Here is a 255,729-nt window from a genome sequence, read left to right on the forward strand (position 1 = left end):
CGGAGAAGTTAAGTAACTCAACTTAGGTCACACAGTATGGGCCAAGCATGAGTTAGTTGCCAAGGCATCTAACACTGAAGTCCTGATTCCTCTCCTAGCAGTGCAAGGATCATTTCCCACAAGACTCACCTGACAGTGAAAACGCAGCCCTAAAACTCTAGTCCTTCCCACCTTAAAGCCCAAGGTGGCCTGCCTTTCCTTTCACAAAAATTCCTGTTGACTTCAACCTCCTCCTCAGACAAAGTGGTCTTTAAATCCCAGGGCTTCCTTGCCAGCCCATTCAAATTTGTAACTTAATCTTTATAGGTAGGCTCACAGTGCTGATTCAGTTTGGTTTTTCTCTAAATTTTGGCTGCTCTCCCCTCTGAATTAAACTGTAATTACCCTTTGACTTCTTTCTTGATCATTGTATTCATTTACACATTCCCTTGCCCCCTGAAGAAACATTTCCTGACTATCTACATGCCAGGGACTATGCAGACCACTGGAGAAAGCCTGTGCTTCTTTGAGAAAAGATCAGGAATCACCTTTGCTTGGCCACATATCTCCATGCAAACACATCTCATGACCAGTTGCCTTAATTTGTTCCACCCCTGTCAGATCAACTCATACTCTTACAGCAGTTACACAAAGCTAGACACTGGTGAGTCTTACAAAATAGTGTATATCAGACAACGAAAACTGTAGGAAAATGGCTCTTGAACAAGGAGGAGAGTATCTTCTGGATACTCTCATTCTTTCAGCAGTTATGAACATGGCATCCTAGGACTTGTTGGACCGAAGTATTGGTCCAATGTTGGATAACATTATTGTTTATTCCCAAGTTCAAAGACGATAGAACACTCCCATAAGGACAGTCCTGATCCATTTCTAAAGCTCTTTAACAAAACAAAACAAGAATCTAACCAGCCTGGAGTTCAGTTATTGTATATAAGAGGACCCTAAGGAGTTTGGGATTGATTCCTAATAACTAATGTTGGTTATAGGGGAGGGGTATGGTGACAGGCTTTCAGTTAGGCATTTTAATCCTCACAGCACCCCATAAATAAATGCCTTATTTTGTTAAACTTACAAAATTGTGAAATAGAGAAAACATAGAAAAAAGTGCATAAAACTTAAATTTACAGCTTAACAAATTGTTGCAAAATGAACACTCACATAACACCTACTCAGATAAATAAACAGATTACCTGTGCAATGGATAGAAACTCTGTGAGACTTTCCATACATCATAGCCCCATCCACTCCTCAGAGCCAAACACTTCCCTTTTATGGAATTCAACTTCCTTTCATTTCCTTATGGTTTCACACTCAATTAACCATCTCTAAAAATATCATTTAATTTTGCCTATTTTGGGGGTCATACAGTAATTGTTCTGTTGTGCCTGGCTTCTTTTGTCATTAAGAGTCATCCATTTTGTAACAAATATCAGAGGACCATTCACTTTTATTGCTGCATGGAATAAATTTGTTTGGAAACACAATTGTGTATTCTTCTGGGATGCAACTTTAGGGTTGTTTTCAGTTTGGGGCCATTTTGAACAATACTCTGAACTTATATGTATATGTCCCTAGGTATACAAGTGTACATGACACATTTCTCTCTCTAGTAGTGAAGTTCCTGGGTTGTGGATTATGGGTGTCATCACCTTCACTAGATACTGCCAAAGAGGTTATGCTGATCTGTACTTCTACCAGTAGTTCATGAGAATTCCCATTGTTCCACTTCCTTGTCTGACTTGTATTAATACACTTTTAATTTTTGCCAATCTGATGAAATGTATCTCACTGAGGTTTTAGTGTTCATTTTTTTGGTTTCCAATGACACTGAACAGTTCTATTTATATTCCATTTCTTTGCCCTCTTTTCTGAAGTGTCTACTCATGTATTTTGCTCAATGAATAAGAAATAAGTGTTCTTACAAGTCAAGTAAAAAAATGTTCACCTCAAAGAGGGAGTGATCAATGTGACAAATGATGCTCATGGGTAAAATAAAATGAGGACTTAAGATTGACCATTGGGCTTAGCAAATGGTATCCTTGGCAAACTTAATCAGAGAGTTGGTGGAATGTTGGAGGAAGAGAGCATGGGAGAGGAAGGATTGTGGGCAGTGACACTGACAACTATTTCAATCGGCTTTCATTAAAGGGGAACAAAGAAATGGAAGAAGTTGAAAATAAGGAAAATAACATGTTTGTACGATTATGAAATGATTTAATAGAAATGAAAAATGCTACAGGAAAGAGGAGAAAGCACTATTTTTGAGAGGATGAGCTGTGGTGCACAAATGGAGGGCTGGGCCTTACATGTATGAGCAGATAATCCATAGCAGTGCTTCCCAAACTTCAGTGAACATCAGAATCACGTGAAAGTTTTGTTAAAATACAGATTGTTGAGCCCTACCTTGAGTTTCTGATTCAGCCATTCTCCAGTGGAGTCCAAAAATTTGTTTCTAGCAAGTTCTCATGTGCTGCTGCTGATCTACAGACCACAACATGAGAACCAATGCTCTACAGTAATAGGAGGCAAGGTAGAGTACCTAAGGATGTATGCTAGTTAGTAGTGGGCATTTTTCCAGGAAAATAGAGGCTTGGTCAACACTTGAGAGTAAAGATGAGAGGATGTGGTAGCAATATGACAAGAGGAAAACCATAAAATAATTGTCTAGGACAGCAGTAGAGTGAATGCACCAGGGCAATAAAGTATTATTGGGCAGTAGCATTAATTACTCATTGAAATACATGTGCAATGGCTGTGTATATTTTCTTCAGCCAGGATTAGCTGCTCATGCATAAATACAGAGAACAAAGAGTTGAATTTAACCTGTGTGTCTGTTAGCTACTGTTGCACAACAAATAACCCCAAAACTCAGTGGCTTTAAACAGTATTTATAATTGTGTAGGAATCTACAGTCAGCTGGGTAGTCTTGATGGCATGAACCAGGGTTGGTTGATTGTGGCTAGGCTCACACATGATTTAAGGTCAGCTCATAGATCACTAGAGACTGATTGATTTTGGATGGCTTTGCTCACGTCTGATAGTTCATGGACTATAGGCTGGGATGACTTGAGTGAATGACACAAGTATTCATCATCCATCAGGGTAACCCAATCTTATTCACATGGCAGTAGCAGAGTTCCCAAAATGGGTGTGGAACACTTCAGCACCTCTTGTGACTTACGCTCAGAATTGACAAAAGGTCTTCCACAGCATGCTGTTGACCAAAGCGAGTCACAAGGCTAGACCAAATTCAGGAAGAAATAGATTCTACTCTCTATGGGAGGGTTCGCAGAGTCCCATTGCAAAAGGCATAGACAGATAACAGGGAAAAATGAATTATGCTGTTTTTTGATATCTACCACTATTGGAGTGTGATCTTTAACTAGTTTGAAGAGGTGAAAAAGGAATACAGGAATTAAAAATGTATCAATTGATTATAATGATTCTCCGTGAATATTCAGCTGGGGGGAAAAAAGAGAACACAATAGCAGTGAAAGACAGTGAAAAGGAGGTGGCAATCATTGGGTTGTAAATACCAGTGGACTCAAAGAGTTAGAGTTGGAAATGAGGACGTGAGTTGGAAAAACAGAAAGCAGTACTAATGTGAGTAACAAGATATCATACAAGAGGAATTAAATGAATTAAGAGGCTAGAGTATTATAATCATTAACAGTTAAGAAGTGGAGATGGAAAAATTACAATGAGATAAGAGCTAATACCTAGCATGGAAAATGTGAAGGGAAGCTGAGGTAGGTTTGTAAATACATATAAATATGTAAATACAAATATATATGTAAATATTTTTTAATTATATACATATATTTGGTATGTTGGGATAAGTCCACAGGAACATTCATTCAATTTATAGTAGTTACTTCTGGGAAAAGAAATGATAATATATTGAGTAATGATGAAAGGAAATGTTTGCTTTTGTTCTATTTGCTTCTTTTTTATTGTTCCATAACAAAATGTATTATGGATCAATAACTTTGGTCTAAAGGAAAAATTCAGATTGAAAACTGAAACAGAGCTTTAAGAAAAGCAGACATGGCTAGCTTCCTGTCACATAGATCTGGATTTGAATTTCATCTGTAGAAGGAGTATACTCTTACCTACTTCTGTGTTTGGATGATTAAGCTCAATAATGCTTGCTATTTCTCCACTCACTGACAAGTTTCCCCACCTACATGCAAATGCAGTCTGTGCATATGTGCATGCACGCTTACCACAGAGAGAGAGAGAGAGAGAGAAAGGAGACAGAGAAGGACATGTGTGGACACAGATTCTGTAGCACCTGAGTGTTCTCCCTATAGTACTTTCAGTTTGTGGGGTGAAAAGGAAGAAAGATAAAAGGAGAGAGTGAACAGGCTGTTTATGCTGTTTACCTGGCTAATTTCCAGAAGAGACTAATAATAAATTATGCATATATTGACACTTTTACTATCAGCAGCTTTATTCACACATTCTCATTAAGAACTGTTTACATGCCCCAAATGACATTTTTAAAATACAGCTTTAAGAACAAGAATAAATCACAGCAAATAAAATTCTTTCCAAGGGTCAAGAGTCACAAAGAAGAGAGTTTAGTAGGCAGTATTATCTCAATACAGTCAGAATCTATTAATAGAAACTGGGAGGATTCTGTGAACCTCATGATAAAACACCAGTGTTTAAAGTAAGTAGTTTTCTAAATGATGTACTATTAAAAATTAAGTGTTGCTGGGTAAGTTAATGCTTAGGTTTCCAAAATGTTGGCTTAGGCCATTTTTACCCTGTGATTAATACAGCCTGCATGTGAGCTCTTGGTGTGGAAAGTGAAGAGTCTACCAAAGGTCAAATGGAAAATTAGTGCCTCATACACTTACACTAGTATTTGACAGAATTAAAAATTAATGGTTGTAAGAACACTGCCTGAAGTTGTGGCTCCAAGTGATTAAAATCTTTATTATAAACCTGTGAAATGTAAATCCTGATTTATTGATTACTGAGGACATGGAATTCAGAGTCAAACACAGCGCCTCCTGCCTCCAAATAAAATGTTCCTGGTATTCTTTCAAAATTTCACAATGGAAAATTATATACAAATTAGGAAATAGAAATTCATTTATTCATTCAGTAGCCATTATGTGCCAGGTTGTGTGCTAGGAACTGAGATACAAAGATGAACAAGACACAGTGCCCAGTCTGAAATAACTTACAACTAGTAGAAAAGCCTGACACAAAAACAGATACTAATAAAACAATCAGGAAGCAAAGATATCTCCAGGTTCCTGCAGCTAAATGTTATTTCCAAGGGTGATGTGGGAGGTAGCATGCACAGGAATGGAAAGCAGCAAATAAAAGGGGGTGTTATGGTAAATTTAATGTGCCAGCTTGACTGGACTAAGGGATGCCCAGATAGCTGGTCAAACACTTCTGCATGTGTCTATGAGGGTGTCTCTGGAAGACATTGTCATCTGAATCAGCAGAATGAGTAAAGAAGATCACTCTTATCCATGAGGCTGGACGTCATCCAATCTGTTAGGGCTTGAACAGGGAGAAAAAAAAAAAAGGGAAAAAAATGGAAAGAAAAGGTGGAGAAAGGACAAATTTGTTCTCTCTGCTTGAGCTGGGACATCCACTTTCTCCTGCCCTCAGACATCAGGGCTCCTGGTTCTTGGGCCTTTGGACTTAGACTGAATTATCCCACTGGTTTCCCCACTTTTCTACCTTGCAGACCGTAGATCTCAGCTTCTGTAATTGCATGAAGCAATTCATATAATAAAACTCTATGTACACACACACTCTGTACCCCCAGAGAACCCTGATTGATACAGGAGGAAAGAATATTTTGGGTATAAGCAGAAAGTATGAGGTGAAGAAGCCATGCCAAACTAGCCTCTTTCTATTTTATGTACAGTATTATATTGTAGTTATCAGATTGTATGTCATCTACCTCTCTAAACTCCAGGGCCCTCTAGGAAGGTACCACTGTCTACTTTTGCATTCTGTTATCTATCATAGTGCCTGACACATCAATAAAGATATGGTAAACTAAACTAAGAAGCCAAGAGTTTACTACTATTTAAAATTAAAACTCTAACTCAATACAGTATTTCAACTAATAGAGTGCCCAGAACACACTTTGGTCTGTTTATGCTAAGATATTAATCAGGTCCACCCTGTCAACTTTGGAGGAGGCTCAGAACTTTAAGAGCCCAGGAGGCCGCACCCATCTGGATCAGATTCTTCTGTTTGCTCCAATAAATATTACTATCTTCTATGTGAGCCATAACATGAACAAATTCAGGAAGCAGTGGACTAAAAAAGTTGTGGGAGTTTCCGTAAAGTTTTACTAGTTTGAATTAGGGCAAAGAATACACAGGGTAGATCACAGATGGAATAGAAAGAGAAGATACTGAATGAATAGTGGATTGCAAACAGACTGATCAACAGAGTGACACCATGCCCAGATAAATCCTTATAGAGGAGAAGAAATTTCATTGACTATACTGAAGTGAATAAGCTTTTAGAATAGCCACTGTAGCAGATGGCACTGGTGCCCTATTTCATGACTTGTTAGCCCACATCTGATTTTAGTCACATCTCACATGAGAGCTCACACCAACAGTGTCCCACCTCAATAAAGCTATGCAAAGTCTTCCTTTGTGCTTGGTCTTCTCAGGTTAGAGGAGCTCAAACTCAAACACAGCCTGAAAGTCAGGTGGTGGGTAACCCTCAAGCATAAGAGAACAGAGCCAAGAGAACAGTTCCTTTTGGTAGACAATTCTGGGAGGGATCCCTCTGTGTTTCAAGGAACATCCCAGTGAAATTAAACCACTATTGCCTACAACAGGGACCTTGACATTACCCTTTTTTATCGTTATTGGCTCTTACTCTCTTACTTCACTGCTGATTTCTGGGACTGCCTCTTAATAAACCACCTGCAGCCAAGTTTTTGTCTCAGGCTCTGCTTTCAGGACAACCCATCCATGAGAAAGACATGGTACCTATACTAACCTTGGGGGAATTAAGAATTTTCTGCAAATAGTAATAAGAGAACAGACATGAGAACTCAACATCTCAGTGCACACTGGTGTAGAACAAGAACTATAAGACGAGCTACACCTGGAAGAGGAAGCTTAACCTAAGAGAATTATCTTACTTATCATAACCAAAAAAATCTGGTAACCTGTCAAGGAGAAGGAAGTTGGAAATGAATGTCACACATCACTATATGACATCTCTGTTGCTTATGTTCATGTGTATCCTTGTGTGCCACAGAGTATGGCATATGGGATAAGTCATTTTCAGGTAGAATGGTTTGGTAGCTTCCTAAAGACCCTAGTTCAAGATTTCCTCTTAGGTATTGTTATAGTTCAATTTCTCAAATCTAGCTAATATTACCAATGGGATTCTGGTACACAAAACAAGCAAAGCAAGGAACATCTGACATACCCAATAAAAATTTATAAATGAATGACTGGTTTTTTAATAAAGTTATCGCTCCATGGGTGCAAATGCATTACCCTAGTTCTCAAACTGTAGATGCAATGCTGGGCTAAACAGTGCCAGAAGATGTGCACCTTATAGAAGTGAGAGGATTTCTTATAGCCCAACTCCATTTCTACCTAGGGCTCCTAATATGAGGCAGAACTAGCTAATGTGGCCCAAATCAAGAGAGGTTTCCTCTATCTCACTGAAAATGGTGAAAGGCTTAAGGAGCAGCAACCAAAGAATGACCAAATGATCGCTCTTTGTACTGTTCACCCAGGCTCCTGACATACCCAGCCACCTTTTTAAGGACTGTGAGCCACCTCTGAGTGGGAACTGTGGGATGGATAAGGGGGCAGATGTGGCCTAGTCGAGGACCACCTATCCTGTGGAAACACACATTGGCCAACCAGAACATGTTTGTGCTTGTTGTTCTCCACAAATTCCAATATCAATTTGAGTGGGTATGTAGGTGAAAGAATAAAGGAGAGAGGAGCTTTAAAAGCAACTTTAAACCAAAGAGAGATAATACATGGTTTTCATTTTGCTTCCTAACAAGTCTTTTGACCCCTAAACTGATTTTGTTAGATGAAAAGATCTAACACTACACAAATTTAAAAATTTAGTCCTTTGTTTATGTCTTTTTTTGTTTTTAACAAGTAGATATAGATAGGAATCATCTTAAAGAAAATACAGTAAATCACTATATTAAAGTTTTTGATGGCAAATATCTTATAATGCACCTCAATTTCTTTTTTCGGATAGTATTTATATCTTAATGTGTAAAGTAGGTTTATTTAAATGGCATATACTTGGATCTTACTTTGGTCAAGTCTGACAATCTCTCTTTTTTAAAACTAGTATGTTTTTACTGTTGTTTATTTATTTATTTATTTTAGAGAAAGAGAGCAAGCAGGGGAGGGGCAGAGAGAGAGGGAGACAGAGAATCAGAAGCAGGCTCTGCCATGTCAGCACAGAGCCAGGTGTGGGGCTCGAACTCACAAACCATGAGCCGAAATCAAGAGTCAGACACTTAACTGACCAAGCCACCCAGGTGCCCCTATCAATCTCTTTTAGTTTCAGTCTTTAGATCATTTATACTTAGTATAATTATCAATATGCTTATGTTTAAATCTACCATATTGGAGATATTGTCATTTGCTTTCTACTGCTCTCATCTGTCAGTATTCCTTTCTTTCTGCCTTCTCTTGTATTAATTGGATGTTTTTCAAAAATCCATTTTAGAGGAAATGATGGTTGAAATGTTTAGCTGAAAGACAGGAGTAGGGCAAACTATGGAAAAGTATGTTAGTACCACCTCTGAACACACAGATTTCTTACAGGACCATAACATGTTCCATTCTTTTACATTTTCTTTTGAGAGAGAATGTTTAGAGTCTTATAGTAAGTAAACCTTATATGTTAGGTACAGCAATAATTTATTAATCCTTTCACTTTGCCAAGAAAAGAAAAACACTGTTACATAGTCAATGTCTAGCAGTTACCCTGTTACCTGAGATTCTCCTGGAACAGAAATCCTAGATGCCTAGAACTGGATGATATATGTCAACACACAATAAATCATATCTAAGACTACAGATACTCATTTACACATTGCTTTTCAAAAGGGTTGGTATGGAATATTTTTGTTAAGAGGAATAAAAAAAATAAAAATGGAGAAGGGTAGATAAGAGTGAGATGCTCAATTTTTCATGCCTTTTTTGAATATTAAATAAATATCATTATTTTTAAGAAAAGTTTCAAGTATCTAATTTTACAGACAAGGAAACTGGGACAAAGTAATTAAAGACTCAAAAATATCAAGTTAGGAGAGGTGCTTGTTATTCAATGAGTGATGATACTCTTATACATGAGAAATACATGACTAGAGAAAGATCAAAGATGAAAATGCACATGTAAGGTTCATTCAGTCATTCAAGTCATTAAAGTAAACATGTTGCTCAAGAGGTCTGGAGACAAAGAATTTATGGATTCTTACCTGAGCCATGAGAACTCCCCATTGAGTGAGTGGATCACAGTTTATAAGGCACTCCTGGAATAAGTTCCTATCTGGATGCCCTTGAAGACTCAAAACTTTAATGCTCTTAAATATTTGAAAATTTGGAATCAAAACAATAAATAGAAAAAGAAGAAAGAACGGCCATGGATGTAACAACCATTTCATTGTGTTCACATACTTTTTCTTACTGTTAGCAACAAAATGCTAACCAGCCTGCAAAAACATCTCTTAAGTTTCCCATAATCCCTTAGGAATACAAAACCCTAGATAAGAAGGCCTGACTTAAATGTCTCCATCATTCCTTGTTTAGAGATTTTGCCCACACTAGTACAATATTAAAATATTTTCAATTTTTTAATGTTTCTTCTTGGGGGGAGAGGGGCAGAAAGAGAGGGAGACACAGAATCCGAAGCAGGCTCCAGGCTCCAAGCGATCAGCACAGTCTGACAAGGGGCTTAAACTCAAGAACTGCGAGATTATGACCTGACCGAAGTCAGATGTTCAGCCAACTGAGCCACTCAGGCACCCCGAACTGAGATTTCTTTGTTTCAAATTTTCCCCACCGTTTAGAAAAGCAGTAAAAGTTTTCTCCAGACCCAGCCCTCACAGGAGGATTTTCTGTAGCAGACAAGAGAGATAATTTCCTGGCTTTGTGTTCCAGCATGGACTCCAGACTGTTAAAGTAGAAAAATAGTCTTGAATGCTGCATTAGTTTTCTAGGGCTGCCGTAGCAAAATACTGCAGACTGAGTGGCTTAAACAACAGAAATTTATCTCACACAGTTCTGGATGGTGAGAAGTCCAGGATTAAGATGTCAACAGGTTTGGTTTCTTTTGAGGCCTTTCTCCTTGGCTTACAGATGGCCACCTTCTTGCTGTGTCCTCACATGGTCTTTCTTCCTCTGTGCTTGGTGACTCTGGTATCTCTTTGTGTGTCCACATTTCCTCTTCTGATCAGAACGTCAGTCAATTGGCTCAGGGCCCACCGTAGAGCTTCATTTTAATTTGATCATCACCTTAAAGGCCCTATCTCCAAATATAGCCACTTTCTGAGGTACTGAGGGGTTAGAGCTTTAACATACTAATTTGGGGGACACAACTCAGCCCATAACAAATGCCAGGATACATCTGTTTTTCGAGTTCTGGGCTTTCTGCAAGAAAAAAAATTAATTATAAAAAAACCTTTTATTTTTTAAAGCTCGTTTCAGAATGGATACAGAATATATGTCTCAGGTAGAGTTGCCAAAATTAGCAAATAAAAATATAGCACATCAATTTATATTTGAATTTCAGACAAACAACAAATAATTTATTTAATATTAATAGGTTTCATGGGATATCTGGACATTCAAATTTAATTAGGCATTGAGTATTTTGTCTATCAATGCTAGTCCCAGTGAACAGGATGGACATTAGAGTGAGTCATGTGTATGGGTCCTTGAGAAAGGCACCCCACACCCTAACCTGCTATGAGGTTAAATCCCCTGCATAAGAAACCACAGAATCCTCCACCTGAGCTTGGGATCCAAAAGCAGAGAGAATTGGGTTTCTTCTCATTTTGAATTCTGAGAGAAAACAGCTTTGCAGAGTGTCCTGTGATAACAGGGAGCAATCACCAGGATAGAAATGGTGACCCACATCTAGATAGAGGGCATCTGAGGTAGCTACCCGACCTTCCCACACTATAACAAATACTTTCCTTTTCTCTGATCCAGAGCCAGAGGTCTTCTGTGAAGGTTTCCTGGGACTGTTCCAGAGAGGGGCAGAGGCTGGCTGACTGTGGAATGGCAAGCCTGAAATGGTCTCATGGCTTGGATCAAAACTAAACAGTTTTCTGACGACACTGTTAATGAGGGGTGTTTCAGAGTTTATGCAGCAAGAATGGTTGCTGACAGTGTGGCCAATGTGTCCAGAGGTAACCAAATACTGACAGGAATGGAGAAGCAGCTGTATGGATGCTATTAGCCAAGGGCCAGAAGTCTGTTCTCAGACTCCTTGGCAATATGTTAGCCCTTCTGCACGTTAGAACCTCCAAACCTCCCAGAAAAACAGTGAAGTAAAAGGGAAGATTGAAGTGACAATCCATCAAAGAGAAACTGGGTTTAAACTGGAACTAGCTGAGTTCACCTTGACCTTAACCAGACTTTATTTCCAACTTTCCTGCTGGTAAATCAAGATTCTCCATAATATGCTGTTAAAGTAGATTATTTGAACCCGACCCCCAAAACTCAATATTTGTCCTAATTAATTAAATTTCACCCCATTGCTACATTATTAGGGATCTTTCTGAATTACATTCTTGGCAGTTAGTATTTTAGCTAAAATAAGAGCTCATGCCATGCTTTATATACTGATTTATTCAGATATAACTTTAATGAGAAGTTTCCCACTAAAGGACTTCATCCCATCCCATTCTCTCCCTCCATCAAAAATAACATACCCACGTGCAAAAATTAAATATATGCGCACTCACACACGCAAAAAACACAGTAAAATTTCTAAGGAGGCATCTCTTCTTGTGGCAAGAGCAGAAAGGGAGAGTAGAAAATGACTTTCTTCGGGCACCCTCCTACACTGTTGGTGGGAATGTAAACTGGTACAGCCCCTCTGGAAAACAGTGTGGAGGTTCCTCAGGAAACTAACAATAGAACTCCCCTATGACCCAGCAATAGCACTGCTAGGAATTTACCCAAGGGATACAGAAATGCTGACGCATAGGAGCACATGTACCCCAATGTTCATAGCAGCACTCTCCACAATAGCTAAAACATGGAAAGAGCCTAAGTGTCCATCAACAGATGAATGGATCAAGAAGATGTGGTTTATCTATACCATGGACTACTACATGGCAATGAGAAACAATGAAATCTGGCCATGTGTAGCAACATGGATGGACCTTGAGGGTGTTATGCTGAGTGAAATAAGTCAGGCAGAGAAGGACAAATATCATATGTTTGCACGTATAGGAGGATTAGGAGGAACTTGACGGAGGAACAAGGGGGAGAAGAAGGGGGGAAATGGTGGGGGAAGGGAAAGAGGCAAACCATGAGAGACTCTTGAATGCTGACAAAAATGAGGACTGATGGATGTGGGGGGGAGGGGGGGATGGGCATGGAGGAGGACACTTGTGGGGATGAGCACTGAGTGTTAGTGGAAACTAATTTGGCAATAAACTATTTGTAAAAAAAAAAAAAAGAAAGAAAATGACTTTCTTTTAATTAAGAACCTTAAGGATTTTAAGATTACTAAAACAATCAAATGAAAAATATTCCTAACGCAGAACTACTGCCATCTTATGGCCACAGCCCAGTATTACAAACCAGCTTTTGGTTCTGTTTCACTAAATGACTAATATTTAAGTGCTACAGAGATTATCTTTTAGGCAGTATTACATTTTATGGTTTTTTTTCAAATTACTAAATAAACTTCATTGTTTCCCATTAAACAAATTATATGATCCAGGGAAGATGTGTGGATTGGTTTAGATTACATAAAAAGTTAAACATTACAACGTTTACTTTGAGGTATTTAGAAAAACCATTTTATTACTTTTTTTAATGTTTATTTATTTTCAAGACAGAAACAGAGCATGAGCGGGAGAGGGGCAGAGAGAGAGGAAGGCACAGAATCCAAAGCAGGCAAGAGGCTCTGAGCTGTCAGCACAGAGCCCAACATGGGGCTCGAACCCACAAACTGTGTGATCATGACCTGAGCCGAAGTTGTACGCTTACCTGACTGAGCCACCCAGGGACCCCTAGAAAAAACATTTTAAACTGATGAAACAATAAACAAGTCTCCCTTCTACTCCCCAAAATAACAGTTTGGTAAATAACATTTATAATGTAGATATTAAATTGCAGTATTTTAAATCCACAAAAGATCACTTAGTAAGTTATTTTAGATTCTGAAACATGTGAACTCATCACAAAGTTATTTTTAGGTAAATAACAAGTAAAAGGCATACCTAGGTTAAAGTTGGTAAATTATAGCATTAACTTTATTAAAATACAGGTCAGTGATAACAATGAAATTCAATTTTAGGAAATCAGCAACAAATGTAATTTCTTATTTGAGTATTTCTGGATTGTTTCATAACTTTCTAGTTATAAGAAAAAACTCAGTACACAGACTACTAAAAAAATCCTCAAACTTCACAGCAAAATATTAACATTATACACAAACAAAAGTACCAAAATTCTGAAAACCAACAAATAACCTAAGAACTTAAGCATAAGTTCATGTCATTTAAGGATCTTTCAAATGCAAATGTTTTTGGCATTTGACATTACATTGATTAGGGTCACATCTCCCTATTGACTGTAGTAGTCTGTTGAGACAGCCTTCACATTATGCCACAGACTTAGTGGCTTAAACAGTTTCAAAGGCTGGAAGTCCCAGATCAAAGTGCCAGTTGGGTTGATTTCTGATGAAACCCTTCTTTTTTGCTTGCAGACTGAATCTTCTCCTTATGTCCTCACAGGGCCTTCCCTCTTTACATGCACATATCTGGTATCCCTTCCTCTTTTTATAATGATATCATCCTATTAAATTAGGGCCCTACTCTTACAACCTCATTTAACCATACTTAAAGTCCCTATCTCCAAATACAATCATGCTGAGGCCGAAGGCCTCAACATATGAATTTGTTGGGAGTGGGGGAGGACACAATTCAGTCCATAACGCTGACATATTTAATATATCACTCAAAGAAACAGAAATTAATTGGTTTAAGTAGAACACTGAACTCTCGGTTAATAATAGAACAGCTGTGGTATTTTATCTGTATATGTGATAAGTTCAGGGGAATCATCTCACATGTCCTTAAAAGAGGCTGACTGAGGTTTGATGAAGAGGCCAGGAATGGTGCACAGGGCTCAAGGAGGAGTAAGATCTCTCAGGATGATTGGAGTGCACTGTTTGCTGAATTCTCCACAATATGTAAATGTCATAGACTCTAGCAGAGAGCTCTTTGAATAGACAGGAGGAATGTAAGAAATGCAACAGCAAGTAGATAGGTCCAGGTTTAAGGGCCAACTCCAGTCCCAGAACCACTTACGTCATGAAAAACAATCCTTCCCTACTCTTCCTCTGGCAATGAATGCACTTGTACATTCACATTACTCAGGGAATTCCCTATCCTACATTAAAACAAGATAACCTTCAAGGAAACTTGTGGCCTTCGATGTGTCCTTAAGGTTGACCTTGGCAGGCATTTGGCAGGGGGCAAAAAGGAATGCTGAAGTCAATGCTCCATGGACAACAGAGTCATAAGAGGGAAATAAGTACAAGCTGTAAATCAATCCAGCTTTTTCTCTTTTGAGTCACAGATACAAAAAACATGGTTCTTGAGGTCTTATCAGAGAACAGCTCCATCTTCTTGAGGATTCTTTACTTTTCCTATTCCAGAGAGATTTGTTTGGGGCTTTTAAGAGTTATAATAATGGAACAAGTATTCAATTTATTCAAATGGGTCCACTAGGTATAATAAGTGTCCTACCAAATCGAACTATTTATTGCACTAAATTAATCCCTTGATGGGTCTACTAGCCTCATAAGGGTTAGTATTAGTAAGGGTTAAATGTAATTCTCAATCAATTATATTTTCATTATGTCATAACTATTGATTTTTTTTCCATTGGACAGCTTGCCTTTACATTTAACACAGAAGTAGTACAAAAATAATAGACTTGCATTTTCTTTTTTTATGACATTTATATTTTCTCTTTTAAATAATTTTAAAGATTTCAAAGTCCTAGCCTTTCATATGGGTTCTCAAAATTAAATGCCTTAAAGATCCATTGTATGTAATGAATTAACTTTTCTCCTGTACATTTAAAATGATACTAGCTATACAAAGTCCTTGAGAAAATTCAGATAATTGTCACTTGAATCACTTTGTGCTCTATAACTCTGAAAGCCAACTGTTTTCAGAAAATTCTGTATCCTGAAGCATGTTCTATCAACTTTTTGATGTCCTTTCATTGAAAACTTTATTACAATAAAAAAATAGAATAACCAAATAACAAAATAGCCAACATCGGTTTACTTAATCATGGTCATTTTTGCAAAAGCGGTCCTTCTCTTTCCTAAAAATCTATTTTCTAACTCACTCCAAAAGGTGAAATAGTGAAGAAACTATTTGACTACTTAGTAGAGAGGTCATGGGCAAAAAGATCTTCCAAATTCTAGGCTAAATGTGTCAGAGGATATTAGGGGGTAGAGTCTTCTCCCCAATCTTACCTTATTGCGCACAAGTGCAAAGGGTCGGGTGCCACAGAACCAGTGTTCTGGTTTCTGTGGCACCTTGCAAACGAAGGGGAGCCCCGGTTAATTTTGTGGCATGGGCTACGTGCCAACAGCGACTCAGCTGCACCCCCAGGTCCAGCAGTGTTGACGCGACCCCCAGTCACACCGGCCTTTGGGAACGCGGGTCAGTGGGGGGAACGGCGGTGCGGCGCCGGGAGCCGGCCGGCCGCCGTCTGCTGGACGCTGGGCGCCGAGGTGGCGAGGACAGCGCTGGCCTGCGGGCCGCGCGAGGGGCGGGGAGAAACGTGGCCCGGGGCGGCGCTGGCGGGCGCGGGAAGCGCCGGAGGCCGACGCTCGGCGTCTAGAGGCTGGCCGCAGCCCCGCCCCGCCGCGCCGCGCCGCGCCCCACCCCCGCCGGGTCCCGTCCGGTCCCGTCCCGCAGCGTCTCGCCCGCGGGCTCCTCGCACCTTCCCGGCACCCGAGGCGCTCGCGGGTGCTTCCAGCCCAGCCATGGCTCAGCACTTCTCCCTGGCCGCCTGCGACGTGGTCGGCTTCGACCTGGACCACACTCTGTGTCGCTACAACCTGCCCGAGAGCGCCGTGGTGAGTGGCGCAGGCTGCCCAGGGCGCACGGCTTGCACCTCCCTGGCGGCCGGGGCTGGAGTTTCCTGCCGGCTCCGGCGGCGACCGCTGCCGGCGGCCCTGCAGCCGCCGCGCCTCTGCGCAGAACTCGGCCTCCCACCGCGAGGCTGGGCGGAAATGTGCATTCCCGGGCCCCGCCCGAGCCGTCGGCACCGGCTTACGGAGCTCAGCTTTAGCCAACTTTGAGAGAGCGGTGGGGCAGGGAAGGGGCCGAGGGGCAATCTGCAAAATTGGGATGGGGAAGCGGCTCCTGGGATGGAAGGCGGGGCGGGGCCAGGGGAACTGGGGACGTCTTTTGCAGATCCCTGGCCTTGGAACTTCCTTGCAAGTCATTCTGGGCACCCGCCCCGCTCCGATACAGCCACCTGGGTTCTATTTTCCTTGTGTGCATTTTTCCTCTTGGGTGTCCACGCGACCACCTGTCAGTTTTTAAACACTGCGGCAGGGAGAGATTGTGTGGTGTTTTGGAAGAAACTGACCGAAAAGTCATTAGAATCTTAGCCCAAATTTTGTCTTATGCTAAGAGACGAAAATAAACATTTATTGCGCACTTCGTACGTGCTCCATGCTCTTTGAGTAAGTTCTAATCCTAGCAACAGTCTACTAAGTTTGCATCCTCCAAGAACTTTGGGAAAAAGGGGGAGTGGAGTAATTATGATACCGCACCCGAAGGGGAATTGCCCTTCCTCATTACTTTGGTTTCATAAGGAAACTACTTGTAAAAAATTCACAAACGTTTTTTAGTCAAAGATTCATTCGAAGAAAGTTAAACCACTGTCCTTTTAGAACCTGTTTTGTGCGTGTCTGAGCCTAAAATCTCAGAACGCAAGGCCCGCCAGTAAAAGAATTCTTTTCTACAAACCTCGAATAGAAGTGAGGCGTAAAGATTGAAAGTATCCTAGCAGTGTGGTATGGATCCTGTTTGGTTCGGGAATCTTTTATGAAATACCAGCAGTGTGCTGAGCCCCATAACAGTTGGATGCTGAGATAGACTCAGGCCTGCAAGTGGCATTGTAATGGTTGAGCATTGGGAAGAATTTGGTTCAGGCCCATGTGGTGAGGGCAATATTGCACCTTGCTGCAAACTTCCTGCCACTGGTGCCTAAAGGCCCTCCTTCCACGACACCAACCCATGTGCCAGTCTTCCACAAAACCCTTAATTTCTCACAGCACTTACGCACAGCTTAAAATTTCCTGTGAACCTGTCAGAATCTTCCCCTGGAATCTAGACCCATGATTCTTGACATCAGTATCTCTGATAGTTTCTTGTGTGCCGAGCTGGGTGCTTGGCATCTAAGGACTTCAGTAATTCGTGGTGGAATAACTGAATAAAAAATAAGTATTTTCACAAATGAATATGGCACAGCTGGTCTTCTCATGAGCATTCAGTTTAAATGAACTGTTTAGATCCTTATAAGAACAAGAAGTATTTGTCCGAGGTGTCCAAGGTATTTACTTTGTCACAGTCACTGTTGAGAGATGAAGGCTAGGCACAAAAAGAATGAGTAGCTTATCCAGAGTCACCCTGCACATGGGCTTCTGTACCCACCACCATGCTTTATGTGAGCCAGAAAGCCCAGAGGAGAGGTCTGGAGTGACTGATGCTTGAGCTGGGTTCTGGCACTGGAGTTAAAACTGGCAGGTGAGGAGGCAGAGAGGGGGCACTTCAGACAGAGGGAATTGAGCCAGGGCAAGGTCCCAGAGGTGAGAAACAATTCAGGAATGCTGGGTGACACCCAGCAATGCTGGGTGTCATGGGCAGGTGAGGAGTTGCAGAAAATGTTGGAGAAGTCAGCGGTGAAGGCGTCATAGAACACTGTGAGTGCCTCTCCCATCAGTAGCATAGGCATTTATTAAGTGCAAAATTGTGCAAACATGGAACTGGATGCGTCACCTCACTTGGGGGCTCAGGAAGGGCACTGTACTAATGACGACCCCTGTGCTCTCCTGGTGTTGCAGACTCAGAAGGGTAAGGGGCCAGGCAGCTAACCCCCACTTGGGAGTGGGAGTGGGGCCTGGTACAGCCAGGACAGTGTGTTTGCCTTCTGAAGGCACAGCCACACTTGACTCTTGCCAGCGTCTGCTGTGAGGAAATAAGAGCTGAGGCTCTTTTTTAAATTTTTTATTATTTTTATTTTTTTAAACGTTTACTTACTTTTGAGAAACAGGGAGACAGAGAGCGTGAGCAAGGGAAGGGGAAAGAGAGAGGGAGACACAGAATCTGAAGCAGGCCCCAGGCTCTGACCAGTCAGCACAGAGCCCTACACTCGGCTAGAACTCATGGACCGTGAGATCATGACCTGAGCAGAAGTCAGACATTTAACCGACTGAGCCACCCAAGCATCCCAGTGCTGAGTCTATTAAAAGAACTAATTCTTTTTAAGACCAGTTAGAAATCTGAACTTGTATGAGAAGTCTCTCAATTTTTAAATGTTCGTTTTCAAACACATCAGGATTATGGGGTTGCCACATTTAGGAAAGAAAAATAGAGCACCAGTTAAATTTGAATTTCAAATAACAAAACAATTTTTTCTTATATGTGTGCTCTGCATGGCAGGTGCTTATACTAAAAAAAATTCATTGTTTATCTGAAAATCACATTTAGCTAGGTGCTTCTTTTTTTTATCTGGCAACCTTAAGTGGGACCCAAACATAATGTGTGGTCTCAGGGCAACCTACAGGGCACCAATTTGCAGCTGCTATTCAGTGTGCATTATTAGGTACGTGCGACTCTGGGAGAGGAAGGGGGCTAGTCATGGAGTTCCCTGAAGGCTTCTGGGGTGACTCAACATAATATAAGAAAAAGATCCAAGAGCTCAGGCCTTGGGACTAGGACAGGTTTCAGAGACACAGACTCCCTTATTTTCCTCAGCGCTATTCTCTGGTTCTCCCTACACATTGCCCCCATTCTCTCCTATTACAGAAACTTCTCCGCGAGGTAAGGAACACAGCTGTGGATGCCCCTGATGGCAGCCCTGCTAGAAAGGGCTCCTTTCTCTCAGGAGGGTGTCCAATCTCAGTGGAATCATATGCCCATATCTTTATTGGTATCGCCAAGGGGTGAGAAACTCCATTTGTCCAAGACTGAGTAAAGTGCCTTGACCAGAAGCGGCAGGTTTAATGGTATGCAGTAAACATTGGTAGCTTGGAACTGGCTGTGGTGGCAATATTGATATGGGGAAATGGGCAAACGGTACTTATCAAGACTTTTTTTTTAACCAGCATATGACTGATAATAGCAAATATTTCAGTTGAAATTATTGTATGCCAGGCACTGCTCTAAAGCACTTACATCTGTTAATTCCATAGCACAGCACTGGTTCCCTGCAGTCAGGATCATGATGTGTATTTTTTATTATCCATAGTATTTTGTACCTCAGAGTGACTCAGTACATTTTTGATTGATTTTTTTAATGAGTCAATGAAAATCCATATAACATGTAAAGCCAATGATTTTCAGTCATCTCTGGACTTCAGTAATTCTGTATGGCCTCACCTGCAATCACCCTATCCTGGAGGCCTGAAATTTCTGGGTGGTTTTAAGAGCCATCACTGGTTCTGAATCACTGCCAGGGTTGAGACGAGTTGATATGATGTGAGCCTGTTAACAACTGACCTGGATCAGAGTCATATTGCATTGCATGGAAGTACATGTATAGTGATTTTAATTAGCTTTAGGACAGAGAACAGCTCTGTTGGACAGGGAGCTTTTGATTTCTCTGCACTCATCTCCTGATGCTCACACCCAACCCCCAAACCCAGGCGTGTGTGGGTCTTTGGGTTGCTGGGCTGGGTGTGCTCCCCTCCCTCTGGATTCACCCAGCTAACTGCTACATCTTGCGGGGGTCAGTGGAAACATCAGCACCTCAGGGAGGCCTTCTCCCATTCCTTTCACTGCATCTCTGCCCCCTTCCCACTTGTGCCGTCTCCTGCTGTCAAAGGCTGTCGTGGGTTAACATATGGGAGAAGGGTAGATTTGCTCAAGAATCTTCTTGGACACTGTTCAGTCTGACCTCAGACCACCATTCTGGGCATGTGATGCTGGTCTAAGAACCCTCTTTGAAGGAGAATCCGGTGGGGCCACTGTGGACCTTCATCCACCTTTTGCCTACTCTTTGGTTGGTATACACAGTTCTTTAAAAATCTAGCCAACTCTTTAGAAAAAAGTAAGACACATGACTCAAACTCTTGGGATTTTGTTGTTGAGAACTCGGAAGATTTGTCAACCATCAGCAGAGCATGTATCTTTCTCCTTGTTTCTTGAAGCTTTCTAGGTCCTTTCCTTCAGTTTCCTTCAGCAAAGAAATAAGAGATATTTCCTGTATCTGATGGAAGCCCCTTGATTCCTCCTTTATCAACTGCCTGATCTCCATGTGTATTTCCCTCTGAAACTCCCCTGTGTCAGTGACGAAACTAAAACAGTTTAGTGACAATTTTGATGTCCTTTATTCAAGGGAAGTCATCTATGAATTGGGGGCCAGTGCCTCATAAGCACTTTCCACTAAGGATAGGCTGAGGATAGATGTAATGGTAGAGTGGTCTGTATGTTTATCGTCTTGGTGATGTGTTAAATGAGTTTACAAAGCTTTCAAGTCTTAATGATCTCCAACCCATTAGAATTCAGGAGTAAGATGATAATAGCCCTTGGTTATGTAATTGTATACTGAGGGTATAATTCTGCAGGATAAAAAGACACAACAGCCACCTGGGGCTCTCATAGGTGGATAAATTGCTTGTATAAGGGGCTTAAACTGCCGAACTTCACAATTAAGAGATATTTCTCTCCCATCTGCCCCCTGAATGACTCCAGTGGGTTTTCAGGTCTGTGACATGCAGAATGAATAGTGAATTTTATATTTAATCCTCCTTTATTCCTTCCCCTTATTTATAGCTCATTTATAATAGCTTTGCTCAGTTCCTGGTCAAGGAGAAAGGGTATGACAAGGAATTACTAACTGTGACTCCAGAGGACTGGGATTTCTGGTAAGTTCTTTTTTTAAGGTCTGCCCATTCCTTCTGTTTCTTAAATGTTGGTGATAAAATTTTAATGCTTCTTCTCTGGAGAGAGAAAGTGAAATGTGAAACTGAGTCAAAGGACAAAATGCTTTCTCTATTAAAAGTTTTATGTTTCATGAATTAAAACTTTTTCTGCTTTAAATTTAGAGTTGTTTAATTAAATATGTAAATAAGCCAAAAGCTTCTTGACTAATTTGGATGTTATTGTATGGCTTAAGTTTGTCGTGAGTTTCAGAGGTTATTAAGAACTAGCTCTAAAATTTACATCTTAAAAAAAGTTTGCTTTATTTCCCTTCATATGCAGAACTGTAGAAGAGGGAGAATTGTGTTTTGAATAAGTGTCTAAACTGGTTTTCTGTAATTTGGATAGACATTCCTACGTCCAAGACTCTTACTGCTTACTCTTAGGGTTCTCCACTTGCCAAGGCTTATTGTCTCTCTTCCTCCTCTAAACAACAAAGTAAAAATCTAAGACTTTAAAATTGCTTGGTTGAAAATTAAAAATAATTCTAAAACACATGAAAAACACATGCAAAAGTAATTCTAGAGCAATGATGTTCATCTATTATATATTTCTGCAGTGTTTGGTTATTCCTTTTTGATGTATCCCTTTTGTAAAAAGAAGAAACAAATATTTCACTGTATAAAACCTCTGACTACAGAAATTTTACTGTGGACAAAGTCAATAATGCTTCTAAAGTACCCTGTCATTTTCGTTTAATTCTCTTGGTATTTGGTGGCCATTATAGTTCCTTGCTATATTATTCATAAAATGAATCTGTACCTACCTCTCTTCCCAAATCCCACAAGTCTTTTGCAGCGAGGAACCTGAAACTTAGTATTTGACTTTCTTTTAGTGGTTTTCAATAGTATGCCCTGCCCAGAGGGCAAGTTTTTATAACCTGACCTAAATCGAAACAATTTCTAAAGAATATCAGAGAGACTCTAGCTAAGAGCTTATCTAGCAGAATATAAATGTGTACGTGCATGTGTATGTGTTTTATTTAATGAAAAACACCTGCACATTTTAACAGAGACATGAAATAATGCTCCTTTTTTTGTCCTCTTTAATTTTTGAATTCCTCTTTTTTTAAAGCTCAAGGATTTTACAAACTAAATGTGCTGTCTTCATTTTCCCACATGACAGTTTTCTTTACATACTTGCTCTGTGGGTGCTATTTAATTTTAGAATTCTTGGATATTCTTGGTTTTTTTGACTAACATATCATTCACCTGCATGGGAGAATCCCTTTTTAGCACTGTGACTTTTTGGAAATACAGATTATTAATTTTGGGGATTGGCCAAATCTATTCATTGATCAGTAAACACATTTTTCTGTTTTAGTTGCAAGGGATTGGCACTAGATCTGGAAGATGGGAACTTCATTAAACTGGCAGATAATGGCACTGTGCTCAGGTAATAAAATTTAGTTGTGAAATCAAAACTCTTTCTCCGGGACACTTTATTACTTACTGTATAACATTTGATTGTTAAGTACAGGTAAAATAAAATAATTATTTTTATCAATCAGATGACAAATCCTGTGCCTCTGTTTCTTTGTATGAATTATTTGAACTATTTAAATGCAGATCTAGAAGCATCAGACTTAAAGGTCTAGTTCTTTTAAATTAATCTCACCAGAAATACTTGCAGGAAACGCAATAGAATTTTAATAAGTTGTTTTCATCTCATTGACCACCTCTACTGCAAAAGAGCCTGGGGATTATGTTGTGTTAGATGAGTACGCAGTTGCCTGGAATAAAGTTGGATTTCTTTTTATTAAGAAGAGAATGAATGTTGGGCAGGGGTTGGTGATCTATGCATACCTCTCCTTCTTCTTCCATTTATCTAAACCATTTATCGAAATTCGTCCCCCTCATGCAGAACTCCTGTTATATTCTAGCTCCTTCTGGAAATTTTTCTAGCCTACTCCAACCCTCATCAGTCTCTCTCACACTCCGTACTGATTCCCTTTCCTTCCCTCCTCTCAGGGTGCACTGAGCACTTGGAGAGTTGGGGGGAGTGGGACAAGCAGATGAGAAGCTGCCGCAGCCACTGCTCTGAGCCTTACTGGGGTGCCAGGGTGTGGGCATCTGCTTTTCCCCCAGCACCCACAGTAGAGGCAAGCCACCATGGTTACAGACCTGTGCGATTTATCATTTATATTGACGTGATCAGAGTTGAAGGAAAGGACACGCAGCACAGGTTACCCCTGGCACATACTCTCCCTTTTAATACATCATTCTTATTACACAGTACGAACTCATACTCTTCCCTAGACTTCACCCTAAGTTGCAAATAACTACAACAGGTGTGGCCCTACTTCTGATAATTTTGTTATTCATTTGCATGTTTCCTGCCTCGGGCAACTAGAGCGGATTGTGGTTTGTATGTATACATACTCAGTGCAGCTTTGACCATGACCTTAAACTCAACTATCCGATTCTTACAGTGTACTTAGCTGTCTTCAATCATAGTTAAAAAGAATGTAAAGCATTGTATAGTTTCGGTTTCCTTTTTCATTGTTGTGTTTGTCTGTCTGCCATTACCGTCTCCCAAAACTAGGGCAAGCCATGGCACAAAGATGATGGCTCCAGAGGTGGTGGCAGAGGAGTACGGCAGCAAGGAGTGGAAACACTTCATGTCTGACACGGGAATGGCCTGCCGATCAGGTATGGCTCGTGGCGGGCAGCGCCACCATCACCTCCCCTTTTGTTTTGGACGCTGAGCCTGGGGCAAGAGAGCATGAAGCGTGCCATTCTCACCTCCGGTCAGCCAGGATGTCACAAGGGGGCAGCCGTGGTGTGATAGGAATACGATGTTTTGCATGTGTCTCATATCTCTTTGGGAGTTGGTTCTGCTTCATTTCGGGTTTTATTGATTCTCCTTTTACTTGTGCTTGTTCTGGAGTGAAAAGACTAGCACCTAGGCATAATACATTTCTCAGTCTTCCAGGCTGGGCTGGATGACCACTCTGTGGACACCCCAAGGCTGGTTCAGTCTTGACCTATGAACTGAGCCAGGCTGCACTCAGACAGTCGAGTGAGTCAGCACCTTGTGGGGGGAGTTTCATTAAACCCCTGAGTTATTTGATTAGACCCCAACCAAGACCCATGATCAGTATTTCAGTTCTTTAACTGAACTTCATCTATTAATGGCCATGAAGGGAGTGAAAGGGGAGGGGAAAGCAGGGGCACATACATACCTGGCAATGAAGACACCTTCCGCTCCTGCAGTGCCCGGAGCAGCTGGCCACTCTGGTGTCATAGGCCAAGAGAATAAATAAAGTGCAGGTTAATGTACCTTGGAAGGCTGTGCCCACTCTCCTAGGTCTTGGGAACCCTGAGTATTATGTGGCCTTACAGCACAGCAGAGCGTGAGCAGAAATGTACATGGGGTATTATGTCCCTCTTCCTTCAGACTCCTGGTTCCTCACACTGAGAAAGCCATTCTAACCTTTCTTAGGAATGAAAAATAGTCTGATATTCTGTCAATAATTTCAGCTGCAAAAGAGTAAAAACCATACTATTTTTTACTGAGGGAAAGGATACACAAACCCACACAGCTATTTGGTGAATTAAGGGGCACCTGGGTGGCTTAGTTGGTTAAGCGTCCAACTTTCGCTTAGGTCATGATCTTGCGGTTCGTGGTTTCGAGCCCCGCGTCAGGCTCTGTGCTGACTGCCAGCTCAGAGCCTGGAGCCTGTTTCAGTCTGTGACTCCCTCTCTCTCTGACCCTCCCCTGCTCACGCTGTCTCTCTCTCTCTCTCTCCTAGAAATAAATAAAACATTTAAAAATAAATAAATAAATAAATAAATATTTGGTGAATTAATAGAAGGAGAACTTTGACTTTATTTCAAATATGTTCTTAATAATTTGATATGAGGAAGCGAAGGGCATTAAATGGCAGCTAAAGGGATAGATAGCTGCCCTCTGCAGGGGGTTTTCTCCTATTAATTTACCTGAGACACTCCTTCGTTCCAGAAGTGCATTCCATTATGAATCATTCATTCATTTATTCAGCAAACATATTGAGGGCCTACAGTACGCTGAGTGGACACGAAGGAACAAGACAGCTGTGTTCTGTAACCTTATACATACAAATGGGAAAAAGGGAGGACTCGAAATCAGGGACTTATAATATTGCGTGCAATAGTTATAACCATTTGAAAAGTACTTTCTTATGTGAAACTAAAATCTGTCTTCACCTTTGGTTGTTTGATTCCTCTTCGTGCAAGGATTATGACACTGGGATCCCCCAACCCCCCTCAGAGCAGAGTGGTTGGTCTCGATCCCGGTAAACAGGAGTGAGATGGTGGAGAGGATAAGATGGAAGGAAGGAGCAAGGGGGGCTGGATTCCACTGAGACTTCTGAGAAGCACTGAGAAAACCTCCCAGCATTGTCAATCCAAGGGACAGAAGTCTTCACTGTCTCCTAAACTTGAGGCTTACCCACTGGCGCCTGGTTGAGGCTTGCCACGTGCGTCACATGGACTCCACAGGCTTCTGGGGAAAGTGGGTGACACGGGTGTGCTTAGGTGGGATGATGACATTTAGCACTGCCATGGCTGGGATCAGACATGAGCCAAAGGGATGTGACGGGTCATCAGGTATCTTCCCAGGGATGGCAGATTTGCAAGTGACATCTGTATTGAGGAAGGGCTCAGGTTTGATTCTGTCCTAGGGCCAAACAGGATGAATTAAATCCTTCTCTTCTCTGAGATCCTGGATTGCCTGTTCTGGGCTCCTGAGTTTTTCCATGATTAGTGTACTATACCCTGACATGATGGAACTTTTTTTTATTCCTCTCAGTGCCCAGGTTGTTCTCACACTGCACTGACAGTAGACCAGCCAGCACAGATATGGAAAGGCACTAGTGTGTGGATTACTTCATGATACTCCAGTGTTAGGCTTCTTGTTTTGAAATTCAGTGACAGTGCTACCATAAATTGTGGCTTTTTCATAATCCATTTTATATTTGGGGTAAATCTATTTTTAGTTTTTACATAAAAACATTTTTTTCATGAAATTCTTAAATTATAGATATAATATTTTAACCTTCTTGTAGCTTAAAACCTTCTTCAAAAGACAATATAGGGGCTCCTTGGGTGGCTTAAGCATCCAGCTTTTGATTTTGGCTCAGGTCCTGATCTCACAGTTCAGGTCATGACATCAAGCCTGCACTGGGCTCGATGCTGACAGTGTGGAGCCTGTTTGGGATTCTCTCTTTCCCTCTCTCTCTGTCCCTTCCTCGCTTGCCTGTGCTAACACACTTGTGTGTGCGTGCTCTCTCGCTCTCGCTCTCTCAAAAATAAAGAAAACAATGGTAGCCTGTAATGGAGTCATTCTGAATAGAAAAGAGGTCCCTTTAAATGACCAAACCAAAATCTAGTGTCTCTTAAGCCAGGTTTCTGTGTGTCACATAAATGAGGCATTAATTTATTCCCAGCTTAAAATTTTGTTCTGTTTTAGGAAAATATTATTTTTATGATAACTACTTTGACCTGCCAGGAGCCCTTCTATGTGCCAGAGTGGTGGACTCTTTAACAAAGGTGAGCAGAGACTCATTTTTTAGAAATTATGGTTTGTATTTAGTCATAAGTCAGAGGACTTAACTATATATGTCTTCTGAGTTGAGATTTTACTCAGTTTCCTCTCTGTAGTTTTAGAAGCGATTAAGGAAAAAAAACATAGAAAATTTGGTCAGATGTTTGGAGAAAATGAAGTTAGCAGTGACTGTTTTTTTCCCAAGGATAATAAACCTACTCTCCAGCAGGGGGTGCAAAAGTCTAAAAAGAAAACAGACCTCACAGATGGAAAAATATTTTCTTGGTTTCATTAGCAGAATTTAAAAAAGTAATTAATTAAATTCCACCTGTTTTTAAGCATTCTAAATAATATAAAATAAAATGAGATGAAGTTTTTAAATTCATGATTTTGAGCAGTTTGATGCATGCATGCAGACTCTGCTATTTATGAAGATTGAATAGATGTCTGGTTACAAGAGGTTATACTTAGAGCTTAAGATCTGTGAACAGAAACCAGTTTTATGTCAAAATTACCTTTCTTTTTGCATATGTTGTCTTTTAAAATCATAATGATCATGTTGATAGTAGAACATGGGTAATGGTTTATTTTTGAACCAGAATTAGTCATGTTTTTGGGAAAGTTTCTATTGAGCAATAATTTTAGTATGTTGGTAGAAGTTGTTATTTACGTGAGCTAGAGTCAGTTTTTTATTCATAATTACTTCAAGCAAATGTATCAGTCCCCAAATATTTCAGAGTTTATATAATTAGATACAAATACCTAGTAGTTTGTCTTTGTTTGGATAGAAGGACACCAGTTAATGTTTCCAAGGAAGTAAGGGGTTTGTAGGGTTATGTGTTTTAATGTAATGTTTATTTGCTTCCTGGCTTAAAAACATCTAAGTAAAAATGGTGTACATTTTGGGTTTTGAACCCCCTTCATTTCTACAGTAGAGACTTGCTGCTCTTTTATATTGGAATCAGGTAAATGTGCACTGAATTCTAAAGTTACCAGCTTTTAGGACTTTAGGACTTGAGGTTTCTTAGCCCCATTGATGCCACAGTACATGAAGTGGCACATTCTGGTATCTCAAAAGCTATAACACCATAAATTTACTCATGTGTTTAAAATGTATAATTTTTAGACTTTACATTAAGTGGAAATTTCTATTTTATTTGTGCTCTATGAGCTATATTAATATTTACTTATGTGTGTGTATATATATATCTGTAAAAGTGATTTTCATGGAAGATTTCTTTTTTAAACCATTCAGAAGAATGAATTTATACATCTATTACCTTTTCTAAAATATGAGATCCAATTTTATTTTATTTTTTATTTAAAAAATTTTTTTAATGTTTTATTTTTGAGGGAGAGACAGAGTATACACAGGGGAGTAGCAGAGAGAGTGGGAGACACAGAATCTGAAACAGGCTCCAGGCTCTGAGCTGTCGGCACAGAGCCCGAAGCAGGGCTCAAACTCACAGACCATGAGATCATGACCTGAGCTGAAGTTGGACACTCAACCAACCGAGCCACCCAGGGGCCCCATAAAATATGAGTCCCAATTTTAGATTACAGTAATATTGTAATTGTTTGGAAAGTGTTTTCTACTGTGCTTGAAGACAGAATTATTACCTACGTTAACATTTGCAATTTCTTTTTTTTTTAGCAGAACAATGGTCAAAAAACATTTGATTTTTGGAAGGATATAGTTGCCGGTATACAACACAATTATAAAATGTCAGCTTTTAAGGGTGAGTAATGTGAAGAGAGACTTTCTAATAGGTGTTAACTATATGCTATGTGTCTTATGAATTACTTAGAAATTACCTATTTTGTTATGTGTCTCAGTTAGGATTTACTTTCATCTTAAATTTTGCTATGTAATTGGTACTGTTTACATTTTAAGAGGTTCTCTTATTCATGTCGGCTTCTTGGCCATAATTGCCAGTATTTTGAACTATGCTGTCTCTTACATGCCTGCCTAAAGGGTCATTCTGTGGGCTCCCTGGAATTGAAGTTCACGCTTTGCTCTTTCCCGCCTTGGGAATGCAGATTACTCACACCTATAACCATTGGTGTCATAGTTACAGACCGGTAGGAGAAGTAAGAATTTCATTCTCATGCTTAAAGACAGGACTGACTGACTCAGAATGGGGCAGAGACCTCCGCAAGCTGCAGCCAGGGTTTCACAGCTATATTTGCAGGTCTGCTTGATTTACACAGAGGATACTTCTAAAGAATAGAGTTGCCTTTATCATATGTTACCTCAGTGACTCCAACCAGACTGTCCTTATTCAACCAGTGGACTGATAGATGCTCAAGAGCAGTGTTTCTCAGCTAAGAGAATGTTGCCTTTTGATTGACATAGAATTACCTGCCTTCCTTTTAATGTAATTTAAGCCATCAAAATAATCCTAAATATTATGACTAAAAACATGTCAAGGTAGCAGATAGTAACTGTAGAATATTTTTTCAAATTACATATTTCTCTGCCACCTGCTTTGTCCTTCCCTGAAGAAAATCACTGCTTTGGAGTAATTGTCTCACTTTTCTATGCCCAGTCACCTGCCCTTCACCCTGGCTGGTAGATCCCATGGGATCCTGTGGATGCCTTTTCACAGTCCACAGTGAGTGCTGGAAGGGTGTAGGAATGCCCACCCCCAGTAGAGGGCGGTATCCATGACAACTGTAAAAGTCACCCACCCACCACTTCACTGTTTTACTTTTATTAACTTTGTAAAATGAAAAGCCTTCAAAGCATGGTTGAGAATAGCAGAACTCTGCTGACAAATAAATTCAACATAAAAATCTATTGATGTTATTTTATTGCATTGTAAATAAGGAGTAGGTAAAACATTTCATGCTTTAATAAGTGAGGCACAGCTTAAAAGTTTTAAACAGCAATATAAAAATACAGTACAGAGCAAAAATAAATAACATCTTTTCGTTTCTAGTCAGATTTTGAAACGCTTGTAATAATATTAGTTATAGTTCCCCTAGAATAGGAGGCTCAGGGTACATATAGTAAGGGTCTGGTAAACCCACAGTATCATATTATATAAAATTCAATGAAAAATTAAATCCATTACACTTGTATTAAGTAAATAAAATAGGTTAGACACCTATTTCCAAGTTGTGAAGGGTATATAGAAAGCTTTCCTGCAATCACAGAAAAGTTTGCAAAGGCTCATGTCTAAAGCACCTTGCATTTCAGGTTTATTTTAACATAATCTTTTGGTTTTATTAGAGCAGTAAGAAGTCTATATGCACCTGTATATTTGAATAGATCTTGATGAAGGGGCCACATAAGCCATCAGGTAATGCACCATCAGAAAGATCTCAGGCTATACAGTGTCTTTGAAATTTGAATATTCAAGTATTTGAGTTCTGTAAAGATATGATACCTCCTGATTGTTTCCTAGAAGCTCTTCTATTAATTGTTAGAAACAAGCTCCTTTTTAAAAACAAAGGCTGAATTTCTGTAATCAAATTAAACGTAATTTAGTGTCCCATTTCAGGGTTTCTTTGTGATCATTTTATTTTTTTAGCCTAGTAGAACTTTCATGGTGAAATTTTTAAATATTGGAGGAGTTGACAGAAAACTTTCAAGAGTCTTAAGACTGCTGAGTAGAAATTCAAGAGAGTCTTCACATATCATTTACCATTCCTGCTCACTTTTTCAGGGGGATAGTTTATTGGTCTGAAAGCTCAAATCTGTATTTTGGAAAAGGCGAAAGATTTATGCGATCTGAAGAGAAACCAGAGTATCAAATCTGTATTTTGGAAAATTAAAATTAGTCACTTTTTTTTTGTTTTGGCCTACTTCCATATGCATTTTGTGGGGCGTGGTGGAGTTGGGAAATGCCTTTTCAAGCAGATGTATGGTAGCTCGGTGGGAATATGCTCACATTGGTGCCACCAAGAACCCTGAGAAGGAGGAGTGGACATATTCAGAGGAGTACAGCCCATTTGACCCAGCATTGGGCAGCTGGAGCCACACCTGGTCATTTTCCGTGAGATCGAGTATGGCACTCCCTGAAGCCTGATCCAGGTAGCCTTTGGTGTATTCGTCATAGGTGTACATGACAGGGGTGCCGTTCTTATACAGGCCCACCCAAACGTGGGTCCCTTTCACATGCACATGGTAGGAGAAATAGTATGTTCCTGGTATTCTACAGGTAAAGATTCCAGTTCTCGAGTCATAATGCTGTTGCTTGTTATACAGAATCTTATCAAATGGGATGGGAATACCTACAGCTGGGTAAGCTTTGGAGAGAATAACAGTGAAAGCAGACACAGGCATCCCTGTTACTCCCTGGTTGGCACTGACAAGAGGCCTTTGGCCTGCCTTTATAAAGCCCTCAGCCAGGGCTGCTTGGCCTGGGGGCCCTGGAGGGCCTGGGGGACCGGGGAGGCCAGGCTGTCCTGTGTGGCCTCGTGGACCTGGAGGCCCTGGTGGCCCAGAGGGACCATTGAGCCCCTTAATTGCTATGCCAGCCGGGCCAGGAGGACCTGGAGTTCCTGGATCCCCTTTAGATCCAGGGAACCCTGGAATGCCTGGTGCCCCGATGGGGCCTCTGGTACCTGGTATTCCAGGGGCACCTCTTGGACCAGCCTCCCCATCATGTCCAGGCGCTCCCTTAGCTCCTGCTGGGCCCGCAGGGCCTGGGAGACCAGGACGTCCTCCAACTCCAGGGTCACCTTTTGGGCCTGGGAGCCCTGCATTCCCCTTAGGACCACTGATGCCTGGTTCTCCCGGGGACCCTGGCTTTCCATCTAGCCCAGAGAAACCCCTTTCTCCCTTAGTTCCAGGGTGTCCTGCAGGCCCGACTGGGCCCGTCTCACCTTTAGGGCCTTGAATCCCTTGGTTACCTGGGATGCCTTTTGGCCCTTGGGGTCCCATGTTTCCAGGGGGGCCAGTCAGACCCGATTCCCCTGGATGGCCTGCTGGGCCTTGTTCCCCTTTGGCACCTGGTCTCCCTGGAAGGCCAATAGGCCCTCTTTGTCCCTTCAGGCCTGGTAACCCTGGCTTCCCAAAGCCAGGAGCCCCGGGGGACCCAGGTACCCCTGGAATCCCAGGTTGACCTTTTGTCCCAGGAATCCCAGGCTGGCCTTGGGCTCCAGGGGCCCCTGGCTTTCCAGTGCCTTCTGGTCCTCGTTCCCCAGGAGGACCTTGGGGGCCTGGCGGGCCAGCTGATCCCGTCTCTCCTGGAAAGCCCCGATCACCTTTGATGCCTGGCTGCCCTGGAGACCCATTTTCACCCTTTTTTCCTACTCCAGATGGGCCAGGTGGTCCCATAGGCCCCTGAGGCCCTGGAAGACCCCTTTCACCTGGCTGTCCAGGAGGACCATATCCTATTTCCCCTTTCTGTCCATGCACACCAGGGGCCCCTGGTGTGCCCTTTTCTCCAGGAAAACCTCTGGGTCCTGGGGCTCCTGGGGGTCCTTGTTGTCCGGGTTTTCCTGGAATAGTAATTCCAGCTGGGCCAGGGCTTCCAGGGAGCCCTGGTGGGCCCCGTGGTCCTGGTAAACCAGGTGGTCCAATGTCTCCTTTTGCTCCATGTAGCCCTTTCTCCCCTGGTTTTCCTGGGAGCCCTGGCGAACCTGGCTTTCCAGTAGTGGATGGTCCTGGTGGTCCCGGTAATCCTGGCTCTCCTTGGGGTCCCGGACTTCCATATCCTGGTTTTCCTGGTGGTCCAGATGGACCTGGGTGCCCTCGAGGTCCAACGGGGCCTGGTGGACCAGGAATACCTTGCTCTCCTCTTACTGATACACCTGAAAGACATGCCCGACACATCCAGAGAGAGGGATGATTAATAATGTTAAGTGATCATTGCTTCCTGAAATATAAATCAGGACAGGACCTGGCAGTGTCAGTTGGTCTATTTTGGCAGACTAATCTAAAATGGTTTCAGATAATACATTCTATATTGTTTTTAAAAACACTACCAGAGGGCATGGTTGCACAAAACCATGTCTACAATAATACTTTCATTACATCCTAGTTATCCATGAAAATAAATTGGGATGGAAGAATTCATCTAGAATAAAGGTATAGGGGAGGCTGGGGTGCCTGAGGGGCTCAATCAGTTAAGCATCCAACTCTTGGTTTCGGCTCAGGTCATGATCTCACAGTTCCTGAGTTCGAGCCCTGCATCAGGCTCTGCACTGACAGTGTGGAGCCTACTTGGGATTCTCTCTTTCCTCTCTTTCTCTCTGTCCCTCCCCTGCTCGTGGTCTCTCTCTTCTCTCTCAAAATGAATGGTAAAATTAAAAAAAAAGAGTACAGGGGAGATATTTACCTTACCCCCATTTATTTTGGGAAAATCATCTCCCTCAAGAGGAAAGGGGAAAGTATTTGATAGGAAAGGAATAAAAAGACAAGTACAGAATAAATGGGAAAATATTTAAGAACTATAACAATTTTCTTTCACAAAAGCTAGCCTATAAGACATCAGTGAGAAATGCTGTTGATTCTAGTTTACACGTGCCATGGCCCTGCTGAACACAGTTTAGATTTAGTTTGCATTTTTTCAACTTCAGTACATACTGTGAGCTCCTACATTCTCCTTTAATTGACTTAAAATCAAAACAAAGAGAATTAGATCTAATGCGCCACGTATATAAAATACCATTGTAATTTTTATCTAAAGTTTTTTTTGATTAATGCAAATAGATATTGTTGATTTCATAAAGCTGCGGGTTCATTTGAACTAAATACTTCTACTGATATTATGGATTAAATTCATAAATCACTTATTCACTGCTTGTGGTGTAAAAGTGCCCCTGAGCCACAAGTATAGGGAAAGCACAGGACGTATCTTATAAGAGCTTTAGTCATCAAGGGAGCAAACAACGTGTCCATGTGATAAGTGCTTAAAGAGTTGTACAAGGTTTTGGTTTCAGTCATTCAAAGGTGGGAATGAACAGAGCATTACTGCCATTAGGATATATAATTAGGGAAGTATTGCCATGTCAAAGGATCTTTAGGCAACAATCATCATAACATCTATTATAAGATACTTTCTCTCAGAGAAATTCTTTAATGCTTGCAAAAATGGTTTTAAATTACATATGATTTAAATGTCTACTTGAAGAATTTGTACTAAAATCACTTTCTGTTTAATAATTTTCAAGAACATAGCTGGAATGCCTGCACATACTATTTAGATTCTTACACTGTTGGAAAGTGGTTCATAGTAATGGTAGATTTAGCAAATGGCATAGTGGTGAATGTTTTGCTCAAAACCCTGAAAATGGGATTTGGCTATGACTTTTGAGCCACATCTTTTTCTTACAAAATTGATTATTTAATATACTTAAACTTTATTTTAGTCTTTAATGGCTTTAGAAATCAAAATGAAGGCTAAATTGGAATTAATATTAAGTGAATTGAAATAAATTGTAAATTGTCTTTGAAAACATAAGCCTGTGGGTTTAGTTCCCATTAACTATTAATTGTTGGTACATTATTATATTTTTAAAAATCTTTCATATTAATTAACTGGCATGTAAGTAGTAGTTAGCCAGGAATAGTTGCTAATATTATTCTACTAGGTAGAGATATTCCTGAAATTTGAAAAACATTTAGTGACAAATGAAGTATAAAACATAGGGTAGATTCATTAAAATAGATATGCCAGAAAGGAAAATTATTTTATACTTGGACATTTATATTTTGTACTAATTAGACTTATGTTTTGTTTTGCAAATTTTTAAATGTATAGAACTGTATTCACCCATGGATTTTCAGAAAATGACATCAGGAATAAGATTATGTGAAAAATTAGTTTGGAAAAGATCTCCATGTAATCATACATATTTTATTGATAGATTGACTTTTTAGTGTACATATATGATATGTGTATAAGTATAAAGGAGTATAATACATTGCAAATAGAATAGATGAATAAGTAGAAAACAAAATAGTAAATTTTTTTTAAATGCAAACTATGTTAGATTGGGGTTTGCTTCAGAATCTTATTCTGAATCTCCTAAAGATCAATACCCATGCTAAAAATGATTGTCTTGGTCTGGTTGGAAATCTGTTTAACTGATAAAATAGGGAGGAAAAACAGTCTTATTGAAAATGACTACATGGAACTCCTTTTGAAACTGGAGGTTCAAAGAAGGAAGAAAGAATGTGAGTTCTGTTGTGTCTTTGGGGGAAAGCCCCTGTTTGTTGCTTGCCAACCAAAAAAATTAAATGTTAAGGTGGTATCATCCTCAAGGAGAAATGATTACCCAGCAGAGAAGTTTATGAAATGTTCCCAAACCAAAATAGTGGTTGGTTATGTTGGAATGTGGCATCCATGTGGCCATCAGATCTGCAGTCTTTTGCAGCATAATTTAATATGTTTTGGCTGAGCTCTCTCTCTCTCTCTCTTTTTTTTTTCTACATTAATTTATTTTTGAGAGACAGAGTATGAGTGGGGTAGGGGCAGAGAATGAAGGAGACACAGAATCCAGAGCAGGCTCCAGACTTAGAGCTGTCAGCACAGAGTCCGATGCGGGGCTCAAACAAATCATGAGATGGTAAGTCGGACGCTTAACCGACTGAGCCACCAAGGTGCCCCATGGCTGAGCTTTCTTTGAGCCTGTGTTGAACAGAGGAGCCCAGGAATTAAATAGGCACTCTTTGTATTTCTGTTATCAGCCTAATGTTATAATTGTGTAAATTGTTGGCTTTTGTCTTTCTTTCAGTGCTTGCCAGTGAATGATAACATATTTGAGTTTCCACCTTCAGTTATTATCATGTAGAAACCATGGTGGATTTAACAATTAAAATGCAGGTTCTAAACTTTTCATTTGTTAGTAAGATACATATTTTCATTTATTCTGCAGAAATAGCCAAGATGATAAAGTACATTAAGATGGGGAGTTAGAAATATTTTTAACCTTCTATGAGTGGTCTCTGATTTTTTAACTCAAGACTATTTCATATGATCTCAGTAAACTATAAAAAGTGTGAATTTGTGATCATAACAGTATACCAGTGATGTTTGTCCTAGCATTTCACATTGGTGTTCATTGCTTCAAGTAAAGTAGGAGGTTTCCTTATCTTTTATTCTTTCTTTCTTTCTATAACTTTTCTCTTTCTCATATATTGTTTGTATTTTGAGACATTTGGGAGTTTCTGTTATGCCCCATGTGCCTTTAGTTTTAAACATTAAGCTACCTTTCATGAATTGCTTTACATTTCATTTTTTCTCAAGAAGACAATCCTATAAGTTTAACTTGCTCAAAAGGGTTGTCTCCAAAAGCATAATTTGTAAAGTTTATGGCAAATACCCTGAGCATTATTTGGAAGGTAAAATATATAACTATAATGAAAAAATACTAAGGAAAGGAAATTTGAATCCTACAATCAGTTCAGATTATTCAGTTTAATTCAGTAGATGTTTTATATGCAGTTTGTGCCAGATGCTATTAAAATGGAATTAGCAAATGTGAAACCTAATAATTGCCCTTCCTGAGGATCTGTTAGTGGTGTACATACATTTCCTCAGTTCTCGTCATAGTATCTGAGAAAGCTGAACAGTAGGGGAATGGATTCAGGAACAAAGTTAAATGGTGTCTAAGGCTGCCCCACATATACCACCACTGCATGAGGAGGAGGAGAACCAGTAGTGCCACTAATACCTGAGCACTTGACAGGTATTCACTCACTTAAGCTTCATGACAGTCCTTTGAGATAGCTGCTGCTTCTTTTACACATCAAGAAACTAAGGTACAGAGGGGATAAGTAACTTACCTGAGGTCCCATAGTTGGTACAAGGCAGTTAGTAAGTCTGTGTACTTAACTACTAAACCATACAAAAATGTAAAAAGAATTGTGAGAATTGCTGCTTCCGTTGTCTATTAAATTTCTTGGAAGAAAGGCATTAGATTTTGTTTGATAATTAAGACTCAGTTTCGTATATATTTGTGGTCTAGCTGAATCTGTTGTAAAAGTAAATAATGGCTAAATATTTAGATAGCTAAACCTGCTACTCTGTACAGTTGGCAATTATTTTTAGTTAAAACATTTTAAACTTGATTAATTTTTATTGGATTCATATTTCTAGATTATGGGTAATTATTTGTGGAAAAGCATCATTTGAGGGAAAAGCTTTCCACAAGTAAAAGTTCTTACTATTCTTCAGGTATATCTTTCTACTCTACTCATTATGTCAAGGATTTTAATGTTCTTGAATAGACCTGCTTTTTCCATAAATCATTTTTTTCTAATATTTTGAAAAGTTTGGGAGTTTAAAGGTGATTTAACACAATATAGAGTTAAAAGCATTTTGTTTAAGAGATCATTAAGATTGTAGAAAGAACAATCAACATGTTTATACAGCAAAATATACAGCTTTGTTTACCTTTACTCTTTATGGCATAGGGAATGAAGAACTGTGTCTTGGTGTTGGGTAGTGGGCCTTTTATGCCTGTAGGGGTTTGGTATCGTTCAGCGTAAAATTCTCCATGAACCAGGTTCAAGGACATTAGCAGCAAAAGGGTTGTTTGTGGCAGCATGTTCTCAGATGGATTCTGAAAAACAGAAGAGAATAATTTCTTGTTATAGACCTGTTTTATATGTCTGATGTTGGACAGATAAAGTCTTTAGTTAGCTACCTTTCTTACTTATCCTGTTTTTAATATAGTCCATAAACCAGAATTATAAATTTTCAATTACATGAATATATGGCTTAGTTGTTATTTGAAACCACATTCAAATAATCAAGCAAAACTGAAGTTTTTTTTAAAAAAAAGAAACACAGAAGCCATAATCGGATGCCTGTATTAATAATTTAAGATCTTTAACATAGATTGAAACATCCACTAGATCCAAAATACACTGAAAATAAGACATGATTTTACAAATATGATTCTATTAAGACTGTCATTTATATAGACTGATATGAATTAAACTTTCCAAATATACTTTAGTGAAGTCATTTTTTTAAATAACAAAAACCAAATAGTCAATTTATTGAGGCTTATTTCCAAACAAGCTAACATGGGAGTCCATTGGAGCATCAAGTGTTAGACTTACCTGGGTACTGGCGTTCCTGGAGATGATTTCTTGCAGCTAGTGAGCAGCGCAGAAGATGCCTTCTTCAGAGCTATCCGGCAGTATTTATACTGTTTTTCCCTTATTTCATGAGGTTACCCTGAGTTTAAGCTCCTCCCTCCAGAGGTGGAGAGAGTACTAATTATGGTGGAAAGTTCTACTGGGCAGGCATACAGGATCAGGTTGGGCTGTCTTTCCTTGTTTTCTTATTGAAAAATAAACTCTTTGTCTTAAATATATATTAATAGTTTTAACCATGCACCATCTTTTTCTGTGATTTTATTTTAGAAGTTATTACTCAGATGTTTAGGTGGTTCATGATGAGATGATAATACCCCCTTTATATTTTTGAAAGTACATTCTTATATTATTTGTTTGAAAATATTTGGTAGTATATGTAAGTAGGAAAGGAGGTCTTTCGGAGGGGGATGTGGATTTGAACCATCATCTAAAATCTTCAGTTATGACGTAAAGCTATCAATGTGTCCATTAATGTTCCTAAACTTTTATGAAAATACCTTACTCCTAATCTTACTTACTTTTGAGCTTGAGAAAAACAAAATGGCGAAAACGTAGATATGTTGTATTGTATCTTAGGATTTTTGTGTAAATCCTCAGAAGTTAATAAGATAAATTTTATAAGTTAGTATATACATACTGTATTTTGGTTCTTGAATATTAAATATTTTAAAGTTTTCAGAAATTTCAAATTCCATGAATTGAGGGATTATTTACAACACTACAATGTATTCAGTAAACAGCTTCAGGTTTTATTGCTTCATTTTGGATTTTACTTTAGATTGGCAGTAGAGATTGCAAAAGCCTTAACTGGTAATGTCGTATCATGTTTATTTAAATAAAATTGTTAAGTTCATTGCAGAAGAAACAAATTCCTCACACTTTGCTTTTAGTTTAAATACCTCAGCTGCTTACCTTACTATTTTCTTTAGGAATCTTGATTCAACCCAGTTAGAAACATTTTTCCCCTCAAGATGAAAGTAAACATTATCATTGTTATTTTCAATGGTTAGAATTCTCTTTAATAATATTAGGAGACTCTTAAAGTCATTTTTCAGGGTCCTAAAAATTTTAATAAAAAAGGGAAGTTTGGAGGCCAAATTTTGTATCTAATTTTATTGTTTTGGAGCTAAATTAAATCAGCTGTACAGGTGAAGTAGGTGAGAAGAAAAACACTATAACAGGCATAGATACAGTGTTTTTAAAACCTCTGCAGAGCTAGGGGCACCTGGGTGGCTCAGTCACTTAAGTGTCTGACTCTTGGTTTCAGCCAAGGTCATGATCTTATGGTTTCATGAGTTCTAGCCCCGCATTGGGCTCTGCGATGACAGTGCAGAGCCTTGGGATTCTCTCCTCTCTCTCTCTCTGCTCCCCGCTCCCTCACACTGTCTCTGTCTCTCAAAAATAAGTAAATTAAAAAAACAAAAACAAAAAACTCTGCAGAAATAAAGTAGTATGGTTTCAGGATTGATCAACAATTGAAATACTTGAATGTTTGACTAGTAGATGAAATAAAGGTTTGTTCTTTTTCTTGTCTTTTCCTTCTCCTGTGCCTGTAATTTTCTGTATTTCTTTAGACTAAGCATTGTATAGTGCCTTATAGAAATATAAATGGATAGCTCATCTCGGTGATCCCCTTTCTCCTAACTTTCATTTTTAAACCTTTCCTTGGTTGCCATATTTAAAAATCTAGAAGGCCCTGTATGTCTTTATAAAATACTCATAGGTACACTATCAGTTTAGATTAACAGGAGAATTAGAAAGTTTATTTTCTCATCCTTCTTTCATCATTTGGAAATTGTCTATGGAACAGCTTTTGTAGTTATATAGTATGTACTCTGCCGTGTCTATAACAGACTACAAAAGGTAAATGGGAGAAATGGCTGCCTTCCATTTACTTATGGTTCATTTGGATAATGTTTTGGAAAAGTAGGTGAGGTAACATGGATGTTCTTGAAGACCAGGCTGTAGAATTTGTTTGAGAAGTTTTTAGAAGTACATGTTGTAAGGGTACCTGGGTGGCTTAGTCTGTTAAGTGTCTGACTCTTGATTTAGGCCCAGGCCAGGATCTTATGGTTACTGAGCTTGAACCCCATGTGGAGTTCTGTGCTGACAGCACAGAACCTGTGTGGGATTCTCTGTCTCCCTCTCTTTCTCTGCCCCTTCCCCACTAGTATGTATGCTCACTCTCAAAAATAAACAAACATTAAAAAAATGTAAAAACACAAGTACGGATTCTGGTATTTTTGTATGTATATATGGTTATACACATATACACTTATTTGTTTAGGATTGAGACTGATACCTGTTAGATACCATTCATATGGAAGTTCAGAAGATTAATTCTCGGCTTTTCCTGCTGTGCACCTGTGTAGACCATTTGTTCACCTGTGGCTATTTTCAGAGCTTTTCACCTTAAACTGTCTAGGTGTCTGTTACACAATAAAAAGTTTGGACTAGGTTTCTAAGCTCCTCCAGCTTTAAAATTAGATTATTATTGTGTTTGAGGTATTTTGCTCTTCCCCATGGTGAGACAGACAGTGGGCTTGGCTCCATTTAGTACTTCTTGGGCACAAAGTCCATATACCAGGTAGTCATATGCCTTCTTTTTGGGATATGTAAATATATGTGGGTATTTGTCAATCTATATTCCCCCTTAACTTTGGTATATGTGGTGTCTTTATTGGATAAGCCTTGGACATTCAACCCTTTTTGCAAATAGTGTACCTATTTCAGCGCAAGGAATCTGACTGCTGTTTGCTTTGTTAGTCACATAAGAAGCACTGTCTTGTCCAAAACAGATTGTAGAATCAGAATATTTGCTAGCCACACCCCACCCAATTGTGTATTTAAAACTATTTTTATTTTAGGAGTTTACTTGTAGCTGTTTGAAGTGACTAGTCTGTGGCTTTATGATGAAAACTCATTCCACTTAAAACAGAAAGCCATGCTCTTTAAACTCCTAAGTGAATTTAAGTATCAAATATGAAAGTTTTTTGCACATCTAACATTTAGCCGCTTTAAGCTTGCCGATTCATTTTCTCTACCCGGGATGAATCATTAATTCACCGAATATTTTTTGAGTACCTCTTATATGTCTGGCATAGAGATAAAAAAGTAGGTTGAATAATGTGCAGCCCCCACCCTTCCTGGTTTGAACAATGGTTCACAACGTTTTTTCCCCATTTTTGCAGTCCTGGGGGACATGATACAGTCCCTTCAGTCCTTCAGGTTCCATGAGCTAGTGGTGTTCATAGACTATATTTTGAAAAAGCCCTTCAGGTGATCATAGTAGACTCTGGAGTTGGAATGTCTTGGTCTGATACTACTGTTCCATTACAGCTTATTAATATAGGCTACATAGTTTTTGTTGTTTTGTGCATATAGTTTTTAACTTTATTATGGAACATTTTAGTCTCGTATAGAAATAGATTAGTTAACAGTGAGTGCCTAGGAACCTGTTACCCAATTTAAACTAATCTGAGCTTCTTGCCACTCACAGTCCTTCCGTTTGCCATATCTCAAAGTTGTGGACAAATGCTATAGGTATATTGTACCAATTATTTCAGTATACTACTCCAGAAAATGAGCCCTTTTTCTCTAAAGCAAAATCTTCATCATACCTAAAAAATGAACCATTTCTTAATATTATCAAATCCTTTAGTCCATGTTCAGATTTTTTCCACTTATTTTAACATATGTATACACACACATACATATGTATCTAAATGAATACATACTTACATATAAGCATATATAGAGACATACTCATATAGTGTGTGTATATGTGTATATATGCATGTACATACATATGTTTTTTTACTGATTGGCTTATTGTTTGTTCAAGTTCGGTTCATAAATTGCCCCTAATTTTTAAAAAATGTTTGTCGATTTTGAGAAAGAGAGTGAGCGAGCATGCCAGTAGAGGAGTAGGAGAGAGAGGGAGAGAAAGAATCGAATCCCAGGCAGGCTCTGCACAGATGATCTGGAGCCTGACGCAGGGCTCGATCTCACCAACTGTGAGATCATGACCTGAGCTGAAATCAAGAATTGGAGGCCTAATCAAATGAGCCACCCAGGCATCTGAATTGTCCCTAATTTATATGTTCCTGTTAATTTAGTTTCCTCATCTGTGTCTATTTCCTTTGCAGCTTATTTGTTGAAAACTGGGTCATTTATTTTGTATATTTTCCCACAATTTGGATTTTGTTGTCACTTAAAATACTTTTCTGTACCCTGTGTTTCCTATAGATTGATAGTTAGATCTAGAGGTTTGATGTCTAGAAGTTTGAGACACGCACACACACACACACACACACTTTTGTAGCAAGTATACTTTATAGACCCTGGAATATGGTATATTTCAGTCAGAAGGCTCTTCATTGCTGGTTGTCACTTGTGGTGTTGCTAGGCATTGATCATTACCTAGATTCATTATTTCACTGGAGGTTACAAAATGGTAATACTCAAATTCTATCATTCTTCCTAATATTTCTGTAAAGAAACACTGCTTCATTAACTACTTGGTTATCTCAAAGTACAGTTTGCATAGAAAAGCAGGAGAAATGCCTTTATCAATGTGTAATCTGATAAGCTTATTTTCCTAGCATTTTCTAGAGGTGGCTCAGTGAGTTGAGTACCATTATAAACTCTTGGATTTAAACATATTTTATGTACTTAAGATCCATGGAAGTTATTATTGCTCAGATTTTTTCCCCTGCCTCTTCATGTTGGCTCCTAATTTCTTATGACATGATCCCAATAGTCTTTTATAAAGCTTCTTTCCTTCCAGGATTTCATACTTCTCTGGCCCAGAGCTGTACTCAGGAAGTCTTAGTTCCTTTTGTGGGAAATAGAAGTTAGAGACCACAATCTAGGTGTCTGGGTTCTAGGGATATACATTGCTCCTGGCTTGGGATTGTTTCTAGGCTTTTCCAGTGGACAGAGCTAGGAAATTTATTCATGTAATTTTAATTAAATATAAAACACATAATAACTTCATACTGAAACATCCAGTTCACATGCAGGATCACGGAGAGTTTAATGATTTCCAACTTAAATCAGTAACTCCTTAATCCTATATAAAATTCCTACTTCTCAGGACAGTAACGGAGTTATTCTTTTGCTTTGTTCTGTAACACAGTTTCTCTAACAATACCAATATTCACACTACAATATTGGAAACAGTTTAAAATTATTTTTGTAGTTTTTTTGGTATTTCAGCTAGACCTAGATAGTCAAATTACGGTGCTTTAGAGTCAAAACAGCTCAGAATGCTACCCACTCAAGTTCACTGTTAGGTTTGTTTCATCTTGTTCTCAATTTTTAGAAATGTTCTTTCTAAATTTAATTTTGTTCTATACTTTCCTAAAGTATTTACATTTCCAGTGCTATGCTGATAGATGTTTAACAACTGGCTTGGAGGGTTTGGGGAGGTATGTTTGCTGGTATCCATGGTGTAAGTATTTCCACCACAGCCAATTTCAGTCTCCCAAGCTAAAGACAAGTGGTAAAGACAACCTGAACATTTATCAAAAGCCAGTACAAGCCAGCTTTAGCATACATTGTGTATTTCTCAAGTCAAATGTATAAAACCAGGAATATTCAGAGAAGCTGGCCTTCTATTATACACCTCTCCACCCTATTTCACCTGCCTTCTATAACTTTTAGAAAAATCTTTTTTTATTGATACTTTTATTATTTTTTAAGATAGATGTTTCATATCCCCTTCCAGTCTCTTAGATAAATGACATCATAAAATATATACTGTTTGCTGCCTTTATATGTAATAGTTTGCCTTGAGATCATTGTGTAGTATTATGTAAAGGTGGTCCGCATTCCTTTTTTGCAGCTGTATAGTACTTCATTGTATGAATGAACCTTAGTTTTATACCCATTTCCCTATTGATGGACACGTGTGTTATTTTCCTCTCTTTTGCTAATACAAATATTTCTACAGTCAATTACTTTGTATGTCTGTATTTTTTGGCCAGAATATCTTTGGGAGAGATTTTTAGAACTGGGAATCATAGGTCAAAGGTAATTTTGTTACATATCATTAAATCCCCTCCATAGGTCTTGTCTCATTTTGCATTTCCACCAGCAAAATATGAGAGTGCCTGTTTCTTCATGGCCTCCCCAACAGCATATATTGTTTAGATTTTGTAGACTTTTTAGGTTTCTGCACATTTCATAGGTGAAAACTGAAATCTTGGTATAGTTGTGATCTTGATTCTTCTTAATAAGCCTAAGGTTGTGCATCTTTGCATACAGTTAAGACCATACTTCTAGCCCACTTTTCCTTAAGTGTTCTCTATCTTAGGAATATAAACCTCTTGGGGTTCCTGGGTGGCTCAGTTGGTTAAGCATCTGTCTTCAGCTCAGGTCAGGATCTCATGGTTCGTGGACTCGAGCCCCGTGTTGGGCTCTGTGCTGACAGCCAGCTCGGAGCCTGGAGCCTGTTTCAGATTCTGTGTCTCCCTTTCTCTCTGACCCTCCCCTGCTCATGCTGTCTCTCTCTCCCTCAGAAATAAATAAAACATTTAAAAAATAAATAAAGGAATATAAACCTCTTTCTGTGATACAGTTTGCACAGATTTTTCCCAGTTTGTCATTTGTCTTTTTTGTTTATGAGTGTTTTTTTTTAACATTCAGAATTTTCTTTTAAGATCCATACACTTTTGATTCCAAAAATTATTGTTCTTTCATAGACCCAGAGCTGTAAGGAACATTAAAGGTCACCTAGATCAATCATATCATTCTTCAAATGAGAAAACTGGCTTCTGTGTTATAAATGTCTCCTTCCCTCATGTTTAATTAAGTTAAATTTCTGAAGTGAAGAGCTGTTAATGAGAGAGCCCATTGAAAGAAAACACCACTGACTAATATGTTCATCTCCTTACCCAAGCAGGATACTGATCTTCCTGTCTCCCTAATCCTTCAGTCTTTTAGCAGTGGAAACGGGAAAAGCACCCAGAAGCATAGTTAGGGCACTTGGAGATCCACAGCGTCCACTACCACCTCGCTGCCCCTCATTCCTCTTGAAAATAATTTAAAAGAACATTCGTAGGTGCTATTACAGAGCCCAGGAGCTAAAAATGAACTATTTGTGAAAATAGTCAAATGTGGGTTAGTGGTTGGATACCTGCTGACAGCTTGAAAGGAGAAATTCATGCATAAAAACAGGTGTTTATGAAACTTCAGGCTAAGCTAAGAAAAACTGAGAGTCATTTAAGAAGTTTGAACAAGAGTCTTATATTCTATTTTCTATTACACATAAATTGCTACATTACTTAAAGAACTCATAGTTTTGTGCCACAGGCACTTAATGACATCACCATCTTTCCATAGTAACCTGCTGAGTGAAAAATATAGAGATTCTTGGCTCCTTGACCTTCAATCTTCAAGTTCTCGGCCACCCAGGAGGCCCTCGGCTGTTCAGACATGTTCCTACTCTATTTACAAGTTCAGGTTTCACGTGAGTGCAGTGTCTGCTAAGTGAGAAGAAGTTAGAAAAAATGTAGAAAACTAAAGTTTTAACTGGGGAAGTCACAGGAAGACACTTCCTATTTGGATCTTTTTACTCCCCTGCTTATTATTGTCCTTTGAGCCACTCCACAGTCATGAAGTATCTGAAGGTACAAAGTACCTAGAGGGTACCTGAGTACCTGTGGGTACAGAGCAGGGTATTTGCAAGTTACAGCACAGACCATCAAAAAAATCCACCCTCAAGACTATTGCTCCTGCAGCTATTCAACTTCCTCATAGTAACAATTATAATACATTCCAGGGGACTCAGTTTAAGTCATGCTGGGCCCTACTTTACTTAGCCTTTGATCAGACAACTTCATTACCTAGCTGACAGACCTTCTCTCCTAACTGTGAGCCGATGCTAAGGGACTCGTCTTCCTGTCGTCTCTGGCTCCTCCCCCCTGCCCATCAGTTACCGTGGCCAGGTCACCTGGTCTCCTTGTACCCTGGTCTCCTCATCCATTAAATCCCTAACATCTGCTTACTTGCTTTCAGATTTTAAAGGTAATCACTATTTAGAGAAAATGTAGAAAATTGAAAATAAAATGAAAATTTATACACCAAGGAGATACAATGACTGTTAATAGTAGTGTCCTCCATCTTCCCCCACTCCCCCCCAGGGACCTTTTGGTGCTAAAATGATCAATTTAATCACTTATGAGTCAAAATAACTCTTACCACTTCTGTTGACAATAAGGCTGAAAGGTAGACATGCTATGATCCTGTCTAGTTTTCTCTTATTTTTATTTGTTGGGAAATTGGAAGGTAAAATATGATATATGTAAAGAGGTGGAGAGTGTGAATGATGATGATGTCAAAGAAGGAAATATCTCTGATTTATACTTGAATCTTTTTATAGTGTCAGTCTTCTCAAACGTTTGCCAAACTGTTCTTTAGCCTCTACTGTTTGCCGGTTGCTAGGTTCAATGCTGTAACCTGCTACTGATTGATGGTCTTGGTCCCTTGGGGGAGACAGATAACAAACACAGCCTGTTCCAGCCTTTCCTCTGGCTTCTTTTAGAATCCAGAATTCACAGAATCTGGCGTGAAATGAGTCCATGTTCCAAATCATCCAGCAATGTTCTCTCTTCACACTTTGTACTCGTTTCTGAACGGAACTCAGGGACTGTTGGTTATTGATCACAGAAACTCTACTCTGTACAAGTAGTGTCTGGTACAAAGCATGAACCTCATAAATATTTGTTGAACGAAGGAACTAAGCTTTAGGACACCAGATTTTAATATTTATTGAGCATGGGCATTTTGCCTCACATTTGTGGGCACGCAGAGGTGGGGCTTTTTGCACAGTGCTGGTTTGGAACTGGGTCTTTTCAGTCCATGTCTTACCTTAAAATAGCTCTGAATTCTTGCAAGAGGTCCCAGCAGGACCAAATGCTTCCCAAAGCAGTTTTCACAAAAGATATTAAGTGTGGCTGCTGTTCTGTCCAGTGATTTCTGTGCCTTAAGATTTTCTATCGCCAGTTAAGTTAGAATTTTGGAGGTAGGTTTTCCAAAGACAGTGTTTCTCACGGTAACCATGGTAGGGGCTATATCGTTAAGGGAGTAGTTCCAGGATGGGAGCGGAGATGGGAGACACAAAGACAAAGGAGAGGGGGCTGGACTCTGGGGAATTTAAAGGTTTTTTTTTTTTTTTTTTAAATGTCTCAGAATCTGAACATTACAGTTTCAGAGGAATTTTTATATATGCCTGTGCTTCATTTTCAAAATTTCCTTACCCATTCATACCTCATTTACTTGTTGATATATCAATTTGTTAAACTGTTCAGTATATTAGACTCATATTGGATGCCAGGAAATAAAAATGGGCTCATAGGCTATGGGACAGCATTTATTGATTCCTTCCCTTCTCAGAGTACCTGTTAGCACCTTCTCTTTTGAATGAAAATGTACAACCTTTAAAGAGAGGGCAATGTTATTATTTATAAAGACAGTATTAGATGGGGCACCTGGGTGGCTCAGATGGTTAAGCGTCCAACTCTGGATTTCAGCTCAGGTCGTGATCTCATGGTTTGTGAGTTCAAGCCCCATGTGGGGCTCTGCTCTAACAGTGCAGAGCCTGCTTGGGATTCTCTGTCTCCCTCTCTCTCTGCCCCTCCCCCACTCATTTTCTCTCTCTGTCTCTCTTTCTCTCTCGTTAAATAAATAAACTTTAAAAAAAGGAGAGAGTAGTATGTGATATTTTAGAACATTAGAGTTTTTAAGATGAAAAATTTGAGAATCACATCCAGCATCAGTAAAAACTGAATTTTACAGCTGCAAGAGACACTAATCTTAAGTACCAGAAGCTGATATTTAAATTTTGTCCATAGCGGCCTTAAACTCATGTTTTACCAACTTCATATAAGTCCTCTAGATAACAATGACAGAGCCATAAGTTACATCTGTTACTTAGCGAAAGTATATTTGAGCAGAATGAACTTTTTCCTATTAAAATCTTATTAATAGGTCATTTGTTTAATGAACTATATGACTTCTATTACCAAAAAGTATTTTTCGCATGTTATAGTGACTGTTTATTTTGGCTTCATTATATTTTAATTCAGTTGAAAAAAGTGTTTTAGCCTTGCCTCAGAGTTTACTCTCACCTGTGGATCAACAGACCCATCCCTGGTCATATTTTTATAAATATTCTTATTTACTAAACCAAGGTATCTTTTACAGAATGGATGTGTGCAGTACATACAGGGTTCTCTAGAAGTCAGATGTCTTTTAGACTTGTAAAATTTGTCAGGGAATGTCCAACTGAATAGCTTACATATTTAAGCTCTTACCACGTGCTAAGTACAGTTTGAAGAACTTCACATATCTTATTTCATTTACCCCTTGTAGCAGCCCACAGGTTTAGTACTATTAGTATCCCCACCTTTAGACATGAAGAATTGAGGCCCAGAGAGGGGTGAGCATCCCAGCCAAGATCACACAGTAGGTGATGGTAAAGCTACTGTTTACCATGGATCTGTGTTAAGGATTTATGAAGAATCCCGTGTAATTCTGAGTATGTGACTGTTTAATTAGTAAATACTGTGTGAGTTGTTCTTTGTCAGAGATTAGTGTCTAAGTGCAGTTCCACTGTGCTTGATTTCCAAGTCATCATCTCAGACTGGTGGAAACTGTTTTTCATTAGTCATTTTAATTCAGATTTTCCTAATTTTTTTAAGAAGAAACTTCAATTAGTGCTAATGGTGCTAATGTTGATACGTTTTGTTTTTATACTGAAGAAGTGTCACTATGCTTATTCATAGTACATTATGGCCTTTTACAATGACTGAAAGGTAGGATGGGTTCACTAAAAAATCCTCAATGTTTTGTGAGACACTTGAATTTTTACTAATATTTTAATCCTAACAATGGACAAACCATAGTAAAAGTTAAGAGGCTATTTGTTCTGAAAATAGAGATCCCATTTTAGAAACCTTAATGTGAGATTCTCAACTTCAGGGAGTTTTTTTGATGGTTTGTGAAAAGAAAAGGAGAGCTTTTTAATGAATTGATTTATAAATTGAGTTCTCTTGCTAACATTTGACGTACTTCTTCAAATGCTACTATTTCTTTAGGATCAAAATAACTCAACTTTGAGGAAATACTACTCTAATTTTTATCTTTAATTCACTCCTGCTCTTCAAATGGAAAATCTGGCACCAAAACCTTAGATACATTTTAAATTCCATATTACCCTACTTTGATCTAGGACTAGCACACTTTATCAGAGAATCTTTTTTCTCCAAACTTAGGTAAGTTCAGTATTATGCATAATATAGAAAGTTATATTCCAGAGTAAAGTTTCATTTACATACTACCACTTCTAAATTTTGAGTTCATAGTAGTTTCATTATTTAGAATTAGTGCTTAGACATAATTTATAGGTGGAGCTGATCAGGTGGCATTAGAATCGATGCTTGATTTTGCAAAGTGTGGTACTAACATATGCTAATAAGATCCATCTTCAATTTCATTTTTGGGTCCTGATATTTTTAGAGTTTTATAATTAGCACCAGTTAAAAATGACAAAGGATTATTCTTGATTACAACTATGATAGTAAGAGAGAGTTAAGAATAGATACTTGTATATTTCCCATTTTGCCTCTAGTTCTGCTTTTGGATTTATTTCTCCTAAACCATGGTTTCTCAAATTGGTAAATAGTAGTTTATAATTGCTCTTTAATTTTGCAACCAGTAGGATTTACATCATTGCAGCCAAGAAAATCTTTTAAAGATTAACTTAGGAAAAGACATTGATTGTGTATGACAGATAAAATAATGCGGTTAACAAAAAATAGATGTATGCTTCTAGTATATAACACAACTATAAAAAATGCAGATATAATGAGAAAAGAAATATTTGGCAAAAAAATTCTAATAGGAGAATTTAGGGGGAATGTTAAGAGTTTTGTAGCCTATGGGGAAAAAACAAACCTTATTTATTACCAAATATAGGTTTTTAAGGGTGAAAGCTCTCGTTTTATTAGTAACAATTTGTGGGTAACTAAAGGCTCAAAATTCTGTGTTATTTGGTATAAATGTAGGTTAAACTCATGTAGACTTTAGGTAATAAAATTATGTTTAAATCTATTTAAAAACTGACTCCACAATAATATTGAGTAAGAATTATATTTTAAAACCGTCTATTCTTAGACCTTATTTACCCTTAATATTGACACAAAATTCTTGAATATTTTAATGCCTATCATATCCTATAAATATAACAGTACTGAACTGCTTTTAAAATGCACTTGACTATGTTCATGCAGTGTTAATAAATTTATCAGAATTTTAAACAACATTTCATAAGACAGTAAAGAGCACTTCATCTCTTTAAATTTAACTTTATAGCACTTTCGTCTCAGATCCAGTCTTTCAGTTGAGAAGTCTACGTGGGAGCCATGTTTACAAGCTGTGTCGTTCTTTAGATATTTCTTGACTTGGAAGGAAAGAGGGAAATAAGAACTTAACTTTGTTTTGCTTAAGAGACAATATAGATATTAATTCATCTTCACAGTATCCGTCTGTATAAAAGTTATCTGTCTGTGAGACCCTTGTAAAGCACTTGAGTGTTCTGTTGGTTATTTTTAAATAGCATTCTGTGATTATCACTGTAATTAGATCTGATTCGACTTTGTCTTCATATGGGAACTGCATTTGTTGAACATTTTCGGTGTCAGATACTTTTCTTTTCTCATTTGACTCACAAGAATCTTATGTGATAGATATTGGCCTTCTTATTTTGTATGCAAGGAAACTGAAGCCCAAGCAGTTGAAAGAATTACGCAGGTTCAATGAAACAGTAGGTGGCAGAGCAGAGAGTTGGATACAAGGTTGAAAGGCTGTCTTGGCATTTTGCACAAGACCATGCTATCAAGCATTTTTAATTTTTAAATACTCTTCTTTTGTTTAATTTACTATGATTATTACTTAAGTCAATCAGCTCTTGCCCACGTTCCACCCCTTATAAACTGTCACTGAAATGCTAATATAGCAGTTCATTTGGCTTTATATAGCAGTACTTTCTCAGAGTAGAAGCAAATCCGTTGAAATTCTGGCCACAATGTGCCTGTCTCCCTCTCTGCTTTACAATATTGCTCCCCACAGTGTTAAAAAACAAAGACCTCTTCTTTCAGTATTTAATATTGGAAAAGCTTTGATACATATATAGTATATATGATTTTTAATACAAAAAGGAATAATATTAACACAGCGAACATAACATGTTCCTGCTGCCCAGCTTAAGAAGCCTCTATTACCACTGCTTTGGAGGTCCCTGTGCACACCTCCCTGACTGCATTCCCAGTGTTCTCCCTATGGGTAACTCTGCTGAATTGTGTGTCTGTCATTCCCTGTCTTCATGGAAAGTATACCCTCCCCACATCCCATGCCCCAAAACACCGATATACGTATCCCATAGTAAATATTTTTGTCGTGTGTTTTCAAATTTTGCTTAAATGAATTACACTGTGCGTGTGCTTCTGCAACTTGCTTTCTGGATACGTCGTTATGTTGTGAGGTCTGTCCATATTAATGTGTGTAGCTATTGTTGGTTCATTTTTCACCACTATATAGTTTCCTCTGATACGAGTAATCAGAATTTATTTTTGCTCATTTAACAATGGATATTTTAGCTAAGTTTTTTTGTTTGTTTGCTTTCCTATTAAAATAATACCGCTTTAACATTCTTATACATGTTCCCTGGCTACCCACAAGAGAATTTTTCTAGGGCGTATATCTGGGAGTAGACAATCAAACATACATAGGTTCTGTTCCACTGACAAATGTCAAATTGTTTGCTAAAGCCATTTCATGGTTTCCTAGCAGGGCATAAGAGTTAAAACCACCTGGCATCTAGATTTTAAAGTTTGCCAGTCAGTCATAAAATGCCATCTCATTAGATTTTTATTTGTACATTCCTGATTTCTAATGAGGGTAAGCATATTTCATATTATTTGTTGGTCATTTATGTTTAGTCTTCTCTCAGTGTCTGTTTATACCTTTTATTTGGTTGTCTTCTATTGTAATTGTTGATTTTTTTCAGCATTCCTTACATATTTTGGGTATTAATTTTCATTAATTATATGTGTTGCAGCTACATGGCATCTTCTGTGTTGTCTGCAGCTATCTTAACCAAGAAAGACTTGATTTTTAAAAATAACTCATTGAGACTCAGTAAGTTATTTATGTTGCTCTTTTCCCAACTTTCCAGTGGGACTTAAAGCCATTATATATTCAAGAAAAAATTTGACACCTCTGTGAAAAGATGGTGGAAAATGTTTTCACTAAATTTTTCTTTCGATGACTTTCCTTACTCTGAGATAGATGATTTCCTCTTATAGAATTGCAATTTTAAGATTACTTGTAAAGGTCCTGTATAAATCACTAACAAGTTTATGTTCAATATTTGAAATCAAGTAAAAGTTATATTTCTTCTCATGCAATAGTAACTAGCGTCACAGTTTCTGGATTAGAGTCCTAATTATTTCTGTAAGTGATTTTCTGGAAAAAAACAAAACAAAACATTGTAAATGTGAGATGTTTCTAGTCTAGAAAATGTATAGGAGTTACTTTTTCAGGAAAATTTTGAAGTTACTTGGATGAAAACTCAAACTATTTGTTACCTCTTATTTTCATTTAATAGCTGATTAGTAGCACATGGTACAAATAGAATTGATACTAGGATATTATTCCATTTTACTTTGAAATTTTTTGTGGGGGCTAAACGGATATCATTTCTGAAATATGAAACTAATATTTACTAGTGTTCTATTTTATTTTTAGAATCTATAGGACTAGTTTTAGTAGTTTCAGTTTAAAAGACAAGAATGCCATAAACTCTGTTTTATTAACACCACTTTTGGTTTTTATTAACCTTAAAAAAAGTTACCTGGTGTATTCTTAGAAGAAAGTAGTAGAGGTTGCATTGAGTTGGAAAAAAACTTTTCTTTTGATACTATAAAAACCAAAATCACATGTAACCTAATTTGGCTACTAAAAAATATTTCATATTTTGTATTTAATTACATATTTTATATATCATCAATGTCCATTTTACTCAAATTCCTTTTTTACTCTTAAAACATTAAATGAGCTTATAACTTGCTTCTGATAATTTTGTTGAAATTTTTTGGAATCTGAAAATAAACAATTACAGGAAAATGAAGTCCTTCATTGATAGTGTATGGTGAAAATTAAGTTTTGTGCTTCTAGTAAGGCATATCTTTAGTGACCTAAGCATCTTGATAGAATGATAGTTCATAGAGAGGTTCATTGCAGTGGCTTGGAGTTAAATCAGTGAAATAAATTTATAGAGTTCTTCCAACCTTGAAAACTTAATTTGACACTGATTTTCTTCTTTCTTCTCATTTCTTATTACCTGCCTTGAGACTGGAGAATTTGCAAGCTCTTGTTTTTATTAGCTCTGAGAGATTTTCTTATTGTAAAGGACTATGTTCTAGAAGCCCCAGAGTCTCAGAGTAAAGAAAAAAAAAAAAAAATCCAGAGTCTTCACATGAGTCAGTCTGAATATATAGAAATGAAGCAAATGTCCCCAAATGTTCTCTCTGTGTGTTATGCTGGGAAAATTTGGTGACATTATGGTTTCTATCTTGTTTGGAAAAGGCTGTAGTTTTATCATATACAGTTTGCTTTTACTGTGAAATTTCTGGAGATAGGATGTAGTTACTTAAATAATTTTGGGGAGTAATATCAAAATGTCTGATATTTTACTCATAATTAAATTTATCTCTGGAACAGATTATATTTGAAAGCATTTTCACCAATGTAGATAACATCAGAAAGAATAGCCATATTACATTGCCTCACATTCTTATTTTAATATTTTTGTTCAGAATGAATTACTTCTACTAAGTATAGATTTTTTTTCCTATGAAAACTGCCAACAAGTCACACTATCCTTGTTAGCCATACTTAAGGAATAGGAATGTGCCATTTTGTTACAGCTATAAATTTGGCATTCCGCTGTGCTACATATTTATGTGTTTGATTAAATGTATTTTAAAGATAAGTGATCATTTTACTAATAAGCCTAAGAAATAAATTATTTACTCAAAAATTAACTATAGTAATTCATTTTATTATAATCAAATCAAGAAAGATTATTAAGTGCCATTAATTACAACATGGCTGAATTTGTAGTAGTGTTTGGTTGTGATATGTTTTCTTTATTAGATTTTCATCTATAGTAATTAGTAAGTACTTGTAATACTTTATAAAAATGTAGATGTGAATGGAATGTGTTATACCTTCTTATACTTCTGGTAACTTGAGAGAAAATTAAAGAGATTAGGAGACTTTTCTTTGTGATTTCTCACACAATGCCAAGTAAATATGGTCACTGATTTTTTTTTTTTTTTTTTTGGTAATGAGGCTATCCAGAGCTCATTTATTACTGGCTGTTCTGCATTTGGATATTTGGATTTCTAGAGCATTATATAATTGGAATCCTTTTTATAACAGAAAATGTGAAAGTGAAACTTTATTCTTGTTACAACATTTAAATGTAAACTTAGGGGGCACCTGCATGGCTCAGTCAGTTAAGCGTCCAACTCTTGATTTCGACTCAGGTCATGAGATCGAGCTGCGTTTCAGGCTCTATGCTGAGATGGAGCCTGCTTAAGATTCTCTTCCTCTCTCTCTCTCTCTCACTTCCCCTCCCTCCTTCTTCCCCCCCCCGCCCCTCTCCTGCTCATGCTATCTCTAAAATAAAAATTTTTTTAATTTTTACAAATTAAATAAAATGTAAACCTAAAGGAAAGCACCAACTTTGATTCACACATACTTATGATTCACTCATAAATATGTTTATTGAACTTTCTTTTCCTCATTTTCTGTATTACTTTAAATATAAGATTCTAGGTTGAGAACTTAAATATTTATGTATATTTAATTTAAATAAACTGATTTCCAATAAACTAGTAAGTGGACTCTTAGAATTTATCTGTAATCTACACCAGACTTTAGCGACTATTTCTTAGACTTCACAACAGTCGTGTATAATCTTTAAGGGGATTGGGTGTGATCACTGGATGCACAGCAGGATTGGTGAGCCAGTAACATTTGTCCCTAATGACTTTGAGCTAGTTCACCGTATCCTAGCCACAAACCTGCATAATAGAAGAATTAGGCCTCTGTTTGGCCTGGAGTTCAAAATGTGATTTTTTTTATTTTTTATTTAAAAAAATTTTTAATGTTTATTTGTTTTTGAGAAAGAGACAGACAGAGCGCAGCTGGGGAGGGGCAGAGAGAAAGGGAGACACAGTCTGAAGCAGGCTCCAAGCTCTGGGCTGTCAGCACAGAGCCTGACATGGGCTCAAACTCATGAACTATGAGATCATGACCTGAGCTGTGGCCAGAGGCTTAACCTACTGAGCTACCCAGGAGCCCCCAAAATGTGATTTTTTAGGCAAGGGATATTAGACTGACAGCACTGACTGTTCTCTGCAAAACTTTGTTACTGGATTTATTTCAAAATGTGCTCGTTGCCAGCAGTGGAGATAAGATCAGTGGAAAGAGTCAGCTAGAGTATGATGCTGAAATATTCTCAGAGGGAATGAATCAATCAATCATAGATTTGGTTCTTACATCAGACTAACACGTGAGAGGTGGCATGCCTTCGAGATCTAATGCTTGAGCAAAGTTATAGGGCATAAGAGCTTCCTTTGGGTTTAAAGCATTAAAATAGACTGGAAGCTTCTCTAGGAACTGCCCCTCTGTCTACAGAAGGTGTTGTTGTTAGAGCAGACAGTCGGTTACAGCATACTATTAAGTGTCCTCAGTTGATCTTGTTTGGAAAGCTGAAATGTGATGAAATGAATTGGCAACAAAATATTTGGATTATAGTACATGTAGCATTTGAGTTCAATAGCTCTTCATTGTAAAATTCTAAAAAAAAATTAAGCAATAACATTTAAATTGCTATTAAAAAAGAAATGCTGAGTTTCAAAATGCAGGGTTTTCTCTCTTGTTTTAGTAGGGAGATGGGTTACATTAGAAATCTCAATCAGTGTTTGGGCACCTGACTGACTCAGTTGGTTGAGCGTCCAACTTCGGCTCAGGTCATGATCTGGCGGTTCATGGGTTTGAGCCCCATGTCACACTGTGTGTGTGTCTCTCTCTCTCAGAAATAAAAAGACGTTAAAAAAAATTAAAAGGAAATCTCAATCAGTGTTATCTTAATTATTTTCTCTTCATCTCTTACCTAGTATATATTTATTTACCATGTTATAATCTTCTACTCTGAATATTTCAGAGCTTTCTTTTCGGTGTTACCAATGATCTAAAAATTAAATTCGTATTTTCAAGAAAATGTGACGATGACTTGTTTCTTTTTTTTGCTGTAATTTACTGTTTATTTTAAAGTGTTAACACTTCATTTTACTATTTCAAGTATGATTTTGTTTTTACCAGTAGCTGTGTAGCTTTGTTTCTGTAATCAAATAGGGTTTTTGGTACCTTCTCACCTTCTTTTAACATTTATATAAAAATTTTAAGAGCAGCAAACCCTTGCCCAGAATTTTGTGTCTGGTAATTATTTTAATTGAGTACCTAGTTGGCTTTCTCTGAGAGCACTGTCTTCCCGTGTTTATTTCTGGAGAACAGCACACAAGTGGAGAGAAGCCCCCCTCCTCCTGATGCCGCACAAATACCAGCCCCACGTTGCACACCCCACTTGTTGATTATGGCCACAGTTAGAACTGATTAGAAAAACCTGTCATACTCTGTGTGGTAGGCAGAATTTGAGGTAGGGAAAGTCTCTGTTATATAATAAGGAAATGTAGATATTCTGAGATTTGAGTCTGGTATATTGTTAAAAGGGAATCAAGCCAATAAAGAGTTATGCGGGCTGCAGAAAACCTTTGACTTGGTACCTTTTGAATATGTGGCATCAGCCTGTGATGCTAAATAACTTACGCCGTGGACTCTGACCTCTCAGTTTCCAATAAAGGGGGAAAAGGGAATTTCTCTGAAACTACGTGGCTTAAGTAAATAGTTGAGAATTGCTTCACTCAGGATGGAGAAAGAAATCCCTATGTGTTAAAGGCAGGAAAATTCTCAGCTGGCTACTTGGATGCATTTTCCTTAAAGGAAGTGTGTGCCAAGGGTGAGGAGAAGGGTAAATGAATTAACAAGTAATATTTAAAGCTAGGAGAAATATTTCTTTTATCTGTATCTTGTGGTTTAATTATGATACAACATTTTTAAAATTTAAATTCAAGTTAGTTAACATAGTTAACATATAGTGTAGCATTGGTTTCAGGAGTAGAATTTAGTGATTTATCACTTATATTTAACACCCAGTGCTCATCCCAACAAGTGCCCTCCTTAATGCCCATCACCTATTTAGACCCTCCCCACACCTCCCATCCAGCAACCCTCATTTGTTCTCTGTATTTAAGAGTCTTTGATGGTTTGCCTCCCTCTCTGTTTTTATCTTCTCTCGTTTTCCCTTCCCTTCCCCTATGTCCATCTGTTTTGTTTCTTAAAGTCCACATATGAGTGAAATTATGTATTTGTCTTTCTCTTACTGACTGATTTTATTTAGCATAGTACACTTTAGTCCTGTCCACATTGTTGCAAATGGCAAGATTTCATTCTTTTTGATCACCAGGTAATAGTCCATTGTATGTATAAACCATATCTTTATCCACTCATCAGTCCATAGACATTTGGGCTCTTTCCACAATTAGCTATTGTTGATAGTGCTGCTGTAATAAACGTTGAGGTGCTATGACATAATATATTTCTTAAGCTTCTTTGAATTTTCTATGAATTCTTTATAATCTACATTGTTCAAAACTCAGTATGAAGATTGAATTGAAAGTCCAGAAATAGATACTATGGCACTGGGATGTTTATATCTTATAAAGGTAGCATTTTAATCAGTGGAAAATGGATTTACTCATGGATATAGTCACCTGTAAAAATAAAAGTTATGCCCTAACTTCATACTTAACCCCAAAATAAATTCCACAGAAAGCAAAGATCTGGGCATTAAAAAAAAAAAGAAGAAGAAGAAGAAGAAGGTGATGCCTGGCTGACTCAGTCGGTTAAGCATCTGACTCTTGATTTTGGTTTACGTCATGATCTTATGATTCGTGAGTTGGAGCCCTGCATTGGCCTCTCTGCTGTCAACACAGAACCTGGTTCATATCCTCTGTCCCCCTCTCTCTCTGCTCCTCTCCTGCTTATGTGCACTCTATCTCTCTCAAAAATAAATAAAGGGTTTTTTTTTTAAAAAAAAGATAAAATTGCCATTAGAAAATATGAGAGAAATACATATTTGTTTAATCCTGGAGCCAGAAAGCCTTTTTAAGTATGACCCCAAACCCAGAAACTAAAAAAGAAAAGATGTATGAATCTGATAACATTAAAAAATATTCTCTATATGAAGAGAAATATAAGGAAAATTAAAGACAAATGAAAAGCTGGGAGAAAAATTTTCAACTCAAGTAATGAACAAGATGCTTAATATAGTCCTAATAGATGAGAGTTTCTTTAAAAATGTGTTAAAAACAAAACAACCGAGATGCATAATGGACAAAGGAGATAAACAGTTAACAAGAAAGAAATATAAATGGCTTTAAGCTTATGCAAAGATGTATGCTCTCATTCATGATAAGAAATTGCAAATAGTAACTGATGCAGAAATATAAATTAATAAACTTCAAAATTTTCTTAATGTTTATTCATGAGAGAGACAGAGCACAGGTGGTAGAGGGACAGAGAAAAGGAGACACAGAATCTGAATCAGGATCCAGGCTCTGAGCTGTCAGCACAGAGGCCAATGCAGGGCTCGAACCCACAAACTGTGAGATCATGACCTGAACCAAAGTCAGACCCCTAACTGACTGAGCCACCAAGGCGCCCCTAAACTTAAACAAATTTTAAATGTACATAATTTCTACCCCAGAATTTCATTTCTACAGATTGATCCTTCAGGTATAGTTGCATTTGAGCAGAGCATGTGCCTAGAGGGTTATTCATTAAACCATTGTTAGTAATAGCAAAAGAAGGAAACTGCAAAAATATTAATTAATAAGGACTAGATACATTTTTGTACATATGTACAATGGAACATTAAATAATCATTTAAAAGATGGAGGCCCCTTGGGGTGCCTGGGTGGCTCAGGCAGTTAAGCATCTGACTTCAGCTCTGGTCATGATCTTGCAGTTCGTGAGGTCGAGCCCCGTGTCTAGCTCTCTGATGTCAGTGTTGGTCCTACTTCTGATCCTCTGTCTCCCTCTCTCTCTGCTCCTCCCCTGCTCATGCACTCTCTCTCCCTCTCTCAAACAATAAACATTTGGGGGAAAAAAGAAGATGGAGGACCCTTGTTATGGACTGATATGGAAGGACCTCCAAAATATATTTAGTAAAAAAAATTTAAAAGAAAAGTAAGATAGAGTATATGGTAAACTATACATAGTTGTTGCATATGTCACACAGAGTATCTCATACAATTTATGTAGGATAGACAAGGAGTTTTTAAGAGAAGTTGCCTTTTGGGAGAGAAAAAGGTTGGGTGGGTGGATGGGGTGGGAAGGAAACTGACTTTTCATCATATGCCAGTCTTTTATGTACAAGGATAATCTGTTCCAAAGTACAGCATCTAAAAAGACCAAAAGCAAAAGAGAAAAGAATATAACATTTGTTTTCATTGTAGATTACTGTACATGCCATTCTAAGATTGCCTGCTTTTCTGAGCACTTAAATACAGTGATAGCTATAATCCTTAAATTTAGTTTTCTGTTTGCTTGTTTTTTGTTTGTGTGTGTTTGTTTTGCTATTTACTACTACTTAATCTTTCACTGCCTTTGAACTATCAGTGTGAATATTAGTTGTCATTATCATCTCAAAATGTGGACATGTTAATTAATACAATTATTCATGATAATGCCAGAATTTGTTATGTGTATTTTTCAGTACACCAGTTTTTTGTTAAGAAAGTAATGCAGAGAACAAATTGAGGACAAATGGGGGAGGGGGAAGGGGAAGGGGGGTGATGGGCATGGAGGAGGGCACTTGTGGGGATGAGCACTGGCGTTATATGGAAACCAACTTGACAATAAACTGTTTAAAAAAAAGAAAGAAAGTAATGACTAAATAGTTCATGTAGCAAAATCATTACTAACTAAATTTTGAGATACTTGTTTTTCTCAATGGAAAAGAAAAATGAGAGAAATAATGTTTAATATTCAGATATATTTAAGTCTGACTTTGTTTTTTTAACCGTATTTTAGATGATTAACTTTATAGGCAGTCATTTCTGTAATTAAATCAAAATGAAAGCTTAATAGGAAAAATAAGGATCTAGCCAAGTAAATATTTTCCATAAATCTATATTACATGATATTGGTTTCTAAATTACAGCTTATTCTAAGGAGCCAATCCTTTGTTTTATATCACTAGAACATACTAAAAATTTAAGTGATGGACATTTACCATGCTGCTGAGTCTCTCCTGGACATTTGGACTTTTAGCGTAATTTATGTGTTTCTTAATTTTCTTTTTTCTTTTTCATGAGACAGGTATATAATCCATGGATAAACACAGGTGGACAGTAAACGAACAAATATCTCAGTATATTTTGTCTGGCAGAACATTTTGGGGTAACTAAACATTTGGTTCAGAATTCAAAGGTGTTAGCAAGTTCAACACAATTTAAATTTCTCAGTGACTTTTAAATATTAAATATTAAATTAAGAACTTTTCCATAGGGGTGCGTGGGTGGCTCAGTCAGTTAAGCGTCCAACTTCGGCTCAGGTCATGATCTCACAGTTCGTGGGTTCAAGCCCCGCATCAGGCTGTGTGCTGACTGTTAGCTCAGAGCCTGGAGCCTGTTTCAGATTCGGTATCTCCCTCTCTCTCTGACCCTCCCCTGCTCACGCTCTCTCGCTCGCTCTCTCTCTCTCTCTCTGAGAAATAAATAAAGCATTAAAAAAAATTAAAAAAAGAACTTTTCCATAAATTAATGGCTTACATAACTGTTCGTCATTGCAAAATTCCAAAGTAGTATGAGCCATTTCTATATACTAACTTATGCTTCTTCCTGCCGTGCTTGACAGGAAATTGAATAGACAGTGTGTTTCTTTACTAGACTGACACTCCAGTTTTAGGATTATAATCTTCTAAACTATTTCCTTGCCAGTATTAACAGAACACTGACCTATTCAAAGGTTACTCTAGTGGGATAAATAAGTTGAGTCTGAGATGGAGCTTTCCAAACAGTGGTATTTGAATAGTGAAGAACATGGCACTGTTGGTTTTAACAAAGGTAGGCCAAAGGACATCTGTCGAAAAGGGTAGCTAGACTTGAAATTAGAGAAATAGCTATTTTCCAAAAGAGCCCCTCTGCCCAATGCAGATGCTGAGTTAAAAATAGTTGAACTTAATGTTGATGCACTAGATTAGTGCAGAGATTGGCATAGAACCTTTGAATCTGGAATCTCCGTGTAAAATAAGTGGTGAAAGAATTACAGAATCAGAGAGCTTAAGGATTCTTAGAGATCTTTTTGGCCAATCCCCTTTCTGCAGAAATGAGGAAATTAGGAAGAAATTTGATTTACACAAAGAACCGGGATTAGGACTCACGGTGTTTTATCTGAAATCCAGTATTCCCCCCTCAGTTGAATGTGTTGGTACAGTATTTTATCTTCATTTCCTATGATAGCTCCCTTTGAAGACTACCCCAGAACTCTTGTAGAGAGAAGTCCTTCAGGCCATGAATGAAGAGACTTAAAGTTTAGCAACTAGATCATCCCTGGTCTGGTCTTTCACAAGGGCAGTGAGAAGGCTTTGAAGGGTTTTTACATTAGAGTGACCTCATTAAATGCGTGTTTTTGAAAGATTACTCTGGCTGCAGTATCCAGAACTCTGGGCAATCAGTGGTCACTGGAAAATCAGTTAAGAAAATGGTGTCCTTACATATGGCTAACAAACATATGAAAAGATTCTCAGCTTCACTAATTGTCAGGGAAACACAAATCAAAAGCACAGTGAGATAGATATCACCTTACCCCCGTCAGAACTGCAAAAATCAAAAAGACAAATAACAAGTGTTGGTGAGGATGTGAAGAAAAAGAAGCCTTCATACGCTGTTGGTGGGAATGTAAATTGGTACAGTCACAAAAGAAAACAGTATGGAGTTTCCTCGGACCATTAAAAATAGAAATACCAGGGCACCTGGGTGGCTCAGTCAGTTAAGCTTCCAACTTTAGCCCAGGTCATAATCTCATAGTTCATGAGTTAGAGTCCTGTGTCCGGCTCTGTGCTAACAGCTCAGAGCCTAGAACCTGCTTTTGATTCTGTGTCTCCCTCTCTTTCTCTCTGCCTGCCCCTCTCTCTCTCTTTCTCTCTCTCAAAAATACATAAAATTTTTAAAAATATTAAAAGTAGAAGTACCATATAATCCAATAATTCCACTTCTGGGTGTTTACCCAAAGAAAATGAAAATACTAATTCAAAAAGATATATGCACCTCTTTGTTTATTGTAGCATCATTTATTTACAATAGTCAAGATAAGGCAACAACCTAAATGTCTATCAATAGACAAATAGATAAGGAAGATGTTTTTATATACATATGTATTTATTATGTTTTTTTATATATACACATATACATAAATGGAATATTAACACATTAAGAAGATGTGATCTTGACATTTGAGACAACATAGATGGGACCCAGGGGTATTACATGCAGTGAAATAAGTCAGAAAGGCATGGGAATAAAAAGAATAGCATGGAGAATATAGTCATCGATGTTGTAATAATATTGTAGTGATGCGTGTAAGCATGGCTTCACTTGTGAGCATAGCATAATGCATAGAAAGGTTGAATCACTATGTTGTACACCTGAATCTAATGTAATATTGTGTGTCTATGATATTCAGATGAAAAAGATTTTTTAGGGGCTCCTGGGTGGCTCAGTTGGTTGAGCATCTGACTCTTGGTTTCACCTCAGATCATGATTTCAAGGTTGTGGGATAGAGCTCTGCATTGGGCTACACGCTGTGTGTGGAGCCTGTTTAAGATTTTTGCACATACGCACGTACATGCGCGTGCGCGCACACACACACCCATGCTCTGTATCTCTCTAAATTAAAAAAAATTTTAAAGAAATTTTTAAGGGGAAAAAAAGAAAATGGTATCCTGAAATAGAAAGATGTTGTGTAGATGAAGTGAGGGAGATGGATAGTAGTGATAGTTAAATACTAATTTTTAGAGATTGGGGCGTTAATCTAGCAATACTTGGTAAGCTTATTTTTATTTGATGTTGTTTTCTGTTACTGGTCTCTGTCATATATTCTTGTCATTTAATATATCTGAATGTAGGGAGGCTGGAGAGTCTTGGAGTATTAAATATTTCAAATGTGAGTTTGGAATATCACTTAAAATCATATGTAATGCACACAGTGTGCATATTTAAATATTACATAAGCTGATTTAGGAACTATAAATGGCATTTAAATTTTATAAGTAGAAAGAATTTCAGATTATATGTGATTTTATAGCTTTTGATAAATGAGTGAATAAGATGGCATTTACAAATTTTTATGGCACTTAAAAATGTTACTTTTTGTTGACTGAAATCTTACCCATCTCTGAATTTACATATCTTTCTAAATTTGTTCAGGGAGTAGAACTGCAGCTTCTAATAGTAGTTTGTATCACCTGCTTAATCCTTTTTTTTTTTTTTTCGCTTCTGTGCAGTTCTCCAACCCACCTTCCCACTGCCTTCACTGCCTACACCATCCTCTCTTCTCTCCTCCCCTCCCCCTACATCATCAGGTTGCTCATAACAGAGTGGTGTCCCTTCCACTGAGCCTGTCAGCCATGTTTAACTTCCATTCATACATGTAAATACATTTTTACTATATATAATTTTCTTGGCTAATTTTTTCTCGATATAACACAGGAAGAAAAGTCTCCTCAATGTTTTTTTTCTTACACTGTTTTTGGTTTACACCCTCCAGATTATTATATGATTAAAAGATATTTGTACAGCAAAATTTTATTCCATTCATTCATTTATTCACTTGAAATATTGAGCATTTGCATGTTGTTCCTTATTTAAGTATGTAATATGCCACAGTTCAATTTAAAAAATTTATATGTGGTCTCTTGGTATGCTTTTAAAATTCACAGTGTTACCAAGAAAACAGTACATATTGAAAAAAGGGGTATTCCATATTGGGTTGTTCCGTATAGGGTTAGGCTTCTAATATGCTATAGGCAGCATATTAGAAATTATCACTTTGTATTCCTCCTTCCCATTTATAATGGAAATAAAAGTCTGCCCATTTTAGCTTTTCTGTAATAACAGCTTTAAATATTACTTTGTTTTTTTAAAAAAAAATTAATGTTTTATTTGTTTCTGAGAGAGAGAGACAGTGTGAGCAGGGGAGGGTCAGAGAGAGAGGGAAATATAGAATCTGAACCAGGCTCCAGGCTCTGAGCTGGCTGTCAGCACAGAGCCCGATGTGGGACTCAAACCCATGAACCGTGAGATCATGACCTGAGCCAAAGTTGGACGCTTAACCAACTGAGCCACCCAGGCACCCCTAAATATTACTTTAAATAAAACTTTACTTTTTTTTAAAAAAGGGAGCAAAAACAAAATAATTCACTATGACCTGTAAATAATAGCAGCTCTTTTCTTGATTATTGAGATATTTATAAACTGGTAATTTTGTCTCATCAGATATTCTTTTGTTTTTGAAGCACCAAGGCATTTATTTTAGATTCTGTAGCTTTATAAGGACATGTTATTTGGGAAATAATTGATGCCAACTTTATTGAAAACACCTATTTTATTTTACTAAGATAATACTTCTTTGACTGAGATGCAGTATTACAGTGACCTAGTTGATTCCAGTACACTACTTCTTACAAAGGAGAAGGAGAAATGGAAATTTTGGAGGAGATGGAGTTTGTACTTCGTAGTCTACTTTAAAAGGATGCACTGTCTTTATTTTCATTATACTTTCAGTACAGTTGGCTTCTGAAATGCAAATGTTAAATGAGTTTGAAGATTAAGAATTTGAAATGGGAATGTCTGATGGGAAAATATAGGAGCTAACTGTTTGGTTCTTTTTCATCATTAACGATTAGAGTTTTGACACCTCAAAGTTTCACACATCATTTGATTCTTTCACTTATTTACAACTTCACTGTCCTCCCTTTCATCCTCGCCCCTGCTTCTTCACCATGAGATAGAGCTTTTTGCCTTTTGTTGTAAACATAAGAGAAAAACAATAGATGTTTTTTAATTGCTCTCTTCTCTACCTTTAATTGCACCTGTTATGGGGATTATCCATACTACCATGTCAGAGAATGAGGTGCCTTGCTCTTTCTCCCAGTCAGTCCATCTCCTGTTTACGATTCATCCTCTTCTTTGTCATATGGGACTTCAGTCTACCAGCTGTCAGCACAGAGCCCAATGCGAGGCTCAAACCCACAAATTGAGATCATGACCTGAGCTGAAGTGAGACATTTAACCAACTGAGCTACCCAGATGCCCCTGTTCCATACTTTTCTGTTTCCTTTTACAACTCTAATACAATTCTCAGCAGCATTCTGTTCTTGATAAGGACAATCAGAAACACTCAAGTCCAGTGATCTATTTTCAATAGACATATTACCATTCTTCTAAACGTCTAACTTTATAAATCATTTTCTCAAAACTCACTCTTCTATTAGCTTTATTACTGCCTCTTTCCCTGGTTTCCTGATCAGTTTGGGTTCCTTCTGTTTTATCCTTGACTTCTCCTGCTTTGCTCATCCTATGGATATTGGGATTCCTAAAGGTTCTATATTCGGTCATCTTTTTCTGTACTGCAGAGGCTACTTGGATGTTCACACTCGTTATCATAACTTCATTCACCATTTATTCATATGCTGATTTCTCCCTAGACCTGTATTTTCACCAGCTATTGGAAACTTACATATAGGGAGTTAAGAAATACATAAGCTCATTGGCTTAAGACTTGTTTTAGTGAGTTCAGGAGCCAAATTTACTCGTTTGTTAAGGTAATAGAATATTTGGTAGAATGTTTTATAATTAATATAACTCCTTAATGTATAATAAAAATAACTTAAAAATTAATGCTTGGCCATGTTAATATTTAAACATGACTTTTTGAAAGTCTGCTAAGAAAATGCTTCTGAGTTCTTGTTAGGCTCTGTGAGCTCACCAGAGAAAAGAAACAGTAATTTTCAACAGCCTTATTATTTTCCTCCATATCCTAGTCTTGTTTTTATAGCTTCATAAAATACAGAGAAATGATTGCTTTTATATTTTACCACTAGATGGCTGAATTACACTGCTTTTGGAAAAGAAGTAAAATCTTAATCACTTGAAGTAGCCTAATAGGTAACATTTAACAAAATGTCTGATCTATAAATATAAATATATGTATGCACTTAGACCTGCACACATACATACATACATATGCACACACACATAAATAATTTAACCTCTCAATAGTCAGGTTAATCGGAATTAAGAATTGTTTCTTAGTTCTCTTAAAAACTTAGAGAAAACTATAACCTTGTGTGAGGTCGGCTGTAATTTATAAGATATATTTTGATAAGACATATAAAGGATTATATATTTTAAAAGCATGTCCTTGCACAGAATATGCACTAATATGAGCACTAAAAGTTGCACCAAGCCCTTGAGGGTGAACTTAGCTCTGTTAGAGAAGTAGTATCTATTGTCATATGAGTACCTTCACTTTCTTTCTAAACACAGCATTTTGTAGTCTCTATTCCACTGGAGTTCAAAATGATAGAAAAAACGTAATATGCTACTTCTTTTAAATTTTAAGTGTAAAACATTTTGTTCCCATTTTTAAGTCTCCTTGAATCAAGTCTTGGGTCATAAGTGCCTCTTTTTGGTCAAGATTCAGGAATGCTGTATTAAGTTGAACCATATGAAATTACCATATTTGTAGACCAAAAATTTAAACAACAGTCTCTCATATAGTTCAACCTAATAACTCTATTGATTTAGTCCTTTTCATTTCTTACAATTCATGCCATGCAGTGACCTGAATCAATTCTATTTGGTAAGCTAAAGGCTTGACCTTGAAAGGATGATTTCTTTACCTTATCTGTGGATTTTGTGGAAGATACATGCATGCAGTTTGGCAAAATAATGTTCAGGATAATAATAGGCCATATTAAATACCAAAAGATTTCCCAAGTACCATTTCAGTGTAAAGTTACATGTATTACACTAAAAAAATGCAGCGTGCATCTTTGAAAATAGGACATGTAATGTCTAATATATGTGCTACCAGAGTGAGCACTGGGACATGTAATGTCTAAAGGGACTAGTTCTAGGACTGTTTTCGGTTATGTGCTAGTTGAAGTGATTGGCCAAAAAGTGTTAAAGTGTGGGTCTGAAGTCAGCACTGATTTGTAATGTATTTTTTCCCTTTGGAATAGCATAAATGTAGTAATAGTCTATTGATTTTATTTTTGGTTACTTAGTGGTAGTGTTAACATTAAACTATAACATATGATATTTCAGAATTGTAGATAAGCACATTTAATATTTTCACAAAACATCAAAATATCTGAGGTGATGTTTTTGACTAAACTGAGAGATGCTGACAGGGAGCCCTTGATCTCTTTCCATTCCTATATCCTAACACCTTCCGTGGGAATCCACTTTCTTCTTGGTAAGGCATAGTCTTGACATTTTTTTCCCTGAACTCTTGACAACAGATTCACCCAAATATGTTGTATTCCTTGCTACAGGTGATCATGCTAGTGTTGTGGAATTTTTATGTCAACCTTATTTTAAGTCTTCCAGCAAAATGTTGAGTTAAAAAATACATAAAACCTTGTATTTACTCTCTTAAAAAATGTCAGGACAATGTGGTAGTGTTAAGATAGTTTGAACATACTGTTCGTAGTGTTTATTTGGTAAACTTACAGGCTAATTTAATTATGAAAGGAAGAGGTCCTCCCTGAGAAATATTTGGGTGTTGTTGATGATGAGACTAAACAATTCCTTATTTGTTCTGTTTTATTTCACCCATCAAACTAAAAACCAAGCAGTGTTTATGTTTCAGGATTAATAATTAGGAGATACTTCATAGCAAAAGCCATTACATTTCTTGACTTGGCTGTCGTGTCTTGTAGATGTAAAATAATGAATTGTTTTGAGAATAAAATATAACATTTTATGACGTAAAGATAGAAAACACTGTTGAGGATTTAAAAAAAAAACCTGCAACCACATTGCCTTTATGTTTTAACTCCCTGTGCAGATTTGAAATGAGGCAGTTAGAACAGAACTTTGTTTTGACAGGAGTATATACACTTTAAACATGACCAACTGAATACAATATGGCATTGGAATATTTCTCCCTCTGGATTAATTAAGAGTATAAATGTTTAACATGATGTTAGTGTTTTTAAGCATTGATGGAAAACATAATAGTCATGATAGTTGTATGTTATACAGTTTCCTAACTTCTCCAAACTGCTCCAGGGATCTGGAAAAATTTGAGAAAGATCATAGTCTTCCTTATTGTGAATAATTTGTTCAATTAGCACTTTACGGTAGTAGGGTTTTCTTTTTTCTTTTTTCCTTTTTTTTTTTTTTTTTTAGTCTTTGTCACCCACCTGCACAAACACCTCCTCTGGAAATCAATGCCACTTGCTAGGTCATGCAAAGAAATAATATGCTTCTCCTTAAAAGGGTAGGTGGAGTGTGGGAGAGAGAAGAAGGAGGGAGGGAGGGAAGAACCAGCTGTATGTGCTGAAGTAGAAGGATTTGGGGATATATAAATTTTTTAAAGATATGGAGCTGTATACGTTTTATATCTTCTGTGGGGGTGGGAGTGAATAAGTATACAAGGAAACACTGGAAGAATATACCAGAAACTAATATTAAATCATTATCTAAAGGCATTTGGGGTTGGGGATAAACTAGAAAAAAATTACATTAACTTTAATCAAGTTCAGTGGTAGCTTTTATCTTCTATAATGAAATATAGCCAGTATACTTTCCTGATTACGCCATCAGATAAAAATCTTGAAGTTGCGTTGAAGTCAGTAATACTTATTTACTTTGAGAAAATAATACAATTAGCCTCTTCTCTTGTCATCCTTTATTTGGAGAAGAAATAAGCAAAATAAACACTCATATTTCCCATTTGCCTCTTGTTTTCCTGGTTTTGCTCTTCACTTTCTGTGGCATTTCCCCTTTGTCCCTGCCCCTCTAATTTGCTTTTTTTTTAGTTTTTTAAAATGTTTATTTATTTTAATGTTTAGTTTTGTTGAGAGAGACAAGACAGAGCACAAGCATGGGAGGGGCAGAGAGAGAGGGAGACACAGAATCCCAAGCTTGGTTCAGGCTCCAAGCTGTCAACACGGAGCTCGAGCTCGACATGGAGCTCAGACTCACAAATCGTGATCATGACCTGAGGCAAAGTAGGATGCTTAACCGACTGAGTCACCCAGGTGCCCCCGTCCCTCTAATTCTCTAACAAAATTAATGCACTATGATTTTTTTGCGGGGGGTGGGGTTGTTGGGTTTGTTTGTTTGTTTTTAGGTTGTAGATTTTATTCAGCTAGGTGGGTTTTTTTGTTTGTTTAAATACTTGAGGATTGAAAAGAATGCTGTCTCTGCTTTTCAATCCCAAGTATTAAAATTAGTTTATTATAGTCTGTCTGTTAAAGGATTACCAAGCTGAGTATAGTACCAAGTAGGAAGGAATACATCGTAAAAAAGACACAGATGAAGTAAGGGAAGGGAAATAACATTTGTGAATTGTGGATGGATGGGGAGAGCATATGCCTTCCCAGAAGTGATGATAATTTAAAGTTGCCTTGAAAGATGCATTTGATCAAGTAGAGACAGGAGAGAGGTCAGGTGGGATGCCACTGCAGCCATCCTTACCACACTTCCGTAATATTTGCTTTTAAAATTCGTTGTCTCTTGAATAAGAATTACATTTGAGAGCTCTATGAAAGATGTCTAGGGGTATGAAGAAAATAAAGCTCAGATGGCAGTACCTTCAGGTTTCCAGCGCTCTCCCCAACCCCAGCACAGCATAACCCCTGCACGATCCCTGTGTTCCTCCCAGTGTTCCGGGCCCTGCAGTTTGCCCTTGGCCCATGGACAGCCATTTACCCCCTGGGAAGGAGGCTTGCCCCATCTTTTCTCATAACAACTTGTTGCTTCTGTTTTGTTTTTCTTTCCCTTTGCCAAGTATGCCCCCTCCCCTCTACCAAAACAATAGGGAAGGGAGGAGATTAAGCCTTGGGCTGCACATTACCTAGATGGTTTGGGTGGGAATAGAGAAAAGAAAACAAACCTTTACTGGTCTATATCCCAGATATTTGTGCCTTTTCCCTCTATCACATTGATTAATGTGGTCTAAGAATCAGGACCTTCCCCCTCCCTCGCATCTTTGAATTAATGGCCGTGCGGAATTAAGGTTCCATAACACTGTCAAGTTGTGTAGGACCGGTCCATTATTAGTGGACCCCTAGACAAATAATTCATGGGCCTCCACACGCATTTCATTCCTTTGGCCACTGGCACCTTAGAAGCTCAGACAGTAGGAAATCATCTGTGGGGACAGGTTCAAAGGTTTGAAGCTACATTGACAAAACTGCCAAGAGCCAGTGGTAAAGTCTTAAAACTAAATAGTTTTGGGGGGGTTTTTGGTAATTCAAAAAATATTGACATGAATTGTGGAAGAGATTTGAGTCCCAGGGGAGATCAAAGATACGTGAAATTGCATTTTTTTTGTTAGGCTTTTTCAGTACACCATAACCAAAAAGAATACAAAACCACAAGACAGAGTATGTCCATGTCCTTCCCAAATTTGGACTGCTTTTTAACAAAAGAAAAGACAACAATGAAACTGAGTTAGAGCAGTGAGATGAAGAGGACAGAGGGGGCGGGCAGGCTTTGGTTCAGAGGCTATCAAGAGGGAAGTCGGAAACTGCAGGTGACCATTGACCATTCGCTGATCTGACCCCACCTGTTGTGGCTCCTTCTGAAAGCTGTGGTACCCTGGATGAGTGTGTCTCTTAGACTACCAGCAGCATTAAACCACAAAAGCAAAATGTCTTTTAAGCCTTATAAGAACACTGAGAAAAGCAAAAAGCATATATTTCCATTACATCTTTTTGTACTTTTCTTTCCAGTCTTTCCTTCCCATCTTTTGTTGGATGCTTAACCCTTCTTAGAAAAAGCATCACAAATCAGCAGCTTTGAGCTCAAAAAAGGCAATTCCCCTGAACTTCCAAGGACTTTCTGGTTTCTTTTGATAACTGTAATGAGTCCAAAATGCTCCGGTGCAGTTCTTTTTACATAATAACTCTGCCACTGACAATACTGATTCTCTTTCATTGTTGGGAGGCATTGCGTTTTATAGCAGTGAGGGCAGGTGTGGGACTGCTCTAAGGAAGATGCCTCGCTTGAAGAGACATGAGATTTCAAACACCAGTTTTGGTGCATCTCCACGGATGCTTTCCTCCGGCTGAAATTGCCTACTCTAGCATCTCTTCACATCCCAAGGGAAAAAAATATTGTTTGTAAATGATTCACTTTTTACTTCAGCCATCGCTTAAAACGAAGACAAAAAGTTACAAACATAACCATCTTATGAGACACAGAAAAAAAAGTATGCTATTTTCTGTATATACATTTTTTTTTTAACCTCTTCCAGGAGACTACTTAAATAGTCACGGTCAGTGTTCATGCCCTGTTTTTCAATTCGTTACCTTATTGGTCATATAAATCTCTTGTCATACGTTTGCATTTCTCCTACCTGTATTTGCTGAAAGGGTCCCTAATGTTGTTGGCTGCTCGTTAAAAGTCACTACTCTGTCATCCCGATGTATTCTTCAGTTATACGCACAGGCAGGAGTTCATAGATGCTACCAGGAGTAATTCCAGGAAGGGTGAAAACAGGCTACTACTTCCAAAGCCGTTGGGGGTTGTTTCTGAACTTTATACTTTTTAGACAAAGCTCTGCTGAATCATACGCTGGCTACCGAATGATGGTCTGCCTTCTGATTCATTTCCAGGAGAGAATAAATTTCTCTTGTTTTCCAGCAGTCTGTGATTTTTGACACGTGGATGGGAATTGGGGCATTTGTATTAATGCAAGAATGAAATGACACCACAGCATGAACATTTGCACTGGGATGACTCAAAAAACAAAGCCTTCAATAGTTTTCGTTAATAAATCTAAATGATATGTGCATTTTATAAGGAAAATTACTTTGTACCTAACTACTAACTAGCAGTGTTAGGGACTTAAAACAGAAGACTGATTTCTTCATGTCATTCTTCTGTGTCAGTGATGTTTTAAAAAATATACAGTGTTATGTGATTTTTTATGGCTTTATTGATTTTTATTATGTCTTACTCCTTTTTAAAATTGACTCAGCTGTGTGTTTATTCTTATTGAAAGTCAGAGAAACTTAACCTTCTTTTTCTATAAAGAGAAAAGCTTCACACCAAATCTTTAGTCCCTTATTCCCTTTATGTTCATGTCCTTTTTCCTAATTATCCAGATTTGACACTACACATATGATTATGCATGCCCACTTCTTTATTTCCCCCTAAAGTCAAGATGTAGTATAAATTATAGAATGTCCTAATTGTTGGAGACCCTTTTTCATCATCATGACTATGTCAGATTTTCTTGACGTCATGTAAATAATTAATTTACCAGCTTACTGAATCTTCGTGCTGTAGCTCTGACCTGTATTTTTTTTGTTATGCTCCCTGGAGCCACATATCAATGATGACCTTTTCTACATGCTGAAAAATGGAAAAACTTTTTAAGACCAAGTCAGCAATATATTTGGAAAGTAACTCTGTTATAATCTAAATCTATGGGAAACTTGTAAATTTTCAAAGGGATCCCCTTTCATGTTACATCTAGTTGTTTCTTAGATCTGTGTAAAAGAAGAAAATGATTCCATGAAGTCAATTTCGTTATAGTAGTTTCTATTTAAAGATGAAAGGACTGAAATCATCAAATATGCCAGTTCTAATTTTGAAATGAAAATAATTTTTTCTCATTAGGAATTGAGCTGATGAAGTATCTTGCTTTTCTTGTCTTTCTGATTTTGTTTAGTAAGTAAATTATTTTGGGGAGCCTACTAAGTGCGGTTAGTTGTGTACTAGGCATGCTATAGGAATTATAAAGATGGTTAAGACAGTTCTTGCGTCAAGAAAATTAAATCACAGACTAGAGCATTCAGCTACCTTAGGAAGACCTTGTATAGGCTTTTATTGTGATGATCTGTGTATATGTAATAAAAGGCATCCTGTGTATAAGTGATATACTTTATGCTTCAAAAGCATTTATAAAATGGGTTCAGATAGAACAATGTTCTAAGGCAAATAAAAATAAATTCTTTTGACATTGATTAATTGTATTGATACCATTTGATGAAATTCAAACATTTTATAAATTGATGAGTGCTGTTCTTTCCTTTTTTCTTAATCCTCCTACCTCCCATCAGTTCTAAATTGATTTGAATTATTTGTAAACGGTATTTGTCCTCAGTGTCTTGGACAGTGGAGTTTTCTTAGAAAAGAAAACTATGGCCATTGTTGAATAATTACCTTGCATAGCTCCCAAATTGTAATGGATAGATGTGATCATTTAGCTCAAATGAAAAATAAAAGAACTTACTCTGTGTATTTCTTGTTTGCTTTCTGAAAATGGCTTTAGTTTGCTATCATTCTTTTTTTTTTTATTTTTTTTTTAAATTTATTTCTAGGAGAGAGAGAGAGACAGCGTGAGCAGGGGAGGGTCAGAGAGAGAGGGAGTCACAGACTGAAACAGGCTCCAGGCTCCGAGCTGGCAGTCAGCACAGAGCCCGACGCGGGGCTCGAACCCATGAACCGCGAGATCATGACCTAAGCGAAAGTCGGACGCTTAACCGACTAAGCCACCCAGGCGCCCCTCTAGTTTGCCATCATTCTTGAAGGGTATTTTCTCTAGAGTTAGAAGTCAGGGTTAGTGGTTGTTTTCCACCAAATTTTAGAACTTTATGTTGTTTTATATTGAGAAGTCAGCTATCAAAATATCTTTTAAAGAATAATCTGTTCAGACCACGGTGAAGATTTGTCTTCGTTTTTTAGCCTTTTGTTGTTATGTTCTTCTGTATAGTTTTCTTTTTCTTTATCTTCCTTGGGATTTGCAGGACATCTGAAATGTGTGTTTAACACCATTGGTTGCTTTTTGGAAAATTCTGAATCTTTATCTCTAAAAATATTGCTTCTGCTCTTTTTCTTTATTCTTTCTTTCTGGAACTTCACTTACAGATATTTTAGAAGGTTATTTTTACAGCTGCTCTCTGTCTCTTAGCCTTTTTTCAATATTTTCTCTTCTGTTGCCTGTCAGTTTTCTTCTGATCTGTCTTCTGACCTCTTTTCTATTTCCTGTTTAACTGTGTCTAATCCGTTTTTAGGCCTATCCATTTAAGCTTGAATTTTGGTTACTGTATTTTTCAGATTTAGAACTCCATTTTGTCTCTTTAATATTTTACAGTTCCTTGACAAATCTTAATTTTTATCTTGTAGCTCCTGCATTTATTGTGCATGTTTAAAAACAAAAAGCCACTAACCATCTCCTTAAAGCATAGGACCCCCTATGGACCTGGTTTTATCATCTTTTTTTCCCTCCTTTTTTTTAAGTTTTATTGTATTTTTATTTATAGGGTCTCTGTATATCTGATAATGCTTTATTGATAGCTATTTTTTAACAGTTATTGAAAAAAATTGTGTTGCAGCCTAGGATGACAATGTTCACTTTCTAGAGAAAGAACTTAACTTTGTTTCTGGCAAGCAGCTAAGGCACTCACAGTCATGCATCAATTTTAATTCATTTCTCAAAGATTGAGGGGATGTGAAGTTGTGCTTCAGGCTTCATAATACAGTGAGAACTGTATTCTGTCTGGTTCACACTTACTCCTATAGTATATTTCTTTGGGTTACCACACAAATCATGAAGGGTTTATTAGCCTCCAACCTACCTTGGGAGGTACTGGTCTGTGTTTTGTGCCCCAAGCTTCTTGAGGCGTCTTAGGTTTTTCTTTACTTCTTGTGGAGTTGGTGTTGCCCTGATTCCGAGAAGAGGCCCTGATTTCAGACTCACCTCTCTGGGTTTCTGCCTTCCTCATCTTGTTCCCTTGAATCTTCCTTGACTTTTTGGCCATCTAGTGCTTTTAAGCATCTATTTTTTTGTAACTTTGTCCAGTTTTTCTAGTTATCCTTTTAATTCAAATTATAGAGTACTCCAAGAACAGAAGAAAAACCCAGGACTGAGAGAGGGACACCCAACATTTCAAGTTCCTTCAGGCAGAAGTGGCGCAGAGAAGGTCAGATAAAGTAAGGAGAGAAAAAAAAAAACAAAATAGGGAAGAATGGTATTGTGGGGCTACAAGAAAACAATATTGGCCTGTTGAGCTTTCAGGTAATATAAGAGCAGTTAATTGGCCACTAGACTAGTGATATGGAGGCCATAGCTGACATTGTCCATGCCAGACTCCTGTTCACGCCAGTAGGGCTGGTTTGAAAGAAAAATGGGAAATGAGGAAGGGAATATGATCAGTGTAGACAACTCCATTGGTTTTTGTTGTGAAATGGAGAGAAAGGGAATGATAGCTAGAGGAGAATGTGGAATCAAAGGAGATAACTTTGTGACCCCACACATGATTGGGGTGTGATCTGAATGAGAAGAAGAAAGTAATGATATATATGTATGTACTTTTGTTTGATCATTTGTTTTTGAGAGAGACATATAGACAGAGCACGAGGGGGGAGGGACAGAGAGAGAGGGAGACAGAATCTGAAGCAGGCTTCAGGCTCTGAGCTGTCAGTGCAGAGCCCAATGTGGGGCTTAAATCACGAACCGTGAGATCATGGCCTGAGCCGAAGTCAGAAGCTTAATGAGAAGCTTAATTAACTGAGCCACCCAGGTGCCCCTGTATTTTTTTTTTAATTCAAGGAGAGGGTCCCTAGAACACAGGCTGAAGTTAAACTGAGTTTGAATTTCATCCTGCCACTTAATTGGTGTTTTGAGAGGCAAATTACCTGTATGTCATTATCTGATAGAAATAATTCCTAAAAAAGAAAATTAAAAAACTTCAAAAAAACCCTATTCTGGGGCACAAATGTAGCTCAGTTGGTTAAGCATCCAACTCTTGATTTCAGCTCAGGTCATGATCTCACACTCATGAGATGGAGCCTGCTTGGGATTCTTTACCTCTGCCCCTCACCTGCTTGTTCTCTCTCTCTCTCTCTCTCTCTCTCTCAAGTAAATAAACTTTTTTAAAAATGAAAGAATTCCTATTTCTAATCATTGTAAATATAAAATTAAATAAAAATGTATATAAAGTGCTTGATTCATAGTAATAAATACACTGAAATTACTGATTTTGTTCTTACCTTTTTTTTTTTAAAGTTTTTTAATGTTTTATTTATTTCTAGGAGAGAGAGAGAGAGACAGCTTGAGCAGGGGAGGGCCAGAGAGAGAGGGAGTCACAGACTGAAACAGGCTCCAAGCTCTGAGCTGGCAGTCAGCACAGAGCCCGACGTGGGGCTCGAACCCATGAACCGCGAGATCATGACCTAAGCGAAAGTCGGACGCTTAACCGACAAAGCCACCCAGGCGCCCCGATTTTGTTCTTACCTTTAAATCCTGAAGAATCTGTGTTCAGAAATAGTTAAGACCTGTTTATTTACTTATTTAAGAACTATTCATGCATAGAATCATCCTGAGCAATAGCAGCCTTAACAGCCTTGGCTGTTGCTGGACCTCACTTCCCTAAAATCCAGCTCTACCAAGCTGTTTGCTGGCTCTTTTCCAGTGTATCTAGTCTGTTGTACTTCAGCTGATCAGCCTGAAAGGTTTTGCACTCCTCCCCTATCCTCCATTATCTTCGAAGGCCAACTTCTCTTTCAGACTTGAACACAAGGGTCACCCCTTCCCTGTCACCTTTCTTGATACCTGTCCTTTTCCACACACCTCTGTGATTGACCCTTGCCTTACCCGCTCTGTGGCCTCCTTTTAGCCTGTTACTACCTATCAGTCTTCTTTAAACTTGGTTCACAGAGCTGTCTGTCCCTCCTGTCCTATCATATCCTTAAATGTGGTAAACCTTCATCTTTTCCTTTTATCCCCAGCACAGTACTTGACCCATAGTAGGTGTTCAGTAAACAGCTATAGAATAATATAGAATATAATCATCACCAGTGTTACAGCTTTGCATATCTTAATGCTTTAATCACTTTATTTATTAATTACTTGCCAAGAGTATTATTTTACAAAGATCACAAATCATAAAGTCAAACTAATGTGAGGTTTTGGGGTGGGGTGGGTTTGTTTTGTTTTGTTTTTTTAGTTGGTTGGTTGAGGTTTTTTTGCTCTGGCTTCGAAGAGCCTTATTTTGTGAAAGAGGTTTGAGACCAGAAATTACGAATAGACACTGTTCCAAAAGTTCATTTGTACTCAAGATATCAGAAATTTGGACTATACTTTCTAAAACAAGTCATGCTTTGTAAGTGTTTGTGGTGGTAAAGACAATTATTATCATGAGAATAATTGGATTTCAGATCTGTACTTACAAAATGTTTGTTCAAATCATAATGTCCTATAACTTGAGAACTAGTTTTTTTGAGGGGACTTGGAATAGGGCAGTAGTGAAGCAGGAAGACAGCTTATTCCACCTTTGATTCGGCTGAACTTTTCCGTAGAGATCTTCTGGACCGCTATGCTTTTCTCTGTTTTCTGTTCTCTTTTAGATTTGAAAGATTATTCCCAAACTCTGAATTTTTAGCTTTCCTCTCATGGTAGGAACAGTGCGGCTGTGTTGGGCAACAGGGGTGTGATGAGGAGCCTAGGAACACCCATTTGTACAAACATGTGATCTCTAGGACTTGTGTTTTCCTGTTGAAGAGGGACATAAAGAGTTGCTTTTAAATCCATTTCCTGTGTATAGGGAAGTCCAAGGATGAGAAGGTTTTCTGATTTACTTTGCTTAGTGAGAAGGATTTTATTGATAGATAGCCACCCACATGAAGGCTCCAGTATCTTAAAGGAAAGATCATGAGGAAGAAAGAGAAGCAGGTCTTAACACTGTCACATCCATCCAAACTCTGTGTGAGTTTAAACAAATTTGAGACGTCAGCTTTTCCATGTGTAAATCAAGGTGTTGAGCATTTTTATATCTTTTTAAATTTATGAATACTTTTCTAAATAATGATCCATGATTCCCCCACTGAAACTTTGAAAATATCATTTTATCATTTTTATATGGTATGTATATCAGATTATATATTGTATTAAAGATTATGTAAAATTCATTTTACTATAACCCCTAGTAGTAGTTATATGTTACCAAAGAAAAATTTTCCATTTTCTCTGTATAACTGGTAATATATTCTGTTAAATTACATAAAAAATTATTTGTTGAGAAATTTTTAGGTGTTTATTATGTTTCCTTATTTGTTAAGGCATCAAAAGTAGTCAAAAACTATTTTCATGTCTGGATGTTTGGAATTCTTCCATTTTGACCTTTCTGTTCCTTTTTGGGTTCTAAAGGATAAGATACAATGTTTCAGGATTCTCTTTGCAAGGACTTTTCTACAATTTCTGATTGCAGGTATGAATGACCACTTAGGTTAAAATGATCTTTATATTGTTTCTTTTAACATTTGTTTCCTGAAATACCAGAGATACCTTGATTAGTTGCATAAGAAATTTGATTAAATAAATGCAATTCACCGAGAACTTCAAAATTCATTATCCTTATGTTTCCTGCCTTTTATTCTGTAGTCCATCTTGTGAATAAATTAAATACAACATACTAAAAATAACTAAAAACACTAGGTATGTGTGAAAACTACAGCTCTTAATAGTGTCTATCTGAGTGACAAACTATGTGACTGTGTTAGAGGCAGCTTATTAACACTCACTTGAAAAACACATCAGGACTCTCAAAATTGTGTTTTAAAGGGCTACACAATTGAGATTTTTAAAAGTAAGTTTCAAAATAGGCAGAAACTGGTACTTTTGCCTTTAACAGCCTGAAGTTGAAATACCTGTACCCATCTAGGGGGGTGGTCGGATGATATAGAGAAATAATGAAAACAATGCAGGTGTCTTCTAGCTTCATGCTTTTTGGCCAACAGGAGAAAACCTTGTAGTGTTAATGAGGGAATGAATAGTCTGTGACTACACTTTAGAGTGGTGAGCTTTGTTCACATGGAGTGTGAGGGCATTTGAGAAACAGGGAAAGATATGTTGAGAGCAAGTGCTCCTCAAAACCACACAGGTCAGGGAGCCACCATAGTCTCTCCTCTTTTCCTGGACATAATACTTTTTTTTTTTTTTATTTTGTTTCACTGGTTTATAAACTTTTTGTTTTGGAATAATCTCTAGATTTATAGGTCAGGGTCCATGGTGGTATGGAGAAATCCCATTTATCCTTCATCCAGTTTTTTCTAACGTTAACATCTTACAGTGGCATGTGATATATTTGTCAAAACTGAGAATCAACATTGGTGCATTACTCAGTTAAACTCCACTCTTCATTTGAATTTTACCAGCTTTCCACTTACATCCTTTTCCTGTTCCAGGAGCCCATCCAGGGTACCACACTGCATTTAGTCTTCATGTCTTCTTATTAGTCTCTGCTGGTCTGTGACATTTTCTCGGTCTTTCCTTATTTCCCACGTGTGGCTTATGGCAGTTCTTTAAAACTGTCACCAGTGTCTTCCGAGCTTTAATCTCACCTGGCCCTTGTCCTCCAATGCACCGCCACAGGTAAGCTAAGTCGTGCGTCCTTTCACCCTCTAGTGATTCATAAAATTGCCAAGGAACAGTGACTTTCCAGAGAGGATTGCATTTGGAGCCCTTCCAGATTTAAATCTAACGAGTGAGCCCACAGACATATCTAGAGTCTGACTGGTTTCTTCTTGCCTACCAACCTGTCCTCTTGGAGCTCATTCTCCAAGTTTAGCCATGGGTCCAAGATGTGAAAGTGACCCCTTCCTGTTTAATTCTTTTACATTTCTGTGTGCTCACAACTCGTATATGGTTTTTACAGAAATATGCTTTGTTGGGGCGTCTGAGTGGCTCAGTCAGTTGAGCGTCCATCCACCTCTTGATAACGGCTCAGGTTAAGACCCCAGAATCATGGGATCGAACCCCCATGCTCAGCCTGGAGCCTGTTTGAAATTCTTCTCTCTTTCTCCCTCTGCCCATCTTCGCTCCCACCCCACCCCTGCTTACATGTGCACAGTTTCCCGATGGATGGATGGATGGATAGATAGATAAAATGTATTTTGTTGAGGTTTATCTGGGGATTTGTTGTGCTCTGGATAAGAGCACAACATCCTCCTTCATCCAGACCAAAAGCAGAACTTACTTGTTCATTTTTCAACTACTCCATATTTTGCATAAAGTTTTTCTACTAAATAAAGATACTCATTTGCAGAGTATGTGAATTCTTAGAAAATACCTACTTAATGTTTATGGTGCAATATAAAATCACTTTTCTTATTAAAATTGGGTAAGAGCTCTTTAATGAAGGGGCAGTGCTGGATTTATAGGGTTTTCAGGAAAAGCAAGAATTTTACAGATTTTAGCACAGTAGGCTCAGTTAAGGGAGAGAATTTGCTCCTTCTCATTTGTGCTATTGATTTTGCAACTTCCCTGTTGTTTCTGACTCCATATTTTACTAATCATCAGTGTCTCTCAGATAGGTTATAAGGAAAATGAATTTATTATACTGTACTGATTCAAAAATACTCTATTTTTCGGTTTTGCTTACTTATATTAACTAAAGTATGTAAGAGATGTTTTTTGGGTTTTTTTTAAGGCAGATCCTTTTTTTCTAGTCATTTTACTCTTAAGCTTTGGAAGTTAACAAAATAATAGCTTTATTTTCATTCTTCCTTGGATATTTTCTTAAGAGCTACTTATAAGAAAGTTATTAGATCTATACTAAACATTATTATGGCACAGCTATAAAATGGAATTTTCATCATGAAGTTCTCTCATCATGAAGTATAATAAAATAAAGTGTGCCTTTTGCTAACAGGTTCCTACAGTGTTAATGAATTTCTCAAGCATGTAATAATGTTTTTATATATGTTAGTATTATTCTTGGGATTTCTTTTTGGAAATATGTATGTAATTGTAAGGGTAGAAAACTGGTATCTTTTTTGGAGGGAGAATTTGTTATAACAAAAAAGTCATAACCATAATTTAATTCACATAACCAAGTTAAAACATGTGGTATACTTTGAACAAAACATATTCTAAACCGGAAATTTTGGCTCCATATTTGATTTCTTGAAATAACTGTGTAATCAAAACAGAACTGGAATTATTAAAGAGTATAATAATCTTCTAGTGGTTTTTTAAAACAGAATTATACCTTTGGGGCTGTTTTGGATTTTTAAATAAAGGCATTACCTAAGAAAATATGTTATTATAATTTAGTGATATATTTATTTTACTCTGTGTGGAAATCTGAAAATTCTTCTGAGGGTTTCAGATTAACATTGTCACTGAGAAATCTTGTAGCTGTTTAGTACTGGTGCTTTGGGGTTTATCGTGCTGGAAACAGTTCTGAAACTATAGCAAATGTGTGTTAGCTCTCATAATACATTAGTAAACCTTTAAAAAAGAAATTTAAAGAAGTTGAAATAATGAAGGCAATGTTGCCACGGCCGACTTAGAAATAGAAAGTAATCAAGATCTTGGCTTTTAGTATCATTCACTTATTATCTTTAGAGACACTAACATGCAGTGTCATCATTACCGTTGTGACATTTGGGGCACGCCAAGTACTGTGCAGGAGAAAAATCTACATAATGACATTCTAACCCACAGAGCCTAAAATACAGAAGAAGACAACATTGGCAGCCATCTGAGGACATGGCTTACAAACAGATGAAATAAAAACAAATACACAGTTTCTGGGAAAAAGGGAAATTGTGTCTAGCTGGATATACTGGAAAGAACTACCTGGGTTTTGGTAAAAAAAAATAATAATAATAATAATAAAGCACAGTGGTTTTTTTTCTGAGATTGGAAAGTCTGGAGTTAGAATATCAGATGCTGCTTTTTTCTGTAGCTCATTCTTGGAATTTATATTCTGACAAGAAATAATTGAAACTATGCCTGTCTGCCTTTTTATCTGTAAACTGCCATCTTTCACCTGCTACTTCCCCTGGAATGGAAACACCAAAACATTTCTTGAAAATGGTAATTTGGTAGTTAATTTGTGTGTTTGTATTAATCTGTGTGATAACTTTTTAAAAAAGACATTGTAGGGGCGCCTGGGTGGCTCAGTTGGTTGAGCGTCCGGCTTCGGCTCAGGTCATGATCTCACAGTTCATGGGTTCGAGCCCTGCATCAGGCTCTGTGCTGACAGCTAGCTCAGAGCCTGGAGCCTGCTTCAGATTCGGTATCTCCCTCTCTCTCTGACCCCCTACTCATGCTGTCACTCTCTCACTCTCTCTCTCTCTCTCTCAGAAATAAATAAAACATTAAAATTTCAATAAATAAGACATTGTAGGATGCCTGTTTAAAACTTCATTTGCATAAGAGAGTTTTTATATATGCCACAGAATACTTCTCCCGTCCCATTAACTATGCTCAACCTGTTAAAGATCAAAGCTAGTGGGAATGGTAGAAGTCCATGTGCCATTCCCATCACCTGAGAAAAGGAAGAAATCCCAGCCTTCTCTGGCTACTTGGTTTGCTTCACTGGTTCTAATACATTTTCCCCCTGTCAGTTCACAAATGGTAGATTCTCAGAATTGCGTAAAATTGCCAGTGCTTTTTAGAGCCTTTCACATTAAGTGATAACATACAAAAAACAAAAACAGAGTAGTGAAACCTTTTTATAAAATTATACAGATTTCCTTCAACTGATACTTTTAGTTTAATTTAAAACCTTAACCAACTTTTTTTCACATTTGTTTTCAATTATGTTTCAAAACATTGATATATTAAAAAGAAAATTTATAAACAGGGTCATCTGGGTGGCTTAGTCAGTTAAGCGGCCAACGCTTGATTTCGCCTCAGGCCATGATCTCCCAGAGACTCGCAGAGCCCTATGTAGGCAGTCTGCTTAAGAATCTCTGTCTCCTTCCGCTCCCCACTCCCCATGCTTGTGCACTCTTTGTCACAACATTACCTTTTCCCTACAGCGGCTTTACTTCGTGAAACTTTCTTTATCCTAAATATCTAGTGTCTATAAGTTGTTTCATAGATAATGAAAGTGTGTGTGTGTGTGTGTGTGTGTGTGTGTGTGTGTGTGTCTACAGATGGAAACTGGCCTAAATTTATGTGATCTAAGTGGAAGTGAATTTGCTTGCAATTCCCCGTTCTGTAACAAGTTGACTATACACTCAGGACACTTTTATTTACTTAACTCCTTAACTTGAAGTCTTCCTCTCTTAATTCATGGAGGAGATAGAAGGAATCCATAGCCATCTCTACTTTTTCAATATCCAAACATAAAAATTCTGAAGTTGAACAGTGAAAACGGTAGTCAGTTTCATGGAAAGGGATCACTACAACAAACTAGACAATTAATCTACTTCCAGTCTTTTGTGCTTAAAGTTTCAGGTGAGTTGTATATGGAAGGCAAATTACCAAGTGTTCCCATGTTTAATGATTGAACTTTTCAAACCCACTGGAAACAACCATGGTATTAATAAAGACAATTTTACTGAACAGTCTAAAATTTTATCTCACTTCTGAAAAAATAGAACAGATTCTCTGTAATAATAAAACTCCTTGATTGATCCCCACCCAAAAATATGAGCATCCCAAAATGGCAAAAAAAAAAAAAAAAAAAAAATCGAAAACTCATGGATAGATTGAGGTGAAGACCAGAAAAAGCCTCCAGGTCCCAACAGATCTGCTGTTTTGAGTGTTCATTTTATAATTCATCATTCTTTAAGAAACACTTTATTGACTCTGTATTCACTTCTAGCCCTTCTTTTCCTTTTTCCTAGTGTTTTGGGGATACAGTGCTAATTAGCAGTAGAAAGAGAAGATGTCCATGATCCTCACTTACGGTTACACAAATGATTAATTCTTGGTCCTAAAACAGTTAAGGCAAGTGAAATTCTAAAATAAAATATATTAATCCTGCTTTTTTTATTATTTATTTAGCATTAAGTGGAGATACTTAGCTTGAGGCAGCCTGGTTGTGAGGATAGGGATAGCAATTTATTTCAGAAATTCTGTATGCTAAGTATTCCCCGTGTGTGTGTGTTTTAGTGTTAAAGTCAAAATACTCCTCATCTTATGATACTCAAGTGGAGAATTTGAAAACTGTCCCAGCAGGAAGACTGATACTGTCTTTCTGATCAGGCATTAAAACTTTCATTCAAAGAATTACAGCTTTAGTATTCACGTTTTTTTCCTTGAATATCAGCATCCACAAAGACTGCTTAGAAAATTTAACATACTAATACATCAGAAAATATAATAGATTTTGAATGAGCGTTTGGCAGTTTGGTGATTGGAATCTGAAGCAGCTTCAGCGATAACAATATTCCTGAAGTACATATTACAAGATTCTCGTGTTATTGAGACCCACCTACCTTTGCCCAGATTTGCCCCAGCCATACCCAAGATTACTTCGGGTGATCTTTTTCCCTTTGGGAAACACATAAGAATGTACATAAATGCCAGGAAGGTTCTTATGTAATAGGAAAATCCTTTTTATCCTAAAGGGTTTGTTAGCTAGTGATCCCTCTGAAGCAAGGTCACAATTATTAGAATGGTAGAAAAATATGGATAGCACGGGAAATTCTAGCTCCAGTTAAGAAGAACAGTGAACATCTTGGGATATTTTTATTGCTAAATACCATCAGGTTTTGTATAAAATTGAAAAGGACTTCATTCAAAGGATAATATATTTTCTTTTATCTTAGATGGTTATTATATGTTATCTTAATATATTATTTTAATTATAGAGATGGTCTGAGAAAGATGTATTTTACTCTGAATATTATCCTAAAGGAATAGAATGTCTCATTGGTCACATTTTGGGGGTATAGGGCCCCAACTCCAACTCTGAAAATAGTAGACAAAAGGAAAGACTCAAGGAATTACCTTATTTCTCTTGTACAGATTCTAATGGAGAGTAATCAAATAGTTGATGCCAGAAAGTTTCTCTTTAGAGGAAACTTCCAGCTTTTAAAACAAATGGGATAGAATTGGTACCACATTTTGCAATCCCTAATGAAATACTGGATCTAGGCAGTGCTCATCAGTGGCTGCCAAAACCTTAGACAGAAGGCAGATGGAGAAGATGATTAACACCTGAACACACAAAGAAGAAACAATCAGGTATTATTTACCTCCTAGTTTGATGTAAAAGGAAAGATGAATATCATCTATAAAATTTTCTTAACCAAATATCAGACCCAGATTGTATTAAATGTCTTAAATTAACAGTTGGTAGGAAGTACAACTAAAGTGACAAAAGGGAACTGACACTGTAGAAATGCAATAAGTAGAGGCCAGGGTGGGAAAAATTCTGGCGGAAATGACCCAGTTTCATTAGTAAATAAATGGCAAGGAAAAAGAGGCAGAACTGTAGATTAGGAGAAATTTAATTTAAATGCAATTTGTGGTTCTTGTTTATATCTTGATTCAAACAAACCAATTGTAAAAACAGACTAGAAAACACTGGTGACATTCTCAACACTGGAGTATGCTAGTATTAAAGAGTTACTGTTATATTTGTCAAATATCTTCTGATTAAATAAGAGTCCTTATCTTTTAGACATACATACTGAAGAATTTATGAAGTGACATGTGGTGTGTTGAATTTACTTAATCCAATCAAGGTGGGGGAGAGTTATATAGATGAAGAGATTGATAATTGTAAAAGTTGGGTGGTGGAAATGGCAGTTTATTATACTGTCTTCTCTACTTTTAGGTATGTCTGCCAATTTTTTAAATAATCTAAATACAGTCATAACTTTAGGATTCTCAGATCAATAAACATTGTAAACATTGGATTCTTAATATTTAAAGAGTATAATGTAGTATAGACACAAAAGAATCTTGTAAAAGTATTAGCAAACTCAGAATATATAAAGCCAGCTCCCCTCACTGTCAGAGAGCAAAATCGACTTAACATTAGAGTTATCAATTTAATTCATGATATCAGCAAATTAAAGTGAAAAAGTCATGATTACAATAGTTTCAGAAAAATGCAATTAGTAAAAGTGTCCATTTGTAACTTTTTAAAATCTTAGGAAACTAGGAATAGAAGAGAACTTTTTAATATCTCATTACAGGATAGCTCTAAAATTTCCTGCTCTTGTTGAAAGCGTTCTGAGACTGGAAATAAAATAGGGAGGCTTGCCATCACTGCATTTATTCATTATGTAAAAATCAATCATATATCCAGAGCTCCGCACAATCAATCAGAAACTAAAATGTTTTAAATACCATTTGCAGTAGCATCACAAAATATCAAGTACCTAGGGATAAATGAACAAAACCTATCACAAGCTCTTTATGTGGTAAGCTATAAAATACTATTAAGAGAAAATAAAGAAGATCTAAATAAGTGAGAGCTGTATCATATTCATGGATTTGAAGACTCAGTACTTTAAAGATGTCATCTCTTCATATTAATTATGTAAATTTAGTAGTATTACAATCACATTTTAATAGGTTTCTTTATAGAATTAAAGCTGATGCTAAAATTTATGCAGAAATGCAAAAGGCCATAAAAAGTCAAGACACTCTTGAAGACCAAGGTAAGAGGGCCTGTTCTACAAGGTATCAAGACTTACTGTAAAATTACAGTAATGAAGACATTGTGGTTTTGGTGCAAAAACAGACAAGTAGAGCAGTGCACCAGAGACCCCAGAAGCAGATTCATTCATATACAAACAAGTGCTTGCCGACAGCAGAGATACAGTAGAACAATGGGGAAAGAACTCTCATAAATGGTACCCCGACAATTAGGTATCCATATAGAAAATCCTAATACTTCATCCCCACTCCACATCACATACAAAAATCACTTCGACATAGATTATACACATAAATGTAAAAGGCAGACCAATAAAACCTTCAGAAGAAAATATGAGAGAATATTTTCATGGTCTTAAGGTAATGAAAGGTTTCTTAACTAGGATACGAGTACTAATCTTTAAAAAATTGATGTTTGAGAGACATTAAGTATCTCTGTTCAAAAAAATCAGAGAATGAAAAGGCAAGTTATGGAATAGAAGATATTGGCAACACATATAAGTATAAAATGACTTATATCCAAAAATGTAAAGAAGTTCTATAAATCAGTAACAAGAAGACATCAACCCAGTAGAGAAATGAGCAAAAGACTTCACAGGCACTTCACAAACAAGAAAATTAGATGTTCAATAAACATTAAAAGTATGCTTATGCTCATTAGTAATCATGAGAATACTGATTAAAATGTCAGTGAGAGACCACTGGGTACCCATTGGAGTGGTTAGTATTAAAGAGTCTGGTGATATCAGTGGTTGGTGAGGATATGAAGCAATGTGAACCCTCCAGACTGCTGGTGAGAACGTAATACTGGTTGAGCTAGTTTTGAAAATTGTTGGGTATTACCTTGTAAAGTTGAAAATGAGCTTCTTCTATGACTCAGTCATTCCATGCCACAATATATGCCATAGAGAATGTTCTTAATGGCATCACAATAGCCCTAAATGAGAGACACCCCAAGTATCTGTCAACAGTGCAGTTGACAAGTTATATGTCATACAATGGAATTTTATTCACCAATGAAACTGAAGAAATGAGAGCAATTCCAATAATGCGAATGAATCGTAAAAACATAATGAGAGAAAGGAAAGGCTAGATATAAGTAGTACATATTCTATGATATAATTTGTATAATAAACTGTAGAGTGGGATAAACTAGAGCATAGGTAACTGATAAAACTAGGAAAGCAAAGATAATCCTGTAAATATCAGGATAGTACTTACCTTTGGGGAGTGGTGTTGGAGGACTTCTAGGGTCCTGGAAATATTTTATTTCTTGACCTGTACAGTGATCACATAAGTATTTACTTTATAATACTTTAATGAAATATACTTTTATGCTTTTTGTGCTTTACGTGTGCTTTACAGCAATTTCTTTAAAGAAACATGTATAAATTCTGAGTTAAGAGCATAAGGCCCATTTCATAGCTAGTACCATACTTTTCATTTTGTTTTGTTTAAAATTATCTCCATCATCTTAAAGCATGAGTGTAAGTTTGTAATTAAGGTGGATAAATAAAACATTCACATTGATTCACATGTTAGGACTTTATTGAAAATGACCTTAAAATCCAGGAAGTTGTAGCCTTGCACATTCTTATCTTATAATGAAATCTTCACCTGTCAACTTATTCATCATTACAGTTGATTTTTCCAAATATGCATCAAATCTGATTGCAATAGGATATTGAGGAAAACCTTTCCTACTTGAATTTTCCTCTTTCAGTTTCACTCTTGAGAAATTTCTTTTAGGTAGCAAAATTGTGGTGAAAGCTTTACCTCAATTCATTAACTGGAACTTAATTCTCTTGTTAGACCATTAGACAGTGACTTAGAGATAATCCCTGTTATCGCTGTATATTTGCACTTTTTGTCTTCTCAGTATTGGCATATTACTCTGATTTCCGCTGGTCGTGATGTTTATTCTTTATAGATCTCTATCTTACTTATAAGTATTTTGTAAAAGTAACTCAGATCCTTTTTACATGAAGAAGAACACTTGAATGAAAATACAAACAAACAAACGAAGGAGTGTGGGTGACACGGAGCCTCCGAGACTGTGGCTCTCTTTAGTTCTTGTGGATGAAGCAAAGTTCAAAAGTTTAAACCCGCTATGCAGACTGTTTTTCTCTCCCTTAAAAAAGCTCTTGCTTGTCAAGTGAGAGTAAATATTTATAGTTGGCTATGGTAAAATATTCTGAGGGTGAAGAAAATGATTTTAATAGAACTGTATCCTTAATAGGAGTGGGTACAAAAATCCGTTCATCTGCAGAAGGTGGGGCCAGTGAAGCAAAGGTAGGCAGCAGTAACTTAGTAAGGGCTTAGTAGCACCCATTCGAAGGAAATACGTAATTATTTTATCACATGCCATGTGATATGTATGCATTTGCCTTTTGAGATTTTTTTTTCTAATGAATTGCTGAGGTGCTTTTGCGGAAATGAGATTTTTAAATTGATTTCAGTGAAACATACGTCCTTTTTAGTTTTCAGATAGTGGCAGGGTACTGAGAGCAGCATAATATAATGGAAACTGCATGGGCTCTGTTAAAATATGGGCAAATTAGGTCAGCTCTCTACATCAACCTCAGGGCTCTTTCCAGCTGTAACATGGATATGTAACACAGAGGCTGTGGTGGATGTTAAATGAGATCAGGTGTAGGAAGTGTCTGGCATGGAGGAGCTAGTCTGTATGTTTATTTTCTTCTCTTCCTGTCACCACGTTTTCAGCAAAGGAAAGCCAGCGTCCACTGAAATAACATAGTACTAAAAAAAGTGCCCCTCCCCCACTTACACTCTGTCTCTCTCACAAAAATAAACATTAAAAATTTTTTTACAAAAGAAAGCTGGATATAGAAAGAGAGGGAAACATGGATAGAAATTTGGATGAGGGATGAGAGGTGAGGGAGACAGCAGCTGGGATAAGGAGTTGGGGACATTGTTCAGAAAACAAAACAAAAAAACCCATCACATTAGTTACTCTTTTTACAGAGCTAAATTTAAAGGAATAAAAATGACAGTGGTTGTGGGGGGTAAACATTGCAATGCAGAAAGCCTCCATTTTGCACAGTAACTTGCTTTATTGGGTCTTGAATAAAATCAAACAGGAAAGACTTTAGACCTGCAAAACTGCCAAAAATGTAGTGGTCTCTGGACTCTTGACAGCTGAACTGCCAGAATCATGTGGTATGTAAAATGTCTGGAAAGAATCATTCTGCTGAGAAGCAGGTGACAGGGCTGGTGGATTTCAGTAATCTGAGAGGGTACCAGAACCACACTCTTACAGCTTTATGGGTTCACAGGGTTCTGTGTGGGGCCCCTACAGGCTCTCAGTAGTTAACCATGTTTATAAAGAGCAGTATATGGAACTCCTAGAATTCCAAGATGGGCAGGACTTGAGGAATTATCAACTCCAGCTCTGTATTTTAAATGAAGAAACTGAGGCTCAGAGGCCTGAATTGACTTCCCCAGTTTCATAGTGAGTGCGCACTAGAACTAGGGACAGGGCTTGAGTCTCTGAACTCCTGAGTTAAATGCCACTAGCAGGAGAAAAAAGTTATTTAAAAGTATAATGTGTTTATACCTTTTTAACGTTAGTTTGCCCTTGGAGCGCCTGGGTGGCTCAGTCGGTTAAACATCATCAAACTCTTGATGTCAAGTCATGATCTCATGGTTGCTGGGATCAAGCCCCAAGTCGGGGTCTACACTAACAGCATAAAGCCTGCTTGGAATTCTCTCTCTCTCCTTCTCTGCCTCTCTCTCTCTCTCTTTTTCTCTCTTCCCCTCTCCCTCTCTCAAAAAACTAAACATTAAAAAACAAACAAACAAACCATTAGTGAGTCCTGAAACTCAGTATCTTAAAGATAGAGAGAAAATTGACAACTCCTATCCTTCTGTAGTCTAGCAAGAATTTATACTTCTGACCCAAACTCAGCACCGATTGTTACAAGGTACAAAATGGGAAGAGTATCTGAGGTCTTCCAAAAATTTTAACCATAAGTAAATAAAAAACCATGCCAGACTTACTGTGTTGTAGCTCCCATTTGTCTGTAGAAGGGGAAGGTGAGAGGAGGTTCAGAAGAAAGAAAAAGGTTTTATAGTATAAGTGATTTCTACATAGTAGGAGCTTCATAAATATTTATTGATAGATTTATTGCTCATTGATAAGACGAAATAGCCTACAGCAGTCACTGTCCAAGTCAAAAAGATTTTTATGTATGTGATTAATTATCCATAGGAATAGCCACATCTTTATTATTCAATATGCATGATACCACCAAGTATATGGAATGAAGTCAGTAGGAAAATAGTCTATAAATAAAATCTTCCTGTTGCTAAAAATAATTACCAAATTGTCTAAACACTTTTGTGTAATGCAGGTTATATAAGTTTCTAGAATCACCATCCAAAATTTGAAGTGTTTTTCCTAATACCTAAATGCTAAAAGTATGTATATTGACATGCAGTATTTATATATTTGTATTTCCTATATACAAATATTTGTATTTGTGTATATATATATATATATATATATATATACAAATATATATATATATTTGTATAACGCTACATTATTAAAGGTGAACATAACCCCAGTGCTGTACGGACTCCCATGTACCCCCAGGCCATACAGACTCCCATGTATTACTTACGAAAGCTAGTGCTTATGAATTTTGGCCTTTCTGACTATTCAGCTTGTTATTATAGCAGCCCTTTGTGTAATGGCTTTGAGTTTATTTGTATTTTTCCCCTAGTTCTGCCAGCTTTTCCAGTGGTTTATTTACAAAAACCCTGCCCCATAGCATCTAGTAATGAATAAAGAGTGAAAGTACTGTGTTGTTTTCCATAGGAGTATTGTAATTGATAACAAAACCTCTAGAATAAAGTGTGATGTTTTACTTCTAAACAAAAGGCAGAAAGAGCACGTGTGTTGGGCAGCTGGGTAGAAGCAAAGAACGCTGGCCTTTGAAAACCAAAGCCTTGGTTTCAGATCTGAAACTTGTAACTGACGGTCTGATCATGGCTAAATCCCTCTCTCTCTAATCTTAAATTGTAGTATTTGTGAAATGGAGAAGATATTGCTTCCTTCAGAGACTGAGAGCATAAAATAATACACACAAGCAGTTTTATAAACTGAAAGTACTGAATAAGTGGAGCTAATTAATGCACATCGAATACATCTCATCACTGCTAAAGGACACATAAGCAAAAGGTTGTTTTTGTTCAGGCACTTAACAACAAAATAAGCTTTTTATTTTTCAAAAGTTTAATTTTAACTCGCTATATAGTAAACCTTGAAGTTTTCATGTTTATGTGTTGAACCCAATTTTGCTGTAAGAAACTGAAGATTTGATGACTAATACAAAAGTAAAAGCAATTAGAAACTCTGGATAAAAGGGTGTACAACGATGTCATGGCTTAATCACAGTGCAACAAAAGTGGGACATGATTTTGAGCAATTATGAAAACTAAGAAAAAGAAATTGATTTCTTTCATTTTAGTAGTATGCTTTTTTAAAGACATCCTAAAAATGGATCTCTAGATATAGGAACGTAATTCTGACACATTACTTGTCTCTGCTAGAAACAATATTTATGCATCATAATGCAGTAAATAAGATTACTCACCTTTACTTTTTAGAAACAACTTATAAACAAAGCAGAGGAAGGTTAGTCGGTAATTTGAAAACAAAAAGTAAGATGGTGGTCAGAAGTTAGGATGCAGGAGGAGGTTGACAAGTTGGTGGAAGGTAGGGTCACTGATCGCCTGTATTATGTTGTGGAGAGTGAGAAACTAATAGAACAGCAAGTAGAGTGGTGTCTGAGTGGCTTACGAGTCTGAATCTTGATTTCAGCTCCGATCACGAGCTGCACTGACAGTGTGGAGCCTGCTTGGGATTCTCTCTCTCGCTCTCTCTCACTGCCCTTCTCCTGTTCATTCATTCTCTCTCTCTCCCTTTCTCTCTCTCAATAAATAAACTTTAGAAAGAAGAAAGAGCAAGTAGAGCTTGAAATGCACTACTTAAAGTGAAAAGTGACCAGTAGAAGAATAAAACTAAATATAACTATAAAAATTATAAGCAGGGAGAAGGATAAGGATAATGTGAGTTAAGTTAATCCTCATTCTTCGTTGAAAGTCCATGGATGTTTCCTGAAGCTTATGAACTGAGAACTATGATTGTTACTATTTAGATTTGTGAATCTAAGTTATCAGAAGAATCAAAAACAAATGGCTAAAGATGATGGCCTTTGAGAGCAGTACTGAAGAGGGGCAGGTATGGGCTAGAACCTATTGCTTTTCTTTATGGGCCACTCTGTGTAATCATAGTAGTATTTTTACTAAGTATACATATTACATTGACATAAGCATTAAAAAAGAAAACAATGCTGATAGCAAAAAGCCATGGATGGATACTGTGGCATATGTTACTCCCCTCCAAATCTAGAAGACACACTATAATTCTTTGAGGCTAAAATCCTATCAGGTCCCTGTCAACCCTGCTCACCACTCCCTCCAAACAGTCTTTGTCCATCTTTTAAACTAAGCAGCACAGAGTGTTTTTGCCTTCCATCCTAGGGTCAGCCTATGTCACACTAAATCTTACATCATCAGTGGAAACTCTTAGTTATCTTGTTCATTGAAATGTCAAGAGAGTAAATTTCTATAAAACAGAACAGACTTGAGGCACAATGCAGGTGTGTGTAAGTAAAATAATATATCTACTGCTTAGAAAATGGTTTGTCTTCTACCAGGATTTTATACCAAGATTTCATTATAAACATGTAGAAGAGGAGAATATTGATTGTCCCAAACATTAGAAATGTAATGGGTGCACTATTTTATTTCCTGTATAGTTCTATTGAGTTTACCTTTAATTTTTATCAACACTTTTTTCTATTGGAGACGTGGCAGTAATGTATTAGATTAGCTTGGACATGACCAGATTCTGACCAAATCATTCCTAAAATACTCATTTTTAAGACTAGTTCATTGCAGGGATGCCAACAATAATTCAAATATTCTGCCTTTAAATACTACTGCACTTGAAATTACTACTTTGGTATTTCCCTGCCCCCTCCCCCACATGTGCATAGTTAAGGGTAAGAAAGATGGCTACCAGACATCTCCCAAATTTCTAGATAAGGAAGGCTCATTCTTTAGAAAACAATAGATATAGTTGTTAATCAGCCAGATGTGTTCATTGACAAGATTGAAAGTGTCAATAGATTTAGATCAATAGCACCTAATAGTAAGCCAATTTGATGTGCACGGAGCAGACTCTGGCATCATGGATAGGGATTAAAGACCCCAGAGAAATTATTTTCTAGTACTAACTTTAGGAGAGAAAGAAAAGAGTTGTTTTGAACCACAGTTTGGGAAGGGGGAAAGTGGAGATGTGGAGAGATTCCCTCTCTCTAGCCATACTTGGTCACTTACGTATTCATCCTTCCATCTACCAGCCCTGTATTTGTTTGAGCACCTGCTCTGAGTCTGTGGGGATATTACAGGGCTGAACTTGACCGTTTGTTACACTGTGATCTCCTGATCTTATGCTCCCTGCAGGAGTCCGTTTCTATCACTAAAGGACAGTTTTCCTTTACTTGCCAATCATAGAGTACATAAGTATCTGGCTTCCTTGATGGCTTAGACCTCAAATCGTCCAGCAGCAACTTTCAGGAATTACATTTTTTAACGGATTATTTATATTATCTAAATCACATTTGTTATTTATTAAGTGTTAGTCATGTTCCTTAATTTTTCTCATATTTCTGCATTGCTCTAAAAACAATGACTGAGACAAAAATACAGAAACAAAAAACTAAAACAAAACAAAACAAAAAAAACAGGAATGAGACCAGTTAATCAAAATTTAAGCATGCTGTACATAGTAGTACTTAAATATTTCCCAAATGTTTTCACAAACTATAAATCAGTCATTATTGGCAGTTTGATTAAGAAAACATAGTTTTCTCTTTTCAGTTAAGTATTTATTTTACTAGCAAATTATATAAAATTTCATCAAATTGTAGTATATGGAAGCTTGAGGTTGGGGAACAAGAGGAGTCACTTCATTACATCAAGCAAAATACCATTTATCCCTGTCTGCTGTGACATATTATGAGGATCTATCAATGTTGCTGACTTTCTGGGTAGTACATATTTGCTGCCTTAAATTCTGCAGGCTCAGGAGTGCTACCTCAGTCTCTCTAGCTTTCCCTCTTCCCCTTGTGTGGCCTTGTGTATGCTGGTCATAACAAATACACAGTGCTCACCCTGAGCCAGGCACTGTTCTTCATGAGGCAGAGAGGTGGTACTTCCCATTCTGCCCTTCTTCTGCCCTGGTGTTGGAGGTGTCCGCAAATGGCCTTGTCATATGTCTCCAGAGTCCTATCTGGTAACACTTGATAAGCTCTTTTTCCTCTCATTTCCAAAAGGTAAACCCAGTCTGTAATGAATGCTCATTTTCCTTTAGCTATACGTGTTTGTTAGAGCCATAGCCTCAGAGCTGGGGGTTGTGGGGATAGGGTCTCTTCCTACAGGACAAGATATCCTCTGGTCTCCTGTCCACACACCTCCTTTCTCTATTTTTAATTTGCCTGCCATCCTCCTCACCTCTGCTGTCTTCTCTCCTTATCCAGGGCCTGGGTAGGCATAAGCTTTCAGAAGCATCTGGGCACTTGATGTGTGCTTTTCCTGGTTAATGATATAGATATCGGGTTTGTCCTAAACCATAATTTGTAGACAATACTATGTTGTCCGTAGGAGACTTATAACCAAACTTTTGACAAACCCCACAGAAAGGCCCTGATTTTCCCTGCTAGGTCTCTGGTTATCATCTTGTCTGATTTGAAAAGTAAGCAGAATTGAGTTCTTAGAAAAACTGGGTGGGATAACTCTTAGCATTCTTGACCCCCACTACCTTTACCTCTGCCACCCATCTTAAGAATAAATAGCCACTGTCACAAAAGCAGACACTCAGATCAATGGAACAGAATAGAGAACCTAGAAATGGACTCACAAATATATGGCCAACTAATCTTTGACAAAGCAGGAAAGAATATCCAGATGGTACTGAGAAAACTGGACAGGAACATGTAGAAGAATGAAACTAGACCACTCTCTTACACCGTACACAAAAATAAACTCAAAATGGATGGAAGACCTAAATATAAGACAGGAAGCCATCAAAATCCTAGAGGAGAAAGCAGGCAACAACCTCTTTGACCTCAACTGTGGCAACTTCTTACTTAAGAACAAACAGCCATGATGTGGTGGTTAATAGTAACTTCAGTGGCTATGATGAGGGTGAAGAACAACATCATACAATGATAAAGGTAGCCAAGCTTTGTAGTTAGAATATTAAGAGATTCAGATACCAGCTCTACTACTTCCCAGTTGTTTAACTTTGGCCAGTTGATATGGTTATTTTTAAATTCTGCACATGAAAATGATCCTGATAGTGGTACATGAAAATGTATCTGATAGGCTAGTTCTGAGAATTTAGTAAGATAATATGTGAAGCACTTGCGCAGGTCCTGAGGCACAGAAAACACTAAATAAGCATTGGTTCTTTACTGTTGCTGCTAATGATAAGCAGTTCCCAGGTACCAGAGATTATAGTGCATTGAGTACACGCGCATGTCTGTGTCAGCAGGAGCTTCCAAAATATAACCACCTCTATTTATATTGCTCCTGTAAGCTTCTCGGTATTTTTTCAGAGAGGGCAGTGGCAGTTTATGGCCCCAGGGCACACATAGCTTTGCTCAAAAACTGTCCTTCATTGTCTTGTTAGTAGCAGGAATGAGCAAGCTTTTTCTAAAGCTTCCAAGAAAGATCTTGGTAAACAAAAACGGTTCCTTTTTCTGTCAAACTGTTGGGTGGTCACTGACTATATCCACAAACAGGAATTCAGTCACTCCCATCCTCTCCAAATTGTGGTCGTTGAGCAGTGAACAACAGTTTCTGGGTCACAGCCATCTACTCGGTAAGGTTGTCCAATTCACTGGCAGATTCCCCCAGCCACCTTACTGTTCTGCTCAATTTGTTCCTGAGCCAGAGGACAGCAGCCAGTGTGCCCAGTAAACGATGGCATACATGGAGATGGCCTTTCCTTTTCTGGCTGATGACATGTAACTCTGCTCATACTTGAGGGAAACTATTGCTCTGTTCATGCCCTATGTGACTCCGGTAACTTAATAAGTGTATTCCTTCTGTTTGTCCCATACATAAGAGCCAGGGGAGTTTCTTTTAACTGATTGTAAGCCATATTCCTTAAGAAAAATGAGGGACTTTTTCTTCTGATAGGCTAACTCATGAGGTTACAGAATCAGAGTTTTTCGTTATTATCCCTTATAGCCACCAACAGAAAAATAATTCAGCAAGAATAGAAACGCTGTAAAAATTGGATGAAGCTCCCATATGGTCATTCTTTTGGCTAGAGGGTCTCTTATTCTTAGCACTATTGTCATTCTGAACTGGAAATTCTTTGTTGTGGAAGATACTGTGTTCATTGTAGGATACGTGACAGCATCCTTAGCCTCTGTCCACTAGACACCAGTAGCAGCACACTCCCTACCCAACAAAAATCTCTCAAGACATTACCAAATGTCCAGGATTTGGGAGCTGGGGATAATGAAATCAACCTCAGTTGAGAACCACTGCTGTGATGTAATTAAAGACTTTATTCTACATAGGGCAGAATCTTCAGTGATTGCTTCCAGGTAATTAGGAGAGTTGTCAGAACTGCCAAGTTTGTACTCCTGAAAGGACTGTCTTCTGAAAGTGCCTTTTTTCTTTTTTCCTTTTCCCAGCATGTTGTTAATCTGGTCTTTAATGCCATGTCCTTAGCCAAAAGACATCAGGTAGTGGAAAGGACATGAAACTGTCATCAAAGACTGAATTTTTCCCAACATTGCCATTATTAGTCTTGATCAAACCCTGTAATTACTCTGAAACTTAGCTGACCCATTAGTCAGAAAGGTTGTGGGAGTGAGAGAAGTGTGTATTTGAAAGCACCTTTAAAAATTAAAGAAAGCACTCAGCACCCAGATCTCAGCTTCTAATACCATTTTCAGTAAAATGAACCAAGGCACTTTGGAGAAATGTCTGACTCTAGGACTGGGGCAGGCAGGATACAAGATGAACCTATCACATCCTTGGCCTTGGAACTAGAAAGTGAAGAAGTGCTCAAAAAATGATGCTGCTGCTGCTGCTGCTGATGATGATGATGATGATGGAGAATGTCAAAGGGACACAGGAATCAAATAACAGCTCCCAGTGGCAATAGCTGGAATAATTTGAGAATAAAATAAAGTAGTATTGGATTATAATCCAAGACCCAAAGTAGGAAAGAAGTATCATTTAGCTGGTTGATATAAATGATTAAACAAATAAATAAATGGGGAAAGGACTATTTTCCTATGCAAAAGAATTCCAAATAATTTATGCAAACACTTACACTTGAGGCAGTTGAATATAACTCCTGACTCCTTAATTGTGGGATAGTGCACGTAGTGACTTCCTTGCAAAGAATATAGTTTGGAAAGAGGGGGAAAAGAGTAACTTCACAGTGAAGAAACCTAACAAGCATGGCCTCAGCCAGGTAATCAAGGTCAACATAAATAGTAAGTTAATATGGATAGGATTTACCCTGAATGCGATGTATTGAGAAAAGTACCTAACCTCTATGGTCTTCCTCCTAAAAACCCATAATACCCGTCTCACCATGAAAAAAAAAAAAACGACGACGACAAAAATCAGATAGACATTCTACAAAATACCTGACCAGTATTCTTCAAAGCTGTCAGGTCATCAAAAACAAGGAAAGTCTGAGAAGCTGTCACAGCCAAGAGGAGCCTAAGTAGACATGACCACTAAATGTAATATGGTATCCTGGATGGAATCCTGGAACAGAAAAAGGGAAGTTAGGTTAAAACTAAGAAAATATGAACAAAGTGTGGACTTTAGTTAATAATGTATCAATTTCATTAATTGTGAGAAATATAATATTGTAAGATGTTAATAACAGCAGAAATAATTGTAAGATATATAGGAGTGCTCTGTACTGTCTTTTCAGTTTTTTTTATAAATCTAAAATTATTCTAAAGTTAGCAGTTTATTTTAAAAAGCCACAGCTGGGGTGCCTGGCTGAGCATATATTGATTTCAGCTCTGGTTTGATCCCAGGATCATGGGACTGAGCCCTGCATCTGGCTCCATGCTGAGTGTGGAGCCTGTTTAAGATTATCACTCTCTCTCCCCTTCTGCCTCTCTCTCTCTCTCTCTCTCTCTCTCAAGTATAAATATTTAGCCACAGCTAAATTAAGACATTCTTGTAAATAATGGTCATTTTATCCAGAAGTTACATCATCAACATCTAGTATGTCTTCCTTATTAAAAAAAATTTTTTTTAATCTTTATTTTTGAGAAAAAGAGACAGAGTGTGAATCGGGGAGAAACAGAGAGAAAGGGAGACAGGAATCTGAAGCAAGCTTCAGGCTCTGAGCTGTCAGCATAGAGCCCAATGCAAGTCGAAACCATGAACTGTGATGTCATGACATGAGCCTAAGTTGGACGCTTAACTGACTGAGCTACCCAGTCGCCCCTTTCTTATTCTTAAAGATTATTTATAGAGTCTATCTGCAGTTTTGTTCTCATGATGATGTTTAACATCCTTTATCAATTATACTTCATCTTTCCTTCTGCTAGCTTAGAGCAATTTTAGGTTTCCAACTAAAGAAGAAAGAGTATCACATTCATTTCTTCACCTTGACAGACAGGTTTACTTCCTCTTGTGAGGAAATCAACTGTTGGATTTCCTTTGCTTCCTCCACCTGGTCAGAAGAGCTTCCTTTACAGCTTATATGTGTTTTCTTCTAACCAAGGTCTGGAAGGTTCCCTATTTGGTTTCTATTTTCTTGGGGAAGAGTAGAAAATAAGTGAGGGGGTACTATGGCAAACACCCCTTTTGTGCAGGCAATACAACTAGTATGTACTGAATAGGAATGGAAGAGGGGGAGATCCTTCAGAATGGTAAAACCTTGCAGGAACAGTACAGTAGAGGATTAAAAAGTTTAATGTAGGTAACTAGAACTGTCTCCTCTGTGACACTCAGCTTTCTAGCTTTAGCCATGATACTTAACCATCTTTATTTCCATAAACATTATTCTTTATTCATTTCATGCATCTAGCACTGTATATAATTATATATTTGAACATGGTACATTATAGAAACTGAATTTGAATTCAGAATTACTGTATTATATAGACAGCAATGTTCTGTGATCTTAAATGGTAATAATCTCTTAGTGATAATAAATGACCCAAACAAGTTTCCCTAATATGACCAGTGACTATGGAATCGACCCAGTAGTGCTTTCCAGTCTGGGGACCTCAATGAGCTGAGCGTTTGGCCAAGTCAGGTTTACTGATGACACCAAACTGGGTGTCTTACATAAAAATAATAGCATAACCGACATGTGCTAAATGGACTCTCCAAAACCTTCTCTCGTTTAGGCTTGTTTGTCATCCATCCCACCCATGAAGTAGGGAAGGTAACATATGGCCATGAGGACCAATGAGGGCAAGGACATACAGTTGAAACACAGGTGTAAAGCCTGAGCCACCTGATTCTGGGCAGAGGGTTTCCCCTTCTGGCCCACATTTCAGCCTTGGCATGGTTTCATGATTATAATTATTACTTTTATTTTTAAAAATGCTCTCTTTCTGGACCAAATCATGTTTGCTTGCTATTTTGATCCAAGGTCACATTGTCGCTGTATGCAGCCACGGCTGATAATTTTAGGAATGGTGGACTGAAGTTAACCTAGAGGAGTGCTAACCAATAGACCTTCTTCAATGATGGAATGTTCTGTATCTGTGCTACCCAGTGTGGTGGCCACTAGCCACGGGAGGCTGTTGAGCACTTGAAATGTAGCCAGGATGTTATAGGAACTGACTTTAAACTTTATTTAATTTTAGTTAATTTAGCTTTAAATAGTTACACGTGGCTAATGACCACCGTGTTAGACAGCATGGGTCTAGACAGTGTAGGGATCCTCCATTATGGTGCAGGTTCCTCTTGTATGTTAGCTCTCAGCATAACCTGGGCACACTTCGCCATTCTTTTAGAGAAGAATTATCTTTGAGAACCTTTTTTTCTTAAGATATTTGGAATATATAAATAGGCAGCACAAAGTTCCTTCTGAATTATGACCCACCTAGGCGTGTCTGGGTGGCTCAGTTAGTTGAGCATCTGACTCTTGATTTCACCTCAGGTCATGATCCCACAAGGATTGAGCCCCGTGATGGGCTCCGTGCTGAGTGGGGAGCCTGCTTAAGATTCTGTCTCTCTCCCTCTGCCCCTTTCCCCCACCTCTCTCTCTAAAATAGAAAAAATATATAATTATGACCCACTTAAATTTAAAGCTATTGGATTTTAGATCAGTACTAAAAAGTAAAATGCACTGAGCTTAGTTCGCTATACTCTTTTTGGTAGAAATGAGAAGAGAGTGATCCGTGTGTCTTTGACTCTACCTTTAAGAGACAGAACCTTTAGAAAATTACTATTGGCAAGAGGTTTATTTCTTTAATTCTAAAAACAAAGAGCTATTTTCTTTTACAGTACAAATCTGTTATTTGAAGCCTGCAAAGTTCAATGACACTTTAAATCAGGATCGAGTGATTTGTACAGAGCCAGACAAGAAATCCAGTCACGTGGTGTTTCCATTAGACTCAGAATGGGTCTGAGATTATAGTCAGGGAAAAAGGGAACTATGCTTTATAAATGCATAATGCATTACAGATAAACAATATAATATTAAAACGACATCTGTTTTCATTACTGTTGTTAAATTGAACAACTGAATTTAGAAGCTGTATGAAGAAATTAGGAGTGACAGTTTTCAATTATCTTATCAGTTCCTTGACTGGAAAATCTCAAAGTAACAGATATTACTAGCAGTAATATAAAAATTCAGAAAAGAAGTAGGGGTACTATCTCATCAGAAACTGGTTTTTTCCTCTAATACAGCTTTTGACTTTTTAAAACAAATACTTTTTAATTAAGTTTGAGAGACAACTATCTTCCACCGATTTGATATTAGAACAGTTTTTATGCTGGGAGACAGGAAATAGTGAAATTGATCTAAAATGTTATTTACTATAAATTTGAACAAACTAAATTACCAAATGGTGGCACTTTAACACTGAACAGCCTTTTGATCTAGTTACATAGATTCTCTTTTGATGTGACTCTTCTACTGTTCTCAAATACTGTTAAACATGAACATGTTTTCAGTCCCCATAAGCCCTCTCCATGCTCCCTGCCAGCCCATATCCCTTGCCGTAGGAACATCTAACACCAAAGACTAATTTGGTCTAATTTTTCATATTATGTAAGTAGAATTAGGCTGTATGTGTGTTCTTATGTCTGGATTCTTCAACATTGTGTTTCTGTAATTCATCCATAATGTTGAACATAGCAGTAATATATTGATTTTCATTACTGCACAATATACCATTATGGCTATACCGCAATTCATGTAATGATTCTAAACTTATGTAATCATTGATAGATATTTGGGTAAATTTAAATTGGGGACTATTAACAAATAATGCTTCATGAACATCATGTGTGTGTATTTTGTGTACCTGATTTCATACTCCTCTCAGATCTGTACCTGAAAGTAGAGTTGCTGCATTATAGGGTAAATGTGTAAATGTTTAGCTTTAGTAGATACTACCAAACAATTTTTCCACCTCCACAGTGTAGGAGAGTTCTCGATACTTTATATTTTCAGTATCTTCCCCAATATTTCCATTTGTCAGGTTTTTTTTTGGGGGGGGCAGGCAGAAAGGCCACTTAACATCTATAATAATAGACAATTTAGATTTTGGAAAAAGCTAGTAGGGAGTAGCTAGCCTAACAGATTTAGGGCACAGACACCCCCCCCCCACATACACACACAGAGCGATCATCAAATGTTCCCACTACCAACTTTCCATAGACCCGTGCAAGAGAACACCTTGAAGATGGTAACCTTTGACCTAGTTCACTTTGGGCAATATGATTGCAGTTTGTTCCTGCAGGGAAGCAGTTGGATAAGAGAGAATGATACACTTCAGGCTATGAGCCTGAAAGGCTTTTGATGGGATAAGAAATCCTTGAGGAGTTAATAATACTGGAATTTACCAAGTGCTCTTACCAATACTGGAATTTGGTGAATTTTTATAATAATTTGGCATGACTGACTCTCAGTTCACCCAGTTGAATTCAACAAACAATTTTTTTTTGGTGAGTGCTTCATTCCACCCTTTGTATTATAGAATACAAAAGGAATGAAAGATGATGACTTATAAAGATACAAAAAGATGCTCTACTTTGAGTCAGGGAAATGGCAAGGTATAATGAATGGATGCCCATCTTCATCTAGTGGATTGGCAAAAATTATATCTGCTAGTATGCTCTAGTGAGTGTTGTGCAAGGGGGTACACATACTGTGCTGCTAAAGTGTTGTAACCAGTCTGGAAAGAAACTCCATGTAGCTACTAAAATTAGAAGTGTACAGGGCCACCTGGCTGTCTCAGTCAGAAGAGCATCCAACTCTGGATCTCGGAGTTGTGAGTTTGAGCTCCATGCTGGGTGCAGAGATTACTTAAATTAATAAAACCTTTAAAAAATTAGTTTTGTACATTGTACATCTGCAGTGACCCAGTAGTCTCATTTGTAGGAATAAGCTCTGGAGAAATACTTACCTGTGCACAGGAAATCATACACTATGATATTTACCCTAAAATTTGTAATAATGAAAAAAAACCCTCTTTAGTTAGTAAAGGACTGGCATAGCTATCTGTGGTATGTTCATACATAGATTACCATGCCCCTGTTGAAAAGAATGAAGCATTTCTAGATTGTAAGCTCTGTGAGGGCAGGAGCTTGGCTTTTGTTCATTCCCATGTTTCCAGCAACTAGAACGATGCTTGGCAGGCATGTAGTACATGCTCAGTAAATATTAGTTGAATGCATCTATAAGTACATGGCCAGCCTCTAACTCCTGGTGTCGAGTGAACAAAGCAAACTACAGAAAATCTGTGTTATAAAGTACATATGCATGTATGTAAGTCCATAAAAACTTACTGGAAAAATATACACCAACATATGAAATACATATGTGTGTTTGCACCTCTATAAAAACTTACCTGGAAAGATACACACCAAAATGACAACAGTGTTACCCCTCAAGGACAAAAAGGGGAAGGGACAGAATTTGGGAATAGTATTCAGAGAAGACTTCAAACTTTTCTGCAGTATCTCAAGTTTGGAAGAGCATAATGTTTTCTTATATTAGGCAATTACACGACAATTTTAAAATGACATTTTACTATGGAAAGATAATTTCCTTGTTGTCTGGCAGGTTGAAGTATACTTGGTGAAGACCCCTGGCTCGTCTGTCCAGAGCCCCGCACCCTACACACAGGCATGCAGAGTGTCCAGGCTTGCTGGATTTTGTTTCCCAAAGGGAATTCCTCTAATACATGGAATAATTTGGAAAAATAGCTACAGTGATTCTGCATATTTCTTTTTGCAGCATACTTGTGTTTTCATCTTCATTCTGATTTATATTTGGAAAACATTAAAAAGTATTTATTTGTACTAACTGCATTCACATCTCTACAAAAAGGCTTTCAAAGACCTTAGTAAATTTAGGAGATAAAACAATGAGGCTAATAGAAGTAGACAATAAGGAATGTGGAAGGAAAGGCCCAGGAAACCAGGATTTTCACTCCATCTTTCCATTTCCTCATTGTCTGTGACAAGCAGGACAGCCTCTCTAGGCCTTGCCGCTCCACCTGTGCAGTGAACAGACGGGTTCTCTGGTCCCCGAGCTTCTGCCAGTGCTCTGTGAGAAAGTATACATAATGGAGCAGTGTGCCGTCCAGCTGGGTTTTGCCCTGGAAGCACCTCCCCCTCGGTAGAATTTTGCGTTTTTTTTTTTTAATTCGTTTTGAAGGTAAGTGCCATTTGGATAAGGGGATCCGTGCATTTTGGACCCATGCAGGGTGATTCTGTGATGCAGTGTAGCTCATAGCATTTCACAGTCAATTAACTGTGCTGAACCCAGGTTAGTTAACAGAGTGCTTACTATGTGCCAAGCATGGTACTAAGTGCTCCTAGTATTTACCGTATTGTCTTTAATCCAAATGATAACATTATGGTATCGCTTCTGTTATTATCATTTCATAGCCAGCAGACAACCAAGTACACGACTGAGACTTGAATCAAGACTGTCCTATTTGTATCTGGGCCACCCGGGACCACATCCTTTAATGTGTGTGTGTGCGTGCGTGCGTGCATACGTGTGTGTGTGTGTGTGTGTGTGTGTGTGTATGGTATGTGTATGTGTATCTGCTCCCTGCAAAACTGCTCTGTCCTTTGAAAATTTTTCAGTAGGAATGGAATAGCCGCTCTCCTTAAATCAGTAGCAACAACTATTACTTAATGAAGTTATCTACAAATCATGAATTCGTCTCTCCCTTACCTCGTACTCTGTTCCGTAATGATTTAATTTGCTCGCATGAGACTGCCTCAGTCTCAGATTCTGTCTCCCTCTCTCTCTGCCCTTTCCCCTGCTCACACTCTGTTCTCTCTCTCAAAATAAAGATACAAAAATAATTTTTTTTTAATTTGCTGGCATGAGACATTAAATTAAACTCTTCTTGAAGTTTTAAGTGGAGTTATTATCAGGAAGGAAGAACATTTGTCATAGTTTTCAGATAAAATGCACTGTTCCTGGTCATCTATGAGGTAGTGTGATTTCCTTTCATTCATATTTTTCTTCATTGAGTACACGTAGTTCATGTAGTGTTTATCACTAACATTTGCCAAACACTGTGAGTAAAATATTTGTCTCATTTAAATTGAATTTTGAATGTTTTCTTCTTGGTTATTGAGTTCCAGGCTCTCAGGATTTCTGGATTTATGTTGACAGCTCCTTTCCCTTCAAAAAGAAATAGTCTGATTGCTTACATCATATGCATTCTTAACAGATTTTTTTCTCGGTCAAAAGAAAGTCAGAATATAATTTGTCTTTTTTTTTTTTTTAAGTTTATTTTGAGAGAGAGAGAGAGAGAGAGAACATGCACGTGTGAGTGGGGGAAGAGGAGAGACAGAGAGTACAAGCAGGGAGGAACAGAGAGAGAATCCCAAGTTGGCTCCACACTGTCAGCACAGAGCCGGAAGCGGGGCTCAGCCTCACAAACTGTGAGATCATGACCTGAGCGGAGATCAAGAGTCAGTACTAAACAGACTGAGCCACCCAGGGGCCCCATAGTTTTCCATCAGTAAATTGATTATTACAAGGTTGCTTTATTCAGGTCTTCTGGGAACTTGCAGTATCTCTACCTTACTAACTAGACCTGTTTTCTGCTTACAGCAGATTTGTTGCATCTTGTTCTCTGAAGAATTAAAGATGTACACTAGAAATACACCACCGTTTATACAGCTTCTAAGACCTTTAGCCTTGAGATTCCATTAACTAAAATTTATGATAAATAGGCCTTATTTAGAATGAGCAGAAATAAAAATTTACCTTTGAATACAGAACAAATGGTTTATTTTATTAAACCACATAATACTATATACTTACTAAGATTTCAAATGAGTATGTTTGACTTCCTTAAGAGAAGTGTTAATGGTATGCCTTTACTGAATGTGTTCTGTGTTTCTAGAATCTGGTTACTCTGGTGGCAATCACTATAGTGGCACAAAGAAAAGTCTTTTGGAGCTTACAGGGAAGGTAAAAATCTATGCACTGAGTGAACTATACAGAATATATGAACAAGAGTTGGAGTGTGTGAACAGGAACATGGTAGTTGGCATATTCAAGGGAGAGGAAAAAAACAAACTAGAAAACATGGGAATTGAGCTAACTCCCAAAAGCTTTGTGGAATTGAGAAAAGCAGAGAAGAAATTGGTTTGAGGTCATAGCTTAAGGTTAAAAGTGGGATGGGCTGAAGAGCAAACATTCTGAGCAGCAGCAGTGCCATGGGGACAGCCCCGTCCTGTGGTGTAGGCAGTAGAACAACCTTGGCCTCTTACTCAGGGTTCACGTGGGCTCTGAGCCCCTGATCTCCCTGCAGTTCCTGCTGTTACCGTTTCGTCTACTATTCTCTCTGCTGGGTGCTGTTCCTTCCATTCACCACATGCTGAAGGTCCCTCAGTAACCAAGGCCCAGTCCAAATCTCACCTTCTCTTGAATGCTCACCTTGCCCCCCCACCTTGTTTGCAAAACCTTAAGAATACATATGTTGTACATGTGCAAAGGCTGAATCCTTAACATCATTTTTAAGATTTTTTATGTTAACCCAGCAAAATTATTTACTGATTTTCAGTTTTAAAAGTATCATCTTTAAGTGTTTAAAAAATACATATGATTGTCACCTTAAAAGATTAAATGTTTGTTAGCTCAGAACAGTAGCCAAGATAGAGAAGCTGGTTGTATTAGTGAAATCGGGAAGAGACAGAGTGAAAGAAGTAAAAGGAATCAGGCTAGGAAAGAAAATAGAGAAGGTGAACAGTCCTGCCAAGGGCAGAGTATCCTCTGGAAGCCAGCGAGACCCAACGTGCCTCACCTGCGAACCTTCCTGCCCCAGTTCCCACTGTCTTCTCCCTGTGAGCCTGTCCACTCCTTACAGAGACTTGGTGTTAGGTACCGAGTTCTGCCAGCGATGTCCCCAGGCTTCCTCTCCTCTGTCTCATGACAGATTCTTGTAGGATGGGGTTGGGTTCCCAAAACAAATGGATTCTTTATGTTCATTTGGGAGCTGAATCCAGTGCAGCGTGTGTATACTAAAATGCTGTCTGCCCATCTGTTAGGCTGCATACTCCAGGAGAAAAACCAGGTTAGAAGAAACACAATGAAAGTTCTATTTGAGCATGTGAGTCCTCATGGGAAGCAGGGCTTTTAAAGACATTTATCCTAAATGCACCCCACTGTCTACCTTCCGACTCCTTTGATCCTGTTATTGTTTCTGATCTCCATGTGCCTCAAAGCTAGGGAAGTCCATGGTAACTTTTTAAAAGCAATAAACCCTAGAACCTCTCTGAGCCTGCTTTACCCCAAGGTATCCCATATTCTCATTTTCTCCAGCTTCTTTCTTCTGGAGGAGGCTAAAGGTTTCAAGTCAGAATCATCAGTGGGCTTGCTTCCAGTGGTGAAAACACAACCTTCCAAGATGGTTTTGTGCCTCGCAAGTAACATTTAAAAACTATTTGAGACGAAACTTACGGTACATCTCTTTGAAGCAACCCCCTAAAACTTGTCCTAGGTTGTACTTGGAGGCATCTTTACTTTGCTGTACCAAGGAAAATATCCGGTTCCTTGTGCAGCTAATTTGTAAGGCCACGTTTAGGCAATAGTGCCTTTATTCATCCTAGGCCACAAGCTCTTTAGGTCCTTTTGATGATGTCATCGTTTCATCATGTGCGTTTCTTGGATCTTTCTATTTCCTCTGACATTAACAAGGAAAATACTACCAGCCATTAGTTTTCAGCCCCGGGCTTGCAGTGTCTGCTGTGACCCGTGTGTTGCTTTATTAATAAGCAAACAAAACGAGCCTGAAAACATTTTATTCAGAGACTAAAAATAAAATCAGCCAGAATCATAAAGACAATGGCAAAGGCATATTTAGATTTGTTTCAACAAGATTTAACAAGTTTTAACAAGTTTACCAAGAGTGAGGAGAACACTCTTCTGCCTTGGTCCAGTAGACTGTTAGAGGACCCAGGCCAGAGAATTGAGGGGCAAGTACATCATGCCTGAGGAATCTACTGTGATGAGAAAATACATAAAGGTATTTATATGATCTTTCAGAAGGCAGTTCTACCACTGTAGATTCACTGAATATTCATTCTGCTTGAGAGACTATACCCTTTAAACAGTCTCTCAAATTAATGAATGAATGAATTATTCTTGCTATTTTCTTTCAGTTATTTATTTTAATGTTTATTTATTTTTAAGAGAGACAGACCATGAGTCAGGGAGGGTCGGAGAAAGAGGAAGACACAGAATCTGAAACAGGCTCCAGGCTCTGAGCTAGCTGTCAGCACAGAGCCCAACGTGGGGCTCGAACCCACGAACCGCAAGATCATGACCTGAGCCAAAGTCAGACGCTTAACTGACTGAGCCACCCAGGCGCCCTTGGTTTGGGCTTTTTTTTTTTATTAAACTATTCTTTTTTTTTTTTTTTTTTTTTTTTTTTTTTTNAAATAGTTTATTGTCAAATTGGTTTCCATATAACACCCAGTGCTCATCCCCAAAAGTGCCCTCCTCCATGCCCATCACCCTTCCTCTCCCCTGACCCCCATCAGTCCTCAGTTTGTTCTCAGCGTTCAAGAGTCTCTCATGGTTTGCCTCTCTCCCTTTCCCCCCCACTTGCACCCTTCTTCTCCCCCATGGTCCTCAGTAGGTCCTCCTAATCCTCCTATACGTGCAGACATATGATATTTGTCCTTCTCTGCCTGACTTATTTCGCTCAGCATAACACCCTCAAGGTCCATCCATGTTGCTACACAAGGCCAGATTTCATTATTTCTCATTGCCATGTAGTATTCAATCATATAGATAAACCACATCTTCTTGATCCATTCGTCCGTTGATGGACACTTAGGCTCTTTCCATGTTTTAGCTTTGGTTTTCTTTATTAATGGTTGTTTTTTTGTTTTTGTTCTTGTTTTTTGTTTTTTGAGAGAGAGAGAGAGTGAGCAAGCATGAGCAAGGGAGGGGCAGAGAGAGGGGGACAGAGCATCCCAAGTGGGCTCTGCACTGACAACAGTGAACCTGATACAGGGCAGGGCTCAAACTCATGAACTATGAAATTATGACCTGAGCCAAGGTTGGATGCTCAACTGACTGGACCACCCAGGCACTGCCCCAACCCCCGCTTTTTTTAAACAGAGAACATGGTCTTGTGACAAGCCACAGACATTCCTCATAGCAAAAGGAGGACAGTACTTTACAGGAAGGGAAATAATATTTATCCCTTAATGTAATACACTTTTTTTGTTTTGTTTTTCCTATCCCAATATAAGCCCTCTGTTTCCAGATAATTGCATAGATAGCTTCAGCTAAGTAACTACAAAGTACTCCTATAGAAATTCTGAGGAAAAGCCCATTATTCAGCAATTACACAGCAAAATCAGTATACCACTTCAGGAACTTGACCTTTGCTTCTTCTGAGTGTGTTCTTTTTTCTTTCACAGACACTGATCACCAGATAATTTAGATCTAAAACAGGACATGTAAGCAACTTATGTGTTATAACACTTATATTATGTAACTGATAAGGTTACATAAGGTTTCGTCTGGAGCACTGTATTTATCCCATTCCCAAATTTGTCACTAACTAGTTTTGAGCAAAATTTGTAGTTTGTACTCTTTAGAATTTACTCATTAAAATCTACTATTTCATCTTTACCAGGACAAGGCTGAAGTAGGTGATTTCTAAGGCCCCTTCCACTTCTAGATGCTATGATTAGAATTAGAATGCATGTCAGTAGATACTTTTTTGCCTGTATAGAAATCTAACTTGATTTGCTCCAGTCTCAAACTCTTGCTTACTCAGTTTCCAATCAATCCCGAAGCCCTTGCGTTGTGATAGTATGTAATAGTGCACCACATACAAAAGAGAGAGAGAGGGAGAGGGAAAAAGAGAGAGAGAGAGAGAGAGAGAGAAGGGGGATTTCTGGTGTCCTTAAAGTAATACAGTGCTCAAATGCCATGTCACTGGAGAGGACTGTTGCACAAGTTCTGGCTGCATTCAAATCCTGGCTCTGCCACATTCTGGCTTCGTGACTCTGGGCAGGTTCCTTAGCCTCTCTGTTTCTTAGTTTTCTCAACTGCAATGTAGGAATAATATAGGTCCTATCTCACAGGGTTGGTATTGTGTTAAGTACATTAATAGTTGTAATGGTCTTAGAATTGTGTTTGGCAAAAATAAGCACTCAAAGTATGTCAGTTATTATTACAGACAAGATAATTATCTATAAATACATGTACAAAATTTGGTATTAAAACCATTAGAATGTTTTGAAATAAATGATAATGCCATAGGAAGTTGCTCAGATATGATGGTGAACCAAAAACACAGGTAAAAAACTCTATATGGTATGCATAAAAATTGCCGTACAGTTACATATGAATAGACAATATCCGGGCAGAAATCATACCCGAATATTAGCATGTTTGGTGGCTGGTCTGAAAAGAGAGCCCCTATTGAACTGTGCTGCCCAGAATTTACACCCTTGTTTTCTTTTCCTTAAAGGTGAGCCAGCCCATATAATCAGTAAAATGCAGCACAAATTCACCCTGAGACTCTAAGGCTGTGTCATAAAAGTCCTTGCAGCTTCTGCCTTAGTGTCTTGAGCACTTGCTGGGGGGGAATCCGGCCATCCTGAGACTGGCATGCTGCACTAAAGCCCAAGCTGGCCCTGGAGAAGGATGTTTCAGCAGCGCCCACTCTTCTCGACATTCCAGCCAGGTGCCAGGCAGTGAGTGAAGGAACCCTTAGGTGATTCCAGACCCAGTGACATTTGCCTGGCACACCCCAAGTGAGAATCATTCAGCGAAATGCTGAATTCTGTCAACCGTCAAAACCACGAGATAGGATAATATAGCGCTGTTTTAAGCCACTATGTTTGAGGCAGTTTTTTACACAGCAGTAGAAAACCCAATATAATGGATTTTCTATAGGAAGAATGTATCATTTCATAAAAGCAATCATTTAATCTCATTAATCTCCTTACATCATAAATTTCTTTAAACATTTTTTATTTTCAACATCAGTGTAGTTTCAACATTAAGAATATTATGTTTTATATATATTTTTTAAGTTGTAGATTTGGTAATTTTCAACCTACAAATTAAATTAACAGGAGCCATACTTTAGCCACCCTAAGTAAATGTAAGTTTATTGGACTTTATATGTGTAAAAAAGTACAGGGTGGTCCAGGAATTATCTACCACCTATTACGAGAGTCTCCTTTTTTCTTTTCTTTTTTTTTTTTTCTTTAATATTTTTATTTATTTCTAGGAGAGAGACAGAGACAGCGTGAGCAGGGGAGGGTCAGAGAGAGAGGGAGTCACAGACTGAAACAGGCTCCAGGCTCTGAGCTGGCAGTCAGCACAGAGCCTGACGCGGGGCTCGAACCCACGAACCGCGAGATCATGACCTAAGCGAAAGTCGGACGCTTAACCGACTAAGCCACCCAGGCGCCCCAAGAGTCTCCTTTTTTCTAAGACATGTGTATAACATTTCTCTTGACAGCGACAAATGGCATATTGGAATGCTTTTTTTATTGGGCTCTTCTTGTGTTAGAAATCTAAATCTATGGTGCTTAACCTCTCAGGAGTCACATGATCCTGGCCCCCAGAAACCTGATGTAAACTAGAGCACCTGCTCCGCTCCCCTAGATGCACACAAATATACTGACAGGCACAGTGTTGCCAACAGTGTTTGGATTTTATTCACCCGCTGAAGAGCATGTGTGTACTATAGGTTAAAAATTCTGCTCTAGGGATTATTACTCTTCAAGCAGTATTACAGAGCATCCCACTTTCGATCCTGTGTCATTGTGTTTGCTATATTAAATGAATATTAATACTTTTCTATTTTATCAAGTCTATAATTTCAAGTTTTCTATTATAAAAGCAAAAACCTCTGCCAAAATATGTGAATTAAAATCTAATTTAAAACTTTACTATTTTTACCCTGTTTTTTTTTTTTTTTTTAATCAACTTGGAGTAACTGCCCAGGTAGCATTTTGCAAAAACATATAGAGGGTATAACTGATGCACTGGAGATTAGGGTGGAGACACGTGGTGGAAAACAGATTGATGCCTCATTAAAAGAACGGCTTCCCTAAGTTCCGTGTGTCCTAGGTGCAAATGGGGCACAGACTTACTAGCTCTTAGGGCTCTCCTGTTTGTATAATACACTGCGAGACCAGATATTGGATAAGTCATCTTTTGTGACTGTTACTTTTTGTGATTTCCTTCTAGTCACAGTTCTGCATACCTTTGGCTCTATTAGTAAGAAAAGATATTTCTGAAGACTTTGAGGGTGTTTCAGCTAAAGTTATTAAGGAAACAGTGCACCCTTGTGTTAAAATATAGTCTTTACAATGCGTGTTTGTTGAAGACCAACCTATTTTTTGAAGAAACCTCAAATGTTTTTTGATTTGAGTAGGGGATAAACATCCTAAAAGATTTATACTTTTTCTGTTGTAATCACTATGTATTTCAGCAACTGGTCATTATTGTCTCTGTTTCCTAAGTAGCTCACATTTGAAGTATGTGAAAAGTCAAAAGTGCTATGTAGAATGTGCCTTAAATACTTGATAATTTTAGTTTCACTTAAACTGTGCAAAAGATTTATGTTGTCGTAAGCTATGCATAGATTTACATTCTGTAAATATATATACAATAGAAACCTTGGAGTTATTCTTTGGAGGTCAACAAAAACAATTTAGACTAAGCCTGTTTGCTTGTATTTCAGATGTTTCTAGAAGCATTTACAAATGTTTTCTTAATATACCTTGAATTGCACAGAGATGATAATTGGAATTATGACACTATTCCAAAGCATCTTGTTCTGGTTTTCCATTGCTCTATTAAGAAACCACCACAAAACTTAGCAGCTTAAAGCCACAGTTTGTCATTGTTACTGATACTCTGGCCTGAGTTAGATGCTTGGCACTCGGGGTCTCCCACATGGTTGTGGTCAGAGGTCAGCAGGGATGCAGTCATCTGAAGGCTTGACTGGACTGGATGTGTGAGGGGGCTCACTTACTGTTCTGGCAGTTAGAGCATCCGCACTTAAGTTCTTCATTGGACTTGCTCCTCACAGCACGGCGGTCTGAGCTTGGTTGCACTCTTTACATGGCCCTGGCTTCTGAGAGACAGAAAGATGAAGTTTCCAGGTCAGCTAAGGGCTACACCTGGAGCCAACACAGTGTTCCTTGTCCCCCATTCTATTGGTCAAAGTAATAAAAGGGCCTGTCCACATTCAGAGGAATGGAACAGTAGACTCCAATTCTAGACACACATGAGGTGGGAGAGACTGTCGCAGCCCCCTTGGGGACTCAGTCCACTACATATGTTTTCCTGTGATGTGATATGTATAATAAAGTGAACAGGCAAGAGAACATGAAAATGTCCCTTCTATTATAATGAGCTTTAGTAAAAGTTAACTGTGCTTTTAGACTTCCTCAAAGATCATACAACCAGTATAGCAGGTGACAAACGTGGAATTCAAATTTAGGCCAATCTAACTCCAAAGCATGGGCTTTTCTGCTTTACCTACAAAATTACTACTCTCATGATAGATAAATGAAAAAGAGTGTAAAATTAATACTGTGGAAAATAATCCCATCAGATATTCACCCTTGATATACCTTTCCATGATAAGAAATGAAAATCATTTTTAAAAACCTAAAATCTTGTTTGTTTAGATTCATTTTAACATAAGACACAGGTTTGTGAATTTTCATAAGGTAACATTAAACATGCGTACTCTGATTTTATACTTTTAGCCAAAATAGGATCAAGTTCTAGGAGAAAAAGGATTTTATTTGGTTTTTTTTTTATGTTTATTTATTACTGAGACAGAGAGAAACAGAGCATGAGTAGGCGAGGGACAGAGAGAGACAGACAGACAGACAAACAGAATCCGAAGCAGGCTCCAGGCTCTGAGCTGTCAGCACAGAGCCCGACGTGGAGCTCAAACCCACGAACCATTAGATCATGACCTGAGCCAAAGTCAGATGCTTAACCAACTGAGCCACCCAGGCTCCCCAAGGATTTTAAAAAACTATCTGGTTTTATAAGGGTTTGCTGCAGCAGTAATTCTCAAAAATGTGGTCCTTAGACTATCAGCTGATGTGGGAAGTTGTTAGAAATGCACATTTCAAGAGTCCGAAACTCTAGGAGTGTTTTAACAAGCCCTCTGGGTGATTCTGACATACCGTAAAGTTTGAAAACCACTTATCTACAGAAATTCTGAAAGAATCAAAAGATTCTTCTAATTCAGTTTTTTAAAGATTGTCTACATAAAGCAGAGATACATGTGAGAGGAGGAGAGACACTGGCAGTGAGTGTTCATTGTTACTAGTCATCTGGCTGTGACATCACCTTGGAGGTGTAGATGCAGGTGTAGACTAAGATTAAAATGGCCCATCTATACCGCCTGTTTCACAGGTTTGCAAATGTCTAAAGGCCGGCTGAGAATCTATGGAGCCCCATCAGAGATCTCTAGGGGAGGGCACAGGAAGTGATATTTCTTGCAAATGCTACACAGACCATTGTGATCCCAGGTTTGGGAATCACAGATTCAAGCATCATAATTTACTACCCCCTCTATCGGGTCAAACAGATCAAGCCAGTCTCCTTTAGCATTGTCTGTGTTCTTGCATTTAAATGTTCAACCATCATATCCTTTCCCTTTTCTTCATACGGGTCTCCAGCATAAGCTTTCTCTTTATCAGACAAAGTACTTCATTCAGTATTTGTGCCTATGTGTGACATTACACATCAACAGCAATTAATATGTATTGATTGCCTATTAGGTACAGGCTCTTTGTTAACTGATAAAGATACTGTAAAATTAAGAAGCCCTGTCCTCTGAGAGCCTGTGATATACAATGAGGCAATATATATAATAAATATATAATATTTTATATAATAATATATTATCGTATAGAGGTAATAATACCAAGAGTCCCAATTCTTAGATCTTAGAGTAATAATCCTTAATCCTACTGCACATTAAAATTACTTTGGGAGCTTTAAAAAAAAAATACCAGTGTTGGAGCACCTGGGTGGCTCAGTCAGTTAAGCCTCCAACTCTTGATTTCAGCTCAGGTCATGCATGATCTGACAGTTCATGAGATTGAGCCCTGAGGAGCTCTGAGCTGACAGCACTGAGCTTGCTTGGGATTCCCTATCTCCATCTCTCTCTACCCCTACCCCAGATGCTCTCTCTCTCTGTCTCTCAAAATAAATAAATAAACTTAAGAAAAAATAACAGTGTCACCACCCCAGCCCAGACCAATTAAATCAGAATCTTCCAAGTAGGGCACAGATAGAGAGATAGAAGCCAAATACTATTAAAGTATGTTTTATAAATGGTTTTTCATTACATTATATACTTCATTTTCCAATTCTTATTTGTTGTCCTTTTCCAACCATTATATTTAGCATGTAGATTTTCACTTTACTCAATCTAGATATTCTAGATTTCTTTATTTACAAATATATTAGAAACAAACCACAAAGGGACCATAAACAGGAAGTCTGTCCTGATATTAAATTTGTCTCATCATTTGCCCTCTATAAATAAAAGTCATTTAGAACATACTTTATCTATTGTTTGTTATCCTTCAAAAAATATTTCAGCATCTCTTTGCCCCAAATAAAGTGTATGTGTGTGTGTGTGTGTGTATGTGTATATATATATATATATATATATATATATATGTATTTCAGAAAATTAATTACATCATCTCTTATAGCTGGTACATTTAAACAGTTTAGAGCTTACCATTTCAGCTGTTCACTAACATGCTGTTCTATAACTTGTAAAGGTTTTAAATGTTTCAGTCTCTCCTGTATCATGTCCTGCAGCGGAAGCAACAGACCTTACATGGAGGCTGATGGTGGAGGTGTTGGCATCCCAGCATCTCTAATCCCCTTGACCAAGAGTTTTGAAAACTGCAGCCACAAATCACACAAACAGTAGTGACACAGTTAACAAAAAAAATGCTTACTGATTCCATGATAATAGAAATAGTGATGTGGCACAATTTTCTGTTAAACTATTTTTAATGCTCCAGTTGCACTTTTTTTTTCTTTTTTTTATCACAAGAGGTCCCCAAATCCTCAGTCATGTTTGATACAAGCAGGCCATTTTATGTGCATATCAGACTACTGCAACACTTTGCTATTATTTTCATAACTCTATATTAACCTTTTTTTTAAAATTTAAGAGAGGTAGTAAACTTTTATTCTTTAGAACCAGCTTTTTAAAAAATGTACTTTTAATCCCGTCTAGATACAGAAAATACCAGCATCTAAGGATGTAAGAGGGGAGCAAAGGCCAGGAAAATTAGTTATATAAAGTGTCAAATAGAATTCCTTTGAAGTTAAATGAAAACACAAGCTACTGTGTGAGTTGTGAACAAACAAAACCATCCTTTCTTTCTGCCTTAGGTCTAAATTCCCCATCTTGTCCAGTCAATGTTAATTTATCAGTATAAAAATATAATTAAACATTTTTTTCAGTAGTGGTAAAAAAAAAATGGAAGGTACTTTAGATAGGATGACTTTGGCAGGGCATGAATAAGACAATTTTTTGTTGCTCACAGATTATATGCTGCAAATCATGTTATTACTTTGACTTTAAATAAACGTAAATATCCCTGTGTCTGCCCCTACACTAATTTAAGTATTCATTCATTGAATGACTGCTACATGCCAGTCATGAAGAAAGATAGGCTCCTTACCCTTAGGAGCTTACGGTCACTTCAGGGAGGTAATTTAATAGACCATTATTATCCAATGTAGTGTGTTCAACCTAACTTCCTTTAGTTTAATATCTTGATTTAGTTCAATAAAAATATGAGTGCACATAATAGACAACAATAATATTATAAACTCCGAAATTGCTAAAAGACTGGATCTTAATTGTTCCCACCACAAAAAAGAAAATTATGTGACATGATAGAGGTACTAGCTAACACTAAGGTAGTAATCATATTGCAATATAGAAATACAGAAAATCAACACATTGTACATCTTAAACTTACACAATGTTTATATGTCAGTTAGATAGCAATACAAATAAATTATAAAGATGTATATGTATTTGTGTAGCTTTATCTCCTGTTCCTTTAACGATTTGAGGTTAAGGGAATGAAACCACATTCCCCAACAACAGTCAGTGATTGTTTATAATTAGAGCAACCCATAGTCTACTATTGGGCGACTGTACAGGACTTACCTTTTTTAGTTCATTCATCTTAATCTGTCTTGTGAACAAAATGAGGACACCATATTGCCACAGGGAGTAATTTTCTCCAGCTAAAATACTATGTTTGCACTCTTTTGGATTAAGTTTATTAAGGAAACAAATAAAGACTACTTTCGGCAAGAATTTTCAAATACAGTATTTAAATGTATGTACTTTATTTTTTTATTCATTTGGAAATGGAATAATTTTGTAGCAGTAATTTACATTTTCACCGCGAGATGGCACTAAGCACATATAGCTACGGGGAAAATATCCTTTTTCTTAGCTGTCGTTTCTTTTTTTTTTAATTTTTTTTTTTTTTTTTTTTCTAGAGAGAGAGAGTGAGCAGGGGAGGGTCAGAGAGAGAGGGAGTCACAGACTGAAACAGGCTCCAGGCTCCGAGCCGGCAGTCAGCACAGAGCCCGACGCGGGGCTCGAACCCACGAACCGTGAGATCATGACCTAAGCGAAAGTCGGACGCTTAACCGACTAAGCCACCCAGGCGCCCCTTTTTTAATTTTTTTTTAATGTTTATTTATTCTTGAGAGAGAGTTAATGGAGGAGGTGTGGAGAGAGGGGGGGGACACAGAATCCGAAGCAGGCTCCAGGCTCCAAACTGTCAGCACAGAGCCTGATGTGGGGCTCGTACCCACAAACCAGATCATGACCTGAGCCAGTCTGATGCTTAACCGACTAACCAACCCAGGTGCCCCTCAGCTGTGGTTTCTGAATACAGATGCTTAAGTATGTAAATGTTTTCAGCATTATATGCACATATCTTTTGTTATCCATCCCATAATAGTTCTATTGCTATAGAAGCTTTGTTTTTCTGGGAAATTCTGAAAGACACTGCCTCTGCCCTTTAACAGTCATTGACCAAACAAATTCTTAGCTATTTCATTTTATTAATTTTCTCTTTCTTTAATTAGCCCTTTCTTACTATTTCTCTTCCCTGAAAAACAGACCTTTTTTTAGGGTCATTACATAGCTTGTACGATATTAATTGATCCAGGAGATTTACACAGTGTTCCTGTAGGGCCAAACACAAGAGGAGTGTGAATTTTGTTTTTGTTCTTGGTCTCTTGATGTCTGGATATTATTCTCATATTCTAATAGGTCTTTTGTTATTTTTTGGTCTGGTTGTGACTAATCCTTGCAGTATATAATTTTCTGAGTAGAGGTGCTGCAGGCTACAAGTAAGAGATATCCTTGATATTTAAGCTGCTGTTCAATTGAGTTATGTGACCGGAAGTCCCCAGTTTGGCTGGTACTTTCAGCAGTGGTTAGTTCATCTAGTGCCCTAATCAGAGACCTGATGATGTCACCAGGAACCCAGGTGCCTTCTTCCACTTGACCATCCCGGTTATGACAGACGTGTGCTTTGTGTTGAGGGGAGCTGCTGCACTTCTAGGTGGAATGTGCAAGCCTAGCAGAGCACAGAGTAGAAGAGGGGATATACACTCGTATATAGATGCCTTCTCAGTGGTGTATACGAGACTCCAAGGACCCCAGCAGAGTCCTCAGCTCCCCACTGGCCAGGCACAGGACTCCAACGCTTCTTAAACAACTCACTGTAGGCGGAAGGAATCACCAAAACAGGTTTGACTGATAGAGACCCATGACCTCCCCGAGCACCCAGCCCCTCAGAGGAGGATGAAACCTCAGGGAAAGTCAGTATCTCCAGCAGAGAAGAAGGGGATGGATTTGGGCAGGCAGACAACAGTGTTTGTTGCCATTTCTGGTTTTGTTTCATTTTGGTTTTTTCCTTAGAGACAAGTATTTCTCCTGTGTTGCGGACGAAATGACACAAGACACACACAAAAGACAGACACAGACACAACTCCGGCCGGAGGAACAATTCTACGCAAGCCCCTCTTGCGGTTTATTTTATACCCCGGTAACTGGATACAAACTGAAATCTACAAGATGCATTCCTTTACCAATTAAGGGCAAGTAGCCAAACACATTTCAAGGACAGGGGGGAGCAAAGGGAGGAAGCGACCACAACATGTTTACTAAGAGGCCTGCTCACAATTCCAGCCTCCTCCTCATTTCTAAGGAGGGCATGTTCCCTCGTTTGCGAGCCGACCATTAAACTTGGATATTGTGTGCAGGCCTCCTGTCAGAGCACCCTGTTTGCAGGCATGATCTGCCCAGGCAGGGAGCCCTGTGTGCAGGCACATCCCCGCATCCCTAACCAGGCTTTCTTGTGGTCACTGTCGGGCTCCCACATCTCCCCCTTTTTTCTGAGAAACGGTAGCAAACTGTAAGGTGGCGAGAACGCGTTGTCTATCCTTTAGTTGTTGCCTTCTTCACCAGCACCATAAGACTAAAATAATAACACAGCATAAAAGTATTATGAATAAAGTATTCACGAGAACAGTTCCAATTAGGGCAGACACATGTCCAAGAGGGATCAAATTATTCATCCCTTTCTGTAAATCCCTTAACAGATCGGACCCAGTAATGTCAGGTAGTGTTTTGCTAAATGTAGACAAAATTTGCTGCTCTAACTCCATAATTTCCTTAGTTAGGTTTTGATGCCCTGTTAATGACCGTTTCACCTTTTCCCAACCATCACTCATGTTAAAAGGCACAGATGATATACATAATTGAGAGGAGTTCCAATCACATTTCAATACACTTTTTGTGGGTAAGACAGTTAATTGATCCCCAAGCCATGAAACAGTATGTTGAAGATTTGCGTACATCAGTTGCAAGTTGTGCATCCAGATCTTGTTGTTGTTGCCATAATAAATGAGAGTCTTTATGCCATTCCCATACAAAGTCTGCTGTTTGGACCCCTTGATGCAAAGCAAGTCCAGCCACAGCAGCGGTTGCAGTAACTGCAGCCACTGCAAGAACGGAAGCTATGATTATTCCAAGCATGCGTCGGGACCGGTGAAGCAAAGTTTGTATAGCAGTCACCAAATGAGATACAGCAAAAGAGTCCGACCAAGGTCTTGTCACATTTACAGGCAACCATACTTCGGTTGGAGTTTTAACAATCACCAATGAAAAATTAGAGTTACTGATTTGTTTCAAAACTTTTCCACCATGACTGATTTACACATTGTGTTAAATTACAATGATTACATGATATAGATCCCTCTGTAGCATTCCAAGTCCAATTCCCATACAACAATGCAAAGGGGTATTTTAGACAAGCCGTAGCAGAATAGGATTTATTAACATGCAAGTTAACATGAAAGGGACCTGAACTGTCAGTCATATTCAAAGTATAGTTTCCTGACCATATAGTGAGATTCCCTGAAACTGCCCATAATTTCCAAATATTCCCTTGAAAGTGGGGATACCCTAATAATTGCAACTGAGGGGGAACGAGTGCAAACTGCTGCCATTTTATGGTTTCATTACCGTTACCCATTAATGTACCATTAGTTCGATGCCATTTGAAAGTTTTGTTAGACCATTTTTCCAAAATTTGACCATGATCAGGGCTCCAATCTATAATGACAAATCCAGAATAATTCATGACCTTAAAAGGCCGATGACCTCGGCAGTTTTCCCATTCCCAAGATTCTAGAGAAGGAATAAAAAAATTAGAAGGGCATAATGGTATAAAGGTATCAGGATGGTGACTCATCGGCGTCGTAGAGGTGTTGAATCCCCTGGTGGAAACAAGTACAGTAAAGACAGAAGGATGATAATTATTATATGTTATCCCCCAGGTATTAGAAGAGTAATGATTATGCTTTCTTGTAGAGAGGCCAAAGGCATGTCCGCCGATGCACAAGGGGAGGCCCTCCACTGCAACAGTAACATTACTTATGTTATATTGATTATTATGATGACACAGATGCTCAGTTCCTCCACACGCGGGTGGTGGGAAGAATGCAGTTTCATTGGTGCATACCTGTACTTCAGGTTCACCCCAAGAGACAACTCTCACAAGAGAAGGATTAGGAACATAAGCCCAGTAAGTATATTCTATTGCTTGCGCATACATTACCTGACAGGTAACCACAGCCATCTTCTCTTCTTTCCTTCGAAAATGCAATTCTGCTGCTGATAGATTTTCTTTGCTCCAAATATTCAGAAAATTTGAAGTTAGTAAGGTTTTATTCAAGATGTCTTTTGGTTTCATAAATCTCTCCTATTCCCCCTTTTTTATTTTTTCAACATACTCACGTAAAGTATGATTAGCCCTTTCAATAATGGCTTGTCCTTGACTATTATAAGGGATACCAAAAGTATGAATTATATGATATTGGGATAAAAAATGAGCTAATTTTGCAGATTGGTAGGCGGGTGTATTATCAGTTTTCAATTCAGTTGGGACCCCCATAACTGCAAAACAAGATAATAAATGAGTAATAACAGCATCAGCCTTTTCAGAATGTAATGTAGTAGCCCATTGGAAATGTGTGCATGTATCTATAGTATGATGGACGCATTTTTGTTGTCCAAAGGATGAAATGAAGATTACATCCATTTGCCACACCTGATTTGCTTGCAGTCCTCTTATGTTGACACCTGGTGGGGTAAATGGGGTAAGGTAAAAGGTGCACAAATAGAACAAGAGCGAACAATAAGATTTTTTTTTTTAATCTTTTCAAGTTAGTATGTTGCAGACGATGCTCTTGTTTTGCTGCTTCTATAGGATAAAGTAATGCATCAATTACAGCATTTCCGAATGACAAGGGTCCAGGAAGGGTGGAATGTGCACGGATATGGGTAAAGAAAATTAATTCTGAACGCCGCAGAAGTGACCGTTGTACCTGATAAAACAATTTGTCAATATCTGTCTTAAGCGTTATAGGCAGTGAAACCTGAGGAAGCTGCAAACAAGAGAGAACAGCATACCGAGAATCCGAAACAATGTTAACAGGGAGTTGAGGAAAGTCTTGCAAAACTAAGTAAATAGCCTACAGCTCAGCAGGCTGCACAGAGCAGAACGAATGGGGAAGGCAGAAGAGGCAAGTTGACAGCAAGAGGCAGAGAAAGAGAATTAGTAGTTTTAAATTTTGTGAGCTTAGACAGAAGAGTAGACGTAAGGTTTGTTAGGCAGTCTATTATCAGTCTGGAGAAGACAAGGAACTTCCCCAAAACAAAAGGAGTTTCGACAGCTGCTTGGGAATATTCCTTAAAGTCCCCGTCCCGAGGTAAACCAGCCACAGGTGGCTTCAATTATAGCCATTAATCTGGGAAAAGAATGAGTGAGAAGCCCTCAACATTTACTAGAAAGAGGAACAGAGAACAGGAGAGAGTTAACATCCCCTTCAGTCTAAATTTCTTTCAGCCAGACCAATAAGATCCCCTTTATGAGGTTTTCCCGGATATGGTTGGGCACTCTTTTAGTGAGGCAATGTCACAAAGACAGACAAAGGGTTGGGGGTGCCCTCTCTAATGAGACCAGTCAGATGTCAGTTTGGTCGTGTCCCAAAAGAACTTAAGGGATGCTTAGCTGTAGTGGTCTCAGCTTTGGAAACTATTCCGATGCCACCATAGACCGTATGCCGTTTACCACAAAATCGCAGACAGGCAGTCAGACTCCATAGGCTTTTGGGACCTTCAGGGTGCCCACCAGTGGAGCCACAGAATCAAACCCAGCAGGCAAGCCAGACCGAATTGCCTATTCACATCTATATATATACTAGAGGTTACTATATTCCTTATCACAGAAATTCTACAGATAAGACTGACAATGACAAACAGGACAAAACAGATACAGAAGTGGCCACAAAACAGGTTTATGAGTTTGCTGAAGGGCCAACCGACGTTTCGGTGTGCCCTGGGGGAGAGAAATAGCTGCGTCCAGCTTTTCATTTAATTCCCCAGACAGAAGCACATGTGCATTTAAGGATCCAGATGATAAGGTGATTTACCTCATTTTTTCTTAATAACAAAAATGGGAGTGCTCGAGGAACTTGAGCAGTGGCCACTAGTTTTCCGACGGAATGGTTACAGAAGCCCCCATGGGAGAGAGAAGATAAGTATTTGTGCTATACGTTCTCCATTCAATAGTGAAAGGGTAACAGGAGTAGAAACCATAATTAAAATTTCTCCAACAAAATCAGAGTCTGTAACTCCAGGAATGATGGCTAGGCCTCTTAAAACTGCGCTGCTGCGGCCCAGTATTAAGCTAAAGGTGCCTTTAAGCAATGGGCCAAAAATGTTTAATTTATAAATGCCACCTCCCTGAGACAAAAGAACATTTTCAGCGAGAGGTAAATCAGCAGCCGCACTCCCTGAAGTTGCAGAGAGTAAATCTGACACCATTAAAGGTTTAGCTATTCCTGATGCAGCAGTCATCTCTAAGGGTTGTTGGAAAAGAAAGGGGTTAGTTACTTGAGGAGTGGGAGGCGCAGCCAATGAGTCCCCGGCCTTGTTTTAACAATTTCCACCCTTGCAGGGCTTCATAGCCTGAGCCAAAGCAGTAGCAAAAACAGCAGCATTATGTTCATGTCCCACTCCTGAACATGCTGTAATATATTCAGCTATAGAAGCTCCCTGCCCTTTTAAAGGGCCCAAAACACGTTTACATTCCGAGTTTGCATTTTCAAAAGCAAGTGTCTGCAAAAGTATCTCTGAGATTTCATCACGTCCAACATCCCGCTCAACAGCCACCCGCAATCTAGCAAGAAAATCAGTATAGGGTTCATTGGGTCCTTGTAAAGTTTTTTGTAAAAGAAGGCTGAGCGTGGCCAGTAGGTACAACACGGCGCCAAGCCCTAAGAAATACCTGGCGCATCTGCTGTAAATCCTGGCCGGAAAATTGAGCCTTTTCTCTCAAGGCTCGTAATTGTCCCTCTCCCATCAATTTATCCTCCAGAGGACCAGGAGGGTTCTGTCTCTCATTAATTTGAGCCTGCTTTCGGGCTTCCTCTTCCCGCCAACTCCTTAATTGCAGAATGCAATGCAAGCGCTTGAGTGATACCACTACATAGAGTCCACAATTTCAAAGGGATTATGTTACCCTTCTGAAGCTGGTGCTGTAATTCCTTCTGTATTAATTTCCATTCCTTTAAGTTTAATTGTACTTTGGGTTGGCACTTAAACCCATAACAATGCTGCTCCACAAGGCGGAATAACTCAAATAAACGGCGACTAGATACCTTCACCCCGATGGAGTGGAGAAGTCCTTTGACTAGCTCCATGTATTGTGCCTTTGCTGATGGGGAATTCCCCATAATTTTCCCGAAAGTTCCCCTGCCTTGGACCTACAATCCCCGAGGGGTACTCACCCTTTCGGTTTCGTTCGCCCTCTGCCCCGCGTTTGGACACCAGATGTTGCGGACGAAATGACACAAGACACACAAAAGACAGACACAGACACAACTCCGGCCGGAGGAACAATTCTACGCAAGCCCCTCTTGCGGTTTATTTTATACCCCGGTAACTGGATACAAACTGAAATCTACAAGATGCATTCCTTTCTTTACCAATTAAGGGCAAGTAGCCAAACACATTTCAAGGACAGGGGGGAGCAAAGGGAGGAAGCGACCACAACATGTTTACTAAGAGGCCTGCTCACAATTCCAGCCTCCTCCTCATTTCTAAGGAGGGCATGTTCCCTCGTTTGCGAGCCGACCATTAAACTTGGATATTGTGTGCAGGCTTCCTGGCAGAGCACCCTGTTTGCAGGCATGCTTTGCCCAGGCAGGGAGCCCCGTGTGCAGGCACATCCCGCGTCCCTAACCAGGCTTTCTTGTGGTCACTGTCGGACTCCCACATCCTGGTATTCTTGAAATAATAACTTTCGTCATTTGTTATTGAAGTGCGTGAGACTATACAGAATTACAGGTATAGCCCACATCTATGGCAGAGTTAACATTCATTACAAGCTCTTTCTCCTGTGGTTTTGTTTATGCTTGTGTCCTTTTCTTAGTAGTTAAAGAACTTGTGTTCTCTAACTGTCTTATTAGTACCGTCTTATTAGTACTCTCCACGCCCCCGCCCCCCCCCAGAGAACAGTATCCCCGAAGTACTTTATGAATCTAGTAGCACTTCAAGCAAATATACAGTTGTCTGCTAAGTACACACAGCTCTCAAGGCATCCCATCAAGCATTGACAGTGGGTCTGACCAGAATGTCTGGAGATACTGGCACCATCTGCCCAGAGCTCAAACTGACCCCTTCAACTCTGAAGACTCCTAGGGACAGAGCCTGCTGGCCCAACTCAGTGATTGAAGTCCTTCAGCGTTTGCTCTCAATTGTAGTGCCTTTTGGCCTTTTCTAGCTGGTTTTTCCATTTGACATCTCAGCACCTCTCACAGGCTGTACTAGGCTGGCCTTCTAGTCTGAGTGTCCATCTACAACACGACTGTGACTCTGAGGAACCCAGCTCCCTTCTCACAGGCTTCATGCCAAAGATGCATTTCTGGTGCGTTATCTGAATACTTATCTGTCGTTTGTATTCAACAAGTATTTGTTGAATGATTGAAAAATACTTATTAATTGACATTCCACATGCAGTAAGGTTTTTTTTCGGATTTAAAACTGCTGATTAAGGGCACCTGGGTGGCTCAGTACGTTAAACATCCTACTTCGCTCAGATCATAATCTCATGGTTCATGAGTTCAAGCCCTGCATCTGGCTCTCTGCTGTCAGTGCAGAGCCTGTTTCGGATCCTCTGTCCCCCCTCTCTCTGCTCCTTCCCCACTCACTCACTTGCATCCACATAAGCATGTTCTCTCTCACTTTTGCTCTCTTTCAAAAATAAACATTTCTTTCAAGAAGCTTAAAAAAAAAAACCCTGCTGAATATATTCTTTTTTATGTTATATATATTTTTTGTCTTTATTTATTTATTTATTTTGAGAGAGAGCACACAAGTCAGAGAGAGACAGAGTGGGGGAGGGAGAGAGAATCCCAAGCAGGCTCCATGCTAGCCCAGATACTGACTCGGCTTAATCTTGAAAACCGTGAGATCATGACCTGAGGTGAAATTAACACAGTCACTTAACCTACTGAGTCACCCAGGCACCCTGTGTTATTCTATTTCAATAGTTTATCAGCTTTTATCAAATATCCAACATAGTCAGCTGACATTTTCATTCATCATGTCCTTAAGTAAAGAATAAGAAGTATTCTTGGGGCACCTGGGTGGCTCAGTCGGTTGAGCGTCCAGCTTCCACTCAGGTCATGATCTCACGGCGCCTCAGAACAGGAAGCACTTAGTAGTGGCATCATTGCTCTGTCTGAACCAAGTTTTTCTCCTTTTAATTTTATCTATAGATTTGACAGAGATGAACTTGTTGGAAGAATACACAGAGTCAAACAGTTTTTTAGAAGCGAATCTGTCTCTTTACCTCCCAGACTCTTGGAGTTCAAAGTCCTTTGGTTTCAACACTGCTTTGTATGAGAGACAAGGGAACTTCAGATCTCTCTACTTCTTGGCCATGTTGGCCCCTCCTCTCAAACATTTTTTTTAATGTTTATTTTTGAGAGCAAGAGAAACAGAGCACGACCTGGGGAGGGGCAGAGAGAGAAGGAGACACAGAATCTGACGCAGGTTCCAGGCTCTAAGCTGTCAGCACAGACCCCAGTGCAGGGCTCAAACCCACAGACTGTGAGGTCATGACCTGAGCTGAAGTCAGACTTCTAACTGACTGAGCCACCCAGGTGCCCCTCAAACAATTTCTATGAATAAAAATCTCTCTGACACTTTTATTTTTCAGAAAACTGTGGAATATATTTTCCAGAAATAAAAAGAGATCCAGGCAGATATTTGCACACTTGTCCTGAATCTGTGAAAAAGTGGCTTCGACAGCTAAAGAATGCTGGGAAAATTCTTTTGTTAATTACAAGTTCTCACAGTGATTACTGTCGACTTCTCTGTGAATATATTCTTGGGTAAGTGATGAGTCATTCCATTTTTATGGTCTTCTAAAATAATGGATAACAAATTAGGCCAGTGCTGTTTTAAAAGTGCTCAACCATGACCATATCCTTATATTAGATAATGCTGAGTGACATGTAGTTGTTTCTTGTAACATCCCTCGACATCTGTTGACAGCAGCACCGCCTAGGTACAGTTTAGCAAAGCAGTGTTATGGGGGCCAGGAGGCTCCTAGCCCACCGATGGTCTGGGCTTTAGACATTCTGAAAGGTTGATAGACAGCATGTCCTCCATGAATTTGGTTTCTCAGCTTTGAATGACTGTTGAGGGACATGGATTTGTAGATTTCACTCCCCCATATATACCTGGAATACAGCCCCTCTAGCCATTTCAGTGTGGAGCCATGTATTTCACCATTTTGCACAGCCAGAGATGGGACTGACATCCATGAAAATCAAGGGAATATAAATGCACAGACTTAACACAGACATAGGTTTAAGCCCCACCTTGCAACTTACTCTGAGACCTCAGGTATGTTCTTTCACCTCTCTCATCCTCAATTTCATCGTCTTAAATAAAATGGGACAAGAAGACCTCATAGGAGTGAGAAGGGAGTTTAAATAGTGTAACACAGGTAAAGTATTAGAGTAGTTGATAAGTTTCAGTAGGTCTGAATACTTAACGTCATTCTTGTGAGCAATACCAGAGAATGTCTATGGTCAGAGCCAGATTCTCAAGTGGGCTACTAGATCTCCCCTAACGTTTCCTCAGATTTCAGCAAATACTGAAATGCTGGGAGTGTGAAGCAAACTTAACCCTCAAAACTGGCCTCTGGCTAACTTGTTTAGCCTCCTGGTGTCTATGTTTGTCAGCACATGTGAGTTTAGATGGGTCTGTGGTATACTTAGATCTGCCAGTAAGTATTCTGCCTTTTGAATGATACATAAAGCTGGGATCCTTGAAGTGAATTAAGGTGGAAACCCTGGATGCCTTGCACGGTGCCTCTTAGACTGTGAGACTGTATTTGCTTTCCTGATAGTGGGACCGTGCTTCAGAATAAGCACTCTTCCTTTGTCATTAGCATAGATAACCAAAGAAGTTCTTCTTCCTGTCTTAATGTCTCTTTAGCGTAGTTTAGATTTGTAATCCCATCTTTCCTTTGCCATCCCAAATGATCCTTAATGTAGTATTAAATACAGACCAAAACACAATTATTGTTATCTAAAAATTACCACATTATAAGACTACATTGATTTTCAGAAGAAGATACTTTTTTCATATGTGAACACTCTAAAAGATGTCACCTGACTTAATAATGTTAGCTTCCTGTAGGACCCATGTAAAACACAAAATTATTAATAAGTCTTCTTGCTAATAAATCCAGACAACGTTCAGGCCCCACATTTGAAGATATAGCCCATGAATATTTTTGTTGTTAGAAGCCATTGAATTCACTCACTATAACTCTTACCATCATGAGAAAGTCAGCTTAGCACCCAGAGTTGATGAGTTAATATGCATTTTTCCCCTTACATTTATATTTCAAGGTGTTTTCAGGAAAATTTGTGCTCAACCACTTCCTATTTCTATATATAAAATATTTGGAAAGCATGCAAAAGCTAATCAAAAGATAAGAAATGATACTGTGGTCTGATAGGTAAAGATGAAATTCTATTTTATATGGACTTTTTCTAATTCCTTAAAATTATGAAAAATATTGTTGTTTTTTAGGAATGATTTTACAGACCTTTTTGACATTGTGATTACAAATGCATTGAAGCCTGGTTTCTTCTCCCATTTACCAAATCAAAGGCCTTTCTGGACACTTGGTAAGTTAACGTTTTGTTTCTTCCTTATTTAAGATTTGTTCATTTGAGTACTTCATAAAATACCCGTTGGCTGACAGCCACAGGCAGAGTTCTGTGTTAAAAACAACGAGGGGTACAGAAGTGATACCAAGTCTTCTTCCCCCCTCACAGGAATGCATAAACACACACACTGAGCAGGTGAGTAAATGCATGGGATGGCCATGTTACCTGTGATGAAGGAAATGCCTAAAATTAAAAAATAATAATAATAATTAAAAAAAAATAAAACAGGAAATGCCTGCCTGATGAGTAAACCAGGAGGGCACTTTAGAGGAGCTGACCAGGGAAGGCCTGTCCAGAAAATTCAGAAAAGGTGACTTACCAGGCAGGACCTGAGGGACAAGTAATAAGAAAAGCAGAGAAAGAGTGGGAGTAGTTTGGGGAAGTTCCAGTGATGGAGAAGAGCCAGCGACTCATGGGAAGAGAAGCGAGGAAGTTAGGGAGGCAGGCAGCCTCATACACTGTGGAAGTGGGCTTGAATTTTATTCCACAAGCCATGTGAAGCTATTCAGTTGAAGTGTACGGGTAACCTGGAGAGCTCTGGCTGAGAGTGGGGAATGGATTGAACGTGGGAAGGATAGAAAGAGGAAAGAAAACCAGGGGGCACCTCGGTAGCTCGGTCAGTTAAGCGCCGGACTTAGGACTTCGGCTCCAGTCACAATCTCCCAGTTTGTGAGTTCAAGCCCTGAATCAGGCTCTGTGCTGACAGCTCAGAGCCTGGAGCTTGATTCAGATTCTGTGTCTCCCACTCTCTCTGCCCCTTCCCTGTTTGCACTCTGTCTCTCTCTCTCGCTCTCGCTCTCAAAAGTAAATATTAAAAAAAAAGGGGAAGAAAGAGGGGAACCAGGAATTGAGTGTGTCCCAAGTAAAAGACCCTGGCGGTTTGGTCTGAGGAGGTAGTACTGGAGATGGAGAGGAGACATATTTAAGACACAGATGCACTGTGGAGATGCACTGTTGGACTTGGTGATGAAAAGATAATCAAAAATCACTTGATTTTTCTTTTTCTTTTTTTTTAATTGAGCAAATGAGTGAATTGTGGTACCATTTACATCCATGAGGAAGGTTACAGAAGAAAAGTTTGTATGGGGTGGTATGGCGATTAAGAAATCATGCTTTGATGTATTAATTTTGAAATATCTACGAGTTTTTCAGCCAGGACTAACAATTAGGAAATTGTATGGATGAGCATGGAGTCCAAGGGAAACAGCTTTGGGGTCAGGGTACAAATTTGGGAGAGTCATTAACTCATAGAAAGATACTTTGAAACCAAGGGCTTATACGAGGGATACAGAGAGAACGATGAAGATAGAAACCAGACTGCAGATAGGTACTTCTACGTAATCATTTTGAAACAGTTTATCCTTCTGTCTCTCAATACTTTTCAGTTAAACAGATATAGTGCAAAAAATGCACTAACTTGTTAGTATAAGTTAATACATCTGTGGTCCCCAGTATGTTAAAAAATTTGGTGTATTTTTAATGTGCATTATTTTCTATTACTGGTGTGTGTGAGAATTTAATAAAAATCTCTGTAGAACAATGTAAGTACTACAGTAGGTATAGAACAGGTATAGATTTTCTTGGAAGAAAATACAAAAATCCTGCAGGCAAAAATAAACATTTGTTGAGTACTTAGTTATGTGTTTAAATATAAATTTGTGGAGAGGGGAAAACATTTAATTTTTTATTTGTTTAACAGAAAGAGTATTATCTGAATCCCTGATGTTATTTTTTAACAGCAAGGATTTATATGAGAGATTAAACCAGTATGTAAAAAATACCATCACTTTCTTTCTGCTAGACCAGGGTTTCTTAACTGTCACACTCCTGAGATTTGGGGCCAGGTCCTTCTTGATTAGCAGGAGTGAGGGTGCCCTGCTGGGTGTTGCAAGTTGCTTAGCAACATCCCTAGCCTCTAATCATCCCACCTCCCAATTTGTGATAATCAGGAATGTCTCCAGATGTCAGATTTGCCCTGAGGAGCAAAATTGCTCTAGTGGAAAACAACTGCACTAGACCATTCTCATGGACATATATGCATATTTTCATATCTTCAGCTTAAAAGAACATAAAATATGCCCTTGAGGCACCTGGGCAGCTCAGTCAATTAAGTGTCTGACCCTTGCTTTTAGCTTCAGGTCATGAACTCAAGGTTCATGAGTTGAAGCCCTGCATAGAGCTCCATGCTAACAGTGCAGAGCCTTCTTGGGATTCTCTCTTTCTCTCCCACTCTCTGCCCCTCCTGCTCACTTTCTCTCTCTCTCTCTCAATAAAAAATAAACTTAAAAAAAAAGATTCTCTAATTCATGATGCTGTATTTTAGCATTTGTTTTGCTGCGGATTCTAAGTCTGCATGCGTGTAGCTGCTTTGTTTCTACTGCTGGCTTTCCCTCACCTGTCTCTCTGTCTCTCTCTCTCTCAACAAAATATTTTATTGCAATAAGATATTCATTGTCCTCAAAATCAGTACAAAGTAAGTTATTAAAACTATTTTCTTACAAATGAAACTATGCAGTTAATAATAGCTATGAGTAAACAGCAACACAAATTTAGCCTCTTTAAGTCTGTATGTAATCTTCTAAGGATTGCTAACAATAGTAAAGGAAAAAAACTGTTAATCGTGGTTTTTGAATTCACTGATTTCCATTAAAAAAAAGTCTTCTGTTATATTTAAGACAAATTATTTATTCCTTTGAAGAGTAACCAGAGAAAAGACTGATTCAGTCCTGTATATGCAGTTCAGTGAACTTTGTGATTAAATGGCATATATTCCATACATTCCAATAAAGCTTCACACCTATTTCTCAAACAGAATTTTTCTTAAGTATTAAAGTATACTACATTTCATATTATAAAAAGTGTCTACATGAGTTTTTAATCAGTTTGGAACAAATATCCATGGTATCACATTTCCCTTTAAAGGTTAATACTCGGCAGCATTCCATATTAGCCTGCCTTTCTTCAGCTGTCTTAAGCTCTTTACCACTCTGACGCTTTCAGCTAGTACCTACATACCAGGACTCCCAATCCTTATCTCTAGACCTCACTTTTCCCTTACAGAGGCATATTTCTATCTGCCTTCTAAATTCTCCACGCCCTCCAGCCCCAGCATTGCAGGAAACTTGGGATGTGCTTATAACAACTCATTCATTTCCCCTCCCATCTCGGCATGCTCCTCTTCCCATATTCTGTAGTTTCCATTATAACTTTTCCAGCAGATCTTACCCAAGTGAGGAAGATCAGTCATCTTCTGTTCCTCTCTCCCTTTCACAGCAAACCTGCCTTCAGTTTCCTCAGAATGTTCCCCGCCATATTCCTGCCACTGCCCTTACCATCCATCCCTTGGATGAACTGATACATTCACATCACTACTGGCTATGAAGGTCAGTACTTAATCACTGACGTCCCGCCCCCATCAGCCTTGTAACCCTCACACCACCCAGTCTCCGTTTGGCCCAGCCTGCCTTGTAACCTCCAGTGTCATGTAAATCAAATCACTGCTCCAAATTGGTAAAAGCTGAATTAGAATAAGGCAAAGTTTGCTTCTGGGTTGGTAGGCGCTGGGTGAGCCAACCCTTAAGCACAGCGCGTCCGGCGTCTGTGCAGCTGTCGCACAGGCCTGATGTCATCCATTGTCATGGGAACAAGATGAGGGAGGTTGTGCCCGAGTTGGCGGGGGCTGAGTGCCTCCTTCTAGGCAAAATGTGCAGCATCCCGCCCCATCGCTGTGATTCAGCTTCTTGCCAGTGCGCAGGCCTGGGGAGGGGAGTCCATCTTGCAAGATTTTAACTTCACTGAGGAGAGTGACCATATCTGTCTTTTTCACTGCTGTGCCCCCTGTGCTCTCCGCTACCCATCCTCCCACCCTTATTTTGGGAACCCAGATTCCCGACTTGCTGCCTTTAGTTTCTTGGCCTCAACTGTCACCAATACACTCTGAAATCTTTCACTGAGACTTCCCTGGAGCCTCATACCATGTTTCCTCCTGCACGCAGCTCTACTCAGTATTCTGAAATCAGACTTGATATTCTCCTTCCTCCTAGAAACAGTACAACTATACACACTGGCCACTTGATAATCTTTATCTTTAGTACTTGACTATCCACTGAATTGCCGCCAGCTATAAACCTCTAGTCTCTTCACCCTTTCCCATCCAGCATGCTGTGCATCAAGTCCTGTTTAAACTACCTCATCTCTGCTCTCCGCTCTCTTCTCATTAGGACTTCATCACTCTCTTCCCTGTGAGTCTCTTACCTCCTCCCCCTGCCCTTACTTTATACCCTCCTTTTCTCCATCTCTTGCCTGCTGCTCTCAAATACTTGGCACATATTTCCATTTAAATAAAAATTTTAAATATATTTTAATAACTTTAAATGTATGTTATATGAGTCACTTATTACTGTCAGGCATACAGTATACTTAATCACATACACACAGAATCTCATTGACCCCCCCACCCAATGGAGCATCTAAGGCAATTCTAAACCTGGTTGCTAAGTTACCTTTTCATCTGCACTCTGTCTGATCCCTACAGATGCCAACTAGTCTGGCCTTGCCAGAATGAATGCCTTCTGTTCTATCACGTTTTCAATCCTGCTTTTCTCTCCACATCAGTGTTTCTCAGACTTTAATGTACACTCACATCACCTAGGGATCTTGTTAGAATGGAGATTCTCACTCAGTAGGTCTGGGTAGAACCATAGATTTTGCATTCTAAACAAATTTTCTGGTGAAGCAGATGTGACTGGTCAGATCACCAATCACAGATTTTAGTTACCCTAAGAGAGAAGGCCTTAGAGTGGTTAATTGAAGATTGTTATTCTGATAAGAAATAAACTTGCCATCATTTAGGTTCTATATCATTTCTATAATGAGCTAGTTAAGAATAGTTAAACTAAAGGACAAGACTTTGAAAGAATTAACTGCTGTTAGTTATTAAAGAATTATGAATTATAATCCCAAAACCAAAGTAGGTAAGGGTTTTGCTTTCTATTCTGTTAAATTTGTTCCAACTCACTGGTATGGTATTTATTTCTCTTAATATGTAATTTTCTTTTTATGGCTTCTAGCACAGACAAGCATTGTGGCAGATATTTTCATTAAAAGGTGTCTTATTAGAGGCATCTGTCTGGCTCAGGTGGTAGAGCATGTGACTCTTGATCTTGGGGTCATGAGTTCAAGCTCTTCATTGGGCCTAGAGCTTATTTAAAAAAATAAATTTTAAAATACAACATTTTCAATATCAAGACAATATAAAAATTATTGCAACATATCTGGGGCACTTGACTAAGTCAGAGGAGCATGTGCCTCTTGATCTTGGGGTCATGAGTTCAAGCCCCACATTGCATGTAGACATCACTAAAGTAAATAAACTTATATGTTAAATGTCTTATTCCCCATGCCAAAGAAGAAAATGGAGAAAGTGTGTATAAAAATGCATAATTGGGAAAAAAATTTTAACTCAAAATTGAAGAAGGGATATATAAGAGAAAATATTAAATATCCAGTCAAGTACACATTATATAGGAAGGAGTTCAGGAAATCAAAAGAACTTTAAATATATTTTTAATTATAAATCATTGCTTAGTAAACCTCTACCAAGTTAGAGATTGCTACCAGAATATAAGCATCCTGAGGACAGGGGCTTGGGCCATCTAGTTCACTGCTATATACCTCATACCTAAAGTGTTCTGTTAAAGATAGATGAAATAATAAGCAAAAGAAAAAAAAAAAAAAGAGGTTTTTCCAGCTCAGAGTCAATTTGATCCCACCAAGTTGTGAGGATTGTCTCATGTTTGTAATGTTTTCCTTATAACAATAATAAAGATTGGCAACATCTCACATATCTACCAATAGATGACTATTAAATAAGTTATAGAACATGCATCTATTTTAAAAACAAGGAAGATTACAATATATTATCTAGAGGAGTTTTTTTAAAAAATTAATTGCAGAAGAATGTGCTAATACTTGAATTTAAATGGGAAGGTTCATGGGTATTGTATTAATTGTGAAGGCTGCTATAACAATATACCACCAACTGAATGGCTTAAACAACAGAAATGTATTTTCTCTCAGTTCTGGGGGCTGGAAGTCTGAGATCAAGGTGTCAGCAGGTTTGGGTTTCTTCTGAGGCCTCTCTTGTTAGGATGGGCATCTTCTCCCTAGAACACCATCTGGTCTTTCTTCTGTGTCCTAATTATCTGTGTCTCTATTATCTTATGAGAACATCAGTCATACTGGATTAGGCTCACCCTAATGGCCCCATTTTAACTTAATCACCTCTTTCAAGGACCTGTCTTCAAATACAGTCACATTCTGAGGTATTGGTGGTTAGGGCTTCAACATATGAATTTGAGGGGAACACCATTCAGCTCATAACAGGTCTGTACATGTGCCAAAACTCATCAAGTTGTTCATTTGCAGTATGTACAGTTCATTGTATATCAGTTACGCCTCAATAAAGGTATTTTTTAAAGGGAGAGGAAAAGAATATATATGGGTTACCTTTGTAGAAGAGGTGAGTACTTAGCAGATAGAGTTCCAAAGTGGGACATTTAATATATGTAAGTATATTACTGATTTTAAAAAATCACATAAGTACATACTGTTTAAACATTAAGATAGTGACACCAAGCACCCTGGGAGTTGGGGGGAACAGGTGTGAGCTGCCACATGAACCATATTCAGGCAGCTATGGGCTGAAGTGAGTGGTCAGCCACAGGTGCCTAGAACTCTTCTTACAAAACTCTTGCTCCCTCTAGCAAGATTTTCTTATCTAAGGTAAGCGATGGAACTTATCCTTGTTCAGGACTGTTCGCCATAGCCCTGGCTGCATCACTTCCCCATATTTATTTTTAGGTTCTTTTACTGACTAAAATTTTACTACTTTGTGTTTTTACTTTACTTGTCCATTTGCTCTTAACAATAAGAAAACAAAAGGTTGTTTGATTAACTAATTGCTTTAATTGATTGCTCTTCCATCTCTATCCAACCCTTATCTGCTTCCTAACTTCATTCAGTCAGTTTTGGGGGTAGTTTACATGTTATAGGAACAACGTTGAGGTTTGGTCTGAGTTTTTCTCCTTGAAGGTTATCACCCAAACATCCATTAGTCATTAAGTTAAAAGATTTGAGGAATAATTTGGACATCTTACAGAACTTAGGTACAAAAAATTGTGTTGAATATACATTTTCATTTGAAGATTTCTTAATGCATTTTGCCCAGTTCTTAGGAATGTTTTAAATTGACACCATGACATAATTGAATTTTATTAAAATAATACTGGTTTGCATTTTTTCATAATATAGATCTGTTTCATGAGTCAATATGAGGGAATTGTAAAAACAATCCTTTATAAAATGAGGTTCAAATTGCATTCTAAAGTCCACCTTGAATTCATTGCTGACCTGTTCTTAATATAATGGAGGACAGTAGGGGTGCTTGGGTGGCTCAGTCCGTTAAGCATCCAACTTTGGCTCAGGGCATGATCTCACGGTTTGTGGGTTCGAGCCCTGCATCAGGCTCTGTGCTGAGAATTCAGAGCCTAGAGCCTTCTTTGGATTCTTTGTCTCCATCTCTCTCTACCACTCCCCACCTTGTGCTCTGTCTCTCTCTCAAAAATAACTCTCTCTCAAAAATAATTTTCAAAAACTGGAGGACAGTAAACAGCACTGTATCTGGGTATTCTAGAAGATGCCAAATAAAAATTTCTCTTGTGCTATAGTTGTTTCTTGTTTGTGACAGTTCCATCAGCCATATCAGGATCCAGGAATTCAAATTTAGAGATGGTTTATAGGTCTGTCTTCTAGCCTCAGTTTGAAGTCCTAATGTAAACTGTGGGGTTTGGTTAATAGTAAATCAGTTATCAACTTTGAGACCTTGGGCAAAGTAACTTCCCTGAGTTTCTCCTCAATTAAGAGTGTTGTTATGAGGAGTAAATAATATATATCTCCCCCATTATCAGCATTCTCCACAGAGAGTAGTACCCTTGTTTCAGCTGATTAACCTACATTGACACATCATTATCCCCAACAATCAAGGAAGCTATGCATGTGCAGAGGCAAGGGGTGTAGCAGAAATCTCTAACTCTCAGTTTTGCTGTGAACCCAAAACTTCTCTAAAAAATAAATTATTTTAAAAACGTATTTTTATATCTCTATGAAAAAAATGTATCTATAGATAGAGATAAAGATACCCATGAAGGGCATGTAATGCATGGGTGCTCACTGAATGCTAGCTCCTGTCCCCACATTCTTGTACATGTCCTGCAGCTGTGCTTGGTGTGGTCTGCCCACATGGGTGCTCTCACTTGATTAAAAAGTATAGGATTATCCAAAAATAAATAAATAAAAGTATATGACTGTCAAACTCTATTTTCAGAAAATGATGAGGAGCAGGAGGCCTTGCCAGCTCTGGATAAACCTGGCTGGTACTCTCAAGGGAACGCTGTCCACCTTTATGAACTCCTGAAGAAAATGACTGGCAAAAGTGAACCGAAGGTATTTTCTGATTGAGGTGGAGTTCTTGGTGCCCACTTGCAGACATAAACCATTGTGAATTAAAACCATAATTCTAAATGCATTCAGCTTTGTTATCCATGGGGAAATCAGCTACCTCTGCCTATCTGTCAGTCTCTTACCTCTTCTGTTTAAGCCCTTTCTTTGTTGGTCTAGACTGGGTCTTCATCTCTAACAGAAAAGAGCAGAGATTCCAAATAGGGAACCACAGTTCTAGGGGACACACTGGATAAGTATATGGGCTACCTGAGGAATGATACCCTGATAACAGTTCATTGAAAAACTGTTATGTGTAAAACAAGCAGTAAGTGAAATAACAGCACAGACTAGCCTAAAGACACACTTGCTTTTGATATTCTGGTCACATTGTGGATGTTGAACATTGGTGCATTTTTTTACATCAGGACCCTTTCTTATGAAAAATGTCTACCGGAGAGATCAGTGGGTAACAGACCTGCTCCGTTGGCTCCCACGTTGCCATAGCCCCCTGCGAACTCTTAAGGGGCTTAGTAGACAGAGCATCCTGACTGGGAGGTTCTAGTTCATTTTCCCTTACTCTCATTTTCTCATCTGTAAATTGAGGGGTAAGGATTAGATCAATGGGGGCTTTGCCTCAGAATACGTAGGGAGCCTCCCAGAGTCCACCTGCCCAAACCATCTGTCAAAGATGCTGTGTTAGCAGGGCTGAGTGAGTCCCACAAACTCTTGGAAAAGCAATTGTGATGTGTACTCCTGCTAATCTAACCCACTGTAACAGTAACACGTCATCGCTAATATTTTACCAGTTCTTCAATTCTGAGGGTAGGTTTATCTGTAAACATGGACTCTTACTTTAAAATCAGTTAGCCTCTGCCTTTCTTCTACCTGCAAATGTACTTTGTAACTTCTTACAACAAACTGGTGCCCTGCAAACCAAATGTGGCCAGTTCACAGTCACCTGTGATGCTATTCAAGGAAGTTCAAGATGTTTATGTAACTTTTGCCTTACTCTGATACCTGTTGAGGAATTTTTTTTCTGCTTTCATGAAGTGAACACTTTCTTGCACAGTTCTCATACCTTAAATGGAATTTGCTGTCTGACTTACAGGTTGTTTACTTTGGTGACAGCATGCATTCAGACATTTTCCCAGCCCGCCATTATAGTAATTGGGAGACAGTTCTCATCCTGGAAGAGCTCAGAGGGGACAGAGACAGGAAGCCTGAAGAATCAGAGCCTCTAGAGAAGAAAGGAAAATATGAGGTAAAGATTCCCTTCACCTCTTTCCCGGAAAGAAAAACCTTTACGTTGACATATCTTAGGAAGTGCTTGTTTGTGTCAAGAGTGATGAAATCTGTTGGCATTTATAAGTGATCTTCTTGCCGTCTCAGCTCTATTGTTTATCTTGTTGATAATTTTTAAATGATGCCGAGATGACCCTGACCATCTGTCTTCCTGGCCCCCGGCTTTCATCCAGTGCTGTGACACCATGGGTGTTTCTTGGCCAATTCTGAGGTGGCCAGATCCTGACTCACTGTAGTCATACTCTGTGTCTCTTCTGCTGGGTCTTGAGCGTTGTTCTGCACTTTTTTCATGAGTTTAAGTTAACTAAATTGGTAACTCCTTTAGACTTACCCTGAGCTGCCGAGAATAAACTTAGGTGAAGACTTAAGGTAAAGGAAAGTAAAATATGTCATAAATCTAGAAAAGAAAAATAGTATATAAAGCAAAAAGGGAGTATCTGGGTGGCTTAGACAGTTAAGCGTTTGACTTTGGCTCGAGTCATGATCTCACAGTTCATGGGTTCAAGACCCTCTTTGGGCTCTGTGCTGATAGCTCAGAGCCTGGAACCTGCTTCCTATTCTGTGCCTTACTCTCTCTCTCTCTCTCTCTCTCTTAAAAATAAATAAACATTAAAATATTTTAAGTAAAAAGGAACTGGAAAGAGGAAAGATCATAATTAAATGTATTTCTAAATTCATTCCAGTGAAACAATTATAAAGAAAGAAAAACTCAAGTCAAGAAACAAATATCAAATAAAAAAAAATGACAATAAAAAGAAATGAGCTATTAGGCCACACAGAGACATGGAAGAACCTAAAGGGCAAACTACTAACTGAAAGAAGCTGATCTAAAAAGACTGCATACTGTATGATTCCAGCTAATGACATTCTGGAAAAGGCAAAACTGTTGAGACTAAAAGACCAGTCGTGCCAGAGGTTTGTGAGGGAGGTGAATAAACAGAGCACAAGGATTTTTTTAATGTTTATTTATTTTGAGAGAGGGAGAGAGAAAGTGTGCACATGCATGCGTGGGCTAGTAGGAGAGGGGCAGAGAGAGAGAATCCTGAGCAGGCTGCACTGTTGGCACCAAGCCTGACTCAGGGCTTGATCCCACAAACCATGAGTTCATGACCTGAGCCAAAATCCAGAGTTGGATGCTTAACCGACTGAGCCACCCAGGCACCCTGAGCACAGGGATTTTTATGGTGGCAAAACTCTTCTGCAGGACACTGTGATGGTGGAAACATGACACTGCATTTGTCAGAACCCGTGGAGCTATACAACATAAAGTGTTAACCTTAATGTAAACCTCAGACTTTCATTACAAATAACATCTGCATATTGGTTAATCAGTGGTACCAAATGTACCGCATCAGTCAGTGCAAAATGTTACTAATAGGAGAGATGGTGGGGAGAAGGGGAAGCAGGAGGGGATGTATGCATGGGAACCCTCTGTACTTTCTGCTCTTTTTCTCTGTAAAACTAAAACTGTTCTAAAAATAGTCTATTCATTCAAAAATGACTATAAGTAGACCCAACAAAATATTAGAATAAAGGGGTCATGTGTTTTTTTTTATTTTTTTCTTTTAATGTTTTATTTATTTCCAGGAGAGAGAGAGAGAGACAGCGTGAGCAGGGGAGGGTCAGAGAGAGAGGGAGTCACAGACTGAAATAGGCTCCAGGCTCTGAGCTGGCAGTCAGCACAGAGCCCAACGCGGGGCTCGAACCCACGAACTGCGAGATCATGACCTAAGTGAAAGTCGGACGCTTAACCAACTAAGCCACCCAGGCGCCCCAAAGAGGTCATGTTTTGATGAGGTTTCCATTGAGTAGCATTTAGTCTTCAATGTGACATTGGAAGTTCTTTGGGCTCTTTGAGTTAAGAAGAGCTTTAAAACAATGTTACAGAGGTAGGCCTTCTATCCTGAGTGAATTTGGAGAAGGTTTTCACTAAAGAGAAATTAGGAGCTTTGGTTTCTTCAGAATGATTTGAGAATGCAGGTACTACATTAAGAAAATGAAGACTCTATGGGACAGTTGCCTCCAGCATTACAGTAAACAGTAGCCCAATCTTTTCCCCACAGACCCCTTTCCTCTTAATTAGTTACAAACACATCATAAACGAAGAGCTCATAATTGGCTTTTAGACAGGAAATAGTGAGTGTTATTTGAAAATTTTGCTTATTAAGACAAAATTGAAATAATGTACCTTTCCTATCAAACTCTACCTCTGCAACCAACCCTGCCCCTCTGAACATGGACAAGGAAGCAAGGAATGGGAAGGTTTGGCCTAGTGACAGGGTTAGAATAAAGCCCTCAGAAGGTTCCAGATTTAGCTCTGAACTCTTTTTCCATCGCATACTGTTGAGGTTCCAGGAAAAGGGAGTTGTGGAAGACAGATTTCCTGTCCTGTCAGGGGCTGAGGCAGGTGTTTTGGTGCAGGATTCCCAGCTGTGGCCCAAAGCATTGTGTTGAAAAACCAAAGTATCCTCGTCCTCCTTGACTCCAAAGTTACTCTGGCCACGCTGACCCCACCGTGTTCCTGTAGTTTGTTTTGAGGCAGTATTTGTATTGATGGGCCCATTCTTAGCAGAGGTTTCAGGCCAACTTAGGAGTTTTATCTACTCTAAGGAAAATCCTCTATCATACATCTTTCTGCTTATATTTAAAGGCAGATTTAAAATTTAATTTAAAAACAATTATGTGGGCTCTTTTTTATTATTATTAATTACCTTGTAACACAAACCTACAGCATAACTTCTAAAAGACTGCTTTCATAGTTAAGTTTGCCTGTATTTCCATTCACAGCACACTTCTTTCATCAGCACATCAAAGCCTGGTGTAAATACAGCAGTCTCAAGGGAATCCAGATGCTTTCCTCTTCCCTGTGAAGGAAATAAGAATACATACATCCTCAGTTGCTACAGGAGGAGGAAATCATCCATTAAGCATCACATGAGGGTTCATCTGTTGATTTTTGTGATGATTAAGAAAAATGTAGTTTCATTTCCTAACCAAATGTCATACACAGAACATGCGTAACATGCAGTCTTTTCCTGAGTACAAAGCCTGAATGCAAAAGGATTTAGTTCCTTATTTCTAGTTAATTTTATTCATCTTAAAAAAACTTTTAACAGTGTAATTTAAAAACAAAGGTCACTTCAATCACTTCAGGATTGATGCATTCACTGAACCAAAACATTAACATTTACTACATACAAGATTAGCATTTTGTTTCACTTAGGCTTGAATTCAGTTTCTTAGATATTTACAGTAATTTTCACCCTAGATAAAACCATCTGGAATGTGAAGATCAATTTTACTTCCCTTCATCTGTGACAACAAGCTCAAGATAAGGACAGAGAACATCTCAAATGGCCCTTCAAAGGCTTAGAGTCTTTTTTTTAATGTTTATTTGAGAAAGAGAGAGCAAGCAAGCATGATCAGGGGAGGGGCAGAGAGGGAGACCATGAGATCAGGACCTGAGCTGAAGTCAAATGCCCAACTGAGCACTATAAGAAACTTTTTCTGAAACCTTACTGCATCTGTTAATTTTCTACTCTACTATATTGAAGCATGACAGATAAGCAAAAATGGCCCATTTTAATGATTAAAGTAAATCCAGTTAAGGAGACTGGGGAAAAATAATTTGTTTTTATTTATCTTTGTTTCCAGAAATAAATCAAAAGTCACTTCATTAATCTTGTAATTACTTAGTCTTAATTTCATAAGTTTAGCCTCCAAAGGGACCTCTTCTCCTTAGCCTCAATCCTTACTGTTCTCATCTGTTTCTTCATTTTAACTCAAAACAAATGAAAAAATATTCCTCAGCTTTTTAGAATAATATATTATGAAATTTAGATGCCAAAATAAATCATTTTAATGATGAAAACTCTCAGCAAACAAGAAGGGACCAGCCTTTTATTAGAGAAAAGCTATCCAACAAAAACCCAGTGAGAATGTAATCTTTAATGGAAAACTTTAATAGGGGAAAAACCCATACTTAATGGAGACACATGCTCTTTAAGGTTCTGAGCTAGACAAAGGATATCTGTTATTAATTATGTTGTGTAACAGAGAGCTGACCAAAACCACAAGAAGAAGAAAAAAAATACATATTAGGATTAGGAGACACCAAACTGTAATTATTTCAGAGTTATATGGTCATTAGCATAGAAGACCATAGGGAATCAACAAACTGTTATAACTAAGAAGAGAGTTGTCAAAATGCTGGATCCAAATCAGCATTCAAAAGTCAATAGCTGTTCTCTGTAATCACTTAACAAAATATAATGAGAGTTAAATCATTTACAAAGGCAATGAAAATGAATCACTCTCTAGGAATTAACTTAATACATCTCATAAGACCTTAATAGAGAAATTTTTAAGTCTTTAGTAAGGATTTTGGATGGGTGAAGGGAATCAAAAGTACAAGTTTCTAGTTATAAAATAAATAAATCTTGAGAACCCAAGGTACAGCATGGTAACTATAGTTAATAATATTGTATTGCATGTTTGAAAGTTGCTAGGAGAGTAGATTTTTAAAGTTCTAATCACACACACAAAAAAGTCTTTGTAACTATGTATAGACTTACTGTGATCATTTATTACTAATATATATATATATAGAGAGAGAGAGAGAGAGAAAGCTTCATTAAAAACTCCAATATCAGAATGAACAGAATGTCTTAGTCCTTTTGGGCTGCTATAACAAAATACCATAGACTAGCTGGCTTATACACAACAAACATCTATTTCTCACGGTTCTGGAGGTTATTAAGCCCAAGGTGATGGTGCTGGCCAATTCAGTATCTGGTGAAGATTCACTTGCTCATAGACCCTCATCTTTTCACTGTACCCTCACATGCCAGAAGAGGGAAGATAGCTTTTTTTATAAGAGCAGTAATCCCATTCATGACGGCTCCACCTTCATGACCTAAGCAACCTCCCAAAGGCCTCTATCACCTTGGGGTTAAAACTTCAACATGTGAATTTTGGGGAGGCACAGATATTTAGACCATAACAGCATCCACATTACATTAAACCAGAAAGAGTAGATAAATCTATTTTCCCGTTTTCATAGGATGAGAGAACAGCCTAGATTTTAAAATTCAGTGTTTACATAACCGTTATCGACATACAGTATATGTGATGTGAATCCTATCTTTTCCGATTCGTTGTTTTGGGAAAAGATAGTGAACTAAAGAATGAAAATTTTATTATCTTATCATTGCTTATTAAACACTGAGAAATTCAAATACACCTTTACTGTATTTAGAGAATCAAGGATATTCATATTCTATACTGCTTTTAAATATCTTTAGTGAAACTTAAACAGGTTCTTGCTGATTGGTTTCTAAATATCATCATTCAAAAACATTCTCTCTTTGGGGCACCTGGGTGGCTCAGTCAGTTAAGTGCCTGACTTCAGCTCAGGTCATGATCATGGTTCATAGGTTCAAGCCCCACGTCAGGCACTGTGCTGACAGCTCAGAGCTTGGAGCATGCTTTGGATTCTGTGTCTCCCTCTATCTCTCTGCCCCTCCCTGCTTGTGCCCTGTCTCTCTCTCCTTCAAAAATAAATAAACCTTTAAAAAAAAAACAACAACAACAAAAAAAATCCTTCATCAAATGAGTTACAGCACAAAGAATTATGAATCTAGAGGCATTATTTGAGACTCTATAAGTGTTCCACAATGAAACTTTCATCACAAAAAGATGACAGATTTTATAATCCAGATGATATGGATAGATGGGAGTTTTTACCATTCTTTTTTGTTTTTGTTTTTTTGGGTTTTTTTTGTTTTTTTTAGTTTTTACCATTCTTAATTGTATTCCATATCCGTAAGACACTGAGGAGTATTTTTTTAATAAGTCTTTTATTTGGTCTACAATTATTATGTCCCTGCTCTGACCCAGGCACTAATAAGCCTTAAAGTTACACTAATACATAAAAAAGTTCCTAAGCTTGTGGAGTTCATTTTCTGTCAAAAGTGAAAAGTAAATAGTATGATAAATAAAAGTATTTATGAGAAGTAGAATATTAGGGATAAACTCAGGAAAATGGAAGACCTAAACTAACCTGAGGGTGGGAGGGCCAGGAAAATGTCCCGGCCTCCAGGCCAGATTCCAAAGGATGAGAAAAAGGGCTCCCAAACAAACCAGGGGAAGATATTTGTGCCAGGGGAGGCAAGAACTTCTAAGCTTGGTTTCCCTTTGTATATAGAATACAGTTTAGTTAAAGTTTGGAATTTAGTTAAAATTCCTAGAGTTTTTCTATTTTGATTTACTTAATGGGGGAACAACTTACAACACTGAAAATTAATCTTTTTTTTTTTCATTGTTCTGTCCTCTTGTTTCAGGGACCAAAGGCAAAGCCTCTAAATACATTATCTAAAAAATGGGGCTCTTTTTTTATTGATTCGGTTTTGGGACTGGAAAATACAGAAGACTCATTGGTTTACACATGGTCTTGTAAGAGAATCAGTACTTACAGCACTATTGCAATTCCAAGTATTGAAGCAATAGCAGGTAAGTGGGAAAATACTTATAAAGCTTTAGCTGTTACTAGACATTAATGACTGTAAGTACTAGAATTCTTGCCTTCAAAAGAAGAAAATTTTCCCATATTTATTTTTCTTGGGATACACCTAGTTACGGCATCTTAAGGAATTATGACCTGCCTGTCTCCTGGAGCCACCTATAAAAGCTGGACACCCCCCCCCCCTTTTTTTTTTCTTAAGTCTGCTTGGAGTCATAAGATAAAAGGAAAAATTACCAGGACAGGATGCTAAAGAGGCCACATAAGAGGAACCTGACTTTGGGAGCCCCTTTTCCCTCACTGTTGGCTAATTCTAGAGAGGGCACCAGAGAAAGTGAGTGGGCCTTTCATCAGCTGAAGCTAATGAGAGACTCGGGGACAGGAGGTGGAAGGTAGGGTCTGCAAGAGAGGTGGGCCTGATACACACTCCTAATCTGTGTCAAGACCCTGAATTTACCTTAGAGTAAATATAACTGAAGCTCAGTGTTAGATGAGCTAAATACCTAAAACCGCATTGACAATATTCTCTTTTGAGGAAGGTAACATCATTCTAGCACTCAAAGTTTTTCTAAAAGCAAAACAGTATAAGGTTCAGCACATGATGAAAAATAGCCAGCCTGACCCCTGTTAGAAGACTGAAGATGCAAGAGGGAATATACAGCAACAAAGGGACAGATACGCGAATCAATTATATGAACATTTACTATTGGAATAATAAAAAAAAAAAGTCCTAAGAGGTTTAAAGGAAGAATTTTAAAACATGCTGCCAATAGCAGTGGGACAGCTGGAATTAAAATGCTCTAACATCTTTGTACTATATGGTAGGGCATAAGAGTATACTGATAACATACAAAATGCATGTGTAATCTCTAAGATAACTACCAAAGAAACTGAAATAAGATGCATACTGAACTAATTATGTCAAATAACTTAAAATCTAAAGGAAAACAAAAATGGGAAGAAAAGAGACTATGAAAAATAAACAATACAAATGGGAGAGTTTTCACTAAGTTGATAGGTTTAAAGCTAAGTAATTGTATTAAGTATGGATGGCAAAATTCTCCAGTTAAAGGCCTGAATGAAATAACAAAACCCAACTATGAGCTGTTCACAAAAGATGTCTCTGAAATATGAGGACACAGGGGCGCCTGGGTGGCTCAGTTCGTTAAGCGTCCAACTTCGGCTCAGGTCATGATCTCGCGATCCGTGGGTTCGAGCCCCGCGTCGGGCTCTGTGCTGGCAGCTAGCTCAGAGCCTGGAGACTGTTTCAGACTCTGTGTCTCCCTCTCTCTCTGACCCTCCCCTGCTCATGCTGTCTCTGTCTCATAACTAAATAAAAACATTAAAAAAAGTGAAATATGAGGACAGTTTGAATATCAGAAGATGATAACAAAAAATACCATGTTAATGATAATCAAGAGTTAACTATATTAATGTGAAATAAAGTAGACATCAAGGAAAAATTCATTATTATGAAAGAGAATTACTTTGTAATAGTAAATTCTATTTTCAGAAATACATATCTGAAAGTCTGAGGTATTCACCAGAGCCCTTCTCATTTCTCAGGTCAGAACTTAATCCCTCCCTGTTTTCTTAAAACCGAGAAACTGCTGAAAAATCCACTCTGCTTTGCAGAGGTATATGCTTGTGCTTACTTACTAGTTTCCTGAAGTTCCCCTCATAATTTGGCAATGGGCCTGAGGAGCAAACCAGTAGAGCCCAGTTCTCCAGCCATACCTTCACAGTAGATTCCTAGCCCCCCAGTTTCCGTTCCTTCACAGCATATTTCTAGCCCCCCGGTTTCCATTCCTTCACAGCAGATTCCTAGCCCCCTGGTTTCCACTCCTTCACAGGCTAGGTTCCTAGCCCCTTGATGTGTGACTGCAGCCCTTCCAGATTGCCAAAAGCTCTACTCGTTTTTCTGCTACTAGGAATGCACCTGCCCCCAGCAGGAATTCAGGGACCTAAAGGGAAAAAGCTGTGGCTGAATGTCAGCTCACTCTCTGCTTGTTATGCCTTCCCAGGAACTGGGTCTTCAGGTCTTAGTTGCCTCTCCAGTGATTTCACTCTGATGTTTATATTCTGTCTAGCTTTCCTAATTGTCCTAGCTCCAGTTTAGAAGTGAAAGTCTACTTCAGTTTTTTTTGATCCTTAGATTTTTCTTTCTTAAATTGGGGGTAATATCAAGCTGCATTTCCTCCCTCGCAGGATAGATGTAAAAAACAGCAAAGCAAGATGCTTATCTTATTTCAAAGTGATTCACATTTTTAGTGAGAAAATAATGTGATAATGGAAGCCAGTGAATTAGTGTATAGTACCTGGATAGAAACTGGGTCAATGGGATATGGTTATGGAATAGTAAGAAAGTCAAAGAAAAGTGAATTTTCATTATTCTAGGATTTCCATATTTCTCCAAAAAATTGGAAAATAACCCCCTCTCTGTCTTCTGGGGTAACAACCTCTCTTTAAAGAAGCAATAATAACATTACTGCATCTCCCATTTTTTCATTTTCCAAAAGCTTTCTTTCACAGCACCCAGGGAAAGAACTTGGTGCAGAGCCTGTCTTCTAACTTTTCTCAAGAGAAAATACTAAGAAGGACTTAATAGTAGTCAAACAAAGCTAGGCAATGTTCCTTCTTCCCAATCTCTAGCATTTCTTTTTTCTTCATAAGGGTTAACAACTACTACCATCAATGCCTTGATGGTTCTCACTGGCATTTAATGTAAATTATAATTTTTCTGCTAGTGTCATTTTCAAAATATTCCGTACTTCCAAATGATGTTTTACTTGTGAAATTTTTAAATTTTTTTAATGTTTTATTTATTTTGGGGGGGAGGGGACTGTAAGCGGGTGATGGGCAGAGAGAGAAAGAGGAACAGAATCCAAAGCAGGCTCCAGGCTGTCAGCACAGAGCCCGATCCGGGGCTCCAACTCACAAACCGTGATATCATGACCTGAGCCAAAGTCAGACGCTTAGCCAACTGAGCCATCCAGGCACCCCACTTGTGAAATTTTTTAAATAAGGATTAATGCCCAGTATGTGCACATGAAATGAGTATTGTAACATGGCATATATTATAATGTTTCATTTATAATATTTCTAGCAATGTTTCCTTGGAAGACACTGGGTTAGAAGGTATCTGAAGGCTAGCTTTTGAGAAACTTCTATATAGATGTCATAATGTCTCACCGTCAATAAAATGTGCATTTTATGTTCTCTCTCCCAATTTCCCTTGTGGCTCTGTGTGTAATGCTTATATGGAGAAAGTTGCCACGTTGTGTGCATTAAAATCCTTATTTATCTAAGCATTCAAAGATTACTCTTAGTAATTCTCTTATTACTAAGGGCCATGAAGATTATTAGTTCTCATTTACCAGTTCCATGATGCTCTGAGTAGGGCCTGAGAGAGTTTTAAATTTCAAAATAAAAAAAATCCGATGAGCATTCCTGCTTTTTTGTTAACTTCTGTACAGTGACTGTTATATATAGTTAGATCTCTGATGATGATTTATAATACATCTAAATGTATTTTGACTTAAATTTTATAGAGAAAGACATCTATATTTTAGGCACAACCTATTCAGGTGACAGAAGAAATTAAAATCATGAAACTAAAAAATGAGTTTTGATTTGTTTGTATTTATGAACAGCCTTTTGAGATTTGCAGAATAATAATACTGGGGTTTTTTTTTCCCCAGAATTACCCCTTGACTACAAATTTTCAAGGTTCTCTTCAAGCAATTCAAAAACAGCTGGCTACTATCCAAACCCTCCATCGATCTTATCAAATGATGAGACACTGACAACCAAATAAACTGTCTCTACTGAAAAATGAAGAACCACATATGCAGCAAATGTACTGTAAAAATGTTAATTTTTGAAAAATACTGTAAAATGCTTTATAGAAACAAATTCCTAATGATAACTAAGAATTAGATGCTTTTCCATAAGTCTCCTTTCTGTAGAGATCGTCTTGATGCCCAACAACTCTCATTATATTAAAATCTCAGTGTCTTAGAACTGAAAAGAACCTTATTAATATTTTCTATACCAGTAATTCTGAGATTAGGATTCACCTGGGCAGATACATATATACACATTCGTACATACACCCATACACACATTTACACATATGCCTACACCAATGGTTCTCAAAGTGTTGTCCCCAAGCCACTAGCACAGCATCATCTGAGAATTTGATAGAAATACAGATTTGCAGGCCCCACCACAGACCTGCAGAATCAGAAACTCTGGGAATGCAACCCAGCAACCTGAATTTAATATTAGTGTGATTCATGTACAGAAGTTCTAGAATCACTAGCTAGAGCAGAAGTCCAGATTGGTTTAATTGGTCTGGGAATAGAGTTAAGCATTGACATCTTTTACTTGCCCCAGGAAAATGCAGCCAGAATTGAGAACTGAACTATATGTGTTCCTTCCATTTATAGCAAGAATGCTGAGTCCAGTGAGAATAAACGATTCTTCCAAGTTATCAGGTTTTATGGTATTTTTATGTTTTCCAAAACAAGGAGGTAAAGAGGATTTCTTCTGATACCACACAGCTAGTATAGGACAGAAATGAGATGGGAAGCCAACTAATTCAACCTCCAATGTTACTCATAAGGGTTTTTGTTTTGTTTTTTTTTTTTTTACCTCTAATAATGTTAAAGCCTATATAATTTTCATTCACTTTAAGGCATTCTCAAGGAGACAAAAATTGGTTCTTGGGTGAAAAAAAATAGATAACGCAATGTACAGTGGCCCTTCAAAGCTCAACCCTACCCAATAAAATTTTATTCTTTAGTATTAATTTCTCTCACTAGAGAGAAATAAAAAGTTACATTTATTAATTAAATTTAATTTGGTTAAATTTAATTTTTCTCAGGGTGGAGTGTGGTAATGAAAAAAAAAAGGTTGAGAAAAATGCTTGAAGAGGTTTTATAGTTGGACCACAATCCAGGATTTTTGTGTTCTGTGTGCTTTGTATAGTCCTATTATAGTAGCTACTTGTGCCAACATGTTTGGAGCCAGATGTTTACAGTAAATTCCTGGCTATTCTTTATGCTGTAATTGGACAGTATCAGAAAACACAGTAGACCCTATCATTATTTTACCTGGATTGTAGCAAAGAACTTAACATATTGATGCATGCAATGAAAAGATATACTTCGTTAAATTTTTAAGTGCTCAAATAATCCCAAATGTATTGTGGGAATGAATATCTCAGGGTAGATAAACAGTTACTGAAATTTTTTCCTCAATGTCAGTAGCTCTGTTTGATCTCTACTAATAAAATATGGTAATGTATTTAAAACTGAGTTCCAAAATCTTATTGGAGCACAATAATAAACATACACAATCCGCTTAGGGCTAAAAGAGAGCTGTCTCATGTATACAAATAAATATTTAATTTCTTTAAAAATTAAGCTATTTTTCCTTACATGGATTTATTTTGTCAAGAGCAAAGAATAATGTATCTTGAAATGCTTATAAACTGCTCTTGTTAATGTGAAAAATGAAAACCCCAAAATAATTTAATTGCACTTTTTTGGACATTTAAGGAGTGAAAAAAATAATTGACTCAAGTCAGAAGTTCTCATCCTACTTTAACCAGTACTTACCTAAGGGATCAGAACAAGTTACCACCTAATCTGACCTCTGTTTCCTTCATCTTGTTAAGAGATTAGAGTTTCTTTCCAAGTTTCCTTCTAATTTTCTAGCAGTCAGTGCTTCTAATGAGTGTTCTTTTTCTCTTGGACTATAATTACTTTCACATTTTTTATTGCATTGTTTCTAAAAAGTGTCAGTGTTGGGGTGCCGGGGTGTCTCAGTCAGTTAAGTGTCTGGCTTCAGCTCAGGTCATGATCTTGCAGTTTGTGAGTTTGAACCCCATGCTGGGCTCTGTGCTGACAGCTCAGAGCCTGGAGCCTGTTTCAGATTCTGTGTCTCCCTCTCTCTGTTCCTCCCCCACTTGCTCTCTTGCTCTCTGAAAAATAATGATTAAAAAAAATTTTTAGGGGCCCCTGGGTGGCTCGGTCGGTTAAGCGGTTGACTTTGGCTCAGGTCATCATCTCACGGTTCGTGGGTTCGAGCCCTGCGTCGGGCTCTGTGCTGACAGCTAGCTCAGAGCCTGGAGCCTGTTTCGGATTCTGTGTCTCCCTCTATCTCTGACCCTCCCCTGCTCACGCTGTCTCTCTCTCAGAAATAAATAAAAACATTTTTTTAAAAATTTTAATAAAAAGTAAATAAAATAAAACAAAAACTGCCAGTGTTTCTAACAGATAAGAAAAGTAAAAATAATAAAAAATGCCACTAGAAAAATTGAAGCTATTAGGGAAGAAAAGCTGTATATTCTTTAATAAAGTTAAAAGAAGAAAGCAAGAAAATTGTATAAATGGGCAGAGGACTTAAGTTTAATATTAGCATACAGATCAACATTCATCATGTAAAAAGATAACTACAAGGGCGCCTGTGTGGCTCAGTCAGTTAAGCATCCAACTGTTGATTTCAGCCTAGGTCATGATTTCATGGTTCATGAGTCTAAGTTTGGCATCAGCCTCCTTTCTGACAGTACAGAGCCCGCTTGGGATTCTCTGTCCCTGTCCCTCCCTGGCTCACACACTCTCTCATTCTTTCAAAATAAAAGAGTAAAATTTTTTTTTAATTAAAAATGACTAAATAAATTATTTTATAAATAAATGCAAGGGATTGGAGATTTTCTTTGCTGGTCACTGTTGACCTCATCAGCAGAGGAAAGATCTGAATGGCACAGTGGTCACAGTTTGTCAGAATTTGGTTTGTGAAATACTGAGGTAGCAGAGATTTCAACTTAAACAGTGAATTGCAATTTAAAATCAACTAAAGTTGACTCTTGAAATACATGGGCCTATAAGGTCCACTTACAGCAAATTTTTCTTGATACAGTACTGTAAATGTATTTTCCTTATATGATTTTAACTTTTTTTGTAGCTTGCATTATTATAAAAATATAATATAATACATATATAAAATATGTGTTAATGTTATCAGTAAGGCTTCCAGTTAACAGTAGGCTATTAGTAGTAAAGTTTGGGAGGAGTCAAACATTACACATGGATTTTTGACCATGCATGGGGAGGGGGCCCTAATCCCCATCATTCAAGGGTCAACTGTACTTCTAAGTTTTCTTAATTTGAAATCCGGTATTATTTCCCCACCAGTTTTCATATCCAACAACTATGTATTTAAGCAAATGTATACATATATATATGTATGTAAACATACGTATATACACAATTTAACTGGCTTGAATGAAAATCAAATCTATATGATTATTTTATATAACCAGCATAAAATGTAATGTCAAACTATCTCTTTGGATATAATAACCTTGACTCTATGTTAGAGTCACACGGATAGCTCCTCTTAAATGTGATGTTGCAATGACATTCCCTTACCTCTTCTCAGGCTCTTGAGAACAAGGTTATCATAAGAATTGACTTCCAGATTAGTGAAAGACTGGGATATTTTCAAGAGTTAACTCACCCCATGTGCTGCCGTTGAAAACCCTTGGGCATGGTCCAGTCCACATAGAGTGAATGCAAAAAGAGGTGGTCTTGTTTGTCTCCAGTCATCCTCAGAAATCATGATTTAAAAAAATGGTAATGAGTGCTAACTCTTTAGCAGGCCACTTCATGTCCCTTATTTATTCAGCAACCATATGAGGTATATATAATTATTAAAATTTTATAGATAATTTCAGCAGGACATTGAAATTGACAGTTAAATAACATACTTGCTCAAAAATTTCCTGTTACTAAGGAACAGAGTCTGTACATAAGCCCAACTTTCACCCCAAAATCCATGCCTTTAGTTGACTGACAAGTCTTCCAACTTTGGATACAGATTGAGGCAAATTCTTAGTCTAAAACCACACTTTAACAGTCACACCATACTGGGATTAGATATAAAGACATAGACTCTGTCCTAAAGTAATGTAAGTTAGTAAAAAAATATTAAAACAAGATCGATGAGACGCCAGCTGGCCCAGTTAAGTGTCTGACCGTAGATTTTGTTTCAGGTCCTGATCTCAAGGTGATGAGATCAAGTCGAGCACTGGACTCTGCATTGGGCATGAAGCCTACTTAAGATTCTCTCTTTCCCTCTTCCTCTGCTCTTCCCCTGCTCACGTTCACTCTCAAAACAAAACAAACAAATAACAACAACAGCAGCAAAGATCTAAACATAGAACTTACCTGGAAGAGTAAAATAGAGAACCAAGAATCACAGGAGTCCTAAAATGTATAATGAAGTCTACTCTTCTTGGAAGCCACATATACTAAAGTCATCAGTAAGCAGGTCTACTCTTTTCTTCATATTCAGGTTCAAATGTGCACCTTACTTAGCAAATCTGCCTCTCTGGTGCTGAGGAAACCAAAAGGGAAAAGGAATAATGAAAACTGCTCCAAGTAAACTTAATGGGAGACGAGACCTCTGGGCCTAATGAGAGAAGCTGGGTCATTACTTAGAATGACGACTATAACACATAGTCTGCTTGATAGTCAGGTTCTTATGCTATGCACCTGTTCCCAGAGTCTTAAATTTTAAAAAACACTTTTTTTTTTACTTTGTTGGTAGTTTGGCCTTGGCACTTTATTGGTAAAAAATTAAAAAGCTTAATAAAGTTTAATAAAGAAGAGAAGAATGGGACACCGGGCTGGTTCAATGGGTAGAGCAGGAGATTCTTGATCTTGGGGTCAAGCCCCACATTGGGGGGGTTGATTGTACTTAAAAACAAAATCTTAAAAAAAAATTAAAAAGAAAATAAATTACAAAGTTCCCATTAAAAGCAATCACCATGTTCAATCAAGTAAGAAACACTCATTCTCTAAATTTAAAAAAAATGTCAACATGCTTTACAGTTACTAGCAACTAAATTTCAGATACTATATTTAAAATCCTTTTGTCGCATTTATTCCCTTTGAGAAGGCAAAAAACTGCTAATTTCATTCATTTTTGCAGCAATCACCAAGATTGTAAATGTAAATTTCAGTAGTGTTTTAAAATGAATAAAGTACCCCTCTCAAAGACCAGTCATGAATGGATTAAGAATAACCTTCAGTCCTGATTATTCATGTAAATAGGGTTTTGTTTTGTTTTATGCCAAATTTAGATGACTGTGGTAACAGTGGAAGATACTCTAGGCTAGAAATAAAAAATACGTCTGCATGACCTGCATTTTGGGCACATTTACTTCAACTTTTTTTTTACTTCAGCATTTTTTACTCAATTATTTAAACAGAGATAGTAAAACTTAGGACTATGAAAGTAACAGGAGAACACAAATAGATGTGCCTGACAGAACTAAGATTTCTTGAGATAATCAAGCCAGAGGTTTATCTGACACATATCTGGTATCCAAGGCTCAAACTGTGACTCTGTGGACCAGGGAATTCAATATGAATCCAGGTAATTTTTGTTTGTTTTTAATTATTAAAACTGATTACAGACACTGGAGATGCAGCAGAAGCAGTAGCAGCAACAGGAGTAATGTGAAGGGACCCTGAATAAGGAAAGTTAGAGAAGGCTTTTGTCACTGCCTGGCCTAAGATAAATATCCAGAAATGGAAAAGAATGCCCAAGGAGATTCTGTTATGTGGGGTACAGGGAAATTATGAACTATGTCCCTACAAACAGGCAGTATGGTCTGAGCAGACCAAATGATACTTCTTTGGTGATAAGTGGACGAGAAAACCCCTTAACAAGTCAGGAGGTCTGCAGAAGGAATAATTTGGGTCTAGAATTGAGAAAGAAAAAAAAAGCAATGAAAAGAAATGGAGCAGTGATACAGGAATAAACCAGTTGCTTAGTAAGTTAAACCTACATAATGTCTAATTGAGTCTAATTTTATTAAATAGAACAGAAATCATGGCAGTCTAACAAATGAGTGGTACCAACCTACTGGAAAGAGGAATACTATTGGTTAAACCTGATAATAAACCAACGGCAACAAAAATATTATTTTTCGACTATGTCCAGAACAGGATAATAGGGATAATGCTTGATGGGGCGCCTGGGTGGCTCAATCAGTTAAGCATCTGACTTCGGCTCCGGTCATGATCTCACGGTTTGTGGGTTCAAGCCCCGCATCGGGCTCTGGGCTGACAGCCAGCTCAAAGCCTGGAGCCTGTTTCAGATTCTGTGTCTCCCTCTCTCTCTGACCCTTCCCTGCTCATGCTCGCTCGCTCTCGCTCGCTCTCTCAGAAATAAATAAAAAAACATTTAAAAAAATAAAAATAAGTAAGATGGATATAGAGTTTGCAAAGAAAACCTGACTCTCTAAAAAGTTCTCCAGGCCTAGAAAAATTATACTTATCAAGTAAAACTTGGAAGTATGAATTGCATCAAGAATTAGCAAATCTATTTAGTAACAATTTTGGACCATTTATGTCAAACTTTTGTTTAGATGGCTAAAAATATTTGGTCGTTCATTTTCAAAGATCTTCCAGTATCCATAGCCCTCTCAAATCCAGAGAACACAGAAGTATTTATTTCTCAAACCTTCATGTAATAGCTGCTGAACAGCAAAACATTACTGGTAACTGAGATTGGGGTGTCTGAGATCATTTGTTTCCAGACACTGTATATCAATCACAATTTTTTTGTTATTTCTTTGTAAAGTAAAAAAAAAAAAAAAGTACTTTTTGTAAAGTACCACCCTGTAGTAGGAAAATAAATTAAGACGAACTTACAGAATACACGATTAATTCTTCCAAAGTCGATCTTAAGCTCACTAAGAATCACAGTTAACATAAATATAGCAAATAAAAATGGTGTATTAAGAATAGTTTTCCAGTAAGTGAAACTGAATCAGAGAAAGATAAATACCATTATGATTTCACTCATGTGGAATTTAAGAAATAAGCAAAGGGGGTTAAAAAACAAGAGAGCGAAATCAAGAAACAGACTCTTAGAGAACAACTGATGATTACCAAGGGTGAGTGGGTGGATGGGTTAAATAAGTGATGGAAATTAAGGACTGCTCTTGTGATCAACCACCAGGTGAAGTATGGAGTAGTTTGATCACATACATATACAATATATTGTATACCTGAGACTAATATAACACTGTATGTTAACTGGAATTAAAAACTTAAAAAGCAAAAAAAAAAAAAAGTTTTCCACTGAAAATTCAATGGTGCTTCAATCACCCCCCAAACTACAGGGGTTGAATAAGGAAAAATTATGTCCATGAGCATCCTGTTAGGCTTCTTATTTACCATTTTCCTAGTAAAAAAAATCTTAGAAATTCTGCGGCTTTTTTTTAAGCTTCAGGACAATGCTTACTATGACAATCTGATAACTTTAATGATTAACCAACCTTTTATTAGCCTAGACAACACAGAACTTTATTTTTATTTTCTGGTGAAAACAATACAGCAGAGTGACAGACTTTTATTTTTCCTTTAAGCACACAGAAGACGACTAAAGTACTTAACGATCCTTGTTTAGTTTGACAGAACAATTCTACAAGTACTTAAACTGGTTCGGAACATAAAATTCAAGTACAACATTACTATTAGGGCAAGAAATATCAAGACAAAAGAATTGTTTTCCTTTTTGAGATTACTTTCACAAAATACAGCAACAATTTGCAAAATTTCAAGGATCACATTCAAATTATATTTCTAAGAATACAGCTATATATGAACACAGACCAGAACAAGCTGATATATTAATGAATATTCACAGGTTTCATACTGCACAGGAAACAAGTTTGATATTTTTGCACATATTCTCAATTATAAGCAAAAAGCAGGCCTGTAAATGTCAATTTCGCCAGCAAGCAAAAAGAGAAACGAATTAATAGGATTTTACTCAAACACAGTGAAATAATGAGCATATACCATTAATCTTCTATATAGAAAAATCACTCCTATAATAACAGAGAGAAAACATACAGACTTGAATTTTTGCATTTTAGACAAAAATCTACTGGTGAATTCAAGGGAGTTAGGGAAAACTCCTCCAAGCATCCTCTTTTTAAAACATCAACCACTTTGATTCTCCTACCTCTCCTAAGCAAATCTTCAGGGGCCTCCCCCTCCATCCCCAGCGCTGCAGGGTTCATCTTCCCTGTGCCTTTCCAAGACTACTCGGTTCATTTCGGTTTCTGGGCTTTCAGTTTCCTCAGCCTAGGGCACCCTCCCCACTTCTGTACCCAGATTTCCCAAGCACTCATGGAACTTAGGGCAAGCCCTTCAAAAAGGATAAAAGCAGATAGTCATTACCATCACCATATACCACCCAAGACAGCCCTGACAGCACTGCTGTGTCACCTACTGGAACCTGTCCTGGAAATCCAAACTAACTCCACACATCCCGGGGAAGGAAGCTGGCATCTCCCACAATGTAGACTGCAGACTGCTCCCTCATTTACTGGGAGAGAAGCAGGAAAGGAAGTAGGGAAAGAGAAGTCTGAAAGCCAAGAAGGCCAGGCAATAGGATAGACGCCGCTGGGGCATGAAAGCAGTAATAAAATAGAGAAAATGCTGCCTTGGGGTTCTTTCTAAGTGGTCCAAGGCCACCCCCGCCCCCACCCAAATTTCCATGTTTAGAAAAGTGGAATAAAACTAACTTTGGTTGCTTTACATCACAACCTTCTCTACAACTGCCTTGAATCCATCACTATGAGGCCTTTCTGTCTTTCCTTCCTGCTTCTCAAACTAAATTCAAACACACAGATTTTGGTAAATGGACAGGGAAAGGGTGGGGTTGTCAAAACCGGCCCAAAAGAACACGGCTCATAACTAAACAACCTAGAGGTCTCCCTTTGAAACTTTCAGACCTTGCTAACGGAAGTGGGGTGGGGGCATGAGGGCAGAAGAGGCAACAAGACATGTGGAGTCTATTGTACAGAACCTTTCTCCCTTTGGACACAACCAAGGGTAGAGAAAATTAAACAAAAAGCCTGCATTGCAGGTTTTGTTTTCTTGCTGCTTCAGAGGAGAGGGGGAGGGAACTGGGAGAGAGAACAAGGGGGTGGGGGTGGAGGAGAGAAAGAGACAAAACGATTTAAGAACAGGCGACACAGACCATTAACACCTTTCCCTCAGTGCCCCCACCCTGGCAACTTGATCATGCTCAGACTGAGTGCAGGAGTTAGGAAAGGGGCTGCCCAACAAACCTGCCTGATTAAGGGTGGTCTGTTGACTCCAGCTCAGAAAGGCCAACTGCTGGAAGCCCACCCTGACAGCCTTGCTTTGGGCACTATCACATGTAACTGTGCAACCTGCCCCACAGCCAACCGGGTTTATAGGTTACCATCTGATGGCAAAAGTGGATTGAGGGGGAGTTCCTTGTGTGCTGCCTGGCAGCTTAGGTCCACAGAGAGTTGCTAAGGAGGCAGGCAATGGTGCCTATGCAATGCTTATCCAGAAGGGTGACAGCAGGTTTGTGTGGGCCACAGCACCCGCCCTCATACTCACCAGTACCAGGTCCCAACGCAGAATGCCCAAAGGCAAAAGATGCAATAACACTGAACACCTCTCATCTGTTACCTCATTCCTGCCTAGTAACCACCCACTAGCCACCTTATTCTGCCAGATAACCAGCAGGGTGGATGGCACAGGCCAGGGAGGCAGCTAGGAACCAGTTAGTGGTAGCCAGTCCAGTCTGCGTTGATGGTTGGCATCACCTAGAGTAGTTTCATCTTGCAGCGGTGAAACTCAAAGTTGCCAGAGAGTACATGGTTATCAGGAGGACAGTCAGCATAAAGTACGAAGCCCAGGTAGTTATCTGCAAAGGAAATTTCAAGCTTCTTTGTGGTAGAGAACCACTTAAAAACTAGAAGACCATGATCATTGACAGGACCCAAGGCATGCAAAGGAAGGCAGGGCCCGTCTACAGCATCATGTGCTTGGCATAGAAGCAGTGCAAGGCCATGCACTTGAAACATGTAACAGGATACAGAAGAGCATGAAGGTCCAGAGGAAGAGAGACACAAACGTGTAAGAGTCAATCTTGCAAATGACTGTTGAAGATTTAGAAGAACCAAAGGATAAAACAATTCAGTGTGAAGACAAAGCAGAGAGAGGACTGCATGCTGTTGCCTAAGCAAAGGTTCAAGGGGAGGTGATGGGGAGACTTGTGCAGGAGCTTCTCACAAGGTGGCACTTAGCCAGACTGGAACCTGAAGGCCCTGGGGCTCTCCACTGGCTGCCTTGCTGGATCTCGAATTCCACGGCGAGGCCCTTCGCCCATCAGGTAGTATTGGAGGGGATTGGGCCACAGTTCTGCTTTGATAATCTCAGCAATCCTGTCGAATTCTAGAAGGCTGTGATCTGAGAACCAGTTGAAGAAACTGGGGATAGTGTTTCCTTCCCGATTCCTATGGATGTGGGACTGGGGGTCTTGGCCTCTGTGCCAGCGGATTGGAGTGGAAAGAGACACCACCCGGCCAGAGGATCTGCGCTCATATTCTTTGACGAGCCCCTCATTTCGGAAATAGGGGTTGCTCTGAAAGATGAACTTGAATTTGCAGCCTGCTCTGGGGTGTTTAAGCTCCTCCACCTCCAAATTGATCATGTATCTCATCATGTCTTCATCTTGGCCACTGATCATAGGTGACAGCTGGGGGTGGTTCCGAAAGGCAGTGACCCAGAAACCTGGGATATTTTGGATAATGAAACTTCTGCGCTGCATATGGAGCCTTCGCATCCGGCCAAACTTGCGCTCCAGCTGAAGGAAGGCCCTGTCAGCCTGGGCATTTACATTTGACAGCTCCTGATCGATGGCCTCCAGCGAATCCATGCAGTTATTGATCTTCGGGGCCTTGGCCCGTGTCTCCTCTTTCATTCCTCCCACCACCTTTTTTTCCTTCTGCATCCCCTTCTTTTCCTCCACCACCTCCTCCGCTACTCCCTCCTTTTCAGATGCCGCTGAAACGGCGCACTTTTTTGTCGTCATTTCCTTGGCCTTCGCCCCAGGCATCATCTGAGACCCCAACCCCCCTGCGCCACAGGCTTCTAGAGCTTTCTCCCCAGCAGGGCCCCGCGGCTCTCTACGCTGACAGCCATTTTCCTGGCTATTGTCGGGGGCTTCCGCGGCGGAGGCTGAGGCAGGGGCTGCTGCCAAGCCTTCAGTAGGAGGCAGAACCTCTTTCTGGCCCGATTTGGTCGCTACACGGCCGCGGCTCCCAAAAATTCGAACGCGGAACACGGGGGCACAGCTCGCGGGGCTCTGGGGTGCGCCTCCCTCCGCGGCGGTCTCCAAGTTGCCCTCCTCACCTGTGTCCGCCATCACCTGTGTCGCCTCGGTTTCCTCGCCCTGGCACTGGTTTAGGTCCGGATGTCCTGGGGCATCGTCGGCAGTAGCTACGCCGCAGTCTTTGGCGAGAGGAAGGTTGTTGCCCTCATCCAGGGCGCTCATTTTGGTAGAAATCAGATCCGCAGGAGGAGAGCGTCCCTTGTCCTCTGCAGAAGCTGCGCACCGCCCCAATCCGCTTGTCGCACCACCCCTCTTTTCCACTCCGGAGGATGCTGCTATGGCAACTGGTGACGTCACGGCGGCAGCGTCTTCCCGTCGCGCGAGAATTCGCTGAGCCTTGTGATTACGTCAGTCAAGGTTATACCTTTGTCTTTGTGTTACAAAACGTATGAATTTGTTCGGTTTACGTGGCTGGGTGCAGACCAAACTCAAACAAACATGTGAGAACTGTGTTAATGTGTATTTTAAGGCCCTGAATGTATTTCTGAGACACATATGCTATTAACTTTTTTCTTAAAATATTTACTTATAAGATAAAGGTTATTGTCCAAGTTCATCATCTCAGAGGTCCGTCCGAGGATGGTAAGGATTGAGCAATTCACCGCCTGCCTTTTTTTATGAGACAGAGCGCTGCCTACTGCGCAAACGAGACACCTGCCTGGCTTTTTTAATGTACAGATTCATGACTATTACCAAAGAATTGAGGCGAACAGAGTTTGATTTTTAAGAAAAGTGTTGCTCTGTTAAGTGATGATTTAAAAGATTAGAAGCAATTGAAATGGAAGTTTCTCTCATGCTAACAAGCCATAATGATTATTTCAATTTGTTTATGTACTTTGGCCAACACCTATGGAGTGATTGGTGTTTTTTCTCATCCCTTTTAACTAATATAAGTAGCAAATGTATTTTCCTTACTTAGAAGTGACATACACGTGAGCATGCAAATTTAGCCGTCAACCATTTCTGAAAAAGCTGTGATTTCAGGAGATTTTAATTTCCAAAATTGTACATAATATAATTTCTTGCTTATCCTCAGATTATAATCCTAATCTAAAAAGGAGCTACTGCTTTATAATGCCTGTGGGTATGAAACCAGCCAATACTTGCCAAAATTTTCCCCTGTGATAATTTACTGCAGGGCGGAAGCAATAATCAACTGTTTGCAGGCATCGAAACTATTAATTGTCCAAATTATGATATTTTAAGTAATATTTTAAATGTTAATGTTAAAATACATACTTAAAATTTGTCTATTCAAGTCAGCCCATACAACTGATCTACTAATGATGTCAGTACTGTTTTATGTGTTGTATTTGTTAAGAGTATGAAAATACTGGTAAAAAATGAGAGAATGAAGAAAAACTTAGATTTTGCATATTTTTGTTTAACACCTTAAATTCATATTAGAAAAGGGATTATAATTCTTTGTAATAGAAACTACAGAGCACTTAGATTATCATCACTTTTTTTTTGACTTACATCCAAGTTGGTGAGCATATAGTGCAAGGATAATTTCAAGAGTAGATTTCTTAATCCCCTTACCCACTTAGCCGGTCCCACCTCCCACAACCCCTCCAGTAATCCTGTTTGTTTTCCATGTTTAAGAGTCCCTTATGTTTTTGTCCCCATTCCTGTTTTTATGTTATTTTTGTTTCCCTTCCCTTATGTTCATCTGTTTTGTATCTTCAAGTCTTCATATTAGTGAAGTCATAAGTTGTCTTTCTCTGACTAGTTTCACTTAGCATACTACCCTCTAGTTCTGTCCACACAGTTACAAATGGCAAGATTTCATTCTTTTTGATTGCTGAGAAATACGCCATTGTATATATATACCACATATGATCACTTTTAAATTAGGACTCAGAAGAGGATCCAATAAAAAGGATGTGAGGAATTTAAAAGAAAGCAGTAGCAGGTATATTAAGACTTGAGGGAAGTAGTGCAGACCCAGTGCAACTGAGAATGAGGTGCTGACATTACAGAGAAACAGTCTGTCCTGCAGCTTCATAGTTTACCTCAGAAGGTTTCCAAGAGAATTCATAGATAATTAAGATATTTTTGTACCCCTAGTCAGCCGACTCAAGGACAAACTGTCCAAATTGACTGCTGCCAACTAATAAGATATCCCATAAAAATTGTTCAAACAGGATTCACTCTTCTCAGACTATAATAATTTTTCTCTCCTTTTTTTCCTCTTTTAATAAATCCTCTTTTGCTTCTATGGGTTGAAATCAATCTACCAATTTATCCTCTTTACAAATAGGTAAACAATGTGCTATAAGTGACTTTGTAACTCTGAGTTATTCTTTGACATGATTCTGTCTTGTTTCCTTAAAGAATCTTTGTACTGTGGAAGGATTAATTCTCTAAGATTATAAACCTGAGCCAAGAAGGAGAAGAGCAAATGCTGAATGAAAGTTCCTTTACCATATAAGAAAGAATTTGCTATTTGCAACAGAAAATTATAAAATTACATAAGGCTACTACTGTGAACTTTTTCTCATTGTATATACCAAATTTTTAAGAAGATTTTTACCTCCACTACTTGAAACATACCTGTCCATAGCTTTGATTGTTCTTGTCAATGCAACCATTTTCCATTAATAATAGCCTGCCCATTCTCAAAACTGCATTCAAGCCTACCTCAGGAAGACTGCATTAGGCATTTCAATGCATTTAATTTCATAAACAAGGACCCAGGAATCACAGAAAGTTAACTCACTCATGGTAAGACATATATTAATTGGCAAACTGCCTCCTCCTATCTCCTATGCATAACCTTCCCTTATCATTCTGATAGTCCTATAGCTCTATGACTTTTGCCGTCCAATTTAGTACTTAGCTTCTATCTTTAACTTTCTTGGTTGTTTTCTGCAGATCAGTCTCTCATCCCAGCTAGACAAGGATGGCTGCATAGTGGCTTCGTCCTTGGCCTCTACTATAGTATAGCCCAGTGACTATCTCATTGAACATTTTAATGAAATTTGATTTGATTTAAATGTAAATTTTAAAAGGTTTTACCAAAATGAATAATATGACTGTGCTAGTATTTCATTTTGATTTGAGTAGATATATATATATAAGTATGAATCATTGTATTTGCATATTAGAATATAGGATTTTTGGTACACCACAGAGCCTGTCCTGATGGCAATTGGCAATAAACCTCACTACAGAGAAAAAGATATTATCAATAAAATGATTGTATGGAAAAGTATTTTTAGAAAATACCATGAAAAACTAGGAAGTACATTGCCACAGGACACGGACTTTAACAAAAGTTCAAAAATAAATTAATACAGTCAAATAGGAATGACTTTACTAAAGTGTATCATTAATACTGGAAAATTTAGGAAATATCCACTGTTGTTACTCTTGAACAGCAAGTTTTTTTCCTTTTTTCAGAGTGCTATGGTTTCTGGTTATATATACATTTTGGTCTACATTTATTTAGTGTCTTCTAAGTCTCATTTAATCCTCAGAACAACCCTGTAAGGTAATAATATTATGACCCCCATTTTACATTACCTCAGAAGGAACTCAAGCAGAGAGAAACCAAGTCGTTTATCCAAGGTCATACAGCAGTGATATAGAGCCACAATCTAAACCCAGGTAATCTGACTCAAGAACCAGTGCACTCATTCAGTATATTGTTCTGGAAATCTATACAACATATAAAATGCAAAGGTGCTTTCTTAGAAATAAGACCATATGACCATCTCAATTTAATGTTAAATCTTATCTTCCTCTTCCCCTCTGCCCATCCAGAAAAATACTAACAATTGTTGGGGAAGTGCCCAATTACTAAAAGGAGAAACAGGAATTCACAATTCAATGCCTTATGTCAGCAGTTCTCAGTCCATCAAATGTAACACTCCCTTTGTTCGTTTGGTTTTTTAGTGGTATTGTGTAGAGCCAGTCGTACTGGAGGAGGGCAAAAAATGGGCTGGAGCTCCAGCTCTGCCTTAATGAGCAATAGAAATTTCGGCAAGTGGTTTAACTTTTTTAAACCCCAATTTCCACATTTCAAAAATGAGAAAAATAAGGTGAGCAAGCAACTCTTGATCTAGGGGTTGTGAGCTCACGCCCTACATTGGTTGTAGAGCCTACTTTTAAAAAACTGATAATAAGATCATCCAACCTGTTTTTATTCACTTCTCAGGGTAATGGGTCAACACTGTAACATAGGTGAACCTTCTTTATAAACTGCTTTCGTCCACCCTCACCCCCATCTCCATCTTTTTTCCTTCTTTTTTAAAAAAATATTTCATGAAAAAATTAAAAATAAAAAAATAATTATTTCATGGAACATTACAGCCAAAAGATACTTAATTTTCAAACAGTTTCCTCCCAAATGACCCTTAATGTATTCAAGGAGCTATGTCTCTCTGACTGAATGAGTCACCTCTCCTGGGTTCCAAAAGCCCAGAGTTGAGTTGAGCAGCAACCAAAGCATTCTATGGAAATGTTTCTATTCCTCAGACAGGACAAAGGCATCTTTAGCAGACAGACCCCATATGTCCAGAGCCCAGTAGAATTGCCAATTCCAATAGAAAGCTGTCGTGCTTTTTGGAAAAACAATGGCTGAAAAACAAGTAACTTCACATTCAGAGAAGATGCCAAGCTAACTGAGTTTCTTGCAGGTAAGAGTCAAGAGTGGATCTGGCTTTGGCACCATCTCAGTGTGAAGATTGATATGGTGGCCATGAAGATGCACTTTACAGCCTTCCAAATACAGGAAGAGTAATGTCCAAGGGCCTGAATGCTGCACCCTGAAGTCTTTAGCCTCCTTTGCTTGCGTTCAGGCCATACCTCCTCTGAGCTGCTCCAGCCAAGACTGAGTGTGGCTAGAATATATAAGGCAAGACCATTCCTAAAAAATGTGAGACTCAGCTGACAGCTGACTGGCTGGCTCAAGGACTCCCCAGGAGCCTCGCTGAATCTTCCCTGGATGGCACAGGTGTCTAGGCCACTTCCACCCAACTTTCTCTTGCTCTCCTTTTCACTCAGTCAGACTTGCTTCCTGGTCGAAATGTTCTTCCATCTTTTTTCTGGGTCGTTCTCTGTTTGACTCACGCAGTCATTTCCCCTAATAAAATCTTTGCACATTTAATCCTAGTTTGTCTTCTGCTTTTCAGAAGACCCAGGTTAACATATTTAAGAGATCATTTAAACCTCTTAGTTTCAGTTTTTATATCTTGCAAATTGGGAGGTGAGAGATGGGGAAGAGCTAAAAGAGGAAAGACTTATTCAGTGTCTACCATGTGCCATATGTTATTTTACGTAACTATCACATCAACTTTCACATGACAGGTAGTACTGATATTGTACAGAAAAGAAAGGTCAAGATCAGAGAAATCATATCACTAGTTTAAGATTACTGCAGAGTCTAGATTTGTACTGAGGCCTCTTCTGACTTCAAGGCTGTATCTTCTCTACCACTTTCTTTCCTTTCCTAACTGCTTAATTTTGAGGGCCAAGTGAGATAACAGATGTGAAAGCACTTTGAAAATGTAAAAATGTGTTATTTCAAAGCCAGAGATTATTATTTCTGTTGGTTGCAGTCAAGACCTCTATGTAATAGGTAAGCCTGGGGGCGCCTGGGTGGCTTAGTCGGGAAGCATCCGACTTCGGCTCAGGTCATGATCCCACGGTTCGTGGGTTCCAGCCCTGCGTCGGGCTCTGTGCTCACAGCTAGTTTCAGATTGTTTCAGATTCTGTGTCTCCCTCTCTCTCTGACCCTCCCCTGCTCATGCTCGCTTGCGCTCTCGCTCTCTCTCTCAGAAATAAATAAAACATTAAAAAAAAAAATAGGCCTGGTGTAAAATACAAACGTGGGGCTCCTTCTTCAAAATTTATAGAGACTTTCAATATGGCACAGCAGAGCATTACACCAAGTATGGGACCCATGAGCCCAGCCATGGTAACAGCAGAATTATTGATACAGGGGCAATCAAATTGAGCTTATAGGAGATTTTTTAGAAGAATAGAAATATCCTTAGGGGGAAAAAAAAACATTTCTGGGGCACCTGGTGGCTCAGTTGGTTGAGCGCCCAACTTCAGTTCAGTAATGATCTCATGGTTCATGAGTTTGAGCCCCGCATCAGGATCTGTACTGACAGCTTGGAGCCTGGAGCCTGCTTCAGATTCTGTGTCTCTCAGCCCTTCCACCACTCACGCTCTGTCTTTATCTCTCAAAAATGAATAAATGTTTTTAAAACTTAGAAGAAAAACATTCCTTATAATGAATGTTTTATAGCTCCCTTTTTCTTTCTTGAAGTTCACAAATACTATACCATCATTAAAAAATTTTTTTTAGTTTAAGTCATCTCTATACCCAACGTGGGACTCAAACTCATGACCCCCTAGATCAAGAGTCACATGCTCTTCTGACTGGGCCAGCCAGGAGCTCCCAATTTCTTTTTAATTAATATAACATCTTGGTTGTAATATCAAGGAAAAATAAAAGGGAAATAATTCTTAAAATATCTTAATTTATAAATGGTTGGGCATGCCTGCACTAAATGACATGATGAAGTAGTTAGATGACTATACCTATAGAATCACTAGTTCCTTATATATTTTGGAGATTAACCTCTTCAGATTTATAGTTTGTAAATATTTTCTCCCATTCTGTAGGTTGCCTTTTCATTCTGTTGATTGTTGATATATCAAGTAAAAATTATAAGTATTAGAAAGCTGTTTCAGAGTATAACCAGCAATTGTTTTCATTCTTAGCATTAGATAATGATTACAAGCAGTATTTTAGGGTAGAATAAGTTGCTTTCAAAAAATGCAGTGTTTAAAACAGTGCAGGGAGATGAGGGGTGTGCCTGGCTGGCTCAGCAGGTAGAACATGCAACTCTTGATTCAGAGTCTTGAGTTCAAACCCCATGTTGGGGGTAGAGTTTACTTTAAAAAATAATAATAATAAATAAAATAAAAGTTTACATATGTAAACTGGTGCTAGGTTTTAGGCTTAAATAATAATTAATAGATTTATCATCTATCTGTTTAACAGTGGATAATTACTTTATATGGGGCACTGTTCCCCACACTGCAGGATATCAAGATCCCTAATGTCCGTAATGAATACCAATTGCACCCATTGTAATAATAACTGTAATTGTAATAATTGTAATAATAACTGGCAGATTTCCCAGACACCATAGGGGGAAGTACACCTACACATTGGTAATCAGTTTTTTTAAATGCTTGTGAATATGACATGGTATTCTCATTCCTGGTCACTAGAGGGAGAAAGTAGTCTTGAAAATGATAATCTAGCCTTGCTTTCCTCAATCATAAGAGAAATCAGAGACAAAGTCTGTGACCTAAATGACCTCATACCTTTGTATGCTGAGTGTGATTGGGTAATTTTATGTGTCGATTTGACTGGGCCAGAGGGAGCCCAGCCTAAATATTACTTCTGGATGTGTCTGTAAGGGTTTTTCTGGAATTAGCATTTGAGTTAGTGGACTCAGTAAAGTAGATTGCTCTTCCCAGCATGAGGGGCATCATCTGGTCCATTGAGGGCCTAGATAGAACAAAAACGTGGAGAAAGGAGGACTTTGCCCTTTTGCCCTTTTTGCTTCCTGCCTGAGTACTTGAGCTGAGACATCAGTCTTCTACTACCTTTGACAGGTATTCACACCATCAGTTCACTTGGTTCTTAGGCCTTAAGACTCAGACTGGAATTAGACCATCACCAGCTTTTCTGGGTATCCAGTTTGCATGTGGCAAATTACTTCTCAGTAATCACATGAGCCTCATATTCCTCATATAAATCTCTTCCAATTAGCCTATTTCTGTAGAGAACCTGACTGATATACTGGGTAAAGAGCATACATTGGAATCCAATAGATCTGGCTTCACATCTCAGTTGCACCACATACAGGCAGGTTAGTTTAAGCAGGTCACTTGACTTCTCTGAATCATAGCTTCCTCAAATATAAAATGAATATAATAAAACTTAATTTACAGAACTGTTAGGAAGGTGAAATATTTGTAAAGTGTTCAGCCCAATGGACTTTCAATAAATAAAAGCTGACTTTATAATTTTTATTATTTTTATGCTTATTTACCTACATTAAATAAACTATAATGCAGACAATATAAAATCAATGTCAAATTCTTTTATAAAACTGTAAGTGTATAGAAGTTCAAAGATAAAAGACATCCATAAATAAGGGAGCAGTAAATGAAAGAAAGGAGAGTTGAATTGGACCAAGTAGGATACAATTTGAATAACATGAAAAAGACATGAAACATTGGGACATAGTGACAATTATTATACTACTTTAAAGACTTTATAAAATACTTTTTTAAGAATTAGTTATGTGAAACCTATGCTTTTAACAGCTAATTGGAGAAGATTCATCAAAACTGACCTGAGAGTAAACTTGGAGAAGTTTGACCATTACTTAAAATGATTGACTACAACAGCACCTAAACTACCATGTACTAGACTCATATCAACACAACTCCTTACTGTACTAAGAGAAGTTAGAGCTTGGTTAAAAAGATGACAATTAAGTATTCTTTTTAATGTTTTTTATTTATTTCTGAGAGAGAGAGACAGCATGACCAGGAGAAGGTCAGAGAGAGAGGGAGACACAGAATCTGAAGCAGGCTCCAGGCTCTGAGCTAGCTGTCAGCACAGAGCCCGATGTAGGGCTTGAACCCATGAACCGTGAGATCACAACCTGAGCTGAAGTCAGATGCTTAACTGACTGAGCCACCCAGACGCCCTGAGGATGACAATTAAGTATTAGGTGCTGTTATAAGTACTCACCCAATTGACTCAAACCTCAATAAATACACATTCTCTGCATTTCACAGTGATAATGACAGTTCTTTACATCTCAGCAAATTCCAGAAGGATATTAAAACATTTGAACTACTTCGGCTTACTCTGTTCTTCTGAAGGAAAGTAAAACCAAGCAGTTTAATTCAGATAGTAAGTATCAAGAATTGTAACTTTACTCTGTTATAATCTGATGGAGTTTAGAAAACCTATATCATTTAACATAAGCAAAGATAAATGAACAGATATATATAAATAAATATATCCCTTTGTAAGCCATTCATGAATGATTGGGAATATTAAAGCTAACTTATTTGTACTTAATTAGAATTTAAATGTCTTTATGCTACAATTACAGGTTGCTACAATGTAGTGGGATGTGCCCTGAGCTCTAAATAAGGAACCCTAATTGAGTACAACCCATGTTACTTATATCTAGGTTAATAAACTTCAATTTGCTAAGCTTCTATTTCCCTATCATGGGGATAGTGATACAAAAACTGTAGGATTACAAATGTAAAATGAGAGCATACATGGAAATTCCTGATATTTCTAACAATCTGCGGAGAAGATTTTGAAGACAGAGGTGTGTACTTGGAGCAGAACTAGATATCTATAGCTCAAGTTGTGACTCCATGGGGTAGAGAACTCAAATGTCATTAAGAATATAGGTAAGTATCTTGTTTTGCTCTTAAATTTTTTTAAATATTTATCTTTGAGAGAGAGTGGGGGAGGGGCAGAGAGAGAGGGAGACAGAATCTGAAGCAGGCTCCAGCCTCTGAGCTGTCAGCACAGAGTCTGACACGGGGCTTGAACTCAAACCATAAGACCATGACCTGAGCCAAAGTCGGTCTTGTAACCAACTGAACCACCCAGGCACCCCTTGTTTTGTTTTTATAATGAGAACTGAATTCAGGAAGCTAAGAGATGAAGCAAGAATAGCAACAGGGTTTAGGGCAAAGATTCTCAAATATTAGTAGTAATCAGAATCACTTGAATTGCTAGTTAACCTACAGTTGCTAGACTCTACTTCCAGAGTTTGATTCTATACAGAAGGAGTGGGGTTGTTGAATTTGCATTTCTAACAAGATTCACACTGGTGAACCTCACGCTGCTTGTTTGGGGGCCACCCTTTACAATCTACTGTGTTAGGGTAATGGAGAGGTGAAGCTGAAGAGTCAGAGAAGGGCCCAAGTAAAGGCGGTCAGAGAATCATCTTGTAGCCATCTGAACTTACAAAAATGAAAAGGGAAACGCAAAGATTATTATTGAAAGTCAGTACTGCTTACAGGTCAATATGTCCTGAGCAGACTCAACTTCTTCAGTGACCAGAAGATGACAACCTCTTAGTTTGTAAGTTAAGGAAATCTCTAGAGAGATCAACTTTTGCCTGGAGTTGAAGGAGAAAAGAAAAAAAGCAATCCCAAAGGTGGGATTATAAATGAAATTATACAGCAATAAGAAGAACTTCCAAATAAGGTCATGCAAGTAGAGTCAGCAACTTGTATTTAAGCACTGAAGAAAAGTAAAAATAGCAGAAATGGGCAAATAGAATTCCAGTTTTTGAATTCATGATCATAATTTTAAGTCTGTTATTAAATGAAGTTATTACTTACACTAAATTGCATGGACCTTAATGGTACAGCTTAACAAGTCTTAACAAATGGATACATCTGTTAACATCAGCAAAATCCAGCACTGCTATCACTCAACAGTATGCTCATGTTTCTTTCTCAATACTAACCCTGAGGCAACCACTCTTTGGATTTCTATCACCATAGGTAAGTTTTCCATGCTATTGAACTTCACATATATGGAATTATATAGTATGCACTCTCTTGTCTGACATCTTTCACTTAACAATGATTTTGAGATTGTTGCATGATCAGTAGTTTGTTCCTTCTTGTGACTGAGTCATGTTCCATTGTATGAATACACCATAATTTATTAATTTACTTGTGATGGACATTGGTTTGTTTCTAGCTTTGAGCTTTTTGAATAAAACTGCTATGAACATTCTTGTGCTGTATGTAAATTATACTTTAATATAGAAAACAATGACATTATAAAAACAAAAGAAAATCTATTTTTAGGCAACATTTTTGGTAACTTAAGTGAACAAAGAGAGGGCTAAGGCAAAAACAGTGAGGTGGTAAAGATTAAGTATCTATCACTGTTAGCCACTTAAGTTAATGTGATCAAGAACATGCAAATAGATTCAAACTGGATATGTATACTGACTAGAAAGCAAATGGAGAACACACTCATTTCCCAATAATAAACTGCCATGAATTCTAGAATCAGAGTTTGAGGCTTAAAGACATGAAGACTTGGAAATGAAGTTAGTGTCTCAGAAGACATTCATAGGCTTACATGTATGAATCATGCATCCACTTGCTGTGATTGAATCTGCAATGCAAACCTCTGCTCTATTAGTGGACCTCAGCCTCAAGAAATGTGTGCTGAAATCAAGCCCTTAATAAGAAGGCCCACCTTTCTAGAATTTTGTAGAGGAGTTCATGAATCTGAAAATAAGTTTAAGTTTCTAGGTTAAGTGGTCATTTTGAGGCAATGTCTCAATTGGGTCTATCTAGAGCTGTAGGAAATAACCCAACATCACTGATAACTCTTCACTTTAATATCTGTGCTTCCTGCTTACCTCTTACAGTCTCTCAATTATAGAACAATCTTTTAAATATGAGTATTATTATTACCTTGATGGAAATTAATCAAGATTATCAATTTTACCTTTATCTGTATACTTTTGTAATATATTTTTTTCTATTTTTGATGACTGATAAAAGATTAGCTATATTTTAAATATTTCTCCAACTTTTTGATTTGAAAAATTTAAAACCCACCGTTGAAACAGTAATATTAAAATAGTAATACTGCCATTAAAAAAAAGCACAGTGAAAGGTAAAAAGATTATTGTTTCCTTTTTTGACAAGGGAATTTGAAAGACAAAGTATATCGACTATTACGGAATGCATCTGGGAGGAATTTTCATCCATCAGCCTGGAAGGGACATCATTCCCTAATTTCTAAAGAGTTGCTTGCTGATGCCCTAGGAGAAAGTTAAAATGAGGTGGGGCCTGGAGGTGGGGGGTGTAGAGGAGAGAGTAGGTAGACCCATAGTTATAGAAAGATCCTAAATATACGATGTCACTCAGAAAGGAAGCTTTCTGAGAGAACTTCAACAGTGACCTGGCTACAGACCAGATTTGCAAATGATATGAAATTAGGGGGTAAAATTACTCATTAGAAATAATTAATGATCCTCCAAATGCAAATATATTAAAAGAATTAGCCTAATTTAATAGAATAAAAATTAATATAGATACATGTAAAGTGTTGGAAACAAACTTCAATAAAATGTAATATGAATGGGGCGCCTGGGTGGCTCAGTCAGTTGGGTGTCCGACTTTAGCTCAGGTCATGTTCTCATGGTTCATGGTTTGGTGCATCAGGCTCTGCACTGACAGATGGGAGTTTGGGATTCTCGCTCTTTCCTCTCTCCCTTCCCCTGCTTGTGCTTTCTCTCATTCTCAAAATAAATTTAAAAAAAAATTTTTTTTAAATGTAACACGAAAAAGCCTAATTCACAGCATATGAATACTTTAAAATGGGAGTTAATATTTACTACATATTATATATTGTGCTTGGCATTTTCACACTCTAACCTGTATTAACTATGTTAATACTTGGAATTTTTTAGCACAGTGCCTGGCACATAGTAAACTCGCAAATGTATGTTGTTATCCTCTCTACAACCTTATATTGACATTCTCCAAATACATCCTGGGAGAATATTAGCTTATAATGTAGGTATTATCATCCCTGCATGATGGACAAGGAAACCAAGACTCAGAAGGTATTTATTTTGGCTAATGTGATAGGTTGTAGATTGTAAAACTGATTTAATCCCAACTTAAAGCTAGTGTGACTCCCTGTCTCTTTAGGCTACTAATAAGACATCTGGGTATTTTTAAAAAATAGCAGCTTACCTAAGTGGTCCTCTTTATTTTTATAGAACCATTTCTTCCTGACCTGGTCTCAAAAAAATTTACATTAATTACATTAATCCTGAAAAAAGTAAAGCCAAAAAGTAGACATTTTTCCCTAATGCGGCCTGACAGAAACTCTTCTTTAAGTCTTGAGAACCCCTGAGGTCAGAGGAAATGAATTAAAGTGGCCCTTCAAAGCTAAAACAAAGCACTTCAAGCAAACATGGAGAAAGTACTGCTCACAAGTGAAATAGCTCCCATATATATAGTGAATGGATAAATATCGTATCTGTCACATCCATAGTCTAGGACTTCAGCTATAGATTAACCTTGAGGGAGGGTGAGTTGTTCTGAAGGGACAGTCCTGATCATCTCTGACACCTCCTCTTTGCCATGTTAATCCTGAGTTTTCTTGTGTGCGTGACTGGTTTGAGTATGTGAATTTGCTGAAGAGTAAACATTCAAGAAACAATACTCCCTCCTCAGAGACCATGAGTTCCTCAATTGCAAGGACAACCTTCACTTTACTATCCCCATATAATCCTTAACATAATAACCAATACAAAATAATAATTGCTGCAAGGTTGTACTGCAAGGCTACACTAATTTTCAAAAATGAAATATGCTTCAAGTGGTGAGCATTGAGTTGACTTGGCACAAAGCTATATTCAGATTCTTTTTCTGTTGCCTGGCCAATTGTTAAAATTTAGAGACTTTGTTAACATACACAAAATGGTATAATTGATGACTGAGATTTTATTTTCTGAGCTTCATGTACATCTGTAAGCCAAAATTACAAAACATTTTATTCTAGAAAAATATGAAGCTATAGATCCTAAGTGTTAAGGGACTTTTTTTTTCTTTTTTTGTTAAGGGACTACTTCATTTTTTATTTTTTTTTTTAAGTATGCTTCACACCCAGCACAGAGCACAATACAGAGCTTGTCACAATCCTGAGATCAAGACCTGAAGTGAAATCAAGAGTCGGACACTTAACCATCTAAGCCACCCAGGCTCCCCAAGGGGACTACTTTAAATAGCTAATATAATAACTATCAGTGCCAATTTGGCCCCCAGATCTACTCTATTTATATCCAGAAACTATGTTTTGCAAGTACTAAGTATCTCCTAAGTACTCAAGGGCAAGTTGATAAAAGATATTTCATTTTAACTTTTCTTTATCCATTGGCCTCTAGCTATACTTTACCTACCTTAATTTTAGCTAGATAACCACTGTCATAAAAATCACAAAAAAAACTTCATGAGGAGAAAGTTGAAATTTTCACATGTATTTTATATCCTTTGAGATATTCAAGAGGTCTAGAACCATGCTGTCCTAGGTAATTTAAAATTTACCAGTAGCCACATTTAAAGAAATGAATAGGGGAAATTTTTATTAATATATTTAACCAATGTATCAAAAATACTACCATTTCAATATGCAATCAATATAAAAAATTGAGGTATTTTACATTTTTTCCATACTAAATCTTTGAAATCCAGTGTGTATTTTATACACCCAGCATATCTCAAGTCTAACTCCCTTCTAACTCCAAGTTTAATAGTCACCTGAAAATGTACAAAAACAGCACATAAAAGTTGATCCAAAGTTAAAATGGCAAGTGAAAAGATACATGTTACAGGGTTTAGAATTTTCTAATTATCTAAACAAGAAATTTGCTTTTAAGAAAGGCTTTGTAAATTTTTATTTAATGTCTACACCCAACGTAAGGCTCAAACTCACAAGTCTGAGATCAAAAGTCGTATGCGTTCCTGACTGAGCTGGCCAGGCACTCCAAAGGGGTAAGTTTCTTTTAAGTCTTTTTTTTTTTTTTCTTTTTAAGTAAAGTCTACACCCAATGTGGGGCTAGAACTTAACAACCCTGAGATCAAGAGTCATGTGCTCTATCAGCTGAGCCAGCTAGGTATCCTAGTTTTGTAAATTTTTCTACATCGATATTACAAATGTCTGGAAAACCATCTTCTTGCCATTACCTCATCAAGTCTTTCTGGGTACTAGGTTATTTTATTATTTTTTCCCATTTGAGTTGTTCACTTTCTCATCCAATATTTACCTGGTAAAAACTATGTGCAAAATACGATAGAAGCAGTGAGAGATATAAAAGTTACCCCATCATCTCTGCTTTCACAAAGTTTCCAAACTAGATAGGAAACTAGTTTCCAAACTAGAAAGAGTGAAAATGCATCTTTGTATTTTACTGCCTCACTGTATTACTTGTTTGCATCACTGTATTATTTGTTTGCTTATCAGTTTCCCCCTTTTTTTAATTAAAAAAAAAAAACTTTTCCAATGTTTATTTTTGAAAGAGACAGCATGAACAGGGGCGGTGCAGTGAGAGAGGGAGACACAGAATCCAAAGCAGGCTCCAGGCTCTGAGCTGTCAGCACAGAGCCCAAAGCGGGGCTCACACTCATGAACTGTGAGATCATGACCTGAGCAGTAAATTGGACGCTTAACCCACTGAGCCACCCAGGAGCCCCTTCCCCCAGTTTTTAACAATAAAGGAAATAACTTTTATCTTCTTTTTGTTATCCTCTGAAGGCCTGACAGAATGCCTTGATAAATATTTGTGGAATTCACTGTTAACAAATTATGTGTTATTTTCTAGAATAGAAGTCCCTGTAAGTACACCAAGTACTTGAGGAAATATTTCATCTTCCCTAAGGGGAACAGAAAAACTGTTCAGGCAGAAGAGTTATCAGGCCTTGAAAAAACTGACACAAATAGAAGGTGGGGACATTTGAAGAAAGGAATGAGTAAGTTTTTACAGCTGAAAAAGTATTATGATAGAAGAGTTTATCACTTATGAGAGAAACTCTCTGAACGTTTGCTTATTAAATGCACAAGCAAATTAAAAAAAAAACAAAAACCTGAATGACCTGAGAATATCAGTGACAGAGATAGAAATGGAAGCTTTAAGGAAGGGAGTGGTGGTGCTGAACAAGCTGTATGGAAAAAAGTGACAACATGAGTAAGCATTTGCAATTGTGAACTAAAGCAAAACAACAGCAACAACCCTCCCAACCATACAAGGTACAGAGTAGTGTGCCCTAGATTCTTATTTTTGAGATAATGTCTATTGTATCCATTTTTACAATTTCAGTAACTCCATAATCTTTTATTACTGTGAACAATTTCTTCACACATTTATGGGCAGGGTAAAAAAAAAAGAAACTAGCACAGTAACATGCTTTTATTTTATCACGATGCATATACAGAAGGACAAATATCCCAATGGTACATTTCCAATTTGAAAGAGCAAGCTCACAAGTATTTATGATATTTAGGAAAAAAGACACATTGTTTACCAAGTTGTTACTAGGGTAAATTATCAAGAAAGACAATCAAGTCAAACATTTTTTTGTAGGTTATTTTTCCATGAAGACAACAATTTCCAGTCTTCAGAATCTGACAAAACCAAGTTACTCAAATTATATTTCTAAGGACACAGTTTTAACAAAAACAAGTTGAAAACTCATATTCATTTAAGTCTCTATATCTTACAGGAAAGCTGTTATTTTTCCAAATGTTCCCAACTGAAAGCAAAAAGAAAGCCTGTACAACTCAATTTTCTCATTAAGCAGAAACAGAAAATGTTATTTTACTAAACACTAGTGAAACAAAAAACACGATATTAACCTTCCACATAAATTAAATGAAAATAAGAGAAAGCACCCAAAGTTGCTTTGTTTCTTTAAAGTATTCTTTTCTGAGCAACACATTTAACAATTCTCCCATGGAAATCCTGAGAAAAAGTATTTCTCCTCCCATTACCACTGTCAGAAAAAGAACCTTTTCCTTGAAGCCTCCTTAATCTGAGGCCCAATTTTTATCTTGCTCATTTTTGCCTGTGGTCATCTGTTGTTTCCCCGGCTTAGAGCACCCATCAAAATCTCTAGTTCTTCCATCGACTATGAACTAGATACCACTTTTCATTTCATCTAGCTCTGTCTCCCTTTCAACCCTCTGGGTGTCGCTAAAGGGAATGGAGGATGGGGAAGAGAGCAGAGGGAACTTAATGCTCTAGCAGTCTATTTTTACAGGACAACCTGTCCCTGGAAATAATGAAGAGCTAAAACTAAATTAAAACGCCTACTTTTGAGCTATCATGTTTTTTTTAAGAGACAAGAGGCAGACAGAGAGAAAGTGTACTACCACTCTGGCACTTAATCATGTTCAGGGTAAGGAAAAGAGGCACAAAGAGGTATACCTAGGTTTTGTGTGAATTTACTAGTGGAGGCTGAGAAAGCCTGGTACTTGGAATGGACACCATCCTTACTATTGCAATAAGAATAAAGTCTAACTTGTCACCTTAACTACTTGCCTGACAGTAGGGATCTGGATCATGAACCGGGGGGCGGGGGGGAGGATGGAATCAAGGTCTTTTAGGAAAGGACTGTATCTTTTGTGTGCTGGTAGGAAATTTGGGTCCATCACCAGCTCTAGGGATTCTTCTTTAAAAGAAATGAGACCACAGTGGGGCTGACAATGATCTGCAAGGTATTCATCCAGTAGGTAGTATCCCAAGGTGGGTGGGCATAGCCAGTAGTAGGCAGCAGGAGGTAACTAGAGGTGCAAGAAGAGCAATGGAGTCATATAAATCAGACCAGCTGGCCAACTGCTGCTCTCTCGATATCATTAATGCCCCACAATTGTCCACAGGCTACATGCCTGTACTGCAGAGCAGAGTGGGCAGAATGGCTCCTAGATAAAGCTACAATTCCAGGTGGAAAGAGTCAGACAAAAAGCCCTAGGAACAAACAGGGCCCATGCAGTGCATATAAGGGCAATGCAATTTACAGCAGCATTTGCTTCGCTTAGGAGTGATGTGTATCATGACCACACAGCATGTGATAGTAATGCAGAACAAAACGAAGGCCATGTGGAAATGGAAGGGTATGGCCTTGAAAATCTCAATCTTGAGGTTGAGAAAACTATCCAGAGGAAAAAAGTTGTAGAAATGTCAGGAGAATAAAGAAAAAAAAGGAAAAAAAAAAAAAAAAAGGTAGAAGGCATACCCATTTCTTGTTGTCCAAGCACGGGTCCAGCAAGATGTGGTAAGGGACCCTGTGCAGTATTTCCAAAGGCAGAGATTAACCAGACTGGAATCCAAAGGGCCTAGGGATCTCTACAGGCTCTCTTATTGGACGACGTCTGGCTCTACGCACTCCTTCACGCAACAGGTAATACTGCAGTGGATTTGGCCACAAGTCCTCTTTGATAATTTCAGCAATCTTGTCAGACTCCGGAAGGCTATGGTCTGAAAACCAGGTGAAGAAATTGCAGACGACATCTTGGTTCCTGCGAATGAAGGACTGGGGTTCATGGCCCCGGCGCCATATGATTGGAGTGGAGAGAGACACCACTCGGCCAGAGGCTCTGACCTCATATTCCTTGACAATAAGCTTGTTTCTGAAGTAGGGGTTTCTTCGAAAGAAGAACTTGAACTTACAGCCAGTTCTGGGGTGTCTGAGCTCCTTTACCTCCAAATTGGTTATGTATCTTAACATTTCTGCATCTTGGCCCCTAATCATGGGGGACAACTGGGGGTGGTTCCGAAAAGCGGTAACCCAGAAGCCCGGGATATTCTGAATGATGTAGTTCCTCCTCTCCAGGTAATGACGACGCATGCGCCCAAATTTCTGCTCCAGTTGTTGAAAGGCCCTGTCAGCCTGAGCATTCACAGTGTCCAGTTCCAGTTGGATGGCTTCCAGGGGGTTCATGCGGAGATCCATATTCAAGGGTCGGAGCCCTGCTTCCTCATTCACCTCCTCTACCACTCTATTCTCCTCCATCATTTCTATTTCTTCCCCTACTTGCTTCTCTATCTCCATCTTCTGCTCCACCACCTCCTCCTCCTCCACTCCTTTCTCCACCATCTCTTCCTTCTCCACCATCTCCTCCTCCTTCACCACCTCATCCAGCGCTACCGAGAAAATGGTGCACTTTTCAGTCTCCACTTCACTGGTCTTCACCTCTTCCAACACCTCAGACCCCGACCTCTCTGCACCACAGGTTCCTGGGGGCTTCTCCCAACCTGGGCTGCGCGGCTCCCCACTCTGACAGCCATTTTTCAAGTTGTCCGTTGCCACGGACACAGCCCCGGCTTCCAGGCCTTCCGTAAGAGGCGGAGCCTCCGCCCGCTGGGCTTCTTTCGCTAGGAAACCTCCATCCCCACCTCCTCCGATCCGGGGAGTTTGGCCACAGCCCACGCGGGAGTGGAAGGCTCCCGGCTCCTCTGGAAGCTGAGGCGGTGAGAACGCGACGGTCTGCAAGCTTCCCTCACCCGGCTCCGCCATCACCTGTGACGCCTGGGTTTCCTCACGGACTTTCAGGCCCTGGTGTGGGTCGAGGTCTCCTGCGGTACGATCGAGAGTCGTGAGACTGCGGGTCTGGGGAAACGAAGACGTCTCAGGACCATCCTGGCCGCTCATATTTAACAGCAGCCTGACCAACGACAGCTTAACGGCTGTTTTCCTCACAGAAAACGCCCCCTTGCAAGCCGGCGCTCGCGCCACCCACCCTGGAGTCCCGCGAGAGTCTCCGCGAGGGTGACGTCAGGGCCGTGGATCTCCTCAGAACCCGACAACTGGCTGCTTGCTCCGCCCTCGCTTGCGGTTCCAGCTTGTTATCTTTAGATTTACTTGTTTGGGTTTAGTGGGTTGAGGCAGTAATTTGACGTATGTAGTTGAATGTTATTTCGGACTCAGAAACTGAAGGCAGTGAGGGCACTCCCAGCGACGCATCTGTAAACTGCCTCCAGCGTCTAAGCTGGGGTAGTTGTAGCTGTGCCAGCACTACACTGCTTGTTGTCTGAAAACATGTTTTACTGGGTCTGCGTATGTATTTTTTAGACAGGAAGATAAATCTTTTACCTGCTACCCAGTAATGTCCAGAAACAAAGATCTTTACTTTCAAACTCAGATGAATAGCAATTTCTCTTTTCTCCAGTAGAAATGGCATGAAAGTATCAATTCCAACCTCTAACATTTATGGGAGAAAAACTACTCAGCGTTTAGCCACCTAAGTGATGTATAGTATTCCTTGCTAGTTCTAAATTTATAATATGCATCAAAGAAGAGTCTGTGCTACATAATGTTTGCAGGAATTAAGCCAGGGTCAGTTAGCTAACTGTTGCTCCTCTCTGCAGGAAATTAGAAAAGCTATTTTCAGTCCCATAAACTATTAATCTATTAACTAATTCAGTTCTGCAGAGAGGTTGGAAAGTTTGGCCCTAATGAACTATGTATTCATGGCAGTCAGTTCATAGAGTTCATTTTAGAGGGATGTCAGGGTCTCCAGTTTTTAGTTTGTTAACTTGTGAGAAAAGCTTGTGTTCGAGAGTTACAAGGCCTCAGAGAAATATCAGTGGGGGACTACCCACCACCATTTTTATAAAGAAAAGCTAATTAAAACGGATAATCAAGATGCTCCTGAAGTAGAAAAAAAGTTGCAGAATGCCAGTGTGCAGTTAGTTGACTCAAGGTGTAAAGCAGGCAAACATTTTTTCCTATTTGCTTTGCCTTAATAATAGCCCCCTAAGACGTTCACTTCCTAATCTTCAGAACCTGTGAATATGTTACCTTATGTGGCAAAAGGGACTTTGTAGATATGATTAGATTGAGGATCTGCAGATGGGAGGATTACACTGAATTATCCAGGTGGACACCATGGAATTCCAATGGTCCTTATAAGAAGGGGTAGGAGTACCAGTATGAGAATATTGACAATCAAATCAGAAGTGAGAAGAAAAGAGAAAGAGATGTGAGGATGCTATGCTGCTGGCTTTGAAGATGGAGGAAGGAACCAGGATCCAAGGAATAAAGGCAGCCTCTAGAAGCTGGAAAGGTAAGGAAATAGATTACCCTGTAGAGCCTCCAAAGGAATGCAGCACTGCCAACATCTTCATGATGTCTCACCTCCAGAACTCTACAAAAATTAATTTGTGTGTTTTAAACTACTAAGTTTGTGGTCATTTGCTACGAAAGCAATATGAAACGAATGCTCCTTGGATTGAGGTTTGGTTGCATCTCTGTGTGTGCCCTGTCTTCCCTAGCAGCAGCTCCTTCCTTGCCCATCACTTCCTCTGAGGTCCTGCCTCCTGCCCAACAGCTGTGATGTATCATATCCTGAGCCTCTTTTTAGTTATCAAGACCAGAATTAGGCAACACCCAGAAAGAAAATTAAAGCTAAAACCTACCACAAAAGATATTTGAGAAGACTGTGAACTCCGAGGACAGTCATGGTTTTGTTTACTACTGTTTACCTAGTGCCTACCACACTGTGTTACACTACTGGAATGTTGAATAAGGGAACAAATGGACAGAATACAGTTTCTCCTGCCTGCAGTGTGGTGCTTGGTGCTTGGCTGAAATTACTGTAGCATAGATAGGAATGAATAATGGAATTTTCCACAAGGCCCATTTCTTTCTAATTGCCATGAAACCATCCTCTATCTTGGAACTGGAATAATCTAATTTGGCCTAAAGTGGAAACTTTTTTTAATGTTCATTTATTTATTTTTGTGAGACAGCGAGCGCACGAGTTGAGGAGACAGACAGAGAGACAAGGAGAGAGAATCCTAAGCAGGTTCCATGCTGTCCACGCAGGGCCCCACACAGGGCTCCATGTCACAACTGTGAGAACATAACCTGAGCCATAATCAACAGCCAGACACTTAACCAACTGAGCCACCCAGGTGCCCCCTAAAGTGGAAACCTTTATTACTCTAATATGTCTTCTATTTTTAAACAGAAGACTATTGCCAGGCTTTCACCAGTGCTAGATGTGCTTTATTTGTCAAAGGCGCTATTATGATTTTTGCAAGTGTATTTATTTTGTTGGTTTTATTTTTTATTTTTTTCTTAAATAGTTTATTGTCAAGTTGGTTTCCATATAACACCCAGTGCTCATCCCAACAAGCACCCTCCTCCATGCCCATCACCCCCCTTCCCCTCTCCCCCACCCCTATCAGCCCTCAGTTTGTTTCAGCATTCAAGAGTCTCTCATGGTTTGCCTCCCTCTCTCTCCCCAACTATTTTTTCCCTTCTTCTCCCCCATGGTCCTCTGTTCAGTTCCTCCTAATCCACCTATACATACAAATATGTGGTATCTGTCCTCCTCTGCCTGACTTATTTCGCTCAGCAAAACACCCTCAAGTTCCATCCATGTTGCTACACATGGCCAGATTTCATCTTTCTCATTGCCATGTAGTATTCCATTGTATAGATGAACCACATCTTCTTGATCCATTTGTCAGCTGATCGACACTTAGGCTCTTTCCATGTTTTGGCTATTGTTGAGAGTGCTGCTATGAACATTTGGGTCCATGTGCCCCTATGCATCAGCACTCCTGTATCCCTTGGGTAAATTCCTAGCAGTGCTATTGCTGGGTCATAGGGGAGTTCTAGTGTTAATTTTTTGAGGAACCTCCACACTGTTTTCCAGAGGGGCTGCGCCAGTTTACATTCCCACCAACAGTGTAGGAGGGTGCCCGTTTCTCCACATTCTTGCCAGCATCTAGAGTCCTCTGATTTGTTCATTTCACCACTCTGACCGGCATGAGGTGGTATCTCAGTGTGGTTTTGATTTGTAGTTCCCTGATGATGAGTGACACTGAGCATCGTTTCATGTGTCTGTTGGCCATCTGGATGTCCTCTTTGGAGAAGTGTCCGTTCATGTCTTTTACCCATTTCTTCACTGGATTATTTGTTTTTCGTGTGTGGAGTTTGGTGAGTTCCTTATAGATTTTGGATACTAGCCCTTTATCTGATATGTCATTTGCAACTATCTTTTCCCATTCCGTCAGTTGCCTATTAGTTTTACTGATTGTTTCCTTTGCTGTGCAGAAGCTTTTTATCTTGATGAGGTCCCAATAGTTCATTTTTTGCTCTTGATTCCCTTGCCTTTGGGGATGTGTCAAGTAAGAAATTCTGCAAGTGTATTTAATTAGTGCTCTGATAATGTTAGGAAAGACTCCAATCAGAGATGGTGAATGTAAATGTAATAAGGATTTTAGTGTAATTTCTCCAGATAGTGTTGAGACGCTGTGGAGGAACCTTTCCTTCTCTTACTGTCAGTACATTTGGAAAAGCCATGGTATGGGATATTTGGTTGAATATATACAGAAAATGAGGAAAAACTTAAATTTCTCCTGATTTTAATTGTCTGAAAGTCACAGTAGAGAAATGATTGTGGTGATCATTATAGAAGACGAAAGTCCAAGTTATGATCACTTTTGAATAAGAGAAGGTGTAGCAAGAAACAAGAATTAAGAGGGAAAACAGATTTATGTAGTTTATGCCACTTTTTTTTTTAAAGAAAGAATCTTTGCATTGAAGAAGGCATTCTTTAGTATTTCAGTCTGCACCAAGTGTCATGTACTCAAGGAGTTATTTTGCCATGTAGGAAAAAAAAAAAGAATATATGATTGCCATTTACTACAGGAAATTATACTTAATATATATATAGTATTACATGTCGCTATTACTTGTGGAAGTTTTTCCTTATCTTTTTGAACCTAAAGTCTTAAAAGGACTATATGTCTCTTTTACATGACACAGTTGTCTTACTAGCTGAAACATTCTCTTTTTAGGCAGATACTGTTCATTCTCTAAGACGCCATCACAAACTTGTCTTTAGAATGTGCTGGGCATTTTACATGCATTAAATTGTCAAATTTTATAAAAGAGGAAACAATAACTCTGAGAGGTTAACTAACTTAACCAAGGTGATCCATAAAAACTGCCTACATTCCCCCTTTCTTCTCCTAAGAGCAACTTTCCTGTACACGGACTCATTAATCTTCCTGTTCTGAATTCCTACAAATGTTTTATGAGCTGTGCCGTGAAATTTAGCACTTAATCCTACTCGTCCTCTTAGTGACTCTGATTGTTTTATGCATGTCAGCCTCTGCATCCCAGCATCATCCTTTGGAAGAGGAGTACAGTGCTTTTTTTTTTTTTTTTTTTTTTGCATTTACTCAGCATAATGTGGAGCTGAGATTCTGGTAGATCCTTAATGATATTTGTTGATTTGAATAAAATGAAATTCTAAATCATTTTACAAAAACTAACAATGTGTCTATACTGGCATTACATTTTATTTGATGGGGAAAATATATTTTGGCTATGCTTCATATATTACCTTTTGTGCATTTTTTAATATAAGCTGTATTTGTACATGACAGAGCATTTCTGTGGCAATTGGCAATAAACTTTGCTGCCCAAAAGATAGCCTAATCTTTTCTAATTGGTTTTGTGAGAAACCATTCACAAAAACCATGAAGTTATACTCCATTATAATCAAAGGATCATAGATTCTTCAGGAATGATTTCTCAGGTGGTAAGGTGTTTAATAAAAGTTCAGACTTTTTTTGCAGAAAGGTGTATTTTGTGGTTGTAATTAATGACAGCTTTAATGTATTTATTGCTTCTGATGTATATACTGGCCACTGTTGTAACCATCCCATGTATTTTATCATTTAGTTCTAATAAAGAATCCTGTGAGGTAGTGCTATTATGATCTTTATTTTACTCACTAGGGATCTGAGGCAAAGAGGGACTGAGTTACGTATTACTCAAAATGACATAAAAAAAAATGGTAGGCCCGGGGTGCCTGGTTGGCTCAGTTTATTGTCAAGTTGGTTTCCATGTAACACCCAGTGCTCATCCCAACAAGTGCCCTCCCCCATGCCCATCACCTCCCTTCCCCTCTACCCCGCCCCCATCAGCCCTCAGTTTGTTCTCAGCATTCAGAGTCTCTTCATGGTTTGCCTCCCTCCCTCTCTCCAACTAAGATACGCCAAAAGGAAGGTATATCTACTGAGAATCTGTTACTCAGTGGTTATGGAATTACCATGAATTTTCACTAGAGGGAGCAACTGGTCTTTAAGAAAATGACATGTCTTTGGAATTGTCTTTCACTATAAATGAAATACTCTTGTAATTTAAATTGAATCAAATGTTTTACTCCTATTAAGCTGTAATTTTCTACTACTGCAAAGTAATTTCTACTACTGCAAAGTAGTTTTCTCATATGGGGCTTAGATTTGTTCTAATGGCTTCCAATAATTAAATCAGGCTAAAATATCTCAATATCTCCTATGACCCTACCTACTCCCAACAAGGTCTCTACCTGTGTAGACTAGAGTCATGGACTTGATTTCAAGTTCCAGCTCTGCCACTCACTCGTTGTTTAACCCAGACAAGTCACTTCTACTCTCTGAGCCAGTTTCTTCATATGTTAAATAGAGACTATAATACATACTTTACCAGCCTATTATGAAGATGAAATAAAACATGCATAAAGTGTTTAGCACTGTAAGCTGTCAATGAATAAAAGCTAATAGTATTATTTGTATTGTTTTATGCTAAAACTTATATATATTAAAATTAAACTATTGTGCAAGTTACAGTCAGGCACTAAATTCCTTTATAAAGCAGTTGTGTTTAGGCTTCAAACAAGAAAGACATCCATGTGTATTAAAGTGGTCAATGAAAGCTTTATCCAGGGAATGACACTTGTTTTGTACCCTACTATATGTAAGAATTGAACAACATGAAAAAGAAGTGGGGATGAGGGCATAGTAATCATACTTATTTACTGTTCCAGCTGTTTCAACATGCATTCTAGACCTGCACTATCCATTACAGCCACATGTGGCTATTTAAATTTAAATTAATTAAAATTAAAAATTCAATTCATCAGTCTGATGAACTAACCACATTGTAAGAGCTCAGTAGCAACATCTGGCTAGTGGCCACCTTATTGGAAAGCATGCATGGCAGAAAGTTCTATTAGACAACACTAACATTTTAGACATATAGTATCATCAGGTGTGGAAAAAAGGAGGCTTGCTAGAACTAAAATACTGTACCACAGAGATAGCAGGCCTATACTTTATAAAGGTCTTAAGGGTAAAAGAAAATCACTTATTAAAATTCATGCTTTTAGTTAGCATTTTTTGGAGCAAAAATTGTGTGTATTTATAATTGGAGCTAGTATTTTCACCAGTAGTATTTATCTGCTGGCTCATGTAGTATCAAAAAGACAATCTAAATATTATGTTCCGTCACTATAAAACTTACAGATTAAAATTATTTACAAAAGTGAGCCATTACTTCATAGAGAAGAATGAAGCTAAATCAAATGCAGGAAGCATTAGTTAAGTAACTTGTGTAATTAGGTTAGTCATTAAAAAAAAAATTTTTTTTTAACATTTATTTTTGAGAGACAGAGAGAGACAGATCATGAGCAGGGGAGGGAAGAAAAAGAGACACACAGAATACAAAGCAGGCTCCAGGCTCTGAGCTGTCAGCACAGAGCCTGATGCAGGGCTCAAACCCATGAATCATTAGATCATGACCTAAGCCAAAGTCTGATGCTTAACTGCTTAACCAGCTGAGCTACCCAGACTCTCCTACAATTGTTATTTAAATAACCAATGAAATGTATGCTTGGTGGGACAAACCCATACTGTACTTTTAGTGAAGTGAAAAAATTTAAAAATGAAAAGAAAATAACAAATGTGAAACAATTAATGAAAATAATTATATAGAATTTTATGTCACTGTGAGTCATAGTGATTGTTTAGTACAATACCAAAAGTAAACAATCAAGCCATTTAATGTCCATTTAATTTTATATTTGAAAGCATCTCAGAGTCCTAAGGTTAAGAAATCTCATCCAAGGGAAAATATTTCTATATAGTATGAAGTTTAGATAAATAGCTAAATCCTTTAAAAATTGTTCCCATGAATTTGTGTTGCCCTATTCATTAGACTCTGGAGTTCATATATAATCTTACAAAGATATTAGTAATTTTGTTTTTAGGACAGTACCAAGGTCAAAAACATTTTTACAACAATAAGACTTTCATGATAAAAAGAAAAAAAAAACAGCCCTCTTGTTTTAAAACAAGTTGCATCTAAGTCACTTACCACTTTCCACATAAAAATTAATTCAATATGAAAAATTCGTATTATAGTATATAACTTGATATTTGATTGTTATAACACTTCATCTGTTAGCTGAGAACTCCGATTTGTGACTTCTTTGGCTCTAATACTATATTACAATTTCCTTTGGTTTGTAAGCAGGCTATTCTATGCACATCTGTTTTTAAAATATGAAAAGTTGATTTGGAAAGAGACCATGATTCATTTACTTGGCCATTAGTAGAAATTTTCTCATCCCCTCTATGACATAGGTAGAATTCACCTTATTATACAGATTAGGGAATCTCAGAGAGGTCAAGTGACTTACTGAAAGTTACATAGCTAGTAATTAATGGAGTGTGGATATAAACCCAATTTGCCTAACTTCAGAGTTCTCTTTACTTGCCATGTTGCTTTTTGATTTCTTGAAATCTTTGACAGTAACTGGGGAACTCAAGGACTCCTGATAACCTCTTTTTTTAGAGTTTGTGTCTTCAGTAGCACCCAGAGGATTCTTATGCAATGTTGGCTATGTTGATTGAATGATTCCACACTGAAGGCTAACTATACAGCCATGAGAACTTCAGTATATTAATCTAAACAGAACTTATGGCTTTTAGGAGACAAGTGCCCTCAATGGAAGCATTTATTAAATGTGGGACAGATTTAGGAAAAAATACCTCCTGCTACCGCTGATATTTCTAACTTAACAGCATTTCCAGATTCTTACACTTGGGGTTTAGAGATTTCAGTTGCTGATGAATGAACTCAAGGATAAAAGAGCACTAGCCAATAAATATTTCACTAGATTTTACTGTTCTATACTCAGGAGGAAATTTTTAAAATAAAAAATTTGTTATCAGGAAATACATTGTCCAATTTGGAAATAATTCTAACTCATCCTAAGAAGAGAGAGGAAATCTGCATCCTTCCCACTTAACATATCATCTACCCATATTGGAAACTTTTTGCAGATTTGAAAAACAGAAAGATCATCTTAACTGCTTTCTTCTCTCTGGAAGAGAAAATTTTCACTGTTCAACCCCAGTGAACTTGCTGATTAAATGCTGATGGAAACACTGGAGCAAGGACCCCAATGGCAAGCAGGAAGCCCAGACAGCTTGAGGAGTGGCTAAAAGATAAAGCAGTTAGTGGGGGGTGGGGGGGTGATGGTTAGAATCATCAAATAGAATCTGATGGCTAAGGGCCTTATGTATGAGAAAGTTATTGTTTTATGTGTATAGTATGTAATTATAGATGAATTTTAAAATCCTATATTAGAGGATATTGGAGGTATTAAAACAGGGGACTGACATGAGTGTGTCAGAAAGTAACATTAATTGATTGCTGTATGGAAATGGCTTGAAGGTTGTATCAGTAAAGACTAGGAAATTAGTTTTGAAGTGTTATAATAATTCAGGCAAATATTGATGAAAGTATCTTTAGAAATGTGGTATTGACAAAACAGAATATTTCAGAGAAATGATAAAAGTACTTACTGAAATACTAGTTATGAATATGGGAGAGGAGTGGAGGAAGATTGAGTTGTTTCAGTCTGGACAACAGGGATGGGTGGAAATGAGAGTGAGCTATGGAGTATAGGAAAAACATCAGGTTATAATCTGGCTATTATGGGAGGGAAGACATCATAAATTCAGTTATAGACAAGGAGAATTTATTTTTATTTTTATTATTTTTTTTTAGAGAGAGAAAAAGAGAACACAAGCAGAGGAGAAGGGCAGAGGTAGAAAGAGAGGGAGAGAATCTTAAGCAGACTTCACACTCAGCATGGAGCCCAACCCAGGGCTCCATGATGACCCTGGCATCAAGAGTCAGATTCTCAAACTACTGAGCCGCCCAGGAGTCCCAAGGAGAGTTTCATTGTGAATCTGAGGCAGCTCATTCAAAATATTGGAAAATAGATTTGGACATTTGTAGATCAGGAGAAGAGTAACATTGTTCTGTAAAAGGTATATGCAAATGACCTCCAAAGGCCAAAGGAGCCAGAAGACCAAAGAAAAAGGCTGACAAGTCCAGCTTGACAGGATGTGGTTTAAGGGGACTTATGGATAGAAGCATGTCTTGGTCTGCCACAAGACAAGAAGATCTCCACAATCCCACCTCCCTTAAGACCTACTTTTATAGCCCTTGTTCCTGGGAGTACAGGTTGAGGGACCACCAAGAGGAGAACGGTTTAGAATAGTCATATCTCCAGGGAAGATTAAGGATGTTCTGCTCTGCAAAAATGAACTATTGGGACCTCATGAGGATAAAAAGCTTCTGCATGGCAAAGGAAACAATCAATAAAACTAATAGACAACCGATGGAATGGGAAAAGATAGCTGCTAATGACATATCAGATAAAGGGCTGGTATACAAAATCTATAAGGAACTCACCAAATTCCACACCCGAAAAACAAATAATCCAGTGAAGAAATGGGCAGAAGACATGAACAGACACTTCTCTAAAGAAGACATCCAAATGTCCAACAGACACATGAAACGATGCTCAGCATCACTCCTCATCAGGGAAATACAAATCAAAACCACACTGAGATACCACCTTTTGCTGCTCAGAGTGGCGAAAATAAACAAATCAGCAGACTCTAGATGCTGGCAAGGATGTGGAGAAACGGGCACCCTTCTACACTGTTGGTGGGAATGTAAACTGGCGCAGCCCCTCTGGAAAATAGTGTGGAGGTTCCTCAAAAAATTAACACTAGAACTCCCCTATGACCCAGCAATAGCACTGCTAGGAATTTACCCAAGGGATACAGGAGTGCTGATGCATAGGGACACATGGACCCCAATGTTCATAGCAGCACTCTCAACAATAGCCAAAACATGGAAAGAGCCTAAGTGTCAATCAACAGAAAAATGGATCAAGAAGATGTGGTAAATATATACAATGGAATACTACATGGCAATGAGAAAGAATGAAATCTGGCCATGTGTAGCAACATGGATGGACCTTGAGGGTGTTTTGCTGAACGAAATAAGTCAGGTAGAGGAGGACAGATACCACATATTTGCACTCATAGGTGGATTAGGAGGAACTTAACGGAGGACCATGGGGAGAAGAAGGGAAAAAATAGTTGGGGAGAGGGAAGGAGGAAAAACTATGAGAGACTCTTGAATGTTGAAACAAACTGAGGGCTGATAGGGGTGGGGGAGAGGGGTAGGGGGGTGATGGGCATGGAGGAGGGTGCTTGTTGGGATGAGCACTGGGTGTTATATGGAAACCAATTTGACAGTAAACTATTTAAAAAAAAAAAAAGGATGTTCTGCTCTGACAGTGTAATTAAGGGTGTGGCTGAATAAAAGAATGAAGAGATTGGGCTCAATGTTTCCGATCACAGAATGGTCATCATGGCAGATTTGTCCAAGATGGCATTAGTCTGATTGACACAGGGGTCTAGAGATACATTTGGGAGTCATTAAAGTATAGGTGATAGTTGAAACTATCATAGTGGATGAGAACCCAGAAAGACGGAAGAGAAGAAAGGAGACACAAGAGAAGTCTGTGGAACACTGACATGAGAGAGACAGGGGAAGTAGGATAAACAGAGGAATTGAAAAGTAGCCATTAGTGATAATAAGTAGGGAAAGAGTTAACGGTAGGCAAGGATAGGTAAAGGACCTTTGGGGAGGCTGATTGCAGCTGTGGTGGCTCCACCTGGCTATCCCCTAGGCTTCAATTCAAGGTTCAGGAAGCAGCCCTTGGCCCTCCTACTCATAGAGGAGTCCACCCTCCCTCCCCCACCCCCACCCCCCCAGCCACAGATGCAGGTGTGAGGCTATTGCTGTGGATGGGTTTTGGGAAAAAAAGGGTAAACCCATTCCAGAACCTGCCCGTGCTAGGTGCCATGGATAGAGTCTCACAAACTGTTATCCAGTTCTTGATAAGTTCCCAATAAAAAGTCAGAGACAGAAATCCTTGGTGGCAACCCAGTTGGGACCCCTCTCACTTTTGAGAGCTTTGTACTTTCACTCAATAATCTGTATATCTTTCTCTCTCTCTGCTGTCCCTGAGATTTCATTCTTCCATTCTGTGAGGCAAGGACCAGCATCTCTCCCACCCACCTATAACAATAGAAGAACCAAAAGAATGTTGTCCCAGAAGGCAAGGGAGGGAATGAAGTTAAGGACCCTAGTATTCAGGGGATGCAGCCATGTCAAGTGAAGCAAAGACTAGGAAGAAAAGTTTCTGAATTGGGTGGCTGTGTGGGCATGGGTGTCTTTAGTTAGAGCAATTTAGAAGAGTAGAGGGAGAGATGGTTACAGAGTTGAGGAATAAATGAGAAATGAAGAAAGTATAAACACATAAGTCAGTTCTTTCATAACTGGCAGTTCAGAAAAGGAGAGTGAATAGGGGATATATTCAGGGAGATGTTGAGTTGAAGGAAGAAAGTTTGTAAGGAGAAGTCAGACTGAAGGAAGTCCCCTGTTTATTGGGATAAATATGTGTGCCCAGCAAAACTGGTCTCCAGGGTATTGGGGATGGGAAAGGGGAAGGAGGCTTTAACTTTTTGCTGACTACAATTTTAAAGAGTTGTTTACATTAAGATGAGTTTTACACTTTAAAAAATTATTTTAGGGACTCCTAGGTGACTCAGTTGGTTAAGCTTCTAATTTCACCTCAGGTCGTGATCTGGCAGTTCACAAGTTTGAGCCCTGAAAACTTTGAGTTTGAGTTTGAGTGCTGAAAGCTCAGAGCCTGGAGCCAGCTTCAGATTCTGTGCCTCTCTCTCTGCCCCTCCCCTGCTTGTGCTCCATCTGTCTCTCTGTCTGTCTCTCTTTCAAAAATAAACATTAAAAAATTAAAAACAATTTTTTAATTTATTAATTTATTTTGAGAGAGAGAACATGAGCAGGGGAGGGGAAGAGAGAAAGAGGAATCCACGAACCATGAGATCATGACCTGAGCTGAGATCAAAAGTTGGATGCTCACCCAACTGAGCCACCCAGATGCTCCTGACTTTTTTACACTTTGAATTTAAAATATTTTTTTAACAAACATTAAAGAAAACCCTCTCGTACACTGATTAAACAATTGGACTTTACTTGATCAAATATAGAATTTAATATTCACTAAAAAGAAGAAAATAATGCAAACTAACACATTTGCTTTGAAAACTTTTTGGATTGGTATTTAAAGGTTGAAGCAAAAACATTTGTTCAAAATGTGATATTGAGTTCAAGGTGAATTAAGGCTTTCCTCCCCCCTCCCCCCGCCCCTTATATCTCTGGGGTAAGGCAAATATTAGGTTAGAGAATTATTTAAAACAGCTGAAACTCAGTCAAACTTAATTTATTGAGATGAACTTCTGTATTGTGGATTATTGGTTGCTTTAAAAATTGAGCTAGAAGTGACCTTGGGGATTTATTTCTATTTCTGTTATATAAAGTATGTTTTAAAATCTGTGTTAGTCAGTGTTCTTCGGGGAAACAGAATTAATAGGAGGTTTATATAGATGTAGATATAGATATGGAGATTTATTTTGATGAATTGGTTCATGTGATTATGGAAGCTGAGAATGATCTACTATCTACAAACTAGAGACCTAAGAAGGCCAGTGGTGTAATTCAGTCTGAATCTGAAGGCCTGAGAACCAGGGAGCAGATAGGGTAAATCCTAGTCCCAAGGCTGGAAAAAATATGAGATGTCCCAGCTCATTCAGTGAGGCAGGAAAAAGGAGTGAATTCCTTCTTTTTCTGCTGAGAGTAGATTGGATGAGGGCTGCCTCCATGGGGGAGGCAGTCTATTGAGTTCTTCATTCAAATGCTAATCTCTTCTGGAAACACTCTTCCTAGACACACCCAGAACGTTTAATCTGGACACCATAGTGAAGTTGATGCTTAAAATTAAAGGTCATAAAGTGGGCCTGGATGGCTCATTGGGTTGAGCATCTGACTTCGGCTCAGGTCATGGTCTCATGGTTTGTGAGTTCAAGCCCTGCATCAGGCTCTGTGCAGACAGCTTGCTGCCTGGAGCCTGCTTCATATTCTGTGTCTTCCTCTCTCTCTGTCCTCCTCTACTCATGCTCTGTCTGTCTGTCTTTCTCTCTCTCAAAAATAAACACTAGGGGTGCCTGGGTGGCTTAGTCGGTTAAGCGTCCGACTTTCACTTAGGTCATGATCTCGCGGTTCGTGGGTTCGAGCCCCGCGTCGGGCTCTGTGCTGACTGCCAGCTCAGAGCCTGGAGCCTGTTTCAGTCTGTGACTCCCTCTCTCTCTGACCCTCCCCTGCTCACGCTGTCTCTCTCTCTCTCTCTCTCGTAGAAATAAATAAAACATTAAAAAAAAAAAGTTCAACCTTTAAAAAATAAATAAATAAATAAACACTAAAAAAATTAAAGGTCATAATATGCAAGTTAGTAATTAGTGAATAGTTAATAAAAATGTATATTTTTATAGAAAGTTATTTTATACATAAGGCTTAGATGTAGAGTGCTTGAACTAGTAAAAAACAGCTAGCTTTTAAGTTAAAAATGGTTTACTTATTAGAATTTCATTGGAAGTAACATGCTTTTAAAATAGAAAGGATCCTATATTCATAAATTTAAGTAATTCATATATTTACTTATAATTTAAGTAAGTCTAGATATATGTAAAAAAGAGTCAAGGGAAAAGAGCCCTAATAGGGAACTTTGAAAGTTTGAGGGTACAAGGACTGTTGGAAGGGAGAGTAGACGGGAGATGAGTTTGTAAAAAGAGATAAGTCAGAGAAAAGCCCTGAAATATGATGCCTGAGTCCTGGGGTCAGAGGTGTCACATAAGATGACACATAAGGTGTCAGAACCTCAGTCCAGTCTCTTCATCTAGTCACTATCCCGTCTTGGCTCCAAAAGAGAGTATATAGGGAAAAAGAGGAGACAGGGACATAACAAGTCTCTCCTCCAATTTTACCTCTGTAAATTACCAATTACCACTGTAGAGCAAAATAACATGCAGAACATATCCTCTTAGAATCCTGAGGTGTGTTGAAATGAGTAGAATATTCACCAGCCACTGAGAGGGCACTGCCTATAGTGAGTGTGGTAAGTGTTGAGGATTCCAGGATAGGTGCCATTCTTGCCCTGAGAGATTGTCTGGCAGGATGGATGATGATTTGAACATAAATCACTACACTGCAGTTTGGAAATGGAATGTTAGGCATATTTTACCAAATATAATTTGAACACTGAGCATAGGAATAAAGACCCAGCAAGCATCTGGGGGTTTGGAGAGAGATTCCTAGAAGGAGACTTGAGCTGGGACTTGAAGAAAGAAGAAAGGTGTGAGTGTAGAGATGTGGACAGGATGGGAGACAGGCTCAGGAACAATCCAGGCAAAGTCAGACAAGAAGGAAGAAGCCTGGTTGTGTAACAAGTGGAAACAAAATGGGGTAGCTGGTGGGATGCAGGGGGGAGGGCAGGAGGGAAGGGAAGGAAGAAGGCTGGAATGTGGGTTGGGCTATATTTGAAGAACTTTGAGACTTACTGTAGAGTATTGTGTTCTGTTATCAGTGTCCTATTGAACTCTGATGGTGTGCATTTATTTTTTTCTATTTTTAAAATTTGCCAACTTCATTCCAAATTATTAATTGGGTCTTTATATAAGATGAAATATGATACAACATCTAAATTAGTCAACAGTAGAACAGGAAAGCAAGAACCACAATACAGAAGATTTTTTAAAAAAGCCTCAATTTAAAGATTTAGACAAAGTAGAGCTGTCTAGGTTTTCAGAAAGCAATGATTTACTACCTAGAAGTTGGTTGATAGGGTTTTTGATGCTGTTAGTTTCAGCTATTGTTTAACACAGTGGCTAAACCCTGGAAGAGAATAATTTTAATCCAAAGCTATAATAGATTTACTTAAGAAAATTGAAAGTTGTCATTTTATTTCCACTCTAAGAATAGCCGGAACATTATCATTAGAAGCCTCTTTGAAAGTAGAACTTTATTAACCGGGACTCCACTGATGAAAAATTTTTCATAATCTCATCAGTTTTGCTTTTGCTTGGTAAACCATTTCTTCATGATTATTGTGAACCAGTAATAAACATGGTATATTGAAATTACAATATTCAAAAGAGATAAGTCTTTCCATTCAACCTCATTCATCTTGGAAACAGTTTTTTTAGTAAAAAATATTTCTGAAATCCTTACATACTGGGAATATAGTTTTGAACAAGACACAAATCACTGCCCTTTAGATTACATTCTAATGTTCAGAGAGACAATAAATATGAAAACATATAAAAAGATCTTTTGAGGGACCAATAATTGCCCTAAGAAAGTTAGTGAAAAGAATGACTGGGGCTAAGGTAATAAATAAGAAAAAACATTTTTGTGGAGGTGATATTTGAGTTAAACCTGAATTGTGGGAAGGTGATCCACTGGGAAAAGCATTGTAAACAGAAGAACCAAAGAGCAAAGACTGAGACAAGTCTAACCAACAAAAAGAAGAAAAGATAGCTGAGTGGTGAACAAGCTTTATTTAGGAGGTAAGATCAGAGAGATGGGGTAGTCAGACCATGTAAGGCTTTGGAGGCTATGAGGAAGCGAGATTCTAGCTGGTAACAAGAACCTGTCTGAGTGTTTGCTAGGGTTGTGGTACGTAATTAGATTTATGCTTTGGAAAACACATTGGGCTGTTTTGTAGGGTTTTGGGTGGGGAGGAAGAGTGGAGGCAAGGAAACCAATGAGGAAGCTGCTGCAGTGGTGGCTTGGACTAGGATTGTCACTGCAGAAATTGTGAGAAGTGGAAAGACTCAGGAAATGATTTGAATAGACAAATTAGAACTATTGGGGCTCTGCCCATATCCCCTTGGCATTCACTGCTTCAGTTCATGCTGAAGGTTTCCTACTTCCTGGCTAGAATGCTAGGGAGCTGGAGGATAAACATCCCAACTTCCTCACTTTTGCAGTGGAAACAGCCCTGATGTATGTTCTACACCATCTTCTCAAAGGCTGCAATGGGATCTGTCCATTATCAGTAACCTTGTCCGTTATCAGCAATCCAACTGCCCTTATCAGTAACCTGCTCATCATCATCCACTATCTTGGCTTCCTTCCTTCCTTCTCTTTCCTGGCCTCTACAAATGCCTCTTGGAATCACCTCCTAAATAAAGTGCACCCCAGTCCTTGCCCCAGGGTCAGTTTCTTAGGGAACTCAATTTAAGACACTAATTTTGGTAGGGGCATCTGGGTAGTTCAGTCAGTTCAGTCGCCAACTTTGGCTCAGGTCACCATCTCATGGTTCGTGAGTTTAAGGCCAGAGTTGGCTCTATACTGACAGCTAGGAGCCTGCTTCAGATTCTACGTCTCCCTCTCTCTCTGCCCTCCCCATGTGTGGTCTCTCTCTCTCTCTCTCTCTCAAAAATAAATAAAACAATAAAAACAATTTTTAAGACACTAATTTTAGTAAATTCTAAATAATTAATTACTGTGAACGATAGGACCTTTAATAGGTAATCTTTTTAGGATTATTTGTTTTGTTACATAGACACCAGGACTACATTTCCACCTCAAGTGTATTTTTCCATCTCTCAAGTTCCTTCAGAACATCCTTGAGAAGTTCCTATGAATCTTCTTGGAGTAAGTTATCTGGAAAATATTTAGCAAATGTATCTTTTTATCAAACCATAGCTGGGTTGTAGGGGTATAAGAGCACCTGGCTTCAGGGGTCCCAAGCAGACCAGGTTTGGCCACCTACTGCTGACAAAATCCAAAGGCAGAGAAACAAGTGGTCGTGATAGAAGAAAGGAATTTATTTCAGTGAGGCCAATGGACTAACCTCTCAAAGACTGTCTCCAAAATGCCAAAAATACTTCCAAGTTTACATAAGGAAAATGGGACAAAGACCAGTGGGTACATTCAGGTAGGCAGTAAAAACCAGGGCATCATTGTCTTGGGAGAGGTCTTGCTGTTTCAGGGAAGTCCCTGTTGCTTGAGGGGATAGTTTCAGTTCCCATTGGGGATGCTTTGCCTGCAGGGTCTTTTGCCTGAGTGAAAATATAAGCTGGAAAGAAGAACTTAATCAATTAGAAGGAACAGGTTGAGGTCAAAGTGGTGTTGAAGTCCTCTTTCAAAACCAGGGAAAAGTTAACTTGGAATAAGATGTAGAGATTCTTTGCCGTCTCTGTGTATCGTAAAGACCCATCTCCCACGACAATGGAGCCCTCTAGAATTAAGTTATTGTCTATGATCACCAGGCTTTTAATAAATTCTCACGAAACTATTGTAATAGGGATTTGGGTTAAATGAGCAGATGTGATGATTAACCATCCTCGTTTGCTTGCCTCAGAGAGGTTTTCCTGGCTTGGGAAATTCAGCGTTAAAACTGGTCATTAACCTGGAACTGACAGGTTTTTGGTGGTTTGTTGTTGTTGTTTGCATGTTTATTTATTTTTGAGAAAAAGAGAGCTACCACACAAGCAGAGAGAGAGGAGGGCAGAGGATCCAAAGCAGGCTCTGTGCTGACTACAGAAAGCTCACTGTGGGGCTCGATCTCTTGAACCACAAGATCATGACCTGAGCTGAAGTCAGATGCTTAACCAAGTGAGCCACTTAGGTGCCCCTGGGACTGACAGATTTTAACACTGAATTATTGGTCACTTTAAAGTGACCCAGATTTTCGGTCACTTTATCAGAGTATATAGGCTCTGGAGTAAAAAATATTTGAGTTCTCATTTCTGATCTGCTACTTACTGGCTTGGTAATCATGGGTAAATCACTTAATCTTCCTATTCCATCATTTCTTATCTATAGACTTAACACTAGTACCAAAATCATAAATCTGTTATAAAGATTAAATGAGATTATATGTAATAGGCAGAATAATGGCCTCCCAAAGATATCCACATACTAATCCTTGGAATCTGTGAATACAATGTTACATGGCAAAAAGAAATTAGGATTGCTAATCAGCTGGCTTTGAGATGAGAGATTTTCCTGTATTTTGTGGGTGGGCCCAATGTAAACACAAGTCTCCTTTCTTTTTTGAACCCTTAGCACTGTTTGTTTATCTATTATAATTACTTGTTTTGTTTTACTTTGTTTTAGTTATTTGTGAATTTATTTATCCTTCTTAGTTTGGAAACAAGATAAACATGAGGACAGTTTTTACTAGCTTTTCTCTTCCCAGGATGGTATCAATTTTCATAAGGTAGTTAATAATTATCAAGTATTATTGAGGAATAAATATATGGGGAAGGAGGAAGTGAAGGCAAGCAGTTTTTTAATTTGACCTGAAAATTCCACAGTCATATTCACTCACATGCCAATGGCAAAACTTCGTTTGCAAGGGAAGCAGAAAGAAGTTAGTCTTCAGCTAATGTGGTTTTGTGCTCACCCAAAGTGAAGTGGCAAAGAGAGGACTAAATATGGAGGAACAGTTAGCAGTTTCTCCCTCTATTGGTTTTAAAAATAATTGGAATCTAAACTAATTTGACAATAAACTATTTGTAAAAAAAAAAAATAAAAATAATTGGAATCTATTAAAAGTTATCTGTAATTGGAGCCCCTGCGTGGCTCAGTCGGTTAAGCCTCCCACTTAGGCTCAGGTCATGATCTCATGGTTTGTGGGTTTGTTTCTGCAGTAGGCTCTGTGCTGACAGCTCATAGACTGGAGCCTGCTTTGGATTGTGTGTCTCCCACTCTCTCTCTGCCCCCTTCTCCTACTCACACTTTGCCTGTTTCTCTCTCAAAAATAAACATAAAAAAATTGTTTAAAAAACAAGTTGTCTGGAGTTTAGAAAGCTCTTAGAAAACAAAATGCACCAAAAGCATGGTAAACTAAAATTGTAGGTAAATTCTCTCATCCTGAAAGGTAAATTCCCATTCCTTAGAAAAGGAAGGAAAAAAATTATTCTGTGACTTTGAGTTTCATAGAATTTGAACTCATAAATCTTCCAACTATTATAACTAGACTATATTAGGCAATACTGGGCCAAAATTTTTAAAAGTATACGCCAAGTTAGGTCAGTTTTGTAGAATCTGCCTTTCAGAACTTCCTCATTTTTGAATTCCTGGCTTTAATAGCAAACAGAGTGAAAAAGAAAAAAAAAAAGCAGAAGAAATGTGTGCCACGTTTGTGGGTAGTGGAGAGATGGTAAACATGGAGTTCTGAGTAGGGTTACAAATATGTATTAACTCAAGTTCTGAATGGATTTTTGATGTCAACTGGTTGGGGCACCAAAGTTTTTTAGGAAGAAGAAATAAACACAAAATTCTAAACTGCTTTAATCGTCTGGAGGATGTTATCATTTTTACTTGGGGCTTTTCTCCAGAGTTGTATTAAGTCTTTTAGCTAATGCAGCAGCCCTGGCAGAATGTGTTTAAGCTACTTTAAAATATGGGCGGGTTGCTTTCTCCTAAATGAGTCAGGCATTCTAAGCATATAGCGCATCATACAAAATCTATAGATCCAGATAAATATAGACTAGATAGAGGTATAGACACAGAGAGGGACAGGAGGAAGGTTTCTGCCACTCAACTCGTACCAAATAGGATTTCAAAACTTGAACAACACTATTCACATCCTTTTTTTTCTAACATAAGAGGGCCAAGATAATCTTTCAGTGGACGTCTTTAAGTTATTAATGTTGAAATGGATAATTCCACAGTATATTGTGAACTGAAGTTGACCCAGTAAAATTAGTATGGCATAAAAGAAAGTTACTGAACACACTGCTGTTTTCTGAGGTTGCTAGTTTTGGTGAGGTTGGCTGTGGGCAAGGATAATGTGGAACGTTAGATGGAAATACAATTGTGGAATTTTAATAAACTGACAATCTGCTAATGATATGCTTTTGTTCAAACAATTTTTAAAATTTGGCAGTTATTCACAAATCTTAGTCCAGAAAAAAAAAAGTATAAATTTTTCTTAGGGAAGTGTGTATAGTATTTGGAGAATAAAGAAAAGACAGACCTTCACACCTTCCAGAAAGAGACTTTATTCAGGCACTAACTACTGAATTTGTACTTTCAGAGGTTGCTGTAATCCTTTGGGATCCAAAGTCACAATTAGAGGAACAATTGGAAATAATAGAGTCATATTTGAATAGTAAGTTTCAAGTAGTGCATTTTAGGTGGCTGTTACTATTTTTGGCACGTTAAACAGTCCTTGGTATATAATACTCATTTCCTTCCATATTTGAATATTATTTTCATACAAATACAAAAATGAAAAGAAAAAAAAGCCCAACTTCAAATGTACAAGTTCATTTAACTTCTGAATATATAATTTTACCACTCTTGATAAAATTTCAGAGTAGTGAAGACCTGGAACATTTTAGAATTCAGAGGGACTGTGTATAATATTTGGCAAGGGCATAAATATGCTTCATGACATATATTTATCTTATCTTTCCCCTCCTGCTAAAGATATACTTTGCATAATTGCTTTCCTGACTATTCTGCCTCAGGCTATTAAGTCTAATGAGGGATTTTTGGCCTTCTTCTAACTAGTGTCAAAGAACTATTGTCCTTCCTCCATTCCTCCTACCCTTTGAATCTAAGTCCAAAATAAATGAATGGTAACAAGTTTTCTTCACTGCTTTTTAGTGTAGAGTTTCAGTTCAGGAAAAGTTCTGTTCAAGAATGAATTCCAGCAGTGTTCCTAATGCCAGCAGGCAGCATAAAAGTCTTGGAGTATGGAAGTAAGCCAAAGTAAATTCTGCTCTATTTGAGTGAAGAATCATGATAACATATGATTATGATTCTTTTTTTTTAAGTTCATTTATTTTTTTGAGGGAGAGATAGCATGAGTGGGGGAAGAACAGAGAGAGATAGGGAGAGAGAGAGAATCCCAAGCAGGCTCCACACTGTCAGTGCAGAGTCAGACTCAGGGCTCAAATTCACAAACCGTGAGTCATGACCCGAGCCTAAATCAAGAGTCAGATGCTTAACCAACCGAGTCACCCAGGGAGGGGGTGGAAGGGCCATTAATGATTTTTAATGCAAACTTCATGGCCATCTTTCCTTAAGAGTTTAAATAGCATTTATGGACAACTAATTGAAAGGTGAAATCATCCCAACTGGTTTTTATATACTATTCAAACACAAAATATGGAGCAAGGTGCTGACATAGAGCATTCTTTGGCTATGGAACGGTGGTTCTACTACTGAGGGAGTCATGCTGAAAGGTTTTAGAGTGGATGTATGGGCGAACGTAGAGCAGGCAGCCTTTTCTGGGATAGGCTTCACCCTTGAAGGTGGAAAGCAGTTCTTAGTATGGAGAGAATGTCTTGTACTTCTTCCTCTTGTCCAGTCATTCTTGGAAGCCATGGCCTCACTCATGTGGAACTAGGCTACTGACCCAGGGCTTCAAGAGCCAGGAGGTGCAGTCTTACTCAGGGTCATGAGAAGAACCATTTTATTCAATTCGTCATGCACTCAAGGTCATATCCTTACTTAAAACCCCTCAATGGTGAATTGAGCAAAATTTTTTTACTTCACCCTAGGCTCTCTCTCTCCTTGCTAGCCACAGTTATGGCTTCCACATTCGCATTTAGGCCAAGCTCCTTCCTGCCTTGCATCCTTCAAATGCAGTTTGCTTTGCCTGGAATTCTCTCCACCTCCATCCTTCCTGCCCCTCTCACCCTTTTCACCTAGCTGCTTCCTACTCATCCTTCTCATCTCAACTCAAAAGTCCCTTCCTCCAGGAACCCTTTCCTGAGCCTCTACACCAGGTTAGGCCCCTTCTTTCCTATCCCCTTGTACATTCTCACTGCATCTCCATTTGTAGCACTAACTACAGTTGTAGCTAATTGTTTATTTAATACCTGTTTCCCTTGCTAGATTGTAAACTCAATGTTGACATCAAATATCTCTGTTAATTGCTATACCTCAGGTAGCTAGGATAGCATTTTGCACATCATAGATTTTCAATATAGATTTCTTGAATGAATAAATGAATAAATGGTTAGCCAACCAATGGCCAACTGGATGGTTGAATGGCTGGCTGGTCTGATACCTTTTTTGCCTGCTTCCCTATCTCCCAGGGTGTGGGGCAGGCCAGCAGGATACAGGTGCAAGAGATAAGTCCCATAGGGCACAGCACATTGAGGGTGGGGAAGGACTGGCAGGGGAAAGGGGGCTGGTAAGCTCTATTCTTTTTATTTTTTAATTTTTTAATGTTTTATTTTTGAAAGAGAGAAAGACAGAGCGTGAGAGGGGGAGGGACAGAGAGAGAGGGAGACACAGAGTCCTAAGTAGGCTCCAGGCTCTGGGCTGTCAGCACAGAGCCTGTTGTGGGGCTCTAACTCACAGACTGTGAGATCATGACCTAAGCTGAAGTCAGACACTTAACTGACAGAACCACCCAGGTGCCCCATGGTAAGCTCTATTCTTAGAGGCAGTTATGGTTCAGGAGGGTCAAAGATCAAATAGCGAAAGCTATATCCAGAAGAAGAGTGAGGGCTTTGGATGCAGTGGTAAACCAGGTCTGTGATGAATGCTGAGGGACAGAATGAAGCAAAGAGCCAAAGATGCTGAAATGGACAGTGAGTCAGAAGAGGCAAAATGAAGTCCCTCTCTGTAGTTCCAGATGTAAAATGCCAAAGCCTAGGGACACTTCTGTGAGGTCCACTCACATTTTCGTGAGTGAAATGCTCATTTAAAGGTATTAGTCTAGGTTGCAAAGGTAATAATTACCCAACTTTTCAAATATACTTCCACATTTCCTTATCTGAAATCTCTACAGTCTCATGAGTTTAAAATACAGAATTTTGGGGGTTTTAGAAAGGAGATAGTTAGGGTGCATATTAAGTACTACCCCCAGGGAATGTTGAGACAACACTTTATTATCAAACACATTAGTAGTGATGCAGAGAAATGTATGAATATGCACAGCAAGTGTAATAAAGAAACACCATCAAGAGTCTCAGATCAATTCAGCTCAGATTTTGCTGCCAGATGAGATACAAAAATAACTTTCAAAGTTTTTTTGGGTTTGGAAATTCTGGGTGAGGGATGGTGGGCCTTGTACAAAGCATTGAGTGCTTCTGACACCTCTTAATTCCTGTCTGACTGATTCTCAGCAGCAGGGGAGGAGATGCCGTGGTCTGCTGACCCAGGGTATCCTCAATACTTTTTCTTTTTAGATTTTGTTTTTAAGTAATCCCCACACCCAACATGGGGCTGAAGTCACAACCCCAGCAATCAAAAATTGCATATTGCACTGACTGAACTAGCCAGGCACTGCAGGGAAATCCCCAGATTCTTCTCAGCCCTTCTTTGCCTGGAAGGAAACTTAGCCACCCCTTCTCTTTTCCTGAGGCTTCTAAGAAATGGTTGTGCATCTACAATCCTTATTAAGTATCTTCTGTGCTTAGGACTCAGCTGGGGAGTAGAAAGATAAGCAGAATGTGGGTTGTTTAGGTTTATCTTCTTTAGGTAATCCTTCCCTCTTTTAGACATTTTAGACATTTCACCTCAGCTCTGTATCTTGTTTCCAACATTACAGATCTGCTCAGCATTAAATAACAAACTGGTTATCCTCCTTCAACCTAAAACCAAACAAAAATCAAAATCTACTACTTATAATCCTTATCACCATCCATTAAATGTCCCAGGTTAGAATCACGTTTTCACTTCCTTTACATTTCACATGTAATCTGTTCTAAATGCTGTTCAAGACTCCTACATGGAAGCCCTTCTCTCCCATCTTGTGAGCCCTTCATCATTTCAGCTGGTTCAGTCTGGTCTCTCTTCCCTTATTCTTATTCCCTTATTCCTTTTCTTATCCATCAATCTCTTTCTTGCTGACCTTAGTCATTTTTCAATAATAATGTATTTTAGGGGGCACCTTGGCGGCATCATCGACTCTTGATTTCGGCTCAGTTCATGATTTCAGTTTGTGGATCCAGCCCCACATTGAACCCCACATTGGGCTCCGCAATGACAGCAGGGAGCCTGCTTGGGATTCGCTATCTCCCTCTCTCTCTATTCCTGTCCTGCTTATGTCCTCTCTCAAAATAAATAAATAAACTTTAAAAGTAATAAGAGTAATGTATTTTTAACATACCATTTTCTTTAAAAATTCTCACTGTATTTTAAAAATCTCAATGTTATGAAAAACAAAGCCTGGAGAACATTTCAGATTAGAAGAGACTAAAGGTACAAAAAAATGAAATACAATACACAGTCCTGGATTTGGTCCTACACAAGAAAAAATTGCCATAGTAAAAATGTCATTATTGCAAAGTTGACAAAATTGGAATAAAATATTATATCAGTGTTTCCTAAATCTGATGCCTGTAATATGGTAATAAAAGAGAATGTCTTTATTCTTGAAAAGTATACACTGAATTATTAAAAGGTAAAGGAATTGGGGCACCTGAGTGGCTCAGTGAGTTAAGCATGCAACTTCAGCTCAGGTCATGATCTCACAGTTAATGGGTTTGAGTCCCATGTCCAGCTCTGTGCTGACAGCTCAGAGTCTGGAGCCTGCTTTGGATTCTATGTCTCCCTCTCTTTCTGACCCTCCCCTGCTCATGCTGTATCTCTCTCTGTCTCTCTCTCTGTCTCTCTCTCTCTCCCTCTCTTTCTCTTAGAAATAAATAAAACATTAAAAAATTTTTTAAAAAAGAAATGAATTATACATAAACTTAAACCCTCCTATGCACAGAGCAATTTTCTATGCTGTTTACATCAGTTTTCACTGTACTTATCTTTTCTTTCAAGGCTCTTAGCCACTGCCTTACTGATTTCTTTTTTCCATTTTTTTTTCCCTGTCAATTTAATCCCCTACCCTAAACCAAGGTTTACTGTTTTGTCTTTTTCTTTTCCGGTCCATGTGCTTTCACAATATGGATAAAAGAAGATTTTTCTGTATTATCATAAGGCAAGACTCTAACAGAGCAAATTACATTTTTCAAGTAAGTTCTAGTATGGATTACAACATATTTAAAGTGATTGTTCCTCCTTCCTTTACTCAGGTTCAGATTTAATTTTTAATTAAATTTGACTTCAGTTTTTGCATTTTCCTCTCACTTTTTTTTTTTTTATTTTTTTGACACGAAGGTCATGAGAATAAGTTTGAGCTTAGCCACTTATACGGGTTATAATCTTCATAGTTATTTTGTAACCCAAACAAATATTAGTCATTCTAAGAAAGGGTTAGAGGAATTATTTGGACATTTCAGAGGACTTTAGCTCAGATAAGTTCTTCCAATAATACATTTTTACCAAAAATTGGCTTTAATTATTGTTTTCTTAACTTATCTGCTTGTAAGTTTTCTAAGTTCCATCAGACTCCAGGACTGCTTTAAAATAATGCTTTGGCCTAAATATATTTGGAGAAATTATCAGATTTTCTTTAATCACAAGATGTATCATTTTTAAGGGAAATTTCTAATAATTATTATATTGTGTAAAAAAATGCATTTTATAGTTTCCTTTTACCTTTTTCCTCAGCCATTGTTTACGTATTCATGATGTGCATAAGACCAGTAGATACCCCTTATATGACTATCATAGTATAAAGACACTTAAGGAGTTGGCTAGAGCTACACAAAATGTGTGTTCCTTTAAGCCGTTATCTTATCTCTGTCCTCCAGCATGCCAAATAAAAGTAACATTCAGCAATATATGCTTCTGATGTATAGCACCAGCAAGAGCCACATTCAGGAACAAGAATCTGTGTCAAGAGTTAGGCTCTGTGCTTCAGATTCTGTGTCTCCCTCTCTCTCTGCCCCTCCCCTGCTCCCGCTGTGTCTCTCTCACAAAGGTAAATAAACATTAAAAAAAAAAAAAAAAAAGCTAGACTCTGGCCCCATTGTTTTAGCATTTGTCTTCCAGCCCCAGACTGAAATGAATGTAGGGGTGAGTTGAGGTAGGTGAGGCATGGGTAGCCTCCTAAGCCTGATTCACCTTCTGTCTTAATTACTTGGGCAGATTCCTCCACCTCTCTGAGTATCAGTTTCCTCATTAATAAAATAAGGGAATGACCAATAGTACTTACTGAACAGTTCCAGGCACTTTTCTAAGCACCTTATATCTCTGTAAGTGTGAAAGATCCAACACACACATACTCTCAATGCCTCCACCTTTTCCCCCCTAATATCTTATAATCTTCAAATATATATATTTTTTAAAATATTATGTTTTGTCAGTTTCTTTGTTCTAGATGTAAATAAATGTTCCCAGGGCAGGAATTTCCACTGATATACCTTTAGAACATGGCCTGGCACTCAACAAAATATACATTGGATATTGAATAAGTAAAGTACAGAGAGATTAAATAATTTACTGATGCTCACAAAGCTAGTAAAAGGCAGACTTAGGAATTGATCCCAGGCTGTTTATCTCCAGAACCCATACTCTAAAGCACTGTGTTATGCTACATAAAATTAGACAATTGATGACTTCCAAGCTATGGCTCATAATGTTGGTTTTACATCAGTTATATCTGGTGCTTTAAAAAATACAGATGGCTACTGCTGCCCACTATCTTCCATTAAATACTCTGATTCCACTTTAGTGGGTCTGGAGTCACTACATTTTGTCACAAAATTCCCAAATGAACTAAATTTGCATCTAAGGTGTAGAATCAATGCTTGAAGTTTATCTCAATAAACTGCTTAATATTATAAATCTTGGAAATTTATTCTGAAAGGAGCTCAGACTGAGGCTAAAACAACAGAAGGGCAAATGGAAGACAAGAAAACCAAAACCTGCTTCTGAGTTAGGATCTTGTTCAGGTTCACAGTTGGGTTCATGGTTGAGTTTATGGATCTTTCTATAAAGACTTTCCAACTAATCCTAAATGTTAAATAGAATTGGCCTCCAACTCATAACTAGAGACTTTTTTTTTTTTTTTTTTACCATGAGAGGTATTATAATTTGAAATTGCTATAAACTGGGGTGGGGAGGATGCAAAAGAACAGGGAAAGGAAGCCCTGGCTGAGGTCAAACAGGAGGGAACCAACTTGGCCACAGCTCGATGGCTCTCTGGCTTCCAAGATACTAGCTGCTCCTCTTGTACACAGATGCTGGGCTCAGTTACAAAGGGTCTGGAACTTGTCAGTCAGGGACTGCATGGCCGCAAGTTGCTCTTAAAGGTTATCTATTTCTCTCTGTAACACGAGATACTGAGGAGAGCCCTGTTCTCCAGATGGTTGCTGCTGTCTTTCCAGTCTCGAGGGGTGATCAAGCTATTTCTGGTCCCCAGAGAGTGCAGGATCTCTAGACAAGACATCTCCATGGCTTAGAGCCAAGGGCTGTGAGATTTCTGGAACTTGGGGGCTCTGGTGTTGAGGTCACCACTGCTGCAGTTTCCACAATGCATGCACAAATAAGATGGCTCTGGCCTATGCGTTGGAAGTTGGCCTTTCGGGGCTGCATCTTTGGCTGGTAATGAGCTAATAGTAATATATGTGATGTAAAATCAGTGGTTTCAGAGTTTAGTAATTTAACCATTTGCCTAACTGTTCTGTATTATGTATAATATGCTCTGTCCTAAATGTGAGACAGAAAACCATCAGAACACTAGAGAAGAAAACAGACAACAACCTCAGCTGCAGCAACTTCTTACTGAACATATTTCTGAAGGCAAGGGAAATAAAAGCAAAAATGAACTATTGGGGTCTCATCAAGATAAACAGCTTCTGCAGTACAAAGGAAACAGTCAACAAAACTAAAAGGCAACCGACAGAATGAGAGAAGATATTTGCAAATGACATATCACATAAAGGGTTAATATCCAAAGTCTATAAATAACTTACCAAACTCAACACCCAAAAAACAAATAATCCAGTGAAGAAATGGGCAGAAGATATGAATAGACACTTCTCCAAAGAAGACATCTAGATGGCCAACAAACACATGAAAAGACGCTCAACATCACTCATCATCAGGGAAACACAAATCAAAACCACAGTAAGGTACCACCTCACACTGCTCAGAGTGGCTAAAATTAACAACTCAGGAAACAACAGATGTTGACAAGGATGTGGAGAAATGGGCACCCTCTTGCACTGTTGGTGGGAATGCAAACTGGTACAGCCACTCTGGAAAACAGTGTGGAGGTTCCTCAAAAAATTAAAAATAGAATTACCCTATGGCCCAGGAACATCACTACTGGGAATTTATCCTAAGGATACAAGAGTGCTGATTCACGAAGCATATGCACCCCAATGTTTATAGCAGCACTATCAACAAGAGCCGAATTATGGAAAGAGCCCAAATGTCCATCAACTGATAAATGGATAAAGAAGATGTGGTTTATATATACAGTGGAATACTACTTGGCAGTGAGAAAGAATGAAATCTTGCCATTTGCAACAACGTGGATGGAACTGGAGAGTATTATGCTAAGTGAAATAAGTCAGTCAGAGAAAGACAGATATCATGTTTTCACTCATATGTGGAATTTGAAAAACTTAACAGAAAACCATCAGGGAAGGGAAGGGGAAAAAATAGTTTCAGAGAGGAAGGCAAACCATAAGAGACTCAAATACAGAGAACAAACTGAGGGTTGGGGCAGGGGGCTGGGGAGAGGGGGAAAATGGGTGATGGGCATTAAGGAGGACACTTGTTGGGATGAGCACTGGGTGTTGTATGTAAGCAATGAATCATGGGAATCTACTCCCAAAGCCAAGAGCACCGTATACACTGCATGTTAGCTAATTTGACAATAAATTATATTAAAAATAATAAAATAAAATAGAATAAAATGAAGTCAGTGTTTCACAATTTAGTGATTTAACCATTTGTCTAAATGCTCTGTAGTATGTAGAATATACTGCACATCTTGTGGAAAAGTAGCAGTAATAAGGAATGTTCTTAATAGAAAATGTTATCCTTATTTTTATTAAAATAATCATTAATAATTTCAAGATTCTACTTTTTTAGATATCTGTGTCTAACAAATGGATAGAACTGGACTTGAGGAAATTTGGTTTTCATAGCTTTTAACTAATGATCAAACTCTACTAGATAAGCAGGATTTTTAAAAAATACTTTTTGATGATTCATTATTCCTTCAGGTCATGAGGTAATCTTTACCACAGCAATGCAATGGAACATGGTGCTACATAACAGGAAATAACAGCTATCCCAGAAAGATGGTCTCTGGTTGTCCTGTAGGTGACTTCCTGATCCTAAAGCTAATTATAGTAAAGAATATATTTAACAGGTATCTGTGAAATTGAGAACCTTTTTGTTTTTAAGTACAATACAGAAATCTTAACTCATTTACTTCTAAAAACTTCTGTGAGTTACTTTGGCATGGATTCTCCAAGAAGCAGATGCTAATTCAGGATTAAATGTGCAAGAAATTTATTAGAGTAAATGCCTGGGACAGAGAATGAGGAGAGAAAATGGGGAATATGAAATGTGAATCTGATCATATCCTGGTCCTTCTTAAAATCCTACAATGTCTTCTTATGGTCCTTAGATTATATACAATATCTTTAACATGACCAGTGAGGCTCTGCATGATCTGGCCTTTACCTCACAACCTCAACTTTTGATTCTTTCCTCATTGGCTTCTTTACCCCCGACATGTTGGTGAACTCTTAGCTTATTAAAAATGCCCTTCTCTTTCCTGTTTATAGGCCTTTGCACTTGACTTTCTGTTCCTCCCTTTTCATATAGCTAACTCCTACTCCTTTTCATCTCAGCTTAATCATGACTTATTCTGGATAACTGTCCCTGACTTCTATAGTTAAGAGTCGGTAAGAGTTACCTTATGTATGAACTCAACAGTCAGTAGATTCCCCTTCCACTGCTCATCTCCAGCCCACAAAGGTATTTTCTTATATGCAAGAAATACAGGTCCCAAAGCCATATCTGCTGTTGGCCCTCCCAACTAATTCCACCATCATCTTGATGTGAATTTATATCTTATTTAATCATCTTGCCAGTGGGAAGTGGGAAGATTTTCCTTAGCTTTTGGCCTGACTCCGAGGTATGTGCAATAGCAGGCCTAATCAGGGAAATAAAGATATTTTGCCTATTTCCCCTGGACTGTTTTAATATCTGGAAATGAGTAACCTGCTGGGAGTTGGTGGTTTGGATTTATGGCTAGAATATTAGTTTGGGGGTCAAACACAGGTTGTAATCCTAACTACACCCCTAATAGCTGTTTAGGTTGATTCTATGAGTCTTGAGTTTTCATCAGTCAGAAGGGCAGGGAAATCGTGACAGACATGGAAGAACATAGTTGCAGGGTCTATAGCTGTGGAAACGTTATGAGATTGTGAGGATTGAGGATTACATGCAGTGACATATATATATGTAAAGCACAAAGAGAGTGTGACTTTGTTGGATACCTGCCAATTTGTAGCTCAATCAGCTTGAGCTCAAGGGAAGAACAGATTGATAATTCGACTATGTCTTTACATAGATGTTCACTGCCCTCCCCTTCCCTATCCCTGTCAATGAGTGGTGGATTCTAGGGGCCGGCATCATCCTTCTGAGGGTGCATGCAGTCCTTGTCTGCCTGACTTAAATTGTGGGTAATGAAGGCAGAGGCGATTGTGTTTGCTGTCCTACTTGCCTGCTTTTAAGTTTTCTCTCAGTTTACTCCATTTCATATTTGCATCATGAGGCAATAATAATGAGTGCCCATGACCTCTCTGCATGACATTTGGAGACCGAGTAGGGACACATACCACCTATTCCAGTATTTTGTGGCTTTGAAAGCAGCAGAGTTTCACTGCTCACCAAGGATGGGAAACAGCCCTCTTGTGGAGTGGGGGAAGTCACCTGAAAGTCTAGGGCCATGTGTTCCTGTCCCAGAATCATGTTCTGTGGCATCAGAGGAATCCTTCAGACACCAAAGCTCCCAAACTCACAAGTCACTGGAAAGAGGTGGATTTTCTATAAAAGGAAAACCCAGAACACTGAGACACTAGTTGCCTGATTTTTGCAAAGTCCCAAGGCCTCCCTCTCAGTTATTTTACCAGGTCTGGAGTAAGGCCAGACATGTTTTTGAAAATGTCGGTCACAAGTTGTGATGTGTCCCCCTGGGTGAGGACTGCTAGAATAAGCCATCACCAAAATCCCATTAGCTCTTTAGTCAAGAGTCAGGCTGAGTTGTAAACATATAGGTTTTCTGTCTCGTTTTCTTGGATAAATTGTATAAAATAATTTGTAATTTCTACCTTGCCCTCATCCCTAAATGTCTTGTACCTTTTATTACTTTCATAGAACTGAGTGTCCACTGTAGCAACTGGGGTAGGTAGATGGTCTCCTGCAAAGTTAAGATGTGTATATAATTTTTGTTACATTGTGATGCTCTGATGTATGTTGTGAAATTTTCTTCCGTTTCCTGCGTAGAGACCACTACTCTCTGATTTACAATTATGCCTTTTTATTTATTTTTTTAAAATGTTTATTTATGTATTTTGAGAGAGCAAGAGAGAGAGAGAGAGAGAGAGAACGCATGTGAATAGGGAAGGGGCAGATAGAGAATCCCAAGCAGGCTCCACCTGCCAGTTCAGAGCCCGACATGGGACTCAATCCCACAAACTGTGAAATCATGACCTGAACCAAAATCAAGAGTTGGATGCTTAACTGACTGAATCACCCAGGTGGGTCCTCTGCCTTTTTAAATGAGTAACCCATTTATAATTTACTGACTAACTTTGCAGCATGCATTCAGATATTTTCCTGATCCATTACTATAGTAACGAGGAGAGAGGCCTCATCCTGGAGGAGTTCAGAGGAGAGAAAGCAGAAGCCTGAGGAATAAGAGCCTACACAGAAAAAAGGAAAATCTGAGGTAAGGGTTCTCTTCAGCTCTTTCTTCGAAAGAAAGACCTTTATGTTTGAAATATCGTAGGGCCAGCTTGTGCCAAGAGTGATGAAACCTTTTGGCAGTTACTGTGATCTTCAGGCCAATTCACCTCTTTAGATCTTGCTGATAATATGTAAAGGGGACCAACATAACACTGTTTGACCATTGTCCCTCTTCATTGCCATGTACTTTCATCCAATGCTGTGGCAGTAGTTATAGTTTAGCTGATGCTGAGGAAGCCAAATCATGACTCATTACAGTTGTAACTCCATGTCTCTTTTACTTGGCCAAGATCACTGTTACATTCTCTCTTCATTTGTCAAATGTAAAGATATTGGGCGCTCCCTAAAGCTTACTGCTGAGCTGCAGAGTGTCAATTGGGAGGAAGACTTCATGGAAAGTAAAGTAAAATATATCAAAATCTGAATGAGGGAGGTAATGTGTAAGAGCAAAATGAAGTAGAAAAATCACTCAAGAGATGAATATATATACTCATACACACACACACACACACACACACACACACACACACACACACACATTTTTTTCCCTAAATCCATTCCATTGGAACAGTCTATAAAGAAGGAAAGCCCAAGTCAAAATATTACATATGGTTTGCAAAATGATTACAGTCAGGCAGTAGAGTTCATGACATTTCATGTTTACCTAACTGTAGCCTTGAGGTTGATGTTGGGGGTCACTTGTGTGATCTTCAAATACGCATGCCTTCTGGGGAAAATGGAGGGGTTTCCCCCAAAGGGAAATTAATTAATGGAAAATGGTTTACAGTGTAGACAGTAAGGAAAGAAAAGAACAGGAAAAAGTCCGGAGAATGTATCGTTAGCTGATAATAGTGCCATCCTTCTCCAGAACAGACTCCATTTTTCTCAGTGACTTAGTTAGCCAGCACATCACAAAGAGTAATTTCTTGGCCCTTAGGTACAAAAAGAGGTAAGTCAGAGACTTTACAGGATTATTTCCTAGTAGAAAATTAAATATTTCATGGATTTCTCCTTCTCTTCCATCACAAGGTGAACAAATACATAAGGAAGAAGAGGATGAGGTTAATGGACAAGGGTAAAATGAGCTTTTGAGCTCACAGATATGACCTAGGGAGGGTCATAACTGACCCTGAACTGCCTCTTATCATTTTGGGGTTCCAGAAAAGGTAGAGTTGAAGGAGGATGGATTTTCTTGTCAGGATCTCAAGCAAATGATTTTGCTGGCATCCAAAGGAGAGAAATCATTGGGATTATAGGGTATTTAGAGTTTAAAATTTTAAAGCATTGTAGTAGTAGTTGACTCCAAAATGTTCCCTTTATATATTCTCTTTGTTATCAATGGGACCATTATTGCTATATGCTTCCTACTTCATTGGCCATTTTTACATATCTTTTAGAAAATGGTTTATTGTATATTTTATCTGCCTGACTTTGTGAGCAGTTGAAACCATTATGTGTGTTACTACAGAAATTATAGTCTTACCCAAATAAACTTACAGATGCAACTGGTAAACATCAGACTTGTAATTGGCATTTTCACTGCTTTTAATACAAGTTCAGCTCTGTTCCTCTGTACAGTGCACTTCTGCTACAGAGGCCAGAGCAGCACATCAAAGCCAGAAGTACACAGAGTCATCAGAGTTCAAATTTTTTCCTGCTTCCCTGTGGAGGGGTCAAGAACATGGACATCCTTAATTGCTACAGCAGGAGGAAATATTAGTCCCATCAACAGAACCAAACAGGAAACACCTAACAGGCATTTCTTCTATTTATTTTGTGACTGGTAGGAAGGATGTAGGTTATTTCTTTCAACCAAATTTGTTGATAAAGCATAAAAAACATTCAAGATGTAGTCATTTTAGTTTCAAGAAGACCTAATGCTGCTTTCCAGTTATTTTACTTACTACAATTTCTGCAGTACCACATTCTTCAGATGTTGGAATTTTACCATATCTGAAGTCATTTTTCTCTTTTTTTAAACTGTGAACCAGAAACTTGACATTTGGTGCAACCTATTGAGATTCATGTGATTATTCACCCCAAATTTAATTAAATTTCTCAGAACTTTTCTTTTCAGATCCAGGAAGATGCACATATATTGAACAGCATGACTTTGCCTCCCTTCAGTTTGCGATAAGAGGCTAAATGCGTCAGATAAGGCCAGGAAATACCTCAAATGGTACTTCTGAGGTTTGTTCGCCTTACCAACATTTTTAATCTTGGTGTATCAGTTGTTTATCCACTCCATGACATCAGAGCCAGTTCTGTTACTGCACTCCCAGTGATGGCAGATAAGCAAAAATGAGGCACATTGTAAGTATTTGAACAAGCCTAGTGAAGGAGCAAAAGTAAATGTAATTTGTATTTTTAATGAATATTTCCAGAAATAAATCAACAAGCCACTTCATTATTCTTGTAATTACTTGGCATCCCTTAATTCCAGAAGACTCTTTGGCCTGCTGGTAAAAAGGAAATGAATGTTTCTTTTCAGCTTCCCTCATTATTTTTCTCATCTGTCCAGAGGTATACCAAGGATGAGATGGCGACAGTGGTCTATCCCTACTAGTATAGGCAGTAAAGGAGTGCTTTGTGTGTAGAAAATTTAAAAGGAATAAAATTAAATAATAGTAAAATTCTGTCTGCATTTATTAATACTATGCACTGACAATTCTAAGCAATGCCAGTGATACTACTTTTATCTGAAAAAGCAATCTTTTGTAGGTTTAAGTTCTAAACACCTGGTGCACTTACTGAAATATAATAATACATATGTAAGTCTTAAAGTACCATGTTTTTAAAAAAATTTTTTTAGTCTTTATTTTTGAGAGAGAGAGAGAGAGATCAGGGGAGGAACAGAGAGAGAGGGAGATACAGAATCCTCTGAACTATCAGCACTGAGCCTGACACGAAGCTCAAACTCACAAACCGTGAGATCATGACCCGAGCCAAAGTTGGACATTTAACCAACTGAGCCACCCTGGTGCCCCATCCATTTTTTTTTTTTAAGCTTATTTACTTACTTTAAGAGAGAGAGAGAGCATGTGCAAGTGGGGGAGGGCCAGGAGGAGAAGGAGAGAATCCCAAGCATGTTCCCCTGGCAGCACAGAGCCCAATATGGGGTTTGATCCCATGAACTGTGAGATCATAACCTGAACTGAAATCAAGAGTTGGATGCTTAACCAGCTGAGCCACCCAGGCGCCCTTATCCTGTTTTTCTATTACTTATTCTTCAATAAACATTGTGTTCTACATGGGAGTAATTCCAGCTCCCCTACAGGTGAACTCAGCTACACTTTTATTTTAAGAATAAGCAATCAACTTCTGTTTTTTGTTTTCATAATCACTCTGGTATAATTGTTTATTTTGAAACTGTATTTAAACACAAAATCACATAGTACATAGGGTTAGAGATAGGAATTGAACCTGAAGCAAGCTCAAATAACTTACAGTCATTATAAGCTTTGGGAGAATTTTATTAAGTATAACAGAAATTGATGATGAATTTTCTGGTGAGGGTATTTTAGTGGAAATTTTCAACTGCAGAAACATTTGAAGGCTGCTACAATGAATCCCAGAGAACAAAGACATGGACAACTTCTCAAATTTAGTAAGTGAAATTAAAATAAATAAAAAGTGTCCTTCAACCAACTATTAGTGTGGATGATTGACAGACCTGATATATACTGTATACTGATTCTATTGATCATGAATATTTGAATATCAATTTTGACAATCCCATTGACAAATTTGCAGAAGTGAACTTTCAAAGCCAGAAACCGCAACAGGATTATTCATCACTGTGGCAGACCAATAGGTAGGTATAAATATTTTTCTCCTGTTTTCAAAAAATTAATGTACTTTAAAAGTATTAAAACTTTATTTCCTGCATTTTATTAATTCTTTACTAGCACTGTTTTATACGCAAAATTTAATAAAGGAAAATTGTAACTGCAGCACCTTTCTGTACGTAATCATTGTTATTTATTTCATTTCATTATTATTGCTGAAAATACTTTAAAAAAATTTTAATATTTATTTTTTAGAGAGAGACATGTGAGCAGGGGAGGGGCAGAGAGAGGGAGACACAGAATCCGAAGCAGGAGCCAGGCTCCCAGGTGTCAGCACAGAGCCCAATGCAGGGCTCGAACCCACACACTGCCAGATCATGACCTGAGTCAAAGTTGGACACCTAACCGACTGAGTCAACCAGGCTCCCCTAAAAATACTTTTATCTTATAAAGGAAGGGTTGCTAAAAATGGTCCTTTTCAGGTGTCAAGTCACTAGGTTTGCCACTGTATCCATCTTCTCAGTTTAACTCAAAACAAATAAAACAATGATCAGTCGTTTTAGCTCAACTCTGTTTTTAAAAATTATACCAAAAAGCAATTGTTTTTAATAAGGCAGTCTCTTAATAATCAAGAAATAGGGGTGCTTGGGTGACCTAGTCGGTTCAGTGTCTGACTCTTGATTTCAGCTCGAATCATGATCTCACAGTTTTATGAGTTTGAGCCCCACATTGGACTCTCCGCACTGACTGTGTAGAGCCTGCTTGGGATTCTCCCTCTCTCCCTCTTTCTGCCTCTTCTTCACTCATGCTCTCTCTAACTAAATAAACTAACTGGAAAAAAAAGAAAGAACTACCCTTAAATATAGCTCTCTCATATACCATAGCTTTGGGTTAAATATATATACTTATGTATAATTATTAATTTTAATAATTTTTATTATTTACATATTATATACAATATATATTACCAAAATCTATACCAATGATAAATATATGATTTGTGTCTTAACTGGTTTGTATAAGCTTAATAGGATAAAACAATACACAAAAAATATAGCCTGTTGAAACTTAGACATGAACAAACAGAAATAATGAAGATCTCATAACAGCTAAAAAAAAAAAAAAAAGATGAATCTCTAATTTAAAACCTTCCATACAGGTCCAGATAGTTTAACTCTAGAAAATGTTTAAGGAATAAATATATTTATGCCTTTTCAGAAAACAAAAACAGGGAATGCTATCCAACTTAATTTATGAGGCTAGCATAACCTTGGTATCAAAACAAGTATAGGAAATTATGAGGAAAAACTGGTGGGCAACCTCAGTCATAAAACACAAATAACAAAATTCTTTTTTTAAATGTTTATTTATTTTTGTAAGAAAAGAGAGAGAACGAGTGGGGGAGAAGCAGAGAGAGAGGGAGACACAGAATCTGAAGCAGCCTCCAGGCTCTGAGCTATCAGCACAGAGCCTGATGTAGGGCTTGAACTTACAGATCAAGAGATCTGTGGAGGCTTAACTGACTTAGCCACCCAAGCACCACCAAAATTCTTAATATCAGCTAACCAAACAATATGTCCAAATGATAACACGTCACACATAAGCTGAGTTTGTTGTAATCATGCAGTGTTAATTTAACATTAGAAAACCAATTACAATTTAACAGAATAAAGGGAAGAAATTGTATGATCATCTTTCTGGAAAAGCAGTTGCTTAAAGTCAGCATTTGTTTCTGGTTAAAATACATCTTTTGGCAAACTAAGAAAATAATTTCTTTCATAGAGGATATCTGTAAAACACTAATAGACACCACAGATCTATTGAAAGCTTTGCTTCTGAGATTAGGAATAAGACATGTATGAGAATTATCACCAGTTCTGGTCAGCCTTATACTAGAGGTTCTAGTCAATGTGGTAAGGAAAGAAAGAATTTTAAAAAAACTTAAAACTGTTATTATTTAAAGTGACTTATCTATGTAGAAAATCCCAAAGTTTCTTTTTTTTTTTTAATGTTTTTTATTTATTTCTAGGAGAGAGAGAGAGACAGCGTGAGCAGGGGAGAGTCAGAGAGAGAGGGAGTCACATACTCTGAAACAGGCTCCAGGCTCCGAGCTGGCAGTCAGCACAGAGCCCGATGCGGGGCTCGAACCCACGAACCGCGAGATCATGACCCAAGCGAAAGTCGGACGCTTAACCGACTAAGCCACCCAGGCGCCCCGAAAATCCCAAAGTTTCTATAGATAGAATTAAATGAATTTAACGACTATGTATTTCAAAAATTGCATTTCTAGAGGCGCCTGGGTGGCTCAGTCAGTTGAGCATCCGACTTCAGCTCAGGTCGTGATCTTGTGCTCCATCTCTCTCTCTCTACCTCAAAATTAAATAAACATTAAAAAAATTTTAATTGCATTTCTATGACAGAAAACAACAGAAAATAAAACAAAAAAAATTACAATAGTATAAAAATATTTAAAACCTAAGAATATTTTAAAATTGTGAAAGAAACATAAAACACTCCTGAGAGACATTACAAAACACTAATGCAGGCCTACACCAACATTCATATATTGGAAGACTCAGCATTTAAAATGTTAATATTGTTGAAACTAAGCTTTAGATTCAATAAAATTGCAATCAAGATCCTACTAGGTCTGTATATGTGCTTAACTATATGTGTGTATTTGTATGTATCTGTGCATGTCAGAGAGAGAAAGGAATTTGAAAATATTCTAAATATATACATATATGTGTGTGTGTGTGAAAATTCAGAGGACCAAGTACAGACAAGACACTTTTTTATAATTAAAAATGTTTTTTAATGTTTATTTTTGAGAGAGACAGAGAGCGTGAGCTGGGGAGAAACAGAGAGAGGGAGACACAGAATCTGAAGCAGGCTCCAGGCTTCGAGCTGTCAGCACAGAGCCCGATGTGGGGCTCAAACTCACAAACCATGAGATGGTGACCTGAGCCAAAGTCGAACGCTTAACCAACTGAGCCTCTCAGGTGCCCCCAGACAAGATACTTTTGAATAAGAGAGAAGAGGTACAATTTTCTTTAATGGGTATTAATACTTACTATATGTCTATAATAATTAAAGCAGTGTAGTATTGAGGTAAGATTAAACCAAAAGATCAGTGGGAAAAAATCAGAGTCCAGAAGAAGACTCACCTTTGAAATAAGTTCTTTATATATTATATAGGACACAAAAGTACCTACAAAAGGATAATGCAAAACTTAACTTTTTAATTTCCATTTTATCAAAAGACACCTTTAATTACTTGTAGTCAAGCTAAAGGGTAGAAGAACATACTACAGAGGCTCCTGGGTGGCTCAGACATTTAAGTATCTGACTCTTGATTTCTGCTCAGGTCATGATCTCACGTTTCTGAGTCGAGCCCCATGTCAGGCTCTAGGCTGATAGTGCAGAGTCTGCTGTGGATTTTCTCTCCCTCACTCTCTGCCCCTCCCCTGCCCATGTTTGCTCTCTCTCTCTGTCTCTAAAAATAAATAAATAGACTAAAAAAATTAAAAAAGGATGTATTAGATATGAAAGTCTTGTATCCAGCATATATATAAAGAATATCTGCAGGGCCCCTGGGTGGCTCAGGCAGTCCAGCTCCGGCTCAGGTCACAATCTCGGGGCTCATGAGTTCGAGCCTCACATCAGGCTCTCAGCTGTCAGCGTTGAAGCACACTTCAGATCCTCTGTCTCCCTCTCTCTGCCCCTCCCTGCTAGCACTCTCTCTTTCTCTGTCTCAAAAATAAATAAACATTAAAAAAAAAGAATATCTGCAAATCAGTATATGAAACAACCCATATGAAAAATAAGTAAGACATTAGAACAGGCATTTTAGGGGCACCTGAGTGGCTCAATTGGCTAAGCAGCCTACTTCGGTTCAGGTCATGATCTCATGTTTAGTGAATTCGAGCCCTGTGTCAGGCTCTGTGCTGACAGCTCAGAGCATGGAGCCTGCTTCAGATTCTGTGTTTCTGTCTCTTTCTCTCCCTCCTCTTCTCACATTCTGTCTTTCTCTCTCTCAAAAATAAATGCAAAAACATTAAAAAACATTTTTTAATAAAAATTTTAAAAAAGAACAGACATTTTACACATGTACATACAAAAAGGATATCCCAACTGCCAAAAATATAAGAAACGTCTATAATTTCCTTAGTAATCAGGGAAATACAAATTAAATTAAATACAAATTAAAGCTACAGTTAAATACCACTAGATTTTTTCCAGAATAGCTAAAATTAAAAATACTGACAATCTCAAATATGGGTGAAAATGTGGAACAACAGGTATTCTCATTCACTATTAAGATGAAAACTAGTAAATTGTCCATAAAAAGAATACGGAGTTAACATGTTTTCATATCAATTCAAACAACATTGTATCTTAACTGTCCTTCAGAGTTGGTATCATTTTTAGTCTACAAATAAGAAAAGTGAGGCTCAGGAAAGTCAAAGATCTTTAATAAATCTATAAATCTACTAAGTGGAAATGCCAGCATCTAAATCATGTCTTTCCAACTCTTCATGTTCTTTTCAGAGCATCTGTAAAAGCATCCTTTTTATATGCTATCCTCTTTTTAAATATATATATATACACATATATATATAAATTTTTTCTATTTACAAATTAAGAAATGTTACTCAAATTGTATTACTTGATGCCTTTTGCTTCTTACCCAGAGGTAAAGCAATGGAATTTAGGAAGTAGAAATGTGAAAGAAGTTCATTTGTTTGCTATCTTGCTCTCTATCCTAGCTGGTTTATTTAAATTTGTTTTAACTTTAGTGAACATTACTGTACTAATCTGTTTATACATTTGTCTCTCACTATTAGATTCTAGTATTTTTGAGGGCAAGCTCTTATCTTTATGTCTTTATTATTCCCAGTGTATCACACATATATGTCTGTTGAATGAATGAATGAGCTTATATACTCAACATCTTGACTCAGTAGGTAAGTTCCCATTCTAACCCTTTTTAAAGGGTTTTTTAGAAAACCTTTATTTTTTTTAATTTTTTTTAAGGTTTTTATTTATTTCTAGGAGAGAGAGAGACAGTGCGAGCAGGGGAGGGTCAGAGAGAGAGGGAGTCACAGACTGAAACAGGCTCCAGGCTCTGAGCTGGCAATCAGCACAGAGCCCGACACGGGGCCCGAACCCACGAACCGCTAGATCATGACCTGAGCGAAAGTCGGACGCTTAACTGACTAAGCCACCCAGGCGCCCCTAGAAAACCTTTTAAAGAAAGCCTGAAATTACTGTGCTACCTTCCAACAGAATTAAAGCCAAATCACATTTGTTTGTTTGTTTTGATGGGGGTGGGGGGCAGAGAGAAGGGAGAGAATCCCAAGCATGCTTAGTGTTGTGAGCACAGAGCCCAGAGTGAGCCTCCATCTCAAGAACCATGAGATCATGACCTGAGCTGAAATCAAGAGTCAGATGCTCAACCAACTGAGCCACCTAGGAGCCCCAAAGCCAAATCACATTCTGAAAGATAAAAGATTCTACCTTATTTTTTCATTTGATATAATTCACTTCCTGTGTCTCACTTCACACACTTCTCAAGTTTCACAAACTATATCCAGAGAATAAGGCTCTCTTTGCTGATAGTATTGTTTTCTTCTCTCTGTGTGTACTTAATCACGAACATCTCTCTCAGAATTGTGTTCAGTATATGAACATCCCTGTTGTACATTTGTATTCAGATGTCAACTTCTTTGGAATCCAAGAGAAATTTTATTTAATAATCTGTTTTATAGAATAAAAATCTAAAGGTATGAATCTTGCAGTATAGTAACAGAAAGTATACCCTTTTGAAAAGGATCATGATGGCTTAGGCAGAATCTAAGAAGTTTAATGAAAGAATGATATACAAGCCTACAAGCTGCTAAATAATGTGATGGAGTTAATTTTGGCTAAAGACTTGCTCATTTGAATGTACAGTTTTAATCTAAAAATTGTTCTAAAAATACACATTATTTTAAAACTAATACAGAATGCCACCTACCTGAATGACACGTGGACTGCTATATTTGTTTGCATGTTTTAAGGGAAAAAAAGAACATTAAAGTATGTTAATATAATTATATTGTGCCCAAAATATCTGACTATATACTTTAGGCCAAGTTCATAGTCTTTGTTGCAAAATATTAATGACTGATACATATGTATTAATATTATGACTATAATGAGAATAGCTAATGATAGTGATATACTGATAATGCCCATGTTTACATTTTATCTTTTTTATTTTTTTTAAGTTTTTTAATGTTTATTTATTTTTGAGACAGAGACAGAGCATGAGTGGTGGAGCGGCAGAGAGAGAGAGAGAGAAAGAGACAGGATCAGAAATAGGCTCCAGACTCCAGGCTCCAAGCTGTCAGCCCAGAGCCCAATGCGGGGCTCAAACCCACAAACCGTGAGATCATGACCTGAGCTGAAGTCAGACGCTTAACCGACTGAGCTACCCAGGCACCCCACATTTTATCTTTTTAAAACCAATAACCCTCTGAGTTATAAATACTATCATCACCCGTTTTACAGATAAGGAAACTGAAGCACAGATAATAAATATTTGTTCGATGTCACACAACTGGTAAGTGATAGAGCTAGTACATAAATCTAAATGATCTGGTTCCAGAACCCTTGCTCCTCACAGTCATGGTATAGTATCTTGTATACATAAAGAACACCTATATAAGAAAAGTTACTTTGTGCAGGATTTACTTTAGCTAAATTTTGCAAGAGTATTCATCATTCAAAATTAGAAAATCTCTAATCTCAGAATTAAAAATTGAAAAGCATTAGTGTTACTGATGATTACAGAGGGTCGGAGGTCAAATAAAGGCCAAATATTTAGGGAAAACTATGGGGGCACCTGGGTGGTTCAGTCGGTTGAGCATCAGATTGTTGATTTCAGCTCAGGTCATGTTCCCAGGATTGTAGGATTGAGCCCTGTGTCAGGCTTCGCACTGAGCATGGAGCCTGCTTAAAATTCTTTCTCTCTTCATCTGCCCCTCTTCCCTACTCATGCACACTCTCTCCAAAATAAAAAAAGAAAGCAAGAAAAATTATGTTCTGATGAAGTCTTAGATCTCAGATATATAGCGTAAAATGGTTTGACATACTGCTTAATGACTATTAGCAAAAATGACCTGTGTGATTTGTGATTTGGTTTTTTAGAAATGACTCTAAGAACCTTAAATATAAGTTAAGTCTGCTCTGATTTATATAGACTTTTTACTCCTGCATTCAACCTTTGGCAGTTTTGTAGGACATTATGAAATTTGAAATAATTATGAAAATGACACCTTAAAAATGCCAGCAGAAATTCTGCACTTACCTTGATTGTGTCTGGTGACAGAAAAAAAACCACAAAGAATGAAATTCATGAGTTCGTTCCTATAACAGAGCTTTTGTTATACTTCACATCTGTTTGGTGTCCCAATTAACCTTCCTTTTTGACTCTATTTATTGTTAATTAATATGTGTCCTTTCATAGTGAAATGTTTTAAATTTAGATCATATGAATTTAGAATTCATTATAATTCAGAGACTGAACCAGAGACTACCTTTGGCATAAGTACAGAGAGAGTGGAAAGCTTAGCTAAACAATTTGACCCACACCCAACCAGCATCTGCAGTTTTTGTTACCTAATTTGCAAAATCCATGCAGCTTATTCCATTCACAAAGCTGTAGAGTAATAGAAAGCTTTTTCCATTTTTCAGCAAAATACTGGACAGGCAGCAACATGTTTATAAAAACAAAGCAGCTTTATGCCAGTTCATTGAGATTCTCCAGCTTCTCACTGTCAAGGGTCTCTGGACCTCTGAGGGCTTGCCTAGACATCCTTGCTCAGGTCCATCTGGAACTACAATTCTTCTGTGGTTCCAAATAGCAAAACTGAGTATTTCAGAAATGTTTTCTGTAATCTTTGTTTTATTTGTCTCATGCACCCTGTGCTAGAATCTTTATTCATCTGTATCCATTTACTAGTAACATGGTTTTTCTCAGTAGATAAAGTAGTTTGTCTTCTGGTCTTGAACTGGCTGAAAAGGTCCAGGGAGGGATCTCCTCCACCCCAGTCCTGTCCATCTGCTTACTATATTCCATGGCCACGTGTCCTGGACTTCTCATCTCCCATAGCTGATGTGGCCACTCTACACTTCCAAGAACTTACATAATGTTAAATCTTAGAACATTTGCAAGTTGTCAGGAAACATGTACCCACCCACAAGTAATTATCTTTTTTCGCTTTTTTTCTCCTCCTCTTTTTCTTCCTTTTAAAACTTATTTCAGTTGAATTGGGGAAAGTCTCCAAAAATTTTTTCACGACTTGAATTTTAGGGTGATGAAGGGAAGTGCTAAATACAATTTAAAAAGTAATGTTCTGTTGGGATGCCTAGGTGGCTCAGTTGGTTAATCACCCCACTTTGGCTCAAGTCATGAATTCAAGCCCCACTTTGGGCTCTGTGCTGACAGCTCAGAGCCTGGAGCCTGCTTTGGATTTTGTGTCTACCTCTCTTCCTATTCCGCCCTCATGTTCTGTCTCTCTCTCTCTCTCTAAAATAAATAAACATTAAAAAAAATTTTAAAGCAATTGTTCTGTTAACAAACTCATTTTATTTTTTGAGCCATTTGTGGTCATTTTAACAGGGAGTGAAATAATTAGAGCTAGGTTTTAAGAATATTAATCTGAATACTATGTTTTGGATGGATTAAAGAGAGAAGAAAACAAGGTCATGAAAACCAGCTGTAAGATCAGTCTGGGCGAGGAAGCAATGAAATCCTAAACTAAGGAAGTAGTATTGGAAATGAATAGGAAGAAGAAAATTATTTAGTAGAATTGTCAGGATGTAGCAACTGAGTAAGGTTGGGGGAGAAGGATAATCAAAGGCAACTGAGGTTTCAGGTTTCCTGTTTCCCACTCTTAGTGCTAATACTATTATGGAAATGTGAAACAACAGAAGAATTTCTCTTCTGCAATTAGTGGACTAGTGAAATATCCAAGAAGAGGTATTTAACCAGACAACCTGGTTATGAGATTCAATAGTCTTTTAATGATAGTCTGTGAAAATGGATGGAATTTATTTTTTTTATTTAAAAAAATGTTTATTGTTAGAGAGAGAGAGAACGAGTGAGCACGTGCACAAGCAGGGGAGGGGCAGAGAGAGAGAGAGAGAGGGAGACACAGAATCCAAAGCAGGCTCCAGGCTGTGAACTGTCAGCACAGATCTTGACACAGGACTCAAACCTGTATGATCATGACCTGAACCCAAGTCAGACTTTCAACTGACTGAACCACCTAGGTGCTCCCCAAAATGGATGGAATTTCTATGTGAGAGTATGTGATATAGAAAAATAAGAGTTGCATGGGATTTTAAAATACACCCACATATACACACACACTCACTGGAAAAAAAAAAAAAGGATTGAGAAAGAAAAGTATATAAGGAAGGAGCAGTCATGGAAGCAGGAGGGCACCCACGAGAGTACACAATCACAGAAAGCTGGGGAGGAGAATTTCATGCAGGTTTATCTATTTGGAGTTCATTGAGCCTCTAGGATAAGGAAATTAGTGTTTTGTTTTTTTTTTAATCAAATGTGGTAAGTTTTCAGTCATTTATTTTCATATATTTTTTCCACATCCTTATCCTCCTTTCCTTGGTTAACTCCCATTAAATGGATCTGTTGTTCTATAGCCTATGTTCAGCTTGGATCATTTCTACTGATCTGTCTTCCAGATCATTGATTTTTAACTCTGTAATCTTGAATCTGATATTGAATCCTTCTAGTAAATGTTTCATTTTGATTTTCAAATCTAGAATATGCATTTCATTCTTTTTTTAAATTTCTACCACCTTACTGAGGTTTTCTATTTGTTGATTCATTGCTGTAATACTTTCCTTTATTTCTTTTTTTTTTTTTTTCCCTAGGAGAGAGAGAGAGACAGTGTGAGCAGGGGAGGGTCAGAGAGAGAGGGAGTAACAGACTCTGAAACAGGCTCCAGGCTCTAAGCTGGCAGTCAGCACAGAGCCTGACGTGGGGCTCGAACCCACGAACCGCAAGACCATGACCCAAGCGAAAGTCGGATGCTTAACCGACCAAGCCACCTAGGCGCCCCACTTTCCTTTATTTCTTAAAGCATGGTTTACTTCAGTTCTTTGAACTAGATAGCTGATTTTAAAAATAAGTGCTTTGTATTTTTTTGTCTACAAAATCCACCTTTTGGGTTTTGGGGACAACCAGAGACTTTTTTTTTAAACCAGAGACTGTTTATATTGACTGTTTTATTTTCTGAATATTGGTCATATGTTCTTGTTTCTTTGCATACTTCATAATTATTTAGTTGAAACTAGGCATATTAAACAGCATATTGTCTAGATTCATTATTTTATTTATTTACTTATATATTTATTGTTTACTTTAGAAGGTTATTGTTGCTGTTGATTCTTTTATTAGTTTAGTAACTTGCTTGAACTAAATTTATGTAATTTTTCTCCCTTACCTTTTGCACGTGCTAATGTCTCCAGATAAGCGTATATATCTGTATATTACATATGTCATATATGTGTATATCTATTTTTTAACTGAGTAGAGCTTTATTTATATACATATATACATTATATTTGTATACATAGACACACATATACATGTAAATGTAGTATATCTACACACACACACATACACACACAGTTGTTTTTATTTCTAAGTCCAGTTTCCCTGTATCTGCATGACTTAGTGATTTGACAGGTTGTGCTCAACATCTTGAGCCAGTAAGGTCTCTGTCCTCTGCCAATGGATCTTTGTGGGAGTAGGGGACCTCACTGAAAGTTCAGGCTAATTTTAGGGGCACCTGGGTGGCTCAGTTGGTGAAGTGTCTGACTTCAACTCAGGCCATGATCTCATAGTTCATGAGTTTGAGTACGGCATCAGGCTCTCTGCTGTCAGCACAAAGCCTGCTTTAGATCCTCTATGCCCTTTACCCTCTTGCATGCACACCTGTATTCTCTCTCTCTCTCTCTCTCAAAAAAAGAAAAAAAAAAAGTTCAGGCTATTTTCAAGTCTGCTCCAGCTTCAGCTTTTACTTTCCTATCTCCTTCTCCTATCTCCTCTGTGCATGTACACAGCTCCAGGGCTAGCCAGGAATGGGTAACTAGCTTGTGCCCTCCCTTGTCTCCACGTATACACAGACAGGAATATGCCTCAACGATGACCACAGCCTCGGACTAGTAGAGCTGTTGGCTCTCTCTGTTCACCCACCCAAGAGATCATTACTTTCGCTAATAATACTCTTGGGAGTGGTTGTCTCCCACCACTCCAAATTGAGTGAACTCATACTTACCATGACAGAGAAGTTGCCAGTGCTTATGGCTTACCCAGCCTCTACAAAACCTCTATCCTCACTGAGGAGGCATCAGGGGATGGAAAGAAGTTCCAGGCCAGAATGCCACATGCTCTTTATTACTCAAAATTCAGCAGTTTATCAAGCCTAAACACTTCTCAAAATGTTGTATGCCTTTGGTCGATTTTCAGAGTGCTGACATGACGGGTTTTGTCAATTTTATCTAATGTTAATAATTGTGCATTAGAAAGAAGTTTTATACTTTACTTTCAAGTTTTATATTTTACTTTTTCTCTATTTCAAAGTGATTTCTATGTCTTAAAGGAATAAGATAATAAGAAAAGTGCAAAGTGATCAGGCCATTTCAGATGCCTTGATAAAAACTATTGAAGAGCATATGGCTGAGGAATAGTTTGGCAGGTCAATGTAGTACCATTCTACATTATTCCAAGATCTACTTACTTCCTCACAGAATGGAAGCCTTCTGCTCTCTAACTCAGAACTCTTTCTTCACAGAAAGGCACCTGCATCTCTCCTTTTTGTATCATAAAAGCTTATGCCAGAGGACTCTGGATAAACCAATCTGCAAATCACATTTTGAGCTTCTATTCAAATTTCCTTAGGGACAAACTCCTGACACATTGTTTATTCTCAGAGGATGCAAAAAATCTAGTCAGGCATTGTGTTATGTTCGATTGGTAGCTACATTATTTAAAACTATTCCTTAAAGAGCAAAGTTTATGGCTCTCTAAATATCAGGCAGGTCTTCACTTTTGTGATGGTATTCTCAAAGAGGAGTTATGTTTCAAACATGTATTTCTACTAAACATGTACACTGCATGTACACATGTAATCTGCTTCCAAGTAGGGGGAAAAAACTAGAGCAATATTTGGGTATTTTTGTATGAAGTTATACATGATGAAGATAGATTTTCATTGTGAAATTGTTTCCCCGGCATATCTTCCTTTCAGAAAACGAAGTCTTGAAAGTCACTTTGTTTCATGAAATATTCCAGTCTCTGTTCTGCATGGTATTATTTTACACAGAGTTTACAGTCTTAGAAAAGAATGTTTGTTCATTTGGTAAAAGCTACTGAAACTGGCTAGTATTATTGATACTATAGTTTGTTTTTATACTGAGATTAATAGAAAATTTGTCGTGATTGAGCTCAAAGCTAGTTTCCTAACTTTCTCTTTCTTCAAAATACTCAACACCATTAATAACTTTCCTACAGCAGAGATATGAATGTTTTTCCTCTTGCTGAATCCTCAGTCTCATGAGTCCACAGTCTCAGAATGCTTATTTTAACAGAACAGTCATCTGATCTCAGTTTGGCTATCCCATACCCAGATCTCCTGGCAGCCACAGAGTAACCCTTGCTGGTACCAGAGAGAGAAAACAAAGGGTCTGTTTGAGTATGGTAGAAGATAAAAAATTAACCTCGTACTTCATTTCACATCTTAAAACTGTTGTTTTTTACTTAGGAAAATGTATTAATAAATTAGTAACTTTACTGATATTTAAATTCTTAAGAAGTATTTTTGTAGCTGATCACATTATATTCTTATTGGCTGTATCACAACTATATTCTATATTTTATAGTGGTGTTTGTTATTTATTAATAACTCATTATTTTACCTCATAAAATAGCTCTCTATATACTGAAGTTTTGAATAACATTCCATAAAGAGAGGGGAAAAATAAGGATTATTGACCATCTTGGAGTATTTTTCATGAATCCAGTGTCCTCAAGTATGTAATTTTAGAAACTCGAGTTATCAGTTTAATTCAAATGATGTCTTTTCTGATTAGAATAGTATTCTCTATCATTCAGTGTATTCCAACTCTAATTTTAGGGCATTTAGGAATATGAGTTTGTAATCAGAAAGCTCCCTGGTGAGCTATGAATGAAGACAAAAATCTTGAATTTTCATCTCAACTCTGGTGAAACCTGGAGAAACTCTGTCTCTCATAGTTTATAATATATGCTTCTAGTGGCTTCAGTTCTCCTATTCAGAGTGATACTTTTTAGTTAATGAGAACTTTAAGTCCATCATTAAACCTTTACTAACTGTCTGTAACCTCCTTGGTTACACTTAGTGTCCATGATACTATAACCAAATTTCATTCCAATCTCTCTTTTCATCTAGGAAAAATTAGTTAAAATCCCCAGACCTCAGTTCTGTCCTTAAATATGTAAAATGAAAGGGTTAAACTAGATGTCCAGACATAACATTTTATGATTGTAGGTGTTTATACATTCTTGGAATCAGTATCCATACATAGTGGTGACTTACTGAATGTTATGTTGAGCAAATCTACTATTATCTATCTATCTATATGTAGCTTCCCTGGCACAACCAACCCATTCAGACTTAGCTTATCCCGTTTCTATAGCTAAAGGTCAGTTCAACTAAAATGACCAGTGAGAGCCATTTCTTCTCTCAATCACAAGGACTCCCCAAACACAGCACTATTTCAAATGATGAAGTACCTGCCCTAGAAAAATCTCTCAATATGGTACTGAATTGGCATGTATCATTGATCCTAATTTCTAGACCCTGCACGGAGGTAACTGTGTTTGGAATGGTTGTTCTTAAAAGTCAAAAGACTTAACATCCACAGAGTTCGCATTAAGTAGGGCAGAGGTCAGTAGCTCTTGAACTGGGTGGTAAATACCAAAGAATTGAGAAATATAAAGCAGGAACTTTGGGATATTTTGAGAAGTGCGCGTCAAACCACCACAGCCTCAGATGTTGTGCTAAAGAAGTAAGAGGGCCAAGAAGCAAAACATTAGTCAGGTCTGGGACTCCACTCATTCCGAAAATATGCTTGGCAGAGAAATTACTACCTGTTTTGCAACATAGCCTTAGGGCAAGTCTGGGCAAGCTTTGGGTGGGCAAAAAATTGGCTTCCCAAAACTGACCTGGTTTGCCAAGCCAACCCACATACATGCCTCACACATGGAATCTTCCTTTTCCCCTCCTTTCTTTCCTCTTTTCCTACCCCTTCCTTCCTTCCTTCCTTTCTCACATCATGCCTCTCTTTCTCCTCCTCCAACTTTCTCCTCCCTCTCCTCCTCCTGGCCTCCTCCTCACAGCCTCTGTCTGTTCCTCTCTCTTTCTTTTTCAGAATGATTTGTGAAAATGTGGAATGTGTTTGTCAGACAACTGCATCAGGGACAGTTAAACATAAGCCAGAGACAGGAGTTTTGTGGTCATCATAAGTGCTTGGGCTTCCCTACCAGCTCATTTGTTTATGTCAGCTAAGTACTAAAATCAAGCTCTTTACTAATTTACAGATCAAATACACATATGAGTAAATGTGCATGTATGTGTGTACCTAGAAGTATATATGTATGTGAGTCTGAGTTTGTATAAACACTGATGGATGTTTTTCCAAATGAACTGATGATGACCTCTAATTTGTGGTTTAACAGGAGGAACTTTATGTCCTACTTTTCCTCTGGAGAAATTAAAAGACTACTAAGGGTGGTGGTGGGGCAGAATTGTGCGTATTTGTGTATGAGTATGGGAGTGTTAGGTAATATTGGGTGGAAAATTTGGGGATCTTTTCCTTTGTAGTATTCCAAAGAAATCTGTTTATGTCATGGATAGTTACTGGGAATAAATATCTTTCTTCATGAAAGCCTTCTTAATTTCCAGATAATCTTATTCATGTTTATTTATAAATAGACTTTGCTTCATCAGTAATTGCTACCTTTGAGCATTTACTCTGTCTGGCATTGTCTAACACTTTACATTCTTCGTGTTTAATCCTCGTAACCTTGAAAGATATGCATTAATGTCCCTAAGAAAGATGAGATTTAGGGAGGCTAAGCAATTTTCCTGAGGTTATGGAGCAAATAAGTTGGTCAGCTGTTACTTGAACATAGATCTCTCTCTAGCCACAGAACAGCTACCATTGTGACATACAGATAGGGGCCTTATTTAATGAGAGCTTGTCTGTAAAGAAGACTGCTTTTCGTCAATTTTAAGCTAATGTAAAATAAGTTGATAATTACTATTTTAAGTGATTATCTTATAGTCAGTCTAAAGATACTCATATGCCATGTATAAAAATTCTTAGAAAAGATTTTAGAGTAGCTGTAAGCAGGCCTCAGATGTGGAATCATAATGATTATCTGCGTTTAAAGAGTGACATAGACTTATTTTCTAGACTTAAGATAGCTTTCAAATAATACACCTATACCTGAAGCAATATTTCCTGATATATATCCCTCTTAAAGAGAATGAAGATAATATTTAGTGCAGGCTACACAGGAATAGAGAGAGACTCTTTCCTCATATTTGTCTTTGATACGTGAGGCAAGGATTGGGGGACTCATTGAGTAAATATTGACCCAAAATACATAAATTTAATGGTCAAAATACCTTTTTAAAAATATGTTTAAGGTTGGAAAATATTTTATTTCCAACCAATAAATAAATGTTTGTTTCTTGAAAGCCTATTCTTAAAGCTATATGCTATTTAGGTCTTAGACCACACAAACCTGTTGTAGACCTTGCAGCCACTCTAGGGATTGGCCATTATTCTCAAATCAGGCTCTTTTGGTTGCAAGAAACAGAGTTCCTCTTCTCATGATGTCTCAAAAGTGGTAAGTTATTTTAAGGGTGGATGGAGAATTTATAGAATAAGGGAGCCAAGAAACTCATGGTATTGCTGTACAATAAAACCTTACAAGAACTTCAGTTAGAACTCGGTCAGAATGGGAAGTAGTTCAAGAAACTCACTCCTTCCACTCAGGAAAGGATGATATTTTTCTGGCATTAACTTTTCTTTAAATGTTTGGTGGCATTAACCACTGAAACCAACTGGTCCTGGTATATTCTTCACTGAGGGGATTTTGATTGCTGATTTAAACTCCTTACTCATTATTGGTTTGTTCAGATTTTCTATTTCTTCATGATTCAGTTTTGGTAGGTTGTAAGTTTCTAGGATTTTATCCATTTCTTCTAAGTCATGCAATTTGTTGGCCTATAATTGTTCATGGTTGTCTTATGATCCTATATATATTGCTATGGTGTCAGTTGTAATATCTCCTATTTCATTTCCAACTTTGAGTTCTCTCACCTTCTCCCACCTCCTCCCTCCCCCCTCCCAGTTTAGTCTAGTTTGCCAGACTGGTTTCTTAGTCTAGTTCTTAGTTTGTCATTTTCATCTTTTTGTAAAACCATTCATTGTCATTGATCTTTTCTATTGTCTTTCTGATCTCCATTTCTTTCTGCTCTTTGTTATTTCCTCCCTTCTGCTAATTTAGGGCTTTGCTTTGCTTTTTCTAGTCCTTGAAGTGTAAAGTTAGCTTGTTTATTTAGGATCTCTCTTTTTTCTTAATGTAGGTTAAAACTACTTTTGCAGCATCCCATAGGTTTCACATAGATGTGTAGTGTTTTCATTTTCATTTGTTTCAAGATATTTTTTGATTTCTCTTTTGATTTCTTCTTTGACTCATTGGTTGTTCATGATTGTGTTGTTTAATTTCTATAAACTTAAGAATTTTTCAACTTTTCTCCTGTTATTCATTTCTAGTTTTCAACCATTATTGTTGGAAAAGATACTTGGTGTGATTTTAGATTTCTGAAAGTTGCTAAGACTTGTTTTCTGACTTATCATATAACCTATCCTGGAGGATCTTCTGTGTGTACTTCAGTAGAATATGTTTTCTGATGCTGTTGGATGGAGTATGATATATATATTAGGTCTATTTGGCCTAAACTATGGGTCTAGTCTAAGTTTTTGTTGTTGATTTTCCACCTGATAATTACCTATTGTTGAAAGTGGGGTATTAACGTCCCCTAATATTGTATTATTGTCTATCCTTCCTTCAATCTGTTAGTATTTGCTTAATATATATAAGTGCTTGAATGTTGGATACTTATATATTAATGATTGTTATATCTTCTTGATGAATTGACCCCTTTATCATTATATAATGATCTTCTCTGTCTCTTGTTCCTATTTTTGGCTTAAAGTCTATCTTGTCTGATATAAGTATATATGCTCCTGCTTTGTTTTGGTTTTCATTTGCATGAAATAGTTCCTTCTGTCCCTTCACTTTGAATCTAATGTGTTCTGAAAGCTGAAGTGAGTCTCTTGTAGGCAGCAAATAATTGGCTCTTGTTGCTTTTATCCATCCAGACTCCATATGCCTTATGTGGTTTTTTGTTTTTGTTTTTTTACTTTTTATTATTGAAATATAGCTGACATGCCTCAGTAGGTCTTTTGATTGGATAACTCAATCCATATATTTAGAATAATTGATAGGTAAGGACTTACTAATGCCATCTTACTGTTTTCTGGTGTTTTGTAGTTCCCTTGTTCCTTTCTTCTTCTCTTCCTGCGTTCCTTTGTCAAGTGATGGTTTCTCATAATGGTATGCTTTGATTCTCTTCTTACCTTTTATGAATCTACTGTAAGTTTTTACTTTGTGATTAACATAAAGTCTACATAAAACATCTTGTAGATAGAGGGGCTCAGTTGATTAAGGGTTCAACTTTAGCTCAGGTCATGATCTCACAGTTCATGAGTTTGAGCTCTGCATTGGGCTCTGTGCTGACAGCTCAGAGCCTGGAGCCTGCTTCAGATTCTGTTTCCATCTCTCTTTCCCCCTTCCCCACTCATAGTCTGTCTCTGTCTCTGTCTCTGTTTCTCTCTCTCCTTCCCCTCTCTCTCAAAAATAAACATTAAGAAAATTTTAAAAAAATTTTAAATCTTGTAGATAAAACAGTCTATTTTATGCTGATAGCAACTTAACTTTGATTGCATACCACAACTATACCCATTTACTGTCTTTGTTTTATGTTTTTGTTGTTATAATTTACCTCTATTTATTTTATTTTTTAGTTTTTAAATGTTTATTTATTTTTGAGAAAGAAATTTGCATGAACAAGGTAGGGACAGAGAGAGGGGCACAGAGGGTCGGAAGTAGGCTCTGCACTGTCAGCACAGAGCCTGATGTGGGGCTTGATATCTTGAACTGTGAGATCATGACCTGAGCCAAAGTCAGATGCTTACCTGACTGAGCCACTCAGGCACCCTACCTCTTTTTATATTGTATATCTACTTCTTTCACCATTTTTCTTAAGTGGTGATGAACTTCCTCAGCTTTTGTTTGTTAGGGAAAGTCTTTATCTCACCTTTATTTCTGAAGTTCAGTTTCACCAGATAAAGTAAAGCATTCTTGTTGGCAGTTTCTTTCTTTTAGCACTTGGAATATATTAGTCCATTCTCACCTGGCCGGCAAAATCTCTACTGAGAAATCTGCTGATAGCTTTCCCTTGTATGAGATAAATTACTTTTCTCTTGATTTCGTTAGAATTCTTTACTTGTCTTTGATTTTAGACAGTTTTATTATAATGTGCCTTGGAGAATATTGTTTAGGATTTAAAGTTTTGAGATGACCTATTAGCTTCATGAACTTGGATGTGCAAATCTTTCCCCAGGTTTGGGATGTTCTCAGCCATTATTCCTTTAAATAAGCTCTCTTGCTCCCTGTCTTCTTCTGGGACTCCAATGATGCAAACATTGTTTTTGGAATCGTCTCTATAAGGCCCATAGCCTTTCTTCTTTTTTTTCTTTTTTCTTTTTTCTTTTTCTTCTCTCATTAGATCATTTCATTGATCTGTTTTGTAGATCATTGATTCTTTTTCTTGGTCAGCTTTGCTGCTGAAGCTCTCTTCAGTGCAGTCACTGTATTCTTCAGCTCTAAAATTTCTTCTTCTTTTTTTAACGTTTTTTATCTCTTTTTTGAACTTCTCATATTGTTCTTGTATTATTTCCTGATATTATTAAACTAGGAAAATTCTGATAAATTAAATCAGGAAAATCCTGATGTTATTAAATCTGGTATTCTCTTGTAGCTCTCTGAGCATCTTAAGGACAATTATTTTAAATTTTTTGTTGGGAAATCCCTGGACATCCATTTTTGGGGAGCCAGTTACTAAGGGTTTTACTGTATTCCCTGAGTGGAATCATTTGTCCCTGATTCTTTGTGATCTCTGTACCCTTGTGTAGGTGTCTATGCATTTGAAGAAAGAGTGACTTCTTCTGTGGGGAAATATTTCAAGAATTCCCTATGCTTACATAAATGGGTTAAAAAAAACTTAGGGTGGAAAGCTGTCACCACAGGGCAAAAGCGCCCAAGGTTAGTTAGTGAGATGGCGTAATGGGATCATGAGTAACTTGTTATATCACCTGCAGGAAACTTCTCTCCATCTGGAGCCAATATACTTTGATCACTTCAAACTCCAGACCCTGTGCTTCTTACACACACACGTTAGTGATTATCTGATTGTTTTCTTCATTTTCACCACATGCGTAAGATCTTGAGCGCTCAGTAAATACAGAGATGAAACCCCTGTTTGGGACTCTTGCCTCCTCCCAGATATTAGCCCTCTCTTGTATTCAATTCTGCATTCTTTCTCTTGCTGGACAAGAGAGAACTCCAGACTCCTTGTCTGTGACACTCTTCCAGGTATTATGGACTGACTTCATTAAGGGAAGACTTTCACCTGTGGGTGGGGCACACTGGAGCATACTGTGATCCCAGGTCTGCTGGTACTGGGCACCGAGTTTTGGGTGCGATGTAGCACCACTGTGGCATGTGGCATGTGGTACCACTATGTTGGGGCTGGGAGGCACATGATGTCTCTTTGGCTCAGGCTACTGGGGTCCACAGTACTGACAAATGTATAATGCTTAGTGAGCACAGCAGGGGTCCATGGTTGCTACAAAGGCTGTTGGGTTCTCAGTGGCTTCCAGATCCAGTGGCTAGGGAGCAGGGCAGACAGCAAGGTGACTGGAGCTGGTGATCTGCATATAGTCTGCTATAGGGGGCAGCTGCAGGTGCCTGTGTAGTGGTAGGATTTGGTTGCAGACATAGTTGGGGGCTGGTAGGGGACAGGCAGCATTGGCTGGGGCATCTGCAGGGGCTATTTTCTTGGCATGCTCTCCAGTGGTTGCACAATCACCCCCTACGCTTGAGCCTGCAGGGGAGGCGGATAAGGAGGATGAGTTAGGGGCATACAGGTGCATAGCTGGAGGGACCAGCTGCAGGAAACACAGTGGTGAAGCTAGGACAAAAGGCAAGGCCTGAAGTGGGCCCACAAGCAGGTGTGGAGGCCCTAGCTGTCAGTTTATCCTTCTGTGGCTCCAGGAGGTCTCCCTCGGCATGCACCCTGCAGTTGAGGTCAGGGACAGTTGTTAGGCCTTTGGGTGCAAGTGCACAGTTAGAGCGACTAACTGTGAATGTGCACACGGCAGTGGGGGTCAGCTGTGGGGGTTTGTGCTGGTGTCTTGCACTTTTGCAGCTGTAGAGGCCTGGGCTGGTTGCTGGTGTAGTTTCAGTCTCTGATGGGGGTATGGCAGGGGAAGGATGAGAGCAGAGGGTCTCGGGTGGCTGGCACCAATAAATGAGAATCCTGTGGGGTGAGAGCTGGCAAAATCTGCAGGGTTTCTGTTGCACGTGTGCTGGCCATCCATTTATCCAGTAGCAAAATCTGCTGCATTTGTCTGCAGATCAGGTCCCTGTGAACTGTGACTGCTCCTGTTGCATTGCTGCTAATGGTAGCACCTGCTTTCCTTCTTCATTCCTAGCTATCTCTCTCTCAGCTCTGCTGGTCTGGGTGGGGTGAAACCAAAGCAGGGTCTTCATGTAGTGTCCCAAATGACTGGGTGAGCTGGTTGCTCCCCCACTATCCCTTTCCTGACAAAGAGAACTCTTTCTACCTGGGAAGTTTCCTCTTGGTTCTTGAACAGTGCTGGCTGGTGGATGGGATGATGCAGGAAAAATGAAGCTGTGTTCATTCTCTTCTTATGAATATGCAGGTTTTCTGTTCCACTATGTTGCTAAAGTTTCTTAAATGAACTCCAGAGCTCTCCTAGAACTCATTTTGTTTGTAGATAGCTGTCTAATTGTTGATCTTTGTTGGGGGTGAGAAGGCGGGGAGGAGGAGGCTGGGCTCTCCTATGTCACCATTTTGGTCTCATCTGTTCTTTTTTGGCTGGTAGTTACAAGCCTTCTCCTCCAGTTAAGCCACAAATACTCTCATCTACATTTAAGACCCCTTTCTTTTCCCTTTGGGATAACATTGGCTAGAGCTCAGTCAACCAGCTCATTTCAATGTATCTGTTTTTTGAAAATTCCCTAAGTCGCCTCTTTTGTCCATGCTTAAATGATTATGGGAGTCTAGAAGGGAGACTTCTTTTTTTTAATTTTTTGAGAGAGAGAGAGAGAGACAGAGACAGAGACAGAGACAGAGTGTGAGCGGGCTAGGGACAAAGAGAGAGGGAGACACAGAATCCAAAGCAGGCTCCAGGCTCCTAGCCATCAGCACAGAGCCTGACACGGGGCTCAAATCCCATGAACTGTGAGATCATGACCTCAGCTCAAGTAGGACGCCTAAGCGACTGAGCCACCCGGGCGCCCCTAGAAGGAAGACTTCTAATACATACACCTATTTTTTTTCATGTCAGTAAAATGAAAGTATTATGGGACTCTTATAAGTTTTCTCAACTGCTCGGTTACCACTCAACTAAAGACATCTAGAGGGTGAGAATCGGTCCCAGATTGAGGGCAACTAGTGTCCACAGAAATGTTAAATGGGCTCAAAAACAGTTATGTAGTTGCAGCTGTAGCTCCATCGAGTCACCAGCTGGACACACCCTGCAGAGTAGAATCTGGGTTTTTTGTTTTGCAACATCAGCTCATTGTTCTTTAGTACATTTTAACTTGAAAATGTTTGACAACCTTTAATAACTAAAAGCACTCTATGCTATCAAGATTAGTGTTGAAATCTTCCAGCCCACTGAATAGACAGATAGTAGTCCTTTGATAACTATCTGAAGCATCTCTGGAGAGGACGATAACCACATGACCACTGCTTCCTTTATTCCACCAACCTCTGAACAGCATGAGTCTTCGTTCAGTCAGTAAGGACATTTTTAAACACTACCTTGCAGACTGGCATGAACTGGCTGCGCGTCACATTTATCTGGTGAGATTCTTCTAAGATATGACTCATGTTCAAGGAAGAGGGTGGACTCAGAAATATTTTTTTAGGTTCCTCCAGTAATGTTGGTGAATAGCCAGGCTTTGGAACCATGGTCCAGAGCATCAAGCAGACCCAGGAGCTCCTGCTCGTATCTTGTGAACTTGACACTACTGTCTAGAGTAGTGATGTCCAGGATGGTAGATGGTAGCCACTAACTATGTATGGCCTTTGAGCACTTGAAGTGCGTGTGGTACTTGAGACTTCAAAGACATTTAAAAACTATTTATTTATTTATTTAGACAGACAGACAGAAACAGAAAGAGAGAGGGCGAGAGAATGAGCAGGGAAGGGGCAGAGACAGAGGGAGAGACAGAATCTTAAGCAGGCTCCTCACTGTCAGTGCAGAGCCTGACTTGAGGCTCAGTCTCACAAAATGCAAGATAATGACCTGAACTGACATCAAGAGTTGGATGCTTAACTAATGGAGCCACCCAGGGGCCCCTAAAGACAAGTTGACATAGCAATATTTTGAACATATTGGGTCATGCCAAAATTTTATAAAGCCTCATTTCTCCTGTTCCCATTTGTTTATTTATTTATTTATTATTTATTGTATATAGACGGCATCACCAAAGTGTCATGATTTTTCTTTTCTCGAAGATTTTACTTAAGTAATCTCTATACCCTATGTGGGACTCAAACTTACAACCCCAAGATCAAGAGTCCCATGCTTTACTGACTGAACCAGACAGGCACCCTCCCTTTTGTGTATTTTATTTTAATTCATTTAATGTTTGTTTTTGATATACAGATAAAGAGTGCAAGCAGGGGAGGGATAGAGAGAGAAAGGGAGACACAGTATGAAGCAGGCTCCAGGCGCCAACCTGTCAGCACAGAGCCTGATGCAGGGTTGGACACATGAACTATGAAATCATGACGTGAGCCCAAGTTGGACGCTTAACCAACTGAGCCACCCAGGTGTCCCCCGCTTTTGCATATTTTAGTGGAGCTACTAACCTTTCAAAATTACATATGTGGCCTGCATTATATTTCTGCTGGATAGTTCTGATCTGGAAGCCGTTTGTTCCATGGCTCAGGAATTTTGAGTCATAAAATTCTAAAGTTCAAGGACTCTTATAGATGATACAACCCTTTCATTTCCTAAATGAGGATCCTGGCACCCAGGTGGGTGGAGTGACTTATTTAGGTCACCTGAATTGATGGCAGAGCCAGGATATTACTCAATCTTATATACCTGTATGCCTATCCAGTGCTAACTGCTCTCTCCCCTGCTGCCTGTGTTTGGCTGCAGTAGGTATACTAAGTGCTTCAGGGTTCCTACAAGTCTGGGGCATAGAAAGTTTCACCATCCACAGCTCCTATTGGAGTCTCTGCTGTAGGCTCCTGTCTGCATAGCTAGTCCTTCTAAAATTCATTACTATAAACAGCCACATTTTGGCCTTAAGTTACTGTCTCCCCTTTTCACCACCTCACATTAATTTCTAGTTTTGACTACACAGAGCTATGGTTTTAGTGAGGTCTTGGTATTTTTCCAAAGCATGGCTCAAAAAACTAACAAACAAACAAAACCTGTCTAGCTAATGAAGAAGTGTGAACTTTAGAAATTCCTTAATAATATTTTCCCCCAGTGTCTGTTACATCCTGGTTTTCTCTGGCATCCACAGAACAGTGTTCCTTCTCTTCCCTTCTCAGGTACTAGTTTGCTCTTCAGAAGGGTCAAGTGCTGATGGGTGGTGAGCCACTCCCTGGCTCTCACCCTTTAGACATAAAAACAAGTTGTTTTTTTTACATGGCATCAGCAGAGACTTGCTGATGACTTTTAGACTTTTCTAAAAACCAAAAAATATTTTTTTCCTTTTCTCTCCTCCTTTAATAAACTATCTGGGAATTTTAAGAAAATAATATTATTGGTAGCATCCATAATATTTCTTTTTTTTAATTTTTTTTAATGTTTTTTATTTATTTCTAGGAGAGAGAGAGAGAGACAGCATGAGCAGGAGAGGGTCAGAGAGAGAAGGAGTCACAGACTCCGAAACAGGCTCCAGGCTCTGAGCTGGCAGTCAGCACAGAGCCCGACGCGGGGCTCGAACCCAGAACCGTGAGATCATGACCTAAGCGAAAGTCGGAAGCTTAACCAACTAAGCCACCCAGGCGCCCCGCATCCATAATATTTCTAGAATCCTCCCTGTACCTCCATAGGAATATTTGCTGCTACAGTGGTACATTCCAGGGACCTACTTCCCTGGATGTTTCCAGGTCTGTTAAGATCCATGTATATACGTGTCCAAAATGTATAAAAAAAATTTATGTGTGTCAAGGTCAGTGAAGATGAAAAGAAATACCTGGCTGGTAGCTTTGCATTTTGATATATATCCTTCTGGATCCCTTAGAATCCAGAATTAAGCTTAGCTGTCAAGTATAGAATTTATAGAGTAATTAACCCAAGTCACTGATTAAAATGCCCCACATAAATAAGAATATGTGAATGAATCTGGTTATGGGATTTCTCAGGCCTAGGTCATAAAATTCTTCCAGGCTTCAGTACTTTTTCTGTCTAGTTGAATTCTTGCCTCTGGAAGAAGGCATGCAAGTTTTCCTTGACTGACTCCAAAGTCCTGCCTGTATCCAATGTAGCAAAAATTTCTGATCATGACCCCCTTTCTCTCATCCTGTATGGAGTCTTTTACTGCTGCTGATTCTTTCTTACCATAAAGATATTTTTACTCCATGAAAAGAATGAAAATAATAATCAATAGATGACATGTTTTTTTTTTAATTTCTTAAAATGTTTTATTTATTTCAAGAGAGAAGGAGATACAGAATCTGAAGCAGGCTCCAGGCTCTGAGCTAGCTGTCAGCATAGAGCCTGATGTGGGGCTCAAACCCCCAAACCATGAGATCATGACCTGAGCTAAAGTCGGATGCTTAACCAACTGAGCCACCCAGGCACCCCTAGATGACATGTTCAGAAATCACAATATCATCACCATCCACAACAGCAGACTGCAGCCTATTGTGGCATGTATACTACCATACAATTATTTATAAATGGAGGAGGTGAGAAGAGGTGGGTTTTTTTTTTTCAATGTTTGTTTATTTTTGAAGGAGAGAGAGACAGAGCATGAGCAGGGGAGGATCAGATAGAGAGTGAGACACAGAATCTGAAGCAAGTTCCAGACTCTGAGCTAGTTGTCAGCACAGAGCCCAATGTGGGGCTCAAACTTAGGAGCTGTGAGATCATGACCGGAGCCAAAGTTAGACGCTTAACCGACTGAGCCACCCAGGCGCCCCCGAGTTTTTAAGTCTCTAGCTTTGTCAAGGGGAAGAACTATTCTTTAATTACTAAAAACCTGAGATATGGTGGGTGTCTGGGATGGGCTGTCTTTGGAAGTACCCTTCCCAGTGGCAAGAACTGATGACTCATAATCATCCAGGTGGATCTTCTCTTTTTTTTTAAATTTTTTTAAATGTTTTATTTATTTCTGAGAGAGAGACAGGGTGAACAGGGGAGGGTCAGAAAGAGAGGGAGACACAGAATCCGAAATAGGCTCCAGGCTCTGAGCTGGCTGTCAGCACAGAGCCTGATGTGGGGCTCGAACCCACGAACCACGAGATCATGACCTGAGCTGAAGTCAGTTGCTTAACTGACTGAGCCACTCAGGCACCCCAAGATCTTCTCATTTGATGAACTAATGATTTCTAGGCTGTAGGGAATCCCAGGTGCCTTACAGGTCTAACTCTTGCACAATTTATTGGTGTGTCTCACAAACACATAATCTTCCTGTTAGAAGATCTATGTGGCCCTTGGGAAAATTTTAAAGGTTACATATTACTTTAAGCCTTACCTATTTACCACCGTTTCCTTCTCCTCCCACCAGTATGAGTAGACTCCTAACTGCCACACAATATTTATTTTTAAGCAAATTTGTCTTCTTGTTTGAGTAAAGCATTAAGGTATCTTCTTATGTGTGTATTAGCCAGATTTACTGGAGTTAGAAAGAATTCAGAAGACTTTGTTTCAGTTTCATATTTCTTAGAGTTCTGTACTCTTAAACTCTAAAAATAAACATGAAAGATATTTTCTTCACATACAGCATAAGCCCAGTGCAGTGTTTTTAAGCTACAAGTTGCAATCTATTTAGTGAGTCTTGAAATCTATTTAATCAACCAGAATCTCCGTTTTTAAATGTAATACACTAAAATAAAAAATATATAGAAATATTGGTTTCTAGACCTTTTTTATACATATCTATTTATATATCTTTATCATCTGTCTATCATCTGTTGCCTATCATCTGTATATCCATATTAATTTTTAGCTTTTTAAAAAAGCACCTGGGTAGCTCAGTTGGTTGAGTGCCTGACTTTGGCTCACGTCATGATCTCCCAGTGCAGGAGTTGGAGCCCCACATCAGGCTCGCTGCTGTCAGCCTGTCAGCACAGAGCCTGCTTCAGATCCTCTGTCCCCCTCTCTGCCCCTCCCCTGCTTGCCCCCCCCCCAAAGAAAAAAAAGCTTGAAGAGGTGTGCCTGGGTAGCTCAGTCAGTTAAGCATTCGACTCTTGGTTTCAGCTCAGGTCATGATCTCCCAGTTTGTGAGTTCAAGCCCTACATCTGGCTCTGTGCTGACAGTAGAGAGCCCACTTGGGATTCTCTCTCTCTCTCTCTCTCTCTGCCTCTCTTCCATTTGCATGCATGCTTTCTCTCTCTCTCTCAAAATAAATAAAGAAACTTAAAAAAAACTGAAGAAAGTCTGCCTTAGGGGAACTATCAGAAGTAGATTATTAGACTTCCTAACAGTCTTAGGATTTCTTGGTAGACCGACTAGGGAACACTTCTGTAAGTTTACTAGTGCAATACATCCCTCTTTTACAACCTCTTCCTCCCACAACTCCTATATTGGTGTTTTGCCTTTTAAAGCTATGGGTAGAGACATAAAAAAAGGAGGTGATACTGAGTTTTAGAGACATTTTGATAAATTATCAGAGGCCTTTGACTGAATGGCTCCAAGTTCCCTGGGCCAAACCTGGCTGATGTTTCTCCTCGCTGATGCCATCCAGCAGAAGAGGCAAATAGAATGTCAGCTCCTCAAAAGGCTTGCCTTGATGGGAATAGACTGTCAATGGTGCATTAAATGAAAAATGTTGTAGAAAAGTTTGGGCACCTGTTCGGATACTGTGTTTCATGTATTATAACTTAAGCATGTGCTTGGAGATCAGTAGCCAATGAGACTTGTTTATACTTCTTAGCAGTAGGACTACCAAACCATTAACCAAAATTTAAAGTGAAAACTTTATAATGATATATAAAAGCAGAAGGAGAAGGTATCATGAGAAATATTGCTTCGCTATACAGTTCTGACACTTCATTCACCCACTCAGGATATAGAATGTGGTACTTTTTAAAGTGTTGATCCAGAATAATTGAGCTGTCATTTGCCATCTCAATATCAAAGCAACAAAAATCACCTACAAATATGGAGGCCAAAAATTATTTACATATTCTGATTTATCCTTCACTACATCTATTCTGCTTATTTGGAAAAGAAAGACATATTCTGCTTCAGTTTCTGGTAAAGCTGGCAATTAAGACTTGCTTATGAGTTTCTGAACTAAGAAGATACATATAGTTCTAACTGATAATACTTCTTGCAAAAAAAGCAAATTTTTTGTTTAGAATGGTATTTTAACAATTTCCTCACTGAATGTGAACAGTGTATTTTGCTTAGCTTTCTAGTAATAAAATGCAATTTAAAAAATCTGTTGTTATCATTGTTTATGGATTTCAGTAGTTGTAAACCATCATGATCAAATTTGAATATATCTTCCTATTTATAATTTTAGCTTGGCTACTATAGTCATAGGTTTTGTTTCCTATATGTAGTAAATACTATTTTCTTATTAGTGGTGTTCAGAAGCTTCTTAGCTTTCAGAGAATGACATCTGATAGATCAAGGACATGTAAAAGTTAGTACTATCCTTTTACACTCAAATAGAAACTGTGATACAGATCTTTCATTTCAATACAGTGTATATAATAGGTGATGTGGTTAAGTGGAAACCGCTGGTAGTTTTGCAATATTATTCCAAACTAGAATTCTATAATATTTCCTTTTCCCTTCAAGCATTTGTTAATCTCAGCTCGTCTGTGGTTCTAAGTGTTGATATAGCTTGCTTTCCTCATAAAATGATATCTTTGACTTGTGAAGCAAGATCTCTTAGGTTAAAGTTTGTGAGGCCGTGGTCATTCTTAGAGCATCCAACAAAAGCAAAATTCATGTGGCAGTGTTGTTTTCAAACAACTCCCTACCAAATTATATATTACTTAAAAACTTGCTTATAGAGAAGTAATATTATCCGGTATCTGCATATGGAAAGAAAGTTACAGCTTGACATGTACTCTAGCATTTCATTTATAATTTCCTTCGTAATGTTTACTTACTGAAAGATGCAGAAAGTCTTTGAAAGCTAATTTTTGAAGGACTTGTAAACGGAGGTGACACCATTAGCCCCCTTCCAATAGAGTATGGATTTTAGAGGAGATGTATCAATTTGATGTTAACTCTCCAGTTGCTTTGTGACCACCAGTATGGATAGTTAACTCATTCATATGTTTGAAAATATTGCCATTGGGGTGCCTGAGTGGCTCAGTCAGTTAAGCGTCTGGGTTAATTGTCTGTCTCCACTCTCAGGTCATGATCTCATGGTTAGTGAAAATGTAGAGCCTGCCTGGGATTCTCTCTGTGTGCCCCTTCTCACTCATGCACGTATTCTCTCCCAAAATAAATAAATAAACATTAAATAAGAAAGAAAATGTTGCTACCTTAGCCTTATCAGAACAGAATTCTAATTAAGCCAACTGCTCAAATATTGTTTTTTTATGTTTATTTTTGAGAGAGAGAGAGCAAGAAAGAGAAAGTGAGTGAGCATGAGTGGGGAAGGAGCAGAGACAGAAACAGAATCTGAAGCAGGCTCTAGGCTCTGAGCTGTCAGCATGGAGCCTGATGCGAAGCTCAAACTCATGAACTGTGAGACCATGACCTGAGCTGAAATCAGATGCTTAACTGACTGAGCCACCCAGGTGCCCCTCAAATACTAGCATTACTAACTCTCCCGTTAAACCCTAGAATTATTAAGGAGATTGTTAGTTTTCATTCGTTAGTGACTTGTCCCTCTCTGAGGAGTTTGATGTTTTTAACTGTTTCATGTGCCTGGAAGAGAAAAGAAAAAAATATCAAGGGGTTGTGTTTTCTACTTTTACGTGTTAACTTTTGTGCTGACATTATTAAATTCACTGGCTAGACCTCTGGCAATTTGAGATATTTTAAATTTTCATTTGTATACAACTATTATTATAAGTTTGTGCGGAAGTGGAATCTACAGTTTTAGCCATTTTTGTCCTTGTATCAAAAGAGATTTTAAAATTATATAACTTGGAACATAAGCTTTAATACTAAGAAATATTCATAGTTCCTTTATCTATATGGTTGAATGATCTTTGTGAGATTTACAAAATACAGTAAAGCCTTGGTTTGCATGCATAATTTGTTCCAGAAACATGCTTGTAATCCAAAGCACTTGTATATCAAAGCGAATTTCTCCATAAAAATAATGGAAACTCAGATGATTTGTTCCACAGCCCAAAATGTTCATATAAAAATGATTATAATACTGTTATATAATACAAAATAATAAAGAAAATACAAAAGAAAAAGAAAAATAAACGAATTAACCTGAATTACCTTTGACAACCTTCATGGCTGGCCTGAGGGAGACGAGAGAGAGGAGGGTTATTGTGTAGGACGATTTTCACTGTCACCAGCAGCATCACTGCTATCTTTTGGCTCAATGGCATCTTTTTCTTTTCATGCAGCTTTAACAAGGAACCTATCCAATGACCTAGATGAAGCAAAGCATTCCTAAGCTTATTCTTCTATGGAAAAGCAAAGGACTGCCTCTTTCTTTTGCTGTTTAAAACTCTTTGAAGTGACAAAAAATACACTAGTGCCAGTTGTGGGCACCTTCCAATGTTCTGAAAAATCACTGATTTCTGCCAAACACCAGGGCCTGAGAATGAGCATCCAAGCATGAGAAACGATCACCCACAGTCCCAGAGAGAGAGAGAGAGAGAGAGAGAGAGAGAGCCATTGCTCAGTTGTGATCATGTGAGGTTCAGCATCGTGTACTACTCGTATTGCAAGACATCACTCATTTATCAAGTTAAAATTTATTAAAAATGTTTGCTTGCCTTGCAGAACAAGTTACTCACAATCCAAGGTTTTACTATAATCATATTATGTTTGTCATTTAGAATTACCCCAGACTCTAAATTTGTAAGATTCTTTTAAAATACCTTTCCAAACCCTCATTTAGTTTTAGATAGTGGAAAGACACTGACCATCAAATAAATGTTTACTTTTTATGAAGAAAAAAGGACCATGTATCTAGCAAATGTACCCTCAAAATAGCAATCCTCAAAAAAAAATCCCCCTCTAATGCACTACATCAGGTGATTAATGAAATGGGATTAACAAATGTGTTTGTATCTGAAACTACATAATAGAGCTATCCTATCACTTTCTTTCTGATGTACATTATCTAGATTATGTATATTACATTATATATATAAATAAATAAATAAATATGTATATATATAATTATATTAAACCCATACTCTTTTGGGACTGAAAGACCCTTAGAAATCTTCTACACTAGGGCTTCTCAGCTTGGATTCTCCTGTAGAGCTTTAAAACTTGCTTCGTATGAGCATCCAATAACAAGTGGAAATCTCTGGAATTGGACCCCAGGCATCAAACGTTTTAAAAATCCGTAGGTGATTTAATGTGCAGCCTAGTGTAACAATAAGTGACCTATGTTAGTGAGCTCAAATTTGACTGTGCATGAGAACCACTTGTAGAATTTGTTACAACATGGATTCTTGGTTCTTGCTCCCTGAGAAGCTAATTCAATACTTCTGGGCTTGGGTCTGTATGTTTTCAAAACCCAAGTGATAAGGACTGAACTGAAACCTCCTTCCCAAACCCCTCCAATTCATATGTTAAAGTACTAACCTCCAATGTGACTGTATTTGGAACTAGGGCTTTCAGGAGGTAAAATTATATGAGGTCATAAAGGTGGGGTTGTAATCCCATAGGACTGGTGGCCTTAGAAGAAGAGAGAAAGATCTCTTTCTACACATGCCTCACACAGTGAGAAAACCAAAAGAGAGCTCCCTCAGAAACTGAATTTGCCAGCACCTTGATCTTGGGCTTTCTAGCGTCCACAACTGTGAGAAATAAATTTCTCTTTTTTAAGACACACAGTTGATGGTATTCTGTTGTGGCAGCCCAAACTGACTAATACACCAAGTAATGCTGATGCTGGTGGTCCCTAGACCACATTTTGAGTACTACTAGCCTAAACCACGTCCCTCAGGAATTCTGTTTCAATTTGTCTGCGGGTAGTGCTGGACATCATTATTTTTTTAAAGTTTCCTGGGTGATTCTGATGTATAACCAGGACTGAGAACCACTGATCAAGGCCAATTGCTTTAATTTACAGCTAAAGGACACCAAGACTCAAAGAGATTAAGTGGTTTGCCCTAGTTATCATGTATCCTGTTGATGAATTTTCCAGATTTATAGAAGAAAAAATTTCTTCTGGGGTCATATGCTGGTATGTGAAACATTTAGTTCTAGAACTCAACACTCTTCATTTCCAGCATTGACCCGTTCATTTCCTCCCAAACAACTTTAATTTGTTTAACTGAGGTAGATTCACTTAAAGTGGCTTTTCCATTGTAGCACAATCCAAGAATGTTGTATTCTGTGTCCTGTGCTCCATAATAATTGCTATTTGTTGTCACATGCTTCATGACTGATCATAAAGTATGTGTGTGTTATGTATACATATATGTGTATACATGTGCATACATGTGGCTGATCTTTACACTATAGTAGTAATGTGCCCACTATGAATAGAAACATTGCCATCTAGCATTATCCTTCCTATACAATAGGAAATGTAGAAAATTGATTCACACAATAAAAACATGAAAATTTGTTAAAACTTCTGAATGCTTTAAAATCCCAGGTATAATGAGGGATGACTCAAACTGTATTGAGGTAAAACTTTACTGAGGTAAACTTTATTGAGGATTTCACCTCAAGGACAGGAACTTGGTTAGGTAGTAATTGTGAAGTATGTGGTGATGAGCGTACTTTGCCCACATGTCAGTGGGAAATGTGACATAGATCATCTAGTTTAACAATGCTTAAATGAAGGGTGACATCCATTTACATTTTGAGTAGGCATTTGATTTTCTCCAAAAATAAAGCTTATTTTTCCTTATGCATTGACATTTTGTTAATGGAAAGAATGCAAATTCATATTTTTAAATAAGTTGCCACAGTTCATGTAGAATACAAGAACCTCAAAAGGAGAAGTTAGTTACACTTTCTTGGCCAGTAATGCAGCATAGAGAAGTGGGAAAAAGAACATGCAGCCAGGAACCAGGAGGCCTGACTTCTTTCCCCATCTCTACCAGTAATTAGCAGGAACTAGCAATCACCACCTCTGCTGACCTCAGTTTCTTTGGAAAATGAAAGGGTTGACATATGATTATTCCAAGTGTTCTTCTTTCTTGCATAGATGATGAGTGCTTCTAAGAAGTGCTGTTTCGCTGTTAGACTGTAGTTGGTTTTTTAAATTTTGCTGTTTCAGCATTTTAAAAAGACACCAGTATTTTCCATTTGGCCACGAAGAGCAAAAATGGCCACCCCAAAATGGCATTATTTATCAAAATCATGAAAACTACAGCAGAGAGGAAACAATCTGTATTCTTTGGAGTTAGGTTAGAAAGAAGGTATAGAGGGGCGTCTGTGTGGCTCAGTCAGTTAAGCGTCCAACTTCGACTCAGGTCATGATTGCACAGTTCAGGGGTTCGAGCCCCGCATCAGGCTGTGTGCTGACAGCTCAGAGCCTGGAGCCTGCTTCCGATTCTGTATGTCCCTCTCTCTCTGCCTCTCCCCTGCTCATGATCTGTCTCTCTCTGTCTCTCAAAAATAAATAATGTTAAAAAAAAAAAGAAAAAGGAAAAAGGTATAGAAAAATGTCATTGGGTTACGTACTTAGGTTTAACATCAACAAACTGGCAATTATTCCTATTACCCTAAATATCATCTAAAAGATACTATAAATGCAAAACAGCCAAGATTTTCTCTGCTTAATGCAGTTTATCTCATTAGCAGAAGACAAAGTCCTGAATAGCCTAGCTGTTAAATGTTTCATTGGAATTTATTATTTTTAATAGTTGGGCAGCAGAAACTTGAAACATTAACTACAATCTGAAAACAACTAAACTAGTTCAGCCAATACTGAAATCAAGTATTACTTCCTCAAGCTTCATTTCCAACAACAGTACTTATAAATAAATATATTAGTGAACTGGTTATAAATAAAAAGCAATCTTCACAATATTTTATATAATTATTTAACCAGTACAAATGTGGTGAATTAACATCTAAATCTAATGCTTCCTTTGGTTCAAGTGCCCGTTTAGTAACACTTCTGCAGAATGGTGGTTCCCAAACTTTCTGTATATTGGAATCACAGAGCTTTAAACACCCCATTCAGTATGTTTTGATTAGTACAGGCTACAACCTGGGCACCAGAAGTTCTAAAAGCTCCCCAGATTGTTCTAAATGCTATGGGGCATTGGTTCTAACTTTGGCTGCACACTGGAACCATCTGGTATCTTTAATAGCATATGGGATGCTGAGGCTTCATTCTGGAAAGAATTAAATCAGGATTTCTGAGAGTGAGCCTGAGCATTGTTGTGGTTTAGGTACTCCCCCAGGTGATGCTAATATGAGGTTAGAAATACTACTACAGCACATTGCCAAGCAACTCCTTATCCTCCTGAATGCGTTAGCATAAAATCCCATAAGGCTAGGCTTCCAAAATAATGTAAATCTGGCATAATGTCAGCTACTTATAGTAGGCTGTGAATGGGGTGCATGAAGGGAGAACTTGGGTTATTTCTTGAAATAACACACTGTAATAGCACATGGACATTGGACAATCAGATTCCTGGGCTATGAACCTGTCCTCAGAAGCTTCCTAAGGCAATTCTTCCTTAATTGCACTTTTCTAGAAGAAGCCAGAGTTTGGTAAAAAGAGGGGGATTAAGTACTGTCCGAGCACCTGCTATAAGAAATCACCAAATTAAATCAAGCCTCAATGAACATCTGTTTTCTGAACTCTTCAATAATGTTTACCATTCTATAAAGAATGAACTATAAAGTTCTCAAAAGCCATGTTTAAGAAAAATATTAAATGCTTAAACAACTTTTGGTTCTTTTCATGACTCAAAAAAAAAACTGAATTTCAGTCATTCATGTGGCAAATATCAATAATCATTTGTTTAATTTCAGAGAATAGTGCTGTAACTTAGTAGGTGTATGAGACATCTTGGGTGGTTTAAAATAAATAAGTGATATAAAAATCATCTACCCAAGGTTGGTTGAGAATGGAGAAAAATTCACCTGAGGACATTCAAACCATAAGTGGGGTTTTAGACATGAAGTTAGTATAGGCCAAGTGATTTAGTGGAAAGAGCCCGGATTTGATACCAGAAAACTTAATCCTATGTGGTCTGAGCCATTTATATCTTGGGAAATTCACTTCAATTTTCTGAGCCTGTTTCCACTCAAATGGGCATAGTAATGCTGACATCACTGCCTGTGATGATAAAATGAGATACATATGGAAGTGGCTGGCATCTGGATCTGTTAGAAGATTGTGAAGCCAAGAGATATGTACCTGAAGAAGAATTATATATAAAAGCCTTAAATTGTGACTGAGGATGGAGAAGGTGCAACTCAGTTATGATTAATAACATAGGTAAACGTTTTCTTTTGTCTTAATGATGAAAACTAAGTTCAGGAAGCTTGAGTCATCTAGAGGTGAAGCAGTAGCAAGAGAACAATCTAGGTAATGAAGAGGGGCATGTCAGCACTGGACAAGTCAGGGAGGCTGCAGGCCTGGGTAAGAGGGGTTGGAGAAAACCTCTGGTGGATATCTGGCCAGGACTGAATGCTTAGAAATGGAAAACTGAAGACTATTACTAAGTACTACTGAAGTGCAATCAGGCTGGAGCAAACCAAAAAGATCATATCTTTTCAGTGACTCAAGGATGAATCTTTTAGGTATAGGATTAGGTGGTTTTACAAATAGATTAATTTGCTTCAAGGAGGGAAAAAAAAGCATTTCAAGGATTGAGGCAATTGTACAGTCATGGACCAGCTGGCTGGTTAGTAAAGCCTAAAGGGCAAATTTGAGTTTAATGAATTAAGCAAGAGAACAGAAACCATGTACTTTGAACAGCCCTATAAAATTGGGGTCCATTAGGCTAGAGCCAAAAATAGATTAAGGACAAAAATATATATAGCTTGTTTTGTTTGTATATATTTTTTGTATTGTTCAGACAAAAAGAATATGGAAGGGATGCTCCTACTTGAGATAGATGACAAACAGAACTCATTCCTTTTTTCTTCTCTATCATGAAAAAAATAATCATTTAACTAAAAGAGTGAAATGAACATTGTAGGAGTTAGTTGAAAACTTAGGTGAAGCATTTGTGAGAAAATAACCTAGCTCTCTAAAGCTTAACTTCTCTTGTCTCCAAAAATTACATCTAAGCAAGAGTTTGTAAATAAGGGCTTCCATCTCAAATCAGCACACAGAGAGATGATCAATAAAGGACCAGAAATGGAGAAGTAGAGTTCCAATTTTCAAAAAAGAACCCATGACCATGTGTAGCAACATGGATGGACCTTGAGGGTGTTATGCTGAGCGAAATAAGTCAGACAGAGAAGGACAAATATCATATGTTTGCACGTATAGGAGGATTAGGAGGAACTTGACGGAGGAACAAGGGGGAGAAGAAGGGCGGAAATGGTGGGGGAAAGGGAGAGAGGTAAACCATGAGAGACTCTTGAATGCTGACAAAAACTGAGGACTGATGGATGTGGGGGGGAGGGGGGATGGGCATGGAGGAGGGCACTTTGGGGATGAGCACTGAGTGTTATGTGGAAACTAATTTGACAATAAACTATTTAAAAAAAAAAAAAAAAAAGAACCCATGAGATTCCTGAAACCAAGACAAGGGACTTTTTACAGATCCTGAACAAAATTAATAAACCTATTCTTAAATGGTATCTGGGCACTTAGAAAAGGAAGAAATACAGAAGTTAACAAGAATTCACTAAGTAGTTGTTTCCTTTTTTCAATAATATTGCTACACTAGTAGAGCAAGGACATCTAATAGACAAAACACATCTGTTGTTTGAACTGTATCTGGGTGGAAGAAGTTGCTTTTTCTTAATCCCTTGGCGTGGGTAAGGATGGGTAACTTTTACTAATTTCCACAAAGACACCAGGCACACATGCACATTAGCTGCTGCTCTGGGACAAAAAAGAAAATAGTCTAATTAAGTAACACATGGATTCCCCATTGATGAGAATATTCATCAACAGCGCGCTGATTCAGTCAGTTGGCAGTGGAAGGTGCCTGGGAATGAGGACTTGAATGATGACATGGCATACAGACTGAATTTGTAGAAGGCAAAATTGGGAGGAAGAATTACTCAATTACACCAGTGATATTCAACATGTCAACAAGCTAAAAGAAGAGGCCTGACTTAGCACAATGAAACTTAATATAATCAATCACGTGTTAAGTGATGAACACCAGCAATAATGAGTATAGGTCAGGAAGGTGTGTTTCTGGGCAGCTGTGAAAAAGACTACTTCTTCAGCATTTTAGTAGATTATAATACAGGAGTCATCAGGGTAATACTGCTGTCATAATAGCCCACGGGATTTACTTGAGGAAATAACAGTAATTAGAAAAGCCATTAAACATCTTTTTACTCTGTGTTATTTGGGATGAAACCTTGAATTTATTATTGGGGTCACATTTTGAGAGGGACAATGGTAGAAGAAGCTGCCTTCCAAGCGCTTTTCAGAAAGGATGAGGAACAGCTGATGGAGTTGGTAGGAACCATTAGCAAACTGAAGCACTCTTCTGTAGAACTGAGGTGCCAGGCGCTTCCTGGAAGACACCAGAATTGCAGATCTTTGAGACTTGTATGGAAGACGGGGTAGGGCTTTGCAAGAAGTAGATGTTATCCAGAATCAGATTCCAATCAATTGAAGGCAAAATTGGGAGTGAAGGGGAGCAAATGACAATGGGTACCGGCACCTTTGAAGAGTTCTAAATCTTGGTTGCACATGATTACCTGGGAAGAGATTTTAAATGCTGATGGTTAGACAGTAGCCCTAGAGATTCTGATTTATTGGTTTGGTGTGGGGCCCTCATTAAAAAGTATTTTTATCAATGCCCCTCTGCTGATTTGATGATCTAGGATGGACAAACACTGAGCTAGATGACTACTTTGTTGAGAAGTTAAATAAATCAAATCAGATGTGTTTTCTAAAGTGTTTCCCAAGTTTGAGAAGATCAGTGAAAATTGACTTCTGGATTACCTTTTACAGCTAGGCACTTTCACAATTAATCCTAATAATTGAATTAGTATATATAAATCCCTTAGCTCAGTGTCTGGCATGTAGTAACTTTCAAATATTAACTATTTTTATTGTATCCTCTGTATAACCATTCAATGGAGGGACTGTATTTCTAAATTACAGATGAGGAAACTGAAGCTCTGCATTTTTCTAAGGCCTCTAGTAGTAAATTGCAAAATAAACATTTAAACCAGATTACAGCCAATTCTAAATAAGAAAGCCCTTTCTCTGCCCCATCGGTCGGTCACTTTTAAACCTTTTGGAAGTTTATGCAAATCAGTGGTTTACCGGAGTGAACATTTAAAAATTTCCTCTTGACCTGTCGGGAAGGAATCTCTCTTAAAATGCGGTTTCTGAAAAAGAGAAGCATTCCACTATTGTGGCCTGGTGGAAACTGAAGGTCTTGTGAACCTGCGAGGACCCAGCAAATGGAGATGGCCCTTTAGAACTCAAAGCACTTGGAAACAAACGTGAAGAAAAGCACTGCTGTCAGGTAAAACATCTCCAATTTTAATGAATGGGTAAACATCTGTCACTTTTGTACAGCTTGGCTCTGGTAGGTTTGATTAAACGCTAATACGTGGGCGGCGGGGGCGGGGAGCAAGTTAGGCCTTAGGTCCTTTAGGACACCTCCTTGGAGCCAGGTTAGACCGCGCTGCGTTCAGTGGCTACTTTAAGAAAACCGCGGACACTTCTCCAAGGGGGTCATGACTACCTCCACCTGAAAAACTCTGTTGGATGAGAGATCTCTTTTCTCTCTCCTACTCTCTCCCCCTCCTCCCCACGCGGGCCTGGGAGATTAGGAAAAAACTGCATACAACAAATGCTGTCCCTGACCCCTTTACCTTTGATAATTAAAATCCATGGAGTTTGCAGGACTTTTGGTTTTAGTGATCTTAAAGGGGATCCTTAGTGCATTTAAAGGGGAGAACTGCTTCTAAGTAGGTGATTTCCTCCCTTCTCTCTGAGAGTAAAACCAAATGCTGGAGGAAAGGAGGAGTAACTCTTGTGGAGAAGGGGAGGGGAGTGGGCAACAGCTCGGGTAGCGACGTTGTCAGCGTTTTCCTCGATTTCCTTCCCCGGCCTGGACGGAAGCATCAGCTCCTCCCCCTGGGCCTCCAAAAGTATCTTTCTGTTGGGGGCGATTCCAGAGTCGAACCCGAAACGTGTGGGCCGCTTAGAAACTAGAGCAAGTTGGAGCCAAAGAGGCCCGGCAAGGCAGGGGTGCGTGGAGTTGGGGCCCCAGGGGAGGGGAAGGCCGAACTCAGCGCGGAGCCGCGACTCCCCC

General features: G+C 38.4%; 4 protein-coding genes across 5 annotated transcripts; 1 reads left to right on the forward strand and 3 right to left on the reverse strand.

Moving 5' to 3' along the window:
- The first annotated feature begins 16,154 nt into the window (after positions 1-16,154).
- NT5DC1 (5'-nucleotidase domain containing 1) lies at positions 16,155-149,944 on the forward strand. 2 transcript variants are annotated; one of them, XM_039222570.1, is made up of 12 exons: positions 16,155-16,341; positions 21,272-21,363; positions 22,742-22,813; positions 23,963-24,069; positions 26,870-26,949; positions 28,599-28,683; positions 127,569-127,743; positions 129,461-129,558; positions 137,984-138,102; positions 139,208-139,360; positions 145,743-145,911; positions 149,623-149,944. In XM_039222570.1, exons 1-12 carry the CDS (start codon positions 16,249-16,251, stop codon positions 149,736-149,738), a joined length of 1,359 nt encoding a protein of 452 aa, XP_039078501.1. In that variant the 5' UTR covers positions 16,155-16,248; the 3' UTR covers positions 149,739-149,944. The 2 variants fall into 2 exon arrangements, with proteins under 2 accessions (XP_039078501.1, XP_039078502.1); XM_039222571.1 differs by having other exon boundaries at positions 28,602-28,683.
- On the reverse strand, positions 30,837-37,450 carry COL10A1 (collagen type X alpha 1 chain). Its single transcript, XM_039222569.1, has 2 exons — positions 37,297-37,450; positions 30,837-32,707 (listed from the first exon to the last, which is right to left on the reverse strand). Exons 1-2 carry the CDS (start codon positions 37,448-37,450, stop codon positions 30,837-30,839), a joined length of 2,025 nt encoding a protein of 674 aa, XP_039078500.1.
- Positions 149,945-157,262: 7,318 nt separating the features above from the next.
- On the reverse strand, positions 157,263-161,423 carry TSPYL4 (TSPY like 4). Its single transcript, XM_039222573.1, has one exon. The coding sequence runs from the start codon at positions 161,330-161,332 to the stop codon at positions 160,079-160,081; it is 1,254 nt and encodes a 417-aa protein (XP_039078504.1). The 5' UTR covers positions 161,333-161,423; the 3' UTR covers positions 157,263-160,078.
- Positions 161,424-177,338: 15,915 nt separating this feature from the next.
- On the reverse strand, positions 177,339-180,532 carry TSPYL1 (TSPY like 1). The gene has a single exon (XM_039222572.1). It carries the CDS (start codon positions 180,437-180,439, stop codon positions 179,099-179,101), a length of 1,341 nt encoding a protein of 446 aa, XP_039078503.1. The 5' UTR covers positions 180,440-180,532; the 3' UTR covers positions 177,339-179,098.
- Between the last annotated feature and the right edge of the window lie 75,197 nt (positions 180,533-255,729).

The sequence above is a fragment of the Hyaena hyaena genome, unplaced genomic scaffold (assembly GCF_003009895.1).
Source record: "Hyaena hyaena isolate Hyena2069 unplaced genomic scaffold, ASM300989v1 scaffold_1159, whole genome shotgun sequence".
Taxonomy (NCBI): Eukaryota; Metazoa; Chordata; class Mammalia; order Carnivora; family Hyaenidae; genus Hyaena; species Hyaena hyaena.

Excerpts from the sequence above, each read along its gene's own strand:
- NT5DC1 (XM_039222570.1), top strand. The coding sequence starts at position 16,249 with ATGGCTCAGCACTTCTCCCTGGCCGCCTGCGACGTGGTCGGCTTCGAC. Across the intron at positions 28,684-127,568 it reads TAAAATGTCAGCTTTTAAGG|AAAACTGTGGAATATATTTT; the intron begins GTGAGTAATGTG and ends TTTATTTTTCAG. Across the intron at positions 129,559-137,983 it reads AAGGCCTTTCTGGACACTTG|AAAATGATGAGGAGCAGGAG; the intron begins GTAAGTTAACGT and ends CTCTATTTTCAG.
- COL10A1 (XM_039222569.1), bottom strand. The coding sequence starts at position 37,450 with ATGCTGCCACAAACAACCCTTTTGCTGCTAATGTCCTTGAACCTGGTT. Across the intron at positions 32,708-37,296 it reads CTATGCCATAAAGAGTAAAG|GTGTATCAGTAAGAGGAGAG; the intron begins GTAAACAAAGCT and ends CATGTCTTTCAG.
- TSPYL4 (XM_039222573.1), bottom strand. The coding sequence starts at position 161,332 with ATGAGCGCCCTGGATGAGGGCAACAACCTTCCTCTCGCCAAAGACTGC.
- TSPYL1 (XM_039222572.1), bottom strand. The coding sequence starts at position 180,439 with ATGAGCGGCCAGGATGGTCCTGAGACGTCTTCGTTTCCCCAGACCCGC.